The sequence below is a fragment of the Psittacula echo genome, assembly GCF_963264785.1.
Source record: "Psittacula echo genome assembly, chromosome: 5".
NCBI classification, from domain to species: domain Eukaryota; kingdom Metazoa; phylum Chordata; class Aves; order Psittaciformes; family Psittacidae; genus Psittacula; species Psittacula echo.
The window spans coordinates 83,915,276-84,194,900 of NC_137739.1; the positions used below are offsets into that span (position 1 = coordinate 83,915,276).

Consider the following 279,625-nt stretch of genomic DNA (forward strand, 5'->3'; position numbering starts at 1 on the left):
AGGTTGCTCCAAGCCCTGTCCAACCTGGCCTTGAACACTGCCAGGGATGGGGCAGCCACAGCTTCTCTGGGCACCCTGTGCCAGCGCCTCAGCACCCTCACAGAGAAGAATTTCTTCCTAATGTCTATTCTAAATCTCCCCTCTTTCAGGTTAAAGCCATTCCCCTTGTCCTGTCCCTACAGGCCCTTGTAAAAATCCCCTCTCCAGGTTTCATGTAGGCCCCCTTTAGGCACTGGGAGCTGCTCTAAGGTCTCCCCAGAGCCCTCTGTTCTCCAGGCTGAATAAGTCCAACTCTCTCAGCTTGTGTGAAAAAACCTTTGCCACGGTCTGGGTGAACTCATCTGACTGAGGAAATATCTTCTTCAAAGTCAATTTGATTGCACTTGAGTTGAGTTATTTGATTGGTCTCTTGTTTCAAACTACAACTCCCCATGGATAGACAGAAGACTGTAATGAACAGCAAGAAGTCTTCTTCCAAAGCTGATCAGTCATGGAGATAAAAATGTGTAACCAAACTGAATACAAAACTTTGTAACTTCTAACTTAGCCTAGAGCTATGCTTCATTAGTCAGAAGAAGCTGTTTCTGAAAGCCCGGACGCCCCATACGTGTTCCATTTAGAGACAGCACTTGCTTCTCTTGCCTTGACGTATTCACACATGCCCTGCCAGCGACTTTCACCAGCCCCTCTTGCTGTCACCAAAGTGCCCATCACCTTCCTTTGTAGGTCACATAGGCGCTGGTCATGAGAAACAGTAACTGCACTCCAGAGTCTGATCCCAGCTCCTGGCAACCTATGCTGTGCCAGGCTGTGGGGTGGCACAGGAGGGACTTGTGGATGCCCCACAGCAGAAGGCAGAGGGCAACCTGCCTTCATGTTCAGTGGCCCAAGCTAAGGAAGGGCCTTCCTTGTTCCCTTTTGAGATTAGGACCTGTGACAGTCTAAGTGAGTCTCCTGGCATCTCCTGGACTGACACAGCTTGGTCAGTCTTATCTGGAGAGTGAAAGCCAGCACATGTCACCTTGTAGGGATCTGGGATACCCCTGGAGCTGGCCATTTTTCATGTAACTGCGCATCTCCCTTTGTTTCATCACTGTACATCCATCATTGTGCTCCCATCCTCTATTTTTGGATGGCTTCTTTGTCTTTCTTTTTTGTTTTCTTTTCAGCTATGCCCAGGAGCTTTGCAGTGCCTGCTGTCTAATCAGCAATGGCTGCTCTTCCATTAACACTTGGCAAGGCTCCATCAGGCTCCTCCGTCTCAAAAGCTGCTCCCACACCAAAACATCACAAACACCTACAAGCGGGCAAAGCCTCTCCTCTCCCTTCTGGCCCTGGGGTGGGAGATACAGGGGCCAGTGGCAAGTGGCCACCTTCGTGCTTCACCTTGGCTTGCAACAACGCTGACCCATACCCATCCTGAGGCAGAGGAGTGCTTACACCACTGGGTAGCACAGGCGATGGGGATGTCTGAAGAGCAGTGAAGGCAGCTACAGATCATTCAGTCTGGTTTCCCTGACAGGCCTGGGAACAGCCACCCTTTATCCCTGGGAGATTCCCAGTAACTGTACTCACACGGGCAGTGTAGCCAGCACCAGCTCCAACAGCTTAATGCCAGCCTGTGCCTGCTGAGGGATTTGGGGGTTCACCCTTGGTCCTGCAGCCCCACATTGATGGCAGGGTGAAGAAGCAACACATGTTGAGACACGTGCCACAAGGACAAACCAGCTCACCACCATCTCTGGCCAGGCCTTCCCTTCCCAGCCCCAACTTATAGAGAGATGCCCTCGTGACACGCTCAGTGCTCCCTCTCCTTCCTTTCTGTCCCTCTTCAAAGCACTCAGGTTTTCTTTCTGCCTCACACACACCTTTTCATGCTCGGCTTCCCTCCTTCCAGCACCAAATCCCTTTGCCCTCAGGCAGATCCAGATTGCCTCTCCCAACAGAGCACTGCAGGCAGCCAGCACCCCTCCCTCCGACAGACAAACGCCCACAGACCCGCTGAACCCATCCACATGGCTTTAATATTCATAAAAGTCAACCTTAGTCTAAAGAAAATGTGGTTGATGATGAAAGTATTTACATTGCAAATCACTTTTAATAACCCTCAGGTAGTCAGCCTGGTGATAAATGCTAGCTAATCCGTCTATCAGCCCAACAACAATACAAACCCAGCTCCGGAGGGGAAAAGCAGGGAGAGAGCAAACAGCCAGTGACAGTGAGAAAGGCTCAGCCCCCCCTGAGCACCACCCCATCGAGGGAGATGGGCATGAAGGCTTCGCTCAGCAGTGGGTGAGAGCATTAAAGCATTGATACAGGGAGCAGGAGCAGATGCTCTGCCTGCTTTTGGCCAAGGGAGGAGACACCCCAGGTACCCTGGAGGGGTTGCCAGGGTGCAGGGTGAGACCCCAGCCTCACAGCCCCTCACTGACATGGAGCTGGCATTGCCTGGCAGAAGGCAGCTGCGTAAATGCCAGGGTAGTAACTCAGCCCTCCTGCCCGTGCCCAGGGCTGCAGGCAACAGGGTGATGCCACCCATGGGTGGGCTCTTGCCCTGTGTGTGTTAGTGGGTGAGACACAGCCCACAGGGACGTGGGCTGCTCCCCCGAGGCAGCATTGTGCCTGTGAGAGATGGTAGAAGGGACAGAACCTGGCAGTGACTTGCCCTTAAAGGGCAGGGCTTGTGCATTCATAAAAGGGTTAGAGCAGTGTAAAGTGTCTGAAATAGATGTCACTCCCAGGCCACGTTAGCCTGGAACCTGCTGCTGCTGCTCCCCCAGTTAAGGACACACAGGATGGTGTGAGCACAAGTCCTTCTTTTCCCCATCGAGCACAATCCCCAGGGAAACACCTTTTCCCCCTCATCCCAGCTGTCCCCAGGCCAGTCACTCATGGATGTGGGGTGAGCCAGGACCCAAAACATGCTGGGACAAAACCACACTGCAGGGAGCAAGTGATGCTGCAGGGGAAGGGGCAGGAGGACTTGCAGGGTCCGAGGTGGAGGAGGACATGCTGCTGAGAGATGAGGAGACCAAAGGCACCCAGCTATGCTCCACTACCTCAGCCAGGGCCCCAGGAGCCATCCACAGCTACATCTTCTCATGCTTCATGGCATGCATGGACCAGAGACAGAGGAACAAAAATACCGCTGCTGAAGCCACATTAGACACATCACTTAGTGCTCAGCTGCTGCCCAGCCTCGCGGGCTGCTCAGAGACACAGGGTAATGAAAGAGTCTTTCATTATTTGGGAGATGTCATTTTAAGCACCACTGAGGGATGCCAGAGTCACAGCCCCAGGGAGCGGGTGACTGTGTGTAGCCACGCTGCAGATGCAGCCGCAGCGGCCGCGGTGACAGTGGCACCAGCAGCACCCATCACCCTGAGGTCCCTGGCAGGGGACAGCCAAGAAAGCAGGGAACAGCCACCCTGGCCAGGAAGCCAGGTGAGAGTGAAGGAGATTTTTGTGAGTAATTCTAGAACCATAGAATGGTTTGGGTTGGAAGGGACCTTAAAGCTCATCCAGTTCCAACCCCTGCCACGGGCAGGGACGCCTTCCACTAGAGCAGGTTGCTCCAAGCCCCGTCCAACCTGGCCTTGAACACTGCCAGGGATGGGGCAGCCACAGCTTCTCTGGGCACCCTGTGCCAGGGCCTCAGCACCCTCACAGGGAAGAATTTCTACTTTATATCTATTCACACCTGGTCAGTGCACACTGGTGCAAGTCACACCAGCCCATGAGCATCCTTGAAATGCCAGGGGACCACCCGACACCCATGCTCTTGGCTCAACTACAACTATCAGTGCTTTAACCCATGTGAGGGGACACAGCAGGCAAAATATTAGACTTCATCTCACCTGATGTTAGCCCTGGGGAAGTTGGCTGTTGGGCACTGCTGATTGCTCAAGCTCATCCAAAGCAGAAGGGCATCCACAGCCAGTGCCTGCTGTGGCTTTCAGGGATGCGCAGGGAGCACGCATCCCTGGAGAGAATTAAACACAACAGCCTGTTGTGCTGCAATCTCCACAGTCAATAATAGTTTGCGTTTGTGTTTTAAAGGATTGCTGCTGCTGCTATTTTAAGGTTACGCTCAATTTTGTCACATTTGCCATATAAGCACGACTCCAAATATTTCAATATAATTGTTTTGTTGCAGTCCCCATTCTTGCGACTCTTATTTGCTTTCTGGGTAATGGAAGGGGGAAAGGGCTTCTGAATCACTTCTTTTACACCTATTATCCAGAAAACAAGAAAAGGAGAGGAAAAAGAGTGGCAATGGAGGGTTGTGCTGTTCCTGTGCTCATTCCACACTGCTGCAGAAGATGGGACATCTCCCCCATGCCCATTGTGCCCTTGGGGCCAGGCAGCATGCAGGCCAGGCACTAACCCCCCCCCCGGCCTCCTGCCTGACCCCCAGGGAAAAAGCCAACAGAGGCTCAAGCCCCTTGCACAGGTTAATTCGTTAACTTTCCAATTTGATACCTCATTAATTCATTAACCCACAAACTCACTCACCCGCCTGCTCACACACAGCAGTGCCTGAGCCACGATGAGCATCTCTGCCTTCCTCCCAGCCCTGCACAGAGCACGGTGGCTGCCACCTCCCCTCCAAAGGCTTTGGGGTCAGTGGCCATGCTGACACCTTGCAGGCCGGGAGGTTGGTCTGTACCATTTCTGTGGGCTGCCATGCTCTGCAGGAGGTGCTGGTGACTGATGCAGAGCTGCAGGAGCGGATGGCTGCAGGACACACTGGTGCACTAGCGCTGGGTTATGAGGGTGAGAGTCAATAAACATCCATGGAGCCAAGGCCATGGAGCTCCAGCCACTCAGCGGAGGAGAATCATGGAATCAACTGCTTTGGAAAACACTTCAAAGCTCATCCAGTCCAACCTTTCCCCATCACTGCCAAGGGCACCACTAACTCATGGCACTGGGGCCTCATCTACACAGTGTGTGAACGCTTCCAGTGATGGTGATTCCACCACTGCCCTGGGCAGCCTGTTCCAATGCCTGACCACCCTTTGGGGAAGAGGTTGATCCTAATCTCCAGTCTAAACCTCTCCTGGCACAACTTCAGGCCGTTTCCTCTTGTCCCATCACTTGTTACTTGGGAAAAGGGACCAGACACCTCCTCTCTCCATCCTGCTTTGAAGAAACTCATCCCAAGTGAGCAGACAAGCCCCAGCCCCACACAGACCCCGAACCACCCACCCCAACCACCCCATGGCTTGCAACTCTCCCTGTGCTGGGGGTACCAAAGCCAAAACCAAGCTCCTCTGGGGGCTTCCCTGCAGCCCCCCCCCCAGTTTCTCCCCACAGGGCAGATATCCAGCAGCCCTGCCTGCAGCTCAGCCACCCTGCCATTAGATTTAATGTCTGTTTGCTTTAGTGCACCCAGTGTTTTAAATGTGTGCCTTAAAAAGATGCATTTCCCTCGTTTCGAGGTAATTGCCAGTGCTGCTGTGGGACAAAGAGCACTGTGTGTGCTCAGGCCCCTGTTTGGACAAGATTTGTGCTCCACACACATGTATTTATCTAGTGTAGAGCTCCCATTAATGTTAGTGCTACCTACAGACACCTTCACTGGGAAGGAAACCGAGAAGAACACAGCAAGTGTGCAAAAACCACGGCAGGTAAAGAAAACAGGAGTTGCTGTGTCCAGAAAGCATTTAATACAGCCAGAACGAAGCAGATCCTCTCTTCCCCAGGAAAGATGCTGCCCATGTCCTGTATCTCCCTGCACCTCACAGGGACCCTGCTGCCTTCATCCCATGGCCAGTGAGCGTGGTGGAGGCAGCGCCCACAGCACTCACACCTCCCCCATGTGTGGCTGCCCCACTTCTCATCCTGCTTCCAAACCTCTTCCCAATGGAGTTTAACCTGGGAAGAAGACCCCTGATCTGGCAATGGGGATGAAGGCAACGCGCTGCCATTGGGGTCTCCCATTCACCCTCAGGCCTGTAGCCCCCATCACTCGCCAAGGAGACTCCACTGCCCCAAGGCAAGATGAAAACCTGCCTGAAGTCTCTTTTTGCTATGGCAAGAGGCCATTTCCCGAGGCAGAGCCAGGGATGGAGGCTCAAGGCTGCAGGAGCCTGTTCTCCGCCAGCCAGGCTAATAACCCTGTATTAAATTAGAGGCCAGGGTTCAGCTGCGGTTGGTTGGTTGGTTGGGGTTTTTTCTAAGCTGTCTGTTCAGATTTATCAGTGTAATTCCTGATAGTGCCTTGTCGGACATCATTACGATAATCGCACTGCTGCGTCTGGCGGGTGAGCAGGGGGCTGCTGCAGAGCAGGAGGGCAGCGTGGCTGGGGCTGCCTGCAAGGTGCAGCCATGCACACGCAGAACCACTCACCCCATAGCTGGGAAAGGGGGAGGCACGAGGGCAAGGGCCCCTGCAAGGGGACTCAATAGTCAGAATGTCACTGAAAGAACCAGTGTGGCCGTGGGAAGAAGACACCGAGGGAGGAGGGAACCAGCCCCCAGCCAGGGTGGGTCTCCATCCCTCAAATGATCTCACTGGGAAGCCTTGAGAGAGGGGCAGAGGGTGCACAAAATAACCTGAAGGATCTGGGGAAGCTGGAAATGAGCAGCTTCTGGTTTGGCATCGATCCCTCACCTCCCCTTAATGCCCAGTAATTGCATCATTTATTTAAATAAGGCATCTCAGGGCAGAGAGCACAGCAGGAGGAGGAGGGCAGGAGGCTGCCAGCCCAGCTCCAAACATCCATCCATCCATCCATCCATCCATCCATCCATCCATCCATCCATCCATCCCTCCATCCCTCCATCCCTCCATCCATCCATTCACCCATGTTGCAGACCCTCTCCCCTCCAATAGGTGCTCTTTTACACACACGTGTGTGCATACACAGAGGCGCACACAGCCCTCCTCTTCATCCTCCTCCATCCCACAGCCAAACCAGTTCCTGCTGTGCCCTGGCACTGGTCCCACATCAGCCCCAGTGAGGGATTCCGCCCTAGCAGGATGGGGGCAAAGTGCTTCTCTCTGGGTACTCAATGCCAGAGCCTTGCTTGTGGCAGGGGGATGCCCCAGCACAGTGCTGCATCCTCCCTTCCCAGCAGCAGCAGTTGGCTGAGGAGCCCCCAGCACAGGCGTGATGGAGGTTTGAGATGTTTTGGAGCAAAGGTGCCTTTAGGAACACACAGATCCATATGGAGCATCCCTCTCCCCGCCGGGCAGAGGCTGGGGGAGCTGCAGGAGGGTAATCACTTAAGGGAATAAATATAAATCCCAGCCCAGCCTGGTGTTTCTGGTAATGAAAACGAGCCTGTGATGGGACCTAATTTCCAGCCCCTGCGTGATTGGGCTGGAGGATGGAGCCAAAGCAAAGGACATGACCAGGCAGAGCCAGGGGCAGTGAGGGGCCACAAGCCCCTTGCAAGGGATTTGGCCTTGTAACCTGGAGCTGCAAATGCTTCCACCTGCCTGGCTGGAGACAAGGTGTTAACAGCCACCATGGCTTAGGTGGGAGCGGGCCAAGGTCACTGCAGGATGGGGGAGTCTTCAGACCCCAGCTCACAGCATCCTTTCCCCACTGGTGGTACCTTTGGCAGCTGCTGCTCCATGCAGGTCCTTGGCTGAGCCACCCTTATCCAGCTCCTCCAGTCTCCCTTTGTGCATCCCAGAGCCGTTGCTCCCACCAGCATGGCTCTCCCGTGGCTCCCACGGCATTCCAGCATTCCTGATGCCGCCATGCAGTGGGATGGCTGGCACCTCTTAATACAGCAAAAAGCCCAAATCAGGTTCCCCTCTTTCTACCATAAAGAGGGAAAAGCCTATTTTCATAGATTTTCAGACCTACCTGAGTGAGAGCAATGGAGGGACACCACACTGATGAGCTGAATTAATCCATTCCCAGCTGAATACCTGACCCTAGGTAGGTTTCATCACTGAAATGACAAAATACATCGTCTCAGTGGTAGTACTGCAAAAGGGGAAAGGAAGCAGCCATGGTCTTGTTTGGAAGGTAAAACTATCCTGTGAAAATCCATTGATTCCATCTGCTCAGGGCTTGGCAGCATCCCCAGCACAGGGGACAAGACATCTCTTGTCCTGTCCCATGGGGCAGGAGCATGTCATCCATGTGAGCAATAGTGCAGGAGGACCCCTGCAGCACAGAGACCCTGTCCAGAGAGCACAGAGCAGAGCAAAGCAGTGCTTAATGAAATACCCACAATGAGCTAAAGATGCTGACAGGGAGGAGCAACCCCTTTGTACTTCAAAGGGCTGGTGCCAAACCAGCCAGGCTGCAAGCAGGGGACAGGGCAGCTGACAGGACAGATCCCATGCTCCTGCAGGGCTCAAAGGGCTTTTCCAGCTGTTTCCTAAAGGACAGGACCTGCTGCATGTGCATCCATCCCTATAGCAATAGCTGCCAACCCCTCGAGGGGATCCAGCCAGACCAGAGCTTCCATGCAACACCTCACCCCAATGCAGTGCTCCAGAGCACAGTCCCTCCATCCATCCCCTCCCCAATGACTTGAGGCCGCTGTGCCCCTGGCCCAGCCAGAGTCTTACCACCAGCCTGGAGCTGGGATGCTTCAAATAGCTGCTCACTGCGCTACAAATTGGACTTTGATGAGGTCCATTAGGCCATATGGATGGCTTTAAACAGCCGTGATAAAGATGGAGCAGGGGATGCTTGAGGCGGGAGGAATCTCAGCAGTTTCAGGGCTGTTCACCAGATTTACATTAGATATTAGAGAGAAGTTCTTCCCTGTGAGGGTGCTGAGGCGCTGGCACAGGGTGCCCAGAGAAGCTGTGGCTGCCCCATCCCTGGCAGTGTTCAAGGCCAGGCTGGACACAGGGGCTTGCAGCAACCTGGTCAAGTGGAAGGTGTCCCTGCCCGTGGCCGGGGGTTGGAACTGGATGAGCTTTAAGGTCCCTCCAACCCAAACCATTCTGTGATTCGATGATTTGGCACTCACAGCCTGGCTTTGCTCTTGGCCAGCAGAGCCCATGAATCTGCACCACCCCGGGGTGTCCCCATGGACGGATGCGCCCAGAGCATCATCTCCAGACTGCCCCGCTCCCACCAGTGCCATGAGCTGTGAGGGAGGCAGCGCTCCTAGGAAGGAAAGCCCATGTTCACTGATGCACACAGGATAAATAACACCCTTTTGTGGAGCCTCAGTGGGGTTTTAGCTCTTAATCTCCAAATTTGATTTCCAAAGTAACTTCTAGGCAATGAGCTCAGCCCCACAGGGCAGGACCCACTGGTGCTGCTCGTCCGCTGGGACCTCGGCCACCCTGAGCTCCGCTTGGCTGCACGCAGCCCCATCTCACTGCTGCGACCTACATTCCACCTCCCCAAACATATGGCATTGCACTTAGCTGCGTTAAACCCACAGAGTGCTGGATAGGGCTAATTTCCCATCAGGCTGTCAGGAAGTATTATGTCAAATACCTTACAGGAGCCTAAGCGTATTGTGCCGACACAGCCACCTCTGTCATCAAACCTGAGGTCTCATCAAAAACAATGCCGGGTTCAGCCATCCTCAGCGCCTCCAGAACAAACCCATCTCCAGGGCCTCTCCTGGATCACTGCACCCAGGGATGCAGCTCTGCAGGGAACAGCCTGGACCCCCCCAGCCTAGAGCTGAGGTGCTCGCATGGCTTGGAAATGAGTCATAGAATCATAGAATAGTCAGGGTTGGAAAGGACCTTGAGATCATCCAGTTCCAACCCCCCTGCCATGGGCAGGGACACCTCACACTGAACCATGTCACCCAAGGCCTCATCCAACCTGGCCTTGAACACCGCCAAGGATGGAGCATTCACAACTTCCCTGGGCAACCCATTTCAGTGCCTCACCACCCTCTCAGTAAAGAACTTCTTCCTTAGATCCAATCTAAACTTCCCCTGTTAAAGCTGGGAGTCCTTGGAGCAGGATCCTTACTCCCACCCTGTGTGTGGCCATGGAGGATGGAGCAGGGTGGGAAAGGCTGGGCAGCACCTTGCTCTGTTACTGCTGCCTTTGCATGCTCAGCTCTCCTCCTCAAACACTGCACCCCACGGCCCAAGCACCCCCTGTGTGTTACAAACCCACTTTGTCCTTCCCAGTGCCACCCATTGCCGGTCACGCCGGGTCCTGGAGCCCAAAAGCTGCTGTTTCATGGCTGTGCTCAGCCCCCCCTCAGCCACGCAGCAGGATCAGCCCCAATCCCTCAATAATCATTGCTTGAATTAGCATTTGCTTTGATGGAGGGGATCCACAGGGGCTGCTGGCAGGGCTTCCCTGGGCACTTCTGCCGAGGACAGGCAGGAAAGCGCAGCCCTCACTTGAACACTCACACTATCAGCCTCTCCCGTGGCTGCCAGTCAGTCTTTGTTAGCCCCTTTGAGCCTTCTCTAGTTCTGTGGTCAGAGCAGGATGGAGTTTGCAGCACCCAGGCACAGAGCACGGGCCAGGGACCCCATGGTGGGTGTCAGCTCCATGGGGAGCAGCCCTGCTCTGCAGGAGCAGGCAGATCCAAGGGGAATGACCCCAGGAAAAGGCAGAGCTGCATCACCATAGGGAGGTTTGACAAGGAGCCAGGGGAAGGAATGGAGCTGGGTTTAGATACCAGCCACCAAAGTGTGACAGAGCCCAGCAAAGGGCTCTGGGTTTCAGCAGAGCCTGGTCAGCAGCCAGCAACCAGCACCCTGATAACAGGGGTGTGCTCATCTTCCCCTCCAAAGCACGCCATGGAAACAAATGATGTGTGAATTAAAGCTCTCCTGCAATGGGGTGGCAATGCCCATCTTCTATCAGAGCCAGCCCCTGATCCTATCAGGGTATTACTGTATTATTGAGCTGGAGATTGAGGGTTTAATAACAGGCTTTAATAGCTACGATGGTATCAGGGGTCCAGCATTAAACTCCAGGAAGGGACATGGCTTTGTGTGCTCTGAGGCAGCAATTGCCTGCCAAAAAATCCTCGAGGATAAAAGTACTTTCATCCCTGCAGCAAAATGACACAGGTTCATACACAAATGTCATCAGTGGGGGCATAAGCCCATGTTTGCCAAGCACCAGCCTTTGAAACAGCCCAGGAGAGCATCCTTGCCCTTGGGCACCCAAACCTCTGTTCATGGGAGAGCCCCAGCAGCACAGGGCATGGGGAGAGCCCTTGCACAGGAACGTCCTCTCCTCCTGGACATCACCCCAGGAGCTGCTGGCCCAGAGCAGAATTGGTTTGGGGAAAGCTGTAGCAGCGGTGTACCCATAGCACCCACCTGGGTGGGAATAATGGCCTGGACACATAGCTCAGCCTAAGGAATAGAAGGGACCAAGCCTAAACTACCAGGACAGCTTGCACAGTGTCTGCTATTTACCCAGCCTCTGCAGAGCTGGAGTGAGGAGCTCAGAGGGTTAAGCTGGAGGGCCAGGGAGCCTTGGGAAGAATGTAGACCTCAGAGTCCAACTCCTCCAGCCAAGCTGGAGCAGGGCTGGACACAAGGACAGGAAGGGAAACTCCGTGGCTACCACAGCCCCCAAGCCAGCCTGCAGCTCACCATCCTTGCCAGCTATGGCTGCAGGGAAGGCTCAGTGGGGGCAGATCCCCCCTGCTGCTCTGATGGTCCAGTTTCAGCAATGGGTGCTCCTGGAGACCTCGGTTTCTGCCTCTTCCAGCAGTGGCACTTGCTTCCTGCTCACCTCTCCATCACTCACACCTGGCCTGTCCCATTGACCTGTTGGAGCTCAGGGCCCCCAGTGCCTCCCACATGGCACCACCAACCTGGAAGAGCCTGGCCCGGATCATCAGGCAAGTCCCTGGCACAGAGGATGGATGTTGGGAGTTGATTTGGATGGGAGCAGAGGGGAAGCCTCATGCTCCCCTCTCTGGGATTCTGCCAGCTCCTGGCTGGGATGGAGCTGATGCCCGCAGCCAGCATCCCAGGAAGGACTGCTTGATCCCTGCCAGCTCCCACCAGTGCCACGCACCAGCAACAACTGCTGGAAAGGCAAAACAAACGGGAGCAGAGGGAGAGAGCCGGGAAGTGCTTCTGTGGTGGGGAACAAACCCCTGCACTGAGCAGGCTGTAAGGAGCATCCTCCCCAGGAGCTATGCAAGGGCAGCAGGGCAGGGAGGAGAGGCCCCTGCTCCCCAGGGGGTGAAGAGAAAGGGGCCCCAGCATTAACTGGAAATGAAAGGCTGCTGTGACCCCCCAGACCCCTCATGTGCCTCCTCCAGGCAGAGGTGGCAGTGGCTTGATGTTGTTACTCCTGGGGATATTCCGGTTGGACACAAGAGGAAAATACTTCACAGTGATAACAATCAGCCATTATCATCAATGGACATCTAATCTAGGCCATGCTTCACCCAGAAAGGTTGGACCAGATGATCCTTGAGGTCCCTTCCAACGTGGTGCTCTGATTTGCACGCTGAGATCCCAGTTAGCAGTGGATGGCTTCCGTGCTGCATCCTCTAACTAATTTGCCTCTTCCTGTTGGAGAACAGCTTCTCTGATAGATGGAGTCCAAGCAGAAAGGGGAGCTACCCCCTGGCCAGCAGCCTGAGTGGTGGGGCAGAGGACCTGGCTCAGCTTCCATTCAGTAATGCCAGGGAGGAGAGATCCCCATGCACCTGGCTGTGACCTGGTCCCTGCCCTCCCCTTCCTGCCCAGCACAGCTCCTGGCCACCATTCACCACCCAGCTACAGGGGTCACTCCACACTGGCCACATGTGGGTATGGTGTGGGGCTTCTGGGAGACAAATGGAGGTGCTGGAGATGGAGCAACAGGTTAGCGAGGGAGACATGGCATGGAACACAGGGGGTCATAGGGACAAGTGCTGTCCCAGGGCTTCGCAGCCCCCCATGGGCCCCAGGTCTCCCCTCCAGGCAGTGCTGGTTTGGTCCCAGAGCATTCAGATGAGCACCGTGAAGGATTCATACAAAGCCCCCTTCCTGCACAGCAGCTCCAACCACTGCCCCAGGCTTGTGGCATCTTTTCTCTGCCGAGCTAACCTAAATAACCCTGTATCTTCAGCTATTCCCCTCCTCTTCCAGCTCATTATGGCTTTTAGAGAACACTGGCTCTCACCAAACCCGACCAACCCACCATTAACCTCCTTCCACACCAAGAACTGGCTGTTACTTGTGCCTCCAATTCCCACCTCAAACGGCTCTAGGAGGACTCTACCCCTCACCCTTGAGGTGACTCAGTTGCTTTAATAGCCTCTGATGAGGGATTTTATCAAAGGCCTTTTGAAAGCTAAATAAAATCCTTGTGTTTCTGCTTTCCCCAGGATTTTGTTAGCACATTTAAAGGCTCCTGACAGGCTGAGGATGAGGAAAGCTTTGGTTTTTAAGATGATTTCCTGCTCCTACGCAGCAAAGCTCTCGCTGTGCCTCCTAAATGGGGCCACCAAGCACACACAGCTCTGCTCGGGTTTCCTCGGGCAGATCCTGTTGAATCTCCATGTTGCTCCTGGCAGGACACTTGCCTCAGCGCTGCGTTATCACACTGCAGAGAGCAGGGAAGCTGCGAGCTTTGCTGCTGTGCTTGGCCTGGATGTGCGCAATGCCACCGCCTCCTGCTCTGTGCAGGGCTCCAGGCCTCAGCCATCCCATGGGTGCAGAGGGTACAGGTCAGCTCAGTCCTGCCCAAACCAGCCAGGGAACACTGCTGGGACAGAACAGGGTAATCCAAGGCAGGGAGAGAGTTTTGTTCATAGAATCACAGAATGGTTTGGGTTGGAAGGGACCTTAAAGCTCATCCGGTTCCAACCCCCTGCCACGGGCAGGGACACCTTCCACTAGAGCAGGGTGCTCCAAGCCCCTGTGTCCAACCTGGCCTTGAGCACTGCCAGGGATGGGGCAGCCACAGCTTCTCTGGGCACCCTGTGCCAGCGCCTCAGCACCCTCACAGGGAAGAATTTCTCTCTAATGTCTCATCTCAATCTCCCCTCTGCAGTTTAAAGCCATTTTTTGTTCCACAAGAAGCACAGAACGCATCATAAATAAACTGCATTGAGGGGAGAAAAGTGAGCCCACGGTACAAGTGTGGTGAACCTTCCCTCCTGTTCCCCCTCTTCCCACCAACCCACCTCCCTCCCACAGGTCTCAGGCAGGGACAGAACCCGAGCTTGGCAGATTCTAGGTCTGAAACTCAAATAGAAAGCATTGCTTTCTGTACATACAAGCCCACACCACTGCTTAGTTGTGTGGCCACAGGAGGTCATCCACAAAGCACGTCCAAGGCAGCATCTGAGGATTAAGCCCACCCACACCCATCCTGCCCCACTGTTCCTGCCTAAAGCCTGCATGAACACAGGAGTCAGGCTGCAGCTGCTACCACCCTTTGGCCAGAGCTACAGAGCAACTTAGGAGAAACGTCAGAGCTGCTGCTCTGATCAAGCCTCCATCCTTACCTCATCTGGAAGAGTTTCCCCCACAAGTGCGGAATGAAAAGCTGCTTTGGAGCTTCAGACATGTCCTGAGTCCATGTCAAAGGCAGCAGCTGTGGTCTGCTCCAGCTCCCACTGGAGCTCACTTACTTGCTCTGTCATCATCTCCAATGGGAACAGGTTTGGACCAAGGGAAGTCCCCAGCAAGGCAGGGTTCAGGCCTCTGCACAGCACTGGAGCAAGGCATCCCAGGAGACCTCTCTCCAGTCATGATGGAAAGTTTTCTGTAGGTAGCTTGGCTCTGGCCATCTGTAAGTGCTCTGCAACACATCTACAAAGAATGGGCCTCAAGCCTCTTCCAGGAATCATGCAGGGAGAGGGAAGGAGCTGCCAGGCTGAGCTGAAGCAGAAGCCTTTTTCTCCAGCCTCTGCTTCAGTTTGTTTTCAAGCAGAGCAGTAAACAGCCCTGCCCTGTCTGCCCGTCTTGAGCCGAGACATAGCTCCTCCAGCTCCCAAATGCCAGCACATCCTCAGGCCACCCCACACTGAGGCAATACAGGGATGCACAAAACCCTCCTCACCACACAAGGGAATCCCGTTTTTCAGGCTGCTCTCCTGTCAGATCGGGGATGTGGTTGGCTCAGGGCAGGTTTTAGAGCCTCATTAACACTCTGCAATGAGGCCTGGCAGCAGCTGATTTGATTTAAGGTTCATTTCCAGGCTGTGATTTAAGAGAAGATTTGCTTAATGTTCTTTAACAGACTCTTCTGACTGGGAGCTTGAGTGCTGCTTAATGACAGCCTTATTTATTGTAATGTCTTTGCAGGGCAAAAAGGAGCCAGGCAGGTGCTCAGGCAGCAGGGGAAGCATCCCTCACCGCAGAGTGGTAACACAGGGACATGCATTCCTTTATCCGGAACAGGCAGGCACTGCACCCCTTCTCTGCATTGAGAGGTCAGCAGGACTCTCTGCTTGCCTGAGATAAGAGTGCTGCATCCCCACATACCTTTTTCAGCAGGACACGAGAAATGCTTCTCTTTCTCCCTGCTGCAGTACTCGAGTGATGGGAAACACAGAAGTGCCTGCTCATCTCCAGACTGATTAAAAGGCAATTTGCAATCAAGACTCCACCATGCTCCTCCCTGGTTCCCAGTTTTGGGCTTTCAACTCAAAGGCTGAGCCTGTTTCCCCCTTGAGCTTCTGCTGTACCTACTCCCCAGGGCCAAACACCGAGACAACAGCACACAAATGAAGACAGTAGGTCAAGCAAGGGTTTGTCATGTTTTAATGACATTGATCTTTGGTGTTTCCCTCGTCAGCACTCACGCTCTCCCCGCCCTTCCTCCACAAGCCTGCTAGGGATGGAGAGTTACAAACGAAAAGGAAAATCACATTTGAGACTAAAAACAAAGTATCAGAGCCTGGAATTCTCCACTAGAAACTACATGTACAAGGTCAAGATTTCACATGCAACACCTTACATCACAGACCCATACCTCACACCCTGGCCTGGAGCTGAGAGACATTTCCTGCCCCCTTGCCAAGGAGGTGCAGCTCAGTCCCGGCAACATGAAACCACTGGGATGGCTCATTCATGTTAATATTGGCACAGCTTAGAATATCCTTGCTTGAACTGCATCCTGACTAGAGAGCAATAGCCCTTGTCCCCCTCTACCCATCTATATAGCAGCTCTGCTGAGGTTCCTGCCAAGTACTACGCTAACTCTCTAAAAAGGAAAGATTCCCTCACCCGTGAGCTTATCCTGAGCCATGCAGGTTATGGCAAAGCCCAGTTCGTCCCAGAAAAGACCACAGTGCAGACAGGAGAGGCCTCAGAACTCCACACTGAGGGGGAAGCAGCACTGTGCCACGGAGTGGGGCTGTGGCCTAGAAGACTTCTCCACTGCAGCAATGGAGCTGGAGCATCACACCCAGGTTTGCCCAGTAGGACTGCCTGTCTCCAGAAGGATGCTGCAGGCCCCGTTTCCTTTCTTCACTCTACTGATCAGCCCCTGGGCATAAAAGGGCAGGAAAAGGAAAGGAAAGAAGCTTTATAGAGGAGGACACTGACCAAATTGCAGGGGATCCCAAGGGGCTTTAAAATCTTCATGATGTGCAGCCAGTACACTTCATATTCCTGTTAACTCTTCAGCAGTGGGAATGTTGGAAGTTAAGTATGCTTTCTTCCCCATGGCTTCCCTTGCAGTCCTTATTCCTTCCCCACTCACCCAGGATAGAGAAGCCCTCTGAACCACCAGCATCCTTTCAGAGCCACGTGTTCCTATTCTTCCAGCTCCTGGCCAGCTGTGAGGTACAGGTCTCTGCTGAGCAGTACAAGGGTAGCACCAACACACAACTCAATCTCTACCTGTTCCGCGACTCCCCACTGGTGCTGTCATTACTATAGAAGTTGGTACTGTCAGGAAGATGGTTATTATTAGTTAAGTCACTGTATTCAATTGGTCCCTCAGTGTCCATGGAGGACTGGGCCTGCTCTGGCAGGTCCAGGTCCCCAGCGCTTTGTCCTTCACTCCCACCAGGGGCTGTCCGCGGGCTCAGGCCATGCTCCGAGAGCTGCATAGACTCTGAAAGGATCCGTCCCTCCAGCTCAGCTGCCATCTGCTGTGAGGTGGACTGCAGTGCTGATGTGCCCTCAGCTCCGGTGGACTCTGCACCGGTCTGAGAGCTGCGGTGGATCCGGTGGCTCACAATGATGTTGTTGCCAAAGCCGCCCATGGACGCCATGGTGGTGCTCTGCTCCCGCTGGACCACGGCAGTCATGCCACCTTCTGTCATCAGCCTTTGGATCCTACTCAGGGCATCCTCCCCACTGGCCCCATAGTCTGGACCTTCACCTGCAAGAGAAAGCAGAAGTAACGTGGATTTACAAGGCAAGATACAACACAAAGAGAAAGCAATGCTGGGTAGATGCATCACGCAGTGCACATGTGCTGGGATAGAAGATAGGGTTTCTTCCAGAGCGAGCCCAATATTTTATTTCTATAACTTCTGGTGAGTGCCAAAGGCACTGAACTCTGTCAAGAAGATCTTGGCCAATCCCACAGGTATCCCTCACAGACCTGCCTGTCCAAGCCCTGGAGAAGCAGCTCTTATCTAGCCATAGAGGTGGGGAAAAAAAGAAGAGTCAGAAGCAGTGTGTTTTCTCACAGCTGCAGAGACAGCCCAGCCAGTCCTCCAAAGCAGGAGGAAAAACCTCAGTTTGCCCTGCAATAAGCCAAACATCTCACCACGGTGTTAAGAGTCCTGTGACCTTTCCTACTTCACCTGTTTGAGAATACCCCAGGCATCACATGATGGCCATCTCCCTGCTATCAGAGAGGACACAGGCCAGGACCAGACAGCAGCTACAGAACATGGTCTGTGCTTCCACATCACCATTGATCAAGGAAAGATCAAGTATGTAGGCTCCTGCTGCCCTTGACTGGTATCTTTAGGGAATGCAAAAAACATCTTTCAAGATCTATAGTTGTCTGTCTCTGAACTTTCCCTTCACAGTCAGGCTGTACTGAGCTCTGAGGAGCCACTGTCAGATGTCTTGGTTGCTGAAGATTACTTTTGAAGAAGAACAAAATCTCACAGAAAAACAGTCCACGTCAGAAATGAAATCCCCATGGCAGGAAAGTCCAACCCAGTTCTGTTTCCCAGCATCCTCCTTTTGTTACAAACCCTACCCAGACCATCAGGGGAAAACAATCCGTAATCACAAACTGCTAGAACCATTCCACAGTGGGATCTTGATGATTCTTATTAAAGAGATAAATCTCACTCCCAGCTCCATGATGCTATTGCAGAGCTGATTAGATGAGAGAGGAAAGCCATAAGCTCTCCTGGCTCCAAGAAGATGAACACAAATGTCAACAAGAGTGGATGCAGGCAGGAGTTAAAACACAGTAGAAATCAAAATGCCACGCTGAGTAGGAAGGCAAAAGTGACTGGGGCTGTGGGGTGGAGATCATGTATCCAACACGAGAGCTGGGGTATGTCAGAGCTGTTAAGATGGTGTGCAGTCAGTCAGTGACAGCTTGTTCCCTTTCCTCAGCAGTACTTGCATGGAACACAACCAGCTTCCTCCACCACAGGGTATGGCTAATTCCATCTTCAAGCAAGCCTGCTGACATGCTGCCCTGCTGTAGAAATACTATGGACATCAGGGGAAAAATTTCATTCTCACAAGCAGAGTAAGTCCCTTTCTGCTAGGAAGTTAGTAAGCCTGCTCTACCCACTATGCATACAGCAATTACAGAGCTCCTTGGTCAGAGCTTCAGTGAGACCACAGAGGCACCAGTAACCTCGTAAGAATCTGGAGCAGAGCCTAGAAGAGTGAGCACAAATACCCCTGGGCACAGCCTGACCCAGAACTCTTGCAGGGAAATCCTGTTCAGGATGTGTCTGATGCATGAACTAGGAGCCTGGCTGACCTGCACAAAGACTGAGAACAGAGGCAGCTATTAACCTGGAAACTTCAGTGTGAAAACCATGCATGCCAGGGGATATTGAAGCATTAATCAGAGCAGAAGTAAGTGGAAGGTTTGAGATGCATGGTTTTGGATTCAGTCATCACTTCCTTCTGAGGGCACAGGTGTAAGCACTTTGTTACGAACCATCTGGCCAGGCCAGAGGGGAAGCTTAAGAAAGCCAAGATGTGCAACCTGGCTTAGAGACATGCCAGCCAGCCAGCCTTATCTACACAAGTCCTGAAACAGCAGGTACTGTGCTCCTGACAGATCATTTACTATAAACCAGCCCAATACTGGAGCTTTGGAACATCGAGTCAGCAAGAATCCCCGGCCAGTGCTCCTCAGCATTACAAGCATGTGCTTCACGAGAGGAGTCCATGCAGGCAGAGCACAGCAAAGCACCCCCTGCTCTTCTCTACCCCTTAATTACCACATGCCATGGCTGAACATCCAGTTGAGGCAGCTACTTGCTGAGAAAACAGGCAAGGGCTGATGCCACAGCAGTCATGAACCTTCAGATGAGGAGCATGGAGACACAGCAGTGTTGGAAATTCCAGAAAGACACCATCCAAGCAGTTAACAAGCACCTTTTTGTCCTTCCCTTCCCCCCCCCGCAGGTTTTGACAATGCCTTTGGCTGCCTGGTTCAGAGCTGAGCTTCCTGTGTGATGTTCCCTGAGCTGAGCTATAGCACAGCTTCACATAGAGCCCGTTTCTACTGCCTGGTGACTCCCACACGCGTTCCTTCACCAGGCTGCCAGTGCAGACTGCATCAGTGCTCAGTGCAAGTGAAATAAGCTGACTTCCATTTGGTGGAGGTTCACGGTGTGCACACAGGCACCCACCCAGAACAGCAGCAATGCTGTAAACCCCACACCCCAGACTGCTGGAAGTTCCAACCTGCTGCAGTGGCCAAACCCCATTTCCTGCACCACCAGCTGAACAAAACCAGAACAGAGAGAAACCCCATGCTCATGACACTTCCGTCAGACTCCACAGGGTTTAGGCATATTCAGACCATGAACCTGAGCTTGTGGAGGAGCAGACCAAGCACAGCACATCTAATTCTCTGTATGGAGAAAGCAATTCCTCTTCTCTCATTTTATGCTCAAAGCTACATTCTGAAGTCCCAGGCTCTGTAAAATCCTTTATCTTAAGCTCTCATCCTTCTAAGCCTTTTCTGACTCTCTGGAGTCAGAAATACAGAAAAACCTCATAGTATACTACAGACAAAATTTAGAAGACTGAGCTAACCAGCTCCAGCTCCAGTGTGTGAAGTACCAATGTGTGAAGTACCACTGTAAGTACAACACTTGCCAATTCGTTCTCCACCTAAGCTGTCCCTCTACCAGAATCCATCACATAGAAGGAACCAATCTTGAGACACAGTCTTATCTTTCTCTGGACTGGGACACAAGTTCTGTGCCTGACAGGACATAAAAGCAGCACCCATGGTTCTCTCTGCAATACGAGTAACTATTAGCGTTGTGTCCCCAGTGCTCTGTTCCTACAAACCTTTTCTATTCTAACTGAAGTGACCTTTCCAGAGGTCCAAAGCCCTGTCTATCCCAAACACAGACACAAAACATCACTCTTGAGAGTAATTTCTGTCAACCTAGCTTACTGGCTCCAACATTTAACAAAATACTCCCTAGCTAATGCATTTGTCTTCAGAAGTCCTCTGCCATATCTTCCAGCAAGATCAGAGTTTGGCACAGAAGCCTACAAAGCAGAAACAACTGGCATACTTTCAATGGAGCTGGGTATAAGGCAGGAGCATTTCCACTCTTAAATGAAGTGGTCTCTGAAGTACTTACGGGAATTACAACTTGTTTATCTCTCGGCATAGTCAGCACACACCTGACAAAGAGCAAAGCCCACAGAAGCAGAGATGAGATCAGGCTGTGGGATATACCAACACCGCTCTTGAATTTTTGCCTATTTTCAGCTTTCCTCCTTCGAAACCCAGGAGCAGTTAGTAGCCATGCTTGCAAACAAAGCTTCAGAATTAGAACTAAGAGTAAGCACTGCAGAGAGATGTAAGTCTTCAGAGAATATGGAATAATAGCTTGGAGGTGTGAGCTGACCCACTAATTCAGATGCTCAAAGATAAAAATATCACCATTTTTAAATGAATTCACTCCTTGCATAAGAATAGGAAAGGGAGTGTCAGAGCACAGCATAACCAGCAATGAATACTCACATCTCCCTTAGTGCCAGAAGAAATACTACCGGTTACTCTTCTCCCCAGCCAAGCTCAGAAGAGGGTTCACACTTCCTTTCTAAAAGCAGCTAAATCAAACAACTCCACAGAACTCAGAAAAGACACACACCAGCTTTGACTTGTAAAAATTCTCTTAGCAATATCTCACCTTGGTGATTTCTATGAGTAAAACTTACTTTGGTAATGAGAGTTTAAAAGTAGCCCCCATGATTTAATCCCAAGGGAGCCAGGTACTCGGAGCAGCTCACACTCTAAAGGCTTGTGTAGTACATGCTTCTAGAACCTGATTCTATTTTTTAGGTAGTGCTTTTCAGAGGGCTTTTAAAGATAATCTGAAATTTGCAGTTCTATAGTACATATGACACATATTTTACAGATGGATAGGCAGATGAAAGGCTAAGGGATCTACCCACATTTCTACTTGGAGAATAAAAGGCAGATCTGGAAGCTGATCCCTGGTGTCTCGATTCCCATTTCCACACTAATCGCACAAAAATCACATCACATTTGACAACAGCATTGCAGGAACACGTTCAGCTAATGTAAAACATGTTTCTCTTTATCATTCATGAGGCTTGGCTGAGGACAGGGTATTCCTGCCCATCCAGCCCCCTGACACGTTCCTAATGTCTCAGATTAAATAAATTACATACATCACATCTGAATCCTTCAGTATCCTTGGGATGCTTTGCTCATACCAGGCAAGTTTCACTTGCATGTGCTGTCTTTTTGCTACCAACAGTTTGAACAGACTGAAGCCCACAAACCCAAACCTTCATTTTACAGCCCTTTCTCTTCTCAAAGGTATCTGCTGCAACCTCTGAAAGCAGCTGGATGTGACAGAAATTTGTGCTGACTGGTGAGCAACACTTAAAGCAAATAGGTTAAAATCTCTATATGCACAAAAGTAGTCAATATGCTGCTCCCCCAGAGACAGGCAAAGTAGCAATCCACTGACAGCAAGCCTTCAGATGGCTACAACTTCAGTAGTTCATAACGTGTGCCTACTTGAACAATGAGCATTGAGCTAGCTAGATTGTTCAGCCCCAACGACAATGCAGATGATAGGGAAGGAGATGACAACCGCCTTCCAGCTATTTCCATCAAGTTTCTTTTTTAAGTGTGGGGTATATTTTCTTTTTAAGCAACTGGATTACCGGAATGATGTACTGATATACTGTAAATAGCCAGGCGACAGCATGGGTGCATAACCAAACAAGTGTCCTGCAGCTCTGCAAAGGTCCCTCTCCCTCAGCCTGCAGCACGTTTTGCAGTTGCATCCCTGACAGTTTGTCCTGGGTTCAGCAGTAGCAGTCATTTTTCTCCTTAGTAGCTGGTGCAGTGCTGTGTTTTTGACTTTCAGCCTGGGAACAGCGCTGACAACACCGATGTTTTCAGTTGCTGCTCAGTAATGTTTACTCTGACCAAGGACTTTGTGAGTCTCATGCTCTGCCAGGGAGGAGGGGAAGCCGGGAGGAAGCAGAGACAGGACACCTGACCCAAACTAGCCAAAGAGGTATTCCATACCACAGCACGTCATGCCCAGGATGTAAACTGAGGGCAGTTACCCAGAAGGGCTAGATCACTGCTCGGTCGGCCTGGGTATCAGTTGGCAGGTGGTGAGCGGTTGTATTCTCTTCCTTTGTTATTTCCCTTATCATTATTACTATTGGCGATAGCAGCAGTGATTTGTGTTATACCTTAGTTACTGGACTGTTCTTATCTCAACCAGTGGGAGTTACATTCGTTCGATTCTCCCCCCCATCCCTCTGGGAGCAGAGGGGGAAGGAAGGGGGGGAGTGAGAGAGAGACTGCGTGGCTGAGCTTAAACCACAACACAATTACTGCCACTTCTACCCTATTCCATAGATCCAACAGCCTGACCCAGCCTGGACCAGGAATTACAATTTCTGAAGGTTAAAGCTTTGGACTATTAAATCTCATTAGAAATTTTTGCTGGTTTTAAAGTGAGAATTAACTTGCCAGTCGAACACAGATCCTCCCCCGTCATCCCTGTCCATTTGCAAGGGAAAGCACAGAATAACTCCCAACAGATTGTTTCTAATTAAGAGTGCCTCAAAGTTACAGCTCCATCACTATTTCCACTATGTCTGTCAGCTTAAATAATTAGGAAACAGCTGAAACACTGGTTTAGATGTTCATGATATCTCTCCTAGTTTTCTCTCAACTTCTTTGGTTTATGTGTGGCTTGGGAGCAGAGTTCACAAGGCAGCTATCAACTGCTGCAAACCAAAAAGATATAGACATTAGAGGGATTCACTTCTAATAAAGTCATTATATACTCATTCCTCCAAAGGAGGTAGAAAGATAATCAGAACAGCAAAGTCCCCGCAGAGCTTTGCATGAGAAAAGGAAACTATTTATACCCGCACAGAGCTTAATTAGATTTCTGATGCAATTCTGCATACTTCTTTTTTGTACAGTAAGCACATATCTGCAAGAAATGCCCTGAGCCAGAATTCCCCACAGCAGCGGGGCTGACAGGACATAGGACAGAAACCCACTCTTGGGGGTAGCACTACCGTTTCTTTTTCTTTCTTTTTTTAAACATGAAAGGTTTTTGCTCTTTTTTTATCCCTTCATGACAAGGTGATAACTAAACCACTTTCCTTTACATTACTCTGAATCACATCTGATGTATCCATTCTGCTGCTGCTAATGCTGCTAAGCCTTTACGTAGTGATTTACATCTTTTAAAACCCCATACAAAACACTAATTAATCTGCACAGCCCCTGGTGTACTGTGCTATGGGAAGATTTATTCCCATTTGGTAGATGATTGATAATTTGCCTTAGGTCACAACCAAGTTAGCTGTAGCACATTTTTGCTCTTTTTTCCTTTGTGTCCCTGACACCTAGATCCTGCTATTAGGAAACAGTTTCCCTTTCAACAGATGAGCTGTGGTAGATGCAGTGGGCAAATTAACCATCAGAAAAGAAGCACAGGGTCTAATCTAGCCTGCATGAACACACTGGATGAGCATCACAGGAGTTTATGATGCTGGGAAAACAGTAATCTTAACGTCACAAGGAGTGCAATGGGGCTCAAGTGTAATGTGAAGCATGAAGACTCTTGGATGAACCAGAGCACTGACGTCGCAAGTCCCTGGCTAACCGGCTGAGATGCTGTTTAACAGTAGCTGAAAATATGTCTTTCTGCTTCATTTTGGGTCCTTGTACTATTCCTCTGCCATAGATTACAGTTGGGGTTTTGGATCCTACATGATTCTTCCAATAGTTAATGCCTTGACAGCTCCCTGTTTTGAGCTGCTCTTGAGCCTTTGCTGAGGAATTTCCACTGAGGATGTAACTGACATAAAAACTGATCAACTACAGGGCAAGACTGCTTGGTGCATCTCCAGTGCATGTATCTGTCCTGGAATAACTCCTTTGTTCCTTACAAAAGAGACAGGAGAGTGACAGCCCATTTTGCAGGTGAGACCCACTTGCAAGGGGACATGTGGTAAGTCAGCACCTGAGCCACAAACTGCATCAGATGTGGAACTTGCCAATCTTCTTCCAAGCAGAAAATGGAGACAAAGAAAAGTCTCTGTCCTAGGTTTGTTATCTACATTTTGCTTCTTTATAGAGATACCCTGCCCAAGGCACTGGTAAAGGACAACCCTTCCCCAGCTCATTAATGGTCTAGTTAAAACCCATGACCTAGTTCTAAACATCGAAAGGTTAACTAGAAAGAATGAGATAATGAAACCTTCAGATGATTCAGAACAGCAGCAGAGAGAAGCAGCACTGGAGAATTCCACTGGTTTAACACAGCAGAGAAAAATCTCCAAGCCTGCAGCATCAGCCATCATGGCCTTGATGCAGGAAAGTCCCACAGCATCCCCTGTTCTCAGTCTGCATACTACATTCAGTGTATGCACACAAGGTCTCACAAGTTCAGTATTAGTCCAGATATCCTATGCTCCAGCCTTATTCACACACCTCAAGTGTACTAACCTTCAGGAGAGGTTCATCTCAGCTCAAGAATAAGACACTTACCTTTGAAAAGAAGAGCAGAGATCAGAGTAAAAAAAAGCCTTATCACACATGCTGGATGCTGCACAGCAGAAACTCTGGAAGAGTCACATGCCAAAAAGCATCTTCCAGAGTGACAGAGCACAAGCAAGCATACAGTCACAAACAAGCATGTCATGGGCTGCTTCCCAAAGATAAGTGGGTTCACCACGAACCAACAACTTCAAAACTGTCTCCTTGATTTTCTCTGTCCTTCCTATATATATATATACACACACATATATATATATATATATATACACACTGCTCACCTGCATCCTAGCCAGGCCTTCAGAATTGGATTCAAGCACAATGCTACAGTATAGAGACAGGAAGCCTGGACAAGACCATCATGCTTTCAAAAGATCAGTGATTTTACCTTCATATAGGAATTGCACATCAGCTACTTCCAGCTCTTTATGTGTTGCTAAGTTTTCCTGGACTGGAAAACACTAGAGACATTTCTGCATATTTGGGCTGGACACTCATCAAAGTCTTCACTGACCAGACAAAACAGAATACTCATACCTGCTTTGTGAGAAGTGATTTACAGGATTTTATTTTGTGTCCAGGTGCTGAGCTTGTGAATCCTGCACAGGTTTTAGATGCAGAGGTGGAAGGACCAAGCTAAACTAACAGAGAGGCAGAAAGGATAATTCTTAACAGTCTGCAACTTTACGGATGGTTAGAGTTCAGGAGGAATGATGCCAGTACAGCTGATTCTACAAAGACACAAAGTTCTGGGGAAGAGTTCATTTTGCCTTCTAAAAGTATGTAAAAAAGACAACTTCACCATTAAGAAGAACAGAGATTCACTCTCCTGATCACCTTGGCCTGGCTGCAGGCAAATTAGGCTGGAGAAATCTTTGCTGAAGATACAACAGGAGTGTTCAAATCACAGAATGCCTTGGGTTGGAAAGGACCTTAAGATTATCTAGTTTCAACCCCCAAATGCACAAATGCATTGATAAGATGTGGAAGCTACATGGAAACCCTTTGTTCAATGAGGTAAGCTCTGTCAGATATATCACTGCTTGAGCTCCTACCTTCCCCAGTCCCCGCAGAGGCGGATTCCTGCTCCTGTACCTCCCTCTCTGTCTGGGTCTCGGCATTCTGCAGCTGAGGCGCCAAGGTCTGGGTACCCTGCGAAGTCACAGAGGTAGGGGGGTTTCGGGGTTGCAGGCCTATGGCGTTCATCAGGCCCATGTCTCTGTCTGTCCTCCATGTGGCTCTGCTGGTTCTGAAAAGAGAGAAAAACAAGTAAGACCAGGAGCACTGGAGGCAAAGAGCCCCAGCATGACTGAAGCATCTATCTGAGCCTCTTATTGCCTCCACTCCAAGCAGGCATGGGCTAGCCAATATGTAGATGGGGCTGGAGGAACTGTGCCCTGCACTTATTTACACAGACACACACACATGTAGACACCCCTCTCAGGCTCAGCTGGCTGGTCCCTTGAGTTTTAAGCCAATAGAGTCTTGTAGTCCACTCACCCTTCCATAGAAGCAGCATATCTGACAGGCATAGATAGAGATTCCTGCAGCATCACTAAGCCTTCAGTACAACTCTGTCTCGGGGTCACTGAGTTGAGTAGGCAACAGGATGTGCAGCACAGGACCACAGACACACACACAACCTTCCTCTGCGTGTCAGCAGGGTGGTTTTAACTCCCAAGGACACAGCCTGTATCCCCTCCCTCTTCTGGACCTCCTGGTTTGTCAGCATCAGACATGAATGCACTCCAGCAAGCATTTCTGCCTGTTCCAGTTGGACAGGAGAAATTCTCTGTTCTCAAAAGTAAACAACAGGAACCACCTCAAGGCTCATTAGCTTCTCAGCATCACAGAGTTGAAGTGTATGACACTTCAAGAGCTGAGTCTTGACAGTGCTTGGATGCTCTTTCCAAAACTGACCTCTGACTGTAAGTGCTGGGAATGGTAAAGAGATTCTAGGAAATACTGCTTCATTCACAACCTTTTTTCATAAGGTTTTGAAACCTGCCACACTTTGCTTGCTCGCTCTGTGAGCCAGCTCATTCTTGAGCAATATTTTGCCTTCAAGCTGCTCCTAAGCCTATCAGGCAAGACTGATATGTGCTGTCAAAACCCATGAGTAGTGGCAATATCCACTCACATGGCAGAGTAAAGAATCTCTATGGCTTATTTTTTGCCCTCAATCAGACCAAGGCTGCAGGACAGCACAGATACCATCCCGTACACCAGCTCAGAACTCCCTTGGGATCCTGAAGCTCACAACTGAGAAACAAGACTGTCACCCTCTTGCTGAGAAGAGCTGGCTTACAGACAGTACTCATCACTGGGGCAAGAAGCAAGGGTCTGTAGCACCACCCTCATGTTTAGAATAACTAATCTGTGCATCACCAGACTGGATGAAGCAGCCAACAGGGATTTAGCTGCATTTTTAGGGTTTATTGCTCAGAAATAACTGTTCTATGACCAGAAACTAAAGGGACGAAATCAGTCACGAGGACTGCCCAATGGAGTTGCACTCATCTCTGTGAAACCTTCCATTCTTCAGTTATCCTCCAAAGGCCATTTACTTTGCATTGTGTTTCTGATGCATCAAGCACCACATGTTCCTGCTGCAGCTTGCTCACGGATGTTACAGAGACCATGAATGACATCTTACTTCACTACCACTGGCAGCACTTTGGGGCACCGAGGGTCAATTGCTGGAAGCAGGCAGGTGACCCAACTAGGCAGTATCCAAATGAGGGGGGTAACTGCATATTTAAAGCAGCCAGTGCTAAAGGAACAAAGAAGAGGTGATGCTGTCAGATGTAACAAAAGCAGCAGAAAGGGTCAGGTCTCCCTAACCCACACCCAGGAGACTCACCCAGGGCGCTCAGTGCTCCTGCTGCTGGAATGCACAGTGAAGACGTTCTCATTCATCTGGTCCCAGTGGTACTCAACTCCAGAGTTTAAGGCCCTTGCAACACCAAAGAAGGAAAACATATTAGCATGAGAGGACACTATTCCAGCTGGCACACATTACATCCCCAGAACACGAGGGACAGCACTGATTCCTGCCCTACACAAACTAGAGATCTAGCTCAGTTCACATTTTCATTTAAAGGGCTCATAACCATAAACACCCTTGCAAACACGAAGCCCTGTATTACCCAGACTGCTCTGGAATATTCCATTCATTTCAATTCAATATCAGCACCGAGGCACAGCAACAGGAGCAGAGAGATTTTCAGGAAATGAAGACATCCAATTGTGTATATAAAATCAGGTTACCTTAACTCCAAGTGACTGTTAAGCAAAGAATTGGAATAGGAAGGCTCTCTCTGTGGTGCCTGCCAGCATTCCTTGCACTAGGTAATGTTAAGTAAAACACTGCTCTTATCTGACATTTAGTTTCTTTGCAAATGGTTCTCATTCCACCTATAAATAAATCTCCATACAGCCCTCTCACTGACAGTCACTGTGGAACAAGGGCAGATGTAGAGAACATGTTGACAAGTTTGCACAAAGGGGTTTGTACTGCTTTTTGTACTGGATCAACTCCTTGCGTGTATAAAAAACCCCAAACATGAATTTTACAGCTAATGCTACAAAGTTTAACAGAGAAGCAAATGCTCTGGCAACCTTTCACAGTGCATTTCCCTAAAAGATGCATGAAGCCGGGGCTGGCTAATCACAGGAACAGGCAAGGTTAACACTGCATAGCTATTTTATCACATCATTGCTGAAGAGTACAGGCAATCACAAAACCTAAACCACCATAATGATAATGCTCTAAGTGTGTCTCCCACTATTTCTAAGGCCAGCAGTTAGACTGGAAGAGGGTAAGAGCAAATCCAGCTTCCCCTGTGCCCTACAGAAATCTCAAAGGACAGGCACACACTGTGCAGTCCAAGGCAGGATGGAGATCTCCCACCTCCAGAAGCACTATGGAAGAGACTTTCTGTTCGGTGTTTTGCCATGCTGACACACCAGCTGCTATGTGTGAGCTGTGGGTTTCAAAACCAGGCTGTATACTACCACATGGCTGCTGGACTGCAGACATTTGATGGTGGTAGGTGGAGAATTAACAGCAAAATAGATCCTGCATATGCAGAAGGGAATTGTGTCTGAAGAGCTGGACTTGCACCACACTGCAGGCAGTCTCAGAGCATGAACTAAGGGTAGCCCCATAATCACAGAATGGTTTGGGTTGAAGGGACCTTAAAGCTCATCCAGTTCCAACCCCCGGCCACGGGCACGGACACCTTCCGCTAGAGCAGGTTGCTCCAAGCCCCTGTGTCCAACCTGGCCTTGAACACTGCAGGGATGGGGCAGCCACAGCTTCTCTGGGCACCCTGTGCCAGCGCCTCAGCACCCTCATAGTGAAGAACTGCTTCCTAATATCTCATAATGTGAAGGAAGGATTCAGAGCAAGTGGTTGGTAGCTGGTTCTGGCTCGGGCACAAACATGGTGTTTTACATACATATAAAAGCTGTTGTGCCTGTAATGAGCTGCCTGGGCAGAACTGGCAGGAACCCCAGTTCAGAGGATGCTGCAGATCAGACATGCTGCAATGGCAGAGCTGAGTGTGCTGGAGGCTGCTGGGGTGCCAGCACCCCAGGTTCGGACATAGGGCAAGAGCTGGGGAAAATCAGGTCAGCAAAACCATGTATGGCGCCTACAGGAAGGAATGAGCCATCACTTTCATTTGTGCTGAGCTGGGCCTGTGCTGCTTCCTACCCCATGGAAGCAGCTGCCAGGGAGATGCTGATTTAGAAAGACCTCAGTATTAATTGCTCTCCACCTAGCACCTATCACTAAACCCATGCCAGTCTGTCTGGCTGCTCCATCCCCTCTAATACACTGAGACTTGGCTGTCACACTTTGTTGTTTGCAAAGTAGCATACTCCCGTGGCAATGGAGACTTTCTGACCTGGTAGTCAACATTTCCATAAAAAGCCTAGTTTGCTTTGGATCTGCAGCTATTACACAAGAGCTAAACTGACCCATGCTCTTCTCCCCCTCCTTCCACACTTCTTCATGCTTTCCGAAGTACACGCATGGTCCACACAGCCACCTACATGACTATTATTCCTCACCAAGGTGCTCTGTGTGCCCTGCTTGTCTTTGCCAGTTTGTCAGCTCCCAAGGCATGAAACCAGAAGACTTCAAAGGCCAAAATACGTGATTCCTGTACTGCACAGAAAGCTCAGCTCCTGCATGCACACACATACTCTGAGTTCGATTCATCTCACTTCTGCAAAAGCACCATGGTACCAAGCTGACACGCAGTACATCAGGTTAAAAACTCCTGTCCCTCTGCCCCCCTTGCTCTGCAGAGACTCACTACTGTACAGTCAGGCTGTTGGACAGGAAAGTCTGCTCTAACTCCACGCTGCCACTTCGTACCTTTCCCTGGATGACCAAATCAATAGTCATTCCATTTAATACATGACTTTGCACATTGGTTTTAAATGCTGCCATTTATCAACTGAATTTCACTGCCAGAGTCCTATTTACTCATTTACTGCCAGAGAATCGAGGGGTTTGCTTTCCTTTCCCATAGGAGGACCTGTAGGAGCTGGTGCCACCGCTCCCGTTGCTGACTCTGGGAACACCGATGAGCAGACTTAAGCTGAGGCCATTAGACTTGGCCATGATGGGAGTTCAACATCCTCAGCACCACATGAACTTGGCTGTTTAGACTGGACTGAGTGTGTCTCCCTGAAGGGCCAGACAAGTGGCTCAGAACAAACAGCTGGCACTCCCTACCTCAGCACAATCTTTGCTCTCTTTTGCATGCATCTGCATTTCTTTGACCTAGAACCCACATCTGCTTCTCCACAGCCCTCAGACCAACATCCAGCTTGCTCCCCATCAGGTCTTCCAGCCTTTGGATTGAAGTTGCAGAAGAGATATTTCAGACTGCACCAAGGTACAGTGAGGAAAGCAAATATTTGAACAGAGGGAACTGGTTGGGTGCTCTCTTTTATACATAGATCATCACTTCCCTTCTTAATAACAAAGATTTCATCAAAGAAACGCTACTGTTGTATGGATTGTCAGCTTTAAGACCACACCTGCAGTAGAAACTTGATCACATAATCACACCTTAAACCGACTCAAGTACACAGCAAGATGTGTGTGACAACCACAATTGCCTTGGTTTAAAACAGATTTCCAGTTAAGCTCCCAGGTTCGCTCTGGTTTAACCACACCTATTTAAAACAGTGCAATCTCCCCATTTCAGAAAGCCTGAAGGTTTTTTAACTCCCAATGCAAAATATTGCTTGAATTCTGTAAATCAGCAAGGCTCACACAGTATGTTTCCTGGGAGATTTGCAAATCAAGGCCTGACTATTCATTTCACAGAAGCAGAGCTTACACTGGAGAAATGAACATTTTCAGGTGACGTAAGCATTTAACTTTTGCTCCATCAAACTCTAGACACGGAAATGCTGGGAGCATTTTACATTTTCCAAGGCACAGGTAGAAGCTCTGTGCAGCACGGCTCATGTTGCCTCTTGGATGTGGATGCAGTAAGGAGGACATTTGTTGCCCAGGGCTTCGGGGTGAAAAATTGCCATTCTCCACACTGTGTCAGTCATGGACAGTGAGGTCCACTTAGGCAAGTTCTTATTTACTTACTTTTTATGGCTGTCACTAAGCTCTCTAAGCCCTCCCTGGAAATTTCCATTAGCTTTCCTAAGTGCAGAGCTGCTCACAGCTTGGCTTTCCCAGCAGGGGTCTGTTCCGAGATGGACTTTTCCTTCAATGCCTGTGTCCAGCTCATATTATTAATGAGCTTCGAGAGGATGAAGGGCACAGACTTGCACGCTTTGCTGAAGGGTGAAGAACTCAGAGTGGAGCATGTTAAGTACCAAGAGCCACCAACTTAGGCAGCACAGTCTCTCCATCTGCAGGGACGTTATTCCCTACACAGCTCAGGTATGTCCTCCTAAAGAAACTAGGACCAAGCTCTAGGATTTAAGGACTAAATTATTCATACATGACAAGAAAGCTGAAATACAATTTACTGCATTGGCTTAACTGGTATTTGAAAGTAAATTGAGAAAGCATAGGTCAGCATAAACCGACTCAGACATCTGGGTAATCCCCCAACTGGCACATCCGAAACCGGAGTTGAAGAGCAGAAGGGATTAGGACAAAATTCCTCCCAACTCCATCATAACAATACAGCTCAGGGGCAAGGTGGCAAGGCAAAACCCCCAGAATTTGCAAGTAGGGTATGCATGTCCAAAAAGGCATAAATGGCACTTACTGTCTTTCTAGTGAAACCACCCCCAGTACTGAAGAAGGCAGCAGCAATGGGCAAATGCACTGCTCTCCTCCCTCAAATCCTGCCACATGGACAGGCACATCAGTACCAGTACCACCAAGTACCACTGAGTCTGCTGAGGCACTGATTTAAATCTTGATTAAGACATCACTGCCTGCGATATCAGCACAATCCCATTACTAGAATGAAGATTGTGGCAAGCTCGACATGGAGAAGACACCACACACTGTGCACCTAGGTGCATAGCTGATGTTCACACTGCCAAGGTTTGCTTTCTCCACGAAAGAAATTACTCTTTAAAGCTGATACACAAGGAAGTATACAGTGAGCTACAGACAGCAAGGTGACACTATGCTAAGGAACAGGAAATCCAACGTCCTTGTTGGGAAGGAAGCGGCAGCATGCAGTATCTCACGCAATGCAACGCTTGGCCGGATCCCAGATGCATCCTTGTCAGCAGCTCATTATCTCTTATGCCGGTGTGTGATGATCAGCACAGCAAGCCCATCCCTGGCTCCCATGATTAGCTAGGCAACGGTATTGTCAGCACAAGGCAAAGTTTGGCACTCCTAGCAGCTGCCTGGGTAGGAAAACAATAATTTCTAACACGATACTTCATAAATATTTAGCTTTCTGTGCAGGCGATGAACCACTGCAGAGACAAATCCAAGTGAAAATTGGCTGCAGTGCAGACTGTATGGAACCAGCTAACGGGATTCCTGGAGTACCTCTGCTGGGCAGCAATTCCCTTTGACCAAGGAAGAGGTGCAGCTTCACTGGCACCGGTCTATTTCAGCGCTCACCCTTGGAGTGCAGCCTGTATATAAGTAGCAGGGGAAGAGCATGAGATCAAGTACAGGAATTCCTAACAAGATAAGCCATAAAGAACACAAGATCTGCAGTTTACGATTAACAACCACTCAGACATTAAGGTGACATATGATATTATCCTAATCATCACATTCAGAGGAACAACGGAAAGGTCACCCCTTCACAACGAGCAGTAGGTGTATTTTCACTCCTTATACTGATACAGCCCATTAATTTTCCAGAATCCTACAAGCTTTGCCCTCCTGGAGAGCAGCAACGATGTAGAAACACATCCTGACACCTACCTGAGCTGCCAAAGGTGCTGCGGAAGCAGGACAGAGAGCAGCCTGGTGCAGCTGGTGCAGCACGTGCCTGCTGCAGGGAGGATGCCAACTCAACCACAACACTATGCAAGGTGACTGGTCCCCTTTATTTGATTGTGGAGTCCTGCCGGCTAGGTTAAATGCTGTGATTTTTGAAGAGCCTCTATTCAAACTCACACCATTTAAATTAGGACAGCCTTGTAAGTTTGGAGATAGAAAATAGAGACTAGATAGAAGGCACACCTCTAACAATCATCCTCCCTGGGTAAAAATGTGATAGCTAAGGAAGGGAGTCATCGGCCACCTAAGCTGTTAGGTACCTCAGAGTAAGAGAGAAGAGAGATTAACACAGTAGGAAGAACCCAAACAGAATGGTTTCTTCTGATCTACAGGGTCACTGCAACTACAACCCAAGCAACTTCCAGGAGTCACCATTTATAACCCATGAGCAAACTCATAAAATGAGTTGAAATGGAGGCCAGTCCAACAGAAAGCATAAGAGGAATTTGCTTTGCATTTCAAGACAAAAAGTCTTAAATTAAGACTCAGTCTTCCAACACATTCAACGAGCAATGAAAGCAAATTGATCAACAAGACAATGACAGGGCAGGAGAAAGGTTTGTTTGAAAGTCTGGATGTTCAATTCCCTTGAGACACAAAGATTCTGAGGTTGAGAGCATTGCCCTTAAGGACACAAAGCTACACAGCAAAACCTGTGTTGAGAATAAGGCCAAGAAAAGCTCCTCACGGTCACTCGTGCCAATATCAATTCTCCTACTGAAATGCCATGACAGTTTGTTAAAGCAGCTTTTCCCAGAGCATTTTTACACCACACTCAGCATGACACAGGAAGGTGCAATTTGTACCTAAGAGAACAAGGGAACCTTCTCAGTCCCAAACGTAACTCCTGCACTACCGAGGTTGTACGCAGACATCAGCTACTTTGACATTTAGAAGAGATACATACCAGTTTAGAGAGGATGTACTGAGGCTATCGTTAAATGCAAAGTATTTGGAATAATGCAGTACTTTTAATAAGCAGATGGACAAAACTCTCATGGAATCATAGAATGGTTTGTGCTGGAAGGGACCTTAAAGCTCACCCTATTCCAACCCCCTGTCATGGGCAGGAAGACCATCCCTTAGAGCAGGTTGCTCCAAGCCCTGTCCAACCTGGCCTTGAACACTGCCAGAGATGGAGCAGCCACACCGCAGCAGCTGAGGGTCCACTGCTGACTGCGCTTGGAACCGGGAGTCCAGCTCCTTCTCAGCCTTGCTGATGCTTTGCAACCTCCTGCAGCTCAGGCAGCTGCTGCAGGAGATCCTCCCGTCTGCGCACATCATCTGCAGGCAGGTCTCCCTGCCCCAGGAGAAAGCTGTAGACGCCTACTGCAGCCTCTCCCTTCAGCAGCTCCGAGTGGGAGCATCGTCCACCACCAGCACAGATGGTGCAGACACATGTGATGTAGCTGCAGCCTTTACTTTCTGATGAGTGCCCACCACTGTTTGCTTCAGTGAGTGCCCTAAGACTTGTACAAGGAAGACCCGGAGTTAAGATCTGCTCCTACATCATTATTAAGAGCACACTACACACTAGCTTTAGCACTATTAAAAGAAGCATGTTTATGTACGAACATACCATTCAGGCCAAATAGTGTGGAATACACATGGCAGAAACAGACCAAAGAAGAATTTCCTGATTTTTCACTGATTTTCTTCTTGGTTAAAATCTTGCCAGTATTTCATGGCATCCGTCACTTATCTGGCTCCAACCACATCAAGTAGCACGTAAGGATCCTCTGGAAGGTATATGACAAGGCTACAGAATGCAGAATTCTTCAATAAGCACAATACAGCTTGGAATCACCTTAAACCAAGCTCTAAATGCATAACTTGCTTAAAGTCTTCTAAAAACCTAAATGCTTGTTAATTGCTTTAAGTGATTACAGCCAGACTGTATTCCAAATAAACTCTGAACCTGCAGAATATCTTAAGCTGTTTATGATCTATCAGCTCTCCCAGTGGTTTAGACAATTTAAGATGTTAGGAGCCTACAGGGGAGAGCAAATTACTTAAGCCTTCTAAGGCCTTAAACATCTTAAACTGCTCCAAGTCTTGAGAGCCAAAGTCACTCTTTAGTCATCTTTGAACTTCCATTAGCATTCTAGTAGGAGCTAGCATTCACGTTGATTCAAAAGCAACCTCCAAGTAGGCTTGTTTTGTAGATCTTACGCCAACAAACTAAACAAGGGAAATGCATTTAGAATGGGAGGAATCAACTTCAAAATAAATGTTTAAAATCAGCAAGCATAATAAATGCTTTCTTTTTTTTAACAGAACATTGTGATGTGCACACGCAAAGCTGCCAAGCTCCAGAACCAAGATCTTGGCTTGGTCTAATCTCAACGAGATCCACAGGGCAAGCCAAGTTTTATATTTTCAATCTTCAGCAGCTTTGATATTAGCCAACTAAAAAGTGTTCTGTTTGGCACACAGGGGAAACCTGCTCTGAAAGAAAGCAAAATAAGAAGCAAAACAAGAAAAAAAGGACAAAAGTTGACAAAAACCCCAAATCCACAATTATTATTCCAATGACAGTTTGTAGACATTGAGCTGAGACCATTCACAGAAGCAGGCAGACTGAGGGAAAGAAAATGAAGAAAATAATGGCTATTTGCTAGCCGGCTTCAATACAGTCCTGCTGGAAAACACAGGCATAAGGGACAAGAAATGAAACTCCACAAATAAAGTGGATCAAAGACCAGAAAATTAAAGATGATCTTATTGGAAAGCCAAGCGAGTAAACAACTGAAGAAGGAAGGTCTAGTATAGACCTGCCGAGAAAAGAGAGGTTTTAAGAGAGCAGAAGGGAGTGCCAAGGAGGGGACAGACAAGCTAAAAATAAACATGACGAAAATGGTCCTAGAATTAAAAAAGGTCTGTTCATCAGTGAGGCTGAGGGCAAAAATCAATGGAGACTCAAAGCAGACAAGAGGCTGAATTTTCTCTCTGAAGTCTCCACTTAAGAAATATCCAAGGGTACTTATGCAATTAGGGAGTACGAAAGGAAGCCGGACAGAGCAGCTAATTGTACTCATTAAGAATATTATAGACATAAAAGAAGAAGAAAATAAGTTAATTTTTGAGCCATTCACACCTGATTTTTAATTACAACAAACCCAGGAAGCGACAAAAGGCCAAAAAAACCACCTTAGCAGCATTCTTTGAAAAGAAAGCCATCCTTAAATTGACAATTACTTTCTCCTAAGCCTAGCTTTTATCCTTAAAGGCAGTAATATAACAAAGGGAAAAAAGAAGAGATATGAAACAATGAAAGAGTGAGCTACATGCAGTAGGCAGTAAGTTAAATGATAGCATGAAATTTAATTGCTTTTGTAGATAGAATTAGAAAAAAAGGAAGGAAGAAAAGGCGGCAGGTGTGATGTGAATACATTTAAGTGAAGCATTTGGTAACTGTTTTTAGAGTCCATGGCCATGCTCTTGCCCAATCCAAGAACCAGTAAGGAGCTGCAGAAGCCTGGTGACACAGTACACAAAGTGGAAAGTAGTGGGCAAAGTTTCTTTAACACAGAGCTCTGTGACAAGTTTCCCTTCTCATGGTGGAAAATAAATGTCACTAACTAGTCAGTGCTTCAGCATATCCTGAAGAACTGGGTGAGGGAAATGAACTTGCTAATAACTGAAAACTTCAAGCAGCTCTCAAAATTTCTCTAGGATTCATAGACATATTAAGTGGAATTTTATGAAGGCATCTCCCACCTAATGCCATCATTCACCCTGGATATCAGATTCACATAGAGAAACAGAAACAGAAATAGAATGAAAAACAATATCAGAATGGAAATACTATTCCAAGCCTCTATATTACCATTCTACTTCTGCATCTGCAATGACTGAGCCTCTTGGCACTTTGGATACTTGGGTGTCCCTGCACAAGTTGGAAATAATTCATTTCAGTTTTTTCTTAAATGTACAAATAACAAAATTCAAATACAAGCTTTCAGGATGCATCTTTAGTGCAGAATTGGCCATCTCCCCCTTTTTCAGTCCTTCTATCAATGAAAATCATCTTTTCCTCTCATTTAGAAAATTCAATGTATCTTGTGGCTAAAAGTCCAGGGCATGCATTCAGTTACTCAGCCCACGGTCAAAGGCCACTCACTGTGCAGATGCTGCCTTTCAAAAGGCCATTTGCAGGAAGGACTCAGACATTACCAGGCTCTCCAGCCACCCCAGTTAACAGTTGTGAGAACATTCCCTCTGCAGGGTTGCTAATATCCCTCGGTTACACATGAAGGAAGACAGCTCCTCCTTCTGTCTCGTTGTTTACTTCATCCTCCAGAAGCTATTCTTAAAAGGCAAACAATGCACCAGAGCTGGTGCTGCTGGGGGGCATCATTGCTAGAGGCTGAAGAGCCTAATGGAGCCAGCCAGCAGAGACACAGCTGGATAGATTACCATCTCTTTACCGACATGGATAACTAGATACAGACATATTGTCCCCCTTACTAGATGAGAGGATATGCAGTTCTCAAGGGGAGGGGAAAAAAACAGGATTGGTATGGACAAACAATTGCAATGACCTGCTGCAACAGGAATTCATTGCGAAGAGAATTACATAGGATAAAAAGAGGAATTCATTGTGAAGGAATAGGAATTTAGAAATAGGCATAGGAATTTATTGTGAAAAGACTTTTCCCAGAATAATTTCACATTAGAGGCAGTTCTCACCACGAAGAATTAAAATATGCACACTGCATAGCACTGAATCAGTCTGAGACTCTCCACACCTACTTCCCAAAGAGAGAATTCCAAGGGATGCTGCCTCTGAACCAGATGCTCAGGGAGTATTTTAATTCCATTACCAGAGGCTCAGCCTGTTGAAGAAATCCCTCCTCTCCTGTGGATGCCTGCATTACACAGCTAGCCCTAGACAAGGTGTTTTCAGTGCTTGGTTTTGAAATCAAGCATTGGTTTCAAATGGTTTCTCAGAACACACAAGTTTTTGGATTAGTATTTTCAGAAGCACATGAGCACTGAGCCCTTCCAGAATGGGCTCCTCATGGGGTGGCTATGAGGTGGGTATGAGGTGATTCTACTGTACAAGACACTGTGGATTTCAATCCATGCTGCTAAATCCAAAGATTCAGGAACTGAATCAAACCTTGAACTATACAGAGCCAAGAAAGATGCACAAAACCTCAGCAAGCACTGGAATTGGTCACAGTCACAGAGGATGTCAGGCAGCATGTGGTGGGGGCAAGTAGCCATGAGCAGGACACAGAAAAGTCAGCGTGCTGCAGGATAGCACAAGAGTGGAGGGAATTCACAGTGCTCTGTACTATCTCCCATGACAGATCTCCAAGCCACAGTGAGTAGCAGATGGTAGTTCATTTTGTTTGACAAGTGGAGCACACTACCTCAAGTGGTGTGCCTAAAGGGATTCCTTTAGGATCTCCCAATAAACATCGCTGTCACGAATTTAGGGTCTTGATTTAGCTCAATGGTGCCCACTCTTTAAAACATGGCAGCCTCTGAGCCTTTCAATACCACACTTCTGGACTGAACACAAACTCATTGAAACTCATCCAAAAAGCCCAGACTATCATGTGTTAATGTGAATCCATGTGCAAGCTTTAAGAGAGCAGGCTCATGATCTAATACGTATGCAAGTCTATCAGTTGGCAACCATCTGCACACTGAATCATTACAAGAGTGAACTACAGGACCCTCAAAAAAGGAACAGGCTGTCACAACCTCAGACAGTCTGCAATCTGTTTTCAATCCACATAGGAGGACAAAACCTCTCATCAGCAGGAATCTCAGACCTGAGTACCCTTGCTTCAGCCTAGCATCACACTACAACTGGTCAAAAAGCAACAAGACAAGCATGAAGCATCCCCTGAAGACACTTACACTGCCTGTGATCTACTGAATTCCATGCATTACTCCATGAATATTCAGGACTTGCAGATGCCTTCCTTCAAATCAGCTTCCTGCACTTTGTGCTCTGTCCCCAGTGGTCACTTCCATGAACCTTCTCCCAGTGGCTCCCTATCTTACATGGTGGCTGATGACTTTTTCAAACAAAAATGAACGATCAAACGTATGGAAAGTAAACTGCTTGTCCTGTTGGCCACTTGCAGAGCAAGTTGCTTCCAAAAGCTGGGGTCCTGTGCAACAGGAACCAGTCTCCTGGCTTCTTTCACACAGACTGTTCCTCAAAAGGGCAGTAACTCAGCAGGACAAGTAGGCAAAATGTTAAACAGGCCATAGAGACCTGCTCCAAGATGAACAGTTTATTTATTTGCAAGCAAGTGAAACCAGCAGCTAAACAAGCAAAAGACAAGAACATACGTAGGACAGGCAGACACTGTTGAACATCTGCTCCACCACCTTCGCTGTTCATTATGCTTACTCGGAATAGTATTTATTCACTGACATTGAGATCTCTGAGTTTTCAATGCAAGTCTGTATCTAATACTGCATATTCAAATATATTAATAAACAAGTCGGTTGGCCTTTGAGTGTTTGGGAAGGGAGAAACTTTCCCGATGTTACATTACAAGTTTCTTCCAATTTAATCACGCAAATAGCACAATTCAGTAAGTCAGGAGTCACCCCAAAATCTAAGGAAGCCTAAGGACTCCTTTACTCACCACAATACAACCCTGCCAGGGTTCTCTCTTTTGCTAATATTTATTCTATCCTCATAGCTACTGTACTGGCTTATGAATGCCAGTCTCTCACAAGCTTCTTTCAGGCCCATTAGGTGCATTTCCAAGTGTGGATGAGCACTGCTGTCACCACCTCACCTCCCTACAGCACAACAGCTCGGAGAACCAACTTGTCAACACCTGTTTAGACATGGATCTTGGGTTTAAAATACCGAGAACTGCCTCACAGCTCAGCAGTCCAGTTCCACCCTCAGTCACAAGTATTCAAGTCATACACTTGTCTCCCTGCAAGCCAGCCAAGCTGCATCTCCAAACAGCTAAGCCTTTTGCACCCACCCAACCACTGTACCGGCTACTGCAGAAATCAGCTGGTCAGTACCTTCCTCTGGTTTGCAGACACAGCCAGTTTATGCCTCTCTGTTCTCGAATAAAAAGTATATATATTTAGATAGTTCTCTTTGCCTGGAGATTTATGGCTGGCTATATAACCCCCTCCTTTTCAGCCCTGCTAAAGACCCCAAGCTGCAGGTTTTCTAAGCTAAAAGTGCTCCACTGACCCCACTAGCAGCTATTTCTCCTCCCTCGACCAGTTCAAGATCAGTTCTGAATACGGATATATAAATTCTAAACTGTTCCAGCTTATGTACATAGTGTTTCCTACAGTGATACTAACATTTTGCCATCTCTGCTGTTAAGCATCCTGTGTCTCATCCTAGCACTAATCTTTTTGTTTTTATAGCCTCATATATTGATGGCTTAATCACCTACAATCAACTAAAACCTCGGGTCTTTCTCCTCCTCTGTCATTTTAACTACTCAGCTCAGTGTTATTAGTCACTAAGTGCACTTTGTACTAGTAAGTTCTTATTTCTATAGCTCCAGTCACTTTCAAGGCAATCCAATTCTTGTGCAATACTCTGATCCTTCTCCACAATGACAAGGCTTAATGTCACATCCTCTGCAAATTTATCCAGTACACCCTTACAAGGTATTAGTGTAAATAGTATGAATAACCAACCTCAGAACAGGTTCTTAAGGAAGTCCATTAATGACGTCTTTTGTGACAGAGTCCAGCTCTCAGTTGTACTGTATTCTTTCCTTTAGCCAGGCCTTTACCTGCTCTCTACCAGATCTTATTCTAATCCTAATTCTTTACAAATTAACTAGATTTTCTCTAGTTCCAACATGAGAACTACCTACTTACTAAAACACAGAGGTACTAGACCTGGAGCAAGTCCTTAGTTGACCCTTTAATTATAAAAAACACATTTCATTCTCAAAGACCAATCTGCTATAGTCCACCTTAGCCACATCACAATGCATTTGATTTCACTTTTCATGGGTTTAATTTTCCTTTCCTTCAAAATATACCAAATAAATCTGCGTACCAAGTTCACATCATGGATTGCCAACATAACCTGACCTTCCCCATTTCCATCTGCAACGACAGCTGTCATCAGGGCTACCCCAACTTATCAATGTAGCCCAAACCAGCTGATTTTAACTACTGCTTCTTTACAACTCTGGAAGGACTACTTGTACAGCTTCTCATTATGAGCCCATGGAGCAAGTTATGCCTTTTTCTGGTCAGCTTGTGCTTGCAGACTACTCATCCCATTTTCCCTGTATTTGAGGCACAGCTGCTATTTCAACCTGTTTATGTGATCCCTGTAGTACTCGGTTTCAAATGCCTCCAGTGTGCATGGGAGTAAAGACCCATGGAATTATAACCCTCTCCATTGTTTGCTACTGACCCCCATTTTCTTTGCCAAATTAGAACAGTGGGGGTGCTTTCAGCAGTACAGTGTTTTCTTGATCCCTGCTGTTTGCCAGCCTAGCCCCCATACAGTACTCTATCAATTGCTGAATCCTTTCTTCAGTATTTCTCTTCCTCTGCATTACTGTGTATGCAAGCTACACCAGTGTTTTTCATCTTTCTCCCTCATTTCTCAAGTTGAAGTCAACAAATATGCCAACCTCAAACCAAGTCTATTAAGCCAAGAGCTACTGGGGTGCATCTACATGTTAAGATTTTTCCCTTCTCTGAGGATCTTCCAAGTAGATACGTGGCAGACATCACCGCCAGAAGCCACTTCTGCTCTGATGCAGCCTCACTCACTCGTGTTTTGATATTAGACCCTCTATGCAAACATTATTCAGCTTGGTGAGTATCTACACCTTCATGCAGAGGTTTGCAAGTCATCCTAGCTGTTGCTGATCTACCAAATGGTGCGGTCAAGAACAGAACATATGAGGTGTCCTTAGCACAAGTGAGGTCTGCACCAGAAGCATCAGTCACTTCAAACCACCGGCAGGAAACCTGTTGAAGCATTTCTGTCAAACCACCAAGAAATCTCCCACCTCTACAGCCACCTTGTTTCACATTCATATACAAAAAGTTTGGTTTTGTTGGAATGATTGCATGATTGTTGTTGGAATAGAAGTATGGAGATAGAAGAGTGCCCTAGCAAGATGGTGTGCTAAGAAGGTTCCACAGAGATGCTGAAGAAGGACTGACACTGTTTCTATAACATACCACGAAAGTGTACCTGTTGTGTCTTTAATTAGTGAGGTGCCACATAGACATGTCACTTAGCTTAGGGCTACTGCGAGCACCAGAATGGATACCTAATGTAGGTGTGGCAAGCCACAACAGTCAGACCTAGCTCGACTCTGCAGCGTTCAAAGCATCCATCCTCAGGGAGACTTCATTTCCCTTGGGTCTCATCCAAGTTCATCTCATGAGCCAGAATCAGTAGACTAGATCTTATCACTTCTCTATACTGACAAAAACTTAGAATTACTTTGGAGTTGGTGAGGAGAGCCATTATTCCTGAATAATTCTGCTTTGAAAGTACAGCAACTGTTCTAGAAGAAAGCCACTTATCCTGGAAGAGTGATTATAGCTTATTCCATAATAATATCTTGTAGAACTTCATGTATAAATAAGGCCTTGATGAAAGATTATGTTCAAGAGAACAAGGCGGCTGTTTGAAGAGCGCTGGCATTCTGTATGACTGAAATTGGTCCAATCTGAATTCCAACCACAGATTTCACTAGAAGGCTGTACTGAGTTAGTCACTATTACAATTGTATATATTCATTCTGATTTAAGAGAGCGGCTCTACATTGCCCATATGAGCCTCTTCAAGCACCACATGCCTGATCTCACGCACAACAGATGGAGTCCACATGCATGTGGTAAGACCCCCAGCAGTGCTGCAAGGTTTTAGCTGCCAGCTTTTAAGTTACAAAGAACTTCAACAAGTGAAACATAACCCAAAAAGAATACCAAGGTAAATAACTGAAGCAGAGAAAACTCTGAAGTGTCCCTGCAGCATGAAAGAAACACTGCTCCAAAACAAGCATCTGCACAACACAATGGAGAGAAGGGTCTCAACAAAGTATGGTGCAGACTTCCCAGGAACACTGCTCAGTCATCATCTGTGCCACACTACATCTAAATTAGCTTGTGTTTAATTGCAAGTTTACAAAGGGTCAGTTACACCTTTCATGGTGCTGTACAAATAAAAGAGAGCTCAAGTCTACACGTCACACCGCTGCACTTTTAAGTGAGAACCAAAACAATTCACTGGCTTGCTCATAATCATGACAAAAATCTTTGCAGTTCATACAATCTCATGCTTGAATACTGTCAACAAGCACTCGATAACTGCAGGTCAGCAGCTTTCAACCTGGTTGGTGGACTCCAAGTGGTCCATGAAAGCTGAGCAAAACAAGTGTATCACTAACAGCTCAAATTTGCTGTTCCCATTGGAAACTTTTAGAAGTCCATAAATTCAGAAACTGAGACACATTTGAAGCAAAGGATCCAGAACGAGGAACACATGGGAAATAAAATGAGCTGAAGAGATGCACTTCAAGGAGCCTCAGAAGTTCATACTCAACAAAACAAACTGATTGTAAGAGATTCTGGTAAACCCTGTGGCAGTCCAAAAAGACCATTAGGAGCTGGGTTTCCTGGGTCTCTCAAGTGAAATGTCTCAGGCAGTGAAAAGCCATCTTATCCACGCTGCCCTAAGAACAGAACAGCCAAAGCAGTTGCATCTCCACATAAAGCACTTACTCTGGTCGGCAAATCACCAGGTCCCCTTTGTTGGTGCCATATGCCAATCCCAGGCCCGGCTCAGGCAGCCAGCGAGCAGAGTTGATGCTGACATGTCTTCTCTGGTCGGCAGGCATTGGGTACAGAACGTTGAAAACTCTCTGAAACAAAAACAGGAGATTACTTGACAGGACAACACAAGACAGGAGAGCCAAGGAGGCTCAAGCAAATGTTCAGTCTTCCTGCAGCAGTACAGGCTAGCCAAGAAGACCACAACACTTTACAGGATGTTGCAAGAAACCATGAATCCAGCAGTGAGAGTAAGCTAGAAACGCACATACATGTGTCCCTAAGTGTTTAATAGACTGACTGGCACACAGCTGTGGAAGAGAAGAAATTCTTCCCCCAGGAGAATCTGCATGTCACTCAGTGGGCTGCAGAGTCCTGTTCATACTAATTAAGCAAAGTGATGGGGACAAGTGGTATAGTCATTAGAAAGCAGGCAGGACAGCTGGGGCTCTTCTGGCCTTCACCTTTCATCTTCACTCATTAGTGTGGGAACAGGAATCTAGCAAGTACACAGGGGCTTTCAGCATCAAAGGTTTATTGTTTCTAAGCCAAGCTTTATGCAAAAATAATACGCAATTCTCTCCTTTTTAAACACTTAAAACAGCCTCCTGACAACATTTCAGAGTTGGGCCAACCCCACAACAACAGAGCATGGAAGAACATCAAAACCCCTCAGTTCAGGTCCCCTTCCAGCACCATCCATTTTACCTGCAGTAAGGTAAGATGCTGAAGACTGCTAAGACTGTAGGTAGTTAGCACAGCTGCAAGCTGCAGTAATACAGCTGAATGGAAACCCTGTGCAAAAAGGACCAAGAGCAAACTCTGCTCTCGGGTCTGCACGAGCTTGGTTTCCAAAGCGTATGAGCTTGAAAAGCAAGAACATTGAAGTGGAGCATTATATCTACATAGATACTGTCCTTCTCCAAGAAGCTAATGTCTTTTGTACAGCACAATGCTTTCCTGCACCCTGACATCCAGCAACCAGAACTCGGTATATTGACAACACTATTTAGCTAGAAAATATGACACATGTAGACTATGAAAACAAAGGCATAGGAAGTAGGAAGTGGGGTAGTGAATAAGTTTGGCTATCAGGAACAGGGACTAGCTGTGTCAATGGACCGGGCCACCAGAACATCATGGCTTCAGAAGGGCAGGCCTGAAGACTGCATTTACAAGTCCAAATCATTAACAGAATTTCTGCAGAAATGGATGCAGGGTTTAAACCTCTAATCACTGCAGGTAACACAGACTTCAAATCTAGAGTTTCAATGGGATAAGTCCCAGGTTAAAGATGTGTTTTACGTTAGTTTTTAACGGTAAGTAACCATCCATCCATCACAAAACATGTTTTTCAGACTCCCCAGAAAAGAGGATGGTGCTGGACCAAGAAGCAGGAAATGGAATGAGGATGTGCTGGAAGAACAGGATAAATAAAGGTAGATGGGAATGCAGGTCAACCACTTCTGCACTACTGAGGTGGCCTGAAGTAATAATTACAATTCTTGTGGGTGGAACTTATCAGCTACCACAACAAATGGGAACTGTTTTTCCTCTGTAGTTCTACTGCTCACCCCACATCTTGTGTTTGACAGTTTAACCTGAAGTCTGAGGCAGAAACCACTTAGCTGCATGCCCTCCAAAAGCTAGTACCCAGAACCTTCATCTTGACCATCATAATGCAAAGTAAATCAGAGCAAAACAACAGCTACATTACGTCCTGTCATCAGTAATACAATTTAACTCTCCTCTGAGGAAGCCACCACATTAAAGGAGAAAATTTCCTTCAGGGTTTCTCTGTATGACAGAAGCTGATCACTCTTTGCCCTGGCTATCACTCAGCAGTCAGTCTATTCAGAGAAGCTTGGTGTTTGGATGGAAGGAACGTGTCCTTGCAGGTTTATCTAGATCTTACCCATCTCTACCATGGAAGAAAAAGAACTGGGGAAAAAAACCCATGTATGATGCTAACACCTGTTACCATGGAGATCATGGTGCACTCTGATGGGAAGACTGGATTTTGAGGAGGAGGAGGAAGGAGCAGAAAAGGAGGGGTCTGCCAGAGCTGGAAGCATAAATTCATAAAACAAGCATTCCAAAACTCTCAAGAACTGCAAGAGTTTTCCATCACATCCTTCTTTGGCAAGTCAGAAATGGCTCCTCTCCTCCTGAGAATGGCATTACAAGGTATCACAGCTCAAGAAGCTGCCTTCCTGGGATAGCCACAAGCTCTCCTCCACTGTAGAGTGTGCAGAGCCACTGTCCCACACGCTCCCCAGCCAGCCATGCCAAGGGGGGAGACCTGCCAGCTACAGCTGAGTAAATAGCACCCCATGGAAAGTGCTGCCAAGGACACAGGTCTGGTTCTGACAACCTGCAAACACATTGGCTGAGGGCAGAATCCCAAAGGCAAGATGGCTTAACATTTCTGCGTAAGAATAGTTGCTTCATCACTCCACTCCATTCACTTCCAAACAGCTTGTCATGCTGAAGAGCTCCCCTCCCCTGCTGCTTCCCACTCCCACGCTAATGGGACAACTCCATGCAGTGTTAAGGGTGATGACATCCGTGCATGTGGTAATTAGTACATAAAAAGAGAAAGCAGCTGTACTGGCATAATCACCACTCGCAGCAGTAACCAGGGCCCAGCTAATCAATCTGATGCAGTCATACAGACTGGCTCTGGCAATTGCATCCATTAGCAAGACCCCCTACTCTATCCACAGATTAAAGTTTCTTCAACATCGGCAGGTCCCTCTCTTCAAAGAGGGTCAGACGCCTGCCAGGAAGCATTATTCTCCATAGATCACAGCTAATTCCTCTTGGATTTTTTTTCTTGTCTTTTTGTTTCCATTGCTAAATCTTATTAAAAGTAACTGAGCTATTTCAACCAAAGAAGCCAGCCTGAAATACACCACAGAGTGACCACAACTCTTTGCCAGCGGGATTGTCTACGCTTTCTAGTTCTAAGCTTCTAGCTATAATATTCAACTTATTACAAGAACCCTACACTAACATGATTCTCCAGCTTCTAGGCCAAGAGACTGTTGCCAACCCTCAGACACTCTTAAAACCAGCACTTGGTAATTTACCAGTTCCCTTTCATTGGGTCTGCTCCCTATTTGCAGGCTATGTGTAACAGCCATACTGATGGCCAGGGGTTCAAGAACCACTGGTGTAGAAGTCCACTAATCTTCAAGGCATTCACCACACTGCACTACAGCCTCCAAAGAGGTTATTTTAATAGAGTGGTATTTTCATTTAGGAGAGATATTGTATTGCACCATACTTTATCAGCCCAAAACCACTGCCAGCAGTCACAGCAAGCTTCGAGGCTCTTCACCATAACCAATGTCAAGCTTGCTCTTAGCACCACTACAACAGTGATTCAGTAATACACAGCCACGCCATTAGATGTGGCAAGTCAGCATTTTGTGAAGTTGGCAGTTGTGTTTGTTTACAGATGCTGTGCTGAAATAGAGGTTTGAATGGCGTCTTTCTCTAACTATAAACACTGTGAAGTCTGAGGAGTGGGAGCTTCTGAACTTCCCTATGGAAGTCTGAAGCCCAAACAGGCCATGTAAGTATAGCAAGCTGCTCTTTTCTTGGTAACGACAAACACTTAAATGTCATTTCTGCAGGCAAGAAAGGTCCTACCCCTTCCCTTTAGGGGATCCAGCCTGGATTACACAGAACAGTTGCTTGACTTGTGCAATATGTTTGTAGAAAACCCTGTCTCTGGTGATCTCTCCACACTACACACACACTTCCGTCATTTGAGGGACTCCATCTCTCCTGTGAGTTCAGGAGATGTCAGCAAGATTAAAAGGTCTTATTCTACAAATATTGAAACTGTCTCGGTAGCCAAGGTTCTACACAAAAGGCACACTACTCACTAAAGAAGCAGCTGGTTGCTTCCATTCTACATCCCTAAAATCATGATATGTGTGTGGGGAGGTTTCATTGAGTAATTCATCTCTGCACTTCTGTTTTCAAGGAGTGCAATAGTAGCAACTGCTTAACTCTTTAGTGTGCCTTTTCCATCCTCCCTGATAAGGAGCAGGCAGTTGCATCATCTCCTGAACTCCCTAAAGCTCATTTCATCACTTCACAGGCACTTCTTCAATGCTGAATTCAGCAGGGGACAAGACGGCTCAGAGAAAGCAGAGCTGTAAGGCCATGTGGCGTGCAAAGGCCACCTCAAGTCCACTGCTGCTGCTCCCCCTCCAACTTGTCAGTGCACATCAGTACTGTAGCACTTGTCACAGCCACCACTTAGGTATTAAACTTAGGTATTTATATTTACTTACAGCGGAGAGCCAAGGAGAGCCTGCATCACAATCAACAGCCTCAAGGAATCTTTCCCAATGATCTTTTTCTCGCCGTCAAGCTGCTGTACTTATGTGGGAAGAAGGGGACCCAGGGCACAACACTCAAGCACAGAGCTCAATTTGTACTTGCCCTGGAAGGTTAAGAAAACTTTCTGCTAAAAGCCTCTGCTCTGCAAGTCCTAGTTATTGATCTAGTGCTTCCCTCTTCCCCTCCCGCTCCATCCCAGGAAAGCTGCTGCTATTTAATAAAGCTTTTCAATTTCCACCTTTCCCCTCCATTTCTGGGGTGTGCCAATGCTAAAAAGCTGGAGATAGCAATCGCCAGGATCCTGTCAGTCATCAAAGGAGCAGCAGGCTACCCCAAGCCTCTGCGACTGCTGCCAGTTGGCAATGGTGCTGCACTGGTCTGAACAGCACCATGCTCGGCCAAAGCAGAGGCACCACGTCCTCTGCCCAGCTGTCTCTTCGCTAAAGGCCTTCCCACCACTAAGGAGAGCAATGAAAAGCAGGGGAGTGCTGAACACTGCTTGTTTGGCAGAGTAGGACCTTTCTTCTCTCTGGCACACAGGAAAGAGAAAACATGTTTTGTAGCTGGAAGAGAAGAGAATATTGGCACAAGCGGGTAGGGAAACTCAGCAGGAACACTTGCTTGTTATCTTTTTAAATTCAATAGAGACATTTCTGCTCTTGACTAGATGCATCGCCTTTCAAGATGCCAATACATTTCAAGCAATTACCTTTGCTTAGGCCAAGCAGTAAGTTGGGCTATTAGATCAGCCTTGATAAAGACTGCATGGGGAGGGGGTGCAGATGTTCTCTCATTTACATGGGGAAATCTTGTCATCCATCCTGACAGGCAAAGGAAGAGGAAAGCCTGAAGCACATCAGATGGGTTTATCAGGCACCAGCCTAAAATATAATTATTCATTTTGCAACAGAATCACTGCTGTCACTAGAGGCTGACTGACCATGAAAACACTCAAGAAGAGAAACATCTAATGTGCTAAAACCAACAGAAACCTCTTACTGGGAGGACTGTTAAAATCCACAGTTTCACAGCTAGTCTGACCTGGGTTGCAAAGAAAAGAACTTCAGAAAGGAACATTGATCTCTGCTGGATGGGTATAGCTGTCCTGGCAGCTTACATTCATACCTCATGCCTGCACAGATATAATGTTTATGTTGGTAAACAGTGCTCTTTATATGGATACAGGCTGTATCACCAAAGTAACTGTAGAAGCTGCACAGCTATGCCAATGTACCTGCAGCTATACCAGATCCTTCAGCCAGCACAGGTACCTCATTTTGTAACACACTTCGGCAAACTAAGCTACATGGAATATGTAATGCAGAAGAAGCCCTAAAAGCACAGCCAATCCACAACACTGTATAATTAAGTTCACTAGAAGCACACCTCCAAGAAATGCCTACGTACAGTTTGGAACTACTCAAAGAGCATTAAAACAAATGCAGAAAAACACAAACTGCATTTGTATTTGCCAGATGAGGTCCAGCAACGGGACAAAGGCATAAGCAAAGCAAAACCAACCGCAGCACAAGGACTGCACACATTTTGCATTTCCCCACGTGTCCATCTTCCGCTCCACAATCTGACCTTGAACAAGGAGCTTCAGAAGTTTCACTTCATCTTTTTCGATTGCAAGCATCTCACTGGGACTGAAAAGCACCTAAATCCCTTCATTATCTTCTTTTTGGCCTTACTCCTCCCAATAGTGCGTTGTCATTGAAAGATCTTACCTGATTTTTTTAATGTCCATGTGTTAACTATTCATCTCTAACACCAGGGTATCAGATGCTATCAAGCGTCTACCACTCTACTGAAAGCACTGAATGTCCTTTACTTAGCTGCCAGGAAGTCAGCTGCATCGCTGACTTCCACAGTGCTGCCAAATTAAACAAGTCTGTGGCTTTTTAAGGTCCAGAAGCATAATAAGAAACAGACATCCTAACCTGATCTCCTTAATAAATGACACCAACCCTTTTTTGCTAAGATTATTCTCTTTACTCTGCCTTCTATTAAGGAATTTCACAAAAGCTGCTGAAATTCAGGCTGATGCCTTGCACTGCCACAAAGCCCAGAGCCCTCTGCAGCAGAGTTTAAGTCTAGCTTGTCTAAAGCAGAAAGCCTTTAAGGCCAAGCAAACATTCCTTAGGATAACTGATCAGTAGCTCAATACTCTTATTCGTAAGAGAATGTGTATCAGTATTCTGAAACAAGCCAGGTCTCCCCTTTGTTTGGAAGAGTCTCCTTTCTGTATGAATACACAGATAAATAAAAAGACCTGCATTTTCCATGGTCAGACAGGGGAAAATGTTGCTTTTTTGCTCTCAGTCTTCCCCTAAGCAGCAGGTTGGTCTCAACCCTTCCCCCATGGCTGGTTCCTGCTAACAACATACACATCTTTCCATTAGATCTTCTCTGTTAAATTGGAAGAAGCAAAAATAAAGCACTTATCTTTTTGGATTTGTCAGTCTTATTCTCAAATGGATCTTATCACTTAATGCTCAGCACAAATAAAATTTCTTTCAACTCCATTTATCTTCCCCAGCTGCAACAGGATCACATATGAAATTCGTTTCCCATTCTTTACCAATACAACAGACCTCTTTCTGCCTTTTTCTGCACCTAATGTCAGTGCAGCTTGGCTTTTTGATCCACAGAGAATTAAACGAGAACTAACCCTTTATTTTCATCATCAACCGAAACCTCAACTATGGATACTTGATCCAATTCTGAAAACAGGTCAGCACCTGAAGTTTCTGTAGGATGGACTGAGAAACTTTCTGCAAAGGTAAAACCTTGTTGTTCTTGTTGACCATACACAATCACACAAAGATCACTCTCAGATCAGGAGAAGCCACATTACAGCACACCTAACTCTTTTCTTTCTTTAGGCTAGCTCTTGGCATTATGAATGAGTTCTTTATCTCACATGCCTGCCATGCAACTACTACATGAGAAAGAGCTTTAAAATACCTACTGGGAAACTTCCAAGCATGAACAAGAACTAGGTCTTACAAAGAAACAGATCATCTCAGGTAACAAAGCTCTCATGCAGGAAAATAACACAATGGCAGTGAGGTGGCTCATTAATGTACTACCTGTCCCCCTAAGGCTGCAAAACCAGGGTAATACCTCTAAAAAGCCGTTTAGGGGACTGGTCCAAGCTCAGATCTGAAACCTAGGGCTGAGTAAGCAAGAACTTGATAAACAAAACAATTGTCCTTTCAATTGTGTGTTGGAACAGAGGAAAGGAGAGAAACGGGAATGCCAAAGGGGGTGTTAGCATGACAGAAGATAGGTATGTATATATTGAATACAGATGCACAAGTGAACTGAACTGTGCAAACAGCCCCCAGCTATTGCTATCTCTTGCAAAAATCACTGACAGCTCTCAAACCTGGAACCAGAAAACCACGGTCACTCCTATGGCAAAAGGAATGACAAGCTTCAGTTTTGCCCCTTACTCAGTCTGCAAACCAAAAGCAGCACCTGTGAGTTCCCCATTAAATGTCATGCTGAGACTGTAACAGCAAAATCTACACTATGTTAAAGATCTAATGACAAGAGCAAAGGATTCGTGCACAGCTGCCATTCCACCCCACTCTCCGTCTACTGAGCCTCTACAGAACGGCGTACAAGATCAAATGTCAACAATATGTTGATGACAGAGCTACATGCATCCTCATCTAGGTGAAAAGAGGCTGTCATCCAGCTGCCTACACGTCTGGAAGGCATAAATACTGGAGGAAAGAGCTAGCTTAAATTTAAACCAAGAAAGATGGCAGAAATAATTACAGGGAAACAAAAAATCCTCATGAAATCGCAAACCTCTTCTCAGCCCATGGCCAGTTTAGTGCCAATCTGGTAATAATTCACTTCAGCTCCCTTCCCCCTACCTGATCTGGGCAAGATGACTGCACATAATCTCAGATGGCAAATCATATTTGCCATGATTTCTTCTACCAAGTTAAAACTTTGCACCCAACTGCCCCACAGCTAACTATCTCCTGTGAGGCAAATGGGCTGAAGGCCTTATCTGAACTGCAAGAGCAGTTCAGCTCTCCTAATACTGGACCCCATATTAAAGGAAAAGGTCTTAGTTTTCAGCTTCACATCCCATGAAGTGAAAACATCCTGAATAGCTGTCATTAGCCTTTCCTTCGTGCCAGTTTGGTAAAACTGGCACTGCTCCCATGTTTAACCATCACATGAGCTAACAACACAATATTTTATGAAGGGATCCTAATAAGCTTTAATTTTTCACAGTTTCTTCTTAGTTCTGTCTTATCAACCCTCATGCAGACATGGATGAATCAGTCAAGGCAGCAACCGCAGTACTCTCACAACATACCATTCCCGCATCTACACTTAAATGTGCACATCTGTGCAAATCTTCATGCCATCTGTAACACCAAGGTGGAGCTGCATTTTCCAATGATGATGAATACAGCTCTTTCTTACAACACTCAACATGAGCAGTGCTTATAGCACTGTGGGTTTTGGATATGCTTTGTTTTCCTAAAGATACCTGCCAGAGTCTGCCAATCCACCGGAGGTATTTCCCATCTCAGTCAGGAAACGGTTCTGTCCCCATGCCCTCTTCCTAGTATCATAGAAAGGTTTGGGTTGGAAAGGACCTTAAAGCTCATCCAGTTCCAAGCTCCTGCAGCGACACCTTCCACTAGAGCAGGTTGCTCCAAGCCCCATCTAACCTGGCCTTGAGCACTGCCAGGGACAGGGCAGCCACAGCTTCTCTGGGCAACCACTGCTAGCACCTCACCACCCTCACAGGGAAGAACGTCTAGAATCACAGAATAGTTTGGGTTGGAAAGAACCTTAAGATCATCCAGTTCCAACCCCCCTGCCATGGCCAGGGACACCTCACACTAAACCATGTCACCCAAGGCTCCTGAACACTGCCAGGGATGGAGCACTCACAACCTCCCTGGGCAACCCATTCCAGTGCCTCACCACCCTCACAGTAAAGAATTTCTTCCTTATATCCAATCTAAACTTCCCCTGTTTAAGTTTGAACCCGTTACCCCTTGTCCTGTCACTACAGTCCCTAATGAAGAGTCCATCCCCAGCATCCCTGTAGACCTCCTTCAGATACTGGAAGGCTGCTCTGAGGTCTCCATGCAGCCTTCTCTTCTCCAGGCTGAACAGCCCCAACTTTCTCAGCCTCTCCTCATACAGGAGGTGCTCCAGTCCCTGATCATCCTCGTGGGCCTCCTCTGTACTTGTTCCAACAGTTCCATGTCCTTTTTATGTTGAGGACACCAGAACTGCACACAATACTCCAAGTGAGGTCTCAAGCAAGCAGAGTCGAGGGGCAGGATCACCTCCTTCAACCTGCTGGTCACGCTCCTTTTGATGCAGCCCAGGATACAGTTAAACTTACTAGAACTTCTTTCTAATGTCTAATTTACATCTCCCCTCTGTCAGCTTAAAGCCATTCCCCCTTGTCCTGTTACTACATGCTCTCTCCAGATTTCTTGTGGCCCCTTTAGGCACTAGAAGCCACTCTAAAGTCTCCCCTGAGCCTTCTCTTCTCCAGGCTGAACAAGCCCAGCTCTCTCAGCCTGTCTCCATAGGGTAGGTGGTCCAGTGTTCTGACCATCTCTGTGGCCTCTCTGGACTCACTCCAGCAGCTCCTTGTCCCTCTTGTGTTGGAGGCCCAGAGCTGAATGCAGTACTGCAGATGGAGTCTCACAAGAGCAGAGTAGAGGGGGAGAATCACCCCTCTCAACCTCCTGGTCATGCTTCTTTTGATGCAGTCCAGCATACAGGAGGTTTCTAGGCTGCAAGCACATACTGCTGGGTCATGTTGACCAACACCCCCAAGTCCTCTCTGCTCAGAGCTGCTCTCAAGTATCAACACGTATATGCAGTCTGTGACTCTGCTTGGGCCTTTGGTAGTCTAAGAAACATCCATCTGGCTCAGTTCTGCCAACAGTGAAAAGTTTCTCTGGGCAGTAATTGGATGTATTATTTGCAGTTCTACTCAAGAGTTGTCAGAAGCTCTCCCTATCAACCTGAAAATGTCGAAGTCTCTTTTAAAAGGAGACACAAGGGACCACAGCAATAAGTATGTTTTTTCAGTACACAGCAAGAGGTCAGTACTCTCTTGCAAACTACTCTTGCTTTCACAAGTATGCTAGTTCACATGAACTTTTCCACTGGAGCTAATGTGTTGCAGTAAGCCATCTCCACGTATTCTCGTAATCAGTTTTCTTTTCACATTATCGAGGGTTCTGACAAACTGTAACTTGCACCCCAGTGAAGCACATGCGAATGGCAATTTGCTTTCAGGCGTAAGGCCCCTTTGGTTACAGCTGCAAGATCATTCACAGCTCATCCAGTGAGTCTAGGAGGTCTGACAGTGATTTTTGCAGACTGCAGTGACCTTTGCAGGCCACACTGAATAGATGCTACTGACACCTGCATGAAGCTCAGGAGACAACAGCACTCAATAAAACTCCTCATCTTCTGTGTATTGCCCTCATTAAGGCTTAATATACTGAAAAAAACCTTGGTTCTGCGCTTAAACTCATGTGCCTTGCTGCTTCAGGCCTTTCTTCCTGCGGTATTTGGAATTCTCCATCTGTTTACAATGGAAGCATACACGTAATGTGTTCCATCCAAGCAACCAACCGATCACTTCAGCGGGATGTTTCCCAAATACCAGTAGTCTTGTCAAGACCTAATTCTGGATCTTCACAGCCTGAATTTCCTTCCAGATTCAAAGCACGATGCACTATTTGAGACACAGCTTGGTTAAGTCACCTTCTCCCCACAAACTGCATTGCACTTGAGCTTCATGTGCATCAAATTTTCTTATCACCTTCCTCACTTTTTTACCTTCAGCTTGAAAGTTCCTTTCTATGTCTTATTTTAATTTGACTACAGCAATCATGTTTTCCTGGTATTTTAGAGTTAGCTTCCTCTGGGTAATACGAAAAACATTAAACGTTGCAAGGGCATCAGAATTTGTGAATGCCAGAAATAAAACTACCTTCTGGCTGCCTTTCCCACTAATATCCACTGCTAACAGATCCAGAACAATTTGAGCCTTACTCTTTTATGTTTATAAGGACCTCCAGTTCTGATCAAGTTTCTAATTTCACATTCCTCTAAGTTCTTTAACCTCTATATACTCCTGGAATCATATTGAATTCAGAAATCACCCTAGACCCAAGCCACTTGAAAACAGATCCTCTTTATCTGGGGACCAGCTCCACCTATGCTTTCAAAATAGGCTGCAAAAACTATCCTTACTCCATATTAGTCCTTTCTCCAAACTTCCCATCTCTGAAACTCAAGTATTCCCAGATAATTCCCAGTACCACTGCAACCATCCCAAGCTAGAAATCTGCTGAAAGCAATTCATTCCCTGTACTACAGATAAACTTCAGAGGTGTTAGCTAGGTTTGCAGAAGTAAACCACTAACACAAAACAACAAGAAATGAAGCTCATGCATATCACTCCTGTTAAAACTCAACACTACTGGAGAGCTTTTGAAAACTCAGCCTGAAGAACAAGCCTGTTCTTCAGCAAAGCTGGGTTTCCATCTGAAATGCTCAGCACATCGGTCTGAAGGGACTGAATAGGAAGAGCATGAACCTCTCACTCGTGATGACCCTATTTGATGGCAATTCACTACTTTTCCTTCATTTCTGAACACAACTCAGAACTGTCAAATCACATCAGCCCTGACCTGTAGAACTCTACTCAAACCCCTCTGCAATATTAGGAGTAAGATGCATATAGACATTGCACACTCTTCCAACCAAGATGCTCCTTAGAACAATTCAAAAGCCCTGTACCTCTCAGAGAGAACGTTTCTCTCCAAGGCTGAAAATGACACCAGCAGCCAGTGGATTTCTAGGTGCAATTAAATTTATTAGAGTTTCACGTAACAAAACTAATTAATTGCATCTTCAAAACCTCTATTTCAACAGCCAGATGGAGGAAACTCTCTGAGGAACAGAAAGCTGCATTGCACTGACTGCTAGTCAAGGATGTGGAGGAGGGGTTAATTTGAAGCAGAAATAATCACTGTATTTCACCCCTCAGCAGGTTCCCACACTTGTGCAGTGACTTATAGGCCACATTGCCAAACCCTAATCTCCCGTTCATTGATTGCAAATCAAAAGGCATCAGGGAAGGAAGAAAAGATTATGAGACAACTTACAAGAATTTTCATAGAATCTGATGTAGCATTTCTCTTGAATTTCTCTCTTGGGAGTTCTGTGGGTAATGTAATATTAAAATATCCACAAAGCATTGCTTCAGGACATGGCTATGACTTATTTTTAATTAAGAACTTGAATAACAATTGCTTTATGTTACAAGCTTTTGGGACAGAGGCAACAAAAACACTTTCTGGTTCTCTCTAATGTGCACATTACATTAGAGACTAACGAATACACTTTCACCAGGTTTCCTAATCCTTTTTCTACTGCATGCTGGCCAAGCTGGGAACAGGATTTTACTCAGCTGAATATGAGTACATCAGCCCCTGTGCTAAGAATATTATAATGTTTTCTACTTCAAATTCTATCTCCATTTTGCATGTCTTGCAAAGTATTGCAAACTCATGGAACAGCCTTATTGCAAAACTCAAAGACAGAAGAAATACCTAAAGGTGATCTACTAATTTTTTACAACTAGATGAAAGAATAATATTTACAAGATTAAGCTTTATGGTTTCCAAGCTTGGTCCTATAGACTGCACAAAGATAGCCAACAACACACCAGAATGTTGAAACAATATCTAACATCATCGCACAAGAAGGCTCTTTACCCAGATGAATTCAAACTGGTCTGGTTGTGACCCTGTCACATATGCAGAAAGCTGCAAGTCCAAAGCAGTCAGAAATGAAACATTTTTAACATCTTTAAACATGATGTGGGAAAGGGGAAACCAGCAAATTAGTTAGCAAATCCTGCTAGACTGGATAGATTTAAAAACGTGGGGGACAGCTTTTTGGAAGCTAAAAATACATGTGCAAGGAAGATGGTAAAAGCAACCTTTCGAATACATGCAACCCATCTGGAGAAAAATAATCCAGAACTACAGCAGATGAGAAAGACAGGAGTGCAGTGATGTGGAGCAAGTCTGAAAAGCAGGAGTGGGAAAAAGTGTACAAGATTTTCAATGCACCATAACAGCAAGAAAGGAAAAAAACAAGTTTTTGAGTGTGTAAGTAAAGAGCTGTAGTCCAGAAAAAGCAGATACAAAAATACCCTCTGTGGACTTCCGGTAAAACTCTGCTTATCACATTATGTACATTTAAACATATCCCAGAATAAGGGGGAAAAAAAAAGGAAGGGTATTTTGGAGAGAATTCAATAGAGAAAAAAAACAACCCGAAAGCTGGAAGATTGAATTACAAGAGAAGATTAAGGGAATACAAAGCATTACTTCACTAAATGGTGACTAAGAGCAAGGATACAAGCATTTGAACAGTGTAACACACCACAGGAAAAGAAGATATGTTTGAAATGGAGATGAAGAAATATAAATGGAAGATTTTGACAGCAGCTTACTGATTAAACTGGCTACAAAAAAAACCCGTCTCCAAAAGGAAGGGCTAGAAGCTATAGCAACTGGAGTTTAGAGCAAATGTAAAGGATGGATGAGAGGAAGAGACATGATTTTAGCTAATAGGACTTCCCTATCTTATTATGAGATGGTAAAAAGACTCTGGGAAGGGATACTTCCATATCTGGCAGTATAAGCTGTGTATTTCACTAGGATCTTAACTGCAAACAGAAACAGTGTCAGGGCAAACTACACTTTTAAAAGGATCTAACAGGACACTGAATCCATGTATTTAGTGATCTCACCATATCCACACAGCTTTCAACAACAGCACCTGCTAACCAAATTGTGCTTTCTTCATAAATACATTTTAATTTCTGTCTCTTACCTTAAGAGGCTCATACCAGAATGGCAGCTCAGAACCAGGGCTGAAAAAGTGTGGATTAGTGCACCAAAGAATATCCTCATCATTGATCTTCTCTTGCCTTATAACATGGTGCAGATGATGATAAGCAAGAGTTTCATCAGCTGATAAAGCAGCTCATGTAATGACGCAGCTGAGATGACCCTTTCTGAATCATGAGCTCTCTGGGGAGCAGCTACAGAGTCTGAAGGTGAATCAAGCAATTTCTCCCAGAGACGACTCTCCCCAGTGCTGGGTCACAGCACAAATGGCTCAATGCAACCCCTGTACATGGGAAAGCTGTGCCAAAAGTAATAATAATAATCATAGGGGCCCTTTAAAACAGAAAAAAAAAGGCTTAAAAGGGAAAAAGGGAGGGGGGGGAGCTGCTCATTGAATTAATTCCACTATGATCAAACTATCCCCCCAAATGAGAAGCTATTGAATAGCTATTTTTCATGTCCTGCAACAAGCCACCTGAATACACGGCCTAAAACTTGAATCCAGCCCCAATTTCAGCTTTAGAAATTACCTAGTTCTGCCTCCTCCACATGCTGTGTGCCTTATCAGCTGGATGTGCCTTTTCCCATCCTAAACTATCACTGAATAGCTGCTGTGCTCTGCTGATGAACAAATCAAGACATATGTGTTCTCTTAACTCTATTTGCCAGTTCATAAAAAAAGATGAAGGTTTCTCCTCAGGTACTACATGAGTCAGAGTAGATACAGAAACAAAAGTACGGAAGGATAATTCCATTGCCAAAATATGCCTACATGTACATAGAAAGCTCACAAATAAATAGCCAACAAAAGTCTGTTTGGCAAAACTATAGCAAACCTCACCTTAGTCTACTTGGCTCCTATCCTTCCCAAAAGTGCTGCTCTCCTAGAGGTTAGCTGCCTTTAGGAATGTTAGGAAATGATCCTGAAGCCTCAGCTGAAAAACTCCCTCAGCAAAGCCAACCACAGTACCACAAGCAAGATGTGTATTACTCAAAGAAGTCCTAAAGACCTACTCAGTATTCTGAGTATTAACTAGATTTATGAACGTATTCCATGACATGGAATGTATTTGTTTGTCATCATATTTAAAACCAGAGTAAAGTGTCACAGTTCTGTTACTTTCATGTTCTCCTGCCATGTTTGCATACCTCTGTAATAAAGTCCTTGACATGTTTACTATTCAGTGGGCTTGGAGCACGCTACCTCTTTGCTATCATAACCCAGCAATTCACTACTAGCCTAGAGCCAAAGCAGCACGAAATGACTGATGGAAACACAGAGAAGCAGAATACACACACACTCACCCTCATAGAGGTTTCTCCACCGTGGGGCTGTTGTAGCCTGAAGACTTGAGCAACCATGTGTTCAGTGGACGGGTGCAGCAGGATACGTCGGGAAGCCAGTCCCACCATTACGTATCTGCCCATTGGCGACAGGCTCACAGAAATGGCATTAGGCCCTATGAAGAGAACAGGGGTAATTTCTCTCACAGGTTGAAATCCCTCCCCATGCTTCATCCTCACAGCTTCTTCATTCCCTTCCCGTACTCCCATAACGTATGGCACACTAAGTTCATTCTTATAAGGGGCAGAGAAGAATAAGGAGACCTGCACAAATACAGATTTTGTGGGACATTTCCTTGTTGCATCTTCCCCCTAAAACAATGAAGTTCTTTAAGGAATAAAACACTATCCCTTAGCATCTCCCCTGTACCAGCACCTTACATGTCCAGATCAAATCAGAAGCTTCTCCCCAGTAGTACTGTATTTGCAGCTGGTTGGAAGGCTGATAAAACATTTCCCGTTACTACAATCACTGATGTTCAGACTACTGCACTTCTCACTGGAGGCTGAGTCCTGAGGTAACTTCTCACACTCCCACCCACCCTGACTTCTTGCTGTATGCTTACCAAATCGCTTTGTGTAAAGCATCTCGCCCAAGTTGTGCGGTGCCAGGGAATACACAGCCAGTATTCCTTCATCAGGGAAGCCTCTCTGGCTGCTGGGAATGAAGGCTGCCAGCAGCTGCCCATCAGCAGAGATATCACAGCTAGCATCATTGTAAATCTTGCAGTTTTGAACAAGCACGTTCACAGAGGCTGCAAGGAAGAAAAAAAGGAACAGTGATTAAAGTACTTAGGTTCAACAAAGAATAAAGTAAGATTTAAACATAATGATAGAGACGGAACAATACGTGTAAAAGGCACTCATGACATTTAGCTTTCTCCAAAAGTTTATGAAATTTTAATACCCTGATTAATGTAAAATCTGCTCCAAAGCAGAGATAAGACACTACAATGAGCCCAGGAAATGAAATCTACTCACCTCCTGGAGCCTTCAGCCAAGAAACAGTGGCAATTGCATTTTATCAGACCCTTCCTTTGTTGAGTATAACACCATCCTTTGCAAAGGACAGCAAAGTTTAAACAAGCCTCAAATCGTGACTCTCTGACAAACTCCAGCAGCAGCAGCATTAGAAACAGTACATCTTAATTCATTTCCCCTGCTCTTGTGAAGCCCCTAAGTTCCAGCTCCCCTTTACCTCTAACAAACAGGAGATGAGAGAAAAATTCCTCCCTGCAGATACATTCATTTCCGACAGCTTGTGCTCTTCATATGCAGCCTACAAGCTCTTTGGGTTACTGAATCTTACTATGCACTTGTACCATTCATAGTACAATGAGGTTCCAAGGCCTTGTAGCATTGTCATCACCAATGGTTCAACAGTGACTTGGTAAAACACAGCTGGAGTCATGTTTGCTTTTTCAACCTAACCTAAATATGCTCCAGTTTTTCACCAAAACCACTACAATTATTCCAGGTTTATAGCTGAAACTGCACACACTATTTTGGGAATGGGGAAATTTCCTTTTCTAATATTTTCAAACTCACATGAGTAGAAATATAAAGAAATAGAAATAAAGCCCACATTTGCAATATATAAGCTTTGCATGCTAGAAGACAGAACAACCCATCTCACATGCCTGAAGCTATAGCACCATGTGGATCACTATGTGAAGTTCTACCCTCCAGAAATTCCCTTTTAAACCATAGGAATATGCCCAGCCTAGAACTAGTTTTGATTCATTCAGCTAAAATTGCTGATGAGTTTATTATGAAGGCACTTCTCAGGCTAGATTCCTTATTAGTTTAACAAAAGGACAGTGCCAAGAGTGCTTCGTGCATACTTCTGAAAGTCTCAACTTCCAAATCAAATTAAGGCTGTAACTCAATGCTTTAAGAAACCGGTGCTGCTGCCAGGAAAAACAATCCCTGCCCTTTGTTCCCAACACTTCTATGGAAAGAAAGCTACATCAGGGAACTGATATGGCTGAGAAATTACTGACTGCGGTCTGTGGTCGCCTCTTAGCCAGAATGGTTTCCCAGCCTGGTATGCCACACAGCCACTTGCAGGAGCAGAAGATGTCATGACAGGAAAGGAGACAGGACTGCTCCTTCTTCCAGCACTGATGATTTAAAGCACTCATTGAACCTCATATTTAGCTCTTCTGATCTCAAAGACATTTTCCCTGGGAACTACTTTCCTACATGGCTGAGTATCAACTTTTACTGTTGCATTTAAGAAACCCTGATGAAAAAGATGATGAGGATGAGAAGTGGACTATATAATTACATTCTGTACCAAGCCACCTACACCTGTACTCTATATTTATTCAAACTTTTTTTTTCCTCCAGTCTCAAAGCTGCTAAAACCGGTAATTTTCAGCCTAGCATAAACAGAAAGGTGCTGAACAGAAAAAGGTAAATAACAGTAGTCACTGTCAGTGCTGTGATAACAGAACCTAAAACACACATGGCCCTTCAAAGAACAGACGGTCCAAAGGATGACAAAATTCCCGACTGCTTAGACTGAAGCTAGTTGAACAAAAAGGCAGCAGAATAAAGATTAAAGACTATACTACCTAATTTTAGAAGGAGTAGAATTAACACCACCACCCCCCCCCCCCTTTCTTTTCCTTAAGTCCAGGCCTCATGCAAGTACTCATCACATCATCACAAGAGAAGATGGGCCTCAACGCAGGCACTGCAGTATATGCTGTGAACCAGCTAAAGGAAGCAGGACAACAGGTTGCACTACTGTAATCCCTGTTAAACTGGAGGGATTCCTGCAGAGTTCTTCAGTGACTCCTTGCAAAACCAGTCCTATTTATTAGCTTTATCAATGGGCCAGACACAGAGTGGAGCTGGTTGATGAATTCTGTTGATAAAGCTGGGTAATTTCATTAACAGAGCATGATCAGACCACACAGTGAACTGAAAGACATCGAGACATAACAAAAGGGAAATGGAAGAGTTTTAGAGTGTATTAATTTATCTTATTATATATTATAAATTTCTGCTTTACCTAGGAGCTTCTCAGTCGGCAACAAGAGAGAATCAGCTTTGGTAATCGTTGCAAGGACTGAGCCATCCAATGGGCACGAAAGAGATCCTACACTGCACTAGGGAGCACACATACAGGTGGCTAACGTACAACCTTGTGCTGGGACCACATGAAGGATACTGGGCACAGTTTTGGTCAGCCATGTACAAGAAAGAGTAAACCTTAAATGGCAACAAGTTCAGCAAAGAGATAGGAAGACGACTGGGGAGGGGGTAAAAAAAAAAAGACTGTGAGGAAATAGGATTGCATTTACAAAAAATACCATCAAGTAAGTGCAAGAAAAACACCAATTCTCTTCAGAAATAACACTGACAGGTAAGTGGGTAAAAGCAGCCATTAAGCTTGGAAATTAGAAGATTTCTACCAGACGAGCAAGATTCTAGAATAAACTTTCAACAGAAGTGAAAGGGACAAAGAATTGAACCAATTTTAAGACAGAATAAGAGGATGTGCTTGCCTAAGATAGCAGGGAGCTACACTCCGTGGCTAAGGAGGTCCGTTCTCACCAGTTCTTTTGTAGCTGCACCCAGGTCAGCAGTGATCTAAATAACTGGAGGGACAAAAGGTGTGTGGGGAGCTTACAGGACAGGTGAACATTAGAACTCTTGCAACCAATTCTGAGTTAACTAGTTAAAAGACAGCCAAGCGAGAAGGCCTGCAACAGAGCAAAAACTACACATCGCAAAGGGAGAGCATCTGCCAAAGTTATCAAACTCACCACCACCACCACCTGTGCAAAAACCTTGGATTATTAGAAGAGAAAACTATAGTCCTGTCCTTTTCTTTGGGATCGAAGAACTGTTGTCTCTCATCCCTATCCTGCTAGACATCTAGCAAGTTTTGTTCTGCATCCCTGGGCTCAGGGATGGATGCCATTTCCGTAAGGCAGCCATGGTTTCTCTACAATGGTTACTACTGTTACTTCATGCTCAATATTGGAAGTAGCCAGACTGCACACTTGCTTCATCAGTCCAAAGGCATGGGTGTCATCTAGCCCAGGGACGTTTCTGTACTGCTGTCCTAGTGCTTTTCAAAGAGGTGCCAGAAGTTTTAGGGGGGACAGATACCAATTTCTATGGGCACAGGTGACATTTCTTCCTTGTTCCTGTAACTACTGAAAAACGAGTTTATAGAATCCACATTTCTTCTCAGCTTTTAAAGTTTGGGGTTTTTATTAATCTAATGCAACCTTGGACATTCATAAGAATTCCACATCTTTATTTCTGTAAGGTAAGAAAATTCTTCTGTACCGGTTACAGATATAGGCACATTGCCATGTCTTGTACATACCCTAAGCTCCATGGCTACTTTTTTCCTCTCCAGATATCTAATAGTCTTCCTTATCTAGCATTTACTACATGTCTTTTAAAAACAATGTAGGGTTTGGATCCTCACTCACCAGGAGTCTATTTATCATACAGCACATATTCACTCATTTTCTATTACATGGTTTTTCTTTCCCTCACCCCCCCTTTCAATGCAGCAGAGAGATTTTGGTGAGCAGTCCACAGGGATGGCCAACACAACTGCATAGTTTGTTCTTTTTAAAGTTTGCTGCATACAGAGAATGCCCCATAGCAAAACAGATTGTGAGCTCTGCTGCCAGAAGTGAACCATCTTCCCCCTTGATGTGTGTCTGGAACATAAAACATCACAGATGCGAGATGTGCTAAACAAGGAAGAGAGCCCTTTATTTCAGTCTTTCAATATCTGATTCATGCTGGCATTATGGTTCTTTGCTCTTCCTTCATTTACAACGGATGAGGGACTCAGTTAGCACTTACACCTAGAACCAAGGGAGCCTACTGTGCCAGCAGAAAATGTCTACGACATGAGAGGTGGAGATCTCAGCAAGGTTTCTTTTTAAGGAACAGCATCTAAGAGATTCCCAAGACATGAGGTAGATGACAGTACCCATGCATTTGCCAAAGCTACAGGCTATTTGATTTCTTTGAGCCCGAGGCCTGATCTATGAAAATGAAGCCAATGCTGAAGATTTTAGGGGGGAAAAGAATTGCTATTTTTGGAAAACCATTTACAACAAGGCTGCCCTTTCATCTCTTGTTTTCTTTTGTTGTTAATGCAGCCACCGAGCTGACAGAACAGATCAAAAGAAACATCGGAGAACAAATTAATCAAGCTGTTGTGCCAACTTGGAGTGCTTACACCTACAGCATAATTATGCTTGAAGCTGAGGAAGGCCTGGAATGCCGGCAGTAACAGCACTGTTTGCCAAAGGAAAACAGTGCTGGCTGCACCATCCACTTCTAGCCACAATTAAGGATGACACTTTATTAATGGATGCTCCTATTTATACATTGTTTAGCATGCCTTTTCTTCTTTCCCTTTTATTTTTATCAGTTCTTCTGCATCCCACTGACTTATAATACTTACTGGACCAGTAAGTAGTGATTAAATCACCTTCCTCAAGTCCCAGCCAGCGTTAGAACAGGACAAACTCCTGATATGTGACTGAATGTGGAAGAACTAGACCAGTTCAGCCACAATGGCTTGAAAATGAAATAACAAGCAGTGAGTGGCACAAGAGAAGCTATATTCAAAAGAAATAAACAAGAGATAAAACCTTTGAGCATTTTACCTGTGGAAAGGCTATATTCTACACTGTTCACTGATTCAATACTTACCCATTAGCTGCAGGAAATCTTAAGGATACACAATACTTACTAAAACAATATTAAATAAATGCCAGAGACAGCATTGTGTCTGCTGCCAAATAAATTCCTCACCCCAATGTTGATATGACTGGCAATTACAGCTTAAGACTGGGCCATGTTCATGTCAAGAGTTATTAAAAGCAAAGCTGGCAAAAGGAGAAGAAATCTGAATCCATCATCTCCCATTTTGCAATTAATAGAGAAGGACAGGGCAGAGACTAAAATCCCACAAGTCCCTGCAAAGCCATTTCCCCAAGACTTCCAGAATCCTCTCTCTGTGTGTGCTGGACTGAGCATCAGTGATGTTGCTGCTACAGAGCCAAGTCCAGAGCCCAGGGCTCTGAAGGCTGCTGGGGCCCAGGCGCTGAGATTCCAGGACTGCACTCATCACGCTGCTGTCTCTTGCTCAGACGCATCCGCGTCAGTGGAAAACATCCTACTTCCAAACTATCTTTTCTTTGTTTAATGGTAACAGGAAGAAGAGCTGCTCAGAGATGAGACTGGCCACAGAGTCGTTCCTTTGATGGAAAGAGGAGCTGGCAGGCAGTCCCGAACTTCAGCTGCATCATCTCATCTGCCTGAACTCCCAAACCACTTGTGGCTCAGGTCAGTCCCAGGAAGTGCTGTTGCCCCCTCTGCATAAGCGGCCTCTCTCACATGACCACCTCTGATTTATAGGAAATGATGGAAAAAGAAGGGATCTTTTGAGGTCACATGCTTTACTGGGGAAACAGTTTATTTCCAGGGTCACAAAGAGTCAGAAAACACTCATCCAACTACCACTCCACTGTTATACACTTAGCTTCACTGTATCTCTACAAATGTATGCGCCTTGCCAAACTTGCAGCTAGCCTCTGTTCTGTGCCTAGGCAAGCTTGGCATGGCATGCAAGCCTGGCATCCTAAATACCTGGTTTAGGAGGAGCACATCTGCTACATCTTCGTACATCCCAACTAAACCTTGGCAGAGGGAGATACGGCTAACAATCTAGAAACGCCAGAGTTGGGCTCAGCATGTAAAAAGGAAGAGGCAGAGTAAAACGGAACATTTCCAAATGGTAATAAATCAAGATGGACAAATCAAGTACTATGAAGCACAAACTGGGCAGTCAGATGGACTGGAGATGGGCTTGTAGCAGGAATCCTGCCTGCAAGAAGGGCACAATGACAACAGAAACCACAGCCCAATTTCCAGCTAATTAAAAGCTATTTCAGAATAGAAGGATCCTGGTAGGGTAGAGGAAGAAGATTGAAATATTGATGTCTTGAGAAGCAGATGGTTCTTATTTTCCATGGGATTCCATAAATCATAAACAAACATCTTATGCTTCTTTTTCTTAAATCAGCAGCCTTCTCAACAGCCAGATGAGGCCAAAAGCCCCCCAAAGCTATAAAAAGCTATTAGCAGCTGCAGCACTCTTCAAATACTTCACAAGTTTGCAGAGAAGTCCCAGAGAATTTAAGTCAGCAGCAAGATGTCTCCTCTTCTGACTTCATCTTTATTCTGTTCCAGAGTCTGGCTGGACCACAGAGAGTATTGCCACCACGTGGCAAAACTTCGCCTTCAGCAGTGATCCTCAGCCTACACCTTTACACTGGTACTACAAGGTTTGGCAGTTAGAGTTTGACGCATCAAAGCACGGACACACGAGTTCAACACAGTATTTGACTTGCAAGAATACACTGAGCATCTTCCCAATAGACAGAATGGTTTTCAAGGACAAAATATAAAGCATTTTCCCCCTTTACAGCGTTGAGGGTTACCATCTAGAAGCAGGGCTTTTATTTCCCAGCAGGCTATAAGCATCACACCACAATGTTTTATACAGTGTGAAGGAAAGAGATGAGACAGAAACACCAGATGCTTTATCCATAGGAACACCACACTAAGAAAGCTTTTCGTAATGGGGTGGTGGCTTTTCCCCTAGCTCCTCTGATTTCCCAAGGACTCGGGGGTAAATGGCCCTGTACAGCCTGCCCAGAGAAGCTGTTGATGCTCTATCATTGGAAGCGTTCAAGATCAGATTGGATGGAGCTTTGAGCAACTTGATTGATTTAAAGATGTCCCTGCTCACAGCAAGGGGGATGGACTAGGTGATCCTTAAAGCTCCCTTCCAACCCAACCTGTCCTGTGGTTCTATGATTTCAATAGAGCACATCTCTGCTGCTATGGTGTCACTGCATGTGCTCTTGTTGTGGGTCCGTTAAGCAACAGGCCAGTACCCCCCAGAGAGCTCTATTGTCAGATATGTAACTTCTAGAATTGCAGAGCAGACAGAACTGGGACTGGGAGAAACTTTTTCTTAATTCATTTCAATGGCCACCAGTGAAAGCAGAAGTCTTTCTGAAAACAGAGTCTTTGCTCTCCCTAAAACAGTCAGTCCCTTAAAGCAGAACCCAATCTGGTTTTGCTGAGAAGTCAAGCAATGCATTTGTCATATGCACAGAAATGGTCTAAGCTAAAAATCACTGTACAAAAAAAACCCCAAATCACGAATATCTACCTCCTATCTTCATCCCAGGCTGCCACAAACATTTCTGCAGCTGTGCACGAAGCTATATCAGGATACCATTCTGGGTTAAAAATAGTCTTTCTAGTCAAGTTAGTTTTAGCCCCAAGAAAGTCAGTCCTTGATCAGCTGACCACATGCATCAAATATGCTTATGCACGCATAAGGAAAGCTCTTCCAGTGTGAGAGCTAGCTTATGCCGTGGAACATACATAGAACTATGGTCTGATTTTCACAAAAGGAAGGAGAAAAATACATAAATATATATATAAAATCAGTAATATTGCCCATATTCTTGACTCAGAAGCAGCTTTCACCTGAGATACGGGACAAATTATGTGCTTTTGCAAAGGGATAAATGCTACATCTCATTCTCCTGGCTTGCAACACTGTGGTAAGTAACAGACCAGGGTCCTGATTCCAAGAAAGTACGGCAGTACTTTAACCCACACTAATGTCAGTAGCTTGGAGAACTCAGATCCAGTTCATCAGCAGGTCTTAAAGGTATAAAGACAATATCCTTCTACAAACCTGATAAAAGAATAAGAAGATTGGACACAATTCTTCTAAGAGGATTGTATATTCCCATGAGAATGCTGAGAAAAAAGCCCCGTTTATGCATGGATTTGCTGATAGCAAGAACACACAAGCCAGACAGAGCAGGAAGAGCTCTGCATGCTTTTAGTCAACCCTCTCAAAGGGCTGAGAGACTTTGACTGTTCCAAATGCAACAAGACAATCAAACAATCCAAGGCCTGCAACATACAGCTACCTTTGGAAGATCCTAGAGCTGTGGTTGGTATAGATTTAAAAGAAGTACTGGTGTCCTTTCCAGCTTACCATTGCTGATTTCAGGCAGATCAAACTTAGTGAAGTCCCACCACTGGAGCCGGTAGGTTGTGTTGGCAATGTTACTGGCCACAGCTGACTGTCCATCCCCAATCACAGCACCTACACAAAAGGGAAATAATTAGCAATTTAACCTCCAGAAGATTAACCAGAGAAGAGTTGGCGAGACAAAACCATAAAAACCCTTTCAAAATCCAATACACAAAACTCTAGATTCTTAAAGAAACCTTATTTACAGAAATAGCAACACCTGCAAAATAAACCATAGGAAATTAATAGGAAAGCAGCTTCCTGCAACACATTTCTGAAAGAAAAGAAAGCTGACGAGGTAAGACTTGTCCAGACTCAAGGCAGAAACCCAAATCAATTCATTTGATGCAAATATATTTTACTTATTGGTACTAGTGAAGCTTCTAGTACATCTATGAAGGCAGACCAGAATAAATACTAAAGAAAAGCATTGCCCTGGCAAATCACACCCATTTGTGGACATACATAATCCCTGCTATTACTGTAAACTCCACTCAGAAGATACAGGTTGCCTACAACATTTGCCACGCAGTAAGGACTGGAACAGAAAATATTTGGAGGACCTATGAGCTGGCCCTTTGCTGCTCTGGGCGGCCCAACCTACAGCAGGCAGGGGTTGCCCTGACTCCAGGCAAACAACATGACCCTTGCTAACCACCCAAGGATTTGGGCAACAGCCCAAAGCAGAAGGCTAAGCAGAATACTTCAGAAACTAGCACAAACAATGTATTTTCCCAGGCAGAAGGGAACTGCCACTGGTAACTCAAGTCAGCATACATTAGAGACAGCTCAGAGGCATTAAATGCAATCCCTAGGGAGACAAGTGGATGAAAGATACAGTTCTATGTAGTACTAGAGTCAAAAATTTCATGTTATTTGCAGTCTCTAAGGTCTTCATTACGTGCAACCATTGTGCTACACACACATGCTGGCAGCCAGAGAAACTCAAGGTGATAGAATTTGATAACGGAGCTCAAACCAAGATCACCCCCAAGTACAAATGAGGAAAAGCAAAGCCTCCAGTGTCTACCCAGTCTGGATTTCAGCATTTCCACGCAGTCTCCGGTGGGAAACACACAGAAAAGTCAGTGGCTTCACTCTCCCAGAAGAGCTGGCTCAGGACTGTGCTGCCACAGCAGCAACAGTGGAAGAGACATCACTTTGACAACTCTGTCTCCAGCACACAGCAGGCCAGCCGCCTGTGCTGACAGCTAAAAGCCTACTGACTGCCAGCAAATGAAGTGGTGTGGAGGAAGATGAGGAGGATAGGGTGGCTGATTTTTACTTATCAAATCCCAGCAGAGCACTCAGGCTTGTAAAACAATGGCCTGAACACACACACACACACACAAACAGGGTTTATGTTTTCTCTGCAAGGTAAAGAACAAGATGGACAGAGCAAAGTAAGGAAGCAAATTCTAGACTGGTGCTGATAAAGACACCAAGAGGCTGTTGCCAGTCCTCTCTTCATCAATAAGCTGTCTCGAGTCCTGATTTTTAGGTCTGCAGAAAGCTCACAAATTTGCCAAGAGCAAGACTTGTGAGCAAGGAGAGCTCTACACTGTGTACCCAGCTGTGCCAGGCCTGCAGCAATCAACCAACCTCCACCATGGGTCTGCTCAGTCTCTGTATCTGCCTCTGTCAGATGTGCACGTATCACTTGGAGAGCAGAATTAAGGACATTTCCATTGCTCTACATATGCCCAAGGCCTTGCTCTCCATATCCCTCAAAACAAAGGGCTTCTCTGAACAAAAGATACACGCTGGAGAAAGCAGATTCAATGCATTAATGACATTACATTTTGTAACTAGAAGTGGAAGAAGGACAATTAAGTTTTATGTTGCTTCATCGTTCAAAGCCTCATTGCAAGCCCCTGCTTGGTACACAAGGGCAGCCTTGCCTCAAGCCACCAGGTGGAAAACAGCAAAGTAGCTTCTGTACGGATTTCAAGCAGTGGGACTTGCTGCAGGGGAACAGTAACTAACATCACTCTTACGGGACTCAATCAGACAAGGAAAACACCCTGCGAAGACAGGCAACAGAAGTGAGATTCAGGACATATAATTCCAGGATATTGATCTCATTACAGATGGACATTACAAAATCATCACCTATTCTGCAACAAGAACCACCTTTGTAGGCATAGCAAGTAATACATAAACTGAAGAATAACATACCATAGGAGAGTAAGCATGTGCTCCCTCTACATTGTAGAAGCCTAGCAACATCCCTAAGTGCTCCACAAACAGCAAATTCATCTGGCTCACACTACTCTTGCACCAACTGCTATAAAAAATGCTGTTGGCAAATGGCTTTGATTATTTTCCTGTAAAGATTCCAGGCTTCTCATCCCTTTCCCCAGAACCTTCAGGTTAGTTATGGTGTTCATTTAAACTTCACATCCCTTCACCTCCAAAGGGGGTCACATCCTACATGGAAAAGCTAACAATGGAAAGAAGCATTCCCACCTATGGGACAGGGCAGCAAAAGCCATCAAATGCTTGTGCTTCAGGTAACCCATACCTTTATCAAAAAGATAGGAGACAGGGAACAAAGTTCAGAGAGAGAAAGGTGCATGTTCAGAAGGATCTGGTCCATTTTTCAAAGGCTCCAAATCCGTGTGCTTCCTACTAATGACAAATCCATGATCTACAAGGTTTTATTAAGTATTTACCTCTACTTATACTAATGACGCGATTGAGAAGTGTAATTATTAAACTGTATGTAGCTTCATATAACGAAGTGGAATAACATTTGTATCGCAAGTCCTGCCAGAAGCCTCCCACGTGTACTGTCCTACAGTAAAGATGATCGAATGCTTGAAATGTTTGCATGCTTTTAATTTAGGGAGGAAAATACATCCCAGTACACAATTATGCTATCCGAACCTTTGGTGTTTGCTTTTTCCATTGGTTAATAGGGAAGACTGGAGGCCATTGGGGGAAAACTTAAGAAAGTTAAAATCCTCACTGCTGAGCTTTGTTCACCATTCAACGTGAGAATTCATTCTCAGCTGGCTTTGCCCAGTCAGGGTTTTCAGCCTGGCTGAGATCCGAAGAAGGTGCTGCTGCTTTTTAAGTTCTAGTGTAACCTGGAGGCAAACGACACACTTCAGCTTCTTAAATGTGGGCAGCAGCACATCAGCTCTTACAGTAGGAGTTCTCCCCAAGAGCTTGACAGTCTGTCCTGATTCCTGGGTCTTCCACTGTTTGATGGGATCACAAGTGATTGTAGCGGGTACCTGAGGGTCTTGGGCTTGTCACCCCAAGAACAGAAGGACCTTTTACCGCAGAGATGATGTAGATTTTAACATGCTGAAATCTAAAGCAAAGGCCAATTGAAATGCAGTGAACGTAGGTTTGATTGGCAGCTTTCCTGCGTCTGTCTATCACTGCGTAATAAACACTGGGTGATGGCAGAAATGAAGATAAATGCTTTCAGCAGCCCCCCCTTCTCCCCTCACCGCCCCGATCTCCATCCACCCCCACTCAGCACATGACAAGAGAGTTTAAAGAGTGGGGGGGAAAAAAGTCTTAACAAAGACTTCACAAAAAAATTCCTCAAATCTTTTCTTATAGGCCACCTACACGTGACAGATATTTACCCGTCAGTCTCAATCCCCTCTGAGGGTCCAACTCATCTTGGCATGTGCAGAAATGAACCTCTCCCAGTCAGCTATTGCTCATTTATGAATCAAGCCAGGCAAGCCAATGTGAGTTTTGACTGAAAGGGAACAAAGCGGTGCAAAACCACTTTCCATGGCACTCCAGCACTCCCTCAGTGAACAGCAGGATACTTCCAGACTACTACTATCAGGCTCTCAGAGGAAGAGCTGATACTCTAGAGCTACACAGGCTTTGGGGTATAGGCTTCAAGAATATGGATCATCTACATATTGTGAGACTTTCTTTCCTATGTATTTAACAGAAAACAGAGCTCAATTTTTTTCTAGACTATATCCTTTCCTCTTGGCTTTTAGTGCCTGGCAGGTCCCCTCACAGTAAGAGAAAAATTTATTAAGATGCTTACAGATAAGCTTGAGGAAGCTGGATAAGTGCCTGAACTAATTTGTGACACAACTGGAGACAGTGATTAGGCCCTAGTATAAAATTCCCCCTAGATTAGTACTTGCATGCTTAAGCATGAGTACCTTTGAAAAGTAATTACCTCTTTATGAGCTGGTTTGTAACCGTAGCTAATGATACTGAGGATATCCTACCCTTGCAGAAAGGATCTATCACAGCTGATGAGTTTTACATTTACTAGTTCTAGATTTACTATAATACAAGTCCCAGGAAGCCCAAAACACAAGACAGATCAATTTGGCAAACCAAGGCTAAAGCTCTTTGCTGCAAGAATACACCAGACTCTCTCAATCAGTTCTGAAGCAATCTGAACTCAGCTGAAATGTGGTTACTAATCTCTGCAGCCTAGTGGAGATGTAACAGGTTCTTGCACATCTCTGACCCTGAAGTATTTGATGAGGCAGGCTGGTTTTGGGGACTACCTTTGATCACAGGAAACATTAAATCCTGAATAAGCATTTGACAAGTCCAAGCAAATCTGTTCCATGCTACCACGAAGACACTGCCTTTGAAGTGGCTGAGCTAAGTATCTAAAACTGGGCTAACGCTGTAGAAACAGTATGCATAGCAACCTGGGATTTTCAAGGATTTATTTTGCTTGGTTTTCAATGTACCAGCAAGCTGTAAATAGGAAGTGTGCAAAAGGATTTTCATGAATGGATGCACAAAACGTTACTATGAGTAGTTCAGCACAGATTCAATGTTAACTGAGAAAGCCTCAGAGAGGCCTATGCTCTCTGAAGGCTGAACCCTTCAAAGGACTATTATTTCTCCTTTATCCCTGATGTACAAAGTATTTCCTATTCATGTTCATTCCTATTGCAAAATTTCCTTTTAAAAGGGGTGATGCGTTCCACAGTTCTATCAGCGATAGGAATTTCAGCAGGCCTCAGCTGCAGGTAGTGAAGATGACCATCATAAAAGGGGCTCAGGCAAGTGCCCAAGGGCCTCACTCACAATGTGAACAATATGAGCATCATACAGGAAAGCAAATTTTCCAGCCATAAGTTTCAGACTTCAAAAGGAAATTGGTTTATTTGCAAGAAACACAAACAATTAATGCCTTGTCCAAAGCTTCCATCTACAGTACAGGCATGATGGCTCCCTGACATCTTCCCAACATTAGAGAACTTTCTTTGTCTGATCATGACAGTTAACACAGAAATGCATTTGGGAAGTGTCTTTGATGGTAGCATCCAGTTTTTCCTCAGGGAAAACAGAAGAGGTTAAAGCCCTTTTCAAATGCATTTCCCTCTTATCTGAATTGTTTGCACTTCACCAAGCAAGCTGATAATTTTTCTCCTTAAGAAAGAGAATTCCTGTTTCTCTGCTGTTCACCCCACAGAGATGTCCCTGCTTGTGTCACCCTGCTACACTCGGAACATGAGATATGAAACCACATGGTGAGTTTCCAGAACCAGCAAGAGTTGAGCCCCAGCAATGTTCACATAGAACACCTCTCAGACAAGAAAAACCCTGTACTGTCCTTGGTGACAAATAAGGTATCTTATCGCAGCCTTTGCATATACACACTGGAGCAAGCAAATGTCACTGTTAGAAAGTCTTCATCCTACTCAGGGTGACCAATAACGAGCAAGCAGTTTCATTTCCTTGCTGCACTACCTCAACCCTCTCAGCTACCGTTAAGGACAGATCATGGTCTAAGTCTCCAGCTTGTCAAGAACTTCCTGCAACCACCCAATATTAAACATGCAGTGCTGAACACAAAAAAAGCCAACTAAATAAATTGTAAGGAATCCCTTTTTCTACCTACTAAATCACTACCAACCATCGAGTACAGCCTTGCCACAGTGAAAGTCCTGACAGGATTTAAAACAAGCTTTGCACACTATTTTTTATCTGTACAATTCACAATCTCTCATGCCATTAAAAAAAACCCAAAACAGGTTAAGAGAAATACCATCTGACCTGTGGGCATACCAGAGTGTCTTACTCATGCCTCATCCTACTGATGAGAGCAACATTACTGCTCTACAACTGCTGGAGAGCAGCAGGGGTGAATGAGACAAGTGAGAGCCTGAATTTGGCAACTGAACACAACATAGCAGTTGTACCTGATTCACACTCATTTAGCTTATTCTTCAGAGGATACTTCACTTGCATAGTTTAAAAGTCTGTTCTTGCAGGATAGCAAGTACAATTCACCAGACAACTGAAGCCTCAAATTCTGGTTGCAGAATGAGAATGGTTTGGCTTGGAAGGGACCTCAAAGATCATCTAGTTCCAGCTCCCTGCCAGAAGGAGCAGAGCTGCAAGTCTCAGTAGTGCTTTTACATTGCTACACCTCCAATGAAGCCAGTAAGTGTGATTTTTAATTTATAAGAAAACCTTTATGAACAAGGACTATTCAGGCTCAGCTGTTTGTTTTCTCATTTGTCATTTATGATGCTTTTAACTGCAGTGCATGGGAAGTTCGTGGGAAGGCTCCACTCTATTGACTGCTTTACACTATGTAATGGCATATCTTAAACAGCAAAACCCTATTTGTTTAGGGACCACCGTGAGACTCCTGGAATTCTGATACTGTGCATAGCAGTGGAATGGTGTATAAAGCAATGGAGCTGTTCCATGAAGCACACAGGTGGAAATACATGTTATTAGGCTACATAGTTAAGAAAATCTTCCTGCAAACAGAGATGCTGTATCATTAAATGAGCTTGAGAGGAAAAGGTTATGGAAACAGAAGGGAACATCTGTTACCACGAGCTGAAACAATTCACAAGTTGTGAAGGGGTAAACAAGCTTTCTCTTTTCCCATCAGGGCACCTTGCAGGGAAGGGTAGTCAAGGCTGGAGTCTTCCAGTCAGCTAACTGCTGGAGCTGTTAAAGGAAGCTTCTGCAGACATTGTTGCTTGTTTTGAGACCATTTCTTTATTTCCATGTGACAGCAGCATGTGTTAAAAGCATGCCTCATACCACCATATGATTCAAGCAGTAAAACATGTTTCTTACAGTATAGCCTTTTAGGGAAAACATTCAAGCACTAAAAATACATTCCAATCTGCATTTTATTTAACTGATGTTTTCTTTCGACCTTTTCTGCCATGTTTGCAGTCTTTTAGAGGATTTTGTCGGCATGCATGAAGAAGCCCTAACAAAAAACAGTGAGTAAAGGCTGGGAGAAAGGGGTTTATGCTTTCTTCCTAATTTCTGTTATTTCATAACCCATAAAATCCTGATACTTACAAAATCAGCCACAAGAGCCATCAGCTACTGCCCTAGTATGGGAGTCAGAAACCTATTTATTGGAAACTATTGGGTAAATAAAGACAACTTTACTTTGTCAGTGTGAGGAGAAATAATAATCTGGGTTACAGTCCATCTGTATCAATCTACTCAAAACCCCATATAATACGTTTGAACTCAGCTCCGAAGCAACTGAACCTGCAATAGAAAAGTGTTTTGCATAATTAAACTGGGTGGGAAAGCAGCTGAGGCCAGGGCACAGCACTAGGAGAGAGCTGAACTTTGCAGTCTCTAAAGAAATGTGTTCTCTTCCTTCACCTCTGCTTGAACCCATACACAAGGGCATGTTTGTTGCCCTCTTCCCCTTTAAGCTTCCAGAAGCAGCAGGTGCCTCTCCAAATGAAAATGCTACATCTCCTTCCTGCCAGATTTTAGGTTTCACAAAATCCCAGGGAAGGTGAACTAAGAAGGTCTCAAGAGCTGATCTATGCTGTGTGTCGCCTGGGCTCCTCCCTCTGCCAACTCTGCCCCTTGCAATGCCTCCGCCCTCTCCCGTCACTAAGTCCCTTGCATCATTACCAAGCCCTTCATTAACTGCTGCTGGAAGTCTGCTTTTTAACCTTCACGTCTGTGTTTATTCTCCGCACAAAACCAGAGTGAAATCTGTGCCTGGCAGGCACGGCCTTTTGTAGAACTCCTTCTTCTTTCCCTTTCTGACTTTTCAGAGCATGAAATGTGCCTGCTAATCCTAATTGCCTCGGATGGAGAGTCTTGCAGAGACTAGACAAAGGGGAGAGCCTTCCACCCAGCAGCTGTGAGCTGGCACCAGACACTAAGGTCTCAGGTCTCCAGAGCTCCTATCTCATTTTGCCACATTTCCAAAGGACATAAACTTCCCCAAGGACCCATACTGGGAACATGGATTTGCCTTCCCAAACTTTCCCTCTCCTGCTTAAACGGCCCTCCCAGCACAAGAGCCCATCTGAGCTCATTGTGCAATGTGACCCAGGGTGGGCAGAGTCTTCAGATATTTCTAATGTATGTCAAAGCAGAAACAGCTGTGAACATCTGACTTTTAAGGGTTATTTGCCTGTCTGCATCCCAGAGCCAGGTCTCCTACCATATTAAAAGCTTCAAGGTCTCACTGGCATATCCACATCCAACCTTTCCATTAGCAATACCTTGGCCGGTAACACAGGCACAGAAAAACTGAATCATTATGTTATTAAGACACTTTTGCCTCCAAGAATCATTAAAGAAGTTAACTTTCTGGTCTAGCAGAGTTTGTTGGGATTGAGAGGAGTATTTCCAGTGCAGCAGCAAACCACTTCTCTACAGGGTTGCTGTCCTTGCCTAACCAGAACATACTTCTACCCAAGGCTAATGCCTGTGTCCTCCACAGTTGTCACACCACCCATGCTGTCTACTAGGTGTACTGCACTTCACCCACCTAATGTAGATGCTAATGCAGTATCGAGCTAATGCAGCCTTGCCAAAACCACTGTATGTGATTTTAGATGATTCAGAGTTCCTGCAGTTTCCTTAGACTTTCTTATAGAGACCATTTGCCAAGACATGTGCCAACTTTAGCCCATATTCCACACAGGTTATACTTTACCATCAACTCCATAGCTTAAAACTCAGTGTGGCCACAGTTTCCGTTCACATTGAATAATTCCTCTTCTGAGGAGAGGCACAAATAGTGTAACAGCACTCTCATCAAACCAACACAGCTACACCAACAGATAGATGCAAAAGAGGTGCAAAAATAACACGTGTAACTGCTTTTACACAGAAGAGCCTTTTTTATTGTGAGTGTGCATTCTAAACTACATGAAATCTTACTGAACCAAACAAACCAGCAAGCCAAATGCCTGCTACCGCCTCTGCAGCTCTAACTGCAAGAATGTGTGCTTAGCACAACTTTAAATGTGTGTGTCTTATGCCAAAACACTCATCTGCGGTGGAAAAAAACGCCTCAGCAGTATCTTTGTAGAGCACACGCATGCCTTATTAACAACCACATTGCAATAATACAAACTTTCACTAATCCAAGAAGCAGTATGTTCCCTAGAAGGGTTTGAATTCCTGAGATTTAACTGTGTATCAACACACCACTACCAAGCTTCCATGCTGGAGCCACTTTGCATTGTGGAGGGGCAGTACGCAGTATTAATAAAAGCTCCAAGCACACAAACACATTCAAAGTCTTGTACTTGCCAATGAATGAAGACTTGCAAGAACTCTTATATCCTTAATAACACATTTCAGGACTGCTGTATTACAGCATAGGCCCCGTGCGTCCAATGAAAATGCTGCATCAGCTTAGTGACACAGGCTGAGTTACCACCACAATACAGAGCACTAAGCTAAACACACTGAATGGTTGATTACATTTCACAGTCATAATATCCTGTGAACAGGACAAGTCTGTTGAGGAAATGATTGTCTGTTCTGAATCTGTACTTGTCTGGGAGATGAAGACGAAGTCACAAGCTTTCAGAGAAAAATGCACCTCCATTAATAAGAATGAAGGTCCTGACAACTTAAATAAACTCCATATGATAAACAGAGTCTTAGGGCAAATGAAGATCCCACCCATGGCATTTATGCAATGTATTTTAAGGGTGTGCTGTACTCTCAGACCAGTGGGTCACTGTCTGTAAAGAAAACAGGTGCTAACCTTGCCTAGAGAATACAAAGCTAGAAAGACATTGCTAAAGGGAGCAATTTATGGGGTATCACCAAGCTGATGAGCAAAAAGAAGTGAGGGCAGGACAGGAACTGGGAAATAAGCAGCCAGGCTTGCTGCTTTCTGGGTACAGCAGTGAACAGGGAGATAATCGAGAACAGAAAATGAGCAAATTGGGAAAACACAAAATCTAACAGTACTTTAACTAATGGGAAGGGAGTTTAAATTTAAAGCATGGTGAGATGGAAAGGAGGAAGCACCAGGCTGGAAGAACACACTGGGGACACCCCGTTGTTCCAACCAGAAAAGAGCAAAGAAACCCACAGCAAAGGAAGTACTTGGCACTCCCAATGTTTTGAATACTTGCTGACAGAGGACACCGTGAGGGCAGTTTGGCAACAGAAACAAGACTCATTGCTTATCACCACTAGCTTTAATGCACAAAGTAGGGTCCATCACCTTGGCAAATCCACAGGGATCTCTACACAGAGCCATTGTAATGGTGTAACATTGGGCATAGTGACACAATGTCAGAGCTCCCAGAGGACTCCACCAAGGAGTTCAGCCAAACTCACAACCTCACTGTGACTTCTGCAAATCAGTGCCCCAGATGAGTTCAACCCAGACAGGTCCAATCCACTCCAATTACAAAAGAGACGAACACTTTATCCCATTATTTTAAGGAATGTTAAAAGTCAAACTCAAAGCTACCCACAGGAAAACGAAAGGCTTAAGCTCAGGGCAGCCGAAGTGCATCCCAGCTGCTCGGCATGCGGGCCCTGAGCTGCACAAGCAATGGATGCTTCAGATGGGTTTTATCACTTCTTAGGAGAGACTTGACCTTAATCTACCTTGAATTAGCTCTGAATACTTCTGGAAGATACTAAGCAGACCTCTTGAAGAAGCTGCTGTACAATGTAACCAGCACAGCTACTCCACACAGCATGTATAAGCAAGAGTGGAGGGAAATTCAGACGATGAAAACAGGCCAATCAATGTACTTGTTTGTGGTAAGATTATAGATTAGACACCATCAGGACATGGAGTAGGCCAGGCTTTACTGGAGGTTGGGGTCACAGACTAAAAAGAAACTGTCGTGAGAGGCTCCAAGATCTCATCCTCGCAACAGCTCCTACCAGATCAAAGACTCAGCAGTGGTAGAGCCTAGAAGACGATGAGCACTCCAGATGGCCTCTCAGTCCTAAAACTGTATTTGGGGACTATAAAATTAGGCCTCACAAGTTAGAGGACAGCAGAAGTTAGATAATAGCTCACTCACTGACCTACCTGACACCAGTTCCAATTCCACCATCTATTGCGAGACAGATGTAATGAAAACTGTCACCAGACCAATTTCCTCCACTGCACCACCTTTCTCTTCTACTTCCGCTCTGGCACCTCAGGTAAGACAGACAAAGCTGACGGGGCTGGTCTGTCACGAACCAAAAGACAGATCCTCAAACAACTTGTGTGTGCAGCACACCAGGAGACATCACATGGATGGGTGCATGCATGCCCACACCATGAATGCTAATATGAACAATTGTTTGAGAGAAGACAAAGTGTTTCTCCAGCTTAACTGAAACCCACGCCTGCAATCCCAGCTGCCTCATCACCACCTTTGACTCATTCCTCAAACCCTCCCCTCCTCCAGCCTCCATTTCTCTGTGCACAATCTCAGTTGCTTATAAGAAAATTACAAAGTGACATTATTTCCTCCATCCTTTCAACCTTCCCTTCCTGCAATTCCTCCCACCACATACAGAAGCATCTTCCCTACCCTCCTAAGCACTCCACCTGCCTCTATGATTTTATCCTCATCTTCCTATTTCATGCCAATTTGACAGAACACGTTTGTATGATCTCTTTCCTCTCACAACACAAACATGCATTAACTTACTGCATCTCTAAATTCCTCAGAGACTCCAGATATCTAGTGGGAGAAGGGGAAACGCATTCTGTTTTCTTCTCATCTCTAGCACTCAAACTGCACCACAGGAATACCCAGCAGTCACTTCTCCTTTTCTGACAAGTCCAGTTTGGATCCTCTCCAGGCTATCTCCCATCTCCCAGATACTACTAAAGCTGCTCTGCTTCTAGTGACCCCCTTCCCAGTCAAAGCTCAGGGCCAGCACTCTAACCATCACCATCACCTCTTACTTGGCAAAGGTGATAACATTTTTGATTCTTGGATTACTCTTCCCTTGCCTTGTGTGAATGACTTCCGTTGCCATCACTCTCACCACCCTCAAAGATGCTGAAAGAGACAAATGAGCAACCACGAACACCACCACAGTTTCTTCCAGCTTGCTGCCAGCTCTGAAGTTATCTCATGGGTCATAAGCCGCACCTACATACTCCTTCCCACCGATTGCTGCAAAATCAGGTGGGTTGAAGCAGCTTGATACAGCTGAAATGGTAGGTTGGCTTCAAGCAGCGCTCGAAGCAAGAGATGTAGGTTGGTTTCAGGCAGCGCTTGAAGCAAGAGGTGCAAACCTGGTTCCCAGCTTAGCAAGAGCTGGACTCAGAAGCCAGGCTAGCAGGGAACTCAGCACGACTTAAGAGCCCAGAGCAATTACATTCACAGAAGCTGGCTCACGGCTCCCGCTGATTTTGAACTCTCAGAAACATAACAACTCTTTTGTGCCAGGGTTGCTGGATTACAGCCCACACTGAGCTCAGCAGGAGAGTGTGTCAACCTCCTATTCAAGAAAGCAAAATACAGCTTCCTTCAGTAGCACTCACTTGCAACTCCTGCTTAGTTCAAAACCAACTCTCCAAGTTCCTGCAGACACTGGAAACCATTCCCTTTTCTGCCCCACTCCAGAGGTGCTGGTATACTAATCTAAAACAACAAACAGGCTGGGAAGGAAAATAGGTATATGAAGTACATGTCCACCCTTGGTTCCTGCTTATATTTGTTAGCGTACAAAATCTGCTGACTGCATCTACTTATGTTTGCATTTGGAAACAAGTTTAAAAGCTGGTATGAGTTTATATTGTGCTCTCAATCTAGACTAGGGCCTGTGTGGTTACTGCACAAGTACTGTTTGGATCCTCTGCTTGGTTTTGTGTAAGAACCTGTCTCATGCACTCTCCACATGTTTAATACCTCAAAAACACTGACAAACGCAGCTTTTATGTTTTGGAAAAAGTCCACATCCTACATTTATTTTCCTAGGCTCTGCCCTTATCAAGGGAATGTTCTAAAACTCCATACAGAGAGGGCAATTTCTCAGTGTGACTCACATTAAGGTAAACCACAGGCAAGGTAAACTCATCTGGGATGAGCAAACCCACAAGCCAAAACTGGCATCCGAAGATGCAGGCAGGTTGTGACTGACCTTAGAATACATTCCATACCTCTTCCCCCATCATCAAGGAAAACCAGCAGGCCAGAAGCACAAAACCAACAGAGCAAGCTCAGGTCACAATACTGAGTGAAGGGAAAATTATCACTGCAGAATCTAATAGCTAGCAACAACCTTCAATTTGTGTACATTAAGTGATAACAGTGCTACATTAGTGCTCAATTATAAAAAACATCTCTAGAGTAGCCAGCAGAAGGATCCAATAGTACAATCCTATCTACCTGGGAAAGGGAGCTGGAGAACAGCACACAGCATCCCTATCACGTCCCTTATACAACTGCGTTGCCATAGCAAGAGCTTCCTCCATCTTTATGCCAGGGTGGCTATAAAAACATCGATGAAGATATTCTATATTGGGTGTAGCAAATCCGGCTCAGGGTTTGCTTTATGGTGTTGGGTTTCTTTTCCCACCCATGTCAAACACTAAGCAAAAATCACGACTATTCTCTTCGAAGATGACAGCCAAACGTGGCAGGCCAGAGAGAATTCCTACCCCTCTGTGCAGCAGATCGCACAGGTCCTGCCTCCCCTCCGTGCTCTGCAGCGTGGGTAACTCTTGTATTATCTTTTCCCCCTTTAAGAAGGAGGCAGGAAGCTGTGGGAAAATACTTTTATGGCTAAGTGAGCTTTACCACCCACAAAGAGACAGGTCCCCAAGGGGCCCTCAACGCCCACAAGACGATGAGCACTTCTGCAAAGCCTTATCCCTTCTGATAGAATGATATCTAGAAATTCATCATCAGAACAATGCACACAAAAGGAATCAGCCTGCACTCTTCACTTTTAAGAACATCATCTCTCTCCAATGACTTTCTGAATCTCCAAGCCAGCTTTAGCATCTCAGCCACCAATACGAAGAAGGGCTTACTGGGACAGCCTGCATTAGCAAATCCAATAGAGAAGCTTTCTCAGATTCAGGGCTTCCTTCTAACATGCAGCACTGGAACAGAATACAGCTTGTGACATGATGCAAATGCCTAGCGGGATCTCTCCTGAAGTGGGACCATTAAAGACGTCCCGTTAAGACTCTGGTAAATATACCAGGAACTGTTGGACCAATACTATGCTCATAAACTTCCACTTAAGCCCAGGCAACAGTTTTGCTAGTTTAAACACTCCATGTACTGGAAAAACCCCACCTTTTTCCACCATCAGCTACCATAAAGTAAATGGTGAACTTCATGAAACAGTACTTCAAGAAGCAGAATAATAAAAACAACCCCTAAAACCACCACCCAAATATCTGCCATTCCTTTCCAGTCTAAACTGGTCTGACATCAGTTTCTGTCTCTTTCTATGCCTTTAGTCTACTGAATTAAAGGATGCTCTATCAGAAATCTTACCCCCACAGATATATCCAGACCAGTCAAGTAACAATGACTACTTACTACCTCTTTGATTAGCTAAGTACATTAAGCTTATGTCATTCTATAGCTGAAGTTTTCCTCTGCTGATTGTTCCTTCAGCTACTTTTAGCCCTTCTGAAATGCAGACACAAGATTTGCACACCATCTGGAATGGTTTTAATAAGATCATATACAAAGATAACCGCCATTTCATACTCCCTGGTACTACTGCCTGTTTAACATCTCAGAGCTATGTCATCATGACAGGAATTCATGTTCCCTTGCTTCATGTGCAATTCCCCAAAGACACTTTCAGAATCACTACTTTGCCTAAAACAAGCCTTCACAAACTGCAAATGGGATGCACGTTACTTATCCCAAGGTATCCAATCTCTGGGCTGTAATAATATTCACTTACCCACAATGTACCATTGCTTGGATCATCACTGGGAATGAAGCACCTGCAGGAAAGGTCTGCCCTCCAATATACACAGATTGAGATTGCCACTGTCACACTCCACGTCTACAAATTGATCCCAAACACCAGATTCTTTGACAGGCCAGCAGCAATAGACTGGTAACACTGAACTCTAGGGTCTGAAGAGTGCTTAACACATGGCTTCTCTGAAACATACCTTGCCTCTGACCCAGAATCATTCCATTCCTGCTTCCTTGAACTGTTCAAAAATCTTCCTTAAAGTTTCAGCCTAATTCAAGGCTTTGAGTACCGCTCTGTTCCCATTTGAATTCTCTTCCACAAATACACATGGAAGCTTATGTAGCAGGGCCGGTTACAATAACCCTGTGATTGCACCATCCTCTCCCCTGGGAGACAAGTTGGTAAAAGTGTAATTAGCATTTCAAAGCTCTGTATTTGGGACCTCTTAACCCTTAATAGGGCTTTCTAATACAGAAGACAAAGCCATACACATTTCTCTAACAAACTTCTCTCATGGGGCAGCATACCCAAGGACAAAGTACTGCAGACATCTCCACAGCTCCTGAAACGCAGCCAGTCACAGACAAGTGTCTGGCTCGCTTGAGTACATGCAGATCTTTCCAACTACTGCTAATTTGAGTGCAGTCACATTTCCAGATACTAGCCAAAACATCCCCTGACACCTCAGACCTCATCAAGCATATCCTGTAAAACAAAGTGCTCTGCACTCACTCTGACCAGAGCAGTTGACCTCATTCTAATCTCACTTGCAAATAAAGTTGTAAATTATGCTCATAACATACAGCCGCTAATCCAAACCAACTCCTCCCATGAACACTTATGCTGCATAAGTAGGTGACTGAAGGGTTCTCAGCTATTGGTTCAGTTTACCAAAAGGAACTGAAAGACTCTTGGCACAAAATATGCATCCTCATAGAAAGCTAGTAACAAAGCATTATCCAGTAACATTTGTTCTCTTACATAAACCCTAAGAGCCAGAGGTTCTCTGCAGTAACAGCCATCACAAGGTTTTACAACAGGCTTAGCAAACAATGCCAATACCTGCAATCAGAAACACCTTTAACTACTGCTGAAATACAGTGTTTAATCCAGCTCCAGCTAAAACAAACTCCATTCTCACCTATGCTGAACCCAATCATCACTGTTCTGTGCACTCACACAATTCAGAGACTCACTGGAGATCAAGGATGGAGAGGACCTCTGAAGATGCTCTAGTCCACCCCCTGCTCTGAGCAGGGTGAATTACAGCAGGCTGCTGGAGACTTAAGTGTGCTTTCTTAGTTTCTTATACCACCTTTGCTGCTTTCATTTCATCCCTTCTGCTCAGGCTCCTCTTCTACATTTCATCCTTTCAGCTGTCAGGGCAGGATGCAACCTGCCTAATTTTAGGCATCCAAGGTATCCACAGAGAAGGTACTTTTCCAAAGCTCCCTATATAATTAGTGACAGACAGATGGGCAGCAGCAGAGCAGATTCAGAGCACCTACATTCAGCTCACTTCAGGTGATGAACCACACCAGAAGCTTCTTTTTCTCTGCTAACTATACAGGCAGCTTAGTCAGATGCCCCAACAATTACAGTGCAAATACCCCCACATAGAGCACATAGCTGTGGATTTTTATTTCCAGTTAACTCGCATCCCTTCGCAATTAGCACATTCCCAGGCATAGCAGATTGAGATGAACTATGGCTTGAGCTGCAAAAGCATAAAGACAAGAACAAAAACGAATGAGCATGAGCTGGCTTTAAAGCACTAAAACAATTTTGACTCAAGTTCACCTTTACCGTGCAATATTTAAGATACTTTTGGACCACCTGCAGTTCTCTGGGTGAAGACTGAGCTCTTTTCATATAAAGACATTGATTCACTAAATATTATTACAAGTTTCTTTTAGAAATTGAACTGGTTTTGGAGTCAATCAAGCCTTTAGGGTACTCCAGTCTCAGGAATCAAATAGTGGACAGCATCTCATAAGGGTCCTGATGCAAGTTCATTCTGTCTGGCCTTCAGTCTTTAGTGCTTTGTACTCTTAATGTCCCAACCAAAGAATTCAAATTGGATCTGTTCACAGCTGACAACAGAGAAGTGTTTGTGCCTGCAGAGCACCTCTGCTGCTAAACAGAAGCAGCAAGCGAACAGAGGCATAAAGCAAGCAGGGGACTGTAAGCAGACAGCCAGATTAATGTTCTTCCATTCCAGCACACAAAGTACTCCGATGCTCTCTAGCTGTCTTATGCTTTTTGTATGCAACAGTGTACAGCAGGAGCCGACATCAAAATGAGGATGATTAACCCCAAGGATTCTCATTGTGGAATTTGCTACTCTGGATGGGAAGGAAAGGCTAACTGGAAACAACACACAACCTTTTCCATCACAAATGCATATGTCAATGGCTTTCAACACTACGTACCATTCTCTTTCAGGAGACAGCTAGTCAGACAGGAGAACTAAACCCATTTAGCTCAGAGGAGCATTAACCTGCATCAAAACCAATGCCACCAGCTTGGGAACTTCCGTGGGGTCTCTGCACAGCACTAGTATTTCAGAAGAGATGGCCTGGGGGTTATTCAAATGTTAATGACATCAACTACCTATCAGCCTTCATAGTGTCAAGGTACAATGCTACAGGATGATACGGATTACAGCATGAGAAAAGGGGAGCTGGATTGCCAATTAAAGCACAAAAGTGGGGAATAAACCCTCACTGGTGTCTTGCAATGCAGTGAAAATGACTGAACAAAGATGGACCTGCTAGGGAGAATGCAGCATCTGTGGATCAGCTCTCCAATCTCCTGTAGCCACAGGAAGTAATGTATTACAAGCTGGTTTCTAGGCTTGGTTTTTTTTAAGCTTTAACAAATTGATTTCTACCTTCTGGGAGAAGGATTTCGTTTGAAGAACGTTTGTCAAGACGTTCACCTTCTGACCACAGTCGTGATGTGGTATAACCCTGTAGCCACAGCTCCAGAATCCATGAAGTCAAGTCAACAATGGATTGTTAAGATTAGATCACAGCATGAGACTTTATTCTGCCTCCACCCAACCCATACACAACACCAAGCTATCAGGAGATTTTATTTGTGAGATACTCCACTATGATCAAGCAGCACCATTAAAAACTCACAGTCAAAAGCTGCTCTAGGAAAGCAGTAGTTGGAGATGCAAAGGCAGATGAGAGCAGAGGACCAGCAGTTAACCTTCATGAAAGCTCACGAGCTGCAAATGTATTATTAGAACACAGGAAGCAAGTTTATAAGGGAACACTTAATAAGAGGATGTCACACAGTTAAAGTTTTCCAGAATCCTAGTATCTTCAGAAACTGAAGTACCACGTTAAATAAATCAACAACTCTGAGGACACCGCTCACCAGCTCCATAAAGGCACACTTTTCCACTCCTACTGTAATGAGCTCCTGCATTTGCAATTCAGCACTTCAGCCTCTTCCTTACATTTTTGCATGAAAGGCTGCACTCTCACAGAAATTATCAACAGTTCTCAAGTCTGTGATGAAGGTGACAGATATCTATATAGCTCCCAATTTTGCAGAAGAACCTGGGGTGTATTTTAAGCGTCTTATGTCACTTAGTGCCCACTGACGTAGATCACAGAAAGACCAGAGAATGAGGTTACTCAAAGGTTTGCATCTTTCCCTATTAAGCGGTACTCAAACTTGTAACAGAAACACACTGCACAGAAAGCCACATGGCTACTTCCTTTGGCTATGCTCCTCTACAGATCTGTCTATTCTGAAAAGCAAGATTAGATCAGGATGCTAAAGATTAGAGATAACAGGGATGTGTTTTCCCCATCAACCTCTGCTGGCCTTCTGGAGCTCTCAGATCATCTTAGTCCCACTCTGTACAGTTGTGCATCACTGCACATTCAGAGGAGGGAGGCATCTCAGAACAGAATTCACAGCTCACTGACATATACACAGCAGAACAGGATTAGGTCAAGAAGACTTGAGCCATGGGAGGCAATCACACCTGCAATGCCAGAGGAACTGGAGAATCTGCCTGCAACATGGTTTCCAAGGCAACAACAGCAGCCTCTTACCATGATCACTTTCATCACTAGAGCAGAAGTGAAAGGTTAGTGGGCTAATACTAGTTACAGCAGCAACCAAAACCCTATCCAATCCTGTGTCTCACAGGTTCCTCAACATCCATTTTAACTGGCTGTAGGTTAGAGCTTGTCATCTGTATTTGAACATTAGCCCTAAACACAGCTAGAGCGGTCAGCAGATTGGGAACTTGCACCAGGAGGCACCCTGGCTAGTTGGTCTGGTTGGAAAATTTGACTGCTGAGAGGTCATCACCCTAATTCTTACTTGGAGAATTATCACCACATGCTCATATAAATCCTTCTGTCACAGTAGAAGGACATTTATCCACCATCTTAGAATCATAGAATCACAGAATACTTAGGGTTGGAAAGGACCTTAAGATCATCCAGTTCCAACCTCCCTGCCATGGGCAGGGACACCTCACACTAAACCATGTCACCCAAGGCTCTGTCCAACCTGGCCTTGAACACCACTAGGGATGGAGCCTTATGAAGTTCAACCACGCCAAGTGCAAGGTCCTACACCTGGGTCGGAGCAATCCCAGGCACAGCTACAGGTTGGGCAGAGAAGAGATTCAGAGCAGCCCTGCAGGAAAGGACTTGGGGGTGTTGGTCCATGAGAAAATGAACATGAGCCGGCTTCAGTGTGCGCTCGCAGCCCAGAAAGCAACCGTATCCTGGGCTGCATCAAGAGGAGCGTGACCAGCAGGGCAAAGGAGGTGATCCTGCCCCTCTACTCTGCTCTCGTGAGACCTCACTTGGAGCATTGTGTGCAGTTCTGGTGTCCTCAACATAAAAAGGACATGGAACTGTTGGAACAAGTACAGAGGAGGCCACGAGGATGATCAGGGACTGGAGCACCTCTCATATGAAGATAGGCTGAGAAAGTTGGGGCTGTTCAGCCTGGAGAAGAGAAGGCTGCGTGGAGACCTCAGAGCAGCCTTCCAGTATCTGAAGGGGGGCTATAAGGATGCTGGGGAGGGACTCTTCATTAGGGACTGTAGTGATAGGACAAGGGGTAACGGGTTCAAACTTAAACAGGGGAAGTTTAGATTGGATATAAGGAAGAAATTCTTTACTGTGAGGGTGGTGAGGCACTGGAATGGGTTGCCCAGGAAGGTTGTGAATGCTCCATCCTTGGCAGTGTTCAAGGCCAGGTTGGATGAGGCCTTGGGTGACATGGTTTAGAGTGAGGTGTCCCTGGCCATGGCAGGGGGGTTGGAACTGGATGATCTTAAGGTCCTTTCCAACCCTAAGTATTCTACGATTCTATGATTCACAACTTCTCTGGGCAACCCATTCCAGTGCCTCACCACCCTCACAGTAAAGAACTTCCTCCTTATAGCCAATCTAAACTTCCCCTGTTTAAGTTTTAACCCGTTACCCCTTGTCCTGTTACTACAGTCCCTAATGAAGAGTCCCTCCCCAGCATCCCTATAGGTTAAGATATTGGAAGGCTGCTGTGAGGTCTAAAGAATGAGGTCTAAAAGTCTTAGCTAATTTTCATTGTGATGAAGCCTCACATGCTCTAACAATTATGTGTTAGCAGTATCAGGATGAAGTATAGAAATTCACTTGAAGACGCATGACCCAGAATTCTCCCAGGGAGCCAAGCTTTGAGGAATGGGGTAGCTTATGTGATTTGGGGCAAGCAGCAGCAGCTGAACATTACACTTTGAAATCCTAGATTCCAATTAAAGGCAGGCTATCAATTGACTTTACGCTTCACCTATAGCCTCAGCACTTCATCTGGAGCCTTACCCCAGTGTAACAAGGCTACAGACAGCTTTGTTTGGCAGCTCCAGCAGAGATATCCAATGCTGCATCATTATTACTCTTGTAGCAGGCCATAGTCTGAACAGGTGTGGGCTATGGAAAAAATCTGTAATAGCAAGCTCTTTCTTTGAATACAAGTAAGTGTTCAGTCTCTGGTCTGAATCTATTACCCTGAAACAGCAATGAAATCACTCAAAACCTGTTAATGTAGAGTGTTGAATCACTCAGCCCTCAAGCCATGCTGAGTCTTGATCTCCACATGAGGTGCATGAGGTGGAGGACCCCGAGCAACTCTATCTGTTTAAATGCAACCCAACAAAGTCTGTTAGCAAAGCCAGAACAAACACTATCTGTGTTCATGTAAGGGAAACTATTTTGTTTGTTGAGATGCACATAACTGAATAGATGCCTATTTAAACAAGGTGGGAGAGAAGCATTTCACAAAGCTAGGTAACTATCACGAACCAGTAACCTTTCATTCGCAGATCTCCTGCTGAGTAACAGGAATATCATCAAACTGGCATCTGTGTCAATTTTTAAAGCCTCCTTCAGAGATCCTTGGCAAACATTGGGTTTTTTTCCTCCTCCGAGCTTCCACCGAACTGAAACTAGAGCCCTCTTCACTCCATTATTCCATCTGCATGTCTCTGTCCATTCTGAAAGAGTCAATTACTATAAAGCCTAAAGGAAAAGTTCATGTTGGCAAATGAGAGGTCACAAGCACTTCAATGGCAATGGAATTTTTAAGTATTTACTGATTTTTAAACAGATATTAAAAATGTACATCTCTCTATTACCAGATGCCAAAAAATATCCATGACTTGGCCCCTCAAATCGCTGAGCAGTGTCCTCCTCACAATGTGACTTAGGACAAAGAGAAAGTTACGACAAAACCAAAACAAGCAAACCCCAACCCCAACAAAAAACCCCACCAAAACCCAACCCAAACCCCACCAACAAAAAACCCTCAAACTAAAACAGTGGTCAGAAATATTCAGCTGAAAGAAAAACAAAGGCAGTAGGAGTTGGTGAATACAGCACTGACTGTGCGTTCCTTGGATCCAGGAATACTAACTCCTGTTACAAAAGGTGTAACCTGATCCCACAAACAGCTCTTTGGTATCTCCAGGGAAGCACAAAAGGACAAAAAACAACCCATGAGACTAGCAGGCTGAAATGGCCCCAAGATGTGGTATTCCACTTGCATTGCCACATGCAGTTGGCCGGTTCTACCGAGTGAGAAGCCAAACTCTACTTACCACTTTCGCCATCGCTTTAGCAAACAATCACTTCAAGCATTTTTCCCTGTATGGATGTTTCCTTGCTGACAACCACCCCATCACTCACGGCTGTTCACCAAGGAGAGGAGGGTCCAGAGGGCAGCTTACAGCCCACACTACCAAGAGCCTTGGAAGAGCTGCCAAATGAACTCTCAGGTTCTTTGATGAGTCTTGAAATAAAAGGCGAATGTGGAAGACTTAAAAATATGCTAGTGTTATACCAGTATTTTAAAAGGTTGAGCTAGGATGAGACATGTCAGTCTTGTCAGCCTGACATTGATTCCAGACAAAATAATGAAAAAGCTGATATAAGATTCTGTTAATACAGGATTAAAGGAGGACAGTGTAATTACTGCCAATCAACATCGACTTTACGGGAAAATATAACTTGTCAAACTACCAACACTTTTTGGTGTGATTACAAGTTTGAATGCTAAAGGTAACAATGTTGATGTAATATATTTTCACATGGTGTTTTACTGGGTGCCAGGAAGCACAGTGATGCAGCGTTATCATACCAGCTGATTGCACTAAACTGCACCAGTAGATAAGGAGTCAGGCGGGAAGGCAATACTGGGACTCGTTGTTGTTCCAGTCCTACATGCAAATCAGGCTGCTGGCATGGAGATATCTCTGTCTGTCATGTTGACTAGTATTGCTTCATTCTCTCCCTGAACTCCCACCTACTCTACCCATCTGTTGACACCTTTCCTATACTTCGCATGGAAGTGCCTTGGTGCAGGGATGGCCACCAACCCCTGACCAGCACAGAGGGCTCTCTAATCCTGACCTAAGCCCTCCCCGGCACGTCAGAGTCATTCTGCCAAACCCACTGTGTTGCTGGATTAACCTCTGCTTAGATAACCTGTAATTTTTAGTGGTTCATTAAATCATGCTGCTCGAAGAATTTATTCACAAGGCAGCCTTTCCTAGTATGGAGCTACTGTCTGTAACACTTCCATGAGAACGATACTTGAACAACAGAAAGCTGTTCCTATGAAACAGAGGGCTGGAAGTAAACATGGACAGAACCTGACAGCATGAGCTTTGACATTAAGAAATTCAGTCAGCACACCAAAGTTATTCACACATCCATAAGATCTCCGTCTGTTGCTTTGATTTCCTCTCCGCATACGGGAATAAGTGTGGCAGGAGCATAAGGGGAATGGGGTGCATTTTCCCAAACAACAGCTCTCACTCATCCTTGTCCACAGAAGTCTATTGTCCATTTTTAGAAAGCTCTCAGGTTAGGAATACAAGGGGGGGTTTGGCATCTTTTCTCAAATGCTGTAGAGGTTGCATAAGAAACACATTTGGCATTTATGCATTTAAACGTAATTCAGAAATGACAGTCTGCATACACAGTAGGATGAAGCAATTTAAGGCACTCAAGCTCAGATTAGCCTGTGTTAACAGGAAGATAAATGATTGATTTTTTTCCTTCAGCTGAGGCTGGCAACCTCACCCATAACTACCAGACCAGGGTTAAAGTACTTTTGAGCTTGAGCAGAGGTTTTTCACTATGATAGTGAAGAGCTACTACAAGCTCTGCCACAGGCTAACTAAAAAGGAAAGCATACTATGACAATGCTGCTGACCAACACAATGCACACGAGAAATTCTCTGACTATTCCACAATTGCAACCTCACTTCCTAGTTTTCATCTTTCACGCCTCACCTAATTCAACTTCAATTCTCCTGGTGTCTCCAACACATGAACACAGAATTCACAGAAACAACTAGGTTGGAAAAGGCCTTTGAGATCATCAAGTCCAAATGTGTTTGAGCACAAAGGTAAGAAACATTTTGAAAGCGAAAGTTTAGTACAGACTTAAACAGAATATTAAAGCAACGTATCTCAAGCAGCTGCTGCATTAGAATTTTATATCTAAGTCAATAAAAACCTTTACCGTGGATTACCAACCACTTCAGGTTCCACAACACTGCAGGAGCCAACAAAACTTGCCTTAAGTAGGCTCAGCACAGCACCATACAAAAAGATGGATCTTGCTTTTTGAAACTCCTGTGTTTGTAATTTCTGCCTTCTTTTTGCTCATCTTGGCATATACACAACAAACGAGCACATGCATTTTGGGGCTCGAATTCCCTAAAACGTGCAAGGAGAAGAAGCCAGGCTGTTTCCCAGCCGCTAAGGAACCGGCAAACTGCGAGGAGGGCTGGAGGAAGGCTGAAAGCAGGTGTCTCCAGCAAAGCAGGGCCACACTAGAACTCTGCAGTGTTGCCTGGCAGCAAGTAATTATCTGCCAGTGTGCTGTTTCCACGTGCCAACAGCCAAAGCCCACACAGGCAGCAAGCATGGGAAAGTATGTGCGTCAGCTAAAGCTACAGCCTAGCTCCACTCTTTCTGAAGGGAAAAAAGCAGAGGGGGTTTGGAGGCTAGCCTTGCAACAGCAAGAGATTCACAGCAGCCCTGCAGAGAAGGACTTGAGGGTGCTGCTTGATGAGAAAACGAACATGAGCTGGCAGCGTGCACTCGCAGCCCAGAAAGCCAACCATATCCTGGGCTGCATCAAAAGGAGTGTGACCAGCAGGTCAAAGGAGGTGATCCTGCCCCTCTACTCTGCTCTCGTGAGACCTCACTTGGAGCATTGTGTGCAGTTCTGGTGTCCTCAACATAAAAAGGACATGGAACTGTTGGAACAAGTCCAGAGGAGGCCATGAGGATGGTCAGGGACTGGAGCACCTCCTGTATGAAGACAGGCTGAGAAAGTTGGGGCTGTTCAGCCTGGAGAAGAGAAGGCTGCGTGGAGACCTCAGAGCAGCCTTCCAGTATCTGAAGGGGGCCTGTAAGGATGCTGGAGAGGGACTCTTCATTAGGGACTGTAGTGATAGGACAAGGGGTAACGGGTTCAAACTTAAACAGGGGAAGCTTAGACTGGATCTAAGGAAGAAATTCTTTACTGAGAGGGTGGTGAGGCACTGGAATGGGTTGCCCAGGGAAGTTGTGAATGCTCCAACCCTGGTGGTGTTCAAGGCCAGGTTGGACAGAGCCTTGGGTGACATGGTTTAGTGTGAGGAGTCCCTGCCCATGGTAGGGGTGTTGGAACTGGATGATCTTAAGGTCCTTTCCAACCCTAACTATTCTATGAGTCTAAGGTCTATGAACCATGTACCCAAATCAAGATGTCCAGAGAGATGCCAGAAATCATAGGATCATAGAATGGTTTGTGTTGGAAGAGACCTTAAAGATCATCTGGTTCCATCCCTTCTGCCATGGGCAGATACACTATCCACTAGACCGGATTACTCAAAGTCCCATCCAACAAAGATCACTGCCATACTAAATGAGCCATGCAAAACCAACAACAGTTCCACCCCAAAATGGTCAGGAAAACTCCAGTGAAGACTCTAAAGAACAGGTTATATGATTCCTGTCCAAAATGGTTTAGGCATAGTTGGTCGTGCCTTAGGGTAAGGAAAAGGATCATGCAGCCTCTCAAGAAACACAGCATTCCTTTCCCTGGTGATCCTGGGATTAACCTATAGGAAGGAAGAGAATCACATCCCAACCTACCTGTCCATCCATCATCCCTCATTCTCCCACAAGTTCCAAGATGATTAACCCCTGCATTGGGGTTAATTACAGAGCAACCCAGACACAGCCGAAAAAGACCTACCCTTAAGACCTGTGTCATCTCCAACCATCTCACTCATGAACTGCCACAGTGCCGTATTCCCCCGCTTCCCCACCTCCCTTCCCACCTCCGCCTGCACTTTCAGGCTCCCTGAAGTGCCTGTGTGCTGTACGTGGTGGCAGCTGAGGTTTTTAATATGCACCTATTAAGATCCTAATCGAATCCTGCGTTGCCTTGTGTGCGTCTTGCCAGCCGGAACACGAACAAGGCACCCTATAATTCAATTAGAGGGACCTGCAGCAAGCTGATCATTAGTCTGTCAGCTTGTTAAGAAAAAGACATGTAGGGATAGGGGAGGAAGTTAAACAAAGGGAGAATTGTTAACAGCACCCCTCCCCAGTTCATGCAGAAACTCCCATACACCTAACATGTACTTGAAGCGTAGTATCTGTAATGCCCAAGCACTTGAATGACAGCTTACCGAATTGCTCCAACAATCCTTTCTCTTGTTTCAGGCAACATAAATAGTACCTTAAAAGTTGGAATTAGACTTTTCCTCATCAATTTTCCTCTGCTCAGATTCACAACAAAACACCACTAATATACATGACTACTGCAACCGAAGAAATGTCATTACCTGCCAAAACCCTGTTGACAGAGGAATGGGTGGCCAAGCCAGGTTGTCCCCGTTCATGGAAAATCCCAGCGTAAGGCAAGTACTCTGGCAGCAAGAAGCGTCTGCAAAACAAAGAGAGTGAGCTTACACAGAGAAAGACATCCCAGTGAACTACAGCTCTAGACAAAAACTGCAATTACATTGAGGAAACATTCCAGCAGACTATAGTAGGGGGAAGACTGGACTCCTCTGCTTAGCCAACCACTTCACTGCTTCAAACAGAAAGCAAGCTACAGATTACATCCTCCTTTGATCAATGTGGCTGTGAAGATCAGCATTAACCAAGTCCTTTACCTCCCACAATAGCTTCCTAATCTCAAATCAACACACTGCTGAAAATCTCCAGATTCTTTTCTCCTCCTTCTGCCTTCACACCATAGCCCCAACCTGCAGGTAAGAAGCAAGAAGACCACGCTTCCTTCCAATGTCACATGTTTATACTAACTGATCATACTAGCACCCAATCACAATCACAAACTAAGAATACAGCAGCTCCGTGTAAGAAAAGGAATCCATTTGAAAGCTGTACTGCAATGGGTATCTCCAAGACTTCCACACCCTTTGATATGTACAAGCCTTACCTTGGGACAAAGCGCCCCAGCGACGGTGCAGACATGCGGGCATTCCGAGGAGCTCGGTGCCTGGATCGGTCTCCATTGTCCCTTCAGCAAAAGCAAAGAGAAATTAAAAATACATTAAAAATACTGTGTCATAAAGTATTCTCCAAGAAAAGAGAAAACCAACAACTTCACCTTGCCATCCTGAGTATGCTACTGAGATTTGATGGCTCTCTTGTGTAAGTCACGTTTGTAACGTTCCAAATTCACACAACTCACTGTATCAGAGACTACTGACAGTTTTACATAGGGATTGCCTCATGTCCAGTTTCTTCGTTGTATGACAATGTCTCAAAAGTATCAACAAAAACACAGTCAACAAATCAATGTCAGCACCTGAGTAAATGAATGAGAACCCTCAGAATGTGGACTGGGGGAGCAAAAGCAAGCACACCTCAGTCCTGATGAGAACTTTCTGCTAGTCAAAGGGCTCTATTAAGTTTCCCTTTTTCATTTCCAAAGCGCAGGCAAAAGAGCATAACCTGCAGACTATCCTTTTGTGCTCCTTCCCTCAAGGTCCAGCTTAAAGTGCCATCAGTGTTTAAGATAATCTCATCTTTTGCAAGCTTTTCCAGTGAAATCAGAAATGTCAAGTGGTATCAAATAAAACTGTACTTCCTCAAAACACTCTCATTCTGTTTCACCATAGATGTGTGGGCCTTGGGAATGAGGGGAAAGGGTCTAGTATCTATTGTCCTAGAGCAGACACATGAAAGTCTTCTTCTCAGGAGAGCAGTGCAACACTGATCAGGTTATCCAGAGAGGCTGCGGAGCTGTCATCCTTGGAAGTCTCAAGACAGGAGCTAGACAGAGCCGTGGCTGGCCCAGTCTGGTTTTGACAGTAACACCCCTACAACAAGCAGGAGGCCAAAGTGGAGCACCTCCAGAGCCCCCAGCAAACAGAATCCCTGATGTTGCATTCATAGGTCACAAGAGGAGCTGTAATTATACAGCACTAAAACTGCAAGGAAAATAATGAGACTCCATTAGTGACTCTGGAGCTCTAAACAGACCTCTGCAGCGCTTTATTCTCCATTCAGAAATCTACTCTCTGCATGACCTTGCACAAGTAGCAAGTCTGTTCTCCCTAGATCCCAGGTCCCCATCTGGAACTGCAGCCCTGCTCGTCTCCTTCCCCTCCAGCTGTGAGGAGAATATTACTCGCAGAGCCTTGGAATCGCTAGGAAATGGAATATTCCTTATGCAACACACTAGCAGCCCATTCCCAACTGGCTCCAGCAAGCTGTGCATTTTACAACTCTTCTTTTTTGTTTTGCTTTTTTAAATCAGTGAGCAAGAAACGTGGGCTCAGAAGAAAGTCCATTACGTGGCTGTTTCCCACACACTTGAGGAATCAAGAACACAAAAGCAGAGGTGGTTCTGCAAAGCTCGGTAGCATTCCAAGCTCTTTCACCTAAACCAAATCTAAATCCAAGCTCAAAGCTTCCATTTCTCCTCCCGCTGTGGACACAGCATTTGCAGTTGGCAGCCAAAGCCGTGCATCACCCTGAGGTTTCCCTGTAACCACTGCAGGGTTCCTGAAATTAGCCAAGTAAAAGCTGCTGCTGTTCTTTTATCAGAGGCCTTCAGCCTATTAAGATGCGGATCAATAACAGAAGGAATCTTGCAAGCTCCAGTGCTGACATACCAACTTTTCCTGCTAAAGAGAGAAGGCCAAAGGGAAAAGGAGTGTCATCTTGCCACACAAAGTAAGAGCTAGTGAAAGTCAGACAAGAAATACACTTTTTAAGAGCCCATGTAACAGTTTAGATGAAGCTGATATGCAGCCCTGGGAGAAAAACAGCAAAGTGTTTTTCAGGGTTTGCATTTGCTTTGGACAGTTACTACAGTTACAAGATGCTTTTGAAAGGGAAAAATCCCAGCAGGAGGAACCACAGCAGGACTGCACCCTGCAGAATCTCCAGCTGAAAAGGATCTCTGCAGCAGGGTTCAAAAGGAATGAGGAATTAGCTCCACCAAACAAAAGAAAAGAAAGGAGCAAAGTATCGTACAGTCCAAATCAAGAGACATAAAGAAATTAACTGTTCAAGTTCTTAAAAACACCATTAACAATGCTTTCAGCATCCACAAAAACATTTTAGGACCAATTTTCTAAGCAACAAGCCTTTCTGATGCAGGAACTCCTGTCTGTACTGCCCCATTCACTGTGCATACAACCCTCTGCCAGTACAAAAAGCCTAAAACGGAAAAAATAGAGACTTTTCTTCAGTTTTCACCATGTCAGACACAGCCTTTACTAATTCAAGAGGCAGAAATCTATTTTTAATATCCCCTTTAAAAACAAAGCTTAAATAAACCCCACACTCCAACTGCCGCTGCCCTATAACTCAAACAGCAGAATTAGGAACGAGAAACAGTGACTACCCTTGGAGAATTCCTATTTACAGCCATGAAAGTGTAAGCTACTCCTCTTTAGCACAGGGGAGTGTATTACTAAACATTACTCTGAATCACTGATTTACAGTCATTTTGATCTAAACTCCCATGCTCCGCTACATGCAAGGGTGTTTTTAAGGGTCTAGTGCTGAGCAGCCAGAACAGCTGATATTACACTGGTACCAGCTGAAGATTATTTCTGCACCTTCTAAAAAGGAAAGAGCAGCGAAGATGGGTGGCACTTTGCGTTATTTCTGTCCCACATACAGCCTGCTGACATAGGGAGGAGAGCAGATGTTAGCACAACTGCAGTGCCAGCGGGAAGCGCTCCGGCAAGGAGAAGTTCCCAAAGTTCTCCGAAGTAATGGTGAAAACCTAATGCTCCACTTTCTATTTAGCATCAACTACCTACAGACTCATTAGCTAATGATTTGCAGTGGAGAGTTTAATTAACATAACCTCCAAAAGTAGATCCCTCAGAGTGCGTGTGTCTACATGAAAAAAAAGCCTCTTCTGTAAAGCAACTTGATAACCTTGCAAAAGCGAATGAAACAAAAAGGTGCCACAGCAAGCGCTGTAACAGGGTTATAAAGGTGTCCTGCAATGCTCTTTGGTTTAAGTGCACTAGCAAATACGAACAGCACAGGGAAACTTCTTCAGTGAAAAAAGTAATAATGAAGGAACAAAGCAATTCATTGCATACGATGCAGGGGAAAGAACAGAAGTAATCAGCACGTAAGGTGAGAAGGGAGATTTAACACTGTAATTATTAACAGACTAATTTGTCTCAGGAGGAAAACTGCAAGAACCAAGAAATGGTCAAAACAACCTAAAGGTCTGCCTTAAAATTCAGGTTATTCATAATTTGTTCAGATACCACGTGGGACAAATCAAAACAGTGATATGGATAGTAGGAGTTGGTAGGGGAAAACCAGCATTAATACTAACACAGAATGGAGCAGGAAAAGAAAGCAATTCCCAAACATCTAGGAGATTTATGGACATTTAATAGGGCGTAAGAAGGATGAAAGTTTAGGATAAACTGGGTAAGAGAGTCAAATCTCCTTGGATTTTCCTGCTATTGTTTCGTTTGCTTGTTGAGAGAAAGGTTGACCAATGTTAAGTATAATGGAGTAGCAACACCAGGTCTGAAAGCAGAGATGGAAATGCAAAACTTTGCATCCCAAAGTTTGGAGAAAAAGGCAGTCTTTTTCATCTGGTGATGGGTTCAAACTCAAATAGGAAAGATTTAGGTTATATAAAAGGAAGAAGTTGTTCACTGTGCAAGTGCTGAGACGCTGGCACAGGTTGCTGACAGAGGCTGTGGCTGCCCCATCCTGGCAGTGTTCAAGGCCAGGTTGGACACAGGGGCTTGGAGCAAGCTGCTCTAGTGGAAGGTGCCCCTGCCCATGGCAGGGGGTTGGAACTGGAGGAGTTTTAAGGTCCTTTCCAACCCAAACCATTCCGTGATTAATAACTGAGTGGATACAGAAGATAGTCAAGACTATCAGAAAAGGAAAAGCACTGTGTTACGCTTTTCTATCTTGGCAAGAATTCTCCTTAATATTTAGAGACTGTTGTATCAGGAAGCGAAATTAAACACACGGCATGGGATTTCTAATGCAATCTGTTGGTCTAACTGTTTCCATTGTAGTCAATATTAAAACTCTCACTGACTACACTGCCAACAGAATTAGGTCAACAATGACCATTTTGAAAAGCCATTTAATTAATAGAGCCAGCATCAGTGAGCCAGGCAAGTTCATAAGAATCAAATTATATCAGACCAAGCCAATTGTTCCATATTTTCAGCATTTTATCGTGTTTCATGTGATCCAATTTAGAACACTAAATCAATTTCTACTGCAGAGTTTGGACACTTACATACAGTAGAAATGCTAAATAATTGGTTAACTGGCATCTACTACTAACACCCTTAAGGGTTGGCAACTGGATTCAGTTGCACCACCTTGATGTAACAGAAAAACCCCACAACAATAACAATTTCTCATTACTTCAAACTTTCAGCATCTCCACTTACTTGCTGTCAGTTTTTAACACTGCAGGAGGTTACTTCAGAAGAGATAGCACAGAGGGCAGGAGTAGCACAAAGCAAGAAGAGCAGTAGTACAAAGATTGTATCAAGAGTTCAGAAGAGGTTATCAGAAAATGCAAACTTATTTGGCTTTAGAGGTTGGTCAAGTCTGATCCCAGGTTCTCTAAAGAGGGTACCTATAGGTTGTCATATTACATTGACCATGGTAAGGAGGAAGCAGATCCTAAAATCTTGCAATTCACTTCACTGATGTAGATGGAAACAGATGACTTACATCCTGAGAAGGGAGTACTCAGAAGAGCTGCACAGGACTACAAGACAAAGTGTGTGCTATGTTATACAAAGTGTATAGAAGTAGAAAAAGGTGAAGAGTAGAATGTTACATTTGGTGGTGATTCCAAGAACATGTCAATCACTTCCCAGCACCATCCTGATGGGTAAGGGATGTAACAGTGCTGGGAACACCATGATAGAAAGTTCACTACTGGCTTACGCCTGAGAGGAGAAACAAACACCAGAATACGTTAAAACTTCAGTTTTTCCTCTGTCTGATCCTGCAAGGCCCTGAGCATCTACAAATGAAGTTAGGGAAAACTAGGAGTGTTTCTAGGAAATAAGCCTCTCAAAATAGAGGTAAACAAAACACAAATAAAACCTTAACATTCTGAATATTTCAGCAAAATGCAGGTATCCTAGAATGCAACAGGAAAAACCACGCTGCAAGTTGACTGTACCTCTGACAGAGAGATAGAGTAGCTGGAATAACATCTCCTGGATCAGTAGAACTAGTCTCTTAATAGGAAAATACAGGTGCCATCCAGTATATCCACTTTACTCAGAGTTGTAAACTCAACCCAGAAGAAGGGAACCACCCTAATTATGGCTCTAAGGACAAGGGTATCTCACCTAAAAACAGAGCAAAGATTCAAGACAACTGACTTATCTCTGAGCAGATACAAACACACAAGTCAGGAGTACTGATCTCTCAAAATGGTACAAGCATTGACGTCCACAGACATTAAAGCGATGAAAACACTGATTTGGAATATATATAAGCTGGTAAAAATGAAAGGTATAAATTTATCCACCCATCTCTGAAGGTTATGACTGTCACCAAAAGAGAAGTACTTATGGTAGAACAGAAGGAGAGGAGACAACAAGAAAATTCAAGCAAAGAGAAGTATCTGCTACACAAAAAGCCATTCTTGGCACTGCATGTATTAGGAGCTTCCCAAGTGTAACACTGGAAGCCAAACAAAATTGATGACTGAAAATATTAAGAGAAACTGCAAAAAGCAATGCTGTCCAGCTGGAGAGACAGGAACTAGAGGAATAGATTTTGAACACAGCTACTTAATACAGTAATGGGTAAGTTAGTCACCCAAGGCACGGTGCCTTTCCATCTTCCTATGTTCTTTTGAAGGCTAAAATGCCAGTCTTTCGCCAGCACTTTTTTCAAAGGAACACCAGGGAAAACTTACATCTATTTATCAGCTAAAAATTCCTATAAAGCAGCAGACTGCTGAGTTACTAATGGCTCTCCTGACCAGAGGGAAACAAACCCCCAGCCTTGATTACCTCTCACAGGACTGTTCAGGGGAAAATGTATTTTCCAGATTAAAAATGGCACTTCAGAAGATCAAGTGTTTCAGAGAAGCATCACATAAGAGAGGATTTATCACCTGGTCAAGAGAAACAGCAGCACTTTCCCATTAAATGCCAAGGATTAATTGCTTCAGAGAAAGACTGATTTGGAACCAGGATGAAGCACTCGCTCTGATCTAGGCACAGTATCCAGTCGTCTCCATTTTAATCACCTCACTGTGTGGTGGGATCACAAATTGATAATGTGTTTCACAATAAGCCTGATACACTCTATAGCTATAGTGAATCATTAGAAAACAGAAACAGAGGCCAGAGGAACCCTACTCCCCAACCTAGACTTGGTACATGAGTATTAAGGAAACCATTGTATTCAGTGTTTTATTAACAAAACAAAACAGGACATCCAACACTACAAGTACCCTTCCTTTGAGACCCCTTTAATTAGCCATTTTCAACCATCTACCCAAACATGAGCCTGGCCAAGGAAAACAGTGCTATGGCTAATTCTAATCACTTGGAAACTTCACAACCGGTGCTCATTAAACACAGTTTGTAGCACAAACATAACATCAGCTGCCCCATCAGGCCTCAATAGAATCATACTGCAATAAAGTGTCAAAAATAAGCAACAAGGTTTTTTTCTTAAATATACTGCACTGTTATGCTATTGCTCTTGCAAAGGAAACAGAAATGAAACCATAACCGCACAAACAATGCTTATCTGTTAAACCTATAGGCTTGATGAATGCTAACCACTGCCTGCTCCGAATGGCCAGCAACTAAGAACAGCTTGCTTCCTAATCACTCCCATGAACTCCAGACATCACCTATGAGGTGATCTAATCTAAGAGTTTCACAGGCACAAAATAAAAGCAAAAGGAAAACTATGACCAGAGCTCCTAAGCAGCAGAAAAACTCAGATCTACCATCTTGACATCAAAGCTGTTTCTGCAAGCCCAAGCAACCAACAGTATGGAATATGATGTAAACCTTTCTGGCAACTGCCATCTTTCAAAAGGCGCTCATTCTTTCACTGCCCTGCCGTGAAGACACTTGCCTTGCTGGAATGTGACTTAATGGTAAAACAACATTATGCTGGAGAGGTTAGCAATATCCTGCAGTACTGCTGCAAGGAAACAGTCACTGCCTGTCACTGCATCCAGGCAGTATTATTAGACATTAAGTCCAAGATAAGGGGAATATAAAAGACTGTCACAAAAGATAAAGATAAAAAGAATAGGGAAAATGAAGCTGCAGGCTACTATGAGTAGATCACAAGCCAAGCTAAGACTAACTAATTCTTGAAAAATGAAGTTCAAAGAGTAGATTCAATATCATTCCCATTCATCCAGGACTTGTTAGCATTCTTAGCCTGCAACTGTATTTAAGATGATGAATACAATTAACATAAATCATTGTGTTTCTGGAAGCAACATCCCAGCACTAAGTGCTCCAGAAAGCTGTAACAGGGAAGAGAAAAAACAACAAAGTGACCACTAAGTTCCATGTAATTCAGATCTGCCTTGAAAGTCACCTTTCATAATGCCTATGTTCATCAAAACCACTTACGCAGAGGAAACAGCATCAAAATCACAAAGGGGTTCTGTGAAGCAAACAATAAAGGCAGCTACATACAATAAATAACAATCCTGGTTTTAATATCTTTATCTGAACTCAAATAACAAATTGCTCAAATAAGAGAGACATCACAATATATCCCATCTAAGACTTCCAGAAAGAAACTGCTGGGTTTTCTGCAGTATACTGATGTGTCATGAATCCTAAAAATCCATTTCCATCAACATTTAAGTGACATGAGAGAGCCCATATAGATTCTCACATCTCCTACTACATCTTCTGTTAACCTCACATGTAAACATCAGGATGATAAGGAGAAAAAGTAAACCCAGCCTAATTGCTTTTAGGAACCTTGTGGTTTGGATATGTACCTTTCTACCGCTACATCAAAAGGCTACCACTGATCAAGTCATCTCTTACAGACCTTCACTATGCCCTATCAGAACTTAGCACGTGGTATCCCATCCATCCTGAGATGTCAGCTTAAGTTCTAGTCACCCTACAGAGTAAACCTCTTTCCCTACTTCCCTATGCTACACCATGGACCTCTATGGGCTCCAGGGCACAGCCTGCCGCACCATGGGCTGCATCACAGGCTGCAGGGGAACCTCTGCTCCATTGCCACGAACACCTCCTGCCCTCCTTCTGCACTAACCTTGGTGTCTGCAGAGCTGTTTTTCCTCACATATTCTCACTCCTCTCTCTCCAGCTGCAATTGCTTCCGTGTGTTAACTTTTTCCCCTTCTGAAATTACATTATCCCAGAAGCACTACCACCATCACTGATGGGCACGACCTTGGCCAGCAGCAGGTCTGTCTTGGAGTCAGCTGGCATTCGTTCTATTGGACATGGAGGAAGCTTCTAGCAGCACCTTACAGAAACCACCCCTGTAGCCTCCCTGCTGTCAAAACCTTGCCATACAAACCCAATAGAGCTTCTCTCCCCCCAGTGACAGCACTTGTCTTGCTGTTCAGGAGCTGCAGATCAAAAGCTCCATACTTATTTAAAGTCTCAGAAAAACCTTTAGCCATTCCAATCTCTCCTTTCTCCTGCCAAGAAAACCTGGCTCCTATTTGAAGAAGTTTCTTTTGCAAAAACTGAAGGTTGTAACAGGAAGGATAAAACACACTCTGAAATACATGAGTGCACAGTGAACAGCTGGGAAGGAGGGCAATAAAGACCAAGACTGGCTGTGCAAAGAGTTCTACCCATGTGCTCTTAGTAGTTGTTGAGCTAAGGGAAAACAGCAGGAGCCTTGTAAATTGATTGCATTTCTGCAGATTACTGCTCCCATTGCTCTGTATCTCTAGCAAACAGTGGTATAGAATCAGACTGAAAAAGCAGAGACAGCAACAGACCCTCCTGGGAGGAAGGAAAAAAAACAGGAGAGAAAGGAGAAAAGCTGTACACATTAGAAGAGTGTAACGTCCAAGCTCCTTCACATCTATATTTTAACAGGCAGCCCACCCTCAAAAGCAGACGAGGACTCAGGAAAAGTCACACCTTTAGCCTTGGATGGAAAGCCTTTATAGAACTGCAGTGCAGGATCTGAGCAAGGCTTTCAGACAGCAAGCTGGTGCACTGTCCTATACATACGCTTTTCAGTCTGACAGATAAAATGAACCTGTATTTGTTCCCACACTTGATGCAGGCAAAAAGGGACATAGATGGCTAGAATTCATCTGCACAAACACCTTCACATTCTGATTATGGTTACAGCATTAGAATCACACATGAAACAAAATCAGTTTGTGCCATCTGAGGAGTGCTAGCAGCATCACTCACCGTCTCCAGCATCTGAGCTCTTCTAGACTAAGGGAAGTCTCTAGAAGGGGCCCAGCCAAACTTGTTGAAGAAGTCAAAAGAAAAGATAGTTTAGCTCTAAAAATCTAATTTTTCTATGAGATACAAACACAAAGCACAGAAAACATCCCTGGAAATGAGGAATTTCAGCCTCTATGATTTCTCTATAAAGAATCTATTTTTACCAGTTATGCTGGAAGACTAAAATGACACCATTCTCCATTCAAAGATTCTTACCCCAGAATACCAGAAGCTTTTTCATTTTAGCTTAGGATTCTGCTAAAACTAACCTTAAAACCCACACATATCAATCTATCTGTTAATAACCTAATATTACAATCTGTATATACACTACAAACCATATTAAATGCTTTCATGCAGACATGACTAAGTTTACAGTTGTCAGTTGTATTCAACAAGCAGTGAGATGACAACAGTGACAGGTTAAACACAGGCAGCGCATGGAGAGAGATAACATCTTATTAAACCAGATAACACAGGTATAGCTGTGTCTCCCTCCTCCTCCCCTGTCCATTAAAGCTGGTATAATAGAAGGATATTACTAATGCCTATAAAAACCACCCTACTTCACATTCTTAGACCAACACTACTGCTACTGCTATCACAAGCTAAATGTATTTGTGAATTAATTCAAATGAGATTCTGGAGAAACTGCATGCAGAAAATGAGATCATTAGACTGGCACACAGGAGAAGAGGCTTTAGATTAAATTCAGAGGCCGTAAGCACACCAACAGTGCAAGTTTTTCATGCCCCTTACTAGGGCATTAGGTAAGCAAAGCTGAAAAGATATAAAACGGATCTTAAAGGAGAAAAAGCCCTCAGAACCCCACAAAAGACTGAGAGCCAAGAGTCTCCCTGGCACACACACAGGGCTCTCTCCTTGCCCAGAGCTCCATGTGTAGTAAAACCAGCTGGTGTCTAATGCCCTTTATATCTTTCTCCTGATCTCTAGGAAAATAAGAGAGAATATTTATTAATTACATTAACCAGTTTAGAAAGATAAAGCATCAAGGCAATTTGCCATGGCTTTTATATTAAAAAAGCCCCACTGAATTCTAGGAGAAAAGCATGAGCTGCAGATAGCTAGAAACACGAGCAACTCCCTGTCCTACATCAGATCTGGAGAAGCAGAGAAGCCAAAGCATCTAAATCAGGGCAGGAAAAGAAATACATGAAGAAATACACGACTCTGCTCATATGAGCAAGCAAAGGGGGGGATAGAGGAGCCAAAAAGAGAAGCAAGAATTTTGTATGAGATATTTCATTGTGAAGTGTCAGCAGAAGAAATCAAATGAGTCACGAGAAGTTCCAGCTCTAAGGACCCCCGCACAGCAGCTCCCTCTCATCAGCCAGGAGAAATAACGAAGTAGAGAAGGGAAAAGGCAGAATGGCTTGAATGCACAGACCAGAATTCAATATGAAATATTCAACCAAAGAATTCAGCCACTGCACGTTAAGGAATCAACACTTCTTTTTGCCCAGTATGAAATGAAAGACAACCTTAGCATAGCTGATTGAATTGCTTCCCTGACTGGGTGCTCTCACTGTGTGAGTATTATCTGCAGGGGAACACACTTCTCTGCAGGCTTTTGCCCAATGCTCTGAATTAAGAACTTACTATTTTTATTTGCCCAGCACAACAAGCCACCTCAGACAAATAAAATGGAATAATGGAAATAAAGGTGCTTGAGAAGCACCTGCCTCACAAAGCCACCATACTTCTCCTCTTCTAGACCACAAAGCTGCTTAGGACAAGCTACTGGTCTGTGATTCTTCTGCATTATCTCCCTTCATTTACATCTTAAACAAGGCCACAAGGAGAGGGGAAGACATTCACTCACCTTGTACTTCTGAATATTCAATTGCTGAAACATGAAATGACAGCTACACAGAACAACATTCTAAGAGAGAAAAAGTCTACCACCACTTAAAAAGTGAGAAAGGGATTAATATCTTGCATTTCTGGGAATAGCTGGTGTTACCAGTGCCCTTCATAAAGGGACTTCACCCTGACACAAAGGACGTGGAGCTTCAACAACATGCCATCTCAAGTATGGGGCACTGCAGCAAAGGAACACGAACATCATGATAGTAGCAAAGTTGACAGCATCCTCTGCTGGCAGCAGCAATATAAAAGCCCAAATTTTACAGGAGTTCACAGTTCCCATCAAACACACCTCCCTAATACACTACCACTGAAGACTACTTCTATGACCATGCTCAGAATCACGCTAGGTTTTAATCACAATATACACAAAAGGGGAGGGAGGGGAGAGGTGTGTAGAAATAAATCAGTAAAATACTTAAAAGTACTCAGGGCAAATTCCATATCTAAAAGGCAGTGACTGAACACAGACTAGAAAGATCAAATTCTCTTTCCTTCTAAGATGGATTTTAATCGAAATTCCTGAGCTTTCAGTCTCCATGCCATCTAAGCAAGCCATTGCTACCATTTATTGGAAAGGGTCTGCAATAAATTTGGTTGCTGGGATTACACTGGGTATCACTAGAAATCCAAAAGCAGATGCTGGAGAGCAGACTTTGTAAGTTTGTCAGAACCACTCAGAAAGAAATACAGTGGCTCACAGCGGTGCTCTCCTAAGGTTTGGATGCAGTCATTCCTCACTTTGACACAAAAGGTCATTTGTTCTCCTTCCAGGAAACAGCCTTAATGCAAACTCATGATCACCAAGTCCTCCAAAAAAACAGTACCAGGAACTTCAGCTAATTTGACAAAGCTGTACAGATAGAACAAAGTAAAAGTAACAGAGCATGTCTGGCTGTTTCCTACAGCCTTAGACCAAAGAACCACTATACAGTACCTACAGACAAAAAGATCATCCACAGCACAGAGTTTACTTCTAAGGACACATGCTTTCTGCAACACACTCAGTTACTCTTAGTGGTTCCTGTTCTCTCTCAATATTTGAAAGCTCTAATAAACTCTTGGCTCCCCATCAGTTCCATGAGAGAAAGATTCTTCTTTTCTTTCTTTAACCAGTCTTTTAAGTGTGGTTGAGATAGCCTGATGTGTTGAAGGTAGCCTAAAGCATCCTTAATTTTCCTAACAGAAATGACAAGACTCATTTGTAGCAATCACTGCTCTAATCATTTATTGAATGACTTAACTTAAACTGTTCCTACAGGAAGCCTGAGATATCTTTGATTGGTAAACAGTGGGAAGCCACAAAGCGGTCTTGTGCTGACAACAGACTCAAGCAAGAGGACACAGCAGCATGCACACTTACTCAAAGTCTTCAAATTCCAGATCGTTTCCCTCTACAGATGGGCTTGAGTTCTCTGAAGTGGAAGAAGAGGAGGAGGACGAGCGGAGACGGTTTTGTTGGTATCGCATAGAGCGCTGTCGAATACTGTCCCTCCGGGAAAGATACTGGATCATCCTCTGAGCATAATATGCAGCAGGAGACAACCTGAACAAGAGACACATGGACTCATTACACAGGTATAGAACAACAACCAGTCCTATTTTTCCTTCTGAGCTCCAAGTGTCAGGACAGTAACAGCGTATCACAGAACTGGCTGTTTCCATTTTATCCATAAGTAAGACAAAGTGAATAAAGAAAGCCAGTAAAAGTAATTTTCCCTTTATACACTCCCAGATGATTCCCTTCTTGTGTAGACAGAACCACTACACAGTACCTATACACCAAAAGCTCATCCATGGCACAGAGAAGTTTGCTTCTAAGGACACATGCTTCCTGTGGCACAGTTACTCACTGTTAAAAGTCCAGAGACCTCAGATGCTTGAATGATCACTTCTTTAGTCTTACTTAGATTATACTTGAACTCTAAGCTGGAGGGAGAATAGGAGATGACAATAACCCTCCCGAAGTAATTAGACATTAAGATGTCTATTCCTGTAACTTCTAGCTCCCTACTCCATTCCATACATGTGTTTGATTTTGTTCTTTTGTACTCAATTCGAGTTACCAGACTGGTACTTCCCAGGATCATGAAAATACAAACTCATTTCCTACAAAGGCACCACGAGCAAGGGACTGATAATGGAGAGAGCAGCACTAATTTTAATCTACAAATCAAAGTGTGAACAGCTTTAAATAAAGAAAAATAAAGCAAATCCCTTCAAACGAACAGTGAATTCCAGAGGATAGTCTAGCAATTAAAATACACTCATCTGCAAGCACAAAGAGAAGTGGCCTGTCTGCCTTACAGGAATGCTACACATCTTCAGAGCAGAGTTTCAAGCTAAATTTGTCTTACAGTGGACGTCATCATCAGCCACGAAGACTCTAGAGTATACATTTAACTTTATAGTGACCAATACCACACAGTTTCACTGTGTTACACTACAACCAGCCATAAAAACGCCATCATTATCACTGACTGTGATTGTTAGAAGTCTTTTATCTTCTCTCCTTTCCAGAGCTGTGCTGATTCTATGGGAACATACTCGGAATAATTTTTGCTTATATATGGATAATTTTCACATCCACTACAGCATGAACAGCAGTAAGTCAGACCAGGTCTGATAAAGCACTCTGCTATCCCTAAAGGATATTTCAATGGAAAATTACATTTAATAGTATTTCTAGAGACTGCTCCCTGGAGCAGCATGAAAAACAACGTACTAATTTTTCAAGGGATAAATCGTATTAATGTTGTTTTGGCTGCAGGCACCCAAAGACACTCAATCTCCTATTCTGCTATACATTCAGTGCATATAAGCAAAAGAGAAGATGTCAAGAAAGAAAGGAATTAGAAGTCACGCAGACACAAGGAGAGAGTCCCTTCTCCAAGGTAAGCTGCCCATACCATAGTAGGATGCCATCTTGGTAAAGAGGCAAGTTTAGTAGACAGACTACAGGCTCAGGGGTCTAGAAACCCAGTCGCTAGGTAGCAAGAGGGTAAAAGGAACCACACACTGTTTGTTTTGGATTCCTCCTGGATCTTTTATGCACTGTTTGATGAGTTAAAGCTGTTCATGCTTATGTAACGCAGAAGGCTTTGCTGTACAAACACAGCACTTCTCTCTACTCCCCCAAAGACTTAATAGGCCAAATATAAAAAAGGCATTACAGCAGTGCACTCATAAATGAGGAATTGTTCTCTTCTTTGGCCTTCTTCACAAGCCAAAGCCTCTCTGTATGCATAAAAATAAATCTACAGCATAATATGTGCATATAGAGGAAGAAAGGAACATGGAAACAAGGCAACACTGGAAAACATGAACAAAGTGGTCTCAGCAGCCCAGCAGTGTAATCACTGAAACTTTTTTCTTTGCTAAAAATCACACCAAGGGGGAGTTTTACAGAAGGAGATGAAGAACGAGTGTTGTAGACATTGTCTTCTCAAATTATGCAGCACAGCACATCATAAGATGATGCTTGTTGGAAGAACAAGAAACAGTAGGCAACAAAGGTTGGCCGTAATGGATGCTGAGATGCCAGAATCAGCTTCCTGACAGCACATGGAATATAGACTGGACAGACTGTGAAAAAGATTTCTAAAGACAAGACAAGAAGCTTGAGTTTGATACACAGAGAGAAGGTGCAAGGGACAAGGTACAAAAGGGCAGGAACATATTCCAAGCAATAAAGAATTAATCTTTGCAGATGAGTGCATGCAGGGGAAAAAGAAACTGTTGGGCTTTATCTGCCTTTGGAATACAGTTATAACAAATCAGAATCAGAGCTGAGAGCTAGCATAAGAGGTGTAGCTGTCCTGGAGGGAGCAGCAAGATGCAAAGCAGCATAAGAAACACCAGTTAACATTAAACATATCTCTTCAGTTCACTCAGCTACTGAACACAACTGTAAATCAGCCCCTGACCCAAGTTAGTCTACCAGCTGGTTAAAGACACACCAGTCAAAGCAGGCTGCCTGGCCTGTTTATGTCTCACCTGTGCTTCTCATAAAGCAGTGGCAAAACACAGCGAGAGGTTATTCAGTAGTTCTTAAACCAAGTTTGCATTCACAGGACATTGGTATTTGACAACACCAAAGAGCTAAACTAACCTCATCTCGGAGGTGACTGGAGCCCATTTGCTGGAGCAGATGGGTCAGAAGAGGAGAGGCTATGCTGTCATACGTGACCACCACAGAACTAGGCACTGAGTGGGAGAAACACTGCAGTGCAAAAACCAGAAGCAAATAGCTGTCTCATCCAACAACCACGTTATTGAGAGGCAGTGCTTCCTCTAGGCATCCAGTGCTGCTGGCTGGCCAGTGAGAAATGGAACTGAGAGAAGGAAGTATTTTGCTAACATTAGTAAAGTTGAAGTATCTTGCTCTAAAGGGCATCATGAGTACTAAAGAGTAAGCTACTACACAGCAGTGTCCTCAGCTACAGCCAGATATCCAAACCAGCTGGCCATATTTATGGAGAACAGGAAAATTTTTACACAAAGGCTGCTTCTCTTCATCCTCCATCGTTTTAATATCTTCTTTAGAATTAAAAGAACAAAAATCACAAAAACATCAACTGGAAAATGTCTAGACCCAGTTCCCCAAGAAAGCCACAAGAACTGGTATGTCTGCATCCAAGAGCACCACACTGCAGTGCAGACCCCCAAATTCCCTAACATTTCAGAAGTACCAATGCCACTCATCAACCCTGCCTTGATGCTTATGCCCAGGATGTTCACTCATACCTCCAAATGTCTCTCAGTCAGCAGACACATTTCAATTGACACCTGACTGGTGTCAATTATTTCTTGGTAGTATCTATGGTGGCATACATACCACCAGCCCTTGGTGGTAACTTCTGGTTGCTTCCATTCCACTTAATCCTGCAACTCACAATATTTGGCCTGAAGATCTCTTTCCCAGTAACTTTCTAGCAGCTTAGATGTTTTTCTAGAGAATGCATTTACCAAACACCCTTGTGATGCTTTACAGAAGCAGTCTGGGAGCATCTTTTTAAGTATTTCTATTACGAAAGAAAATAATGTAGGTTTCTTTGATTACACCTTTATTTGATCCCCCTGCAGACTGTTTTCTGAGCTCAGTACATACGGAAACTGCAGAGAATGACAGGACAGCCAAGTTGACCTTAGAGAAGTTCAGCAAGGGCACTGAGAAAGACTGCTGCAATCCACATCAGAATATTCATTCTAAACCTGATGGAACTTCATAAAATGTTCCCCCTGCCTCACTCCTGACCTAGGTTATTCAAGTGTGACACCATTACAGACAGTAGATGCAGAAACAAAACTAACGCATACGTACTCTCTCAGAAATAATTTCTTCAAATCATATGGTTTAAAATGAAGAAATAAAATGGAAAAAAACCCCACACCTCTGTTTGAGACAGCTTGGTCTTAAGGAGGTATATTTTTAATATATAAACACACATACATCTATAGATTTATGCTTATTATATTTAACGCTCCTTTGTTTCGCTTTTCCACTTTGTTTCTTAAGAACATCTGAAAGTCTTATCTTTCCCTTACAAACTTAGGATGCTACAAAAAAAAGCTCACAGTACCATTTCTTTTAATCACATCCCCAATTCCTAACAAGTTAAAGGGGCAGATAAAATAATCCTGCTAGCCTCACACATCAGTGAGGTTTATGAAAGAAGACTGATTTCACTCCACTTAAACTTCCAGCTCATGCTGATTATGTATCTCTGAATCTCATCCTCCAAAAAGGACAGCGACACTTAATGGAATGAATTAACCCTCTTGGAAGCGGTTTCAACACTGGACTTCTCTTTCAATCCTCCTCATGAACTCAAGCTACTACAGCATCTACCACAATCTAAAACCACTTGAACTGTCAGATGTAGAGCATCACACTGCTTCAAAAACGGCCTCAAGGTGAAAAATACTTCTGACAATGCTCCTTATGCTAGGAAAGGTCTGGGGCATTGACCCCTTTACACACATTTTGTTGAAGTTCATCATAGCAGAGATCTGACAGAAGGAAAAAGAAAGAATTCAGTAACCTAGACAGGCCTTCCTCCTTTTCTTTTAAAAAGGCAGCTCCCAGAGCGCCAGAATGAGTTCCTACAATCTCTGCTGAGGAAATCTGCCTGCTTTGAATAATGCATTCCAGAAATAAGGAATCATGCACTTCAGCCATTTAGCAGCTCTTGGCATTCATAAATTGACCTGACTCTAGCAATATCTTTTAATTAACATTTATAAAATATCATTTTCATCTTTCCAGGTTAATCAGTTCCTTTACCTGTCAGTAAATCAATTGCCATTTAGAAAGCTTTTACATTTATCAGCATCATTCTGACATGCTGTCACCAAGACCTTTTGCAGTTACCTAGGTTGGTTTCTCAGCCACCTTAGATATTAACATAGCACACTCCACCTTACTTTCCCCTCACTACAGTTTATTTACATCATTCCTGAGCCTTTGAATCATCTTCACAAAGCAACTTTCAGGGAAAAAAGCCTAATGTAAGATTTCACCTGTACAAGGCTTTATCTACAGAGACAGTTAGCAAGGAGTTATTTACCAGCATCACTATACCGTCTGGTCAGTTTGCGACATAGCCTTTTATTTCAGCACGTGTACTTAGAGCATCATCTGTATTAAAATGCAGATTTTGTTGTTAATGACGTAAAAAAGTCAGATAAATAAATAGACAACAAGCCAAACCTCCTTCAGCAACTTAGATATTTCATTTTCACACACTGGTATTCCTGTACTCTCCCTTATGATAAATCCTAGTAGCTTTCAATTCATGCAGCTATGCCAAAGGTCCCTAAGAGGCTAGAGCAGATATATTTAACACTTAGTGAATTTTCCTCATTCATAGCTTTGTTAAACCCATCTAAAGGAAGCTTATTTGTCACGATTTATTCTTCGAAAGCTTCCCAAGCTGCTTGCTGTTCACGATTCTATCATTTCTTTTGACAGAGTCTGTAGGTCACATTTTCCCATCTGTTGCTTTCTTAATACACTGAGTAGAAACTGCAAAGATCACCCCTTTCCATTTTTGATAACTCTGCCATGTTTGCTTTTCCAAGTCCTCTGAAACACTCCCACCTCTTCTGAAGATTAAGCAGCACTACAGGTGTTTCCATGTCTAATGTCAGTGATTCATGACTCTTCAGAAATAACTGTCAGTATTTTGTTCTTAGTTACGTATACATAACATCCTGGTTATGCTCTTTCTCATACTGATACATTTATGGAAACATTCCATCCTTCCAAGCACGTTGTCTGCTCACACCAGCTCCCACCTGCCTTGACTTCATTCTCCCTTACTCCTGAATTGGCTATTTGGTTTTTCTTCATTTTTCTTCAAAAGAGATTTCAAATTTATTGATATCATCTCATTTACTGTTGGACCTGCTTGCCACCTAGTGTTCTCCATCCCAAATGATTTCAGGAAGCCTTATCTGCTTACTTCAACAGCAATTTCTTCCTTTTTCCTCATTCTCCCCCAGTCTTAATAGCATCTTCTCCTTTGTTTGCATCCTGTGCTCATGGCAAGTCACTGAGGAGGAGATGGGCTCAATATATGAACCACTCCCAAAGGATTTAGTGAGTTATACTAAAGTTATGCTTTTATTTATGAAACTTAAATACCTTTAGATTGCATTTAGCGCTTACCTAGCTGGGTCTGGGTAGATTGGATGTTCCCGGGACCCTGCTCCATCATAGCGAGATAATGAAATGAGGGAAGACTCCAACAACCTCCTAGAAAGGAAAAACAAATGATGAAGTCCAAGACCATTCAGGAATATCTTCCTTATTTATGCCCTACTTTCTGAAACTCCTAAGACTATTTCTGTCATGAGGGTAGAGAATTCTCCAACATACTGAATCACTCACTGATGGCATATGTGTTTTCACCACGCAGCTATTCAAGTGTAACATTCTCACTGCACAGGAGAAAGAACACCTCGAGTAAGAAAGAGTGGTCCCAAACCCATTTCCAGGTTTCAAGAGAAAGATACAGATGACACTTCTCCTTTGGAGATAAGCCATCATTTGCCAGGTCTATAAACACTGCTGCATTGGCCATCTGTCAAACTCTTACCTACTCAAAGGTGGCTACACAAGGAATGGGCCAAGGAGCAGGGTCAAAGAACACACCTCGGCATGTGGGCTTTTAGGGCACCGCTGGTGTTTATTCACAGTAAGACATTCATTCTTAGCTTCAAGGCTCTGAAAGAGAGGTTTTCAGCCACAAAAAGAAATAATAATGTTCGTTTCCTCTGTATCTTAATCAGCCACAGGGAGAGATGAGAAATCGTCACTCAAGAAGTAAATGTATGCAAATGCAGCCAGACAGCTTGAATATGCAAAAAGTAAGTCTGAGTCATGAAGGCAGCAGAATCAAAAGTATATAGCAGGAACATGCCCTCCACCCCAGCTTCTACATGCACCTCTATCTAGCTTCTTGTCATAAAGCAGAGGATAGCATTGTTTCAAGACTGACTCATTCAAGCCTGTTGCAGCCATTAGATTAACACAAGAGCGGTGATTTGGGGTGGGTGTAGAGAGTAGAAAAATCAGCTATCAAAGTTTATAAGGCTGCTAAGATCTCTTTCAAGTCTTTTTGTATCCAAACTCCTGCTAAATTTTGTCTTTGTAACTTCATGAAAACTGTTGTGGTTTGAAAGTCAAAAAGGTCCAACAAAGCATCTATCTGTTCTATTCACCTACACACACAATTGTCAAGAAAGGTTTGAACATATCAGTCTTAACCCCACAATTCTAATTTGCACTTAAGCATTTGCAATGCAGGACAGCACGCATCCATCCAGGAAGCAGGAAGAAGGACCAGATAGAATCACACCCAACTTCCCATTTCTAGCCAGATAAAGACAGTAGCAATGCAAATGAGTGTGTTTTCCGGCAGCAGCCCACCCATCAGGATCTCAAGACAAATTTTCACTGCCTTCCAGTAATAAATACAAATAAATATTACTTCAATTTTACATTATAAATGTAGAATACAGAAAATGGCAAGAGATCGCTCCAGTTACTTAGAAAAGCAAGTGTCAGCTCGAGAGACTCGGTACTTGCTGCAAAGCACTGGGACTCTACAGAAGGCAAGAAATCCTGTCCTCTCTGGCATGAAGTTGCTTGGCAACCATTTGTCTTATTCAAGAACAATTATTAAATCTCTTAAAACTTTGAGCTGAATTAATTCCCCAGGTTATCGAGTCAAAAGCTCTAACCTTCAACACTCATAGATACTCTGAATCCCTTGACTCCCCAGAAAGATATCATACTTCAAACCTGCCTTATCAAACCCTTTCTCCTGCTCCAAATATATGTCAATATATGCAAAAGCAGCTAATCCAGAACAAACGGTACAACAGCTTTATGAGGTATAGCTGAAGTCCTATACTTATGAGGTATACCCATCATCTGTACCATATATAAACCACTTTTATTCCTTCTGGGGGGAAAGGTAGACAGATTAAAATTAGCAGAAGGGATATTCTATCTATTCAATCATCTGGGCCCTTTCAGAACGACTGTCTCAGAGTTCAGAGACTGGGTTACTGTCACTGCAATGTCAACATGCTTTTTAGAGGTCTGCTCTTCAGAGCTGCTTATGCAGAACACTCCAAAACCAGCAGTTTGCAAGCAGCTTGGATGTGCCGAGGCTGCCACTCTCCTGGACCATCCTGCCTAATCACTGGACTTAACTGGGGAGACAGAGCTCCCACAGTACACAGATCCTGGCAGGGGCACAGCCATACAAACAGCAGCTGCCTCCTCATAGATGCGAGCAACCTACACAGAACTGCAAATGCCTATTGTCTGCAATGCCTATGGTGTCCTAGTAATGTGCGCACACAAATAACCAAACTCATCATGCCTGTTAGAAGTCTTAGCACCTATATACTACACACTCTTTCCTAGTGGAAAAAGAGGGTTGGGAAAGAGGGTGGCATCTCTACATGCCACGTCTTTACTGACCTTTCAGGGTCTATCCACTAAACGACCCAGCAAAATCAAAAGTTATAACACAAAATGACCAGTGCAGCCAGCTCTGTTAGAAAGGAGTCTCCAGGTACTCTCCAGCCATATTCCTCCTCTCACCTTTGGAAAGGCTGGCAATTGCCTGAGAATACCATTGACTTAGAGGGATCACCTTCAGAAAGCAACCAGCAGCTGCACTGAAGGAAGCAGTACCAACCAGAGGATTCCAGAAGGGTGCAGAAGCAGGAGCAGGGTGCACATCATAGTAACTTGGTGTGGGTCTGCCACCACTTGGCTTGGGAACAGCACTTCAAGGAATCTACAGTTCTCACCTCTACATCCCATCTGATCCTTGAAATAAATACTTGAAGGCTTTGCTTCACCAGGCACCTGGCACCCCAGATGTGTTACTTCAGTAAAACACAAACCAAGAGTTTCCTGGGCTACAGGATGGCTCGATATCAAGGTAAGTCCCTGTGATTTTACCTGAACAGCCTGCAACTTAAGAAGCAGCAGGAGGCTGCTGCTTTAGGAGAACCTCCTTCACCATAAAGACACCTGCTAAGATGACCAGTAGTAACAGGGTTGTAGGGAGCAGGTTGACAAGTGTACTCCATCAAACACAGTCCCCAGGACCCTCTCTGAGGCTGCGCTGAGTTGAACAGTCTCAGCTAAGGCAGCCTTTCCAGCAGAGCCTTCCAAGACCAATCTCACACCAAGGTACACAAGCCACATACAAGGGCCACATTCAGATCAGGTGGACAAGGATAACTCAGTTAATGGTAAGTGCTAAAAGCCATAGCTGACTTTAAGCCTGGTTGGTAGTTCCTAGTTGTCCTCCAAGTGTGCTCTGTCAGATCACAGAGCAATGAACAGGTGGTTATAAATACATGTAGTAGGCAAAAACCAAACCAAGGCGATGTCCAGGCTCATGAGATCCAGACAGACCATCTCTGCACTTAACGCTACAGAGAGTAACAATATCCATACTGAAACCAGAGTGCTAAACACAAATAAAATATATTACTTAAGTAACTCATTCCAGACTGAGCCCTGGAGGCCCAGGCTACGGATCCAAATGCATTTGGTACTGACAAATGGGTTCAATAACAGATCCACTGCTAAAATCATCAATAAAGTGTCCCATCGGTGACACTGGTAGTGTAACCTACGGTTCCTCAGGAAGGCACAGATACATTTAACTGAAGTAAGTCATGTTGCACTCCATCAAGTCTTTGGTGCCACATTTACAGCTTTTGTCACCCAAATTCCCAGAAGAGACACAGATTGTTTTCAGTAAGCCAAAGTGTAAGGTAGCCCAATATCCTACCACGGTAAATGCTGAGGTTTGGAGCAATTCCTTTACGGAGGATAAACATAATCCATGGATGAACAGAAGCAGCTCTGTTACAGGGAACTGCGAGCCACTAAAAGTCTGACATTCCAATAGGGAAGCATGCAAAAAGAACAGAAATGCATATTGCTTGCATCGCCCTTTGAAACACTTCAGTAGATCATGCTTGACTCCTGAATCTTCTCCGCAGCTTACAGCACCCTCTTTCTCTCCTACACCCCCCATTTTTGCTACCCAGATATATAACAGGCTAACACTAGGCTCTGTGGAAGCAATTGCTCCGCTATCTGTGTCTAGACAATATGAAATTGTCACAAATGACATCTAAAGTACAATTAGCAGAGAAACTGCAATTTCCACTCTCCTCCCCCTCTCACCAGAAAAAAAATCACACATTATCATCCTCCAGATTGTCAGTCAGTGCTGCAATGATGAAGATCAACTCTGCTCACCCTGAAAGATGCCTCTGGCCTGGCTTGATAAAACAGGAAGGAAACTGTAGGGGGTTTTGTTGGTTTATTTTTTTACTTATTAAAACTACTACAAGAAGATACAAATTGCCTCTGTTCAGCAGCACTGAGATCTCAGCAGACTCTTTTTTTCTATCAGACATCAGTAGTTATGGAACAAACGCTCTACGACCGCTCTGTTACCTCAGGTCTGCAAACAGCAGCGATTGCTGGCAAGGGGGAAAGGGAAGAAAGGTCCAAGTCACAGGACAGCTTTAGACAAGGGAAGAGAGAAAGAGAGAGTGCATGCACACAAGACACTGCAAGCAGGAAAGGGGAATTTCTTGGGAATGAAGCAGCTGGATGCCACAAGCTACAGCTCAAGGGGAAAAAAGTCACGAAGCAACCTCCTCACGGCACATCAGCCATGGCACTATACCCGCGCTCTCCCCACAGGGGTGAGGATCACCACCGAAGCCTCTGGGGACAGAGTGATTCATTCCAGCAAGCTTTGAGAAGATCCTTAAACGCAGCAAGTTCAACTTCTCAGTTTCTAAGTATATGCAATTCCTACACATCTCAGATTTGCTGTCACAGCACACACGTTACTGAGTAGCGCTACTCCAAGCAACACTGAGGGAAGGGCTTTCCTCCCCATCCAAAAGTGGGGCACTAACAAACAGCACTGAGCCTTAGCTCCCTAAAAATCGAAAGGTTTTCAGTCAGCTGCCATCCTCCTGAGCTGCTGCAGCACTCCAACAACCAGAGCAAATCAGTAAAATGAAGCACACTTCCCACAGTCCCAGCCTTCAGATACGAAAAGAGCTTAAGAGAGGAATTCATAGTTATCCTTTGAAGCAGAACTGTATTAACACTGGCAGCTTCTATGAGTTTTATATCTTCCCTGGAAAGGCTTTTATATTATCCATTTGGAGGCAAAATTACTGCACTGCTTCATATTACATCTCTTTTTCAGCACTGCTCAATTCTTCCGAGCGCTTGTTCCTATGTATGTGCTCCCCTGGCTCCTCATATGAATGTAGAGAATAGCAACAATATAAAACTAGATTTCCTTCAGTCATCTCCTCTCTTAGGGCAAAGCAATGTTTAACCTAAAGATAACAAGAAGGCTGAAGCATGAAGACAGATGAATGCTCAACTATTAACTGTTAACAAACCAAGTCAGTTCTTCGAGATCACTTCTGATTCAATAGAACACTACAAAACTATTCTAACCAAAACTCAACCAACCCAATCCACTCGCCTGAGATTTTTCCCTTCCCTTTTCTCCAAACAATAGGGAAAAATTACTTCAGACCTCTCTGTATTGTCTCCTACTTTCAAAGCACAAATTGAGATCACGTAAGCAGAAACCATCAAGTGTTTTGTTCCACAGCTTCATTTTCCATGAAAGTTTTGTAGCTCTTGTCAAAGAGGAAAACAGTATTGCCATCACCAGCTTCATATGCAAGCTTAAAATAAAAAAGCAATCAGTACGCAGTTCTAAAGATTGCCTGAAAAAATGATTTCTAAAATTAAGTCCTTAACATAATCTGCTCTGATACCTCTAAACTAACATTTCTAGACTGTTTCAGCTTCCGCATGGTTATGGTTAGACACAGTCAGCCTGGCATCAAGATTTAATTAAGACAGGTCAGAAGCAGATGATTAGAAGAAACAGACAAAATGGTCAAACTTTTCTTAAGATAATTGTAACCATCTGCAAGGGATAAATATCTTGAGCATTTCACTCCTGATGAAAACCTCAACACTCACTTCGGCAGTTATCCAAGTTGGCTCCTCCACCCCCTTGCTCTCAATTCCCCCCTCAGTGAGGAAAGAGCTGGTGGCTGCCTTTCTTATGAGTACCCAAGCCCTGTCAGGCATTCTTCTGATCACTTTTTTCTCTTTGAACTTATTCCACATAATGAATGCCAGTTGCAAGAAAATTTCCTTTCTTTAGGGAAATCAGTGACAACAAAGATGCAGTACGTGATCACAGGTACATTCCATACATGGCCTTTGTAGAACACTCAAGCCTGTCTGTAAGGAAAAACACTTGTGCTAACTCTGAAGGGCAACCAGGGATAGAGAAGACATCCTTTCCAGCTGGAGGTGTGGAGCTGTCAGAGAAGCAGGCTTCATACAGGAGAGAAAAGTTACCAGAAAAAAAACCCGCCTTCACTGATTCTGGGCAAGAATCCCGTAGAAAACAAGCTGTAATGTTTTCTCAGTCAGAAAACAGACAGCACATCAGGTCTTCAGCCAGGATGTGAAGGAGTACATTTGGGAAAGAGCGCAGGGAAAAGGAGCGCAATTGCACAACACAAAGAACTGTAGGTAAGAGTTGGAACAGCAGAGACAAGCATTTGGATTTGAGCTCTCCTAGTCACAAGGCAGGAAGCAGAGTTTCAAGAAGAACATGTTTAACCCTTTTAAATTTTACCTGCTTCAGTTTACCTAGAAAGTAATGCCACATGATGAATTGTGCTATTAATGCACCCCTGCTCTTCCTGATGCCACAGGAGTCAAACAGCACCTTGGGAGCTCATCAAAGGGAAGGGTCAGTGGTTCTGAAGAAGATAACAGATTTTAAGTGAACCCAAGGTCACACTGTTAACCTATTACTTCACTTGCTGACAAAGGCCATGCATCAGAACAAAAGATGAGTGAGCATTATGCAGAGGTCCTCATCATACAGCACCCGGGGAATGATTAATGCGTTATTTCAACAGGAGAGTGGAAGCACATATCCATGATAGACATTAAAAGGGTCAAGAGCAGCTATGGCAGCAGTGATTAATTTGGCAATAACTCCAATATGAGAAGAATGATGAAAGATGTTACACTTCAGCAACATCTTTGTTGCAGGGGCAAAACTTGAGGAACAGAGAGGGGATAAGCAATTTCAGTCAGCTTGGGCTATTTTGCTCTAGAGTGCCCGTTGTATACCAGTGCTCAGAATGCGGCAGGTACCTCAGCCAATCTGCAGACAAGACATCACATTCATCCACCTAGGCCCTTAGCAACTCGATTATACCAGAAATTCAGTTAGAGAGAACCAGTTCCTAGTCATCGTATGATAACAGGCTTGAAAGGATGGCCAGAACATAGCCAACACACTGAACTCCCTTAGCATGCAGACAGCTTTAACAGCCCTCCTGAAGGCTCTTCTATCTGCCTTCATACATATAATGTCTGCTTCAAATTCTCCTTGTTCTGGGAGTTCCCAACACCAGAGATTGTGTGGACAGCAGAAATCTCTGCTTACCCACGCACACAGATCTGCGTCAGCTTCTGGGATAATTACATAGGGCTCCTGTTTCTCCATAGGGAACTGAAGAGGAGGTGTCTTTCCTGAGGGGGTAGAAGCCATATCGTTATCTCCATAGGCTTCCAAGGCTATGAAAACAGAGGTCCCACCACACATCAATCACTTCCTTTAAAGTGCTCTTGTTCAAGCTGGAGTAATGAAGAGAGTCAGGTCAAGAGATGACTGGCAGGGCAGTTCGGTCACTTACTTGTCCCACCAGGACATTACCCCACCCCTGCCACTTCAGGAAGGCAGGAGATGCATTTGCTTCTCCTTAATACATTTCAAGCAGAAAAATGAGTCAGCTTCCTGGCAGATAAGGAACCCTGTTTATTCACAGACTTCAGTTCCAGCAGGTGCTTTCTCAAGAAGAGCAAGGGAGGGGGGTCAGTTACATCATCACACAAACAGCCATTTGGCACAAGCAGTTAAATATGGATGTGGAAAATGTTTCAAATGCATGTTAGCTATGCAACAGACCAGAATGGCTCAACTGGAGAGATGGAGAGTCATCACTATTTTGGTTACACTTGTATTACTGACTCAGATCACAAGTCCTTCTCTTGCTCCAGGCCCAGAGAGTAGCTGCATGCTGCTCTGCTGCAAGTTCTCCAGCCCACGTTCTGTAATAAGGAGTGAATAATTGGATGAGGGCACTTCGTCCCTAGGTACACCGTGCTGTGTGCATGTATAAAGAGCGTGAAGAGTGAATGCACATACGCAATATATGTGACTGCGCATCTAACGATTAAGGGCTTGTATTAGCATGAGAAAAGAGGCACACTATACTGCCAGCTCCTCCCCACACTCAAAGCTACAGAGGGCTTTTAGCTAAGCAAGCCTGCAATAGAGGGTCTGAGGGCCTGCCTTTGATAAGAAACTCGTTTCTTATCAAAAGGAAAACCAAACCATTAACATCACTTATCTGAAGCCAGACAACAAGCTCTAGAAATCATAGCTAGATAGCTTAAGCATGTCAAAGACATCATGAATTAAGCATCATTCCCTAGACAGAAAGCTACAAGTACATGAACTCAATGCACAGAAGTAAAAAATGGGAACAGGAGCAACTGCTGCAGGTCAAGGGAGCTTGTCTGGACATGCTCAAGCTGCAGCAGCTGGATGAGGGGAGCCACAATCAGATAAGCACAGGACACAGCCAGCCTAACAAGGGACAGCTTTCAAGAGAACGAAGCTATTCACACTTCTGTGTCTGTAGGAAAGCTGAGAGCTGGTATGTTTTATGGTATCCTTAAATAGCTATATGTTTGAAGTCAGCTCTCTTTCAACTTCTAAGCAATCTGTGTTTATCTAAGATAGCTGTTGTATGGTCATCTCATATATAGGCCTTCCTCAAAAAAACCTAACAAAACGGAACAAGCATCACAAAAACTACACCCAAAACAACCCACCCAACTCTAGATCTCACTCCTCCTCAGCAGAAGCAGAAGAGTAAGCCAGTTTGGAAGCGTGTAGCTCCTCCACCCTCATGAGAAACACCACCGGAATTCAGTTTTAACAAGTTCCCTTCGTTGCCATGCCGTGGTAGGTGAACACAAAGAGAAGTCCCAGAATAGTCCCATAGACAGACACCTATAGAGAAACAGGTCTGTTCCCTGGAGACTGCAGGAGATTTAGATGTGAATGCCTCATTGCTAGGCTTGGCCTACAAAGAAGAGGTGGGAGAAAGGCAGTGCTTCAACTAGGGAAACACCATGAAGGTATCTGAGAAGACAGAGTTATTTCTACACCGGCTTAGTTTGCAAGCCAAGTGCTGCAAGAATACCATAGGGAAAAGATATCTTCTTGTGTTGCTACAGCCATTGCCACATATTTAAATTCAAGCAAAGAAAAAGAAAAGAAGGCCTAATCCTTTCTGCAAGTTTGGCAAAGACTCATGCTCAGCTTTCCAAAGTACTCAGGGAATCTCAGCAGCAGGGGGTGACCTCTATTAGTCACTGCAAGAGGGAAAGCACAAGGCATCATTTTTTCCCCCACCAGCTCTCATTAATGAAGTAAAAGGGCTCTAGCAACCTTATATTATTCTTAAATCAAGAAACCAGCAAAGGCGTGGGGAGGAACATTTGTGCAAGAAAACAGGCACCACTTTCCCTTGTTCTTCTACATAACAACTAACAGCACAGTGAAGAGCTGAAACTTCTACCACGTCACTCAAACCAAGTCTTTCCTGCCCACACGGAGACAACAGGCCTGTTGCAAACAACCACAAAGCAGGAAAGGCAGCAGCAACAATAACCTCAGAGCTCACATAGACATCAACCAACCATTTAGATACCATGGCAGCTTCTCCAGCAGTTGAGGCTGTGGTGGCATTCTCATGGTAAAACTCATTTGTGTTTTCCATTTTTAGAGAAATCCAAACAAATACTTCCCATGTTTGTCCACAGCCGGCACATCTCACCCATAATCACACCTAATGATCACGTCTGACTGTTTATGTCACCTTATCACTTCAGTTTTGAACCTCTTGTCTCTGCTTGCAAATCCATTCATAACTTCTGCTTACCCCACTGTTCCTCACTAACTACTTGAGATATTCCTTTACCACCATCATTTTCAAGAACTGTAATGAGCACCTCTGGAATTATTTCTTACCAAATCTGAAAGCACAGCATAATCTTTTCCAAAACTATCACATTACACATAGAGGCGACAAGGCTTGCTAGAAAATCCTTCTTTCCACAGCACAAGTAAGGTCTACAGACCAGAAGCTTAAACAAAATGCTGAACACAAATGCCAGAACACCAGCCTAGCAAGGTTGCTACAAATAACAGGCCTGAATGTAAGTGATGGGGAGAAATGATACTGAGCAGGTCCATTTAGATTTGGCACAGGCCACATCCCCCCCGATGTGCAGTCTGAGCAGCCAGCACCATTATTCTCTTCTCCACAGCTGAGAGATGTGCCCTCCTCCTGCTTAACTCCCCCTTTTCCAGTGAACTCAACACATCACTGCCGCAATAGATATTAAATACTTGAATAAGCCACAACTGCTGTAAGCAATTAGGAAAAAAATAGTAACAGCATGTGTTTTGTGAAACAAGGAACAAACCAAGATGGAATACACTAGGTATGTGTTCTGTCTCCATCACAAGATGCAGTTTGTAGCTTTAGGCAAGGCAATTCCCTCCTGCTTTAGTTCACTCCTCCCTCCCCCCTCCAAAAAAAGTACAGGGAGTAGCACTACTCTCTTATTTAGGTGGCAGATTTCACTTACAGAGCTGTCTCCTAGTAGGCAACTCTGTACCCACAGCAGAGGCAAGGAAGTGTTCTGCTTGGTTTGTTTTTAAGGCTAGGATATGAGTGACATGCACCTTTTCATTCAGTGCATTGCACAGCTAGAAGGCTACCAGACACTAATATATGCAGAGACCTGACCAGCCTCTCCATTTAAATCACAATCCAGAAGCTCAGGCTCCAGCACGAACTCAAGAACGAGCTGTTAAAAGTGACTGTACTCTTTTCCATTTCACATACAGCACTCACCACTGCTGGGCAGGAATGGAGGTGTTCCTACCCTGTCTATCTCCTTTAATCACAGACTGGTCCCAGTTCCATCACAAGTGAACACCTTATCTACAAATTAGAGCCAAAAGAGACCATGAGTAAGCCATGCTTATTTGCCCAAACATATTCATAGCCTTCTTTGGGAAAAGCCCAAAACCTTAGGTAACAGCTCAAGGCACACTTGAACAAGAAAATAAACAGAGCCCCATGGAAAAAGGGACTGTCCAGCCTCCAGTCGACAACTGCCAAGCAATCATCCACAAAATACACCCCATATTACGGAAGTCTTCTGAGGATGGATGAGCAACTGTTTAAATGCAAACGAAGCCTTTGAGAAGGCAGACAGCAAAGAGAAGTCTGCTCCAGGCTTAGTAGGCAATGAGCAAGAAGTCCAGACCATTTCTGCCAAGTTGGCGAATTCTGCAAACTAGGCAGGTCTTTTACAGCACTAGCTCTCAGGTATTTGCATATCACAAAGTACCTGCTCACCCAAGATCCACATCTATCCCTTTCAAACCCTTACAAAAGCTCCTCCCCTGGTTGCATTCTGCATGAGAGCCATTTCTCCTCTGGATCCCCATTCATGCCTTTCCCCAGACACTGAAGAACTTGCAAACATATGGTAACTAAGGGGATAAGCTGCAATTTAGGACTGGGGGAGCAGAGGGGGAAAAGGGAGTCCTCAAGCTACCTTGTTTTCCTTATGCAAGGACTCTGAAACTTTCAGGTTCCACAAGGAGTCAAAAAGCAAGGAGGAGAAGCAACATTACCCCCTTGTGGCAGCAAAGCAATATGGAAATAAGATGAGAAAAGAAGAGCCATTTCTTTGCATACCTGCTGTAACTACAGAGAGCTACGTGTTGCCAGAAAGGTCATCAAGACTGAAGTGAGATGCAATATGAGCTGGGGTCACTGTAATGCCCAGGCAGGTGGGAACTGTACCACCACTTCCACCCTGCTGCACCTACCTGGTGTTATGTCAGACCTCTACAAGAGCGAGGCACAAATGTCCACTAGCAGATGAAACTACAGGCAGAGCATTTAAACCCTTCTAAGGGAAACAACACAGTCAAACTGACTTGCAGTGTATAGCACTGACTCCTGGATCACATTCGCAATCCTAGTTCTCACTCAGGCTGAGCACAACACAATCTTAGCTCAGGACAAAAAGAGTGGGTTCTTGTTGTGTAGCAAGAATGCAGGCATGAGGGACCACAGTCCTCAGGCAAGAGCTGACAAAATGAAAGAAGCTTGACCCTGGACCCTGTTACATGGTTCCAGGGAAGCTGGTCTGCACATGTCCTTTGTGCACAGTTGTCCTGGTTCAGCAGTAGCAGTCATTTTTTTCTCCTTCTTAGCAGCTGGTGCAGCGCTGTGGTTTTGACTTTCATCCTGGGGATAATACTGATAAAACCGATGTTTTCAGTTGCTGGTCAGAATGTTTACTCTGACCAAGGACTTTGTGAGTCTCATGCTCTGCCAGGGAGGAGGGGAAGCCGGGAGGAAGCAGGGACAGGACACCTGACCCAAACTAGCCAAAGAGGTATTCCATACCACAGCACGTCATGCCTAGGATGTAGAACTGAGAGTTCCCAGAAGTGCTAGATCACTGCGGGGTGGGGGTGAGGTACCGGTCGGTGAGGTGTTGTATTCTCTTCCCTTGTTATTTCCTTTATCATTATTATTATTGGTGGTAGCAGTAGTGGTTTGTGTTATACCTTAGTTATTAAACTGTTCTTATCTCAACCCGTGGGAGTTGCATTCTTTCGATTCTCCTCCCCGTCCCTCCAGGAACTGGGGGAAGAAAGGTTGCGGGGGGAAGTAGACTGCGTGGTTCTGATTTACGGCCTGGGCTTAAACCACGACAACAGTGCATCCAACAGACTGAAACACATCAACAAGCAATGCCTTCAGTAAGCTGTGCAACTTTAGCAGGTCAATTATTTGCACAGCATTGTGGACTCTGCCCTTTTATACACCCACAGACAAAATAAAGGAGTTTATGCAAGTGTCCCCAGACAATACAAACTCCCCCATCTCGCATCCACTCCTTTCTACCTGTGTGCATGGCAAAACCATCACCTGGGACAGTTCAAAAGACTTTTCAGATTTTCAGATAACTTCATACCTTGTCTGCCAAACTGAATAGGTGAGGCAAGGTGAAAATATTATGCATTCTTAAGTCACAGGCACAGAAGTTACTCATAATACAGCCTGCAGAATTTGACCTCTAGAATGAGTGCAATGGAGTGGTTACAGAGGTTTAACATAATTGCCAGACAAAGCTTCCTAATGGAAGAATAAGGATAGTAAGCATTTCCTCATGAAACACAGGCTTCATATAAACCTGCCTGACAGGACTCTTCTTTCATTTGCAGTAATTCATTCAAATCTCTAGTCAAAAGAGACAGGTAAACAGTAAAAGAATTGCCCCCTTAGTACATTACAATCAGCCATATCTTGAAAGTGTAGAGGACAAGTTTCCCTTTGTGCATTTTTCTTTTCCCCCTTTCAAGGGATTGTTTCACATGATAAATTTTAACACACGCCAACAGGGATCCACATGCCACTACTTGCTCCTTGCATCCCATCTAGAAAGACTGTGGCCTGGGGTGCCATGCCAGAACTCAGAAACACCAGATTTAAAGCCAGAGGACTTGGGTTTTTTTGTAATAACACACTAGTTCTGTATACATCATTTGTGGCAAAACACTCAAAGAGGTGGCATCTGAAGATCTGGATCAGCTTTATTAGTCAGCATTGCATTGTACCTGTCATTAACTGATGAACTGAAATGTATTTCAGTGGAGACCACTGCTAGGATTCTAGATATCATCTTCTTAGAAGGTGGCACTAGCTCCTCCCAAACAAGCAGCTGACTCAAAGAATCCTCTTTCGTTCCCAGTTCAACTTTCATTATCAACCTGAACTGACCCATACAGCACAAATGGCTTAAAGTAAGAGCGGATCTTTTCCCTCACTAAGATCACAGTATTAACACACGCTTCCTCAACTCATTTTTTAATTAAAATGAAGTTATAGAAAAATTAAACTAGCTATCATCTGTTGCTCAGTTCTTTCCTTCATGCAGATCTTGCCAATAGCTTGTAACACCAATTTTATGCAGCACATTTCACATGGCAACTCCAGGGATTTCTGAGGCTCTTTTCACTTTGATGTTAGAAATGCGGCAAAGATAGATCCAGAGAAGAAAAACCCTACATTTGAATTAATGAGATCAGCCTGAAGAACACCAGAAAAGCTGAAGCTCAGTCTTAATAACTTCTGCTTAAGGTAGACCATAAACCTTCCCTAATTTCATACCTCACTGACACAGCTTCAAGAAGCACACAGCTCAACGCCCATGCTGCTTTCAGGCCAAGCTGAATGTGACAGCACTGCTGTACTGCCAAGGCTCCCAGTGACATGTTCCTCCTAATAGAGGTGCCAGAGCTGTTAGTCAGGAATAGCTTCATTACATGCTTCTTAATGCCTTTGTGATTAGCCCAAGATAATTAGCCCAGCATCATCACAAAGGGCAAAATTCTCTCCCTACCCAGCTGACATAGCTGCATCAACAGAATTCAAAGAACAGCCTTCATTAAACTACCTATTAACTTAATTGACCCTCTGTGGCAATGTCCTCCCAGCAAGCTACTTCTCAGCCAGGCAAGACAGGTCAAGGAATGGATCCTGCCCATGGAGAGGAAATGAGAATATACACACACCTCCCAGGTAAAAATGTTCTCTTTAAGTTTCTCAGATGGCCTTTGAATAGAGCTCAATTGCCCAATGAGGACATCTAATGGAGAGACAAAGAACAGAAGACAGGTTACAAAGCAAATACATGGATGCCCAATGCTTAGAACTAACCTGAGGTCCATAGGTCCAAAAGTGATTGAAAGTGTATGCAGTTATCACTCGTACTGAAGGCTTACTCTCCCTCTTATTTCCCCAGCACTTTCAGCATTACACAGCATACACCTCATGACCCTTACCCACCCCTTTGCATGCTTCTGCGGCTGCAAAGGTTAACAGACATTTTGGACTTTGCTGTGCGGGAGTGGTTCCAGCACTTCCCATTGTGGAAGCACACCCTAAGTCTGGGAGACAAGAAGATTTGGTGTGAGGATGTTCATTCTCTGCAAAAATTAGGTAAATGTGTGCTTGTTGACTTGTTATTGCTCTATAAGGAAAAAGAGAACAGCTAATTTGAGAAGGGCAGAAAATTACACCTGCAGAATATGGCTATCCCACAGGCAGGGTTTCTATAAAGGGGAAAAGTTCCATAAGTCTCCCAAGTCCACCCAATGCGTTTAACAGGAAAGGAAATTAAGTTTTACTTCAAGGAAACTGCCATGAGGATTTCATACCAGACTGCTCACTGTTTCCGGCTTCCTCACCTCAGTACAGTTAACTCAAACGAAGTTTAGATTGGACCTAAGGAAGAAATTCTTTACTGTAAGGGTGATGAGGCACTGGAATGGGTTGCCCAGGGAGGTTGTGAATGCTCCATCCTTGGCGGTGTTCAAGGCCAGGTTGGATGAGGCCTTGGGTGACATGGTTTAATGTGGGGTGTCCCTGCCCATGGCAGGGGGGGTTGGAACTGGGTGATCTTAAGGTCCTTTCCAACCCCAACTATTCTATGATTCTAACTCCAGTTAGAGGGGAAGCAGAAACCCCTGCCATGTCTGTTCTTGAGAAAGGCCCGATAACAAAAGCAGAAGACTGGGAAAACAAAGGAGTTCCCATGAGCTTCTCAGCAACCTCTGCCAAAAGAGCTTCACTAGAGGTTTCATCTTTCAGGAGTTCCCCTGGAATTCAGTTCACACATCAAACTACACACTCCTAATTAATGCCTCAGTAAAAGCACCAGTTTGCACAGGTGATCAGGTAGGCAACTAACCCTTCACAGATGCTATAGGTAACAGCAACAAGCAAAGTGACCCAGAGGTTTATTCACAGGACTCCAGCTGTTAGGCAGCATCCCATTCAATTCTTGTACGTATATACGTGCCAACTGCCTGATCAATAAAAAAGCTACCTGTCCCCGTTATTTCTGATGCTACAATGCCTCAGCCCAGAGAACAAGCCACATAGTGGACATTATATGAGCAGGCAAAGCTATTTCAAAAGAAAGGTAATGCAAGACTTACTCAAGTGCCATTTTAAAGTTAAATCTGTCAGCTCCTTCTCACCTCTCTGCTCTTTAATAGGGGCCTAGAGGATATCTGATTTAAACCAAAGGCAGGTAAGTTCAGGCCCAAGAAAGAAGCAGTTACCATGTAATCAGCTTCAGACTCTCATTGTAGAAGGCTATTAAAAAAAACTGGGACAAGGATTTAGAAGCAGATGAATAATTTTATGACCACCACCACTGATTTGCTATGCAACTACAGGAACAAGAAAGGCAGCCACTGTTCCAGCCTGAGTATAATCAGCTTATCTGCAGGAAGGAGGAAAGAATTCCCTTTCCTCAGGCACTCCTGTGTACAAAGCGTCCTCAGTCAGTTACATGTGCATCCAACCCAGAAACCTTGCTTTCCTACAGCACAAAGCATCCATTTCCAAGAAACAGCAAGACTGGACCCTTCCTCTGACAAGAACACATCACTTGATGGCGAGGATGTCAAACTGAAACCCAGTAGGGAAACCCTACCCAAAGTGGCAATGCAGCTGAATCATCCATACCAGCCAGGGGAGACACTTTCACCCAAAGCACAGATCCTCCCTGGTGCAAGTTCAATTTGGCTCGTTGTTTCTTGCAACACATGTGAAGTACGTATAAAAAAAGTCCTTCCAAAAGAGAATCACTTTCTTAAAGTAGAGCCTAAAATGTGCAGTGATCAGCATACTCCCAACTGTCTCATCCTAAATATGGGTCAATGAGACCCACTTTCAAAACTTACCTCTTTATCAAGGGCAAGCCAACTGCATGGGTTTGACCCATGCAGCTAAGGTATATGCCCAAAGGTGCAGAGCTTTGACCTTTTTTGCCCCACATACAATGCCAAGAAAATGACTGTTAACTCTTCCAACTTAACAACAACCACATCAACAAGACACAGCACTGAAGAAAGCAATTGTTACTACTCATGCCCAATTTTCCATGCAGATTCTCCATGTGGAGCAAGGGCAGGATAAGGTACAAAGGACAGCATAGCACATTTTGTGTTCCCACCCTTCTGCAGTGTCTGGCAAACACGATGAGCACAGTTCACCTCAGAGATCTGCTGCCAGACCCCATCCTTTTGCCTCCTGTACTATCATCCTCCTTTCCTATTGAGAGGCCTGGTCTCCGTCCTTAATCTTCAGAATCTATCTGCAGCATGACAATGGCAGCTACAAAAGACATCAATGCCAGGTCTCTATTTTCATCTACCCAAACAGCACACGAGAAAAGGTTTTTAACTCTGAAAATACTGAAAAACTCAGACTAGATGGGAAAGAAGTAAGAAAACAAAAATAGGAGGAAGGCCAAGCATATATCTTACCTCCTGAGTGAATCCTCCTCTGAGCTTTCCTCAGGCATTTCCTGGTTTAAGGCCTCCTGTGATACATTCCCAGGTCTGCTTGAAGCCGACTGGCTGTAAACTCTTTCCCAGTGCCCCGTCTCCTGGTTAAAGACCACTCCCACGGTCCTCTCCTCCTGCGGGGTGGAAGAGCTGCCCAGCTGCAGCCTGCCAGAGGCAGGAGCTCTGCCCTCGGTTCTCTCTGCAGGCTGCACCTGGCTGGTATTTGGAGGAACACCCTCAAACGTGCTCTGGACCTGCCCTGGTGTGTAGCTAGGCGTGCTTCTCTCCCAGCGCAGCGTGTCATTGTTAAAGGTCAGCAGGTTATGACAAGCGCGACAGCGGTTCAGGTGACCCCGGGACAAATTGGAACCGTTTTCACTGCTGTGTGGAGTCTGCTGATGGGAGGGACCCGGCCGATCAGGCTCAATGTTGTTGTTGAGCATTTCTTGAGCCTGTTGCGACTGGCTGGGCTCCCCACCAATCCCCTGATCTAACTCATGAAGCCGGTCATATTCCAGGAAGAATCGCCTCAAATCACACTGGAGCTCATTACGGATGCTGGCCGGATTGCTCGGGCCAGCACTACTACCACTGTCCACCTCAGCCCCCGGGGCCAGAAAGCCCCTCCCTTCTGTTGCAGAGGTATAGACTGATGCCTGGGAACCCCCCTCCTGCTGTCTCAGCACCGAAAGCAAGCTCACAGAGGAGGCACTGGTCCTAGGGGGAGGCATGGCTTCCAGCTCTGACCGAGAGCTCATGTTCAGCACTGTCCTGGACCAGTCAGACCCACCTAAGCCTGAAGCAATCTCTCTTGCAGACTGTTGGTACCGGGACTGGTGGCCTGCCAAGGGCCCGCTGAGGGACCTCCGTGTGGGGCCCAGGCTAAGGTTGCGCAGGCTGTTGCCAGCAGTGCTGCTCTGAACTGTGCTGAAAGCAGAGGGCCTGTTAAGTATACCCTGCTCCTCCTGCGCTACGGATGCCTGCTCTGGGGGTTGATAAGGCTCTGTCTGCACAGAGGAGAAGGAAGTGCCAGTGGCCCCAGAAGACGTGGAGGGTGCGTTTTCCTGGTGTGGGAAGAGAGAAGAAGGAAGTCTTGCACTAGAGCATCGGCTGCAAAGGCACAACATCCCCAGGTGCTGGCAGCACTCTGCTGTGGGATAGCTGACACGCTCTCGGAGCCTGTTATAGACAGATGCCCTTGAATTCTCACTGGCTGGAGGCGGAGGTGGTGGTGGTGGAGGCGGTGGAGGGGATGGGGTAGCAGAGTCTTGAACACTGTTTTGCTCTCCCACCTGTATGCCAGAGGAGCGGGAGGACAACATATGCAGGAAGTTGTGAAGGAGGGGTGTGCGCCTCACGGGCTGAGATGGAAGGATAGCGCGCTGGCGGTAATGCGGCATCTCTGTGCTGTCCACGGAGATTTCCACTTCCTCATCACTCTGCAGAGGGAAGCAGTCAGAGTTCAGTCACCCTGCAGCAAAATCCTATACTTCCAAATAAACAGCAGAAAGGCAGCTACCATCCCAGATGAAAGGATGCTGTAAGTCCCTTCCTAGAGGCCCTGACTTGCAGGAAAAGAGGTGAGACTATTTCAAAGTTCATTCTATGGATCCAAATAATCTCTTCTACAGCCCAGCAAGGTCTGACAATACACTATTCATATGAACAGACACACAAGCACCTGAGTGTCAGCAGCAGTGAGCATTGTTAATACCTCGCATAGCTTCAAATACAGCAGAATGTCACAAGAGAACTGAAACAGCAGGGCCATTGGGGATATCTGTTCCATTATTAATGAGACAGTGAGGGCAAAACAAACACACTTTGGAGAGGTCTTTAACAGCCCTGCATGTAACACAAGATCATTCATGGGACCAATTAAGGTGAGACAGAACTTGGCTTAGGACTTCAGGTTTTCAGAAAGGCACAAGGCTGCTTAGGAGCAGACTAGGGTTAATGTATGGACAGCATCTTGTAATTAGCCAATCAACACAGACATTCCCCTTACCTGCTGGTTAGAAGGGTTAACAATTGCTGTGAGCAAGTAGTGTCCCAAGGGATCAAACCGTACCAGCCTAAAACAAAAGCAGAGCCAGAATATTAATCATCAGGTCACATTCCACATTGATACAGGGAGCTGGACACAGCAGGGAAGAAAATCCCATGTTAAATATTTGCAGTGAGAACATAACCACATTGCCACCATCTTCTGAAGGATGCCAGAAAGTTTATGCATTAAGAAGAAAGAAACATACTTATCAAGCTGAAGACTGCAGCTATCTTATAGTCTACAGCAACACTATACAGAAGTTAAAAGCTGGAACCAAGTACTGCTGTATCAGTTGAAGTAGCCAAGAAATTTTAAGGAGTATTATATTATTATTATATTATTTTATTTATATATATTATATATTATAATAATATATTATAATATAATTTATAATATTATAATATTTTTATTTATATATATTATTATATTATTATATTAAGGAGTATTATATTATATGCATATTATAAACTGGAATTTGGTACAAAGGGAAAAATAAACTTGAATCATTGTCTTATTTCAAACTGCTCAAAAGAAGGCATCAAGTTTCCAGCAACACAGTTTCCTCTGTACCTGCACCAAAGTAATGGCTCAGCAACTCTCTTCCAACAACTTCCGGGTTCTCTCAACTTATTGCTGACAAGTTTAATTACTAAGCTGACAAACAAACATCAAGTAGATCATGGGTGTTTATTTGGCACAAATGTGAACATCCAAGCTGATCTATTCTTTCCAATTGCCTTTTTTTCCTGCCCACAGAACTCTTTCTACCAGCCAAATCAAGGAGCTGCAAAGCAATACTCCTCTCCACTGCCTTAGTGCAGCATCCCAGAGGATTTGCCACCCCCATTCCCCAAATCTGACCATTTTTCACATACAACTGTTCTCTTTCGTGGAGCAGGAACTCACCTGACCCGCTCCATTTCACTAGCTGTTTTCACCACTGCAAAGGGCTCCCGACGACTCCAGTCCCAGAAATGTATCTCGTTGGCAGTTGCAATCAGCAGGAGCTGAGCCGTAGGATGAAAAGCAAGCGATGCAATAGCATTGTTGCTATCTGTGAACCAGCTCTCACTTCCACCCTGAAAGACAAGTCAAGAATCACAAGCAGTCTACCACAGAGTTTAAGATCATTAGGTTTCCATCTCTCCAAGACTCTGCTTAGAGCATGGAAGTGACATGCTTTCTTGGCAACAACAACAGCTGCTCTCATGCAAAGTCATACGTCATGCCTAGTACATAATGCTACTTCCAACAGTGACCATAGATGTATTTTTGTAGGTAAGTGTGTCTCAAGCAGCCTGTAAAAACACTGCATTTCAAAGCAACCAGGTACGTATACGTGTTTTGCCCCTGTGCCAGCCACCAGAACTAGCAGAGCAGCAGCTTCTCTAATGAAGAGTTCAGATATACTCAGTGGAACAAAAACAGCACATTTTTCACATAAACTAAACAGGTACCCTGTACAAAGTCCTCCAGCATTATCACTCTAATCAAATAAACAGGCATGGCTAAGGAGCACAACATACCTGGTGGGACTGAGTGAAGAATCTGCCACCTCCTCTCTAGACAGAAGAGGATGGCTATGCTCTGTTCTATGCTGCTAGAGACAGATCCCAGCAAAGCTTCCAAACATCTCTTACCAGGCAATATTTGGGAAACAAACTCAGACAAAAAAGCCACCACCCACCAAATACCAAAGGCACAGAAGTTTCAAGAAAGACTTACGTGTAAATCCCAAATTCTAACCTCCCCATCTAAGCATCCTGAAGCAATGAGGCCCGGGATGGTGGGATGAAAGGTGACACACCAGGGAGTGCGGCGATGTCCAACCAAGGAATGAACACATTTGCCCGTTTTCACCTCTGTGATGTAGATGTTGTGGTTCACATGTGTGGAAGCCATTAGGGTCCTGGGAATGCAGAAGGTAGAATAAACATTAGCATGAGAAGAATACAGCAAAACCAGACCATGGCTAGCTTCATCTCAACAGGGTCTGTTCACACCTAACCCAACAGCTCTCCCACACAGAGCTCAAAGGTACGAGGCTACTGTTTCACCAATGGTCACAAAGCTTCCTTTAGCCAGATTTCAGGGTCCATACAAACATGAGCTCATCCAATCTGCAAGCACAAACTTGACCTTGAAAGTCAGAGTGAACATGCAGCTCAGAAGGAACTCCTGAATAACAGTTTGGGGCAAAGAAATATTCTCAATTCTCTACACCATCTCAACCACTGTCATATTAAGTGACTAAGAAACCCCCACCTTCATTTCTGCTTCCAATACACCCATCATTCTGCTCTCTTCTTTAGTCCTAGATATCCCAGTGGGTGTGTCAGATCACTGGGCATGTTGTGCTAAAACACCCTCAAGTTTCTTATGAAATCCCACGGTGGCCACACAGATCCTTTTTCCTTAGAACTGTGCATCACTTGGGTACCTCAGGAATTAAACACCAACTATGCTGGAAGCTGTGAGATTAGGAAGGTGCACACGTTCCATTCATGCACGTCAGGAACCAGAAGTTTCACTCAGCTATTCAGGACTGGACAAGTGAACGGGCACAAGCCTCCATCACTTTTGTAAGTGTAAGGAGACTGCTGGAACAGGGAATGAACTAGGAGTAAATTACCTGTCTGGACTAAACGCCAGCAAGAAGGTGGAGCGTGGACTGTCTGGTAACTCAACTTTCTGAAAAAGCCAACAAAGCAGGAAGTGTTGCAAGTGTCATATGATCATACTTTGACTGTAAGCCACACAGACAACAAGGGGAACCCACTGCAGGAACATATCTAGTATCACATCACTGCAGGAACTGAACAAAGCCAGAGAGCATATCAAGGGTAACACATCAAATGTACAATCACAAGACAATTTATTTCAAGTCCCTGCCTCCCTTCCCCCACTCCAAGGTCAAGCGATGCATCTCTATCCCACAACCTTACCTTGCCCTCCCATTTCATCCATCGAGTTTTATCCTCCACCAACTCCTGCAGAAGCCGCTGAGCACCCAAGGCTTGGGTGCCCCGTTCCCTACCCCACAGGATGCGGACAGCATTCTTCTCCGGTACAACCTTCATGGCTCTTAGCAGCCAACGTGACACCAGCTACTGGGAGAAGCCACCAGCAGGTTCCAGATGACAACCACCACCAAGCTACCAATAGGCTATCCACATTTCACTTGTTTATCTTCATGGAAACCTAGAAAGAGAAGAGAATGATAAGGGAGGCAGCTTATTCCTTGATCACCTAGATGAAGTAAGAGCTTTAAATCCCAGAAGACTAGATTTAAGAGAAAAATCTATTCTCTCCTGCAGCCTTTGCTACCTTCTTCCATTAATGAGGCCCACTTTTGGCATTTCTGCAGCCAAAGATTACCTTGAAAGGTTTCTGAAAGCATCCAGCCCTTTGTACACATGCCCTAGGCATACACAACTACAGAGAATAAAAAACCGGCCTTGAAACTCTTTCCCTTCCCTCCGTCTCCTGCTCTATATAATAAGGAAAAAGAGATTTATGAATAGACAGTCTTTACACCTTGAAGAATTAGGTCCTGTCCAGGAAGGGTGACTGACAGCTATTGGAACAGTGTTAAAAAGTTGACAATATGACAGAGGAGTCTCCAGGGAATTATTCTGATTTCAGTAATAGGAATTATTATCATTGCAAAGGTCAGAAAATTGAGAGATCTCAAGTCCAAATTACTTCCAACTCCATCACAATAGCTTACAACATACGAAAACAACCCTGTATCAGAGCAAAACCTTACACTGCAGTGGTATCTTGGCCAACTCCACCAAGATGATTCATTTTGCCTGTCTGCACATCATCTTTCCATCTAGATTGCTCTTAGAACAACAGTTCGCTCAAGTAATGCACAATGGCACAGATTACTGCTTTTAGTGCCAGCTTTCTAGGGGGAAAAAAGTGAATTCTCTGAAGGAACTAAACACAACAGCAACCAAGTTATACAACTTTTGAATGGTCTCATACATTGGAGTTTGCCACTCCAAGCTCTCCAGAAACAAGAGTTTCTTAGAATACATAAACCAAACGCTGATGCAATGCTATTGCCTTCTGATCCCAGCAGCGTGCACATATTCTGTCATCCCCTCAGAACATAAAGATGTGAAGATAAATCCTCCTCAGTTCATGTTACACTGAACAAAACCATCAATATTCAACAGAGAAGGAAGTGGCAACTCAGAAAAGCAAAAGCACACATAGAGGGGGGGAAAAAGCTTCATGTACCTACAAAGAGCTGAATTGTTAAATGGCAGAACTCAGAATGGTCATTGGCAAACCTTTCTTTTCTCCCACTCGCCCTAAAAAAACCTCCTGAGCAGATGATTTAAGGCAGCTGCTGCTTACAGGGAGGAGCTGTGTGAAGAGATAAGCCAGGAAAATGAGTTCTAATAAAGCAGACCAGTTTTCATTGCAAAAGTACAATAAAGGGTACTGAAGTGATGAACAAGTAAAGGCATCCATCTTCCTAGAACAGAAATTCACCACAAAGAAATTCAAGCTAGCTGGAAATCCCCTGACCCTTAATGTGAATAGCATGGAGATCATCTATTTTAGAGAAGCTGAACTCTGCAGTGTAAAATAAGCCTTCTTTCATGAATCCATGAAAGTCAGCCAAACATTAGGTAGGAATTATTCTACAAAATAAAAGCCTTATTGGAAAGCAACACAAAAACTAAAGATGATGCTTTTAAGAATCCACTTGCAGCATGACCGTGCAGATTAAAAAAGCCCAAATCCAAACCAGCCAAACCAAGGATAACTGGAGTAGATAGAGCCAAAAGCACAGTATAATACAGGAATCACTAACCCAAAACCCCTTTTTTCACTAAATGCTAATAAATCCTCATCAGGATTCTGCAAACAGCCCCAGCCACCCATTTTCAGCAATGACTGGATTCAGATGGTAAGCAGTGCAGAGGGGAGGACACCTCAGAGGACAGGCAACAAAAAGCCTATTTTACAGGAGGAAACCTTAGGTCTAGTTTCATCTAATAAAATTAAGAAAACAGTAGGTGAATATTCTATATGGGTGCATTCAAGGAGGAAGAACTACAACATCCCAAGATATAAACCGGATACAAACGGAAGACAAGACTTGCAGACAGAACAGGCTCAAAGTTTGCAGAGATCTCAAACATTAAGCTTTGGAATAGCCTTTCAATAGCTACAAAGGACAAGCAACCTAAGAAACTTAAAAGATCCCGATAACTTACAAGCAGGATAACCCAGTTACTCATGAGGAAGAACAAGCTCTGACAACTTAGCAACATTTCAGTCCTGTCAGGAGGACTAATGTTCCCTGAAGTAAAACAGCAACAAGGAAATCAAGAGGTTTAACAAACATCTTTATGCCACGTCTACATATTGCAAAATAAAGAAACAGGTAACACCTACAACTGCAGGTAGCGAACCTCTTGTATTCACCTCACTGAAAGGCCAAGTCCCCTTCACAATAAAAAAATCAAGTACCTACCTTAACACAGCTTATCTAGGTCTTTGCAGATGTGTGCTAATTTGGATGTAACACACACTCCATGTGTGAGCCTTCTGAGCATGTTTGAACTTGATGGTTTTCCCTCAGGGACTGTCCTTGGCTTTTTCAGCTTGTTCTGACTCACCTCTTTATCCCATTTGAAAAGAAAACAAAGGAAACTCAGACTCGGATGCCTACACAGGACCCTGCTCGATGTTTTTAAAAGCTGGGATCTCTTCAGAAAACACTGAATGTATCCTTCTCTAGTGGGGCTGGCACTTCAGTGTTACCCCACATCCCTTTGAGAGCCAAGCTTTACCCATGCATCATAATAGGAAGTTTACTCCTTTACCTGAATTAGCCTGACTACAATAACTGCTCTCCACAACCTGGTGACACATTCAGCAACACTTCAGTCTGGCAAAGAAAATTATAGCTGTCAAATGGAGAATTAGATATAGTGTAGACATAGGCATTGCCTTCACTCACTTTAGCAGGAAGCTTTTAACTGTATTACTGAATCATATGTTCAGTTTTGGGGGCTTTGTTGTTATTGTTTTTTAAAGGACCAAGTTCCTTCTCTAATCTAGTCAAAATACCCACCAACTCCAAACATTCTGCTCAAATATTAAGAAGCCAAACTATGACAGCATGTTTGGCATGTTAGCACACAAACCATGCAAGTAGCAATCATATTTATAGCTACTCAGTAGCCATCTGACTAACAAGGTTTAAATGAAACACAGTGGGTTTGAAAATGTTTCTCAAGCCCTCAGCACAAAGAAAACTTGCAGCTCACTGGATCAAACCTGTCCAGGCAAGCGGCGGACTGATTCAGTAACAGCTTCTGTTACAAATACCCATGCTATCATAACTGATAGATAGCTGACCATGAAAACCAGGAATGTCTCTGGGGTTGGTATTTTCCTATTTTCTTCTTGTTGGAGGGGTATTTTTATAATCAGGATGACCAAAAGTGGAGTCCAGCAACTGGAAGATTATTATATGATGCCCTGGATGTGGTCCAGGGCACTAGAGAAATTTTGAAAGTGAAGAGTCATAAATTTTTCTATAATTGGCAGCTTTCTTTCCGTAAGTTTTCTCCCTTCAGGGCATTTTAGGACAGCATGCTGGGTTGTTTACAGTGTTGGAAAGCATTACACAGCCCAACCCCAAGTCCTTTACTTGCTCTGCGCCAGCTGTCCTCAAAGAAGCCTTAAGAATCCCCAGTTTCAGAGCCATAGAAGCTCACTTGTAATTGTCACTTTCACAGATACTGAACCCCTAGAAAAACTAGGGGAAGCAGCAAACCGGCAATCATAGAATCATAGAATAGTTAGGGTTGGAAATGACCTTAAGATCATCTAGTTCCAACCCCCCTGCCATGAGCATGGTCACAGTAGACCATATTGCCCAAGGCTCTGTCCAACCTGGCCTTGAATACTGCCAGGGACAGAGTAATACTTCGTAGGGGTACACAACTCCATGAAAACACTGACAAAAAGGTAGGGAAAGAAGGAGAGTAAAAATAAGCACATTCAAATTGCCATATAGAAAGGATGTCAAGATATTTTATATATCATGCAGTGGCTTACAACTCCAGTTAGAAACGTGAGCACTTCACAAAGATGATGGTCCCATCTCTGAACATGCCATTCCCCCCCTTACAACATCTTTGGTGCAATTAATTTTGTGGAGATTCAGTACTACCATTCTGGGAGCACAGCTGGCTTTGATGCAAAGGAGATATCAGAGCACTGTCTCATGTTATTCCATTCTCCACTGGGGGAAAAGAAAAAGTTACTTCGTGTGGCCTTCAGCTCACAGCCTACAAATCTATTAGCACTCCAAAGAACTGCTTGCTTGCGTGGTGAGCCCGACACTAAAAGCCTTTCCTGATGCATATGTACAAAAACAGCGTAAACAGCTCTACCACTGTTTAAAAACAAAAGACAAAAAAGCTGCAATCAGTAAGAGCAATTTACAATGGGAGTTCTATCCAAAAGATACAAATGTCCAAAATAATTGCAGGCAATTCTGCTGCCCAAAGAGGTCTCAAGTGACTGATGAAGAAAGAGACAACATCAAGTGAAATATAAAAGCTGTCTCTGGCTTTGCAATCCGGGAACCAGAGAGAACGAATGTATAAGCTTCCCTGGAGGAAAGCATGTGCTGGTAGTTTCTGTTTCAAAGTCCCTTTGTCAAATTTTAAGGCTTCCAAAATGCATTGACTCTAAAATGGGTACATTTCACATAGGTCACAGGCCAGCGCAAGCTGTATAGTTTGTATTAAAAAGAAAACCAAAACAAAACCGAAACAGTTGTGAACAATGAAGCATGTCACTGACCTGCACAAACACAAGCAAACTTATCTCTAGGACAAGACGAAAAACTGATTATGAGTCCTCTGAACTATATCAGTTCTGGCCATGGGCCTACCTATCTTGTCACCAATAACTTCTGTTTTCAGAATGCCTGTTCTTCAGTAAAGTATCCAGCACTAACGAGAAAGCATCCCCTTTCATTTACTCCAAATGAAACTGCTGAATCTCAGGCTTTGAATACCAGCAAGATATTAGAGATTTCTAGAGTATTTTTTACTGTATTAAATAAATTTCAATAATTTAATAAATGTTAGTCATAATTTAGCGTTCCTGCTATTGTACATGTGGGTGGGTTCTCCAAGAACCAGCAGTAGAAGGTCATCAGACTTGTGATGATACAGTGAAAACACTGTATGCAGCGGTACAGTCTAAAGTGCTTTATCTTTGCTGCCAGTGATCCTCTTGTAGGCTGTAGTCACAAGACATCCTATTTCCTCAAAGTATTTTCTATAACAAATCATTTTCCCTTGTATTTTACCCAGTTTAATTTTGACAAACTGCTTTATCAAGACCCCCATGTCTTTCAGAAGCTCAAAAGAGCAAAGAAAACATTGTGCCTTATTGAAGACAGTCTTGTCAGTGACTCCAGATTGTACAACCCCGCCTTCTCATACAGGAGCTTCACTGATTAAGCAATAAAACCTAGTTCTGAAACCCATAGACAGGAGACCTGCAAGAACAAACCAGATGCCTAAACCAATTTGGAATATATGTGAGCAATCAATCACACAGCTGCAGGGAGTTTTCAGTTCCCCTCTTTGTTTATACTCCATGTTTTCCACCCCCTCTGCAAATGGAGATTGTGATGCCAACACCTTCCTAAATTCCATGAAACAATACTACATAAGAAGATCCAGAAATGCTATCCTGAACATAAGACCTGAATTCTACCAGCAGTTTTGTTAAAGATATTGATTCAATCCATACCCACTAACACTTTTCATTGGGTCTCTGCTCTTGAGACTGAGCAGAACAAGACAAGTTTATGCAGAACCAAAGCAACAACGAAACACAACTGATTTCCCCTCTTTGCACTGCATCTCTTCAGCTACACAAACAAGATAACTAAAAGAGTCCTAGTTTGGTAAGTAACTGAACTATGTACACTGGAATTCGAACAATGCTGTAACAACAACAAAATCAGTTCAAAAAAGGGTGACATGACTCATATCCAGAATAGTTCCAAGGATCAAAACTTAAGACAAGTGCTGAACAAACAGGACTATGTTCAGTAGAAAGCGACAGGGTCACATGAATTTCTGACAATGTACCTGATCAGCTAAGTTTTCCTCAGACATCCTGATTGTCATCCATTAACTCCATTGGTGGTACTTCCCCATGGGCTTTATGACTGTTCTCATAGCAGCCTTCCAGTATCTGAAAGGGGTCTGTAGGGATGCTGGAGAGGAACTCTTCATCAGGGACTGTAGTGGTAGGACAAGGGGCAGTGAGTTTAAACTTAAACAGGGGAAGTTCAGGTTAGATATAAAGAAGTTCTTTACTGTGAGGGTGGCGAGGCACTGGAATGGGTTGCTCAAAGAAGTGCTAAATGCTTCATCCCTGGCAGTGTTCAAGGCCAGGTTGGACAGAGCCTTGGGCGACATGGTCTAGCGTGAGGTGTCCCTGCCCATGGCAGGGGGTTGGAACTGGATGATCTTAAGGTCCTTTCCCAACCCTAACTATTCTATGATTCTCAGCAATTCTTAGGTTAAAACAAACAAAAGCCCCAAACAGAAAACATCCTGTATAGAGACAACTTGAGGTTATCTTGCAGCAGTATCTAAATGAACAGAAAATTTGAAATAAAATTAATCCAGAAATAAAGCTACATTGGACTAGAGCCTTTAAACAAACCCGCAAACAGAAACAGTCCGCAGAGGTATAACAAACAAGTATTTTGAGCATGATTAATCAAAACAATGAAAAAGGAAAAACTAGAACCCATTCTTTTGTTCTGTTTCTGTGTCCTTGATTAAGCTTAAAAAAAAAAAAAACAACCCAAAAGTAGCTAAATTTAAGACACCAGAATCATGCAGATTCTGGACATTAGAGCACAGAGCCAGTCTTAGAGTCCCTTAAATATGGAAAACCCCACTAAAAAATAAGCCTTAGGAGGACAGAGAAAGTAAGTTTATGATGCAACTGTGCAACAGAGTCCAAAACTAATATGATGAAGGCACTTTAATTACATGGCTCTGGTTTTAGTCTTCAAAGGTTTTAAGACATTCCCTGAAGTATTATTCTGCAATCTGAAGTTTTCCCTTGATTAAGGTCTGACAGATGTAGAAAGTAATTCCAAAGCACATCTTTTGCACTAGGTACACAGCTCTAGGTTGTATCCACAGCTCTAAGCACTTCCACATAAATCAGAAGAGGATTCCTAAAGAAAAATAACTTGTAATAGTACTTCATGATTAAAAAATTCAACGCCATGTTTTAAATTGAAACTACAAACAGCTTAAGAAATTCAATTATATTACAAAGATGTCATTGTCTTTTCAAGATCCTATATGACTGCAACAAGGAGCTGATTGCCATTAGAATCTTAATTTGCTTTCCCAGGCTGAATTAAATGAGCTATAATACTCTTAGAAGAACTTTAAAATTGCTAGTTATTTAAAGTAAAACGATCAAGAAGCGGAAGAGAAACTTGCAGCCATCAACTTCTAAAGGTCAGAAAAGGAATTGTAAATATAAAAAGGGAAGTAATAAAAATAAAACTAAGTGATCAAGCAGTGTCTGGAGTCTGCCAGTTTCATTTACCAATGAGAATACGAAGCACTTTCATGACTATTATTACAATTTCCACATATACTTAATGAATTCTTGAGAAGAGAGATATTAGTTCCAATCCACAAGATGTGAAATTATATTTAGTCTCTTCCTAAAGCTGTAAGATAAGTCAAACAGAAGAGCTGAGATCCAGAAGATTAAGAGTTGGTTTTCACAATTCCATACTCAAACCATGGCATCTTTTGCTAAGTATCGTATACAGCAGGAAATGAGGCACAGAGAGAAAAACAGAGAACTAGGGTAAAAGATAAAGGAAGAGAGAGCAACCGAGTGACATCGAGTTCAGATTAACCCCTTCAGAGAACTATTCTCATTTACACTGGAAAGCAAAGGAATTTTCAATTCAAAATCCAGTATCCACATTAAAAGTCACATCAAGGTTCCTCAAGCTTAAGAGCCACAGCCAAGTGCCCCCTAGTGACACCGTACACACAAGAGAAATTTGGGAGCACCAACAGTAGAGTAGCAGAAGCAGCCATCGGGTATCCACAAGATGAAGATTTTATGCATTCAAGACTGCACTTCACACATGTGTGCCTTATCCAAGTAATAAAGAAACAGCAAGTGGAAGCAAGAACATATTTTATTAAGCACAGCTGATATAATTTCCTGCTCACATGGAAATAATCAAATAAGGTAACAAGCCAAAAAGCAAAGATGATCTACACAGAAGCTAAAGTCTTCACGCAAAGATGTATTACTACTAAAGAAGAGGTGGGAGACAATGAAGATTTAGACTCCAAACAAAGATAAACAGCCAATTCTTGACACTCCTTTCTTTCGTGGCCTTGGACTGAGACTGTGGGAGAAAGATAGAGGGAGGGAGGAAAATGTCCGAAACATGGGTGAGAAACTCCTCTCAGAATCCTGCACTGCTCAAGGTGGAGAATTAGTGCTACGTACCAGCAAGAGGGTAGCAGGATTTGCTCTGCCGGCACAGCCCTCACTGCGAACACGGTAAGTGGATCTGTGTGAGCACATTGATTAAGAGGACTCTCTCCACGCCCAGGCCTGGCACCTCATCATCTTGCACGCCTTCAACAAAGAGTTCACACAAACCGGAGACAACAAACAGCTACCAGACAACAATTCTAATTGTTGTAGGTCTCCTCTTGTTTTAAGCAACCCAATCAATGGGCCTTTCACTAAGCGACTGCTACATCATATAACAACTTCCCATTAAAATAGTTCTACTAGTAATCCTCTTCCACTGCACATCACTTTCAAAAACCGCAAGTCTCTTGTCCTCACCTTATTTTTCGTTTCTATCACCCTCATTACAAGGTTAGTGCAGAGCTACTAACAGAGAACACACAAGGCAACCATTAAATATGCACTATGCCCTTTATCAGGTCTCCAATAATACAAACTCAATAGGGGAAAAAAGGTACCTTAATGCTATTTATATTATACAATTAATAAGCATTAACATAGACAATAACTTTGTAATAGCCTCAAATTCAGTTAACTCACTAACCATGGCATGAAAGACACTGAAGTTACTTTCCGGAAGTTTCATATAAGATTATGATGCAAAAAAGAAGTATCCAAATGCCTAACTTATAGCAAAGGGATAGCAGCAGAGCGTATCATTGCTTGCCTTCTTCATAACTTGTTACAACTGCGCTAAAGTGCTGCAGAGAAAATGGGAAAGTAGGAAACAACCAAACAGGAATCCAGAGGGTCAGTTATGACTCAGAAAAGGGCAAAAGAAAGAAAACTAAGGAGAAGCTGTCAGCAAAGTAAACATTCTGCCTAAACTCCCCAGCAACTGAATCTGAAAACGCAAGTCCAGATACTTGGATCCGAGTACATTCTTCATTCCAAGTATTAGAACAGATATAAATGCTAATGGACTGCCACACTTGTAAACATCCACGCTGCCAGATGAGTACAAGATATTGATTTGTTACCACTGAAACACAAATGGACCAACTTAAAACAATATTTATCTACAGCAACACCAATTGTGGAGCACAGGACCAGAAAGCTGTCCTGAAGAATTATGAACATCAGGAATAACATCACAGCAGCCTTTCAGAACGCAAACAAGGAGTTTGAATTTAACAGGGAATTTCAGCTACTGTTGCCTGCCTCATTCAAATCTGCCTGGATTCAACCCCATGCCACGTCCTGAAAACTGACCCAACAACAAAATTAAACAGCCCAGTAATGGGTTGGCAGCACATTACCAGCAGGTCATTCTTAGGTCCCATTTTAACATTCCCATTAGCAATTTGAAAGAGGATGGGAGTGGCAAAGGCAAAGAACCCAGATGACATTTGCAGAGGACACCAAACTGGGTGGTGCAGTAAACAAGGACAAATATAGAAAAACACGCTGGGATTTTATATAAAGACCCAAGAACATTTCATACAGAGGAGAAAATGGAGCAGCACCGAGTGTTCCTCCTGGATGTATTTATCCAGGTTCTACATTGGCATAGCTGGTCTTCCTGAGGACTGGCTCTCACCTTGATAACAACTGATCTCAAATTGGTCTCTTACTTCAGAATGATACCATAAAAGCACACGTCAGGAAAAACTACATGTAACCCTGTAAAGCACCTCCGAAAGATGAAATGTTTTAGTGCAGGAACTGTGCTGCAAAAGTTGTTCAATAAAGACAGCAGAAAGCACGGTACGGATGCAACAAGAAGTAATCTCAAAAACCTCAACACTACATAAATCTATTTGTTGTAAGAAAAAACAAAAGCGTTTCTATAGCTAATGACTTAATTGGGCTTGCTCCCTCACAAGAGGCTACCAAGTGCCATCATACCAGAGGCACACATGGACACATTTTATACACAATGCTATTTACACAAGCAAGTGCTCTACAACACACGATGAAAAACAGAAGGAGAAATAGAGAAGACAACACTTACTTCGCCTGTCATTTAGCTAAGGCCGGAAAACAACAACAAAAACATTCATTACTTCAGCCCCTTAAAGCAGCCTGACCTTACCCACCCGCGATGCCTGGAAGCCCCGGCCTGTGCTGTTGTCCTATGGGAGCAGCAGGAGAGAAGGGGGCGATGGAGAGGGAAGCCCAAGGCGCCCAACGAGAGCCCGGGGTCCAGCAGCGCTCAGGGGACTCAGAGCCGCTCTCCCCTCTCTCCCTCCCAACCCCAGCAACGCGGGTTTCGCCCTCAACCAGCCACAGCGGCCTTCCCGCTCCCCCCCGCCGCAAGGCCGCGGTCTCGGAGCTCCCGAACAAAGGCCCCGGAGGCGAGACCCGGCCCCGCTCCTCCCGCCGTGGCCCGGCGGCCCCGCGAGGGCAGGTGCCCTCCACCTTCCAGGGCGCCGCCGCGGGGACGGCCGCGAGCGCCCGCCCGCCCGCCCAGGGAGCAGCGACGGCGGTGGGGCCCTGGCCTGGAGTCGGGCTGAGCGCGTAGGCCCGGAGCCTACCTGCCGGGGAAGGGCCGGGGCCGGGCGGAGCGGGGCCGGGCCCGGAAGGAATGGCCCCAGTGCTCGGTCGTCGCCGCCGCTCCGAGCTCCGGCCAGGCGAGCCAGCCGAGCGCCGAGCCGGACCCGAAAAGCGGCGCCGAGAGCGGTACCAAGGCCCGAGCAGCCGAAGCTAGAACGCCGCCAGGCCGCGCCAGCCGAGCGACGAGCTCTTCCACCGCGGTGCGGTGAAGCGCTGGGGCTACGCTGCTCGCGGCCGCCGGAGGGAGACGGAGGGCAGGCGAGACGAGTCGAGCCCGGAGCGTGGCAGGGGGCGGGTGTTGTGGCTGGGTCGTGCCGCCGCACCGAGGGGTTGTCACCGGGCGGAACAGGAGCGGGGATGGGAGTCGCGCTGTGCCGGCACTAACTGCGGTGTAGCGGCCGAAACCCTTCGGGGGTGCCTGGCCGAGGACTGTGCCTGTACCTGGCACGGCGGGTGCCGGCCTGGTCTCCGGGGTGGGAAGGCCGCAGGGGCAGGTCCTGCGGGTCCCTGCGGAACGAGCTCAGTGCCTCGTGTCCTGGGGGTTTTCCCCTTCCAGACTGATACAGGGTGGGAAAACTGTGATTAAAAACAGGCAAGAAAAGAGAAATGGTATCAGAGTGAAACACTGACAGATACGGGTGTCAGATGAGACGTAACTGGAAACCTTTTCTGAAATAGGACAGTGTTTATTTTTACATATATTGTCATATATATCCAACATTGTGCATGGTGAAGACACAAAAGGTGTACACGGCCCCTTTGGGAGAGGGGCACCCTACAATGAGGGGCCCTGCAGAGGCACCAGTATCTTGCTCCCTCCTCTGTACTGTATTAAGGCTGAAAGAGTTGGGGTTGTTCGGTCTGGGAGAGGGTTAGGGTTAGGGTACTGACATCTGGCTCAGGGAAGAACAGTAGATTCATTTTGTCTGGTGTGGCCTGATGCAGTTTTTGCCCACGTTGATAAGCAGTGGGATGAGTTTTGAAATTAAACTCCACCAAAGCTGACAGTGGCTGAAGGAAGACAAGACCAAGCAGCACACGTTCCAGGAAGTGCCTCCACTTTCAGTTCACGCTGGTCCCCGCACACACTGAGACGAGCTATTCATACCTTAAGTTGAGAAACTCCAGCTTGTTCCTACATGACAGTGTTTGTACCTACATGTGTCCAAGTCTCACTTGACCTTCGCGTCACCCACGCAGCTCATTCAGTGTCTGCTGGTGTTTAGGTCTGAACATTGGTATTTTTAGCACAGACCATCAAATATAATTATGAGCCATCAGGCAACAACTCTTACCCTAAAAATGCTTTTTTCTCCCGTTAGAAAACAATGCTTGTGTGCTTCTTCCTAAGTAAAAGGAGCAGCATTTTTGCCACAGTAAGCAATAGCAGCTCTTAGGTCGTATCTAATGGGAAGATGTGTAAAGAAAATAGTTACATCTCAGTTTGCTGTATATTTTAAAGTTCTCATCAAGGCTTATGAAAACATCTTGTTTACACACCATAAAGCATGCTTGGTCTTCAGTAAGATAGTAAAGGCTCACTGCCATCACCTGGTAGGATAATCCTGCATCTCCATCCTACACTTGGTTGGGAACGTGTCCCATACTTCCTTATTCCTCAAACATGGGGCATGATCCAGGCACATTTCCTCTACAAGGACAGCCCAGCCGTGCCAGGTGGTTGCACTGCTACTTTAAGTAGCTACCTTTCTGCAGCATTCTGCATTCCCTACCACTTCTGTGTCATTTACTGCCCAGTAAACAATAAAATCTAAGAAACCAAATTTTCTCTGACTGCTGTCAAGAGATCCCTGGAAACACTTGCATCTTTTGGAAAGAGAACGTTGCCAGGAAATTTCCCAGTCCTGTGCCAACAGCAGCTGTGTGTGCTAGCCGTCGTTTTCCACAGAATGGGTTGATTGCCAGCAGTGGAAGAGCCGCCTTTATGTACCTCAGCTCTGATCTAAACAACAAACTTCTGCAATCAGTTCAGTTCTTGTGATCCAGCCAGTCCTTGGCATTTCTTTTACAGCAGCCAACAAGATGACATATCTAGCGAGAACTAGAGTTACATTCAGTAGCTCATGTCCTGATATGTGCTCAATAACCAACACAGTCAACCACAGCTTCGCATCTTCTCCAGTCTGTCTGGTTAAAAGAAACCTTCAGTCCTTCTTGACCTTCTAGGTATGAGCAAGCACTAGTGTGTACCAAGCAAAAAGGCAACCCCCTCACAGAACACAGATGCTACTTTCAGAGGAGCTGCTGGGGTTTGGGAGATGTGCAAAACTGCAAAATGGTATTTAGCAAGAATTTCTACTTGCAAACAAAAAGATAAATGTTTGTTCTGCTGCTCATGAATTCATGGTAGGCGTGAGCCCATATGGAAGTTTAATTTGTGTGAAACACCATTTGAAAAACAATCGGAACTGGTTTAGGTTAGAAAGTGGCATAGAATTGTTGCTTTGTAAAACAGTGCAAGGCTAACAGAGTTTTCATCATTACCAAAGACAATTTCCCAAGTTTCTCCACTCATCCCACATTAGTTATTGTTCTCTAAGTCAGGTGAAAGGGGGGAATCTAAACATCACAACAGTAAAAACTCAGTGATTGAGCTGCATCTCTAGAGACGTTGAGAGAAGTTCAGAAAACTGCCTGAAATTAAGAGAGTAATATTTCTCCTTGTCTCAGATCTGCTTAGTGTTTACAGACTTACAGAAGAGGAAGGGGAATGTTTGCTCTGTGTGTCTTCCCAGTTAGAAGCCTCCTCCCAATCACATTAGCTAAAGTGAGTAAGTAAAAGCTCCTGACGAATACGACAGGCTTCCGAGTCCATGGATTCCATTTGTTCGTACTCTTCTTCTGGCTGTTCCATGTGTCCTGTGGCCGGTGAAGACCACACGTCCAGCCCGTGTTCCAGGGAGATGTTATGAAGCACACAGCAGGCCAGAATGATGTGGCTGGATTTCTCTGGAGAATACTGCAGGGTGCCTTTGGAACCATCCAGGCAGCGGAAACGTGACCGAATAGTTCTGAACGTCCGCTCAATGACATTATGAGTGGCAGAATGGGCCATGTTGTAACGGTATTCGGCAGGCGTCTCAGGGATGTGCAGGGGGGTCATCAACCATGTTCGGAGAAAGAAGGAGCTGTCACCTGTTGGCAGTGAAAAGGAGGAGGACAGGTTACACACCTGTAGTTAACCACAGACTTCACCTCTTATCTCTTGTTTTTCTGGTACTGCTGGTACAGAATAATTTAGTTCCTTGGCTAGAACAAGAGGCATGAGAAGGCATGGAAGAGCAACAGTAACACAGGTTTACAAATGTGACAACGATATAAAGACATTCAGTTTTACACAGGGAAATCCTGGAAGAACACGGAGGAGTTTTAAGAGAATTAATTTACTACCTAAGGCAGTGAGAGACAGCTGGACTAGGACCCTGCATAGAATTAAAAATGGCATAATTCAGCTTAGAAAGGTGTCGGATACTAAAAACACACTCTTAACAGAATGACTGTAAACTAACACATGCAAGAATCAGCCTGTATAAAACACAGATGGGAAGTTACTGCTCTAGACTTCTAAGAGGAGGATTGTCATGAATCTCAAGGTATTTTCAGGGTAGCAATCAAAAGTAAACGCATCACTTGTGCCCAGAGGCTCTAGGCTCAATAAGGAGGTGGTATATAATAGACTTTCCACAGAAAACAGTAGAAAATAGACTTACCAAGTAGCCAGCCATCTTTATGTAGCTCAGTTTCAAACTGCCTTGTCAAAGCTGCCTGCTGTAACACAGTGCAGTCGGGCAGGCTGCCAGGCCAGTGTGTTTCAGCACTCAGGAGGACTCCTCTGGCATCGCACACCATCAGGCAGTTCAGAGAATGGAGACCCTTTCTGTTCACATAGGACAGGTCCTCAGCATTTGGTGCTTTGATTGCCACGTGGGTGCAGTCAACCACCCCCAGCACTCCCGGCATGCCTGCCAGCCCATAAAAGTCATCCTTCAGGCGCTGTACCGTAGCTTCATCCTCAGGAAAGTGAATGAATTGTGAGGCTCTTTCCACCAATGCCTCGGTTACGTTGGCAACGCAGCGGCTCATGGAGGCTTGACTAATGCCTATAGCATCCCCCATGCGAGTCTGGAAGGAGCCAGAGGTATAGAAACCCAATGCAGCAAGGATCTGTGTCTCTGGACTGATGGCCCTGGACCGCTGTGTAGGGCGAGAGAGACTGGCTCCCAGGAGATCCACCAGGTAGTAAATGAACTGTCGGGGAAATCCATATGTGGATACTAGATACTCATCTGTGACATCCTCCAGCTTGAAGCGATCCAAAGTCCTGTGTCCGCGGCCATACAGCAAGAGGTCGCAGTCAAGAACTGCAATAGGTACGGCCATGGCCGAGGGGTCCTCTGAGGGCTCCCCTGTTACAGCTCCTCCCCAGAGCCTTCACCCGCCTAAGGCAAAGGGGAAGAAGACTCAGAATGGGTAAAAACCGGGTAAAAACTGGTTAGCCTTTCAGACTGTTACCATATTCCTTTTACTAGGGATATCCAGCAAATCTTTTACTTCCATCTGCTTTTAAAACCAAGGGGTGGAAGTAGGGGGGCGCACTGAGAGCTCTTCAGCCCTGCCTGGCTCCAGTGACGGGGAGGGGGCTCGGAAACCGTCCCCAGTCACCGCTGACCCGGCCGCGTTCAGCCCCCGACGGCCGGGACGCGAACGGCCGGTACCCGTGTGCGTCCCCCAACCCCGCCGGGCGCCCCTGCGCGATGACGGGCAGCGGACCGCCTCCCGAACCCCGCCGGCCGCAGACCCGGCCCTTACCGGCCGCTTGCAGCGCTCCCGGCCCCACAGGCGCTGCGCGCCGGCCCGAGGAGGGCCCGCACCCTGCTACGGCAGATTCGCCACAGCGCGGGGCTGCCGGCGAGTGCGGCAGCCGGCCCGTCCCCTCTGATCCGGGCCTGGCTGCCCGCCCCGCCGGCCCGGTGCTGTGCGGCGCGGCTGTGCGGGAGCGGCGGCGGCGGTTCGGTGTGGAAAGTGCGGCCGCGGACACGCAGACACATTCCCCCTTCCCTCCCCTCCCCTCCCGCAGCAGATGAAAACAAACAGCGGCGGCGATGGTGGCGGAGCGCAGGCCGCGGCTCTGAGGGCAACCCCAGCCCCGGCCCCGCTTCTCCGCAGGTGCTGACACCCGCGGCGAGACCCCCGCAGGGCCGGCACCGAGGAGGAGAGGCGCTGTCCAGAGCCCAGTGGCCGCGGGGCCCCTGGTGCCTGGAGGCGCCGGTAGCGGGCCCAGGGCCGCAGGTATCCCCCCGTGCCCAGGCAGGGCGCTGAGGAGACGCCGGGGCACGGCGGGGGAGCGGCGCGGGCAGCCGGGCCTCCGCGCGGGATGAGCCGCCGCGCAGCCAGCACTGCCGCCCCTCCGCAGGTACCGGGACGGGACAGGACTGGGGTCCCGGGCTGGGGAGGGCGAGCTCCAAGGGGTAGGTAGGTAGGGGGGTACCGGCTCGTGGGTCGTGAGCCTTTGGCTGAGGCTTCGTGTCTCCATTCGCTACTCGCAGGGGTCCGGGTTTGCTGCAACCGTGTCGGTGCCCGACAGAGCCCGACCCAGCGGTGGCCAGGCTTCGTTTTCTGGACGGCTGGTGGGCAGGATGTGGCTTGCTGAAACCTCTCCAAGTGGTGTCTTTTAAAACCAGGATGCTTTCAGAGTCAATTAGAAATAGTAAAACCTCAGAGCCATTGTATAATTTTCCTGTAGTGTGTGTATTGCTGCGTGTTAGAAGAGATTAGGGGTTTGCAGATCAGCACATCTTTCTGTCCTGTTAGAGCTGTGGCTCTTAGGCCACTGCCAGAGTCATCCGCACTGATTCGGTAGGAGCAGAAACATCTTCATGTCAGTGAACAGGCAGAAAAAGGACACTTTGGGTTCAACCTACAAACTGCCTTCTTACAAATCTCAGAAGTGGTGTGACTAGGCACAGTGTAGAGTGAAAAACATGGTCAGTTACTGCCTGGGCTGAAAATTAGTTGGCTATGTGAATGAAGTGTAGAGCATTTCCAGACTACTGCTGAAGTGGCGTGATCTGGTAGAACCCTCCTTCTTCTGGCAAGAAATAAGTCATTCAAATGAGCCAAGCTGTGTTTAGACATCTGGAAGGATCACACAGGATCACCTCACTTTGCTCAAGTGATATTGTATAACCTCAACTTTTATGAACATGTATTCACACAAAAGTTGAGACCTGGTGATTATATTGGTGGTTGTAGTACAGTGTATGCTGAAGCACATTCTAGGTTAGTCTGCATACTTTGGCCTGACAAACAAAATGAGAGGATGGACCTTTGGACTGGCATCATTTTTAGACCTGAGGGAAGTACAGAATGTAACTGTCGGTCAACAGGAATTGCTTCATTTTGTTTTTAGGCCAGTGGAGCTGGCAGCGCTGCTGTTTCCTAAGCTGAGAAGTAATTTATCAGTCAGAAATCAGTTAGAAAGTAAATCTGTTCCCTGATCAGCAGGAAAAATTGCCTCTTTATCAATACTTAAATCATATAGTAAACAACAGAGCCTTTGATTTAATCAGAGCATTTATATTATGTGAAACAGTTTTTCTGCTAGAATCTACTCTTCTCTTAAAAAATCCAGAAACTTCAAGAGTGGCACACCTTCGAATTTAGAACTGTTCCCTCCTTCTCCCTCTCCCCAGATTTTGACTAACTGAGTAAGAAGGCGAAATGGAGATTAAGTAATTGTAGGATACTGGAGGCTGACTTGTAGGCCCAGCTTTGAATCAGAGCAATGTCTTTACGGAGATCTTTTTATAGTTGCTTATTAATGTGCTCAAAATACCTGCTTGTCATCGAAGGGGGTGTTCTAGGAAAGCTTGCTTGGCAGTCAAGCCTATTTATCAAAGGTGCTCTGTTAAAAGCTTCAGGAGCTTCCATGTGCTTCTTGTTTACCTGCATGATTCCACAAAGCTTTTCTGGAGCTTCACATAGGACATCCTTGGAGATTGGATCTGGGTCCTATGTTAACAAAGAGGTTCTAGAGGAGTGGTAAGGACAAGGAGCCTGTTCAGGGGAACATAGTCAGGTAACCAGGACAGTGACAGCCCTTCTTGTTTCTTCCTTCTGGTCTTTTTAATTTCACTCTGGGATAGGAACCATGAGTAATTACTTGGCATTGGTAAGTATCTGTTTAAAAGGAAAGCACAGTGACTTTAAGTTGTAGCAGCCATTGCTCAAGAGTGAAATCTCAGAGGAGGGATATGATGGAAACAGTCTGTATATACTTTCCCCAGCAGTGATAATAATGCCTGGTATGATAATAATGCCTGGTATGTGTCAGGTGCTTCTGCTCCTTTCCTGTTTAAGTATGTGAGCGTCAGACACATACACACTAAACTCCCACGTATGAAACACGAACTGTCAGTGTTCTGTGCTCCTCTGGTGTGCTGGGTTACAGGCTGCTGCTGCATAGCATGCTGGTTGCTGTAGTTTCTGTGGGCTGCACCAACGGGAGGGCTCTTGCAGTTCATTGCATCATGCAAACAGGGTATCGTCACCTTATGCTGATGTGTCATTCTCCTTAGGGTAGGAGAGTATAAATCCCTGTAGAGTGTATTAGGCACAGTGCTTAGCTGTTAAACTGTTGGTTAAGTATTCTTCGCTGCCTCTTACCTTGTGAGAAAGAGTAAGGCTTTAGTCAAAGAGCCACACATGGCAGTTCTCCTTTAAATATCTCTCTGATGTTTCTGTTCAGAGGAAAGTGGAGACAAAGGCATATTAAAACATGAAAATGGGTGTTGCAGGAGAAGGGAAACAAAGCAAAAAGCCATGTGGCTGAAATGCTTGTGTTTACCTGTGAACAGCCACTGTGTAGGGCTAAAGCAGTGAGGTATCAGTTTACTGGAGGGATTACTCGGTTGAGGGGGAATCAGTCATCTGTAGGTTTCTAACCTAGACCAAAGGTTACTTCCTTCTTAGTGGTTATGCAGTGTAAAATTAGACAGCGTCTTGCTTGAGCTAAGCATGTGCGCAGGTACTGACACTTAACAAGGAGCTGTGCTGGTGTTGCAAGGTACAGGACCTGAGAAGTTGTATGAGTTTAGTGGAACTGAGTTTAAAGGATTTCCTTCCTGTTCAGGTCAGCTGGTGGCAGCTAACCTGAGGGTACTGAGGCATTTTTGTAAATCAAATGTTTGCTGTAATTCTAGGCCTGTCCTGACTCTTTGCAAGAATGACTCTTTGCAAGGTGAACTCTGTCCTAAGCCTTAGCAGATCTCAGGGAATCACTAGAGCCCTCCTGCAAAAATGAGGAGATGGTGCTGGTCAGATAATGGCCTTTAGACTTTTCAGGAGCTGAGTTCCAAGGTCCCAGTTTGCCCCTGAAATTACAGATTCCTCACAGGAAACCTTGCCTTATACTTTCTGCTCTGCTTTAGGCTCTGGTGAGTCAACTGTTGCTGGCATTTGGCATATGAATATCCAAGTGCTTTATGAATTGAGGTCTTGCAGGAAGAATCTCAATTCTGCTGCAGCAGGGGAGAACTATGAAGCTCTCATTCTTTGAACACTGGATTTAAGATATGGCTCTGGTGGCTGTTTCTCCCCTCTCCAGACATATTTGGGTATGCAGTCACTAGAACTAATTCCTACACTGCACAGAGAACCATGTTTATGATCTACTTTGTTTCCTTTCCTAACCATGAGCCTAACATCTATTAGTTTCTGAGTATCTTGTAATAGTTGATACTAGCATTCCTTTCCAGCCCCACAAGGCAAATAAATGTAGGTGCTTTAGTTGACAGCTCTCCTTACATCAGGATATATACTTCCTTGCACCTATCTCCAGGGGTCTTCTAGAAATGGCTTCTCACTTGTTTTCACATTAAAAGTTGATTTAATTTCTCTTGGTATTTAAATGTCAGCATTCTCCTTGCTGAGAAAAAGATGTAGGGTTTTTTTTAATGTGATATTTTATTGCCTGTGCCAGCCAGGTTTTGTTGTAGATCTCAGGTCCTCTCAATGCTTACAGTGCTTTACTTATTTAAGAGAAAAGGATAGTAACAGGTCATTCTCACCTTTTTTTTTTTTTGTAGTGGGAAGCGTCAATACTAAAGTCTTATTTCTCATAAGTTGGAGTGCTGCATCAGTTAAACATCTAATGCTTTTAAGTGCTGATTTCCATCTATCCCCCCCCAGTAGAAAAGATCTGTGATCTCTAGTAGTGGTAAAGGCAGGGAAAGAAAATATATTACTTTTGATGAGGAGGTTACAATATCCAGAGGATAATTTGGTCATGCATCTAAAGTTGAATCACTTGTCTTTTTCTCAAATTAAATTACAGTTTGCATTATAGATTATTATAAGGTTATTATAAGATGCAGTATGACTGTAACCTGGGTGGGTACTTTCAACCATATACGATGTCCAGCTTTCTTTTTATGAAGCAATTCAGAAAGCGTCACTCTTTTCTATAAAATGCTGTATAAATTGCAGTACTCTTACTTAGCAGCCCTTCTTGGATGATGCTCCTAAAGCACTGCTTCAGATAGGCATTTATTGCTGTTAAGTGAGATATCTTAAATAGAAGTTCTGATGTGCATAGTCACTAAAGAGTGTATATATTCTCTGTGAACAGGGCTATCAGCCCTGCTAAGCCTACTAAGCTTTAATGTGTATTAATAGTGTACATTGCTGCAGGTTCAATCTTTGCTTGAAGATTAGGCACTGAGCAGAGTGACATTGTGCACAGCAGCTGCTGATGCTCAGTGACCTTAGACCTGGGGTGAGCAGTGCGTTCCATGAATACGTGATGCTTGACAGGCTGCTTCAGGCTGATGAGCTGCCTCCAAACAAAAACAGCACCAGGAATTAAGAGTGAATTAATACTTTGAAGGCTTATGAGCAAAAAGTATAATTAATGCTGCTAATGAAGGCATTCCTCCCCATGGTCTCTATGTGATTATTAACTTAAACGCAAAGAAACTGAAAGAAAAACTGTGATTTATCCCAGGCTATGTGACGTGATGGTGGCAGGAATCTCACTAGTGCCTTGCCCTGCCTCGCCTCTGGCACTGTGGAAGTTCATTGTGGTAGAAACAACTGAATTTTGACAAACAAGGCAGTGTGAATGTGAGAGCTCAGTATTTGTTGTCAGAGCTTTCAAGAGAACTGAACTGAGGATTTTGGTCTATCCCTTGGCAAATATTTATCTTGTAGGTAAATCTGTAGCTGTACAGGTTTAATGCAAGTACTGTTTGTTGGAAGCTGTGGAGCCTGTTCAAGCAATGGTTTATTTCATCATCTGCTGAAATACCACTGGAATACTGGTTTTAGAGTTTCAGACTCAAGAAAACACTTTACCTTGGTTTTGACCAGTGCTGGTAACTGAAGATTTCTGAAGCAGACGGTTACGTCTGCTGCATAGCTTGGTATAGAATCTAGTCATTGTGGTTGTTGGGGTGTTTTGGGGTTTGTTTGTTTGTTTATTATTAAATTAAGCTAGCAAAATTGGAGAACTTGTACCCAGTTTGAATTGTGAGTCTCTTTTGTTGTTTCTTTTCTAGTATCTTTTGCAGTGAGCAGATAAACTATTCATGTGCGTTTATACCTCACACCCACCCCTCACAGATCGTAGTTAAGATTTTGACAGGCAGAGGCCTTTCATTTCTTTAGCTTGTCATTTCTTTTGCTCTAATGGCAAAATGTTTTTAAATCTTGAAATCCAAACAGGAAGCTGAAGGAGGACTTCATCCCTACGCCTGTGCTATATTTCAGATTGTCAGATGCAATGGACACTGATCTCAGTTCCCAGGACAGGAAGGACCTGGACAAGTTCATCAAATTTTTTGCTTTAAAGGTAACTTTTTCTCCTGTGGCAGATGCCTCTTCTTTGTTGTTTAAGAAAACCTATGCTTGCTGTGGTTAAAGTAACAAGGTTGGGGTTTGGTTGGGTTTTTTTGCTTTTGCTAAAAAACAAGGCAAGAAAAGCTGATGTCAAATTTAGGAGATTCCTTTGAATAACTAGAAAAACATATTTTTCCCTTTTTTTCTACCTCCTAATTCTTTTCTTTCACCCAGAAGAGTCCTGCTATAGAATCAGTTATAGGCACTTCACCTCTCTGTTAGCTTTCAACTTCTATCAACACATGTAACCACCCAGCTGTTAGGTAGTATCTCCTATTGAACTCCACTCTTTCTTTTCAGCCCATCTCAATTTTTTGATTGCACCCACAAGCAATAATACCTGAGTATTATCCGTTGAATTATGAAATTTGGCCTCACTTGGTACCCAGATGCAAGCCCTGACAATGGCTATGTTATAAATGTACATACTTGACTTTATTTAGGTGTCAAGGTTTAGGATATAGTTGTAAATTTTGTTTCAGTATTACTAAGAACTGTGCAACTCCCGATTGCAAAATTGGCTTAGTCACTTCATATTATTACAGAGAAAGGTCAGCTTAACATGATTTTCTGTCTGAAATGTATTTACCTGTTATCTGTAATAATTCAAACCAGTTAGACCTGAACATTAGTGTAGCAAACTCTACTTCTCTACATCCTGCTCAGCCCTCTCATATTCTGTTTACTTGGAACTTGCCCAGCTCAGGCACTGAGCTGAGGGCTCTGCTGAGCTCAGAACATGAGTGTGTATGTTTTCCTTTCTGTTCCAGACGGTACAAGTGATTGTCCAGGCCCGACTTGGAGAGAAGATCTGTACCCGATCATCGTCCTCCCCAACAGGCTCTGACTGGGTAAAGTCATGGGGTGTTAAAGCAACTCCATTAACTCTTCGGAGTTTCTTTCATGTGTGCGTGCCCATATGTGTTGAGAACGCAGTGTAGTTGTTACAGTCTCATGCAGATTATAACAACTATTCATAGCATAACTACTATATTCAAGTACATTCATTAGCGGTGTGGGATTTTTTGTTGTTTACATACAACGTGTCACTCAGGGCTCTTAATGGCTGATGAGGGGAGAGAGAAATGATACCTCTCAGCAGCTCCTGCCAGCTAAGGCGCCTTTTCAAGATCTGCTGGGGGTGGGGTGAGGAGTTCTGTTCTCTCAGAAGTTTGCAACTTGGCAGTTCAGGACTTTATAATAATGGGCTTTATTAAAATTGAAGAGATTCAGGTTACTCTGTGGGTAAAGATAGGACTCAAGTGAGGGAAAACATGATTTTTATGGCAGGATCAAGAAAAACATTTGAATTAACAACCCAAGGAAGTGTTTGCAAATATGAAAAGCCTGAGTCCATCTGGAATTTTCTGTTTCATCAATATTTCAGTGAATGCTGACTTAGTATGTTCTGTATGGGTCTATGAGTTTATCTGCAGTGTACCATTAGGCAGTTTTTCAAAGAAATGAAATGATTTCTTTTGTTCTGCAGTTCAATTTGGCAATCAAAGATATACCAGAGGTTACTCATGAAGCAAAGAAAGCCCTGGCAGGACAACTCCCTGCGGTTGGACGGTCCATGTGTGTGGAGATTTCTCTCAAAACCTCAGAGGTGAGAACTGAGTTAAAACAGATTCCATTTTTTTCAGTTGAATCTTAAGTCACCTACCAGAGTTCCTGCCCTTTAGTCCATGACAGCATGAAAATAATTTCACTTATGCAGTTAGGTAGTATGCTAATGATAAGAAATACATCAACGGAAGCAACCCACTGCAAATAACTGAGGCCAAACACACAAATGATAAAGCAGCAAAAGCTAGTTTCTCAGACCCTAAAGAACTTCTGAGGAAGGTATTCTCTCGGGTGATCTAATTGTGCAGTGAGACTTCCAGTGCACCTTTTTCTGTTGCATTACAAGAGGGTGAGAGCAGGGAGAAACATCTTAATTGAGAGCTGTGGCTGCTGTTGATCTTTAAGGAGATGTAAGAATGTGTTCTGAAATTAACCTTCTCTGACATCGTTTCTCTTATCCAGGGGGACTCCATGGAGCTGGAAATTTGGTGTCTAGAAATGAATGAGAAGTAAGTACATTCTTCATTCTTCACACTTGCTTTGTGTGTGTTTGTGTTTTAGCTGATGAAATGGGAAGTCCCCTCTTTGTCTAGTCTAGCAGTCAAACTGTTCAACACTGGTGTCAAGAAAACAAACTAGTAATTTCCTTCGTTCTTCATTCATTACAACAACATCTGCTTCCTCAGATACAAGAATTCAGATACTCAGTAATGCAAATGTTTTTAATACTGAAAAGATGTTTCTTTCTAACAGAAGGCTGCATGGAATTTTTCACCAGTCACTTTTACAACAAGTGTCTCGATTGAAGTAGGCTCTCAGCTGGCTGCTCAATAACAAGTAGCCACACTCGGGCTTTATTTTATAATTTGCAGTGAAATTGACATTAAACAATTGGCCCAGACTAATTTTGATTTAAAAAAATAAAAAACTCCAAACAACTTAGGTGTGAACAAACGACTCATTTTTTCCCCTTTGTGTTCTTTAGGTGTGACAAAGAAATCAAGGTTTCATACACCGTATACAACAGGCTGTCTCTGCTGCTGAAGTCTTTGCTTGCTATAACCAGGGTAACTCCAGCCTACAGACTCTCAAGGAAACAAGGCCATGAATATGTAATATTGTACAGGTATATAGGATGTATATATATATATATATATATAATTTTGGGTGGCATGGTTTAGTGTGAGGTGTCCCTGCCCATGGCAGGGGGGTTGGAACTAGATGATCTTAAAGGTCCTTTCCAACCCTAACTATTCTGTGATTGTATAATAAGCAGAATATGAGATTCCCAATTTGAAATACAAACAGCAGAGGTTCTAGACTTGAACAGTGCGGCTGTAATTGTGATAAAAAGGGATGAGTGATGATAAATTCAAATTGCTGGGATTTAACTACTACTGATAATTGAGAGAAGAGAACTTTGGGCTGTATATCATCAAACTAAGCATGGACTGTGAAGTACTGTTGGTTGCTTACCATGCTGAGAAGAATATAAGAATTCTCTATGCAAGCACGGGTTAAATGGCTTATTAGCATCCAGTTGTTCAGTGTCTGGCCTATATTTGACAAATGCCTGTCTATGCTGCACATAACTGCAGTGCATACTTTTGCAGTATAGATTCCGACTCTGTTCTGCTGTTTCATTTTAAAGATGCATCCTCAGCTCCACTTCCTGTTGTTCTTGCAGTTTACTCATCCAATTACTGAGTTCAACTCTCTTTAAGCCTGTGAGGTCTGACTGGCTTGTGGTTCATGGTTATCACCCTCCAGTCTTTGTTTTTGGCTTTGGGAAAAGTCTTTGGCATGTTTGCATAGCTAATTTAGATGGCTCTAAATCTCAGGTTTGCTGTCATTTGCACAGTTGAGAATTTAAAAAGAAATCCCAGCCATTGCTTCATTTTTGCCTCCCTTGCTGTTTTGGGATATACTTAACAGCAGGTCTCTTCATAGCACAGTTAATCTTTTATGTTACATGATGAGTATTCACTTTTAGACTCAGACCTGTCTGTGAAGTTTATGTCACTTCACATTTTTTGCTCTGAACTGTAGATTCGCCAGAGGCTTAAAAAACTGAAACAGAATTTTTTGATTAGACTACTGTTTTATCTTCCTCTTTCTTTTTACATGACATCTCTTCCTCTAAGATATGTAGCTGGAGGGTTTCTCGAGGTGGGCATTCTATCCACTTCTTTTGTTTTTTTCCTAAAGAGAAAAAGTAGTTCCAGCCTTTCAGCTCATGAAATCAAATAAGGAATAAGGATACATATAGCATTATGCCCCCAGTGGACCTAATACCTTTTCTTTTTCCTTTTCCTGCAGGATATATTTTGGTGAAGTGCAACTGAGTGGCTTGGGAGAAGGTATGATTAGGCAACACACGCAAACTAGAGCAGAACTGTTCCCCATACTGGCTAGGCATTTATTACTATTCCTAAGTGCCATAAGGAAAATTAAAGTCTGAGGTTTACATATGCTTTTTATCTGGATCTACCAGTGAAGGGTTGTGTCGTAAGGTGACAAGTATAATGGTGGTCCTTTGACAAAATCTAGGGTGATTGCCATTTTGACTCTAGTGATCCAGAACTGAAATAAGAATATGGAAGTATGTTGATAAGGGACAGGACTAGTAAAGAAGACCGTGATCTGCTCAGGAACAAGAAGTCTTTTAGGCAAAGATAGGAAGTAACATCAGAAGTCTCATGAATGAAGTCTACCATCAAGGCAGCATAGTCCTGCTTTTTTTTTTATGGGTTCTATACAAGCCTTTGTAGTTCAGATTGCAAGGGATAATGGAAACAGTATAGGAATAAGATAATATAACCTCAGAATAGAAAAAGTATGGAACATAAATAATCAGTGAAACTGATAATCATTTCTTAAACTTACAGGTTTCCAGACAGTCCGTGTTGGGACAGTGGGTACCCCAGTGGGCACCATCACTTTGTCTTGTGCTTACAGAATCAACCTTGCTTTCATGTCAAACAGGTGAGAAAACATGATCATGCCACAACCTGTTTTACAATAATGCACTATTAAAACCCTCATGTTATGAGCCCCTAAATCTTTCCGTTCTTCTTATCCTTCCCTCCCAAGATTCTCCTTCATGGAAAATACTCTTTCTCATGGTTAAGTCTTGCAGCAGGAGGAGTATTTGGGTAGCCCTGAGCCAGACTCTAGAACTCCAAATTGTTGATGCATGCTCAGAGTTGCAGGGCTGAACTGTAAAGATGCTCTTGTGCCAGTAATAGACACAAGAGGTTTCTGTGAGGATGCCATGAATTGGGATGAGAGTAGAGGGGAAAAAGCCAATAACACAATTGCTTGTTGCCTTTCAGGCAGTTTGAGAGAACCCCTCCTATCATGGGGATTATCATTGATCACTTTGTGGACCGTCCCTATCCCAGCTCTTCACCCATGCATCCCTGCAATTACAGGTGAGGAAACAATGAGTTGAAGTCATGAGTTACGGTGAAGGTGTCAGTTATGCCCAAATACAGAGCCTTTTCCACTATTTGCTGACTGCATGGGAAGGGAAACTGGAGGATAAGTGTCAAACCATATTGACATGGTTGAGCATATGAGGAAGGCTGTCATTTTTCTCCTCGTATCTAGAAGACTGAGTGCAGCAAGCCCCAGTAGGTGCCCAGATTCCTTACAGAAGTACTTGGACACAAAGGGTGTTTAACCTTGCCTGCCTTTGAAATGTAACAGTTAATTCTGCTATAGAACTATATGTCCTGAGGCATGCATCTCCAGATATTTCCATTGGGGAAACATCAGAGTTTAATTCCTGTTTGTCAATGAGACATTTGTCTTCTCTAAATTGTGTGTGAGGGCACTGAGACTGGGACCAGTGGTATTGTTTGACAATGGTTCTGTGAACACCAAAGCCAGTAGCATTAGCTACTGGGAAGTATTTGTGTGTGGAGGTAGAAGAAGAACATACCTTGTTTTCCTCAGTTCTGCCAAGTAGAGGAGATCCCTTCATAATTTTCCTTTCAACTGCACCAAAATACTCTCAACCTCCCTGCAGTGTTTCTCCCAGTGTGTTTTACTATTTCTTTGTTTTAAGGAGTATTTCCAGTCAGAAAGCTTCTCTTTTCTTGCTGCTTTAGAGCTGGTGAGGACAACGGTGCAGTATACCCCTCAGTAGAAGATTCTCAAGAAGTGTGTACCACATCTTTTTCCACCTCTCCTCCATCTCAGGTAAGGGAAACCAGACTTTTTTAACTCCTAGATAGAATAATCACTGTTAGGGTAGTGTGCATACTCCTACACCAACCACTGTGCAAACAGGTAGCCTCCTGATGCTAATGAGAATTTAACGTGTGGGTTATTTATATTGTTACGCTCTGAGTAGAAACCTAGTTAGATACTAATATCAGCAAAATGCTAGAAGACTGGAAAGACTGAATTACTGAAATTCAAAGAACCTACTGTATAGTTGGGCTGAGATGTGCTTGAAGAGGATAGCGATGTACTTATACAGTCACATACTAGTACTGCAAGAAGAGGAATTCAAGAGATTGATGCCAGGCAGCATAAGTAGAGGTAACAGACTGACATTGAGAAAGAAACACTGAAATATCAGGAAAATGCTTATAGCACAGTGCAGAATGGAAAAGCAGGAAAAAGACAACAGCCATACTTGCTGGAACATCTAAAACTAGTTGGGGCAGCAGGAATAAGTATCAGCAAAAAAAGAATGGTAGCATAGTATTGAACTAAGGACTTAATACTCTGTATTTCCACCTACCCATGCAAATTTCATTTAAGTTTTCATTTTAAAATTAATGGATGATGGTTTCCTTCTGAATATAAAAGACCCAGAAACTCTAACTCTTACTTTCACTGTCCTTATATACCCGACTTTACAATTCTGTATTTTGAAGACTTAGTCAGATTTGTAGTTGTCCTATAGTTTTAAACATTCAGGAATGCTTCCTGCCTTGTTGTCCAGCCAAACAGATGTCTTTACTGATCTTTCAAGACAATCTAAAGACTCTCAATCTCTTTTGCTGTCCGTGTGAAACATTGAATGAATTATAATTGGAATGCTGCTCCAAACTGAAGGAATTTGCTATGAGTCTTTCCACTACTTCAGAGGAATTAGTATGACTGTTTTAGCAAAATGTATTGTACTGTATAAGTGAGCTATTTCCTAAGAAATGAGCTTTTCTTAGGGAGCATTTTTGTGCTAAGTGGCTTTTGGGTGACAGGGCACCAGGTAAGGCTGAACTAATCAGCACTTGCAGTAAGTCTGATGGAATAAAGCTTTTCTTATTCTGTGATACATAGCTCAGAAGATGAGTTTGTGGCCAGGCTGTGTCCTGCCTTTTCACAAAATGGGTTAAATGCAAAAGGTTTTGTACGGAAATTTCCAGTGGCTTGTGCCACTGGTACTTAACAGTAATACAATGTAAATACATTGAGGTTGACATGTCCCCAGGGTACATGAAGCTTTGCTGTCACTGAGGGGAAAAGCTTTATGAAACCAGACAAACCTTGAGGATTCACATTGAGTATGAGCCTACGTTCTTGCTTTTCTGTGGCTCATAGTTGCCATATGCTGCGCGCTTATTTATAAAGCAACTGCCAGTCTTTGTTACCACAGTTAGAATTGTAAGGTTGTGTTGGCAGAGTGATCTCTAAAGTAAGTTAGAAGGGGGAAAGAAGAAATTCATTTTTTTCTTTAGCTTTCTGTATGCAACTTAACGTGCACGAAAACACTGGGAACTGTGTGCTTCTATAGACAAATTGTCTAGATCCCTGCCTGCCTCCCCTGGAGAAATGAGGCCTAACCTGCATGATAGAAGGGAATAGTTGTTACCTTCTCCCTGTGAGCTTGCATAGCATGTCTGTATGTTGCTCTGTAGCCCAAAATTCAGGAGAAAGTCTGGCCATGAGCAGTACACAGAAACAAAGCTGTCCTAAACTGGAAACTGTTGGTAAGAAAGTGACTGAGAGAAGCCATGGGACTGAACCAGGTTTGGATTGCCATTTTTGCATTAGTACTCTCCGTGAGACAGCCTTTACCCTCTGGAGCATCACTCTGGTTGATGGAGTTCTCTCTTCACATCAGTGTGTTTGAATTGCACCTCAGTCTGGGTCCCCTTTATTCTAAAGGTACAGCACAGACCTGCCAAGATATGATGCCTCATAATGCTGGGAGATAAGGAGTACGTATGGATGGAGATTACTGAAATACATGTAATTTGTACATTTGGAAAAAAAATACCCTTGGATTTTTGTGGCATATGCTCAGCCTTCTCCTTGCTGATTATCTGGTTCAGTTCTCATGAGCTGTGGAACAGCCTCTGGCAGTTACTTTCAGTGTTCACTGGAGTCTCCAATATTACCTGTGTTGAGTGGTTCACTGAGATTGGAAAACAGACAGTTCCTTACAAAATCAATGTGCTTCTGGCAATACTGAGACTTCTGCTCCATGTGTAGGTATGGCTGCTGCAGCCCAAACCTCTTCACTAGCATTCAGTTCATCCAACTCTTCATAGTTCTTCTCTGAAGTCCTTCTCTCTCTTTCTCTCTCCCCCTCTCTTACTCTCTCTCTTTTCCTTGTTTCCTCTGTGTGTCTGTCTCTGTGCACAGTGTGTTTTTACTGTCACAAAGGCACATTTTCAGACCCCTCCTCCTGTGGTGACGGACACCCTGAAGGTCCCAGTGATGGGACTGGCCTTTTCACACCAAGTGAGTTGTCAATAGAATATGTTATGTGTGGCCAGATACAGTTCCAGCATGCCAGAACAAATACAGGAAAGTAGAAATTTAACAATGTGGAATATTGTGCATGAGAAAGGCTGGTGAATGCAAAACGGGCCAGGCATATTGTTGAGACTGGGTGCTTAAATGCCCTTATAGATGAAGGTCTCCCAGAGCACCCCTAACTAAACAGCAGCAGTTGCATAGACTGTTAGTGAAGTACCCAAGTAGTAAGGCACAGTGCTGAGTGTTTTCTCTTAACAGCCAGTGTCCCTAGAACCTACACAGTCGGTAGTGCTCCGTTCAGCTTAACTAGCCTCATGTGAATAACCTGCTGTTCATCATTCAGACCCCTCTAAATGATGTCAGCATTGGTGTTGCTGGAGTATCATGCACAGAGCTCTGAAAAGAGTGTTTCTCTTGAGGTCAGGTAAGCTAAAATGGGAAAGTTTTATTTAATCCAACCAGTGAGATTTCTGCTGGGGTGTGTAAGGACCTTCTGGGTTTCACTGCTTCCAGCTCTTCATTCCTAAAGCAATCTCACAAGGGTTAGCTTTGTGAGAGACCCAGTTCTCTTTACCTAGCACATTTATGGACTCTGGCTGAGGATATGTATGTATCTTCAAGGCCTGTTCAATGTGCAATGGGAATCATAGAATAGTTAGGGTTGGAAAGGACCTTGAGATCATCTAGTTCCAACCTCCCTGCCATGGGCAGGGACACCTCACACTAAACCATGGCACCCAAGGCCTCATCCAACCTGGCCTTGAACACTGCCAGGGATGGAGCATTCACAACCTCCCTGGGCAACCCATTCCAGTGCCTCACCACCCTCTCAGTAAAGAATTTCTTCCTTAGATCCAATCTAAACTTCCCCTGTTTAAGTTTGAACCCGTTAGCCCTTATCCTGTCACTACAGTCCCTGATGAATAGCCCCTCCCCAGCATCCTTGTAGGCCCCCTTCAGATGGGTTCAAACAGTTGATAATGCAGTTGTTTTGGGGAAAAAGGTATTAAATACCAACTCTTCAGTGAGTTGATGATGGCATTTATGCTTCTTTCAGTCTCAAAAGCAGAGCTGTAGAGCAGAGCTTCCCTGTGACTGGATGTCAGTTGTACCCTGCACAGCTTTCTCCTATGTGTGTAGGAAACCAGTCTTGTTTTCTTGTCAAGGCCCAGACTTAGCCCCCTGCAATACAAAGTTTTATAGTAACAGCCTTCATTATCGATTCCAATGAAAACCTAGCACCCTTCTGCCAGCCTGAAATACTGTGCTATACCTCTGACTTTTCCTGTTCTTTCTTCAGTGACTGATGATTCTTCAGACTGGGGGCATTCCCCTTCCCTTTCCTCTTTCCTCTCCCTTTGCCCTTTTGTTTTTTCTCTTCTTTCTTAGCTTTCCAGCTCTCGTTTTTCCTATCAGCCTGCTGCCCTGGGAGTTGGATCAGCTGACATGGGGTATCCTGTACTCTTTGCTGGTGGCTTGAACGCTGCACACCCTCACCAGGTACTTGTAAAGGGTAGAACAAGCGTGGCTGGTATTGCAACCAGTTGTGTCACTTGTACATCTCAGAGAGGCCTTGACTCTAGTGCATGCATTAGTATCCTGTCTGGCAGGAGTGAAAAGAATGTAAGGTAAATATAAAGAAAGCAAAACTTCCACAGTCTGGGAGTTGGATCCTCAGCATTCTAACTTTACTGAGGTAGGGTCATGTGGAAAAAGTATGACAGGCTTGAGGCATCAACCACCTCTCTAGGAAGCCTGTTCCAGTGTTTAACCACCCTCTCGGTAAAGAATTGCTTCCTAATGTCCAGTCTAACGTCCCCTGGCACAGCTTTGAACCATTCCTACATGTTACCGGGAAGAAGAGATCAGCACCTCCCTCACCACTTCCCCTCCTCAGGAAGCTGTAGAGAGCAGTGAGGTCGTAGCAAGAGGATGTGATTATTTTTCCCCTGCTTCTCCTTCAAGCGAAGGACCTAAGGCCAGAGAGCTCTGCAGTGTAAAACAGGCCTGAAGTGGAGTAGGAAGGGAATAAAACCAATTTGTATTATGGTGATCACCTTCTACTTGACACCTTTCTCAGCCTTACAGGGGCTAGAGCCCAGCCATATGCCAAAAATTCCACACCTTAGTCCCAGTATGACAGAATCTGCTCTGTATTGCACTGTGGTGTTTGCCTGATTTTGAGATCTCCAACTTGCCTGTTCTCTCCATCCCAGTTGATCGGCCCAGGCAAAGAGGGGGGAGTTCCCCCAGTTCCCAGCCAGCCAGCACATGGCACTCAAGCTGACCAAGAGAGGATGTGCACCCCACTGGATGGAGGCCACTACTCAGCAGTTACTCCGTCTAGTAGGTAGGTTGGTTTTAGATGATCTGCCACTTGTGTTAGCCCAGTTATAATCCTGTTAAAATAAAACTTGTTGGTTTCCCCTCTTTGTCTGTAACATAACTACTGTCTTCCATCCCCCAAAACAACGAGCAGTTTTCTCTGATGGGTTTTTTTCCCCATCAGCCTTTTTCAAGCCTTTCTCCAAGCAATCATCTCACCCACCTCCTTACACCTGCTGGTCACTGTAACATCCTTGCAGCTTCTGTTATGTCAACTTTATTATCAATTTTGTCTTTTTTAATCTCTTTACTGTATTTGCTCATTGTAAAACAACAAAGTGAAATAAGTTCTCAAGCGAGTCTTAAATTCTCCAGAGTTAATGTGAGTTGTTACCAAACCAGCCGTAGTTATTGCAAATCTGTTCACTATTTACGAACAAAGTTACTTAAAAGGAAACAATGCAAGCTCAGACTGTCCTAAATCACGTCCCTCTCGGTTAATGAAATCCCTCTATTCTTTTTTAGTCACTGTGTGTATTTCTTGTACAGTCTGTCTGGGTCACACAGTTCTGAGTCAAGGATCTTAAGCAGCCATTTTGTTATAAGGAAACCAAAAATCACAGTTGCATTAGCACCTCCCTGCGGATCTGTGACTACTGTATTACTGAAAAATAATAGCAATGAACAGGAATTGCTATGAACACGCACATTCTGAAGCTAAAAGTCCATCTCCAAGAAGAAAAGCCTATTTCAGGTGGCAGCAGCTTTTCAGCTAAACAGTTTTCATCCAGCTTTAAACAAAAACCTGATTCCATTGGCGTCCCACTCCCCTTTTGTGTTTATGACTGAGGAGGAACCTGCAGTACAAGGACAGATTTCTGTTGTCCTTCCAATGGTAGGAGTAAACCCAGAAGAATAAAGGAATCCTGTCAAGCATAGGATCTGTCAATGTTGTTTGTACCATGAGTCAGTAATTGGTCTGTTTTCCTCCCCCAGCGAGGACACAGAAACAGTATCAAACAGCAGCGAAGGGAAATGTAGCTCCCCACATGACCTTTTGGAGACCATCTTTATCCGGAAGGTGGGAGCTTTTGTCAACAAACCCATTAACCAGGTAACTAACAATAGATCTTCTCAGAGGGCACCACGATATCCTGCTGCTCCCATGTGTTCCTACGCAGAACAGCAAAAAGCACCAAGTGCTAGGACAACCCTGGAGAGTGTGTTCTGCCAGCTACAAGGCTTGTTTTTCATAAAATCCTTTTGGGATGTGACAGACACACTTTGCCAGCACCCTGTTTGAGTATGAAATAGTTGATACTCAGGTCTCACAATAACGCCACTACCACAACTTCATAAACTGGGGAAGCTGGTAGGAAGCCTGCCATGCAGTAGGCCAGTTGACCACTAGTAAGCAAGCATTTAAGCTCAGCTGAGGTGGCTTAGAGATCTGCCCAGTTCCTAAGAATGCTCTTCTAGGCCCTTTGGATGGATGAAGGAGAATTGGTTGGATTTGTAGCAGTTTGTTAATCCTTGCCTATATTATACAAGATGTATACCAGCAATCCCACCTCAGGGTATGTGTCTGCATTAAGTCAGCAGAGTACAATTTCCCTATTTTATACCTCTTTGAAATAAGGTTGTCAGCCTCCTGCCTAACTGCTGACATGATCTGGGGCAAAGACTTTTAGTATCCTTTTCTGTGCTAAGAGCATCTTAGTGAAATTCTTTTTGCTGAATCTCCCCAGGTGACCATGGCCAACTTAGACATTCCTTTTGCCATGTTTGCTCCCAAGAATGTTGAGCTGGAAGATAACGACCCCATGGTAAGCCTCTCCAGAGGTATAGTGTGTGCTTCCTCAGCATCCCTGATGCAACATCCATGCTATTCTGTACTTTGAATACACTTTGCTTTTTGAGGAAAGAACTAGTTATTCAGATTTGTTTGGTTTCAAGAAGTCTCCCATGTTAATCTTGGCCTCTTTAGACATACAAATAACAGTATGTGTCTGCTGCCCCTGCTGTAGCATGTGTTTATTGTCCAACCTCCTGACTGTCCCCACACTATCAGAATACACAGACAGATGTGGTTATAAGATCAGTACTCACCATCTTTGATTTCTTGGGCAGGTCAATCCTCCTGACTCCCCAGAAACTGAATCTCCTCTACAAGGCAGCTTACACTCGGAGGGCTCCAGTGGCAGCAGCACAGGGAACACCCATGATGACTTTGTTATGATTGACTTTGTAAGTGCCCTCATCAGTGCTCTCACATAACACCTGCATCTTAGATGGGCTTCAGGTGCTGGTGCAATGGCAAATGATGTAAGAATAGTTTTCAGTGGGGGTATAAAGGACCCTTGTGTCTCAGTTCCAAACTAGAGCTTGACAGTCCCCAGACTGCAGAGAGACTGATAACTTGGAACCAACAGCTACAAATTAAATACTCTCAGTTCCCTGCCAACACCTGGGCTTGGCATCCTCTTGTCTAATGCCTAAAGGATTCCAAGGAAATGTTCTCTTCCTATTGCTCAGGCAGGCACAGATCTTGGCTGTTCTTCAGTTATTTAATCTGCGTTATTGCAGGAACAGTTGTAATGCCAAGATGTTCACTGATAGCAGGTAATGACATTACCTGAGATTATAGTGAAAGGGAAGCCACTGCCTCTGAATGTGAATTAACAGCAGTATCTTTGATTCTAGAAACCAGCATTTTCAAAGGATGACATTCTTCCAATGGACCTGGGGACGTTTTACCGTGAGTTCCAGAACCCTCCTCAACTCAGCAGCCTCTCCATTGACATTGGAGCACAGTCCATGGCAGAGGATTTGGTATGGAGTCCTGATGTTTCTTTTTGTGGAAATCATATGTACTATTCCTAGTTTGAAAAAAAAAGTCATGTCTTCATAGAATTTTAGAACAGTTTCTGTTTTCTGACCCTTAAAGGTCCAAACCCCCTGCAATAAGCAGGGTCATTTTCAACTAGACCAGCTTGCTCAGAGCCCCATCCCGCCTGGCCTTGAATTCGTTTCCAGGGATGAGGCATCTACGAGCTCTCTGGGCACCCTGATCTAGTGTTTCAGCACCTCATTTTAAGAGATTTCTTCCTTACATCTGGTGTGAGTCTACTCTCTTTTAGCTTAAAACCATCAACCTTTCTCCTGTAGCAACAGCTAAAAAGTCTGTCCCCATATTTCTTATAGGCCCCCTTTAATTACTGAAAGGCCACAACAAGGTCTCCCCCACGTCTGGGCTTCTCCAGGCTGAACAAGCCAAGTTCTCTCAGCTTTTCCTCATCGTAGAGGTGCTGCATCCCTCTGATTGTTTTTCTGGCCTTCCTCCAGACCCACTCCAGCAGATCCATGTTTTTTCTGTACTCCTCAGAAGAGAGACCCTGCCCAAAGGGGATCCCTCACTAATATTTTCCAGCCAAGTGTAAATTTGTTTGTGGCACACTCTGAAACTGGTGTGTTTACCTTCAAGCTGAAAGCTGCCACCGCATTGCTGTGGCTGTCATTGAAACCCCCAAAACTAATCCTGCCTTTGGTGTGTCAAACTTAGTGGCAAACTAGGCCTGATCTTGCAGCCTGAGCAGAGGTAAACCCTGGGGTGGCTGGTGAAAGTCATGTCTGGGTGAGTGCTGTAATGGGCTCACAGGCATTGTAACACACCAGAGGCTGAGAGCTGCAAGTGGCTTGATGGGAGGCAGTGAGATGAACAGGTTATTGTGCTGCAGCTGGTGGCAGGAATTGCACAAGTCAAGGCTCCAGTGCACCTACTGTTCTTACAGAACAAACACGCTGTGGGCAGGGCGCCCTTCTCAGGGTCGCTTGCTGAATGCTGCCAGAATACTCCTGGTTTTGTGCATGCAGGGAGGGGAGCCCAGAGCAGTGGAGAGGGGTTGCCTGTGTGTTTAAAGCTTCTTTTTCTCTGCTGTGAATGAGCTCTGACCTGCCCCTTTCTTACCCCTCAGGACTCGTTACCAGAGAAGCTCGCAGTCCATGAGAAAAACGTCAAAGAGTTTGATGCCTTTGTAGAGACCTTGCAGTGAAGCTGTTTCCAGTTCTTCCTTCTCAAGGCATTCTGGAAAATGACGTCAAGAAATATCTCTGTTGCCCTGCTCTGCCTTTTGTCTCACTTTGATTAGTCCCTTCCATCAAGTGAGCTTCCTTGGATTGCTCTCTTCAGCAGCAGATCTGATTTTCCTCATCTACACCACTGCATAGTTCTGGACTGCTTTTCCTGCTCACAGTTTTGAATTTAAGACTTCAGTAGAGACACAAGAAGTCAAAACTTTGATGTATGAAATTCGTTCTCTCTTCAGTCTCTGTTCTCTCTGGAGGGGCTTTGTGAAAAGTTGCCATATGCTTCCTCCAGAGGTCCTATGGTGTAAGTTCCCTCAGTGTAGCTTCTTGCGAACAGACTCTTTCCTACAGTCTCCAACCCTGTTAGAGCATAGAAAGCTTTGGCTCATTTCCAGGGGCTGTGAGTTCAGCAGATTTAACAGTTTTCACTCCAGGACATCCATTCCGCAGAACGGGGCATTTCATCCTGACTTCAGTGTGAGTGCCTGGAGCCGGGGAGAGACGTCAGCTTTGGGACCTGTGTAATATAAGCTACCTTTGTTTTACTGCTTCTAAGGAACTGGGCCTCCACTTGTTTTGTGTGAGGCCTTCTGTTAGGCTGGCTGATAAGCAGGAATGGAACTACAGAAGAGCTTTCCACATTTCCTTCCTGAGCATACTGACGCTCGGCCGTGCTGAGTTGAGCAGTGTTGACTGTTGGCAAGCCTGCATGTAGCAGCTGTGATAATGCTGAATTCACAGTCTCTGCTTCTGAAATACAACTGTAAATACTAGGAATCCTATTTCTTTAGGGTTATGTTACTAGGAGTCTTTAGTCCAAGATTCTTTCCTCTAACCCTTGCAGACCTTTCCTGCTTTATGGTTAATAGATGATCTTAAGAGTCAAGAAATATTTATTGCTTTTAAAGAAACCTATATTTCAAAGATGTTCTGTTTTCATGTAGTAGTGCGGGTCATTCTGCTCTGGATCACTGCAGACAGCAAGTGTGCCATGGAACCCTGGCCAGTGAGACTGGTCTCTCCTTGCAGGAAAGTATCCAAGATATTTATTTTCTAAGACAGACTTGATTATTCTAATATAATACTCTGTTTTGGGGACTTTGTGTCCATTACATCCAGTCAGGGCCCATTGATAGAATTAAACGCACACAGGAGTGGGGTGGAGTAGCAGGGATTTGGTAAAAAGCTGTATTCTGATAGGCATGGATGAATTTGCAGTGTTTTCAGCCATTCAGAAAGCAGCTTCTTGAAAGAAGCACATTTTGGGGGGGAGCTTATGGTACTTTTTAATCAGCTGGCTTTTGATTAGCTGAAATGTTATTTTTGTAATGATGTGGTTAGCAGCAGTGTGAGTGGCAGTGCTCGAGGGTTGATTCGGCTGGTGCGTGTCTTTCGCCTGATGTAAGGAGGGGAGGAGAAACAGTGACACTAAACAGAAACTTAGATAAGGTAGGTCGCCTTGTGGTTCTCTCTCCTCCTCCTATGTGTAACTACAGTGAGCAACTGCAGGACCCTTTACTGTCCTAAAACACTTTTTCTTTCTCTGGAAGTGGAGTTGTGTTGCCTCAGGCCTGAGGAGACATCTTAATTTCCTTAGAGTGGCTGAGTAACCAGCCTTTTAGTTAGTGCAATGTGGCAGCTTCTTCAGCTTAACTGAAAGAGATCACTAGCAGCTGATGGGGGAATCCTCTCTAGAACACTATTCCTGTGCCAGTGCTGGAGCAAGGAACCAGGTTCAGAACGGAGCTTGCTGTAAGGTCAGAGCAACAAAATGCGTTTATGTTGAGAGCTGTGTTCAGGGGGAGGCCATATGAGCTCTAAAACTCTAGGGGAGAGCTTTACTGAAGGACAGCCACCCACCAGAACTTCAGCTTACTCAACCAAATCAACTTTTCAGCAGCCTCACACAGAAACTGCTCAGTCCTTGCAAAATAAAATGCCCAAACATTTAAGAAAGCTTCCAAGGTAAACTCTGCAAAGAGGGTTTAAGTTACATGGACTTTAACAAACACTTGATCCCCACAGCCAGAGCCACCTTGTTTTACAGGTGGAAAGGGTTGCAGAAGGGTGCAGGAGCGTAAGGAACGAATATAGCAGCTGGCTCTCACCTCTGCTCAGGAAGCTGGTCTCTGCCACCTTCTAGCTCAGAGATGTGGTTGCTGTCACCTTCCTCTCAATGTACAGGCTGTGCTTGGGAGAGTGATACAATCTGGGCTGCAAAGCAGCAGCACTGGGGTGAAGTGCTGGTTCTCTCTATTCACAAAGAATAGACCAGGTTGAACTTCATCAAACCAGTGCTGCTGCTGTCTCCTTCTCAGAGGCACACTGTGGAGCTGGCAGAAGGCAAGCCATTCTTACTGATCCTGCCCAGAAGGTCCCCAGAGCCAAATACTTCTGCTCATGGATGCTGATGGCTACAGCTCCCACATCCCAGAAGGCAGAATGTCAGTGTGGCACTTGGGTGTTTTCTACTTCAGAAGGCTGGAAACTTGCCTATATGAGCTGCTAGTGTTGAGCTGGACGGCCACAGCAATAAAGAGATTCTCTAGGGCTGAGTTATGTGTCTCTTTTCTGGACATTCCTCAGTTTCAACACAGGGTTGCTGCATCTAGGCTCGCTGACCACTACACAAATGCTCTGCTTCAGGAAAGATCTAGCTGCTGCTGTGGCCTGCCACAGATTGTGTTATGAAGGCTGTTTATTTTAGCAGCTGTCTGCTCAATTCTATATTAAGGACAGGATGTATGTAGCTGCTGATTTACAGATAACTTCGGGTGAAGGGGAAGGCTCCTAAATTGTATTGTTTTGGAAACAGTCTCCAATGTACTTCAAGTATTCAAAGAATTTCCAATAAAACTTTTATGTAAGCAATGCTCTGTGCTTGTCTTCGTGTGTGCTGACAGGTCTGGGAATGTCCCAACCTCTCATCATCATTCTCCAGGAAATGGGATGGTCAGAGTGCAGGATGGATCAGGTTGCTGCCTCCAACACAGAAGGGAAAAGGCACTGATGTGCTACAGTTAGTCAGCAGGATCCAGGTGAGACCATCCTATTGAGAGTGAGGAAGGGGCACAGCAGGTTCCTGTCTTGTCCCAAAAGCAGGCATGGAGAACAGACACACAGTGTTGGCTCTGGTGACCTCCCCAGTGAGCTAGGGAAGGGAATTATCTGGATGTCTTGCCCCAGCTGCAACACATTAACTTGTCTCCAAAAGATAGGGGTGGGAAAAGGGAAAAACCCAACCCACCAGCAGCATTTGCATTGTATGTGTTTGCTACTACATGCTTAAAGGGAGCGTGGGAACGTTTTGATCTGATAGAAGAGCTCGAAGAGACAAACAAGATGTGGGAAGAACAAGTGTGGGTATGTCAGTAGCAAGATGCTGGTGACAGAGCATGCTGCTTGCCTGTCTGATCACCAGACTTAACAGCTGTACTCTAGTGTTGCTTGAAGTTACCCCACTGTAGCACACGATGCAGTGTAAGATGGTAACACCTTCCCTTTAAAGGAAGGATGAGATGGTAAAAATCTGTGTGTATATACAAGAACTGCTGATTTAAGCTGCAGTGTAAAGGGTGGCTGGTTCTTATAAAGAATAGCAGGAATGGGGGAGAAGAAAAATTACAGAGTATATTGAAAGCTTCCATGAAAGGAAATATTCCAGCTTGAAGAGCAAAGCTAACTCTTACAAGCACTCTCATTTTCAGGAGGTAACACAAACTGAGTATCCTATTGCATCATTATAGCTACTGATCTGTCTACATTGAGTGTGCATGTGTGTGTATTTATGTCATTTCAGCCACTTGCAAAAGACACTGCACACTGTGGGTCAAGACGCATTGCTGGCAAACTCACATAAAGCATCCTGTGGGATCTGGGCTCACTACAGGGCCTCCAGTCTCCACCCTCATCACCACATCACCAGTAAGACAAGGCACTGGAAAAACCATCAACAATTAAGTGAAAAGGAAACAGCTGCAGAAGGGTGGTTCGTCCCCAAGGTTGGGAACAATCAAATACCATCCATGTGAGCCTAGTGCATGCATTCATAAAGAGAAAAGTGTTCTCAGCATAATGTCCTTAAGGCCACAGGGCAGCTAGACATGAAAACACATCCAGCACTGGTGTTTACACTGTGCAAAGTACTACCCATGTGGCTGCACATAGCATAGGCCCTGCCAACTACAGCACCCTGTCAAGACCAGACCCAGCAGCTCCTGAGCTCCTCTGAAGGCAGAGCAGATGTTGCTGGCACAGCCTGAGGTCACTGTGACCAAGCCCTGGGACTGCACCAGCCTCGTTACAGAGGCCACCACAGTCCAAAGGGGTGGAAAATCTTCTTAATAAGACTGTAGCCAGAAGCACCATCTGAATGAAGAAATCACAGAATCACAGAATCCCGAGGGTTGGAAGGGACCTCAAAGATCATCTAGTCCAACCCCCCTGCAAGAGCAGGGTAACCTAGAGTACATCACACAGGAACTTGTCCAGCCAGGCCTTGAATATCTCCAATGTAGGAGACTCCACAACCCCCCTGGGCAACCTGTTCCAGTGCTCTGTCACTCTCAAGCCCCAGAAGTATTAAACCCCTCAAGAACTGAAGAACTGTCCCGTCAGTTACAACAGGTAAAGAAATTAATGAACCAGATTACAAGGACCATCTGCAGAGTTACCTGTGAACAGATGCCAAACACACCTCTGGTGTACGGCTGACAGCTTGGCACGAGTCATGCTGAATAGTGGCAGTGTGTGGAAGGAGAACTGGCAGCACTGGGAAGCCCTCAGTTGGGTGGCTGATCAGTAACAGAAACTGAAAAGCAGCACAGCAGTTTCAGGAAGTGTTAACATGAGCACCAACACATCATCCAGGTGGCTAGGCCAGTGGTCAGGGCTCAGGCTACTGTGTGTCTCACCGTGATGCGTTTAGCTCCAGTGCTCTCTGCTCTCCTCCTGTTCTCACAGCCACTATTGGGTTCACTTGTTGCTACACTAATCACAGTAATCACTTGGCATTTAAGAGCTTTTCTGTCAGCCGAAAAGCTTACCTCATGAAGTGGTAAATGCTCCATCCCTGGCAGTGTTCAAGGCCAGGTTAGAGAGAGCCTTGGGTGACATGGTCTAGTGTGAGGTGTCCCTGCCCATGGCAGGGCGTTGGAACTGCACGATCTTAAGGTCCTTTCCAACCCAAGCTGTTCTATGATGCTGTGTAACCAGGAAATTACCATGTCTGCAGGCAAAGGTTAGATGTACGTGGATCAAGGGGTGGAGTGTACCAGAAAACATCGAGGAGTTTAGTGGTCCACCTAAGTTGACACAAAAAGGTGCAGGTCTCTGCTGCACAGACCACTTGGCCACAGGATAAATTTAGCCCACTAATCCTAACTGGAGAGCCTTGAGGTGGCTCCCACTTGGCACCTAGTGATCCCACAACCTGTGGAGCTGCCTGAATCCAGCTCTAGGAAAGGGCAATCCCAGTCAGACTCCTCCTCATGGCAGGGAGATGGTAACATGGGAGCCCAACCCTGCTTCACTTTGCTTTGCATTCTGCTCCCAACCTGAGGCTCCTGCAAACCAGTCTTTCTTCCCAGTTACTCACATACGAGGAATTTCACACTCCTCCCTCTGTGCATGGTTATTATGGCTGGCAGTGTAGCCAGCTTTACTTCTGTGTCTTACAGATGTGCCACAGCTCCTGTCACTTTGAGAGACGCACCTGGATCTGGGATTACAATTTGAATTTTATTGAAATACAAAAAGTGCAAACTGTGAAATACAAGATTGGTGCAGATTAGAAGAAAACAAACTGTGAACCGTGAAACCCCCAGCCTGCACCTCACAAACATCAACAGAAAAGGCAGCAAGGAACACCAGCAACAAAAGCAAAAGCCAACAGTTATGCACAGGAGCCCCCGTGCATGAAAGGTAACAAGGACCAAAGCGGTCCTCAGCTCTCAAATAGGAAACATTGCCACAAGGCATTCAGTTGGCCCCTGCACCCCTGTGCCTCCCTGACAACTCTGGGGTCAGGACACAGCATGGGCCAGGGAGCAGAGGCTGATAAGACAGCAGGAGGCTTAAGCAGAGGGGAATGGTCGAGGTGCTGAAGAGCAGAAGGTTGAAGTGTAACAAGTACCCCCACAGGGAGAAATGGCTAACAGCTAACCTGAAAGACAGGGAAGAGACCCTTGGGCAGCTCTACAGCAAGGAGAACAACAAAGACCAGCACCCTGATCAGATACTGCCTACACCTGTATGTGGCAGAGACAGCCAACCCTGCCCGAGCCTGGCTGTGTGCAGAGGCTCTTTGCTCAGGAACAGAGGGAATTTCAGCCCCTGGTCTGGGCAGATGGAGGCTCTGGTGGGCACACACCCAGCACAGGCTGAGGCAGCCCCAGCCAGCTCCCTGCTCAAGTCACACGAGGGGTGTTTCAATGCAAGGCCTCCAGGAGAGCAGACTGCAGAAGCAAAAGCAACCCCGGTTCCTGTGCCTGCCCCAGGGCCTCCGGCAGCTCTGGCATGAGGAGCAGCAGACAAAGGGATATTTATACTGGGTCCCTTCCAGGATTTGCAAGCACTTTCCCACCGTGCGCAGCAGCAGCTTCCTGAATGCCCTCCAAATCTGCTCCCTGCAGGCACTGAACTGGAGCAGGCTTTTATCCCTGCCCGCAGGGGATGCGCCCATCTCCATTTTGCTAAAAAAGGAAAGATTATTTCAAGAATTCACTTAAAAAAACCTAAAAAAATTAAAAAGAAGCACCCACCAAACAAATTCCAGCCAGAACATGGACACTTCCAGCAATCCCTGCTCGGCCGCTGGAGAGGAGCTAAGCTACCCCAGCACTGCGCCCTTCGCTATTGAAGGGAATGGTCCTTGCTGCTCTGCACGGCTGGAACGTGACAGCCTCCCCTGGGAGCTGGGGCCACACACTGGGCCAAGGCCTCCTGCCCTGGCACGCAGGCACTTCCCAATCCATGCTGCCAACGTTGGTCTTGTTTGTCCCAGGGGAAGCGAGCTAGGATTGCCTTTCCTCTAGGGAGATGTAAGCAAGGCCAGTGTCAGCTCAGATCCAGTTGGAGCATCAAGTCTACCCCCGAAATAAAGCCTGCACAGCACGGGGTGCCTGCAGGGGAAAAGGGGCTGCACTGGGCTCCCTTCGCCTCCACACTCCTCCACGGCTGTCCAGAAATCCCCGCCTCTTAAAGCAAACACTGGGGCCTCTTCAAGCAAACACTGGGGCAAGTACACCTCTCCACGCCATCCATCCCTCCTGCACAGCACACCAGTCCTGCTAACTTCCTCTAGCACAGAGCACAGGTGAATTAGGAGCTGAGTGTCTCTACCTCCAAGACATCTGGTTACTGCTGTGAATTGTTTAGGCTGACACAATTCCTATTCTGGACAAACGGGGCTAAGTTAATAACAGGGGCATTGGAACAGGGAGACTAAGCAGCCTTGTAGCCTCCATAGGACAAAGTACCCCACTATCTAGATGGGATGAGACCCCAGCCCTCTCCTCAAACACCTCCTACTCCAGCCTTGGTGATGCTCAGTTTCTTGCTCACTATTCCCATGCATATGTTGCTGTTCCTCCTTCATGGACCAGTGCTGCCGCACAGAGCTGCCTGTGTCCTCATCTATCCCCCTTCCAGAGCTCAGCAATAAGCACAATTTCCATAATGCCTGCAGATGACACTCACTTTGCTCGCAGCTGGGGCACCGACCCTTGTCAGTGGTTAAAGGCAGGCTAAAATACTACGACAAAGCAAACGCTATTTCGCATCCAGTAGCTATTTAAAATAGTTCTGCTTGGTCCAAAAAGATCTGTCCCTGTGGCCAGATGCAGCGACAGGGGCCTGGCCCAGGCACGCAGGGCACGAGATACAAAGATATAACACACCAGTGAAGTAAGGCTAGAAGCTCCCTGCTAACACCCTGCTGGGCCAGGCTAAGGAGAGGGATCTCTTTCAGCTCAGGTAACGGGAAAGCTGCAACCCAAACCCAACCGTGATGCCCTCACAGGTAGCCCTGCAGACAACCTGACCTCTCCAGCCATGCCCAGGGCATGCAGGATGCATCTGACCAGGCTTCCACAGTAGGACAGAAGGAAGGTAGCTCAGAACTGAGGAGGAGTCAAGGCAAAGGCCCTTGGCATGGAATACCTGTTCCCTCACAGCTTTGGCACGAGTGCTCAGCACCTGGGCACAAACATAAGCCTGGCCTGGTACACTCCAGGGTGAGGATCAGCCCCAGTCCCTACACCTTCCCTCAAGGCCATGCTCTCTGTTACACTGTGCTGGGGAGAGTCCTGCTCAAGAAGACAACGAGCCGAGGTGTCTGTGCCATCAGCACAGGCGTACACATCTGACAGAGGAAAGGGGCTTTGTGCGGCTGCCCCAGGGAGAGGCAGTGATGCTTGTAGTGTGCAGCAGGTTCAGTGCCACCAGGGCACTTGCTCCCTGCCCTTCAGACTCACCCAGCCAGCAGAGCCCCACCACACAGCCAGGCCTGGCATGAACCTTCCCAGCACGGCTGGAAATGCTGCTGGAGTGGCCAACAATGCCTGAGCTGGGTAACTGTGGGAGGCACCTCACCCACTACACCTCAGCAAACACTGAACAGTATCAAGAGTGGGGACCCCAGAGGGGTTTGGGCTAAATTCAGCTTCCTTGTATTGGAATCTGAGCAGTAACACAGCCCATGTGCTGTGAGCCTGTCCTTCACTTGCCTGCCAAAACCATGGGGTCTGGAGTGTTGTTTCAAGTGCAGGACAAGCTGCACCCAAAGCACAAGAGCTGCCCAGCTCCCTTCTTGGCTCAGGTGCTGCTGGGGAAAGGCAGATGCACGTTCAGTGCTGAGGGATGGCACTGGCAGCAAGAACAGCTCTGCCACAAACCCAGCGAGCTGCCCTCACCCAGACAGCCCAGCAGAGGCAAGGGGGTGAGAGCTGGGGCTACTGGGAGCTGAAACAATAAAGGTCTTTGCTGAGGAAGAGACCAGGAGGGCAGAAAGGGAAGGAGGAAAGAGGCAGGGCATCTGATAGGGCAGCAGGCTGGTGATGAGCCCTGGAGGAGCTGCACAGACTGGCAGGGGGCCAGGACTCCACTCGGAGCAGCAGGGAGGCCAGCTCCCCTCCCCATCCCAAGCACTGCTCGCTTACTTACACACTTTCTCCACCATCTCCACAGCCCTCACTCTGCTCATCACCCAGAGGATCAATAGTCCCTTTGCACTGGAGACAGCTTGGTCACAGCTCCAAGACAAGGTGGGAAAGGAGGTGGGAAGGTGAGCACAGTGTGCTGGTGTGGGCTGGCCTGGATTCAGGCCTCCACATCCTCGAAAAGCTCCTTCTGGTGGTCCAGCAGGAACTTGGTGAAGGTATTGATGGGGTTGATGGCTTTTAGGGTGATGGCTACATCTTTGGCCCACAGCAGATTTGGGCCAAACACAACCGCTAAGTTGGTGTTTGTCATCTTGTTTCTGTCACTGTGAGCAGAGACCTGTGTGGGAAGGAAAGAGGCCATTATGAATTCCATAGAACAACACAGCAGGTCCCCTCTACACTCTGCAGAGCCAGAGCTGACAGATTCCCAGGGCAAAATAGGAGGAGAGCAAGTGAAGGCCTAGTGCCAGAAGACAGAAACACACGTGACACCCAGCATTCAGGAGGTGAGGAGCAATAACTTGTCATTTGCCACCATGACTTAACCACCAGGCCACATCATAACAATAGGACCAAAAGCACTGCCAGCCAAAATCTCTACAGGTCCAGGTCACCACTCAAAACAAAACTACCTTCCCTCTTGCTAGAGCCTTGCAGTGGCTTCCCTGGCAGCACAAAACACTGTGGGGCAGATCAGAGACCCCTCTTCTAGTCTTGCATATATATATATATATACACACATCAGATATATAACCCTGGGGAACTCTCAGCCTCTCTCATACAAACCACACAGGCTTAATGCCCACCTGCACATCTCAGTGTTACGAGAAGTAACTGCTCAGGCTAGATCATCATGATCACTCTTGATCTCTGTTTAACAGTAAGGTAAAGAAAGGCAGTTTCCTAACTGGAGACTCATTTCCTCTCAAAGGAAAAGAGGGAGCAGGCAGTTAAAAAGCTGATGCAAGGCACTGGCAACTGAACTAGCATAAGCCTGCCCACCTTTGGAGCTGCTTACCTGCACCAGAAAGGCTGTCAGTAAATGGAGCACTTGGTAGTTCTCTTCTGGCAGAGTCTGAAGTGTTTTGCGAACAACATCCACACGGTTCTCCTCCTCCACATCTAAAAAGAGGGGAAAGACAAGCAGGTCTGTGAGGAATCCTCAGCACCCACCCTGATGAAAGCCCTATTTGCAGTCACGGGGTGTCCCATGCACGCCCTCCTCCCAGGCTATCTTTGCCTTTGGCCAGTGTAACATTCAGGAGTAGGACACTTATTACAACTCACTCTGGAAGCTGACAACATGGCTGTAGAGGCCAAAAGTGAGCAGGGGTTCAGGAAGCTCCCTCAAGAAGGTCTTGAGAATCACAGCAGGGAGGTGGACATCTTCATACTGCTGGAAATCTACAGGCACACCTGAGAAAGTAGAGCAGAACCTCAGTGCTCAGTGCCCAAAGCAGGACTTCCTCCAGACAGAGAATGGGACGTGGTGACCAGAGCTCAGAACTCAGGAGTTTAAAGAAGAACACAGAGAGGGTACTGAAGCACCACATCTTTTAGGAGAGTGGAAAAGTGTGTCCCAAAAGCATGTGCAAAGCACTGCTGAATCCAGCACTACGTCTTTAAAAGTCATCAGATGTAACAGATGAACAAGTTTCTTCCTGGTCATCTTCAGTCCCTACAGTATAACCTGATTAAGGTGGTATATCCCACCCCAAGAAACAGGGAAACTCAGAAATGAAAAAGGCAGCAAGGGGAATGTAAGTGGGAAGGAACATGGTTTCTACACAGCAGAAGTATCAGGTGCTTCTCCTTTGCAACTCGGGTCATACCATGATGGGGCCTCACCTAGAGGCCTACCAAAGAAGGAGAGGAGACATGAACCAACACAGCTTCAGTTGGGAATGAGAGGGGCTCTGCTGAGTTTGGGCACTTACCCATGTTGTATTTTTGCTGGACCTCCCTGACAACCTGTGTATTTGCTGATCTCCGGAAAATCCCCTCTGTGGTAAGAGCTGTGAAGGGAGACCAGATGGAGAAGAAAGATCAGACACGTGAGAGCCTAAAAATGCTGGTCTTAGCAGTCATAAATCCATGCTGTGGGCATTCAAACAGATGTCAACAAGTCCCTTTTTTAGAGCATGGCAATTCTTTCTGCTTCCACTACCAGGGAAAGGATACAAGGAGCATTTTGCTACTCTTACACAAGTAGGGATGAATAGAAGAAAGAGGTCTCCTGAGCCCTGCACGCTCTCTCTTGAAGGCTAACTCACTTAGTTCAGGCCTTTACACCTCATTGTAGACCGTTGTTCTTTATCTCACCACACTCTGGATGGGAACTTGGATGGAGGAGAGGCCACTGACACGGAACTAAGAGGGGCTGCAGTTCCTCCTCTACACTTACCATGGTCCTGCAAGTGAGCAATGGTGTCTCTGACCACCAGAGGCACAGGAGACTGATCAGGGCTCTTCTCTCTGAGACTGTGGGAAGAGACAAAAGGTTACAAATGACTGGTCCTCCCTACTCCATATGCAGCCCTGAGTCTTTGAATCACAAGCCTTACCCTATAGGATATTGCTATCCCAGTCCCTGGCTCAGCCACTATTCCAGCTTTCTCTCTCATTCACCCATCATGCTACATCACTCACTGGAGCAAGTATGAGCTCATTACTACACCAGAGGAGTAATCCTCTCTCTTCTGTAAACCCCACAGCCTGTAGGTTCCAAGGCAAAGGAGTTCCCAGAAGGCAAGGCTGCTAGTTATGAGTAAGATGAAAGGGTTAAACGTCCTGTTTACTTCCCCATAGGAGCAAGGGTAGAAAGAAGCTGACACAAGAGAAATATGTATGGGATAAGTTTACCTATCCCACTCCTGTAGCAGAAGATGCATCAACCCAATGGCTGTCAGGGAAGAGCCAGTGAAGCCAAAGTGTTTGCTGTCTGTACCACTTGATGGCATGGAGCTGTTCACCCCTCTCAGGCTACTCACAAGCTCAGGCACACAGCCCCACAGGAAACACCATTTGAGGCGTGCTGAAGCTGGGGAATGTGTTGCCAGATTGCTCCAGAGGATCTGTCTGGCCACAGGGTACTGGCTCCGCCTCATTCCCCGGGGAAGCAAAATCACACTTCAAGTTAAAAATACCTTCACCACTTAGCCAGTATCACTAGCCCTTGCCAGTGTCTGTGTTTGCCTGCGTCAGCCTGCAGGACTTGGGGGTGGGATCAGCACAAGGGTGAATAGAAGTGCTTTTAAAATAGAGTTTATGATATGGAAAGACCTAAGAAACAGCCCTGCAGCACTGCTCAATCAAAACAGCCCTAAAGACACCTGCATCAGCCTCCAACAGACTTCCTTTGATTAAAGGAAGTTTGTAGTGGCACAAAGCTGTTCCACACGGCTCTTGTTTTGTTCCTCCCTTAGTGACCCTTAGCTGCAGAAGCAATCCCATCCTAATTTAGATACAATCTAGCTGGGGAATCAAGAAGGTGGAACTGAACCGGGTCAGGATCTGGTCATCTGGTTCCTCAGAAGAATGATGAAAGCTTTCCAGGAAGTGTGAACTGCCCAAAAGGTTACAGCCACTTGTGCTGCTCTTCAGCTACAAACACAGTGAGCTCGTACCAAGCAAGTCAGGGCAAAGGCAACACAATCCACGGATACTCACAGCTGGAGCGAGACTCCAAACTGCTGGTTTGGCAGCGGTGGGCGCGAAGGGGTTGGCTTCAGGGGCACTTGTGAAGGTTTCTGCAGGGATCTCAGATATTCATCGTATCTGTGGCAAAACACAGACTAGTAAGGAGCCACCCCACCTCCCAGAAGGAGCAGGAACCCAGCACTGCACGTGAGCCACTGCACACCCACTGGTAATAGCTCCAGCCTAGTGCGGTTGATTCTACCTATGCAGCTCTGAAGCACAGGGGCAACAAGATCAAATGTCTGGCTACCAGGAAAAAGCAGGGAGAAAGGAATATCCATCTGGAATCAGGAGCTGGAGTAGCTGAGGATGACAGTGTGGGCAGGAGGCCAGGGCAGCACTGCTTGTGATGAGACAGTTGCATGTGTGCGTGAGGGACAGGGAATCAGTCCGGTAGGACTGGGATTGTGGCAATGTTGGGAAGCCCCAAAACCAAGCTGAACTGTGCAGAGGGAGCAAAGCAGGTGCCCAGACACAGCAGATGAACCATGAGCTCCAGGTCAACAGCTTGCAGAGAGCCCCAAAGGAGAAGCAGGATTGGTGCTCCACTGGGACAGAACTGGACACCGTGGCCAAGGACACACAGGGAGGAGCATGGATAGAAACAATAGTCCCTAAGGCAATTTGTCACCACTCTCTGCAAAAACACTGCCCGAGTGGAACAATCTCTTCCTCCCTTTGCCATTCCTCCAGAGAAGTCCCCTCTCACAGAGTCCTAAGCAAATGGGAGACAGGCAGCATTCTTACTTCAGCACTTGGCTTGGGATCCCCAACTGTTCCAGCTTCACATACTCCTCCAGCTCACTAAGGAAGTTCACATAAAAGATCTTTCGTCCAAACTTAAAGCTGAAAACAAGAGAAAAGGGGATTATGTGAGGAATGGGGAAATCCAGGATCAGAACAGACTTCCTACAGACAAGGAGAGCAGGGGTCTGCAAGAGACATCAGTAGGGCAAAGGGGCAGATATAGAGCAGCAGAGATGTCACCCATATTGCTCTCCAACTCCATGTATTTTACCAGGAGATGCCAAGACTTTCCAAGTCACATCGGAAGCTCCAGCAGCAGCAGGATCCCTAAAACACTGGATTTCTCCTTCCAGCAACAGGCTGAAGAAAGTTTTGCTTTCAATTACTTTACAGAGTTAGGATTTCACAATGATTAAATATAATTTGGAGTGATGCTTTCACTTCCTTTTTCATTATTAGCAGAGCCTGCAATATTTTACTTGGTTGGACAAAAAGGGAGCAGCAGCACAGAGCTGCAGACTCCGCAGGTTCTTAAAGCAGTACTTCTTGTGTTTGAATATGTCTGACCTCAGAAACGAGGTGATGATAGCATAGGATGAGAGTCTCCAGGGTAGGCTTTGCAGCTGGGCTCATCTTGTGTCCCACTTAGAATGCCCCATTATTCGCCTGCAGTGTGAGGATGTGGGTGAGCCTCCTGTAGTGCTTCCTACCTGATCAGAGGCTTGAAGAGAATCAGCAGGGTCTTGATGAACATTGTTGGATGCACAATATATAAGGCTTTGATGTTCTTCTTGTACCTGCCAAGAGAAGCTATGTAAGGACGAGCTGTGCTTTAAGGAGAGGATCCAACCTTTCCAGATGAAGGCACCCTGGTGCTCCATTCCTTTTGCACTGAGCCTCATCACCTCCCATACCCACAGCCTCTGCTCTCCCATGCTTTGTAGCTGTGTCAGGCCACTCAGCAGCCTAAGGGCACACGCTACTGTATTCCAAGATTCACCAAAGCATCAGGAAGCAATAATTATACCATGGGGTGACACCCTTGCAGTGGGTCCTGGTTTTGCTGCTTGCCTGTTGGCCTAAAGGATGTAACTACAGAAGGAGTCGTTTATCCCATGATTCAGCCTGCATTAAACAACAGCCCACCTCCATAAACAGCAGAAATAAGTGATAGTAAATTATGATCCCCAAGCTACATGGAGGAACCTACATTAGGCTTGAGAACAGCACTTTACAGCCTTGCTTGCTGCAGCCTTACTCACTTCCGATCAAATTCCCTGTAGGCATCCCGCAGCCAGCTCAGGGATGGCTTGTTCTCACTGGTTAGGCCATGGTGCAGGTACACCAGTGTGTAATCACTCTCCACATACTGGTCCAGTGTGAATTTCAGGTACCTGAGAAGAGACAACTGCTGAGCTCACTTGACACAGAGAGGCTCTTCCTCCCTTGCGGACTCACTTTTGTGTGTCTAAACAGAGGGTTTGCATCCCCAGCAATGGAGGCAAGTGCTTTGGGAGGACACATCCAGCTAAAGAAACTACTGCAGATAGATTTGGCCTCAAGAATCCAGCACCTGGGAATTACCTCAGGCTTAAGAAGTTAACAGCAGCCTCCTAAGACACTACTCACCCCAGCAGTTTCGTGTGATCAAGTTGATGACTTGGGGGCATCCGGCAGGCACTGAACAAAATGACTTTCCTTCCGTATTTGTCATCACCTGCAGATGAAATGCCAAGGATTACAGGGAGTTTAAGGACTACATTGTGGACCTGGCAGCAAGGGACAAACAGAGAACGTGAAACCACCATAACAAGGCAGAAGTCTGGATTGCCACAGCTGCCAGCAAAGATAAACCTCATTTTCAGCAGTTACCATGGGCCTAGTATGGAAGCAGAAACCTGAACCAAAGGCCTGGCAAGTCAACAATGTGAATAGGGAACAGAGTCCATGCTCCAGCCCTGAAAGAAAAGGAAGGACTGGAAGCCAGGATGCCTCAGGGCATGTAGGGATGGAGGCCTCAAGTACGGAGTGCTCAGAGCATTAATCCTGCAACACTGCCCCTGGGCATCGCTCCTGATGTATGTGCCCAGGGATGCACAGAGAAAACTGCCCTCACAGGCATAACAACTCCTTCCATCCTGCACACATTCCTAGACCAACTGCCCATGGCCTGGTGCATTTGTTTCTTGCTTCACTTGAAACTTTATCCTGCACACAAAACAAAACCATTTCATACCCTGGAAACCAAGATATTCTTAGGAATAGGGCAGTCCCAGCCAGCCACATCCCAGAGATGAGAAGCAAGCATCATCACAAGCCTCTTCCACACATGGACCAAGTAGAGCTGCTGGATTCTCCAGGGGGTTGCAGAACAAGCTGTTCACTCTTTCCTACATTTTCCATCCACAGAGATATGTTTCCAACCTGAGCTGGAAGGAGCTGCACAGTGCAGCACAACAAAGTGTATTATGTATAAACCCCACACAAAACAGTCCTCATCTCACTGGAGCCAAACAAACCATACAGCATCCTCATCTCGGGGAGGACACTCCCAAGTACCACTTGAGGCTTCAGAAACAACAAGCCAAGTTTTCCTCAAAGTAAATCTTCATACATCAATGGACTTAACACCAGCAGAGATCTCAGCTCCATGGTCAAAATCCAGGCAGATGGGCACGGACAAGCTGAGCACACAATGCCAGGGGAACTGAGAGATTTAGCTAAGGAAGAACCAGGTCACAAATCTTTCAGACATAGGGAATTAGAAGGAAAGTCTGGTTCTCTCCCAGACACAACACCCAATCCATCTCCATAAGGATGACTTGCTTTTTAGCACCAGTGGAGATGAAACGGCTCCTTTAGGGTGAAGGGTTAAAGTCTTCCCATCTTTCTTGCTACTCACCTTGCTCCCCTACAGCATAACCATCTCATACAGACCACAGCACAGAAAAGCAGCAAGGATCACTACTTATGCACAACAGCCGTGCAATATATCCTTTTCCCCACACTGATTTACACTGTTCAGACCATGCAGCCATTTTCTCACCTTTGTATAGGCTCTGGCCCCAACTACTGCTTGGTCACACTCACTGTGCAGCAACTGAGATCTCAAACTGAACCCTGGACAGCAAACCTGAGCTTCCTGGGAATGCTGCCTGTTAGTTACAGACGACCGACCACCTTGTGCTGCAAATGGCAGGCTGAGGACTTACATATACCAGCCATGACATTAAGATGCCACTAACCCACTTTTAGCCCCATGCTGGCAACAAGAACAGATTCTCTTGGAAATTGTTCATTTCTATTTTTCCCTCGCAAGTCCTATTTTCAAGTCACCAGACAACACAAGAGACAGAAGTTACTGATGCACACAAGCCAGAACCTCTACAAAAGCTTGGAACACTGAAGCAGCACTAGCTACAGACCAGGAAAGGGCTGGCATAGGCCATCACATTGACATACACATGCGGAGGTAAGGGGCAGTTAGGGAGGATGCATGACCCAGAATGCAGGACTAGGAGAGAGTGATGCAAGGCTCATCTGGGAACACCCAGATACAGTCACAGCCAGGCCACAAGACCAACATCACATTGCATATCCCACAGCAGCCCACTCTCTGCCTAGCCCAGAGTTTCTCAGTAGCTTGCTATGAGCTTTAGGGCTGGGTCTAATGCACATAAGCTGTCTGTAAAAGAAAGATGCATCCTATAAAGTCCTGGACAAGGAATATGGCATCTTGTAACTCTTTCCAATGATCCTGAGCCACTTGTATGTCTATATGGAAGATAAAGGGTCCTGCCTGCACAGAGCAGCAAGAAGATGGCAGCATCTGAGAATCTGTTGAGTTTTACAGTGATTAAAGAAGATGGTCAGAAAGACTACAAATCTCTGCAGATCATAGCTGTGTGCTGAAGTCACAATAGGTGCTATCTTCAGTTAACTGAGAGGCTGCATTACACCAGAGTGGATGGTCTGAGAGCCAGAAGTAGATTGCAAACTTGATCAAGGCAGGCCTTGGCTGTGAAGAACTGTGTGTTCAAGCAGTGTTGCGGGTGGCCACACACTCAGCTTGGGCTCCTGGGCAGTGATTTCCACACCCCACAAGTCACAAATCAGGAGCCACGTACCTTAAAGACCTTCCTCTGGAATGACATGAAAGCCTATGGCAGGGCCTATGCAAAATGTGGAATCTTGTTCCTTATATAGCCTTGGAGAAAAGATCTGGGATTGCTGGTAAAGAGAAAATGAACAATCCATGATTCTGCCAAAGGGGAGATGGCATGTTTCCCTTGGATAATTTCCAGGACCAAGTACACCAGAAGATCACAGAATCATACAACAGTTAGGGTTGGAAAGGATAATCTATAGCCCCCCGGATGAGTGAAAAAGGAGTGGCCCATTTTGCCTTCCAAAGCAGGATGAACTGATGCACGAGACCTACATAGGAACCAGCATGCCCATCACTGAGTTCTGGGTTTCACTCTGGTTGCATCACACTGAGCTCAGCCTGTCAGCACAGACACTATTAAAACAGCCAACTGCCAATCTTGTTTCCTCCCGACACCGATCAGGTCAGTATGCATCCTCCAGACATGGCAAAATGCAACATTCAGCATCAAAGCTGAACCATCAGTTGTTCCAATTCATAAGCAAGAACCTAAAGCCCATTCCATGCGTTCGTGGCTGTCAGAGAAAACTGCCTCTCTGCCTCCAACCAACCAGATTCTTATCGTGTTTGATCTTTCCCAGATGCTCCATCCCTTGCACTGTTTGCTTTCCTGTTTGCAATATTAATCTTATGTATCTAGGGTTTCACCCCTTGTTTGCAATTGCAAATAGCTAAAGTTTCCATTAAGCACAACTATAGACCATGAAGTAATCACTCAGCTTCTCAGGCTGTCTCCTACCTCTTCCAGATGAGGAATGCTCAACAGTTAACAACAAACCAACAGAGAAGCAATGGCCATCAGCACTCACAGAGCACCCTAACAATGTGCAAACCTTTGAGAGTAAGTTCATACATTACACTGGAAATAAACCTACCTCTCCATAGGATGTAATCCAGATGTATCTTTTTTAACAACAAAGAGCTAATATGCAAAGCCTCTCCAGTCAAGACAGCTGCCCATCTAAAGAGGTATTAACTTGCAGCACTGATGGACATGCTAACTCTCCTTAACATCGTAATGGTGCTTTTAAAGCCCAAACTCAGTTTTAACTCTCACCTGAAGAGCAGCACTTCTGAGACAAGGGGTATGGAACATCACTGATATGGTTCCAAGCCATCGGTTCAAGACCACACTTTTAAAAGGGCTCAAGTTTAAACGCTGAGGCTAATGTTTCAGATTGCAACCTGCAGCAGTACAAACATATCAGTGCACAAATTCCTACCAAGTACTGTCCTGAGACAGGAGTCCCTGTTAAATGAATCTGTACAGTCAACACAGAAAAGACATGGTTGACCTGCAAATCCTGCTTTGTATTTCTAGGTATTTCTCCTGAAATATATCCTTTATGCCATGACTGGTAGCTGTCATACTACTCACTGCAGCCCAGGGACTCAGCTCCTTCCTACCTTCATCAGGTACCCTCAGCTGAGGGCCCACCTTGATGAAAGATTCAAATGGGAGTATCCTAGTACTTTGATACTGAGAGAATGAAGATGGATAGGACTTGCCTCCAGAAGCTAGTGCTATTGGTAAACCAGCAAAGTTAAAGAGTGGAGAGTCAAGGAGAGGACACCACTGCATAATTCTGGAACACTACTACACAAATTTCCCAGAGATTTGGATGTTCATCAGAGCCACTGTCAGTAAAAACTTCTCTCAGGTAATTTCAGGCTCTTGCCAAGCTTATGACACAGCTGGGCAGCGTGTAAATATAGGAGAGTTGCCTGTTGCAACTCTAGCATGGCTTTAGCCCCTCAGTTAAAGAAGGTAAGGAGCTCAAAGTAGAAGTATTCTAATGCATAACATCTACCTAGATATTCCCAATATCCAAATCATAAAGCCTTACCAAGTGACTGCAGCTCTAACTGATACAAAATATACTACAGGGTCAGATTAAAGAATGCAAAATGGCAGGATGCCTGAGAGCATGGCAGATGCCCATGTAATGAGGCAGTGAAGATCAGCATTTCCATGGCCTGTGTGAAGGTCTTGACCTGCTGTTCAGAAACAGAAGCAAGAATTTCACACCACAAGATGTTCTCACCTACACTGAGAAGTGTGAAAGCGCCGGCAGCCAGACTGAGACTGCAGTCCAGAGAGTATTAACAAATGCTCAGCAAGCACAGAGCAGTCTAGCACAGCTTCAGGCTAGAACAAGCTACCAAAACACAACATCTCTGCAGCCAAATGGAGAAGAAACAGATAACAGTTGCTTTCAGCTGGAGAATCCAGTTTAAGCGCCAGCTGCTTGGCATGTGAGCGCAGCAGCAGATCGTACGAAGGGATAGAAAGCAATCCCAGGATGATCTTCCAAAGCACAGATAACAACGAGGCAAATCCCAGTTCAAACTGAACTGGTCCAAGCAGGCCACCACCATGACAGAAGAGGAACAAGATTTACACTGAGACCCAAGAGCCCCAAAGTGCCCGAAGTGAAGCCCACATGCCCAATTTGGCTCAAATGGTTCTGCTGTGCCGGAAGCAGAGGTGCAGCCCTCAGACAACAATTTGGTGCAGGCTTTGGACTCCTGAAGAGTTGCCAATGCAGCCTAAAGCTGAGCAAAGTTTGGGCTCCCCTGAGACAGTCCAGCTACAGGCCACGGTCATGCTAAAGGAATACCATGATCTACGGTACCAGATGTTAGTGCCACAAAAAGTCTACCTACCTGGTTGGGCCCCATCAAGTGCACCCTGGTCTGGAGGAACAGAAACAAGGTTATAGCAAGCCAAGCTTTGTACCCTTTCCCAGAAAGTAATCTTGAGTATAGTCTCAAAGGCTAGTTGGATTGCCACTGGGATGTGTTTAGTTGCTGTCTTGCAGCAATCATGCTCCTTCTATTGCATCTTTCTCCCATGCTCTTCTCCAAAGCAATCTTATCTAACAATGAGGAGTAACAGCAACCCATGATTCCCGAATTTCTGCCTTGAATTTGCAACTAATTCTGTATTATCAGTCAGACTTCTCACCCCTACTGTTACACCTTCCTTACCACCAAATGGCAGCCACTGTCCTGCCTCTTTTAAAAGGGTTAAACACAAATAAATCTGAATGTCGAGGTCCTTTGAGCAACTTCAGAAGTGTACAGAGAAAGGCATCATACTGTTTGAATAACACATCCAATGGATCGGTTTGCAAGAAGCTAAATAAGCTGAACTAAATAAGCTGCACTAATAAGCTGCAGATAGGGACAATTCAGATCTTCAACACATTCACAGCTTGAAAGAAAATGTTTGGCAGATTCTGAATTGAATATAAACTGCCAATTAGAATGACCAGAGACTGGTTACAAAGTGGTTATTGCCATGCCCAGCCACTCTCCATCACTCTTCTAGCTATGCACTCAACAGACCCATATAGGCCTGTCAAGACAGGATGGAGAGTTCTAGAGCAGGGCTGTAGAAACTCTCTGTTCCCTTGGTCTCCCTTAGGAGCTCAGAACCCCTTAGACACTCTCCATTCCCTTGATCTTGCATGTCAAAACATGGTGCACAAGCTGGGCTTGCTCTGATGGGCCCAATTCTGCAGATGCAACTCATCATTCTGTATCATACAAATACTCTAAAAAAATTACATACGTCAAAGCCAGAAACTACACCCAAAAGCAGCAGAAATGGATGCACTCTGTATTAATGGGGCCAATAATAACGTGCCATACTGGAAGGGAGAAGAACCCTTGTTATCAGAGGCCTTTGCCACCAAAGACACACTGCAGCATACTTTCAGCACAAGGTTTGTCTGCAACTTCTCCCTTTGCCTTCTTAGTGAAACTGGTGCTCCAAGATTGATTTTAGCTCCTCATGTCAATCACAGTCAGCAACAGCAAAGCATCAGCACTAGTTACAGCTTTGGCACCTGCAGCCACAATGGTTTTCAGGTAGGTTTGGTACCAGATTCACCATTGAAATAAAGATTCACTGGTGAAACTGCAGCTTTAATCTCGTAACTCATAATAAGTTACATCCCCAGCTCTCCACCCTGCCTTCCCTCTTCAATCGCAGGTCTTACACACACTAGCATCATGCCTCCTCTGCAAGGGCAGCCCTGTAGACTGACAGTTACTGGTGTGAAGCAGCAGTTTTCCCACAAAAGCTAGCAGAAACATGCTCTGAGCTTCAGCAGAGCTTTGAAGTCACTGGGCAGGGACTACATAGCTAAAGTAAATAGTTAACAGCCACTGTGCTGACTACTGCATCACCAACGTCTAGCCTCCACAGCAGTGGAAAATTCATTCACTGGTCATATCCTAAGCCCCAGTTTTCTTAGCCCAAAAGGAAGAAAACCAGTTATTGTGTAACATGGGAATGCTGATGCACTTTATAGCTATAGGTTTGCATATTGACCACAAAGGTGAGACCAGTATTTTGGACTAGGCAGAAGAACAAGGGACAAACACGTTGCTAAAGCTGTCCAGAGTCCTGCTCTTCCCACACAGCTCCAGGTTCCCAATAGGAACTGCCATCTTCAGAGACCTCCTTCATCCTGTTATTAACCACACCATTGCAATTCAGCCTCTGCTGACATTCAAGGACAAGATTATGTCACACTAGTCTGCCTCAACCCTCAAGGAGATGGAAGCAGCACCTTTGCCATAGAAGTAGCAGAAGGATACAGAAACTCTTACACACAACAGGAATTTGGGATAGTTCCTCAACAGTCTTTAACCAGAAGCCTGTGTTTCTTCTGAATGCCATTTGATTGGAGCACGAAGAGAAACCACACTTTGCAGAAGTGGTTTGTGCAGTGAAACCGAGACGCCTCTGCTCCAGCCCCCAGCCATGTGTGAAGATGAATTTCTCTACTACAACGCTCACAAAAAGAGGAACTCAAGAGTCAGGAAGAGCACAACCACACAGAAACCTCTCCAGAGCCTGCGTAAAACACTCCAGAAATACACACCGGGAGGCAGGTCTGCAGGGAAAGGCAGAGTACCATCTCCTTCCTTCAGAACAGCATTGAACCCCAGAACTAAAGGAACGCTTCCCAAAACTGGAACATCTTCTTGTACTCCCTTGGAACTGAGGCCTGGATGCCTTTTGCTGCCATCTTCCTATGACACACCGCCACACAGGACAGCAATGACATTCCTGCTCCTTCCCACGGACAGCCTCTTCCAGGAAGATCCCAGTCTCCAGAAGAGACTGGAGCCCAGGGCATAAAAGGAGACTCTCTGTGAAGCTGCTGCGTTATTTTAAAATGAAAAACAAGAGCAAACCCCTTCTTTTTCTAGCAAATTTCTAGCAAAATATTTTCAATGTTATTTTCCCCCCTCTTCAGGCCAGATATCCAGAGTGTTCAAATCCAGCACGCCTTGAACTCCATCAGGAATTAAGGTCAGCTAGGAAATGAGTGTGTTAACTTTCTGTCATCAAAACTGGGCTTTTAGTGAGTTTAAATTAACACCCCACACCCCTCCTTCCTGCAAGAAGCAATTACTCTTCTGACCACACAGGATAACCCTGGGATCATGGAGTTCAGCCCGAGGATGGGAACCAGCCTTCTGGTTTTGTCTCAAAATAGCATCAGCATCCCAGAATGTATTTCAGGGAAGGCAAGAACAGAGCCATATGCTTTCTGCTCTCAAGTGCACAACAGGGAAGGACACAGAAGAGAAAGCTCAGAAAGCAGTAGAATGGGTAAAACAACCCTTGATCTGCTGCCATTTGCCAGTATTTACAAGAGAACAGGGTTGGAGCTACTTGTTTCAGGCTCAGCATGAGGAGCGTTCATTGCACATGAAGGTGCTGACAAGCAGAACTTGTCAGGAGAGCCAGGTGCAAACAGTTTCATGTTAACCCTGCAGTGCAGTTTTGATTCTCCAAGCGATTTCTAACAGCATTTTCCCAGATTTTCCCAGGTTGACTCTGACAACAGCCCAGGGAACATCGCCCATTCTCCAAACAGTTCATGTTATTAATTTTTGACCAAAAAATCTGAACAGCATCACCTCAGAGGCCAGGTTACAACTCAGGCCCCATAGATCCACTTCATAAATCCTGCTTTCAGGAGAAGAGACACAAAGGAGTCTCAAAACTATGCGGCAGTAAATCCACTGTTTGGAGCTGTCCTACTATTCCAATGCCAAGAAAGGCATCAACCACGTTATGTCACATGCTTTTAGATAAACCAGCTACTGGTGAACACTGGCCTGGAGCAACCAACAACAGAAGCTTCTCTGAGCTGCTCCTGCATTATGCAGAGACGCAGCAGAGACAGACAGCTCACTAGAAATACCAATTTAAACCACTGTCAGGGAAGAGATCTCTTTCAGAATGCAGGCACAGCTCCCAGTCAGCCATCAAACCACTTCCACATCCTTTCAGGAAGTCAGAGAATTCATTTGCTATCCTAGCCAATGTGTCAAACGTTCCAAAGGCCACTGATACACACCTCCGCTGGAGTGATAGTCCATTCAGAGAGCTTGGGAAAAAAACCTAAATGGTGTTACCTTGGAACAGAAACCCCACAGAGAGACTGGTGCTTACATCAGGAGGCAGCACACAAAGTATATCCTTGGGTTTGGCTGACATTCCAGATTTATCAATGTCTCTGATCTAAACCCTCTGCTAAGCACTTTGTCTGAAGCTTTGTCTGAAGGGAACAACAGAGCCAGTTAACTCATCAGCTCCCAGAGTCCTGAAACTCCAGTTACCTCTGCCATCTGCATTACAAATAGTCTGGCTGCTATCACTGAAAATGGTGGAGTCCCTTCCCACTTCCAGCAGTAGGGACACCAGGCTGCAGACCTCTAAGAACCCCAGTCCTAAAACTCCAGCCTCATGGAAAAGGCTTGTAACAAGTTTGCAGATGAAGGCGCTAGTGGCAAAACAACAAGACGCTATGGCCCAAACATTAAATACCCAGGCCTGTCAACCTGAGCAGCCAGAGGCACAAAGGACAACAAAGTTTTGAGTTTACCATTATTGTTTTGTTCCCCAGTGATGTAACATGAGAGGTTAGGAGAAAGAAAGCTCATTCTAGAAAACAGACCAGAAAAGAACGAAGTCAGGACAACGCTTACCAAGGTAAGTGCCTGAGAATGTTCTCTCTGTCGTAAAACCCTGCTGCAGAACAACCCTGAGTCCAAAGAACTCCAGCCTGTGCTCTGCTTCACTACAATTTCACATTCGGGGCAGGAACCAAGGCAGAGGAATGGCAATAGGAGGGGTAGGAAATGGCCATAGATAATCAAGGAGGAGGAAGTGTGAATCGAGTCACAACAGGTTGAAGAGGCATTTGGAACACAAGACAAACTGGGATTACCCTTCCCTCAGGCTTACCACAGCAACATAAAGAATATCCCAAAAACCCTTTTTTATGGATGCCCCAGCAGTAAATTGCCATGGGTTAGTGTCATTAAAATAATAAGGATAAGACAACCACACAGAGAAAATTGAAATGCTCCTGACCCTGAATGATCAGGTCTTTCCTTGCAGTCAGACATGGGCCTATTCCCCCTATTTCTGTAAATGCTGTTTCTGGACAGGATGGCAAGCTCTGGCCACTCAGATACAAGAGCACTGACAGACTTACTGTGAATTACTCAGTCAGCTGAGGACCTTGCACCTCTACTGCATAACTAGGTAATTTCTGTGGCATTATCACACAAAAACCACATCCCGTGCTCAGGACATAGTCAAGGGCCACATCTAAACCAATTCAGCAAGAGAAACCAAGCCCTGCTAATAATATAACCAAGACAGTAAGAGCCAAGAAGCAATGCAAGATTAACCAAGGTAAGTGGAACATTACATACACAGCAAGCATTCAAGAAGTTTGGTGCTCCTTCTCTGTAGGATGCCAGCTGTCATTGCCACATGGGCCTGGCATAGAGCAGATGCCCCCACAACCCCATTAGAAAGACCTTTCCTCAGCCCAGCTGCAAAGACATCACAGGAGAAAACAGAAAGACCCCTACCTGCCACTTCCACGATGTGGTGCCTGGCGATATCATAGTAGGGATCATCCCACTGCAGGTGAGTGATGGGCTCAGGGGAGCCTTTGGAGTCCTCTGCACAAAACACAAGGAACAAGCAATTAGACAGAGGGATCTGGTTCACCTTGGCCAGGGGTACAGGGATGAGAAAAATTGGTTCTTCAACATAGGAGGGACTAATGCATGTACCTGTTCACCTTGGAAACCCTCCTTTGAAATTCTGAGAGGACAAGAGCAGCAATGGCTTCAGAAGAGACCTGTCAATCCTATGAGGTCCAAACACGTCCCTCAGACTGTACACTCAAAAACAACTGTTCTGATAGGTCACAAACATTCACAGAGACCAAAATTCAAGTGCCAATGGCAACATCGTGGCTTTCCAGAGCAGGGGGATCTTAACATCATCCCTGGATGCATGGTCATCCTATAAGCCTTTGAGCTAATTTCCCCCACCTCTCTGGGCAGCAGTCCATAGGACAGGATTCCAGAGCAACAACTCAATCTCTAACCCCATCTCCCATATGGAAGTTCAAGACCTTTCCACGCAGGAAGGCCAACCTATCCTGCAAGAGACCATAACAGAGGACACTCAAGGACTTACAGCATGTCTGTACTGTCAGCACCGAAGTGCAGTCAGCCACAGGGTGAAGGAAAGTATATTTACATCAGCTTGCTCTCAGCTTCTTAGTGCTGTTTCACTGGCAGGGCTAATTCACTTGGGTGTGGTACAAGATTAATGTGTCTATAAAGCTTTCAGATGGAGCTGGGCCTCTCTGTATATGTAGATATGACCACAGCGCTGCAGGACAAACAATCCTTTTTGATCAATACTCAGACCCCAAACAACCAGCATACTTACCCAACTTCGGAAAAGCAGGGACTTCATCTGTTGGCCAGCTCTCATCATCTATGGAGGCCAGTTTGAGCTGGCTGAGGGACTGGTTGGTATCATTCAAGTTCAGGTCATCCTGAAGCTCCGAGAGCGGGTCTGTAGCCATGGTCCCCAAACACCGCAGGTTATTTTGCAGTGTCTACAACAAGGACTGCAGAGATTGCTGGGTGAGACGCTGAGATCACAATTTAGCTCCCCATAGAGGCTCTTCTGCTTTTCTCTGATTTCCCCCAAATACTCCCTTTACGTATCCAGAGATCATACTTCCCCTCCCCCTTAACACAGGCAGGAACCCCTCCTATTCCTCCAAGCCAGAAGCACCGACATATGTCAGATTCTTGGGTGCCAATTGCTATCGAAAGACCATCAGGAGCACGTACCAACCCTCTCGGAGTCCCTGCTTGGCCAAAGCTCCGTGAGGAGCAGTTTCTCTCCTGAAATGGAGCAGCAACAAGATGCTGAAGAAGGCGACAGGCTACACCAGCCCCTGCCTGATACGCTCACTGTACCAGCTCTGAGCTCCCCCTCCTTCCGAAGGGCTGGCACCAAGCCCAGTTGTTTCCACAGTTGGCCCAGTGCTGGAAGCATTCCCAGGAATCACCCTCCCTTCTCCCCATAAGGGAGGGCCGGAGCTCTCAACAGCACTGAAGTGCCTGCTTCAGCGTGCTGGGATCTGAACACAAAAGTGAACAGCTTCTTAAAACAGGATTTCGTAGGCTAAGCTAATAAGACAGAGAGAACAATACACACACAACAGTCATCTTCTTTAGCATCACCCAGCAAATCCTTTCGCCTATAAGACAAGGAATCATCTCTTTAATCTAAAGCCACATAGCCAGAATGAGTATTTTTCACCAAGCATTACATAATACTGAGGAGACCAAGGAATTAAGAGATCCAAGAAACAGACAGCGCAGTGCATTTGCTGCTGCTTGCAGGTATTTTTCACTCTTACCTGGAGCAGACGATGTGTCAAATCCAGGACTGAGCTAGCACAGCACGCAGCACCTCCTAGGGGCACCAATTCTTAGGGACAACCCCTAGGAAACAGCTGTTATCCTCGGTGTCTTGGAAGTAAGCAAGGAAACACTGGAAAGGACAAGCACATAGATCTGGATTGCTCACACGGACCACACGGACAGTAATCCAGCAGCCAACAGGCAGCAAGCCAAGAGGAACTGTAGCAAAACAAAATGACACCTTGCATAAGCAAGACTCTCTGTAACACTGCTTCTCAGACAGGCTTGTGCTTGTTTTGCACTACGAGGAGAGCAAAGGGTTCAAAGATGATCTGAGGAGGCACAATGCCTTTGTGTGGAAAGATCATGTTCACAGTGAAGCTATTTCCTTTAGCTGAATGGGGGGGCAATGATGTTCTGCATCTTCCATCCCTAGAGCTTGAATGTGTATATTTATCCAGAGAAGATGATGAAACAGTTACTCAGATGTAAGCCCAGAGGACAAAACCTGTGAGAAACAGAGCCCTGGAAGGCATCACATCCATGCTCAGGGCAACACTCATGACCTATCTTGGGAAAGCATTTTGATATTCGGTGTTTGTGCCCTCTCTCTAGATCACTCCACACTCAGTTGTTCCTGTCCTCCCTTATCTGCTACTCATCTGTTTACAACCAGTTTTCACCTCTCTGGGGCTCCCAAAGGGCTGGGAGCTGTTGCTAAGCAAACGAAGTAAGTTCCCTGAAATACGAATGAGCAAAACATAGATGGGCAGCGGATCAGCAAGACAGCACAGCAAACACACAAGGTCCGACCACTGCAGCCAAGCAGAGACCCGAAGAAAACTACTCCCTGCCCTCCCGTGAGGGCTGTGAGAGATATCTGACCCCCCCGATCCTGAAGAGAGAAGGAGCAAGAAATCAGGTCCCCTTACACAGTGAGCTCATGCTGGAACCATGCAAGCAGCAGCGGAGCCAAGGGGCAAGGACTCCCCACCCCTAGCAGCCGATCTGATTTCTATGGCAACACCAGGCACCAACTCTTATGACTCAGTGAGCTCAGAAGCATTCCCTGTTCAGCTCAGCAGCCCACAAGACAGCACCCTATGCTAAGGAAGCATCCACAGCCCCCCAGGGCAGCCCCTCAAGCATTCCAGCTCCCAGGGACTTCCCAGCCCTGGGAAAAGCCTATATCCAACTGCTACCATCCAGAGATGCCGTTCATGTGAGATTCCTGGAGATGTCCAGTAGCAACAGTGTCCCCAAAGCAAGGTCCTCAAGCATCTGGGGACCAAAGCCAAATCTTCCCACAGAGCAGTGATAGTACTGCCATAGGGCCAGCAAGACACTAAGTGTCCTCACTTGTCCCTACGCTGATCGTAACTTGGCTTCAGAGCCACTTGAAGCACTTGGTCAGAAGTGGAAGAGCTGGCTATTAAACAGCAGTGGGGGATTTCCTCTTAGCCATAAAATTAATCCCAGTGTGGCATCTTGTGGAGGAATTCCACACTGGAAAAAAAGCCTGGTGGACAGTGCTCTTGCCAAAACCTTCTCTACCCCTTGAAAAGGCAAACCAGACTCTCTAGATATCTCGAATGTGCTTTTCACAGCCAGGCAGACAGCTCCATTCCTTGGCTCTAGGCTAGTGCTCCATGGCAGAAATGTTAATGGAAGGAGGATCCAGAGCAGAAGACTTCTTAGATATGAGGTCCTTGTGAACCAGACTGTAGCTCCCAGGCAGCAGAGTTTTTCCCAGCCATTTCCCAACAGTGGAAAAGACAAAAGCACAGGTCTTACACCAGGTAACTCTGCAACAGTTTAAATATAATCCTCTAAATTCCTGGGAACTAGCAGGCACTGAGCAGGAGAGACCTGGAGTTCGGATGTAAGAAACTACTTGGGGATCTTGGTACAAGGGGATACTTCCTGACACTGCAGTGTCAAGAGATCTCTCCCTGTGTACTCAAAACGTACCCTTAAGCAGGACCTGTCATTGAGCAGAAAGCCCATCTGTACCAGTATAAAGCAGTTGTCAAAAAGCAGCATTCCACCAGACGGAACACAACTCAAGAAGCCCACTTGTTTTAGATAAACACATCATAGAATCACAGAATCATAGAATAGTCAGGGTTGGAAAGGACCTTAAGATCATCCAGTTCCAACCCCCCGGCCATGGGCAGGGACACCTCACACTAAACCATGCCACCCAAGGCTCTGTCCAACCTGGCCTTGAACACTGCCAGGGATGGAGCATTCACAACCTCCCTGAGCAACCCATTCCAGTGCCTCACCACCCTCTCAGTAAAGAACTTCTTCCTTATATTCAATATAAATTTCCCCTGTTACAGTTTTAACCCATTACCCCCGGTCCTGTCACTACAGTCCCTGATGAAGAGTCCCTCCCCAGCATCCTTATAAAGCCCTCTTCAGATACTGGAAGGCTGCTCGGAGGTCTCCACGCAGCCTTCTCTTCTCCAGGCTGAACAGCCCCAGCTTTCTCAGCCTGTCTTCATACAAGAGGTGTCCCAGTCCCCTGATCATCCTTGTGGCAAGATGCAAGTGATACACCCTGTATAGCCAGTCATAAGGAAAGAAAAATGACATACGCAGGTTTAAAAAGTAAAAAACCAGTTAACCATTTAAAAACTGAAGAATTACACTTTTGACACCAGAAGCATTTACTGACTGCCAGGCTTTAAAGAAACAACTGTTTCCATTTTTCCAAGCATATGTTTTCTGCACCTACACTGGTAGACCTGGACACTTGCTGTCTAATAAAACTGACTCTCTGATAACAGAAAGATGTGCTGGAGAACAGATTGTTCTGCTGAGCTGGAGATTCCTCACACAAGATCCCACCAATATTTACCCAGGGAAGACAGTTCCCTTGTATCTGTGAAGTTCTGGTAGCTGCTGTTCCTGCAGACTGTGTTTTTCTGCAATTCCAGTTTCACTTCTTTCCCATCATTAATTTCCAAGCTGCACTGGTTTGGCAGTTCCCTTTTCCTGTTTTCCTTCCAGATGTACTGTTAATTCAATAATAAACCTACATCAAAATCAGCCCATGCATGTATTACCACACCCCGGACCTGCACTTACACACAAGGAAGAATTACACGCGCCATTCCCAGCCCGATTAACAAGCAACACTCAGACCCAAGGGAATCCCAGTTCTGGGGGGCTCTATTATTTTTCTGACTCTGCTGCTATCTGCACCTCCTCCCAGTTTTGTTTCATTTGGACAAATGTCTTTTCCTGTACACATCCATCAAGTCCCTGCACTTTGCTGTAGTCTTAATATCAAACACATTGCAACAAAACGAAGCAGTTACTCAGCAGATCTTCAATGTACTCACTCGTGTGAATGAGCTCCAGGACCGAGACTCACTGAGGAAGCCCAGCCCCAAGTCCTTCCTCACATCAAGACTGATGATACCACTGAGGGCATCACTATCCTGGTACTACCCTGAAAGAATGAAAGGGTCAAGAGCCAGAAGAGCTTTGTTTGGGTCACTGTGACCAACTAACTCACAACAGACACACTATTGCTTGGGGGAAACTCCTTGGTTTCTCATTATCATTCTCCAACACGGTGCTGTTAGAGCAGGTCCAGAGTTGGCCACAATGATGATAAGAGGGCTGGAGCACGTCTCCTGTGAGGAGCCAGGCTGAGAGAGCTGGGCTTGTTCAGCCTGGAGAAGAGGAGGCTCTGGGGAGACCTTAGAGCAGCTCCAGTGCCTGAAGGGGCCAACAAGAAGTCTGGAGAGATACTTTTGACAAAGACATGCAGTGACAGGACAAGGGGGAATGGCTTTAACCTGACAGAGGGGAGACTGAGATCAGATATTAGGAAGAAGCTCTTCCCTGTGAGGGTGCTGAGGCGCTGGCACAGGGTGCCCAGAGAAGCTGTGGCTGCCCATCCCTGGCAGTGTTCAAGGCCAGGTTGGACGGGGCTTGGAGCACCCTGCTCTAGTGGAAGGTGTCCCTGCCGGTGGCAGGGGTTGGAACTGGATGAGCTTTAAGGTCCCTTCCAACCCAAACCAGTTCTGTGGTTCTATAATCACTGTAACAGATTTTTCAATGAGCAGGCTTCCCCCCGCAGTCATCCCAACCCCGTTGCTGAAACCAGCCCCGTGCCTGCTGGAAACCCACCCGAGCCAGCAATCACCCTCCTCTCACGGCTCTCTGCAGGCTCTGACAGCAAAAGCGCTGAGCTCTGCTTCCTCCTCGGAGCAGCAGCACAAAGTACTGCGGCTGCTATCAGCGCCGTGCAGGATCACATGTGGAGCATGTGAGGAAACGGGGGCAAGCACAGCCCTACAGGGGCTGCACCCCTCCTCCTCTCCACCACACCTCTGCTTCCCCCCCATTCCCTCAGACCGAGCTCCTGTGGCAACTCAGAGACAACTTCAGCACCCAAACAAAGAGACTGTAAGGCTCGCTATCCACACTGTCAAACCCCCGATCCCCACAGCACATGCATAACGGAGGGACACTGAACCGTTCGGCCCCAGAAGGGACGGCAAAGCTCCCTGCAAGCCCAGCACTCTTACACCGCGTTGGACGCTTACAGCCCGGCCCCACCGCCAGCACCGAAGGAAGGATTACACCTCCGCTCCCCCCACCCTTGCACCCGCGGCACGGCACCGGAAGGGCTCTTCCCGCCGACCCCGAAGCGAAGACCCGGCCCCGCAGCAATAACCCGCGCAGGGGGTCAGGCCCAGCCCAGCCTCAGCCCCGCCGCGGGGCCCCTTCCCCGCCCCGGCAGCACCAAGGAGAGGCCGCCGCGGCCCGCCCGGGGCCCCGTCGCTGCTCGATGGACCCGGCTCCGCTCCGCGAGGACCAACCGCTGCCATTACCTGCTGCCGCCGCCCGGCCCGCCCGCCTGTCAGCCCCGCCGGAAGCGGGGAGCGCCGCGCTGCACCGCCCCGCCCGCCGCCGGTCAGCGTCCGGGCGCGCCCGCCACCCGCTCGCACCGTTCCGCCGGGGCGGCTCAGCGCGGAGACCGCGGAGGGGAAGCGGAGGCGGCGGGAGGAGCCCCTCGCAGGTACGAGCCGCGGCGGGGACGCGCATCCCAGTGCCCGTGCAGCGAGCGGCCCATTGCCTTCAGCGGTCCCGGCAGGTACGGCCTGGAGAGATCCCCCGAGACTGCGGAGCGGACCTTGTGCTGCTTCTAGAGCCACCGGCCGAGAAGGGAGCGGGTGCCCTGTTTTATCGCTGGTTCCTGATCCCTCGGTGACATGGTTGAGCGGTGCGCTTGGCGGTGCTGGGCAATGGTTGGACTTGATGATCTTAAAGGTCGTTTCCAACCTGGTTGATTCCGAGATGGTGCCTCCCAGGCACAGTGCCTGTGAAACACTAGAAATGCAGCACGGGTGCTGTCTGTGCTGGCAGAGCAGGGGTTCCCCCACCTTCTCCAGTTTCGAAGAAAAAAAGGTCATAAAAGTAATAGGTGTTATGCCAGAGCCCCATGATCACTGGATCAGAGCAGAGTATCCATAGAATCACAGAATCACAGAATAGTCAGGGTTGGAAAGGACCTTAAGATCATCAAGTTCCAACCCCCCTGCCATGGGCAGGGACACCTCACACTAAACCATATAGCCCAAGGCCTCATCCAACCTGGCCTTGAACACCGCCAAGGATGGAGCATTCACAACCTCCCTGAGCAACCCATTCCAGTGCCTCACCACCCTCACAGTAAAGAATTTCTTCCTTATATCCAATGTAAACTTCCCCTGTTTAAGTTTGAACCCGTTACCCCTTGTCCTGTCACTGCAGTCCCTAATGAAGAGTCCCTCCCCAGCATCCTTATAGGTCCCCTTCAGATACTGGAAGGCTGCTCTGAGGTCTCCACGCAGCCTTCTCTTCTCCAGGCTGAACAGCCCCAACTTTCTCAGCCTATCTTCATCCACCTCAAACATTAACATTCCTCTGATCCAGCAGCAATAATGTCATATAACAACAGCCAGCGTTAACTCACCCACCGTGTTTCTGTGTTTGTGCAGGGGATCCTCATGTCTCCAAGGTGACAAAACCACAGTCCTTGATGTCCCCACGGAGGTTAGCAAGCTGCCCACCAAGCACTTCCACAGGCTGCAAGAAGAGGAAAGCACAGCTTCCAAACATGAGCTGAGGGCTGAGAATCAGCACCTCAAGACCGTCTCAACCATTAAGGCCAACGGCAGGCGCAAGGAAGAATTGACAAGGATGTGGATCCCAGATCTGCAGCAGAGCTGGGGCATAAAGAGCCATGTCCAGGAGACCTGGGTCTGTTGTCACCTTTGAGTCAGGGTCATTCTGACATCCCAGATCCCCCACCAAAAGCCCCATCCCAGAAGGAGATGATCAAGTGCAGGCACCGCTGTGGGCAGTGTGGGAAAGCCTTCTTGCAGCTCTGCCACCTCAGGAAGCACCACTTTGTCCATACTGGCCACAAGCCCTTCCTGTGCACGGAGTGTGGCAAGCACCATAGTTCAGAGGAGAGCTCCAAAGCCCATGTGCTGGCCCACCAAGGTGTGCAGCCCTTCCAGTGCACCCAGTGTGGCAAGGCTTACTGCACCAACAAGACCTGTTGGCATCATCCAGGAAGGGGTGGGCTTCAGAGCCCTTGCAGAAGTGGTGGAGGTCAAGCCTGGGATCTGGCTGTCCCCCCTGTCCTGATCTTCTTCTGTACTTATTAAAATGGGGTAAAAATAAACCCAGCAAAACCCCCTAGCTCTCTTGTCCCTCTGTAGCTCAGCCCCAGGCAGAATTAAGCAGTCCTGGAGGTAACTGTCTATGTAGATCCGGGTATTTTGGTAGCTGCTCCTTGGAGCGATGAGCCTACACATGCTGGGCCTGGTGCAGGGAGAGCACTGGCTGTCAATGGCAATAACTTCCTGGAGAAGACACCCACAGTGTTAATGAGCAGTGCTTGTGCTCTGCCTCCATTAGGCTGTCAGTGGGTGACAATGCACCATGGGGAAGGCAGGAGGAGTCTCAAAGCAGCAGCTTGAACAACGCCTTCTGTTCAAGTCTTTAATTAATTGTTGCTCTTCTTGGAGCTCAGCAGCACTTGTGCTCATTTGAAGGGGATGCTGACTGCAGCCATTGCTGGGAAGCAGCTCCCAAGTGTTACCAAGATATGTCTGTTGTGCATTTTTGAAGAGCACTTCTCACAAGTAGCAGAAGCAAAGTCCTACCTTGGAGCTAGTGCTGAGTGTTCCTTCTCCACTGTCACGTTTTGCTTGCTTCAGGCCTTGCAGTGACTGGATGGTCTCTCTGAGGACATGAAAGAATAGCTTCGTGTCTCACTGTGCAGTGCAGTTTTCACTGTCCCCAGCTGAGAGGCTCCTCACCTCTCCAACACTTCATCTCGGTATGTTCGGAAGATTTTGCCTTTTCTCTCCACATTCAAATTGGGTTCATGAAACTATTATTTCCCTTGTTCTTTTTCTCCCATTCTTGCTTCCTCTCTTCCACATCTTCCCTGCTCCTGTGCCAAAAAAGCTAAAAGGCAGCACCACCACAACTACACCCCAATATTCCCACTGCTCCAGCCTCTTCAGTGCTTATTTGGCAACTGGGTCCTGTTTCAGGAAGGAAGTGCACAGTTCCCAGTGCTACGTGAACTTGACCTCGTAGGAAGAGATGGTCAATACCAAACCTGATGGAGGTCTTTCACTCTTGCCCACTCTGCACTCCCTGTTACACAAACACTGCTTTCATTTGCTCCATCCTCAGTTTCAGCTGTTCTTGCTCTGTCTTGCACCTCTCTAACATCTGCAGCTCCCCAAAAAAGGTTTGTTTAGGGGCTTAAATTCTCTGGGCTTCTAATGCCCAAGAGGAGGGTGTAGCATCACTCATCAGTCAGTTCCCTTTTGGGCTGCTATGAACACAGAAACAACCTGAAAAGCTTCTCTTTGCAGTTTCTACATTCAGCTTTTGCTATAAACTTTTACAACCAGTCTGCAGACAAGGAGCTGGAGTCAGATCCAGGACACTTTGATGTGAGGATGGGAGGTGAATTCAGTCAATAAACCCTTGGGTGTCCTTATTTTCAGCTGTTTTCTTTAAAGTGAGGGGCAGAGGAGCTCGATCTGTGCCCTGGCTCCTGGGACTCAGCATTGGGAGCACAGGCCCATGGGGGGGCTTGTATTTGAAGCTGAGTTTTCAAATATTGACACAGCTGCAAAGTGTTCTCGCTGGAGCCCGGCTCATGGGTGCGTTTGAAGTGTGTGCCCTCGGTCACAGAAGGGGGAGCAACTGGGGGAACAGAAAGGGAGAATCCAGGCCCCTAAAGCCTCATCTGCTGACCTGTGACCTGCTTTAGCTGAGAGAATAGGAGAGAAAGAGTAGGAGCAATTATGAATGAGGAGGTCTTTACAGAATGTTGTTCTCTGACAGCTGATCTGAGTAGGTAGGGGCAGGGCTGTGCTGTGCTGCACGTATCACTTGGCTGCAGGATAAACTTGGCCAGCTAATCTTGACTGAGGATCCCATAGGTGACTCCCACTGGGCAGATGGTGCTGATGCCATCACCGTGTTTTCGTCTTTATCTTAGAAGCAGCAGTTCTTATGTGACAACCATTTGCTTGATAGCAAAATGATGAATGAGGTTGTTTATTCCTAAGAAAATCCTATAAAAGCCCTGAAAACCATGATGCTGGTGAACCTCAACATGGATGGGATCTGTGCAGCATACCATGGCCTGACTAGACATCAATCTGATGCTGTGCAACTTGGTGTTGGCAGCATCTAATGGAGTGTAGGATTATCTCATGCTATACCCTTTCTTGTGTTATGTCCACTAAATGGTACTTTAGTTAACACATCATGGGCTTTGAGTGCCTTTCTTACTGGGATCCACAACAAACTCTTGCACCAGTGCATTACATTTGGTGTAGTTGGCAGGATCCTGGTGAGAAACCCGTTACTGGAATAAGTATAGTGAGGAAAGGATGGGTGCCTGGTCCCATACACTGGCGTGGGGAACAGTTAGATGCTGTGCTGCATTATAATGCTGATAATCGTTATGCTTTGGGGCAGCAGATCACTTGGCTGCCTGGAGACAAGCTTAACCCGTACAGCTTCAGGCAGCAAGCACCAAGCTCTCCTGGCTCCTGCTCAGCAGCTCCTGAATCCTCAGGGACAGGGGAATCCCTGTGTGAGGGGATGGGGATTCATCCTTTGTGACTGTATCCAAAGTGCTACAACTGGGGATCAAACTGTCTAACTCACTTCAGGAACATAGAAATACCCCAACTGAACCAGGAAACTGTCATAGAGCAGATGAAGGCCCAAGAAAACCGGCCAAGGCCAAACCCGCAATACTTTGCTCCTTGGAAGCTGGAAAAAATAGTTACATAGGAAATAAGCAATTGCCAGGAACTTTCTTCACTTAAAAAAAAGAGTAAACTCCTAGAGGGAAAGAGATCAGGGCTCCCAGCTGTGTTGAAAGCCATCACTCTGGGAGGGTAAAGGTAAGAATCTTCACTCTCTTACCCTAAGAAAGAAAACAGCATCCATCACTCGTGGGTGGGTGAAGGCAGGGAGAAAATAGGTATAAAGAGTTGCTTATGGGAACAGCGACCAGATGTAAGCACTGGATGTTAAAGGAACATCCAAAGCTTCCAGTAAGTCAAAGCCCCTGGAGAGGTGACAGCTGATGTGCACTGTCCTGCTGCAGAGGCCAACTACGAGAATGGGAGAAACAGAGAGGAGCCCTAGAAGCACATTACAGAACAAGAAAAGGCTGCAATGTGAAGAGCCAGCATCTTTAATTACCAACATTGTTGTAAGGTACCAGAAAGGGCTGGAAAACATCCCAGGATGTAGTGAAGATCTCCGATTGTAAAGCAAAGCCAATGCAAAGAAAGAGGTGAAACATAAGTGATGGATGTAACCTTGAGTAATCTTGAGCTAAAAAGGTTGCAGCAGTTACAGTTAGCAACCTAATGGCCTTGGCAGGCAGGTTTGTCCCATTTCACAGAGCGAAAGAGGAACAGCAACTGGAAAAGAAGCAGTCAGAGATAGTGACGGGATGGTTGGTCTCAGTGAGGCTTTTCTTAAAGTGCATAAGGAACACAAGGATTGTAGAGCCAGAACAGAAGTAACGTTAAAGGAATACAGCATAGCTAAGTATTGGAGGGTATTCGTACCTGCCTGATAACCAGGCTTAACTGCTGTGTTCTACTGTTGCTCAAAGTTAACCTTACATAGTGCATGATACCATAGAAGGTGCTGACACCTTTCCTTTGAAGGAAAGATGAAAAGAATGAATGGAAAAAGAAGTGACTGAGAATATTGCCAGTTCCTATGAAGGGAAATACTCTGGTGATCTGTGTAATGGGATGAGAAGGTGCAGGCCAGTGCTGCACATGCCACTCGGCCACAGGATAAACTTAGCAGCTAAGCCTAACTGGGGAACCTATCTTAGAGTGAGGCTGTGTATTTGTATCTGCACATCCTTTTGATTGAAAGCAGAAATGACAAATACAGTTGTTTCCTTCCAAGAAAAGCCTATAAAAACCTCTAGGACCATGACACTGGTGAACTTCAGCACAAACGTTACCAGTTCAGTGTGGCATGGGATGATGCTGTATTACTTGGTGTTGCCAGCATCTGAAGGGTTTAACATTATCTCATGCTATCCCATATCTCAGTTTGCCTTCAGAAATTATCCCCAGCAAACTGTATTTTAATCAATGCTTTACAGAGTTTGGGTGCCTTTCCTATTGGGATCCACAATGAACATACCTCCAAAGCACAGCAGCATCTGTCTCTCTACATCTGTCATCACTACAACTGAGGAGTTGGCAGCAGTCTTCCTGCAGTGGTATTTCTTCCCTGCATTCACATCCATAGGGGCCTGCTCAATTACAGAATCATGGAATGGTTTGGGTTGGAAGGGACCTTAAAGCTCACCCAGTTCCAACCCCTGCCACGGGCAGGGACCCCTTCCACTAGAGCAGCTTGCTCCAAGCCCCTGTGTCCAACCTGGCCTTGCACACTGCCAGGGATGGGGCAGCCACAGCTTCTCTGGGCACCCTGTGCCAGCGCCTCAGCGCCCTCACAGGGAAGAGCTTCTGCCTAAGAGTTCATCTCAGTCTCTCCTCTGGCAGGTTAAAGCCATTCCCCTTGGCCTGGCCCTACAGGCTCTTGTCCAAAGCCCCTCTCCAGGTTTCCTGCAGCCCCTGGAGCTGCCCTCAGGTCTCCCCTTAAGGAGCCTTCCCTTCTCCAGACTGAACAAGCCCAGCTCTCTCAGGCTGGCTCCAGGGCAGAGGTGCTGACACCTGCTGAAAGCAGCCCTGAGGTCTCTTGTCCCACCTGCAATGAGAGACCAAACCCAGATTATCATATAGAGTAAAGAACCTGTCCTTGCCGCTGCCCTCCCCATCAGCTCAGCAGGACCCTCCATTGCCACATGGGCTCACACAAACCTGGGGCCCTTTGTGCCTCCTCCCCCAGCAGCGGTGGTGGCTGCTGTGTGCAATGGCAGCAGCTCTGATTCCACCACTCCTCCAAAACCTGCCTGTCCCTGCCTGTGCCCTCTGCCCAAACACAGCACAGAGTCTTTCTAGGGCTGTGCTCCATCCCATGCTCCTCCACCCAGGTCGTGTCCATCCCGGACCATTCCTCACGGTGCCTCTCCAAACCCCAGGGATGTGTGTGCAGGAGGAGACACTTCACTGAGGGAGGGAGGAAGCCCCTGCAGCTGCTCTTTGTACCAGTGGCCACAGAGTCATTCCTCAGCCATCCTAATGCTAATATTTGCACTCCTTCCATGGAGACAAACATTACAGCCGGACCTGCTGCACAGAGGCAGAGCTCGGGACATGCTCTCTGCTGACAGAAAGCTCTTTGGTGCCATGTGGCAGCCCCTGGGGTTCCCCCCCAACCTGGTGGCTTCCTCACTCTGCCAACTCTGCTTGATGCAGGAATTACTGGAGCTTTCCCAGCTCCTGAAGCCCGGTTCTTGACTCAGGAGCTGATGACATCCCCACTATTCCTGCCTCCCTGGTCCTGGAAGCCTTTGTTTTCCTGGCTGGCTTTGGGTGTGCTCATCAGAGCTTCAGTTTCCTTTTGGATGGACTTTTGTGTGTTCCACTGGGGTGGGAGCACAAACTTGATGCTGCTTCACCCTCTTCCGCTCCGCTGGGAATTGTAACGCAGTGGGAAGTTTGCACTGCCAATGGCACTGCTGACATAATGGGAGGAAAATTCCACCCGGGCTGCCTCGGGCACCCCAGGTCTGCTGCTTGGCATGGGGTGATGGAGAAGGGGCAGACTTAAACTGTGTGTTATGGTGCTGTAATACCTGGGACTGAGCTTGCTGATAACTGCAGGGAGAGAAGGCAAGTTGGGGGGGAAAGTGAGGTGGGGCTTGCAGCTAAAACCAGAAGGATTGGGAATGGCTCAGGAGCAATCCAAGTCTTGCTGAGTGTAAGGATACCAAAGTACAGCCCCTGAGAAGAGGCAGTGGCAGGGACCCAAGCCCGTGATGTGCCAAGAGCACCAAGGGAAGAGGTGCGAGCTACTCTGGATGGGACCTCTGGCAGAGACCTCTCCGTGCCCGCCTGAGTTCTCCCTGTGCCAAGCCTGTCCCCTCACTCCTCCTGCTGTCTTCCCTGTTAGGAAATGGGATGCTAATTGTGGTCCTATGGGCATCCAGAGATGTTTCAATTGTCTTCCACCAATTAGGAAAATGAAGATGCCCTGAAAGGAGGGAGGGATGCCAAGAGAGGAGGGATAAGAGGAGCCCCGGTCCCTCTGTCCCTGACACACCACGACCTCTGGAGTCCTGTTTCTTCATTCTGGTTCAATATTAACCCAGCGGGGCTGTGACTCCGCTGATCCTGCTCCCTTTGCATTCCCCCACAGGCAGGGCTGTGCAGCATGGCACACCACATAACCAGCGTCCTGAGGGGCCTGCTCTTGTCCAGCCTTCTGCACCTCACACTGAGCCAGGCTGGAGGTAAGACACGATGGCACAGGGACAAGGATGGTACCAGTGGGGACAGGAGAAAGGATGATGGGTTATTTCTATCCAGGAGCAAGAGCCAGTGATAGGTTTTCTTGAGAGGGCAGAAGGACCTTGTAAAGGGTTGAAGTTGGGAGTGAGGATGCTAAGAGCAGAGTGAGCACAGGGCTTTCCTGCAGGGGAGCATCCAGCATCTGCTGACAGCAGCTCAGTGGATGTTGTGGATCACTTGGGAGATGATGGGGAAGGGGAATGTGACTCAGTCCAGGACCACATGCAACACAACTGTGGGCTCTTCTGGGCTACAGCTCCTCGGTTAACCCGAGTGGCTGCAGTTTTCCATTGCCCCCACAGCTCTACCTTATCTAGATTTTAGGTCATACGCAACATGCTGCCTTTGTGCTCACTGCTGCTTTTCTCTTACCAGTCCCTCAAATCCACCTATCTTAATACGAGGTTAGGTCCTCTCTGACCCACTGCTGTGTGTGGGAAGAGCTGTCTACAGGTCTCAAATCAGGGTCTCTGACCACGAGGATGGAGCCAAGCTGTGCCTATTGCACTGGTCCGAGGTTGGCAAGACAAATGCAGTGGCTGGCAGGGAGCAGGAGCAGGCTCCAAGCAAACAAGCCTCAACCGAACTACAAATGAGCAGAGCAGCTTCGCTGAGGATAGCAGAGGGTTCCTGTCACTTGTGCTGCCCAAGTGATGTGAGCCCTGGCACATAGAGCGCAGAGAGCCCGCTCTGATCGCATAGACCCGGCAGGGCTCTCAGCTCTCCGTGTGTGGCACTGGGGGAGGCTGTGGGCCCATCACACCCGCAGCACACGGAAGGGAGGGTAAGCGGCCCTCCGGGTGTGAGCCCCGCTTTGACTGCAGTGTTCTGACCCGGTAGTTTTCCTGGAAAAGGGGCAGGCGCTGTCGGTGCTCAAGCGCCCGCGACGCGCCAACAAGGGCTTCCTGGAGGAGATGCTCAAGGGCAACCTGGAGCGGGAGTGCCTGGAGGAGAGCTGCAGCTACGAGGAGGCGTTTGAAGCCCTGGAGTCCACAGTGCAGACGGTACGCGTGCGGCTTCCCGGGAAGCAGGCTCCCGGCTGAGCCCGGTGGTGGGAGAGCGGCGGCTGGGGCTGCAGGACTCGGTGCTGTGAACCCAGGGTGAGGCCAACGCGTGCGCCCCAGGGAATGCTCAGGCTTCCTAAGGGAGTTTCGCTCCTGCGGCCGCTCCAGGGAACGTAGCTCAAAGCTCAGGTTCCTTTCCCTCCCTCCTCTCTCACGTAAGCCTGAAGTGATAGAGCCTTCGCATTTGTCCTCAGTTGCATCTTCCACTGATTCGGCTGCTTGGAGACCTCAGAGCAGCCTTCCAGTATCTGAAGGGGGCCTACAAGGATGCTGGGGAGGGACTCTTCATCAGGAACTGGAGTTACAGGACCAGGGGTAACGGGTTCAAACTGAAACAGGGGAAGTTTACATTGGATATAAGGAAGAAATTCTTTACTGAGAGGGTGATGAGGCACTGGAATGGGTTGTCCAGGGAAGTTGTGAATGCTCCATTCCTGGCGGTGTTCAAGGCCAGGTTGGATGAGGCCTTGGGTGCCATGGTTTAGTGTGAGGTGTCCCTGCCCATGGCAGGGGGGTTGGAACTGGATGATCTTAAGGTCCTTTCCAACCCTGACTATTCTATGATTCTATGGTGCTGCACACATTTGAGCTGCCACAGTCCCAGATGCTCACAGGAGAGCTGGCTTAGCCACTGAACACTGAGTGCAGGGGGCCTCAAGGCCTTTTGAGCTGAAGCTTTTGCAGCATCCTTCCCTTGTCCTGGCTTCCAGACTCACTGACTCTGCTGAATTTGTTCTGCATCCTTCTGGGATTTGCTCCTAGCCCCAAGGCCGAATTCTGCACCCAAGAACACAACAGTAAACAGACAGACAGGAGCCTGAGCCAGCGGGATACAACCTCCGTGGGGTATCTCTGCAGCAATCACCCCCGGGCTGCACAGCAGAGACATAGCTTCAAGAGCTGAGCAATACCTGCCTGTGATCTATCTGTGCCCTTACGCGTCCTGGGTTCAGCTCCTTGGACTCCTGCCCTGGAGCCCAGGTTCTGCTTTCACTGCAGGTTGATGGAAGGTGCAGCATCTTTGGTCTCTTTAGAAACAACAGGATTGATTACCGAGTCTGATGAGTGGCAATGATGTGGTTTTATAGTGGATTGTTTTGCTTTGTTGGACTGTAGTAACCGGTATCCACAGAGCTAGGTTAGTCTGGTCCCTGCGGTGTGATGGGGCAGTGCAAACCCACTAAGCAAGGGCTGATGTTTCGCCTCTCTACACTTAAATACATGATTTTTATTGATTTTCTTTTCTCTTTGCAGGAGGTGTTTTGGTCAAAATACCAAGGTGAGTCACGTCAAGTCCTGCAGGTGCTCTGCTGTCCCTTAGGATGCGCTGTCCATCCTGGAGAGGTGGCTCCCTACCCTCTCTCGCAAGGGCTCACTTTCCAGGACAAAGCACTTGTGTTTTGCCCCTAGATGATGAACTGGCTCAAACCAGGATGTTCATTTGGATTCCTTTCATACAATATGTACGTTTCCTCTTATTTTTCCTAGTATGTCAGGGCCCGGGACGGTCCAGGGCAGCTCTGGATGCTTGCCTAGAAGGTAAGAAACTCATGTTAACGTCAGCTCCCAGGTACAGCGAGTGCCAGGAACTTGCTTCCTGCAGAGCTTGCAAGGAAAAAGCCAGAATCTAAGACTGGTGAAGCCATTGATTAGAAAGAAAAGTAGGAAGAGGGGAGTTTGCAGTTCCTTTCTTCCTCTTTATTTCCCAACAAACCATTACACAAACAGCATGGGGTAGATACCCTTCTCCTTGTGATACAGTTCCCAAGGCAACCTCTCAACAGGGCTCTGACCTGCTCCCACAGCCAAAGCAAAGCACAGAGCCTCAGGGTGATGCTCTTCCTACCCCATGCAGAGAATGCGTGTGCAGGCTCATGCAGCAGCAGTTAAAGGGAGTTGTGGGATGGTAGCTCTGACCTTGACGAAAAACATCCATTGCCACCAGCCCTGGCTTACCCTGTGTTGGGATTTTGACAGGTAACTGCTCTCTTGGAGTGGGCCACAACTACAAGGGGACCATCAGCTACACCAAGTCAGGGATTGAATGTCAAGTGTGGACAAGCAAATATCCACATATACCGAAGTAAGTTCATCTCCCATGCGCCCCTAAAGGGTGCTCCAGGGTGTCCGTGCTTCCTTCCTGGCCTAACCAGCCTTTTCTCACAGATTTAATGCCACCATTTATCCCAACCTCATCGAGAACTACTGCAGGAACCCAGACAACCACTCAGAAGGGCCATGGTGCTACACCCGCGACCCAACGGTGGAACGAGAGGAGTGTCCCATCCCAGTGTGTGGTGAGTCTCAGCTCCACATCCCATCCCAGCAAGCCTCCCTCTGGCAGGGAACACTGCACTGAGGGACACTGACTGTGCCAGGGAGGATCTTACATGAAGAGAGGGCCTTCAGGGCAGAGGAGCTGCATCTTAAACAATAACAGAGGTGAGAAGGTTCTCTCATAGTTGCAGCAGTGAACGGGATGGAGAACCATCCCTGCACTTAGCACCTTCTCATTTCTGCACCCTACAGAGCTGTCTCCCCTGGGGCTTTGCCTCAGAACTGGTAGAAAGCAGAGAACCTTCTCACAGCAGAAGTTTCTCTTCCAAGAAAGCAACGAGACAAAACTCACTGAAGGCAACAACTCCAGGTGAAAGCCAGAGGGGTCACAACCATTGTGACCATAGGGTGTTGCGAAGCTTGAAAGCCATTGCCATTGCCTTGGTCTGCAATGTGGGAACTGGAAGCAGACAGTGCTCCGCTGTGGGGTGATCAGGCATCTGTACTGTCCCTGTTCTCTAGTTAGCTCCTGACTGACTCCTTGCTGTTACACTTACACGCACATGGATATGGCAGGAAAAGCCTTGCTTCAGTGCATGGATGCGGCAGGACTGTGCTTTTGTGCACAGCTCCTTTGCAATCAGGTTGACATGAGTCAACCTCACGCAGAAGCAGCCTCACCAATTAAGGTGAATGCGACTTGCTCAGTGGCTGTTGTGCTCCAGGGTGAGCAGGAAGAGGGTCTCTCTTCATATGGGGATGCCCTCAGGGCACAAGGAGAAGGCAGTGTGCGGACATGCAGAGCGTGATGCTGCAGAACAGGCAATCTGGTACCCACTCAGGAAATGCTGCTTAAAGCTTACAGCCATTAAGGCACTTGCAAGAAGAAGCGTGGAAAGCCTGGCAGGAACGTTTTTTCTCTTATCTTTAGTTATAGAAATATTGGCAAAAGTTAAATTTGCTGCTTTCTTAGCTCATCACAGTAAAAGCCTCACCCAAATACGGGCTAGGTATGAGTTTGAGTAAAAGGCATTGGAGGCTCTAACACAGCAACATTATGATGCTTGGGCACCCCATCCCTTGAGCTGCTTCTCAAAAATACCCCAGAAAGGAAGACAACATTGTCCCTCACAGCGTAGTGGCAAACAGAAACGTGATAAATAGTGCCAGCCTCAACTTACCCCCATTGAAGGAATCTCCTCTGACACTGCAGTATTGGAGAGGGCCACCACATGCATGGGAGCATGATGGGAGCTCCCAAACATAATGGGACACCCCATGGAACTCCAGGCCCCAGTAAAGAGGCTCCAATGCTGTTTGCTAACAGTACTCCTGAGTACAAAGTGATGGCTTAAATCCCAGCTCTCTGTTTTTCCAGGTGAAGAAAGGACAACAGTTGAATTTACTCCACGGGTCACACCACCAGCTCCACTGGAGCCCTGTGAAGAAGGGAAAGGGATGTATTACACTGGGACCCTCTCAGTCACTGTGTCGGGAGCTAAGTGCCTGCCATGGAACTCTGAGAAAGCCAAAGAGGTGCTCCAAGGAAAACACATCGACCCAGAGGTGAAGCTGCTGGAGAATTACTGCCGGAACCCAGATGGAGACGATGAGGGTGTCTGGTGTGTCACAGATGAGCCACCCAACTTTGAATATTGTGACCTGCACTACTGCGGTGAGAAGCCTGCATTGGTTTGGGTAGGCACAGGCAACCAGCAGCAGTATGTGTGGCTAGGGTGAAATGCGTGGCCTGGGAGGCATAGACAAGGGAGCCCTGTATGTCCAAATATAACATGTACTAACCTGCTGTACCTGTTACACCTCTCATGTGTTAACTTCCCCCTGGTGGGAGAAGAGCTGGTGGGTTTCAGCTCTTCCTCTTTCCAACAGTGGGCAAAAAGCATTAAGAAGAGCAGTGTTTTTAAAACATCCTTCCTTCATCAGACCCACTGTGCACAGAAGGAAACATTTACATTGGAAACCGCATTGTGCATTATGGAAGCTGCAGCTAGGCCTTTTACCATGTTGGTCTTTGTCTCTCTCAGACAGCTCGCTGGAGGATGAGTATGAACAGTCAGAGGGAATCTCCGGCCGTACCACCCTTCCTCAGGAGTTCAAAACCTTCTTTGATGACAAAACGTTCGGTTCAGGAGAAGCAGGTGAGCAAATGAGCAAATGGTCCATGAGAAACTGAACATGAGCTGGCTTCAGTGTGCGCTCGCAGCCCAGAAAGCAACCGTGTCCTGGGCTGCATCAAGAGGAGCGTGACCAGCAGGTCAAAGGAGGTGATCCTGCCCCTCTCCTCTGCTCTCGTGAGACCTCACTTGGAGCATTGTGTGCAGTTCTGGTGTCCTCAACATAAAAAGGACATGGAACTGTTGGAACAAGTCCAGAGGAGGCCACGAGGATGATCAGGGACTGGAGCACCTCCTGTATGAAGACAGGCTGAGAAAGTTGGGGCTGTTCAGCCTGGAGAAGAGAAGGCTGTGTGGAGACCTCAGAGCAGCCTTCCAGTATCTGAAGGGGGCCTATAAGGATGCTGGGGAGGGACTCTTCATCAGGGACTGTAGTGACAGGATAAGGGGTAACGGGTTCAAACTGAAACAGGGGAAGTTTAGATTGGATCTAAGGAAGAAATTCTTTACTGAGAGGGTGATGAGGCACTGGAATGGGTTGCCCAGGGAGGTTGTGAGTGCTCCATCCTTGGCGGTGTTCAAGGCCAGGTTGGGCAGAGCCTTGGGTGTCATGGTTTAGTGTGAGGTGTCCCTGCCCATGGCAGGGGGGTTGGAACTGGATGATCTTAAGGTCCTTTCCAACCCTAATGATTCTATGATTCTGTGATTCTATAAAAGCTCCAGATACAGCATCACTGTTTGTAGAAAAGCTGCAGCTCCTTCCAGCAGGGCAGTCACTGCTTCTCAGTGACACCAGTTTGCCAAGTGCTGTCAAACCAAAGGACCCTCAGAAGTCAATCTCCAGGTACAACATCATGGAGCTAATAAGTGCTTCCTTCCCAGGCTCTTCCAGCTTAGCATGCTGACCGCAGACAACGCTCTCCCCTGTGAATCAGGGTAATAACAAAGGCAGGTGACCTGGGTTTTTGTTTCCAGACTGTGGCACTCGTCCTTTATTTGAGAAGAAAAAGGTAACGGACAAAAGTGAGAAGGAGCTGCTGGACTCTTACATTGGAGGCAGAGTTGTCCATGGGGACGATGCAGAAGTTGGCAGCTCTCCTTGGTAAGCGTTATCTTGCCATGCTCTTCCATAGGGAATGGTGTCTCACTTCCCTTCAAGTGGGGGAAAGAAAAGGGCTTTCCCTTAGCATGCAGGCATTAGGGTGTCTAATCAAAGCTTCTCCAAGTGGTTGACAGGGCACTACTAAACCAGCTGTACAGAAACTCTCCTCTTGGGCCAAGTGCACCTCCATCTGGGACAGCAAGAGTGCTGGTGGGTTTCATCCTCAGCTCTTCCTCCTTCCAGCTTTGCTGCTGCAGAGAGGATGAGAAACCCCTCTGGGTGAAGGAAATAAGGTTAATGGCCCTCTGCACAGAACATACAGGTCCAGGGAAACTTCTCCTAGAGCACTTAGGCAGTTCTCTCTGTCAGTACAGCACAATGCTCTTCCTTGCTCACTGCCAGTTCTGCTCTTCCTGCATGACACTTGGACACACTCAGCCATCCACATCTGTAATCCTGCCAAGTCTTCCTTCTTCTTTGTCTCTCAGGCAGGTGATGCTCTACAAGAAGAGTCCTCAAGAGCTGCTGTGTGGTGCCAGCCTCATCAGCGACAGCTGGATTTTGACTGCTGCTCATTGTCTTTACTATCCACCCTGGGACAAGAACCTGACCACAAATGACATCTTGGTGCGGATTGGCAAGCACGTAAGAGCAAAGTAAGAGCCTGGATGAAGTGGGAGGGATCTAGCCTTTCCCTTGGAGTAATGAGCTACAGTGAGGTTGGCCTATCAGTCCAGTATCAGTAACACACATAGCCCATGTCTCATGCCTGTCAATAGTGGGATCTAACGGAGCTGTCATTTGCTGCTCTTGCTGATCCCAAAGGCTGAAACAAAAGGGAGGGCAGAAGCATGCCAAGCCTGAAGGGTGCTTTGGTGTAATTGTCTCAGAGGACACCTGAGAGTATCGTGAACTCCAGAAGAGTCTCATTTGCTACTGTACAGCGAGTTCTTTCCTTCATGGCTATTTCAGGTATGAAAAGAATATAGAGAAGATTGCTCTGTTGGATAAAATCATCATCCATCCCAAGTACAACTGGAAAGAGAACATGGACCGAGACATTGCCCTTATGCACTTGAAGAGACCCATCATCTTCAGTGACTACATCCATCCTGTCTGCCTGCCTTCCAAAGAGGTTGTGCAGAGGTGAGGAGACCGTCCCACAGGCCTAAAAATGCAGGCTACAAAAGCTTCCTTTGGCCCTTCAAAGCAGACCTAAAAAGATGCATTATTTGGGCTATTTGCAGCAAGAGAACCAGGCAGGAGAAAGCTGTTCAATGCATTTGATTGTACCCACGCTTCCTTCCCCAGGCTGATGCTGGCAGGTTACAAAGGGCGAGTAACTGGCTGGGGAAACCTGAAAGAAACGTGGGCCACCAGCCCCAGCAACCTGCCCACAGTGCTGCAGCAGCTCAACCTGCCCCTTGTAGACCAGGAAATCTGCAAGGCATCCACCAAAGTTAAAGTCACTGACAACATGTTCTGTGCAGGTAAGTAGCCCTGGAGACAGTAGATTATATACATATGTATATATAATACTGATAGATTAGTTATGCATGTGTGAAAAACCCAATTCCTCATGTGCTGTTAAGTTCCTGTCTAATAATTTGAATAGGTACACATCTATACTCATAACTTGGGAAAGAATATTTCTTTTCCATGTCACATTTTATGGACCCTTTACAGCTCTGTCCTTTCTCTTCCAAGCTGAGCCACATTGATTTAACCTTTCCTACTACAGAAGGCTTTCTGAACTTCTGATGATCTCTGTACCTTCTTAAGGCTCTTCTGGCACTATACCCTTTTGGAGAGAGAACACAAATGATCCCAGAATTCAAGACACAAAGAGACTACGGATTTACCAGTACCAGTTAAATACTTTCTGCTGTATTCTTCATTTGCTTGTAGGAACTGAAACAGTCTGCACAAATCTGCCATGGTTGACTCTGTGCTGCTTGCATCTAGTAAGATGTGACTGCTTGGGTTAGGATGGAAGCCAATTTCCTACCGACAATACACTGTTCTTATGGTTTCTTTTTCTAGACCAGGTTGGATGGGGCTTGGAACAACCTGCTCTAGTGGAAGGTGTCCCTGCCCGTGGCAGGGGGCTGGAACTGGATGAGCTTTAAGGTGCTTTTCAACCCAAAGCACTCTGGAATACCATGATAGACAGCATTCTTAAAAGATAGCATACAGCAGAAAAGGGGAGATAGAGGTGATGGGAAAACGAAGAGATACCATCTAGTTCATCAGGAATTAAAGTGAAATCCCTTGCCTCTTCATAGCAAGTCTGTAGGAAGACAGCTGGGGAAGAGAAAGAGCAGAGCCTGCAGAGTGACATGAAAGTGGAAGTGAGGATGGCAATGTGTCTCCATAGTAAATACAACAAAAGATCAGGGTACATGGAGTACTACACACATAGGAGTTTGTAAGACAAGAGAAAGGCATAGTAGCTCGAGCTACAGCTACTGAACAGTGGCAACTGACACCAACAGCAATTCTCACGAAAGAAAACAGGACTGAGAGCACAGAGGGAAGAACAGGGTGGATTCAGGAATGCTGCAGACAGCAGCAGTTATCTGATTTACATACAATATAAAACACAAAACAGCTTCCTAAATTTCAGTGCTATAGTTGGCATAAGAGTAATCTCTTGGCTCTCGGCAAATAGATGCAGCAATACTTCAAGGAAGAGATGGCCAACACCAGCCTGCAGTCAAATGTCCAACTTTCTTCCTGCTGTAGGTTACAGTCCTGAAGACACAAAGAGAGGAGATGCCTGTGAAGGGGACAGTGGGGGACCTTTTGTGATGAAGGTACGTTCAACTAGTTTGAGCTCATAAAACACACAGAGGTAGGTTTGTGCTATTCCAAACATCTGTAACAGTCTAAAAAGCAGCAGCAGAGACAGAGGCTGCTGGAGTGGCTGAAGCAAACCCATCTCATGCTCAAGGTGAGCAATCGAGACAAGCCCTGCCATCCAGCCCCACTTCTGTACTGAAGTTCTGAGCTGCTCAAGGTCTCAGCACAGAAAGATCAGCTGCAAACACACAAGGGATGGCCAATTCTCACTTAAGAGGTTCAAGAGTAAAGTTACTCCAACAAGCTGGTGTTTAGTAGATGACAGTCTGAATTCCAAACCAGTTTCCATCACTAAACAGGCTGGGGCATATACAATGCATAGACCTCAAAGTACCTTGCTCCTTGTGTCAATCCCATTTTTCTTTGCTTTAGAACCCAGATGACAACCGTTGGTACCAAGTAGGAATCGTTTCATGGGGAGAAGGCTGTGACCGAGATGGCAAATACGGATTTTATACCCATGTATTCCGCCTGAAGAAGTGGATGCGAAAAGCCATTGAAAAACATGGGAGATGAAAGCATTACCTTACTTGCTCCTGGTTTTGCTACAATGCTCCACTTCCTACAACAGAAGCATAGATCCTGAAGTAAACCAGTAACATCCTTACAACTCAAAGTATTGTCTCTTGAAAATAAAAGCCCCCCAAACCATCATCTTACTTCTGTTCATGCTGAGTTTAGTTGCATTTAATGGCACTAAGCCATTCCAGTAGCCAGGAGTACAGATAGAATGGAAGTGATTGCACTGGTGATTACCAGTTGTGCTTCAAACAACTCCTCCTCCCTCCCATCAGCTATTGCTATCAACAGATTTTAGACCTTGGATGCTAACCTTAAGCCAGTTGCAGTAAGCACAATCCTGCCCCCAGGCCCTGTCCATTTCTTCCCTTCAAGTCAACTCATTTTCTGTTCTAGAACCTGAGTCAAGAATGCACTGGTGACAGTCACCTACAGTAACTGTGGCATTACATAAAACACCCATACCAGTGTCAAAAGGAAAGCAACTAGAACCCATTTTGAGGGCAGACCTTGTTCTCAGCTACAACAGCAGACAATACCAGCACCACTGTTCATAAGGTTAGCACCTTAAGAACTTCAAGCTGCCAGCTGTATACAACAGAAGAACGTGGGCCTGCATACATTAAGTGGCACTTCCATTACTTCCATACTGTATGGCAGTAACTTTCTACATGGCAGGCGGTGCTGGGTCCTCAAAGTGCATTTTCCACCTGCAGTGCAAGATTCAGAGGGAAACAATTCATGCACATTGTCCAAGGGCCTCCAATGGAAGCATCCTGCACTACACCCATTTGGTTGCCTTATAAAGCCTGTTCAGGAATTACTCCCAAAAGCTTTAGCTCTTTCATTAACTTCCTGTAGCAGCAACGTGTGGCACTGAAGACCCAGCAGTAACAGCAGGAAATACATATTTTTGAGTAGCCGATTTGTTCAGCCCAATTTTCTCTTAAAGTAATGATGAGATTTGGAAACTGTCCTTGCTCCCTATGACACCATATTCCTAAACTCGTTCACAGTGCCAGCAAGTCACAGAAACAGGCAACAGTGAAACTTCATTGTGCTTCATATTAAAGTGTGTTAAGCAGCAGAGTGACTGCGTTTAAAAAGCAAGAGATATCTAAGTTGGATATAAATGAAGTTATCAATCAGTTACTATCGGGCCACTTCCCTGAAGATGGCTCATTCATTTAGGAACCAACTTGAACACAACCCAATTTGATTGCCCAAAGAAAGCATAAAACCAACCTCTCCAATACATCTGAAGAAAGAAACCTCACGAGCTCCAGTTCCACAACTGTTTAAACCATCAACAACCACAGGCATCAGGCACCAAAAAGGTTTATCCCTCCTCATGTTTAGCCTCACCCTTTTCACTGCTACCTAACCGTCTGTGAGATACTGTGCATCTAAAAGGGCAAGCAGGACCATACAGCTTCTGGAGTAAGTCACTGGAATGCTGACTTGTTACAAACAATACAGAGGAATCATTTTTAAAATTCAGTTTAATGTTATTTAAATATTGTCTGGGCTAGAGATTAGGCTTTATTAATGGATGTGCACAAGTTTTAGTTCAGAACTCCCAGGATATTGAGTCCAACCAAACACTACAGAGACAACAGGGCAAAAACTCGTTCATAGTAAGCAACTGTACCTTCTGCTTCTCAATTATTCCTGTATTTCCCTTCCAATTCAAGCTCAAATTTAAAATAGTTGTATGCAGGTTTGCAGGCATCGCTGTTTTAACATCCTGAGCTAATTAACAAACAGCTCTTCAGAATGGCTACCGGACATGGTAAAGGAACATACGGATTAAATCTCAGTAAGTTACAAAAAGCAGCTAGTCATTGAGAGGTAGTGGCAGTAACTCTAGTGTCAGCCAGCACAAACCATTCACAAACAGCCCCAAGTTAAGTGCACAAAACCTCAGTGCTTACCACTAAGGGCCAAACCTCCACTTGTCATACAGTTCCACAAGAAAAGTGCATGCCCACTTCAGGTTAGGAAAGGAGACTGGGACTACTAAACCGAGGTGGTGGAGCAATGAATGGCATCACGTCAATTAACACAGGATGGAGAACACTCGCAAGTCACCTGCTACCGCAGTGTACAAACTCACCACAAGCACCAAGCAGTATTACAGCAACTGCAACCCCAGCCGAGGGGTCCTGTAAGAGGAAGACTTCAGCCATTTGCAGAAGCTCTGGCATAGATCTGCTGTACAGGTACTACTTTAAAGCCACATTTTCACTGTAATCAGGCAAGATAGCTTGAGTAACAGCCCTGACGCAGAGACTGCTGGTCCACAGAGCAAACAACAAAAGCAGCAGTTGCATGGAACAGATTAAAATCTAGATCAGAAGTGTGCTATTTTAAGCCTGCCTCTCCAACTTGTCAGTAACATTGTTCTAGCTACGGAAGAGATGTGCAATTTATGCTTCACAGCCAGCTCTCTCACAGAAGTGCAGTAATAAGGTGAAAACATGAATGACGGGGCTAGAAAGGCTACACAGGATATGTCTTAGTCTTCACACTTGTAGCTTCTGAAAAAGGCTAATCAGAAGACTACAAAAGAAGCAGTGGTTATAGCTTTTGCAGACTGGAACTACCAGGTGTCTTAGTTACACCAAACAGTAGAGTCTGCTTACATCAGATGCTTAAGAGCAAAAAGGATGTGGTGATGAGGTCTACCTGCATGAGGCGGACTGCAAAACCTAATGAGTCAGGATACATGAGTCCACTGGCTGTACATCCCTGCTAATCTATTCCATATCAACAGCAGCAGGCTCCCTCAAGGAAAGCTTTTGTACGCAGAGGGGCTATGCTTAACCTGGGTAAAGGCATCACAAGGACTAGGTCATTTAAAATAAGCAATTTAAGCAAAGTAAATAGTCTCAACTTACTCTCAAGTTACAGAAACATATTCCAAACAAAAAAAACCCAACTATATGAAAAAAGCACTACTGCTTATAGAAGAAAGAGTGCAAAGTTTCAGGATTGCACCTACAGATAGTATATATTCACTCATCTTCCTTATAATATAACCAAACCCCAAGGTTCATGTCAAGAATAGTTTAGTTCAGTTTCTAGATGCCCGGTCACAACATTCAGGAATAGAGAGTGACTCCTCTAACCAGCAGTCACTGCTGTTCCTAGAGGCTGGTATAGTTAATGCAAACTTTATTTACAAAAGACACTTAAATTAGTTACTTCATGCCATGTGTCCATACAGAACCAACAGTTCAAAGATTACATGGAGAAGAATTCACAAAATTAAAAGCAAAATCACTGAAGATCTTCTAAGAGTTAAGAACTAGGAAAAGATCTTAAAGACAATTGTACAAATAAAAAAAAAAACAAGTTATGAGAAACTACTCTGAGCAAGAATATGGTTGTTTACAGGTCTGTACACTAAAACTAATACACAGACAGCCTTCTATTGTCAAAGAGATGCTCACTGAGAAGCAGAGTATGTACAAATACTTGTGCCACAATGACTCAACCCCCAAAATCCACGGTATTATACATAAACCAGTTTGTATACATTAGGCCTAAATGAGGCCATTTAACTATGAAGACTTCTAGTTTAGTAAACTAAAGCTGAAGACAGCCCAAGCAACAGTGATGCCGTGTCTCTTGCATCTTTATTTGCGACTGCTTTTTATTCTCTCCAATCTTTTTTTCAAGTCGTCAATATTAGCTGCTGCAGAAGAGGGTGAAGCCAGAGTAGTGCCAATGCCAGAGGAATGAGTCTGATTGGAGTCCAGGTCCAGATGTTGGTACTGCTCCCGTGACTCACGGAGCTGGGAGAGCTTACTGTGTAGCATATCTGTAGAGGATGCAACTGTAGGGAGTGCTGGTTTAGAGAGCAGAGACGTCAGAGGTGGTCTGTCTTCTTGCTGCAGGGAGAAGAAAGTGAAGCGTCAAGACAGTGGCAAAAGCCATACAAGAAGTACAAGCTATAATCAATGTCTTTTCATCTTCACACTAAAGACAAGAGGAAAGGGAAGAACCAATACAATAAAGGTGATCTGGACTGATAGTCAGTTGCTAAAGTCAGAACCATGCACAAAGCTAACTCCAATCCTCAATTCTTGTCATTCAAGTAGCTCATGTTTAGCTTGATGTCACTAGGGACAGAGGAGCTATACAGTCTTTAAAGATCATAAATTTACAGCAGACCAGTATTTTACCAAGATGGACTGTGCAGCCCTGAACAGCCTGAAGAAGAGAAAAGTCCATGCCCACATACAGCATCAACAGACAATGGTGCTGTGCATTCTGGAAGAACATTCCAGAATAGCTGGCAAAATCCACTCTGACAAAAGTGTAAATTGTCAATTCATAGCATGGTTTGGGTTGGAAGGGACCTTAAAGCTCCTCCAGTTCCAACCCCCTGCCACAGGCAGGGACACCTTCCACTAGAGCAGGTTGCTCCAAGCCCCTGTGTCCAACCTGGCCTTGAACACTGCAGGGATGGGGCAATCACAGCTTCTCTGGGCACCCTGTGCCAGTGTCTCACCACCCTCAGAGTGAAGAACTTCTTCCTAATACCTAATCTAAATCACTAAATCACTGTTCTTTTACCAACTGATACCTCCATCTATGTTAATGACCTTATTACTATCGCCTAGGAAAGAGCTGCCCTCTGAGGATGGGAGACTACATAAGTTTGCATTGTTAAAGGTTAAAACAGTGATGTGCCTGGATGACTGTTCCTAGGGTAAACATTGCTTCTCATGTGGGCTGAGTGCAAACTTCAGTAGTTGGCGCTGGATTTCTAACACATAGATCACCAAGCTGTCAGAAATTTTGGCCCACAGGTTTCTAACACCAAGCTCATTCAGCATTTCTGTGCTTCAGTAGCCATACACTCAAAATATATAAAACTTCATCCAAAGTCTTAGTTCAGCTCTTACAGTTCTTTTAGAGCAGAAATATACAGAATTGCCACATCATTCAACTCAGAGATCAGTATATGTTAATCTATAGAAAGCAGTAGTTTAGTTAAACCTTTCTGAGACTCAACTACATGGCAAAGGAAGATACCAGACTACAGAGCTGCAGAAATAACCTGCATGTGTACTAGTGCTGCAGAGTGAAGTGAAACATAAACCTACTTGACCATGCAATGAGTTTAAAGCCATTTATACTGGGCCGGTGACGCGCATTGAACAGCTAGGACACGCGCTATAATTAAAGATCATTGATTCTGATTGGAATCTGCCTTTAGCACAGAAAAAGCAATCATGTGAATTCCTAAAACAAAAAGCAGACATGGAGTGCCTCCCTGGGGATTTACAAGAGTTATCAGGTACGATACCTTTGCATTGTCAAGGCCACAGCGCTGCCTGAGGATTTTTAGTCTTTCCAAGTAAACTGAAGGCCCCACTTCCTCCCCATTTGAGTTTCCTATGGATGAAGATACAGTGTGGGTAGAAGCAGGAACACACGTTCCTTCCATCTGAGAAGAAATTCCTGGAGGATGAGGGGAAGAGGAAGGAAAGAAAAACAGGAAGACTGAAAACAAACAAGTGTAAACTCCTTGGTCATTTCCTGGAAATAACAAGCAATGGATGAAGAATCAACCAACCTATAAACTAACAAGCTATTTACATTTGCTAGTACAGGCATATGAGCCCTTTCATTTCCTTGCAAGAGTGACAGTTGAAAACCGGGAAAAGAAATGGAGACATTGAATAAGCAGCAGCAGAGCAGCTCCAGAAGTAGTGCTGAGACTGACAGCTGAAGTAGACACTGGGAAGGAGAGGAAGATGATGATCTGGAACAGCAGTAACCGTGATGTCCAACAGAAACCTCAGCAATGGGCAGGATGGGAAATATTTGGAGTCTTCTGTCTTTTTCTAAGTTTCATAGGACTTCTGAGGAGACCTCACCACTGATTCTAACCCCTCTTTACCTCTTATTCAGGTAACTTAAAGCTGCTGCTTCTTTCAGTTCAATCTGAAACAGTGATTTCTGGAAGGCATGTAGCACGGTTTTTAAAGTTTCCCTACAAAAAATCTAGGAAAGGATTTTACATTATGGGAAAACCTTTCCCTTGTGAAATGGACAGCAAGTTCTAACACTTAGTATGGACAGGGATTGCTTCTCACTTGTTTACTGCAAGGGTACTTAAAATAGATAAAAGGAGAATTAAGGTGAAGCATGTATACTTTAGTCTAAAATAAAGCACAGTTGCAAGATGCAACAATGTCCTTTTTTACATCAAACTATTATAGTAAGGTAGGGAGAAGAAGGATAAAATTGCGGCACAAATTCTGTTTTGAAACCTAACTGCTGAGCTAACGTTTCATGGTTGTACAGACTTTTGGGATGAAAGAATTTTCTGCCCTATCTAGTCAGGCATTTAGGAGGTTCTGAAAGAAGTACTGTAGTAATTTACAATAAAGGGATAGGAGAAGGAACAGGAGTAGGAGAAAGTCTCACAGAACACTGAAATGTGAAATAAATGAAAATTAAAGGTAGTTTTGCCAGACTATATCTGTTTTTACTGTCAGCTAATAATTTGTCACATGCACTCCCTAATACTGCATTGAATACTCATTTGTGCTTACCTGCAATGAAAAGACTCATTAACAAACTAAGTGGTTTCCAGTAATTTATTCAACTAAAAAGCTGATTGATTAGAAATGGGTCAGAGACTGCTACAGAAACAGTTCACATTATTTTAAATAAACTTCCATTCCACAGCAAACAATACTATCAAAAAACCTCTTGTACCATTTTAGTAACCAAAACATAAAAGGAGAACCTGAAAGCTGCTGCTGTTATAAACCAGCTGCCTACTTGACAGAAACAACTCTTGATACCAGACAAATGAAGCATAGGTTAATGTTCAACCTACATTACAGGATATGAATTAGAGTCACTTGTTTACCAAGCTTTCAGACGTTTCTGACATTGACTGTGACAATGGTTTAACATCTTTTTGTAAACAAAGAGTGCACAGTCCCTGCCAATGGTGCCTCATAAAGCAACATGAGTTCCAAGAAAATATGTAACGCATTTTGGAAACCCATAGATATCTGCAAATATTAGTTTCTACCAGGGAACATAACTGCCCTCCTATCTCTGCTTCTTATAGATCCATTAGTTCTGTTATAGCACTTACCTGTAGACGCAGCAATTCGTCCTTTCCCCTCCCGTTCTGTTTCTATCAGCCGGAGGCCTCTTTCCACATAGCTCTGGAAGAACTGTGAGGAGTTTTTCAGGAAGGGCTCAATGTCTGCATCAGAGTATTTCTTTTTGTATTCATACAGCTCTGCTAGACCCTAGGATAGAAGAGTTCCTGTGCATTACTACAACTGCTGCATCCACCATTCTAATGTATCATGCTTTCTGCCTTGCGGGAAGGGAGCACTTACCTCCTTAGTGTTCTCCTTGGAGCCAATCTTCTTAAATATTTCTGCCAAAATATCATTCACTTTGGCCTTTGAAGCCTTTTCCTCCTAAATAAAAGAAATCAAAGGACACTTGTAAAACAAAGTGAATAAAATGACAGGAAATTGGACAAACCCACAATGCCCTCAGACCTGCTAGCTGGATACAGAGCTTCCAAGATGAAGAAAACCTGGAAGCAGGTAAGAATTTTACCTAACCACCATTTACATAGAATGAGAGCAAGAACATCATCAAGCTGTAGGACTCCTGAAAAGTCAGTGTTTAAAGCCTGTTTTGGGTATGGTTAACTTTTAGTAGATCAAATACAGTATCAGGCAGCATAAAACCTGTGCTGCACACCTTAATATCCTGAAGAGCACTTCATCCTGGGATATGCATGGAACATTCAGGTAATAACAAAAACACACTGCAAGTTGCCAAAGCAGCTATAAATGAAAGCAAAACTAGAAGAGCATTTCCAACATTAGTCGGATGCCAGAAAGGTGATTACTAGTTCATATTTCACAATCAGAAAAACCTTAAATTGCCTTACATTCCCTGTCCCTACCAACACTTTTACATTACTTACTATGCGAGAAGCTCCTTTTTCTGTATCCTTATCAGATTTGCTTCCACTCTGGTCCATGGAGTGTTTCACTACTCTACACAGGTGAGCCTCCAGCTCAGACTCATTTTTGTTGTCTATCATTGTTAAATGATCCAAGATCTAAAAGGAGAAAAAAGGAAATTAAGAAAGAGCAGAAGGAAAACCTTTAGAGACTGCATAAACATCCAGTTCAAAAGTAGACAGACTTGTGACTGCTCTGACCTTGGGCCCTTTTAACTTGCACAGGGTGTGAAGCAGAGTCTTCAGTGTCCTTATAGGAAACTCACTCTTACATTGCTTCAGCTTCTCTTTTGGGAAGACCTTCATGAAGATGTGGATATCCAGTAGAATCCGATCCAGATTGATACTATTAATGGTTTCTGGAAGCAGACGCACCATTCTCCACAGACACTGGAACAAGAGAGTGAATTAAAGCGACACAACTCAAGTAAGAAGTATTTAACTATATAAAGAAGAGATTGTACAAAACTATCTTTGAGCCATTTCACTCCGCTACTACATTGAGGCACACACTGTGTTTGTCTGCTCAAGCTACATTTGTATTGGTATGTGCTTTCTCTTTGTAACTAGCTGGATGTATCCAGATCCTTCTTCAGAGTTGATGTATCAAAGTAATGCCGACTTCTCTACGAGTATATGGAGATTGAATGCTTTGCATGAAGAAATTTCAGCAGATAATGCATATAATGCTATGTACAGTCACACACACAAGCATTTGTTCTTTAGGTTTAACCTCATTAAGAACACTTAAGTTGTCTTTAAAAGATGCCAGTTACAAAAGGGTGTTGTATTATAAAACAAGATCACACCCATGCCTTGAATGCAAACATTAGCATGTTTTTAATGCCTGTCCTTAGAGATAACAATACAAGCCAGCTCCAGCCTGGGACTGTTTGAATCCATGGTACAGTGCTGTGCTTAAGCAAATAAGCCCACCAGCTGACCACACACCTCTGTATGGAGTTTGTATTAGTACACATGAGCTTCTGTAAACTATTAGCAGGTGTTAAGCTCCCCTCCTGGCATACATGACATCACTATATGTAACATCTAATTATAAGATTATAAGAGTTCAGAAATATTTCAAGTTATGGTTACCAATTTGTTTATTTTAATATATACCTGTTGTTTCAGCCAAGCTAATTCAGATAAACCAACTAAGTTCAAAACCTCTACTACAGGCTCACCTTCATGACAAGCTCTGAAAACTTAGGAGAGCTGGCTGTTGCTAGCAGGCTGTCTTGGAGCAAAACCAGCAGAGCACTAGAAGGAATAAGTTTATAATAGTTACAAAGGTAAAAGTGCTACACACAAAAAGATGCCATTTCCCCAAGCCCCACCCCAGAATACTACAGCAGAGACTGTGGTTAGTCATGGTGTGAAACAGCTCTTTATCTTTCTAGCACACTACAAGAGTTAAGAGGCAGTCTGCTGAATTACAAAGCATACAGAATCATCCTAAGCTGGTTCATTTAGCCTGCCTCCAGCTGTGCAGATTGTGCAGCCATATTCTGCTCACCACTGGTGATAATTCATCATAAACCGGTTGAACTATTCTAGACATCATTCTTTGCCTAAAGGATGGCTAACAAAAACCTTGCCATTCAAGGAACACACAAGAATGGGTGAAGAGAAGCAGTGATCTCCCAATTTCTATTACATACCTCAAGATGTTGGTCTGGTCAGACTTTTCGAGGACTTTCACTACCAGCAGGTTGACTGATCGGATGACCTGCTCACCCTCCTCAAGGTCTTCAAGCCGAGAATCCAGCATTAATGTAATAAGACCATGCATTAGATCCTTCAGCACACCAGTGGAGGCTTCTCGAGCCAGACTCTCAATCTGAAATAGCTACAAATTGAAGACATTATTAGCTTTCCTCACTTTAATATGGTGATTCCTTTAAACTACACTGTCAAACCATTTGACATCCCCTTTGTCCCCTAAAGTATGTAACTCAGCACTCAAGACGTAAGGAATATTAGAGCAGAGCTTAATATTAGCGTGATGGGTTAAGAGTGGCTGTATTCTATATAAGCAAACAGACCTTCTTCCCTTCCCCAGTTTCTCATTCCCCATTCCCTCTTCACCTTTATGTTTAGGTCAAAGCCTTACCGAGATCATGCTCCCAATAATACAGCTGTAAAGTTTGACTATCTCATCTTTGTCAAGCTTCTCATCTGCCATATGCGTGTTGTAGATTAGCCGAAGCTGCATGAAAGTAGCTATTAGGAATTGGTCAATGTGGCCAGACATTGCTTCTGCTTTGTCTTCCTGTCTGAGAACCTCATCAATCTAAGATTTAAAAACAAAACACTCAAGTGAACAGAACGCAAACAGTGCCAAATAACTGTAATTTAAAGAAAGACTTATGTATAGAAAAGGTCTTGCTCTGACTACTCCATTTGCCAAGGCACTTTTATTCTAAGATTTCACCTAAAATCCATAACCAGACTTCTATTGCTAATCCCATTTCAACTGATTGTTGATCTTTTAGAGAATTAAAATACTATCTCATACACAAATGAAAAAAAATGTTGCATGATGAATTCTGGAATTAACAGCTTTATGAAATCTCCTGGATAGAATACTTCCAAGAAGTTAAAGCTATCCTAGAAAAGTATAAAAGCTATAAAGCAAGACAATTCTTTTGCTCAGGATCCATAAAACAGTTGGCATTTAATAATCAAGTCTCACCGAATTAACTGGCTTTTTCATTTTTAGTCCTTAATGTTTTTGTGTTAACAGCCTATTCTACATCATCTATGTGGAATTTCTATTGCTAAAGCGAGTCAGATGGCCCCTGTGCACTTAGCTTTGTCATCAGGGAGTTCTGGGCAGAGTCCATGTCACCCGACACGATTGCTCCACCACAGTGCAACTCATCACTCTCGCAGACAATTACTTTAGTACAGTCTGATCAGTTGCTATTTTACTTCACTTACCTGTGCCAGAGCCTGGATGCTTGTATTTATATCACCACTAGCTACTTGGGAAATGACAAAGTTGATAGTTGAAGCTGTGTTACTGTGCATGTCATCAAAGTGTGGGGATACAGCCCGGATCCTAAACAGTTGAAGAAAAGAGGATTCATTACTCTCTGGAGGGATGGCTCTAATTCACATTGAACTTCTATATTTCAATATTGGTTTAGAGATAAAAGTATTTCATTCTTCACAGAGGATATTAAAAGAAATTATTTCTTCCTTGAGTATGTCTAATGCACTACTTGTTAAAGACACCGATGATGCATTTACAAACGCAAGATCCTTTTACTATACAAACACATAAGCAGAACTCAAACTAGACTTACTTCGGCTCAGGAATCAAGACTGGCTCAAAGATGTCATCTAGTTTGTGCTGTACAAGTGCTGGCATCTCACATCTGACAGTGCCATTGTCATTTTCAATCTCGTCAAGATCCAGCTGAAATTCCCGTGGAACCGTATGTGCTGTCTCTGAATGCCCACCCATGTTGCGATTTTGGCTACAGAAACCAGGAGAGAGGTGTTTATTATATACCCACAAGAGGCAGGTGCACTAGCATCCCTGTTAGCCCTAAATCTCTCAGAATAGCACAGATTCTGAACTTCTGATTTCACTCAAACCCTCTATAATAGCCCCCTTTGCCTTTCCACTAGCCATTAGTAAAACAAGGTTTTGTAGGCCAGATGAGCAACTGCTAGTTACTGGCCTTCTAGTTTATCTTATAACACATCACAAGACCTCCTGCATCTGTGATAGGTGTGCACTGGTTCATTCTGAGAGATACCTAGCAATCTACAGTAGTATCAATGGAATATAGTGCTCAAAAGTGGCTTTTTCTTTCTAAATGATGGATAGGATGCATATGCAACCTTGCAAGCTTATCTGAACTTGGGACTCCCAGCAGCCCACATGACTTGTGCTGCATAGTAGGTTCTTCTCAATACATAGTTCTCAACAGGAACTTTCATTCCAAGACAGTGAGCAGTGGCAAGGAATACAGTTTGAGCTTTTTATATCTGGTACTGTTGCCCCAGGCTCTACAACTCGCACATGCTCACCCAGTTCTGTGCTCTACATCTTCCCTAGCAATTTAAAACGAGGGTCCAATCAATACCAAGTTTCATGTAGCACACCAAATTCTCCCAGTATTCCTAAACAGTTGCTTAACATGGAAGTGCCACATCTGCCTGCAGTTTGATCTATAGTCACCTTTGGCAGAAGCCCATAGTTTTGGTTTCTTTTAAGTCAGAGACCTGTAAATAACGTAGAACTGGCCATTGTAAACCTGTCACACTCAGGAAGGGATGACTAGCATAGAAATGGAATGATAGAAGAGCCTTGCTACCAAGGAGTTAGTGGGCAGTACTTACATCCTATAAGTGCGATACATAATTCTGTCCATGGAGAAGCAGTGAAAAAAGGCACAAGACCATTTAGAAAGATTTCAAGACAGACAAGACAAAAAAAAAATTCAGGCATTTTGTTTTTTATATTATTCGGCCAATTTCCACAACATGCAAAGATGATGACACAAGAACTGAAAGAACATCGCCAGACATGATAGTAGCACACACACTATACAGGCTGCAGACCACAATGTATCAATACATACTTGAGTTTGGAGGACATGTCCTCAGCTGGTCCCTTCCGCAGCATGCTGGCATTAGTGCTGATGTTTTGAGCACGTTGAGGTTTCTCCTCTGCCTGTCTCACTGGAGCAGCCGATGGTCTCTTGGCTGAACGTTTTATTCTCTCTTCCAGCATGCTCATGTCTTTCTCAGAAAGCTACAACACACAATGCTTTCACTCAACTTGAGTTGCATGGGATTTTGGTATCTTGGTCACCTTCAGGAGGTGTATCACTTATAACTGCAGACTGAAGTTCTCTAATACCAAGGGTAGGAGCTGTGAGTTCCACCATCTAGCATCAAACTATTAAGGTCATTCTGGACTGCCAGATGCTACCTCAAGGAACTGATTAACCCATAACTGACAAGCTGTAACAATGAATGCAGCTATTTCTAGCCCACATAACTTCCAAGGAAAAAGTACTCTTCAAGCTACAGTGCTATCATGTGTTTAACAGTTGCTTACATTGCTGCAAAACCTAAACAAAGAAAATCCCCCAACCTTTCTATACCCCTAATTTGAGCCCAAGCAATGCTTTAACACTATGGATCCAGTCACAGCAGCCCAAGTCCTTCTAATAACTGACCTATTCTATGTGTTCCTAATTCAACCTGCACACAAAGACAGCCAATTAAACATTCAAACTCATGCAGTGAGAAGAACCATATTTATCTGCCTTACTTACAGAACCAAAGGTTACTAGTAACTGCATTCAGAAAAACTAGCCATGACAATTCTGTGGGAAGCACTCTCTAACATCCCTATGATTTGGAAACTTGTCCTGAAAAGCAATAGATTTTAAGACTAGATGGACCATACTGAAGCTCAGAAAGCTGTGGTTAGAAGCAGCTGAATGGTTCAAGCGCTACAATTTCTTTCTTTAACCTTGAAAATTGAAAAGCAAATGGATTCTGCATTACTAAGGAGGAGGTAGATCGCTCTCTGAACGATAGTTAAAGTAAGATAGGAAGCTAAAACGTTAATGAAAATGCAACATCAATTCTCATGGGGATGGCTGCCGGAGAAAATGGGTCAATGAAATTCAACATCTCAGGAAGTTGAAAAGAAAAAGGGGAAAAAACAAACTACAACAAAAAAAAAATTCGTACAGGCATTAACGTATCTATCACATTCCAATCAGTTTTAGTGCTGCTAGAAACATTAAGAGCTCAAATTCAGAGAAGAGAACTGGAAAAAATGGCCTAACAGCTCTTAATTCAGGTTAGAACTCAGTATACTTAATGCTACGCAAGGTAAACTGTAGACACAGCCAAATAGCTTTCCACTGCTGGAGACTGGAAAGTGAGTTTTGTCACCTTAAACTTTCACTCTATTTTAGATGACACAGCCAAGTGATTTCCAAAGAACAAACCAGCAGAAACACAAAGCAACACACTACTGACACAGACCTTAAGCACTAGAGTGCAATAAGATAAAGCAAACAAGCTAAACTTACCAAACTTCAACTGCAGTTGGTGGAGATGAGCATAAAAGAGCTAAGTACTTGACAGAGCCCAAATAAGTTATCCATATAGCTGACTATAAAGCAAGTGCTCAACACCAACAGCAAGATGTTACACAACCAATGACAAGCAAAACAGTGCTAATTCCCTCCAAAAGCGTAAGGATTTGGAAATCAAAAAAGAATGTAAGATTATGTCCAGTTACACTCACATTTCCAATGAGCTTGAACACTTGGTCACCATGAACATTGTAGACAGTCACGATGGTGTTCAGTGCAGCATTACGCACAGTGTTGTCCCTATCGCCAATATGAGTCGCCATTTCTTTTAAGGCTTTCCCCGGAGTTGGCTGGCATACATTCATGCCATAGGATTCAACCAGACATCCAAGCTCTTCCAGGCATTCTGAAAGAAGAAAATGACATGTGCACTTTCAAGTATAAAGCTGCCGGGAAAAGAGCCCTCCCAGTTTTTGTGTCACTTGCACAACTTGAACATTTGTAGAGAAGCATCAATCACAATGTTGATTATAGATATACTCCAGGTGACTTACACAGTGAATAGTAAACTAATGGTTCAGACTACTTTACAGAGGTAGCATCTAAAAGCTGTCAGTCATCCCTCTACCACTCAAATACTTCCCATTATCATATATAAGCAACATTATGGTTGATTTCGCATGTAGGTGAAGTTGTGACAGCTGGTAAGCTTGCAATGCTCCATTCAGTATGTAATTTACCTTTCTGGTTATACCAGGATAAGATATTTTCAAGGTGACTAGGGAGTTGTTTGAGCTACAAACACCATACCACAAATCATTTCTCTAATGAAAGTAAGATATACAGTGTAAAGACATTTATTTCTGAAGTCTTTATCAGATGAACTGATTCCCTCAGCCACTTGGACAATACTACTGTCACTGGTCAACCCAGTACTGTTTCACTAGGATAACAAGCCTACTCAAGGGAGACTACCTTAATGCTGAATTGCTCATCTTTGGAAGGTACAAAGACACCCAAAAGCAAGATGATGTACTCTGCAATTGCCCAGTTCCCACCTGCACGCTGTTTTGAGTTTTTGGATTTTGTCCCCTCCATGATGAAAGTGAACATCTTGCTGGCTGGATAGATGAGACACATCCTGTTCAGGATGGCACGCACATCCCTGCGGATGACATCTTTCGGTTCTCCTACCTAGTGGGAAAAATCAAAAAAAGGGGAAAAAAATCATCTCATGATGCTACACATTTGCCTAAATAACATGAGGAAAGACAGAACTATTCTCAACACAAAAAACCTTTAAAACAGCTTTTAAAGGCAAATATGCAATGTAGAATCATAGAACCATTTAGGTTGGAAAAGACTCTTAAGAGCAAGCGTAACTTTTAACCTAACACTACCAAGTTCACTAATAAACCAGGTCCCCAAGTGCCACATCTACAAGTTGTTTAAATACTTCCAAGGACAGTGATTCAACCACTTTCTTGTGCAGCCTGTTACAACGCTTGACAACCTTTTTGGTGAAAAACTTTTTCCCAACATCCAACCTAAAACTCCCCGGTACAAGTTGAGGCCATTTCCTCGCATCCTACTACTCACTCGTTACTTGGAAGATTGACACCCGCATCATTATAACCTCCTTTCAGGTAGTAATAGAGCAATAAGGTCTTTCCTGACCCTCATTTCTTCCAGGATAAACAATTCCAATTCCTTCAGCCATTCCTCGTAAGACTTGTTCTCCAGACCCTTCATCAGCATCATTGCCTTTCTTTGGACCCACTCCAGCACCAAAATGTCTTTCTTGTAGTGAGCAGCCCAGAACTGAACATAATATTTGAGGTACGGCCTCACCAAATACAGTGTACCAAATAGAGGGGGGATGATTGCTTCCCTAGCCCTGCTGGCCAGGCTATTTCTGATATAGGCCAGGATGCAGCTGGCCTTGGCTTCCTGGGCACAAGCTGGCTCCTGACCAGCACCCCCAGGTCCTTTCCCATCAGGCAGCTTTCCAGCTGCTCTTCCACAAGCCTGTAGTGTTGTTGCATGGGGTTGTTGTGACCCAAGTGCAGGACCTGGCACTTTGCCTTGTTAAACCTCATACAGTTGGCTTCAGCCCATGAGTCCAGCCTGTCCAGATCCCTCTACAGATCATTCCTACCCTGCAACACATCAACACTGCTGTGCAGCTTGGTGCCATCTGCAAACTTACTGAGGGTGCATCTGATCCCCTCATCCAGATCATCAATAAACGGAATTAGCCCCAATATTGAGCCCCCAGGAACACCACTTGTGACCAGTTGCCAACTGGTTTTAACTCCCTTCACAATGTATTTGAAATTAACATTCTACAGCATGTGATGGTATCCTGCTATATTCCTCATGAAAAATAAAGTTAGTTTCTGTACAGTAAACTGTACCTTTAGGATAAGATATGGGATGAAGGAGGATGCTTCATTCTCAGTAAGGTGATACTCCTCTTGACTCAGCAAATTGAAAAGCAGCTTAAGGTATTCAAGTGCTTTCATCAAAACGCTTGTGTTGGTATCAAAGAACCTCAGGGTAAGCCATTTTAATATCAGATCCAGGCAGCTGATGACTCCATCTTTTTCATTTTCCAAGTGCTTGAAGAAAATACAACCAAAACAAAATAGGAGGTTGTGCAAAATGAAACACACTGCTCAACAAAAGAACAGAACAAGGAAATGCTATGCCTGATAAGATGGTCTGCATTTACTGGTTGATTCCTAGAGCACTTAAAGTGCTTAAAAAGTGGCCATTTTTAACTTACACAGCTTTCTGAAAGTGTAAGAGAAGTCTCCAGTGAGGAGATTTTCCCTTCTCCCAAGAAACAATCATAATACAAATCATAATATAATATAAAATTTATAATATCAATATATTAATATATTAATAATTATAATATAATAATTATAATATTAATATATAGTTATATATTATATATTAATATTAATATATTAATATAATATGTAATATAAAACAATCATAATACAAACTTCTTTAGTCTTCTGGAAATTGTTTCTATTTACGTTAAGGATTCAACTTCACAAAACAATGGCCCCATGCTCCTCATGGTATTCCTGTCTGATTTTAATGCCAGCATGACCTTTCATAGCAGAGATGAATTCTATACAACATCATCTACTACCACAGACCCAAAACTCACCTCACTCATAACTGCCAGTGCTTTGTTGTGGTGCTGAAAGTCTGCATGAAACATTTCATCCTGTAGCCATTTAGCCACACAACTGGACATCTGAGTTTTTAGCTGCTCAATATATTCATCACGGGGAGTAGTGAAATTCCACTTTAACACCTGTAAAAGGCAGCATTTGGAACTTCAAGCAAGCAATACTTTGTCTTCCTGAAAGAACCTACAAATTGCATCGCTTTTAATTCTGCTTTAGAATATATTTTCAAACTCTTCTCATTACCAAGTAATAGAAAAAAAGTCAGTGGTGTTTGCTCACCTCGGCTTACATGGAAAATTTTCTCTACTTAGAGCAGTTATCTTCAGGCAATTATCTTAATTATTAACAATTAAAACAGTTGGTTTTGAGCTATAAATATGCCTATTTACTAGCAAGTTACAAATAGCATGCATGTTTTAAGTAAGAGAATTTCCCTACAAAAGGCAAGCTTGGTAAGTGGGGTTGTACATTAAAATATTTACAATATATCCTAGAACTCCAAAATTAGTGAACAGTTTTCAGGTAAGATCTTCATGATGCTTCACAACTGAAGATCATCTCTTGAAAGCTGTAAAGAGACCTTTGGCTTTTATGAGATTGCATAAATGCACAGAAATTGTGAACCAGAAGAGAAACACCACAGTAAACCAGACATTGACCTGTGAAAGTCAACTAAAGAACTATAGTCAATACAAGGGATGGACAGAGTAGCATTATCATGCCATAGCATGTTTAATTGTACATTAAAAACCAGAATGTGTTAAAATTACTTCTTCAAAGCTTATGAATACATTCAGGTTTTTCTCACCTTCAGACCTTTCTCATCTTTCATCCTCTGTTCCTTCCCATTTGGGACTATGATGAAAATAGGACCTGATTTATCATCATCTTCCTTCAAAGTAGGCTTGCTTAGCACTTTCTTCCCCTGTACACCCTGAAAAAAGCAAGGCATTAACAGGCAACAGAAGACACATGCCTCAGTCCCAGCAGTTGCAAGCGTTAGATACCAGCCAAACTCATGCTGCCTATGTGTACAAGTGCAGCCCATTGTACAAGAGCCAGAGAGAAGCTGGAAGAATAAAGTTGACCAGGATTTTAGAAGTATGTGCTCGGCTGCTGTGGAAGCAATACCCATGACAGTGTGTGCAGTAGTACCCTGTGAAATAGGACACATCACTCTCAACCAGTGCACTATTTACCCACCCACATCCCTAAAACCCAGCGTGGTACCTGTTTGATAGATTTGCTCTTTGTCAGACTGGTACTGCCTTTGCTGAAACTTGTATTAGCTTTGGACAGGCTGGTATTGCCCTTGGACATACTGCTACTAACACCTGACTGCTGTAAATAAGCCACAGAAAAGGCTTTGTTGTTAGACAGCTATTTACCATTCCAAACCTTTCCATGTGTTCACAGCAAAGGAATTAACTCCAGCATCAGAGCTTTGACATAATATAAATAATCAACTTAGGCAAACCTACAACATCCTTCAAGGTTTGTTCCATTCATTCCTGCCATGAACCTGGACCTACATCAAATACTCTTGCTGCAGCATGAGCATAGATAATGGAGGCAATGGGACTGTATTTGGGAGTTTTTAGTTATACACATAGGACAAACTTGAAAATTAATAGCAAAAACACCACTAACACAAACCAGAAAAAACCTAACCACAAATTCAAGTTAATCAGTTGAGATTATGATGCTTTTAAGCATCTTCCTTCCCTTTTTGCACTGGTGACTAGAAATGTTTTATCCTTCATATTTTAAAGCAGAGATGAATTTCTCTTGATACGCAGGTTCAAAATTACTGTTCAAAGTGTAACACTGGAATTGCAATTGTAAGAACGAATCCTCAACAATCAAGGGGGCCAAGTGGATTTAGAGTAGACTCAGCTGCTTACAAGACTACATTTTTGACAACAGACTCTATGGCAACACTTGTCATTTCAGAACTCAAGATAAGCATAAACATTTTCAGTAAAAGCAGTCCCTAGCAAGGGCTGTACTCTTTCACCTGTAATACATTAATGAATTACAGGTATTCACTTCACAGAACTGATTTTATAACCAAAAGAAATTAGCATACCTTAGCTTTGGAGGAAGCTCCTCCTGCTTTTGCTCTTTTGGGATCAGGTTTGGATTCTGCAGAACTGGACCCTGAATCTTCAGCCAATGCTGGAAAAACAAGACCCATTTCAAATAACCAACAAGACCATTTTAGGTGAGCACAGTTTTTCATTCTTAGAACACAGAAGATAAACTGTTCATGGATACAATTTGCTTATCACATAAAGGTCTGAGGATTTTAGACACGTAAAAAGTTCCTTAAATTCCATGTTAGTATGTGAAGTTCTAAGAATTAAGACATTAGCAGATTTATTACCAAAATGATTTAAAATGCACACATATACACTTGTGCTGGTGTGTGTGTTTGTACCTAATGCCTAGAGCTGTGTTTATACCAGTTTGAGCAGGCAAGTTAGCCCCACCAGAGATAAGGCAGGACTGCTTCTTCAAATCGTCTGTCCCCTAAACCTGCTACCCTGGTACCCTCTAGTTGTGTCAGCACCAGCATTCTGGTAGTCCCACAGTAAATGTTTGAAATGTTATGTTAGAATCAGATTATTACAGAAAAATCAAAAACCAAAACCAAGCCCCAAGCCCTCTAGTCCATGGGTTTTAGCTTCAATACTAAGCTGATATTTCCAAAGAGCAGCTGACAGATGGTTGTGTGGAAAGTTAAAAACCCTCCTACACTGGAATCTGACTCAACTGCAAGTAAGACCAGAACTGCAGACAGTACTGCCTAGGTTACACAGCTATTTGTAACCATAACTATGGTGAATTCATAACTATGCTGAGTTCTCCTAAGTGTGTATCTTCCTCTGGCACGTCACATCAAAAAGCTTCAAAACCCACCCTGTTCTCAGTCATGTCCCAGAACATAAGAGAAGTTACCTGATGCAGGTTGGAATTTGGCTGGAGCTGCACCCCCTGCCCCTCTGCAAGATGCCTTAGCAGGAGCAGCTGGTTTGGCTGGCATGTTGGCTTTGGCTTTCTCAAGCATGGCCAGTACCTGGTCTTTGGAAGTTGGCTAGAGAACAACAAGAGGAGAAAAACAAAGTGATGAATTTGCAAAGGTTAGTGAGAGTGATTACTAATACATGCCACAGACAAGGAAAATTACAGTAGTGTGAAACAAGCTATTTTCTGTTTAGCATCTTCCAGGACCTTTAACCTTAATATATCAATGTTTTCAGATATTTCTGGTCTGAGAAACCATTAAGATCCATTAAGTCTCTTTTGCAAGACCTATGGGAAACAGATGAACCAGCAACCAGTTCTAGTTGAGCAGTCCTACAACATTAATGGAATGCCCCAACAGTGATTCAGTACTCAAGGGTTCATAAGACACACCAAATTGCTAAAAACCACCCTAAAGCATGTGTTCAAAGGTATGGAGTTGATCAGTAACTGGTATGAAAACTACCTGCAGATAGGCATTTTTGGGAAAAAACAGAATGAATAAATGTCAAGCTCCTGAAGTGACAAACCTGGAGTTGTGGCAGCAGTCTTTCTGAAGCAGAGAAAGCTCCAACTCACAGCCTCCTGCCACTATTTTTAGCCTCCCCACAGAAAATAATCAATGCAGACAAGCTTACATGACTCAAGACAGCATATCATAAGACTGTGAATGTGACTTAATATCCATTCAATTCAAGGTCCCATTTAATCTTAGTGACAAAAATACCTTCAGCTTGCTAGTGGCTTTTGCCATCTTCTCAAAGCCAAGGTGCATCATGAAGAAAGGCAGGGCATCCTGAGCTTTTTTACGCACGTCCCCATTTCGATCTTCGAGGCAGGAATACAGGTGAGGCACACACAAGAGTAGATCAGAAGGAACAGAGCGGAGGGTAGGCAACTTCTCAGCCAGCCAACCAAGAAGCTGAAAGGAAGTTTTAGTTTAAAAGCTTTGGAAGCAGCACTCCCAGTGTGCTGTCAAGGCCACCAGAGCCTGAATAGTAATCCTTCGGATAGCTTGAAGCAGGAAAAAACCCCACTCCAACCTTTGTTCAGACAAATATTCTTAACCAACATCAACTTTCATGTCAGCAATAAAAGGATTAAAAATTAAGTACAATATGTTAATACACAGCTATCTTCAGATTTGGAGCCTGGTCTCTTAAGGCTGCACAGATTGTTTCTTCCTTTTGAAAAGTACATCAGAATTTCAGCTGTACTTTATCAGCATCAAACATATTAATGCCTCCAGTTTTGGTCTCCGTTACCATGTGGTTAATTTGAGGGAAAACACACTAGCTCTTAAAATATTCATCAGAACAGGTGAAAGTTTCATTTCAGAGGCATTGGGAATTGCATGACAGCTACCATGCAGGAAGAAACCTTGTGATTAGCCTTTTGAGGTCTAAAATTTATGTCAGTATGAGGACACAGTCACCTGTTTACTCATATAATGGCAGCATCGTGTCACTTCAGCCTGCATAGATAAACACAGTCCATAGCAAGTAAGGTTATTTTCCTTAGACACACATAAGTTTATTTAACAGAAGCCTACCTCTTGTCTTAGGAAAGGATTTTCCTTTTTGAGCTCCTCGGACAGGTCTTCCCCTTCCAACCACTCTTTCATGCCCGTTTGTTCAGCCCACGCGTTCACAGTTGCCAGTGCAGCAGCACGAACGTTATTCTGCAGCAAGAAAAAGGTTTAAGAAGAATAATCCTAAAGAGGGGTCAGAAGATTACAACAGAAGAGGCAGCACCTTCACATCCTTCCCACAAAGGAAAAAGCTTCTACATCACTGGCTTTGAAATCTTGTTTTATTCGCTGCCTGAGAGGCCTGAAGTTCAGAAGAATTTAGTTTTAATGATGGTATCAGCTGCAGAAATCACCAAATTTAACACTTATACTTACCTATTATTATTTTTAAGAAGTTTAATAAAGAGGGACAAAGGGTATCTTAAAAAGCACTTCACTTCTGCTACCATCTCCTAACTCTCAACCAAGCTAAAGAATATAGTCAGTGATTTATGTAGTGCTTAAAATAGGTTTAGCACATTCATAAACAAAGGCAAGTGTGTTATGGAGCCTATTATTAGGGTACTCTTACTTAAGACACACAAGCAAAAAGTCAAATCAGGAGCAGGGGTGCCCCCTCTAACTCCTATTGATTTCCATCTTTAGTGGTTTTTTTTTCCCAAGGAAAATTTGGAACAGCAGCCTTTTTTGAAATTATGAGAAGTCAGATGGAATACTTAATACTGGTTGGACTTGATGATCTTAAAGGTCTTCTCCAAGCAAGTTGATTCTATGATTAATAACCACAGTGCTTCAAAATATTACCAGTACAGACAGATATGACTCCATACATATGACTCTCTCCTGTGGGCTGAATTTCTGAGGCAAGCTGATCATGCAAGAGAGACTCACTTCGCTTTAATACGGATTAATTCTAAAGGCAGAGGTAACATCCAGGCATGCCTAAACAAGAAGCAGCCTCCTTGCCCAATTGCTTCAAATAGCTCTTTCCCATGGTCCTAAGCTTTGATTTTGACACAACATCTTGACAAGCTCAACAATGACAGCTTCAGTGGCAGTTTTGAGTGTCCTGTTTCTACCTACAGGCCTCCCACACAGCGACAAAGACAAGAATGTACACTGGAATCCATGCTAATATGCTAAAAGAACAGAAGTTCCACAAGCAACTTGCAAACCTGATTAGCATCTAATGTAGTATATTTAGAAGCGTGTATAAAATCACCACATCTCATTTAAAAGCTAAATTATGCCACAGACTGGGTTTATTTACAAGCAGGAGAATACATCCTGAGCAGAATATATTTTCAGACAGACATTCATATTTGGGTAATAAGTTCTCATTTAGGCAAGAACCTTTCAAAGACATTTTTAAGATTCCAAAGAAGTTTCAACTGCCATCCACATCCGCCTCTCAAAAGCAAGTCCAAACAGCAATAGTTATTCTCAAGCATAGCTCAGTGAGTGGCAAAAAGCAAAGTGAATTTGTTGAGTTCCTACCTTACTGTCTCCTAGGACCGTAATGACAGGAATGCCCAGATTTTTCACATGCTGTTTGATATTGGGGCCCATTGCTGTTGCCAGCTGCTGAAGAATGCTCAGTGTTTGTTGCACCTGCACAGAAACAAAAAGGCTTTGAATAAAATACTCCAGAACTCCAAGTTACATGGGGAAAAGTAACACTGCTGTATAGGTAGGCTTTTACTTTGGAATGCCTGCTCAATGGTTATCTATGCCACACTTCAAACTCACCACACAAGTAGATAACTTCTATTTAGATATTTCTAAATTATTTCTATAGTCTAAGTAAAATAAAATTCAACTAAAAATATCTTCAAACAAGGGACACCTTTGTCACAAGCAGAGCAATTATTTAAGCTTGGTTGGTTGGTTTGGGGTTTTTTAGGCCTTTTTAACACAAAGCAAAGACAAAGGCAAGTATTTTATAAATAGATACAGAATGATCAAGAAAGACACAGTTCATTGGTTTCCAACTGTTGATTTCATGACATTGTAAAAGACTGAGTAATAAGCAGGATTCAGAAGTCATGAATAGTTATAGTTTTTAAGTTCAAAGCTGGAAACAGCTGAAATAGCTGATTTTGAATAACATACCAAGATTTTATTGGAGTCATTGAGACGACCCTTCAAAGCAGCTGGAAGTTCTCCTATGTTTGGTTGTATGAACTTAGCATCATTTATTATGCTTGTCACTTCATCTAGACCTTCCTTTCTGATCTTCCAGTTCTTGTCCCCAATCTTAGACACCAGTTCAGCTGTGATCTTTTCGCTGCAAGAGAAAAAAAAAAGGTAAAAAGCCCATTTTCTTACTTTTAGTGTCTTGTAGTATTGTAGTGCTTTAACACTACAGATCGCTGCTGAGAAAGTGTTTATAAACAAAGACTTTTGAATTGCAATGGAAGCATGTCTTCAGCTTGTAGAATCCAAACTTACCCAATATCTGTTCTTGGCAAGAGATCCACAACATCATTCCCAACGTCTTCCTGTTCCTCTTCTTCACCATCATCCCCACCTCCTGCCACACTATTCCTGGAAATGCCACGAGTTGGGGCTGGTGCTGTCTGCCCTTGCATCTGCAAGCAACACAAATCAGAAACAGCTGTTTTACAGTATTTGACATTAAAAATGAAAACACTTGCATGATATGAATGTGCTGTCTCAGGGTAACAGGCTTTTAAACGTTCTGCTGTTCAAACAAAACCAGAAACTTGAAGTTTGCCATGAGAAAAGTGACCACTGGCATAGCCAGACAGAGCGAGTTTGCAGCTGCTTTGGTGAGATGTCTTAAGAAATCTGGTTCACTTACAAAAACACAGGTTAGACCACAATATTACTACAGATCTCAGCTACTGAAGTTTCCAAGTTGTTTTAGTGATACTTAGTATTAAGAGAGCTACACATTGTACCTTCTCAAATTCTGCATCTATCTGGGAGAGAAGAGCTGGCTTCTCATCCTCAAAGAACATTCGCAAAGGAGGTCCCACATAAAGATACATGACTCCCAGCAGGGTAATGGCAGAAGTCCTTACAGCCTGCAAAGCGAGGATAAAAGCACTCAGTCTTCAAATTCAGGATTGATAATAATTCAGGTTTAGAATTCTGAATGTACTTACTGGGTTAGTTGCAGCAAGAGCTGTCTTCACATTACTGATGAAAGCTTTAACATTCAGTCTATGGGAAAAAGATATCCCCCATAAGTAAAGCACACAGAAAGCACCATAAAGAATGGGATCGTAACTTAAAGAGAACAATGTGCTGAGAACAGATTCATACAACTAACCCACAAGCAGAAAATTTGCACTTAAGTAATATCACAGGTTCCATGCAGATGGTTGCTATATAAATAGCTACTGAAAAAGATCAGTTTGGAGATCAGCCTAGTACAAAAATCAATTCAATAAATGTAATTTATACCAAAGGCTGCTATTATGACAGCAGGAAAGTTTCTATAAAATACAGTGATCCACCTAGGTTTGAGGTGTATTCACATAGAAGAGGAACAGCAGACATGCAATATCAGAGCTCCTTACCCAGCACACTCCTATAGTATATAAAGTAACAAAAATGCTCTTCAGAGAAGGTTGAGTGATGAGTAAAGCACCTCATAGTAACAGCATCTTATCCTTACACATTTAAAGCTAGAAGAGCACTCGACAGAGTGAGAGTAAGAAACAAGAGTTCAGCTGCACTTGCAGCCACCCTCTTCAGGCCAATTCTACTGAGAACAGATTCTTAGTCCTAGCTTAGAAACATTTTCATTCCAGTTTCTCTTAGCAGTTTACTTAAAAGACGTACCCAGAAAAGCCAAACTCTTTAATTGCATTTGAAAGCCAGTTCAAGGTTTCTGACTGGTTTTTAGGATTCTTTTGAGAGAAAGCCGTAGCCACAACCTGTAACAGAAGACAGTTCAGTAAATTTTCACTGGCAAACCAAGTAACAAAGCACTGTAGTAAAGGAGTGAAGACATCTGCAAAAAAACACAGGACACTGCAAATAAACAGAAGCATACAAGGAAAAATGTGTTGTGTCACTGTAGCAGAACACAACTGCAGGTGAAGCTAAACAGAAATTCCTGTAGTACTTCAAGGCAGCCAGAGATACCTTCATTATGGAGGCGTGCCTGTTTTAGCAGTATTCCAGCAAAACACTTATTTACTACTTGTTACTTCCTCTTTTGGAAGAACTTGTATTTATCTTCTGCCTTAGGTGGTATTTTGAGAGCAAGCCAATCGCTTCCACGCAACAGAGAAAAATCAAAGATTTAGGATTTACTACTCACACTGAAAGAACACCCCACATATTTCTGGCTTTATTTACTGTAGTAATACCTTTGCTGCTCACTCACCTGCTCAGCAGTCCATGGCAACTGACACGCCTCTGCTATTGCTGTCATAGCTTCTTTTGCATTACTCCCACATTTCACATCACCAACCTTGTCCACAAGGCCATCCAGCACAACCTGGGCTGAAGTTTTGGAGAAGTTTCCTTTCTGTGCAATCAATGCAACTATATGCAGCTTCATCTGCATCACCTGGAATGACCATAACAGCAAGGAAGTTAATAATGCCTTTGTGTATTTTACACCAAGGTTTGTGTTCTATATATTTATATATATATATAAAAATATATGTATTGTGTATACACACAGACATTTGTTTACCCACACAAATGTATATATACACTTGAAAACAGAATTGGTTCACACAAACATTTATGTATACAAATACATATTTTTATACACACACTTGGATATTTACAGTTTTGCGTGATTACACACAAATTGTGTCTATACACATACTTATTTTTATATATGTATATATATATAATCAATAATACTGGGTAGCCATTATCTATATTTAGAACTTAGATATACATATACCTGCACCCCTGTATAGACATACATCTACATCTAGCTATCTTCAAACATCTCTAAGTCTCAGCCATGAACAGATATCAAATCTAATTTCAGAATTCATATTCTCATTGACTATAAAATACAACTGTGGTCATGGTGCTGGGACTGTCATCGCCAACATAATAAATGCACTTACAGCATTTTAGCTAGAAGCACAGCTTACATTAAGTACAAATACAGACCGTTAATTACTGAAGGATAATGTATTACCTGAAAATTTGTTTCCTTCCAACCAGGTTTCTTGGCCAGCATTCTTACCAGTGCTTGGCAAGGCATTTCACTTCTCTCCATAAGCTCAACAGCCTAAAGGATAAACATTAAATTAGCCAGTGGGTCACAAGTGATACAAAACCCAAACCACCCAGTTATCCCAACTGCCCTGTAAATGTTTTCTTAATACTGACCTAAGTTGCAGAAATACTCAGCAAAAGAACTGACCTGAAAAGCCTTACTGCAAGACCCTCTTTCACAAACAGCCCATTCTACAGGTAGTGAGACAAGATCTGAACTATAGCATTCATACTGCTATACTCTGTGTTCTTTAACAAGACCGTAAAACCACTGTTCACCATTCCAGCCCTGTGAATAGCACAAACTAAAAACCAAAGCAACCCAACAAAAAGAACATCTACCCCCCCAAAAAAGCCCTATATTGTGCTCCTTTCACGTCAGAATGCTGATTACATGACAAAGCTTTAACGTCATCTAAATTACTGTTTTACTTATTATTAGGCTTATCCATTCCACTGAAACTGAAACTTCTTTACATTTGAGTAAAGCTGGCTTCCGCAGCAGCATTTCGCTGCAGCCAATCACCTTTTCCATTAATATATATGAACTTATTTGTACATCTACAGTCGATGCCTCTTGTGAACTCTCAAAGGCCTTATGATGGGAAGAATAGGCCATGGGAAGAAAGCCAGGCTTCACACTGAGTAACACACGATACTTTTTTGTTTGTGACTACATGAAGCACTCACCACCAGCTGTGAAGACTGCAGGTATTGTACCTTCAAACATCAACTATTTGCCAATTGAATTTTTAGCAATATAATCAATTGCTGCCTAACATGCAATCAGCAGGGACTTACTTGCAGCTAGTCTTGCCCAGTCACTGCAAAACATTTTGTTTAAACCTAGCTGTCTTTGAGACTAAGCTTTTGAACTACTTGGTGTTTAAACAACCCCCATCATGCATTCTCAATCCACATACAAATATTTTTGACAAAAGCATAACTATCTACATTAAAATCAAATACTTCACTGTTATGGAGTAAGAGCTAACTTTAAACATGTAAGCCATTTGTCTTTTGCAAGTATTGTTTAATCCCTCTGAATTGCTGACATCACTACTCCCTTTCCCTACTTGCCTCTCTTCTTATCCACTGATACACTTACCTTCTGAAACTCCTCCATGCAGGCAAGCCTCTCTTTCCAGTTACCACTGTCTAACTGCTGGATACAAGAAGCTGGAAGAACAGCAGCAGCTTTTTCTTCACATACTTCTATCTGCAGACAGATCAGAACAATGTCAGCATGCCACAGTATCCCTGCAGAGGGCAGCAGCCTTAAGGACAGGTAATATACTGCAATGACTCTTGCACTGTGCTGTATTTAGAAAACATAAGAAGTTTTCTGTTGCAGGTTTAAATATTTTATATGGTTTGTATATCTAGTTTTTACAGGACTTTAGGAAGTATATAGTTTATATATGAGCTATAGTTTAGCATATATAGTTTCTATATGAATTTAGGAAAATATATGAATTTAAGAAGCTGCTAAATTGTACTGCAACAGAAAAGTAATCCCCAAAAAGTACAGTATGCTGTGCAGACAGTAAACAATACTCAAGTAGCCACTATCTACTTATAGAATCAAGCAGAGGACACCTAAAATGTGCAAGAACTCTGAACTCATAGCAATGAATCACTAGTCGATGAGGGTGGATGGGAGAAGACCCATCTTTTGCATCCATTTCAGCAAAATGAAGAATTAATGTTTTTTAGTATATGAAAAGTGATTAAAACTACCCTTGTTTCACAGGCATCTACACCACATTGAGGAAGCACATAATCATTTTCCACTGTATAACTAGCAATATAAATTGGATACATAATGGAAAGCATTAATTCTAAGCAACACTCCAGAGGTAAGTGACAGTCAAGAAAACTTGCAGATAAATCTGGCCTAGCTCTAAACTCTGTTAGTGTTTGAGCTTATTTTACCTAGTTCCCTACCAAGAAGATAGGCAGATGCTCAGTTATCATGCAGAAATCAATCATTTTCTTGAAGCATAACTTATTATGAGCAGCATGGAATAAACTTGCATTAGCTCACTGAATTACTACTGTACACTAATTCAGATTTCAATGTAAACTCCAGAATATTTTAATAAAGCTTTTAATAGCAAATACCTTCAGCAAATCATGCATCCTAAAGTATTCATATCATTACCTTGTTCATCTGTTCCTAGTTCAGGAACAACATGACATACCCTACTATACTAGCATGATTGTTTACTGTCTTAACAGCCTGGTACCAACAGCAGCCTGAAGAACAAGTGTATTTACTAGAAAATAGGAGCATCCATTTTACCAGTTAGGAATGCCATTTATTTAGATATACTTTTTGCCCTTGTCCTAACAAAAAACCACCCAACTTCAGTGAAAGATCTGTATCTGAATACCTGTAGTATCTGAAGACCTGGTTAACCAAAGCTACTTAGAGAGAGGACTTCGTATCTCATGGAATTAGCAGAGTACTCACCGAGAGCTCCGATTCAAATATTTCTTTGGTCTCAGGACCCTTCTTGCCTTTAGCCCCAGCACCTCCCACACCTGCAGCACCTGCTGGTTTGCCTTTCTTGGGTGGGCCCCCAGACTAGAAAGGAAATGGACAAGTTAGCCAAGACCAAACAGGTCTCTAGTTCATCAGATACCAAAAGAACAGATGTTTTTCCCCACACTTCTACATTCTAATGTCAAAAAATACTTCTCTCTCTAGTACCATTACAGCTGCAAAGAAAGTTTTTTGCTAGAGCTAATTGAATTCATATGTTGCTTTCAGACTACTAGGTTTTATAAAGCACATATAGCACAGGGACAGACAAGACAACGAAAGATGAAAAGGGAAAGAACTTATTTGTGAAGGTTCAGAAAGTAATTAAGTCATTTTTATATTCTCCTATGGATAATGATTCAGTATTAAGCTTGCAACTGGTATTTCTCTTCCAGGCTACCAGTATCAATAGGTTAAGAAAGTAAGATCCACTATTTACTTTCAGGTTTCCCACCTGGAGAAACAGGGCATTAGAGACCATCTACAGTGCTATTTAGGTATATTTAAAAAATGCAAATAATCATTTGAAAGTAATACAGGCTAATGTTTCTAATTATTTATGGTAATAAACTACAAACAACACTGAAGAGAATGCTCAACACTAGTAACCTTGCTAGTTAAAATAAGAGACATTCACTTCAGACAAATACTACTATTGCCACAGAGCACACTAACATAGCATCATCTACAGCTTCTCTGGAAGCTGGAGCTTCCTTTGGTCCCTCACTATTTCCATATAAAAATCTGGTATTGAGACATAACAAGACAGTTTGTATCATTAAAAACTGAGATTTCATCAAGTACATATTCTTGGAAAGTCCCAGATTCTTTCTATTGTTGGGCTCACCTACTCCTACAGAATGACAGCAATTCCTCAGTGAAAGATGTTCAACAGGCTACCTTTGATCATTGATAAATAACAGACAACTGCGATAGTCAGACAATCTATCTTGGCAATCTCTTACCTTCACAGCAGGTGCTTTTTTCTGTGGTCCTGGTTTGGTTGCTGCATCTTTTGTTTCTTTATCTCCACCAGACCCTGAAAGAGCAGGGGTCTTTCCACTAACAGGCTTGCCTTCTTTTTTCTCAGCAGCTCCTCCTGTCTTTTTCTCATAAACCAGTTCTACTTTCTCAGCACATTCGTTAATCTGACAAGCAATTATGAAATAAAAAGGGAAAAAGAAGGGAGAAAAAAAGGGAAAAGCTATTTAGCTACCACCACTGGATGTACAGCTATCTTTCAACAGCAGTGTTTCAAACTTAAAACTGTTCATGTTTTCTCCAGAGTAGTCATTTACTTAATATTTGTTATCCTGTGTTTGTTACAGTAGTCACGTTAAACAGTCAATAGCATCAGCCATCATTGTGTTACTAGAATCATTTTCCTAATTAAAAACTAAGCGCATTTATATGCATAGAAAGCACTGACAACCCCCTCCCAACAGTTACAGATGCTCTACAGACTAATTCTTTGCAAGTTCCATTATAAAAATCATCATTCAGTCAACAAACCTGTCAGCACATGCAAAAGCATGAAAACTTTGTGGTTGGAAAGTAAGTCTTTAATACCAAATCCTATCTAGTAATATATAATTAGACCACAGGGTTGTGCCATAAAACCCTAAACATTTTATTTCAGGCAGAGAAAGTGTTCAAAAGCAAGCAAAACCCCACAAGCACCACCAACAAAACCCAAAAGAAACCTCCAAAAACCACACCCAAACCAAACCTCACAACCCACCTCACGGATAACACAGCCTTGGAACCAAAGAGATTCTTTACGTAAGAATGAAAAGGTGCAAGGTTAACAGACGAATGCATTTTAGGTAGTGGAAGTCAAGAGATTCTTGATAATCTCACAAGAAAGATTTTCAGATTCCCTGTAACATCAGTAATTTCAAAGTAAAGAAATTTTCAAAACCCTGTGCTCAAAGTCATCACCTGCAGCACTCTCTTTGGTCTTCTCTAGCCTAACATGCATCTTAAATGGATAATGGGAGCATTTGTCACAACATTTATGATAAACTTACCCGATCAAGCTTTAGTTTGTCTACATCTGCTAGAAAAGGATTCACAGCTTTCTCTCCAGCCACTTTCAAGGCAGTGCCTAATGCTTCAAACCCAGCATCTCTTACTTCAGGAGCAGAATCATTGATATGCTGCAGAGAAAGACAACTCATATCTAAACAGATTCACTTCAACTCATATCTAAACAGATTCACTTCAACTCATATCTAAACAGATTCTTAAATCAAACTTCTGCATAAATCCCCTACCTTTTTTAAGGCCAATATCTACAGGATAATCCACTGCAGAAAAGGTTGGTTTTCAATTCTGTTTTCCTATGTACTGATCAAATCTACTATTTCTCAGATACAGCCAGTTTCTCATCTTTGGATCTTTCACAGCATAAGGAAAGGGTGACCATTCAAGCTTTAATACATACTGCCACACTCTTAAAGTTCACAAGGAGTTCAAAGTTCTGCAACCCTGTTCAAATCTTTATTTTTGAAGCCAGGGATATTTCCCATAACAAAGAAAGGGCTATTTGCAATGAGAAAAAAGTATTCATTTTATTGTTTACATTGATAAATGCTTTAAAGTAGTGGCACTATAGGAATCAATGATGGCTCTTTTATTCATGGCAGAAGACATGCAGCATTCCAGCAATAGCTTGCTACAGATGTCTGTAAGGAGTGGCACAGTACCCAGAAGTTTAATAGTTGCAAATTACTGCCTTAATCTATTATAATAATTGGTGAGCTTTCAGTTTCAGAGAAGCCAACTAAAGAGACTAAACTGTTCCCATGCATCTTGAGTTTGTCATCAGTCAAAACTGACTGATGGCTACACAGCACACAAGAACTCCTTAGTCCTTGGATCACCAGAAAGGTCTTTCTCCCAGAATCCAATGCTTCACAGCATCAGTGCTTGAATCAATGACACAAGTACCAACTCCTCCTGCTTTACCTTCAGAAGTGCAGCACAGAAAGGTTTTAACAGGCTTTTTGGTAGAGTAGAAGGTGTGCAGTGGCGGAAGCTTCTCGCAATGAAGAGCGATGTTTGTTGCTTAATTGTTGGGTTTTTGTTGTCCATCACTGCCAACACATCTTCACTTATGTTCTGCAACGTGGTCTGCAGAGTTAGATAAAGATAATTTCAATAAAGTAAGAAAAACAAATAAAAAACAGAGACCAATTCTCAGACAATGGAGAAATGGGAATTGTGACTATTACTTACTGTAAGAAAGATTGCATCAATGGCCTCCTGCAGTGCCTGCACTACCTGAGGCTTCTTCTCTTTAAATTTCTCCAGGATTGTTGGAACAACCTACAGAAAAGGTAAGAAAGTCAATCCACTCTTTACTAATATAACCAGGAAGCCTGATAATCTGCTCCCTGGTATTTTGCAAAGAAGCAAATAATGCAGACATCACTGCTGCACCCTCCAGGAGTACAAAACAGCAATATGAACTAGTTTATTCCAGCTGATCTCCAATATTAGATTAATTCCAGCCAATCTATTAAAAATATAGATTTTTGAGCAATTTCATAGCCAAGCTAAACAAAAGGCAGATATACAAGTTCACAGAATTCCAGATGAATACTCTGGTTCTATTGGTCCAGAACACAGAGCAATAAAGGAAAAATCGTACTGTAAAAAATCCAAGAAGGTATATAACCTGTTCCCTCTTCCCCAGCTTCCTGACAGCACTCAGCATGGCTCACTAAGAAGCCCTCATTTGACTTTCCTTTTGACACAGCCCTGAGCTGTGCCTGGGATTCCAAGGTCCTACACCTGCATAAGGGCAATCCCAGGCACAGCTACAGTTTGGGCAAAGAGATTCAGAGCAGCCCTCCAGAGAAGGACTTGGTGTTGGTCAATAAGAAATTTAACATGAGCCGGCAGTGTGCGCTCGCAGCCCAGAAAGCAACCGTATCCTGGGCTGCATCAAAAGGAGCATTGACCAGCAGGGCGAAGGAGGTGATCCTGCCCCTCTACTCTGCTCTCGTGAGACCTCACTTGGAGCATTGTGTGCAGTTCTGGTGTCCTCAACATAAAAAGGACATGGAACTGTTGGAACAAGTCCAGAGGAGGCCATGAGGATGATCAGGGACTGGAGCACCTCCTGTATGGAGACAGGCTGAGAAAGTTGGGGCTGTTCAGCCTGGAGAAGAGAAGGCTGCGTGGAGACCTCAGAGCAGCCTTCCAATATCTGAAGGGGGCCTATAAGGATGCTGGGGAGGGACTCTTCATTAGGGACTGCAGTGATAGGACATGGGGTAATGGGTTAAAACAGGAAGTTCAGATCGGATATAAGGAGGAAGTTCTTTACTGTGAGGGTGGTGAGGCACTGGAATGGGTTGCCCAGGGAAGCTGTGAATGCTCCATCCCTGGCGGTGTTCAAGGCCAGGTTGGACAGAGCCTTGGGTGCCATGGTTTAGTGTGAGGTGTCGCTGCCCATGGCAGGGGGGTTGTAACTGGATGATCTTAAGGTCCTTTCCAACCCTAACTATTCCATGATTCTATGACCCACAGCTGACAAGACCATGGTTCTAAAGCACCTCTATGCTCCCTGGAGCAATATATTTCAGATGTATTGCCTTGAAAAAGCGCAAGCTGACACTGAACTCTGCCATACTGGAATTTTACAGCAATTTATACCCAATCTAGCTGCTCAGCTAATAAAATAGAGGTAAAATAATCAGCAGACATTCTTATGTGGCAGTAATATTTGCAGCTCCATTTCAGTATGGGCTTTGTAACAGTACAAACTTCTGTCAGTGAGCCAGAAGCATGCAGAGCTTTTAACTGTGGAAAGCAGGCCACTGTCAACATTTTCATAAACGTAATGCAGGTCAGTTTGGAAGTAGTCTGATACTTACAGAAGTTAAAGCTCTTGCATAATACAAAATAGCTTTTTCCACACATCTACAGACAGTGACTGGGAGACCCCAACCCCTTGTGACACACAGTGACTTAGGCTCAGCTGGTAACCTTTGCTGGGCCACAACTTGTAAATTCCTTGCACACAAAAACTTTAGCACTAAACACCCCTTCAGTTAACGCAGAACACCACCATACAGACCCTCATACATGTTACTGCAGGTGCTAGACAGCCCTAAAGCCTACAGAGAACAAGTCAGAGGAAGGAGATATTTAAAATCATTAAGTGTGTTTTGGAAAATATTGACAGCTAGAATGAGCGGGGCTTTTTTTAACATGGAAGTTAGAAGCCATGTCCTATGTGAGAGAAGGAAGGAAGGAAAATCAGTTCAAGGCTCCAAAGGCAGTCAGCAGAGGTGAAGTTGGGCCACATGCACTCAATTACAGTGAGTAGTATGATTCTGTGCTTGATTTCATTATTCTTGTATTAATATCGACTATAGACTAACATTACTTTCCTATATTTAACTAATAGAGTTTAGAATAATCCCACAATTCTAGAAGCAGTTCTGTTTTATAACGCCTCGAATGCCTGCTCTCAGGAGGAGCCTATGTTTTCCTCACCAGTAAATAAATCCAGCAAACAAACCAAGTGAAGTGGTAAAAACTAGTGAGATTATGCAACACAGCTGCTGTTTCAGTACTGAAAAATCATTCTCTCAATGCTATTTGCTTGGCAACCACAGAGCTATACCCTTACTTCAGCAGCTTGGCTTTTTCTGTGCTAACTCTGGAGCTATAAGGGTTAACCTTTCAAACACAAATCAAGTATAACAAGATGTAAGAAGGCTTCCAACTGCAGACAGCTCACAGAATGAAAGAGACTTTGTCCAAACTGTTGTTCACAAGCTCAAAACATTCAAGTCTCCTGAACAGCAGTGAGAGTCATTAGCTTCCCAAATCACCACAAAACATAACACTACCAGCAGCCAGACACATCAGTTTGCTTTGTCTCTAAGCTCTTCACTTTTTCTTATCACAAGAAAAATGTGATTGAGCAGCTTAAAGAATACACCAACAGAGGCTTGAGAAACAAGTGAGATAAAGGGAACTTTTAATTAGTTGCAGTTCTTTCCAGAGACTGGTCAAGCTTCCCCATGTATTCCCTGATATCAGCTGTTAGCAAGAGATAAGCAGCAAAGGAGAACACAGCACTGAACTACATCACCAGAACATTTTGGTACCAAAAAAATCTCAGCAGTTTAGTTATTTAAAGCAGGAAAACCACCCAGAACTCCAGACAATCAAACCAACCACTCACCAACAACGCTTCCCCGACATTCAAAAGAACTCAACCAACCCAAACCATCCATCATGGAGCTGCTAACCAGAACTCGGGTTCTAAAGCTAGTTTTTTTCCCCCACTGTGGCCTACAAATGCATTTCTCCAGGATGAGGTAATGTAAATACAGTTCGCTTGATGAGTAATCTCATGTTTGAGATTTAGAGTTGTCTTAGTACAAAAGATTTATTGCAATAATAAGCTTCATGTTGCTTAACATGGATAAACAAGAACCTTTTAACCTTAAGCTGCAAGAGATCTTGGCAGATATTTCACCGCTTGCTCCATTCAAAGGGTAGGTAAGCATTCTGAATTGTACAAAGAATACCTTTGATGAATACCAATGTTTGACAGGGGAAAGAAACAGAAAGGGTGTCCAGCATCAATAAAAACAGGAAAAAAGTACATACTCTTACTTACATGCCCTGCATACTGTCCAAATTTCTTTCGGAGACCAGTGGCTAGTCCAGCAAGGCATTTGGCAGCCAAAGCAACCAGCATAACATTTGTATCCTTCCCAACAACCTGAAGAGGCAAAAACCCCAAAACAACAATGTTAAGAGACTGAAAATCCAAGTTTCAGAGACTAGGAAGGATATCTTAGAATAGTCAGTGGGCCATAGATATTCCACCACTGTTCCAACTGGTCATTTTCTACTTACGAGTACTAACTCAAATGCAAGTTTTAAAGTATAATACAAATAAATTACAAAAGAATATTAAACTCTATGTGCACTCTAGGATTTCTTACCTTTTTGAGAACTTTCACCAAGTCTGCGTAGTCTCCTGATTCCAATTTGGGATTTTTCACCAGCAGCTCAACAGCTTCTAGCGCTTCCTTCCTTTCTTGCCACTTTTTTGCTTCCTGCAGAGCAAATAATTTCCATTCATTTATAAATGCAAACACTTCTAGGGAAGCCTACTTGCCACAAGCCACAGATCTTAAACCATAGCTCTATACTAAGAAACCCAAAGTCTTCCTACAGTTCAACATCAGTAATTGCAATGAAATATGAAATACAGTCCTTTCCAGGGCATCTCAGCTCCTTAAAATTACAGCTTTCTTGCTAGTAAATCAAATATTGAGACTTATTTATGATAGTCTATATTTTACTTACACTAGTCTATTATTATCCATGTAGCAGTAAAACATACAGTGCAGAATGCCAATAGGTCTTAGGACTCATTAGCTTCAAATGTCATAGAATTCACTGGGAATATTTAATTTTATGCTTACTATTTTCTCATAGAAGTCTTTGGGAAGCTTGGAAAGAATTTCTACAGCTTCAAGCAACTCATACGCATCTACTTGTGGTACCGCCTCTTCCTCATCATCACCTCCTGCAATCAGAGGAGAGAAAAAGATAAGCAGAGTGACAAAAGAACTTTTAACTACAGCACCACCTAAGTCTCATTGTTTAAGAAGTACTATCAGCAGTTGTGATTTTTGCTATTCCAAAGGACAGATACTCTTTCATAGCACCTTTACAGAACCACAGAATGGTTTGGGTGGGAACGGATCATCTAGTTCCAACCCTCCCCTGCCGCAACGGGCAGGGACACATTCTACTGCACAAGGTAAAATAAGTTTAATGGGTTCCTTCACAAACAATACACCAGTGATATACCTTCCAACAGAGTTCAGAAATGAATTAATTTACCTCCATCTGCATCTCCTCCAGCTGCCTGCTGCTGCTCAAACTTTGCTTTCAGCTCCTGTTGGGAACGCAGGAACCTGGTCTGCTTAGGAGCAGCTGATGACACTTTGACCCACTCTTCTTCCAGTTCTTTTAGCTGAACAAAAGGGAAAATCATCATATCAGAAACATTTTGTATATATAAGACAAGCAACACTTCATGGAAAGCAATGGAGCTTTCCTATTTCAAAGCCAAGATAACACTATCTTTCAAGTTCTTTTTCCTGCCACCAAAGCGACTTTCCCCTCGCACTCACTGTAGCTTTTCATCAAGTAGGTCCACATAACATCAATAAATGTATCAATGCAAAGCATTTACGTAAAAACAAATCGTAGAAGTCAGAATGGTGTCCCCTCTGTAGAAGCTTTTAAATAAAAATGGCTGAGCATGAAAGAAGATTTTTTTGTTAAAGCCATGCTAAAACCAAGACAAAAACACGTTGTGCTACCTTGGATGACACAGATTTCTGCTTTCCACTTGAACATGATTAACTGAAGTGGAGAGGAAGGAAAGATACATAAATAATTTATAAAGTTTTAAAACAACTAAGTGTTCCATCTCCAGTAGATTTAGATTGGACATTAGGAAAAATTTCTTCACAGAGAGGGTAAACAGGCATTGGAAAAGGCTGCCCAGGGCAGTGGTGGAGTTGCCATCCCTAGAAGTGTTCAAAACCCACGTAGATGAGGCCCTCAGTGACATGGTTAAGTGGTGGTCTTGGCTGGGGTAACAACTGGACTTGTTGATCTTAAAGGTCTTTTCCAACCTAATCAATTCTATGATTCAACAGCATAGCTATCTACCATAAGGTAATGCTACTTCCTGAAGTGAAGCAGTCACATCCTGAGCACCACCAGAACAAGCCTGAATGGCTATGCAGAGTAAAAGAAAAACTTCAGGAAACAAGAAAACTGAGAAAGAAAATGGTGAACTTGAGGACTTTCAGTGCAGGGGTCTTTTATAGGGGTAACTGCTTGCCCTTGGCTTAGGTCTCCATGAAATACCATTCCACTTCTCAAATCCCCTCCTCAGTTCAATATGAGCCTGGAGAAGAGAAGGTTGCATGGAGACCTCAGAGCAGCCTTTCAGTATCTGAAGGGGGCCTACAAGGATGCTGGGGAGGGACTCTTCATCAGGGACTGTAGTGACAGGACAAGGGGTAACGGGTTCAAACTTAAACAGGAGAAGTTTAGATTGGATTTAAGGAAGAAATTCTTTACTGTAAGGGTGGTGAGGCACTGGAATGGGTTGCCCAGGGAGGTTGTGAGTGCTCCATCCTCGGTGGTGTTCAAGGCCAGGTTGGACAGAGCCTTGGGTGCCATGGTTTAGTGTGAGGTGTTGCTGCCCATGGCAGGGGGGTTGGAACTGGATGATCTTAAGGTCTTTTCCAACCCCAACTATTCCATGATTCTTCCCTCCCAACTTTACATATATATTGAAACAAAACATAGTCGCTATTTCTTTACAAATATGAAAGGAGGACATTTTAGGTGAAGTTACAGGAAGCTGAACGATAATGTTGCTGTCACTGAAGAATTCCAGCTTTGATTTTAACAATGCCCAGCAGCACAGGATCAGGGAGGGTTCATGGAAGTGTTCTCAAATGTTTGAATACAGAACTACTTTCTGCCTACCTGAACAGAGTTTATGTTCTGCAGTGGAGGTCTCAGAGCATCCCTTATCCAGCGGTAGATCTCCACAGCAAGGAGCTTGGCTTCATCTCGAACAGCCTTTTCCCGAGACTCAAACAGTTTTGGCAATACTTTAATGATTGGCTTCAGTGAGATGATTTTTGAACCAAATTCACTGAAAGTGAAAAATATGGAAGAACATGAGTGGCCAGTAAGAACCAGCGACTGATCCACAGGTACTACCTATGAAATGCTTCCAGTGCATGTTTAGGGATCATGTCATGGACTCAAATCATTATTATTTTCTGTTAACTACTAAGCTACTATAAAATCTAAGGAATATTTGCTCTATCATAATTACTGTCCACACCCAGCTTGGAATTACAAAATCAGGCCTCTCAAATTACTTCAAAGGACTTAATCCAATCTGCTGCTTAAACCAGGGAGAGGAAAGAAGAAAGGGAAAAAGAAAAGTGTCCTTAGACCAACATTTGTGTGACCTACTTTATTTTTAAATCAGAACAGAATCTCCTTTGTCTGTCCCTGGAGACAAGCTGCAGTAAAAGCATTAGTCACTTTCCCACTTGTTGGACCAGATAATTATAGTGAGCCTGGGTCATCCTCACAGAAAGCACACATGTTCAAATATGTGCTGCTGAAAGGACACACAAGTTTCCCAGTCAGTCACCCTTCCCTGTCAGCAGATTCTACAGCTTGGTGAACTTAGTACACTAAGTCTCCTTTTTCAATCAGTGCCGAATGAGAGCACAAGAACCTTCTTTTCAGACTCCCGGTAAACTGCTACAGTTCTTAAAGCATACCTTAAATCAATGCAAAAGCCATTATTTTTTTTTATTCAGAAGCATTTGTTTTCTTTGAGAGCTCTTAATTAACCTTTCCAATCAATTTCTTCCCTCCAATCAAGTACCACATAATAGAGCTAGTAAAAATGACTGCTCAAGAACTAAAACGTCTCACTTCCCAAGTTTCTAGCATTACACATTTTATAGCCAAGCCCACTTTGAGAAGTACCAAGTATTGAAACCTGCAAAATGGGTCTTTGAAACGCACAATTTAAATGTAGAATATGAACAAATGAGTTGCCCAAGATTTTTATTTTTCTACCATGACTCAAGAAAGAGCATATTGGGAAAACTGCCTACATACATTCTCTTATTATGTTATGTTATAGATAATACTATAGATATTATCTAATTCATAGAGCATATATCTCTTATAGATAATATTATCTAATTAATATAGCAATTAAAAACCCCAAACTTTAGCACAAGATAAACACTTGAAGCTAAACTCATCACACGCTCAAGCTACCCACCAAGATACAACATAGCTAAACATTATTGGTGCAGAAACCCCTTCAAAGTACAAGACAAACTTAGGCAGCAACACAGATCAGAAGCAGAAGATGAAGGTTAAGTCTCCAGGAAAGAATTTGATCTTGTCATCTCAAAGATATTAGAACACTACATATTAAAAGAAATAGGCCAATGTGGCACATTTTATAGGTGTGGTTGGTTGAAAGAGCTTGAGGAAGGTTATGCAGGTTCCTAATTACACTGTGCTGTTAAAGGACATTTGACTAGATAAGGCACTTTCAAATAACTAAAATATACTCTTAAATGTGGGACAGTACTTTCACTTAGAAGCACAGGTAACGTGCTAAGGCAAACGCTTTGACTTCTATTACAGAAGCTTGAAACAATTATTTCAACAAGGGCCATCTATACATATGCCTCAGGAAGGTGCCTACAAAATCCCAGAATAAGACACTTTCCATCTATACTATAGAGTTTTCACATGAACTACTTCACTTAGAGTGTTCTGTACATTATTATCAAAATTATGGTTTCTTAAAAAAAAACAACAAAAAACCCTAATGGACAATGAATTATAAATGCACCAAATGCAAGAATTTGATAAAACCCCAGAATTTTTCACTCAGCTCAAACGCAGGAAACATACTTGAAGAGGAACAGAACCAAAAGATGTTCCAAATCTAATCTTGAAACCAACTATCCCATCTTAATTAAACTGGATTTGATTTTTACTGAGTACTAAGCTTTTGTTTTGAATAAGGTAATAATTATATGGAAAATTGAAGCATACTGTGCAGTGAGCTTTTCCCATTTTTGAAGATCAACTGAAGATGCTCCCATCCATGAGGAAAACAGTGTTGGGGTTTGGTTTTATTTCAGAAAAAGGTTTTTTTAGGAAATGTTACATTTCAGTTAACAATCAGCAAGTTTATTTCAGATATTCAGAAAAGAAGCTCCACAGTCTGGGATAAGACACACTAATCCTGCGCTTCTTTCAGGGGTCCATTGTAAACAGTTGCCACAGATTAAAGTGATCCAGATGAGGCTTGTACAACAAAGACATCCCTCACATCTAACAAATCCCATGATGCTCTCAACTGTTGTGGTCAGAAAGTATCAATTCAGTAAAGATACATCCTGTTGAACAATAACAAAGGCCTGTTAAAGACTTAAGCAGCAATTTAGACTTTACATACTGCTGGGTTGAGGGAAAAAGGAAAAACACAGACGAAAGCTCCCTAGGAACTGAAAACTGAAAGCTTACCTTAGTGCTTTCCTCAGTGTCTCTATACATGCTACTATGATTTTCGGGTTCTTGTTGTCCAGACCCTTTAGTAATTCTTCTTGTACAGCCTCCCCTTTCTCAATTTCTATATACATTAGACAGATATCTAGACCCAGCTCTTTTGCTCTGGCTTTTGGCTGATTGAACACTTTATTTACAACTCCAGACGCTACTTCTCCTGTTGTCCTGGAAAGATGAGAAAGTGTTAGTTTCAGAACATTTAAGAGAATTAGGTGTTCTACATCATTATCCACAGACAAAGCACACAACACACCCAAAACAGATTAAAACTCAGCAAGTCCTCATATAATAGAGACTAGATTCTAAGTTAACTTTGAAGGTAATAACCTTTAAGAGATTACCTCAGCCTCTAGTTTAATCAAAAGAACTTCTGCAGCCCAAGAGTCAGTTAACATGTTCCTAACACTGGACTACATCAGACAGTGAAGAGTTGACTTCTTCTCAAAAGTGTATTCATTAATATACATTAGTTAAGGTCCACAAATAAATGTCAGTTCCTGGAGCTGCACTTATTAGTTAACATATAACATGGTGTATAGTCCCAACACAGAATCTCACAGGTATTTCCAAGCTTCCAATCCACTAAATCGTTTACACCACTTAAATCAAGGGGTTTGGAAGGCTGTCTGGTTTTAAAACAAAGCTTCAGTGTTTTGCTTTGTTTTTTTATTCAGACTTTAAATCTTTTCATCAGGTCACTAAGTGGATCAAAGCACTACTCTGGCCTATTAGGCCACTTTATTTCACCTTGGTAAGTACAGGCTATTTCCTGGGCTAGACAACAGTGAAATACTAAAAACATCCTGTGAAGATTCATATTGGTTAAGTTGGATACAACACCACATGAACATAACTGTATTTTAGTTCATGGATGAATTGCATAAGTATCTCCTTAGAAGAAAGGCTCTCTGCACATAAAGACAATTTAGTCTAACAAGAACAGCGATTCCAGTTCACAGCATCTATACAACCAAATTACTGATTCACTTTCTCTACCATTTCAGAAGTCTTCACAACTGCCTTTAATACTTTATTTGAATTACTTTAAGCAATTTCTGACAAGTTAACATGCACATGGAGGTCATCTACAAGAAAAGCCATTCAACAAGTTTTCTAGGTTAGAAAGCAGGTTCTGCTCTCAACAGCAAAGATCGTAACTATTAGTGGCCTCTGCACTATTTATCTGCAGTCTCTCTCAGAGAGGCACATTAAGCTGCCATAATAGTTTAAGTGCAATAAAAGGCTACTTACTTCCCAGCTACATGAGCATTTTCAACATAAGCAAGTGCTGCTTCCAGTCCTTTCAACTGAGCCACTGCATTGGAGTCAGTCACAAATTTCTTTATCAATCCAAGATACTTGGACCATTCAGGACTCTTTCCATCATCTATCTTCTGGAAGAGCTTAAGGGCTTCTTCATAACCATTTAATCTGGCTTTCCACAGCTGGAAGCAGAAATCAGACATTTATTGCTGTGTTAGTACAATCTTAACTCACCAGTCTTACAAAGTTCTTCAATCATAGTTGGAAGTGTGCTCAATAAGCTGGCATTTGCAAGATTTCAATGACTATATGAATAACATGCAACAAGACAGAATACTCGTTCTTCTCCCATCAACAACGATCTGGATAGAGATGCCAGTCTTCCCCAGTGCTCTTCATAAGCCCTTACAATCACTGATGAGTAGGTGGGAGCCCAACAATAGTTTCAGCTACAGATGACTAATTTCTCCCCATGAATGAGTGTACTGATCTTTCAGCGACAAGCTTACGCCATGCAGACTACCAAGCTGCTAAAATCTGCTTAATAAATGTTACTTGGACACTAGGTTGGATAGAGCTGATGCAGTTTCAGATCTGTTATATGCATGCTGTGCAGCTGTTGAGATCACCTATGGTGTACTTAGAGGAATATCACAGAATCATTCCAGCAGAGATATAACAGCAAGCCAAATGCAATGACAAGATCTCCTACCTTGTGTTCACATTTCTGATCAACGGGCAGTTTCATCCACTCACTGTCGTCCCCCATTGTAATTCAGGTTCTCTCTAATTACAGTAATTCCTGTGGAGACATGGACAAGTTAGAACACAATAAAATATGTCTGGTGCTACCCACAGCATACTTCTACTTAAAAAGGGCAAAAACCAAAACGACAATTCCACAGCAAATCTTACTGCTAAAATGCAGCTCAAGCTTGTAATAGTATTTACATACAGACTACATCATTACTTTGTTAGCCCTAGAAAGCTACCAGAAGCCAATAAAGATCAGAGCGGAACCATGTGTAGTATTTCAGGCACTAGAAGTCTCCATGTGTGACAGTTTTAGTCAGCAGAGAAGGCATTCGGGATATAACCTCATTTAAGCTGGAGGAAGAACGTACCATGATTAAGATGCTAAACTGCAACGAGTGCCCATCCACACTGGAAAACTGACTCGTACTGACACGTGCTTTCAGCAACAGGTGCCATGAATCAGTGTTACAGAATAACCGGGTGCCAGTGTGTGTACAGCCATTTTAACAGCTACAGACACTGCAGCTGAGATGAGCAGCACAGGGAGGAACAAAACCCATTTTTTGCAAGCTGGCTGCTTTATGCCCTAATTCTCATGTAGCCAGCAGCAGCAACTGTCAACAAGAGAGCAATTTCTCACCACACACACAGGGCTCAAGTCCTTGCTCATTCAAGTTCCCAAGTGTTTTCCGCCTCTTCCCCTTTCGTTTTTATTAAGATAGGAGTACTGTCCATTAAGGTATGAGAAGACACCTCAGTCTCAATGAGCATGGCCAGCAGGTCAAGGGAGGTGATTCTCCCCCTCTACTCTGCTCTGGTGAGACCCCACCTGCAGTACTGTGTTCAGTTCTCCAGCCTCCAACACAAGAGGGACATGGACCTGCTTGAGCAAGTCCAGAAGAGGCCATGGAGATGCTCAGAGGGCTGGAGCACCTCTCATATAGGGACAGGCTGAGAGAGCTGAGTTTGCTCAGCCTGGAGAAGAGAAGGCTCCAGGAAGACCTCAGAGCAGCTCCAGTGCCTAAGGGGGACAAAAAGAAATGTGGAGAGGGGCTGTGGACATTGGGCAGGCAGCGACAGGATAAGGGGGAATGGCTTTAACCTGGCAGACAGGAGATTTAGGTTAGACATTAGGAATAAATTCTTCCCTGTGAGGGTGCTGAGGCGCTGGCACAGGGTGCCCAGAGAAGCTGTGGCTGCCCCATCCCTGGCAGTGTTCAAGGCCGGGTTGGACGGAACTTGGAGCAACGTGCTCTAGTGGAAGGTGTCCCTGGCCGTGGCAGGGGGTTGGAACTGGATGAGCTTTAAGGTCTCTTCTACCCCAAACCATTCTGTGACATTGTACAACTGCCTGCACAGAGAATAACAAGGGAGTATGCCTGATGCAGAGAGACCAGCAAAATAAAATCAGCAGCCACAGCAATAAGGGCTCCCAACATCATTGAAACAAAACAATCAAACCAGAGAAGGAGTAACACATTGCAGCACACCCATTCAAACACACAGACAATGACATAAGTTGTAAAAACTGGCCAGCATATACAACAATCACTAAAGGTATAGAAATACACAATACTAACAGAATATTCTTAATGCAAATTCAGCCTGTGCCAGCAAAGCTGCAAACCTTAACCTACAAACTATTTCCCCTAATGCACAGTCTCCCTGCACAGAATTAACCCATAGAAGTAGGAGCAGAAATTCACTTGTGTAAGCCAATATAAGCAAATTCTCTAAAGCCTTCAGCGAGCTGAAGGCTCATACACAGCATACAACTAACAACACTAACATACAGCAACCTGAAGGCAAATATGCTAGCAGCAGTCCACAATAAAGACAACCTTTTTAATTCCTTCCTTGATTAGTTAGAATATACTTAAAACAACAACCCAACCCAAATAATGAGAAAAAAAAAACCCCAAACACACAAAAACCCCAACCAAAACCCAACTCCAGAACCCCCACAAGCCACCAACACATCATCCACAATAAGCTACACTACTTTTACCTGAAATATTTATAAATTCCTTTGGATGTTAATACTGTTCTCATTACAATTGCATAAACCTACTGATTTGCCCAATGGCAACAAAACAAAAGTCAATGTCAGGCTAGAAGGTGACCACACATATAAACAAATGTATCTAGACATTGTTTGTCCTTCTTTTGTCACAAATAGCAATTCGGATCCTTTTTCTTGACATCAGCACAGTACAAGTGAGAAGTCTGCTTTTTAAGCAAAAATAAACACATATTGTGCCAAAGCTGAAGTCTTAGTTAACCCCTAAATCTATAAAGCACTGAGAATGAAGGGATTGTTCTGCTCATTAACTTAACAGGAAATTACGTAGTTCTGAATCTTGCTCACAAACTTGGAGGTAGTTCAAGCCATTCAAGCCTGTCTATATAATTTTGTTAAGGAAAGCATAAGGAATCAATAAAGGGACAATAGGTATTTATTTCCAAAGAAAACAGAAAAAAGAAAGAAAGCATTAACACAGTCATAGCAGAAACACCAGAATAAAGAGTTCTGGCACCTGTACTAAGAACATCTCCCTCTACACCCTGTTCTTACAGAAAACTGGCAGCAGTGTGGAACTCAACATCAAAAAGAAACTCATTTCTCTCCAGAAATCTGTTCCACCAGGGAAAATCCTGTTGTAGGTCAGTGACTGCCTCACTACAATCCTAAAAGCAGTTCAAACTCTTAAGTCAGAAACAACTCCATTAAAAAGGCAGCTTGTGCATTGCAAGGCTGATCCTGATTTACAAGCATCTTTACCCCTACATGTATACAACAGTTCATTGCTACAAAGTGCAACCTCTGGCTTGTACATTCCAGTGATGCGTTACAGAATCTAAAGGAAAGAGATTTAGTATTTCTCTTCCCAACATCATCACAATGTACTCAGCTTGGGGGACAGGACATAAGACACGATGTTAAGACATAGGGAATATAGAAGATGACCATGAAGCAGTATTTTCCTCATGCATTTTTAAGTCTGGTCAAGTTAGATCCCCTACTAGTTTTAGTCCTTAACACCTGCAGTGGTTACTTCAATTATAAAATGGGTTAAGTTGCCTTCTGTGCTGAATCTGACATCTAAAAATAGTGATAAAATTATACTTCCCCCCTCTCAGTAACTGACAAATCCCCTTAGAACAGGCAATCTATCAGAAAGTATTCCACGGTCACAGAGGGAAAGCTGCTTCTTAAACATCCCCTCCTTGTAGCTTCATCGCTGCTCACGCCTGTCCTATGATTCTAATGCCAAAATCTTGTACTGACTCTGCCTACATCTTGCATTTACCAGAATAAAACACTGCTGTTTCTCCCTTCAATTAAGTCACTGAGTTCTGTATGTTCATAGAACATCCCACACTGGACAAAATGCTGTGGTTTGTCAAAGCTTCTTTGCAAAGACATGCAAACCTTCAGCCCTTACAACTACCAGCAAGTAGCCTCATTACACAATAATGCAGCTAAATTCTGTTATTACTAGTGAATTTTCAGCATTGAAGTGTTTGACCTACATAGCTTTCCTGTTGTCTCAACTCAGGACAATCAGATTTAAGTATTTCAGTAACAGTATTCATTTTGGTAGAACCCAGAAAACAAGAAAAGTCACTGGACCACTAAAATAAGTTTAGTGAGAGACGTTTGTTATTAACATGGTCAATGCATCATTTGTAAAAGCAAGTCAGCTGAGCAATCTGCAGTGGGGATGAATAACAAATCCTCCCTGACAGTTCTTGGCAGGACAAGTTCTTACACTATGGAGCAGGGAGGAAATGAAGACCATCAAGGAACGAATAGGATATCTTTTAAAGGGAGACCATGCAAAAGCAGCAAGAGCAGCAAATACTTAGAAGACAGCACAAACGCACGAATTTCCAATCTAATAGTGAGAATTTCCCACTGAATATAAGTTTAGGAAACAAATTTATCAACTCAGTAAGAGATTATAGGAAAGTTTCAATACATGAAAGTTTGGATTCACCACATATTGCTCTGAACAGCTCCTACTCAGCTTCTAAAGAAATGAATAGCATCAACCTTACAGCTTCATAGTATGAGGAACTGCTAAAGAAAATCCTTTCAGTGTAAACATCCCAAGATGTGCTTTATTTTGAAGTGTACATTTATGTCTTAGCACTATATTTTACTGTGAAGTTTCAGCTTTCAGGCCATGTTCTACAGATGTACAACTGCAAACTAAGAAGCCATTTTATGCTAAACACACAGATATTTGCTGACACCGATTTATACTGATACTTCTGCCCACTCCCTTCCACCTATTGAACATCACTGTTACACAAGAACAGCATCAAGCATTTTGATACTTCGAAAGCTTCTCAAAAGCTTTATTCAAAAGAAGTTCTTTGAAAACAAGACAGGTCTTTCTAAAGGAAAAATCTGTTTCAAATATTCCTATACAGTAGGGCACATATTTGGAGAGCATACAGCTGTATGTCACATTTCAGATGAAACCAACAAGTTTGCTGTCAGCACAGCCCATAATTTTCCTAGCAGATAGAATCTGTTTAATGGCAGTTTTGGGTCGTATTTTCTCTTTGGCTCTGAAAAGATAAAGTCTTACTTGCTTTGAAGGTTAGCACAGCATGGTTTTGGTATTTGCCAGCAAAACCTTCTCACTAGATACAATATAAAGTAGCTGAGAAAAAAAAAAAAAGGTTGAAAAAGTAATCATAACAGTTAAATTACTTTAAGCACCACCTGGATACACTAAGTATTTGAATAGCAAACAAATCTGAGAACTACAGACTAAACAGCCAGTGAAATAATGCAATCGCTTTAATAAATTCCACATAATAAAAAGGAAACTGAAGTCCAGCTAACAATCCTGAACTACAGATACCTGCTAAAGCAGTGAAGAGTCACAAGAACTTTCAGTCAGGCTGCAAACGTGCTTTCCAGCTCCAGTCCACGTATCTTTTGATGTCAGACAAAAGAACAAGAGATTAAAAAACCCACAGAAGATTATTTGCTGCTTAGGGAATAAAAACTTCCTAGGATTTTAAAGGCTGGCGTTCTCCAATGAAAAGGTGAATCAGAAGCTGCAAGATACAGACTCTTGATGAAAAGAAAGGAGGACCTTGAAATAAAGGAATAGGAGAAACACATGCTAAAAGAAGTGTGTTGCAGGTTGTGGAGTAGATTGCAGCTCAGTGAACCCTTGCTTCAGCAGCAATGAAATTGGATTCAAGAATTTATTCTCTTGCCTGCTCTAACTCATGTCCTAACTCAGTTCAGCGACATCTTAACAACACAAACGGCAAGTTCTTACTAAGTGAGATAACAATGTATTTTTCTAGATAACTCATCTAATACATGGCTTCTGAAAGTAACTGAGGCTGTGCTTTTCTACGCACCTAAAAGTGAGAGAGAATGCAAACTAAACTGACCTTCTGCTACAGCTATTTCTTACTGCATGGGTAGGCTGGAGGGAAGCCAGCCTTACAGAGTGGAAAGGGGCAAAAGAGAAAGGGCAACCCACAGGCAAGTTTGCGTGCACAGACATAATTCCAAGGGTGATCAACTGGAGTGAAAGATGCCAGTGGGACTGCGCTTATTCACTGCAAACTCCCCCATCCCTAAGGTGTTTACAAAGCTCAGGCATGGAAAGGCTCATGTGATGTTCTTTAAAAGGACAGCCTGAACTGCTGATGAAGGAAAGCTCCCACGGAGACATCATGCTCCAGGACCGACCACGAGCTCCCTCCTTCTCCATGGAAAGCATCTTCCAGCACAGCAGCACGGCCCTTCCCCCGCACACACACACCCGCCACCCCCAGCGCCTTCCACACTCCATCACCGGCTCCCCGCCCGCAGCCCCAGATGTCCCCGTCCCCCTCCTGCTCCCCCCGCACGCCGCAGAGGAGGTTCCCCGTCCGGCGGTGGCACCGGCAGCCGGTATCTGGCAGCAGGCCGCGGCCGGAGCTCGGGGCAGCGGCGGAGCAGGCCGCCCGCCCCGCATTGTCTGTGCCCGCTGCCCCCGACCGAGGGCCGGGCCTGCTGGCCGGACACTCACCCTGACAGCTCCGGGCCGGCTCCGCGGCGACAGCGGGCGTGGAGCCGCGGGCCGGTCCGGGCCAAGCCCCTCCCCACCGGCGGGCGGGGCTCGGGGCGCCGCGGCCGCACCTGGGCGGGGAACCGGCCCGCGCCGGGGCCAGACAAAGGCGGGCAGGGCCGGACCGGGCCGCGCCGCTCTCCCCCCGCGGGGCCGGTGCCCTGCGGTGCGGGTCCTGCGGCTGGGCAGGGGCCTCGGTGGGCGGCGAGCAGCTGGGGCCGCCGGGCCCGCCGTTCTCCTGAGTCATCCCCGAGCACACACGGGCCTCAGAGCGAGTCTTCCCGTGACAGAGGTGGCTGCGGTCATACCCGAGCACGGAGCAGGCATTGCCCATCGTCCCGCAGCCCTCAGCTGAAGGGAGCAGGGGAGAACGAGGCCTGCCGTGAAGAACGACAAACAGTCCCTTCCGAACGAGTGGGTATGAATAGCCTGGCACCACACCATCGCATTTCATGTTCTGCTGCAAGATCTGTAATGACAGTGCTCCAGCAGAGCTGATTCATCAGCAACCTCTGTAGCCATCACCTGGCATTCCGAGATGCCTTTTCTACAGTGAAAATAGCAATTGAAGGAGCTGGTATGGTGGAAACTGGGTGTCAATAGCTTCCTGCAGAGAAGAGCATCAAGCTTTATGATGCAAAGCTGTTTCTTCAGCCATCTTTTTAGCTATCTGAAGAAAGAAGCCTCTTCCCAGCACTGCAGCACCAGCCATGCTCCCCACTGAATAATTGTCCAAATTACTTCTTCTACCATCTCAGCCTTCCCCCCACAACAGGGAGGCACAAACACACGCATCAGCTTCTGCTTTCCAACGTTCGACACTGGCAGCAACCGAGCTGTCATAGAGACAGCCTCAAACAATGTGAAACTGCTCAGGTCAAGAGACTCGTTATTCAAACAAGCCACTGCAAGGCAATGTTTAAATGAAACACAAGGGTACAAGGCTTTCCCTTGTCACACTTTAGAACAGCACCGAACCACTGGAACAGGCTACAACAAAGCAACAGCAGCAACACCACACAGTCTTAAGACTATGTGGCCTACTCTGTTGGAGACGCAAGTGGCTTTAACACCATCCTACTCTGGCAGAGACTCCAGAAGCCATTTACATTAATTAATTTACAAACAAATTAGCAATACAGGTTCATACACTTGATTCAAAAAGCAGAAAAGAACATCTGCTGGTGCCCAGGAACAGAGGAGAGAGGGGAAGGGGGTGAAAAGGAACCAGACTGTCACTGACCACAATTCTGAAAACCCTAATTAAGAGGTTTACAAGTATTTACATCTCTCAAGGGTCCTTCAAGTCATACGTCCCACACACCAGAATTTTCCAAATTAGATACTTCAGATTGAGACAGTTATTAGAAGCATTCAGAACAGCTTCTAATTGTACATACTGTTGAAGATGCTCATAAGTGATCTACAAGAAGGGGCCAACAGAGGTGTTACAGTTTGCAGATGACACAACTAATAAGACAAAATGATCAACTGAAAGCTTACAACATGCCGAGTGAATTCCAGGTGTACATTTATGACCTAAAAACACACAAGAGACAGCTTTTACCACTACATTGGAATTCAGGTTTTCCAAGTGACTGTTAAACAGGAGCAAAACCTTTTGTTTAACAGTAGGTATGAAAGCAGCACCAGGCCAGATCACAAAACTGGCCCCTATCAGGGGAAGATCAAGAGCCAGCAGGAGTTTAGTTCCACCAAACACGATTCATAGGCCTATAAGGATCAGGAAATCATGTTCCATTACTGTGTATTCACTTATTTATATTAGAATATCAAGGAGAAGCCTGGCATCAGTACAGATGTGAGGCAGTCTGCCCAACTCCAATTCCACATGCTTCCAAAATCCGAGTCTCTTTTATTTTTGGACAGGTGTCACAAATCATTTTTTCCATAGCAGGTCCCTAGTCGATATCCCCAACTTTGGGTCTTGAGAATTGCCTTCAACACATCTATAGTAATTTGTTTAGAATCAGTTTGTTATACATAAAGGCCATTTCTTGTTAATTCTGATTTAACATAGCACTCTTGATGCGGCTTTAACTCTATTACAACTCTTGAAGGGAGAGAAGAAAAAAACAAGGTGCACCTGGACACTTGAAATGGAGGAAGCTCCTAAACCAGCAAAGTTTAAAGAATGGCCAAGCCCGAAGCAAGAAAGTCAACCCCAATTCTTATTTCTGTACAATCAACTGATGTGAGACTCCAAAGAACCAAAACTGGAAGGGACAACTTGCATCAATCATTCCTCTTTCTGACTTCACCCTATAGTAAAGCTTATATGAGTAGCCTTTTAAAACACTTTAATATTTGAGACTTTCAGCATTTGGAAATATGCATCTTTGCAATCTGAAACCAACTGCTGTGTTCACTGACAGCCTATAGCAATGCCTTCTCTGATACACAAGTACTAAACAAGTAGCTGGTAGCTCAACATAACAACCGCTCAATCCCTTCTATCTGCAGGAGGCAGCTTCAACAGCACTACAGTTCGGCATAAGTACTGGAAGAGGCAACACTCAAAATAATAAACCAGGAAAAAAGGAAACCTGCGGAATAATGAGACAGCCAATACACACCCAACAAATCATTTAGATAACTGTAGCAGATGAGTTTGTGACTCTTAGTTCAACTTTAAAATAGAGTCCAGATCAGCTCAAGCCACACAGAAGTTCCGTTCCTAAACCTCTGCTATACAAGGCTTTGGGTCTCTCACTGACAGATGTGCAAATTCAGGAGGAAAATTCCCTACACACTAATCTGAAAGCTACTGCCTTAAGAAGAATCACAAGACCCTCACTCAGAAACGAAATCAAATTAAACTGGGAGGGGACCCGCATTCCCATCCACTCTTCACATACACTAGAGAAGATCCAACAAGAAGCACCTCCTAGTGAGGGACCCTGGAGATCCAGGACTAACACCTGCACCCAACAACAGAGCTGTAGAAACGGAGATGAGCTCCTGCCTTTCGTGTTAAGATACAGTCACCTCATGGAACATCTTCCTTGGGTCAGGAGAAACCGATCCAGCACGCAGGCTCCCGAAACGCACGCTCAGGGGACGGGAGATGCCAGCTCCCCATTTCCCTCGGGGAGCGCTCAGACGGGACCGAGCCCAGCTCCCTGTGCAGCCCCTGGGCCCATCCTGCAAGGCATCTCCCCGAAAAGGCCCCAGCGGCTCCCAACCGCGCCTGGGCCCACAGCGATGACACGAAGGAGGTGAACACGGCAGAGCAGCCAAAGGCCGCGGCTCTCCACACCCCCCGCTGCACGAGCGGCCTAGGATTGCGGCGCCCCTCCAGCCTCTAGAGCGAGGCGCGGTGCAGGCCGCGGCCACGCACCGCCTGCAGCCGCGGCCCCTACCCTCACCACAGCTACAGTAACGGGGTAAGCGATGCCCCTAGGCGCGGGCGGCTACTGCGGAGCGATGTCAACGCCGCTCAGACCGCGCCTCCACCCAGGCCCCAGGTAAGCCGCGGCCCAGCGGGAGGAGGTTTACCCGCCCTCCTGCGGGCCTGGGGAGCCACGGAAGAAGGAAGCGGGCCCGCAGCGGGATCTGAGAGCACCAGCGGCTCTTACCTGGGCCGCGGCCGGGCGGGCGCAGCGAGTGTCCGGCCGCTCCTCCGCGGGGTTTGAAATCACCAACACCGCCCGCACCTCCCAGTGTCCTCAGCGCCCATTGGCCTGCGCCGGCCCCACCCACGCCCACACCCGCGCATTGTATTGGTTCGTTTGAATCCGGCAGAGACCACGCGTGCTCCGCGCTCTCCTGAGGCGGCACCGGCACCGGCACCGCGGGGCAGAGCACATGGGCGGGCAAGGGCCCGGTGTCCGGCGGCACCGACCCGCCCGGGTCCGTTCCATACCCGCTCGGTAACCACCGGGACGTGCCGGGGAAGGACGCGCCCGGTGAGGGGCGGCTATGAGGCCTGCTGCGCCCGGAAGCAGCCGCGCTAGGCCGATCGCCTTTCGCAAAGGGCTAAAGCAGCTCTCGGGCGGTGGGAACATCGCTTTAGAGGGGAAGGGGCTTTCCCTACGCAGTGTTTAATAGGAGCAATCAAAACTGCTTGGTGTTGGAGTACGGTGTGTCTTTCCTCCTTTGTTTCTTCGTTTCAGCTGAAGAAGGTGAAGTTAGGGGTGATCAGAACAGAAGACAAGGGAAAGGAGAATGCCATCAGCACAACCACAATGATCATACACTGCCATCTCCCCACCACGCTGTATAAGCATTATCGATGTTTTTTAAAAGGTGAGGTTATTGTGGTTTTGGTTATTATATTTTTGCATGATCTCAGTGAAGTGACCTCTGTGCTGTGCTTCAGCTGTGAAATGAGCAGGAATAAAGCTAAAATGTTTTGAGTGCTTTTGGTACTTCTTCCATCAGAAAGGGACAGAATGGGCTAGAAAATGAGCACCAGTACTGCAGATTCATGGAATGGTTTGTGTTGGAAGGGACCTTAAAGCTTATCCAGTTCCAACCCCCTGCCATGGGCAGGGACACCTCCCACTAGAGCAGGGTGCTCCAAGCCCCGTCCAACCTGG

General features: G+C 44.9%; 6 protein-coding genes across 27 annotated transcripts; 2 read left to right on the forward strand and 4 right to left on the reverse strand.

Annotated features, from left to right (window-relative positions):
- Window positions 1-15,626: 15,626 nt before the first annotated feature.
- On the reverse strand, window positions 15,627-149,052 carry AMBRA1 (autophagy and beclin 1 regulator 1). Of its 7 annotated transcripts, XM_080617551.1 has the most exons (21): window positions 148,933-149,052; window positions 137,791-138,046; window positions 137,478-137,536; window positions 136,571-136,754; window positions 135,752-135,924; window positions 134,804-134,870; window positions 134,088-134,234; window positions 132,775-132,929; window positions 115,305-115,391; window positions 108,996-109,178; window positions 105,707-105,766; window positions 96,250-96,330; window positions 95,630-95,730; window positions 69,073-69,183; window positions 60,554-60,742; window positions 59,949-60,103; window positions 44,287-44,426; window positions 27,952-28,044; window positions 27,745-27,861; window positions 26,144-26,337; window positions 15,627-17,213 (listed from the first exon to the last, which is right to left on the reverse strand). In XM_080617551.1, exons 2-21 carry the CDS (start codon window positions 137,923-137,925, stop codon window positions 16,723-16,725), a joined length of 2,922 nt encoding a protein of 973 aa, XP_080473677.1. In that variant the 5' UTR covers window positions 137,926-138,046; window positions 148,933-149,052; the 3' UTR covers window positions 15,627-16,722. The 7 variants fall into 7 exon arrangements, with proteins under 7 accessions (XP_080473677.1, XP_080473671.1, XP_080473673.1 ...); XM_080617545.1 differs by having other exon boundaries at window positions 132,775-134,234; XM_080617547.1 differs by lacking the exon at window positions 105,707-105,766 and having other exon boundaries at window positions 132,775-134,234.
- Window positions 149,053-150,872: 1,820 nt separating this feature from the next.
- On the reverse strand, window positions 150,873-153,845 carry HARBI1 (harbinger transposase derived 1). Its single transcript, XM_080618527.1, has 3 exons — window positions 153,782-153,845; window positions 152,683-153,411; window positions 150,873-152,107 (listed from the first exon to the last, which is right to left on the reverse strand). The coding sequence occupies exons 2-3, from the start codon at window positions 153,350-153,352 to the stop codon at window positions 151,731-151,733; spliced, it is 1,047 nt and encodes a 348-aa protein (XP_080474653.1). The 5' UTR covers window positions 153,353-153,411; window positions 153,782-153,845; the 3' UTR covers window positions 150,873-151,730.
- A 215-nt stretch (window positions 153,846-154,060) lies between these two features.
- Window positions 154,061-177,430, forward strand: ATG13 (autophagy related 13). Of its 10 annotated transcripts, none has more exons than XM_080617684.1 (18): window positions 154,061-154,385; window positions 159,740-159,821; window positions 160,639-160,719; window positions 161,358-161,477; window positions 161,900-161,946; window positions 162,423-162,563; window positions 163,757-163,797; window positions 164,326-164,422; window positions 164,773-164,871; window positions 165,553-165,643; window positions 168,044-168,142; window positions 169,577-169,660; window positions 170,377-170,510; window positions 171,482-171,599; window positions 172,234-172,311; window positions 172,616-172,732; window positions 173,189-173,317; window positions 174,460-177,430. In XM_080617684.1, the coding sequence occupies exons 2-18, from the start codon at window positions 159,753-159,755 to the stop codon at window positions 174,535-174,537; spliced, it is 1,623 nt and encodes a 540-aa protein (XP_080473810.1). In that variant the 5' UTR covers window positions 154,061-154,385; window positions 159,740-159,752; the 3' UTR covers window positions 174,538-177,430. The 10 variants fall into 10 exon arrangements, with proteins under 10 accessions (XP_080473810.1, XP_080473808.1, XP_080473815.1 ...); XM_080617682.1 differs by having other exon boundaries at window positions 159,695-159,821; window positions 174,460-177,429; XM_080617685.1 differs by lacking the exon at window positions 154,061-154,385 and adding an exon at window positions 154,410-154,444.
- A 2,873-nt stretch (window positions 177,431-180,303) lies between these two features.
- Window positions 180,304-203,204, reverse strand: ARHGAP1 (Rho GTPase activating protein 1). Of its 3 annotated transcripts, XM_080619629.1 has the most exons (14): window positions 202,129-203,204; window positions 201,554-201,846; window positions 201,141-201,324; window positions 200,264-200,356; window positions 189,808-189,895; window positions 189,441-189,572; window positions 188,889-188,975; window positions 188,179-188,277; window positions 187,402-187,509; window positions 186,137-186,213; window positions 185,670-185,747; window positions 185,020-185,148; window positions 184,751-184,854; window positions 180,304-184,069 (listed from the first exon to the last, which is right to left on the reverse strand). In XM_080619629.1, exons 3-14 carry the CDS (start codon window positions 201,277-201,279, stop codon window positions 183,890-183,892), a joined length of 1,314 nt encoding a protein of 437 aa, XP_080475755.1. In that variant the 5' UTR covers window positions 201,280-201,324; window positions 201,554-201,846; window positions 202,129-203,204; the 3' UTR covers window positions 180,304-183,889. The 3 variants fall into 3 exon arrangements, with proteins under 3 accessions (XP_080475755.1, XP_080475753.1, XP_080475754.1); XM_080619627.1 differs by lacking the exon at window positions 201,554-201,846; XM_080619628.1 differs by lacking the exon at window positions 202,129-203,204 and having other exon boundaries at window positions 201,554-201,978.
- Window positions 203,205-215,008: 11,804 nt separating this feature from the next.
- F2 (coagulation factor II, thrombin) lies at window positions 215,009-225,101 on the forward strand (the record flags this gene model as incomplete). The annotated part of the gene is made up of 14 exons (XM_080617990.1): window positions 215,009-215,087; window positions 215,986-216,149; window positions 217,464-217,488; window positions 217,698-217,748; window positions 218,187-218,292; window positions 218,376-218,506; window positions 219,865-220,161; window positions 220,532-220,645; window positions 221,597-221,723; window positions 222,212-222,379; window positions 222,696-222,869; window positions 223,035-223,213; window positions 224,469-224,539; window positions 224,958-225,101. 14 exons carry the CDS (start codon window positions 215,009-215,011, stop codon window positions 225,099-225,101), a joined length of 1,830 nt encoding a protein of 609 aa, XP_080474116.1.
- A 1,600-nt stretch (window positions 225,102-226,701) lies between these two features.
- Window positions 226,702-278,772, reverse strand: CKAP5 (cytoskeleton associated protein 5). Of its 5 annotated transcripts, none has more exons than XM_080617696.1 (44): window positions 278,663-278,772; window positions 268,928-269,017; window positions 268,204-268,397; window positions 266,911-267,117; window positions 264,313-264,484; window positions 262,642-262,774; window positions 262,218-262,321; window positions 261,732-261,845; window positions 261,401-261,505; window positions 257,992-258,081; window positions 257,722-257,886; window positions 256,782-256,910; window positions 255,717-255,899; window positions 254,680-254,793; window positions 253,312-253,422; window positions 252,124-252,216; window positions 251,344-251,529; window positions 250,794-250,888; window positions 250,112-250,169; window positions 249,905-250,030; window positions 249,432-249,571; window positions 249,093-249,267; window positions 248,478-248,591; window positions 247,002-247,130; window positions 246,177-246,371; window positions 245,384-245,519; window positions 244,512-244,600; window positions 243,231-243,356; window positions 242,398-242,547; window positions 241,631-241,834; window positions 240,272-240,407; window positions 239,426-239,619; window positions 237,735-237,907; window positions 236,448-236,621; window positions 236,080-236,200; window positions 235,250-235,429; window positions 234,798-234,985; window positions 234,321-234,396; window positions 233,335-233,523; window positions 233,095-233,232; window positions 232,490-232,573; window positions 232,237-232,396; window positions 230,425-230,513; window positions 226,702-229,000 (listed from the first exon to the last, which is right to left on the reverse strand). In XM_080617696.1, exons 2-44 carry the CDS (start codon window positions 268,982-268,984, stop codon window positions 228,746-228,748), a joined length of 6,051 nt encoding a protein of 2,016 aa, XP_080473822.1. In that variant the 5' UTR covers window positions 268,985-269,017; window positions 278,663-278,772; the 3' UTR covers window positions 226,702-228,745. The 5 variants fall into 5 exon arrangements, with proteins under 5 accessions (XP_080473822.1, XP_080473819.1, XP_080473820.1 ...); XM_080617693.1 differs by having other exon boundaries at window positions 230,425-230,579; XM_080617694.1 differs by lacking the exon at window positions 278,663-278,772 and adding an exon at window positions 278,073-278,279 and having other exon boundaries at window positions 230,425-230,579.
- Between the last annotated feature and the right edge of the window lie 853 nt (window positions 278,773-279,625).

Bases quoted from the DNA above. Each gene is read 5' to 3' on its own strand.
- ARHGAP1 (XM_080619627.1), bottom strand. From the start codon at position 201,279: ATGGCTACAGACCCGCTCTCGGAGCTTCAGGATGACCTGAACTTGAAT. The intron at 187,510-188,178 runs GTAAGAATGCTG...GTTTTGCCACAG, and splicing joins ATCCCAAGCCAAGTGCTGAA to ATACGATGAATATCTGAGAT. The intron at 186,214-187,401 runs GTGAGTATCCGT...CTCTTCCCACAG, and splicing joins TTTGGAGTCTCGCTCCAGCT to TCTCAGAGAGAAGAGCCCTG.
- AMBRA1 (XM_080617545.1), bottom strand. From the start codon at position 137,925: ATGAAGGTTGTACCGGAGAAGAATGCTGTCCGCATCCTGTGGGGTAGG. The intron at 109,179-115,304 runs GTAAGCGCTAAA...TCTCTTGTTCAG, and splicing joins ATCTACCCAGACCCAGCTAG to GTTGTCTCCTGCTGCATATT. The intron at 17,214-26,143 runs GTAGGAGCTCAA...TTTCTCTTGCAG, and splicing joins CTCTGCGGGGACTGGGGAAG to GTGAAGGTCCAGACTATGGG.
- ATG13 (XM_080617684.1), top strand. From the start codon at position 159,753: ATGGACACTGATCTCAGTTCCCAGGACAGGAAGGACCTGGACAAGTTC. The intron at 159,822-160,638 runs GTAACTTTTTCT...TTTCTGTTCCAG, and splicing joins TCAAATTTTTTGCTTTAAAG to ACGGTACAAGTGATTGTCCA. The intron at 163,798-164,325 runs GTATGATTAGGC...TTAAACTTACAG, and splicing joins ACTGAGTGGCTTGGGAGAAG to GTTTCCAGACAGTCCGTGTT.
- HARBI1 (XM_080618527.1), bottom strand. From the start codon at position 153,352: ATGGCCGTACCTATTGCAGTTCTTGACTGCGACCTCTTGCTGTATGGC. The intron at 152,108-152,682 runs GTAAGTCTATTT...CACTGCCAACAG, and splicing joins TAAAGATGGCTGGCTACTTG to GTGACAGCTCCTTCTTTCTC.
- CKAP5 (XM_080617693.1), bottom strand. From the start codon at position 268,984: ATGGGGGACGACAGTGAGTGGATGAAACTGCCCGTTGATCAGAAATGT. The intron at 256,911-257,721 runs GTAAAGCAGGAG...CTTTCTCTGCAG, and splicing joins TCTGTGCTGCACTTCTGAAG to CATATCAATGATTCTGCTCC. The intron at 232,574-233,094 runs GTAAGTAATGTA...TCTTTTATTTAG, and splicing joins AAAAAGGAGCTTCTCGCATA to GAGGAAAAGGCTTCAAAGGC.